Source organism: Neovison vison, chromosome 4 (assembly GCF_020171115.1).
Source record: "Neovison vison isolate M4711 chromosome 4, ASM_NN_V1, whole genome shotgun sequence".
Taxonomy (NCBI): Eukaryota; Metazoa; Chordata; class Mammalia; order Carnivora; family Mustelidae; genus Neogale; species Neogale vison.
Window position 1 is genome coordinate 215,710,670 of NC_058094.1, and position 261,960 is coordinate 215,972,629.

Sequence of the window (261,960 nt, forward strand, 5' to 3'; positions counted from 1 at the left end):
CTAAACCATTCCTGGATTCCTACCCACAAACAGATTTTTTCCAACTACTATATTTTGGAGTAATTTTTTCTTTTTTTTACCTTCAACCCTCTGAATATCATGTTATGAGAAGCTGTTTCTTATTTGAATCCTATGGAACATGATGTTTAATGGGCCATCGACCTGATTAAAGTCATACCACAAGTTCGTGTCTCCTGTGTAATAGAATTCATTGCTAGTTCCGTTAGTTTGGTTTACAAAACATTTGCAGCAATAGCTGGACCCATCTCCTGTGTGTGCCATCCAGTGGCTGTTCTGCAACTTGAATGGTGTTCTGTCTGTGAATTCCATTCGCACAGACTTTGGTAGGCTGACTAGGGTCAGACACATTCATTCGTAGCTTGTGGGGAGACTGGGGGTTCATAAATAACTTTATGGTGTTGCTCTTTAAGACTTCTTCCTTTCCATTGTCTCCTTCTTAATATTTTCTGGTTATATGGGGTTTCCCTTTTCAGGAAACTTGCCAGAAAGCCAAAAGTTTAGTTATTCTGTTCTGCCATGCATGAGGTAATTTCTTATGAAGCAAGAGGTAACTCATTCATAAAGGGAAACCTTGCTACTATTCTCTAGATTTTTAGAATTCCAGATTTCTGGACCTTTAAAGTGCCTGGCACAAAGTAGGTGATCAATAAGTATATGATAATTTCTCTCTCTCCTTTACACATCATAATTGATCATCAAGGCCTGTCAATGAGCCCTTCTACATAATATGAAAATCACCTCCACCCCCATTACCAGTACTTGGGTAAGTCCTTTCTCATCTCACATACCATCTGTCTCTAACTAACTGAGTCTCCCTACCTCTACTCTAGCTACTGGCCCTGAGATCCAGCCTTTACCCTGCAATTAGTTACCAACATGAACAACATATCTGTCCTATTTAAGACCCCGTCAGGGGGACCCAGTTACCTAAAATAAGCTTTCCTCTCATTGGCCTTGCATGTTAGGGCTCCATATCAGGACTTTTTTTTTATGTTTTAAGATTTTATTTATTTATTTGACAGAGAGAGAGAGAAAGCACAAGTAGGGGGTGTAGCAGGCAGAGGGAAAGGGAGAAGCATCTCCCCACAGAGCAGGGGGAGCCCAGTGTCAGTCTCGATCCCAGGAACCTGGGATCATGACCTTAGCTGAAGACAGTCACTTAACCAACTGAGTCACCCAGGTGCCCTATTTTTTCTTTCTTTCTTTCTTTCTTCTTTTTTTTTTTTTTTAAAGAGAACTCCAAATCAGGGCTTCTAATGATATGTATAAACCTATCTTCTCCCGTTCTCCACCACATGCTTTGTGCTTTCATGATCTCCAGCTACTCTGATTTTTGCTTTACAAGCCATCACTTCCTTACTCCGTCCCTTTGCTCACATGGAGCGCCTACCTGAAAATTCTTTCCACCTTCTTCTACCTGGTTAAATTTTACTCATTCTTCAAGACCAGATTGGGAGTCCTCCTTTCAGAAAGCCTTTTCTGAATCCTCCAGATTTAGCCAAGTGGCCCTTTCTGTGCTCCCCTGGGACCCTGATATAGCTGTATTCCAGCATTTCCCACTATCCACTTATAGTATCTCTGCAGTACAGGGTTTTTTCCCTGCAACTTTTTATCTAAAAGAACTTAATTTTTCTTGGTGGCATAAAGCCACTCTTACGTATTGAAATGTCGCTGGGAGTAGCCATTTTCTTGGGAATAGGGAGTGCCAATATCTGGTCACTATGCAGGTGGGCCAAATTGCATATGAAGCCCAAAGGAATTCTGGGAAGGAAGGAAGCAAAGCCCTAATCCCCAGTCCTCCAAATCTGACATTAAGGACACTAGTTGGGACAGACCAAGGGGCCCCTTCCAAGTCCAGCAAAAGGAAGGCAACAATTTCTGAGAAATGAAGTAACTAGGCGCCCAGGATGGGGGTCCATGCCCAACAGCTCTGTGGGCTGCAGTCCACTGTGTCAAGGATGCTGGCTGCTCTCCTGGACCCTGCCCCCCATCCCCCCAATGCCCCAGCCCCCAGCACCACAATCACACCAGGGGACAATGGCTAAAATGAGAGGACGACCATGTCTGCACACATGACACAGAGCTCTGCACAAAGATCATATGTGCTGTGCCCAGAAGAACACAGAAGAACTGAAGAACACATGTTTGTTTAAGCTCCGTACCCGCCCCCACCCCGCCCACACAACTCCCTCCTCTCCTTCCCTGCCTGGCCCATTCTAACTTCTCCTAAGATAAGCCAAGAGAAAATTCAGAGAAGACATCATTAATTTGGCCTCACCCTCTTAATAAATGTCCAAACAGGTTTTGCAGCCAGACCAATACAAATGCCGGGAACATCAATAAACCATTTCCAATATTAAAACAAAATATATTCAGCACGCAGTCTATGTCAGGCTAGGTTTTTGTATGAGGCAGCCAATCTTAAGGCCTAAGCAAGGGTTTTGGAGACAAATGGACCTGAATTTCAGACCTGGCCTGATCTCTCACTAGCTGTTTGACAGTGGGAAAATTATTTAGTTCTTCTACAGCTTATATCTGAAAAGTTAAAATGGGATTAATAGGAGTCCTTACCTCATCAGCTTGCTGTGAAGAATAAAGGAGAGAACACATTAAAGCGCTTGACAGTCAATAAATTTAACTTTTAAAATAGTCAGCGCAAAGAGAAAACACTTAAAACCTTTTCACAAGAGAAGGTCAAACAGCAAACCCACAAATAGCACCGTGCTTGTCCTAGGCAAAACAAACATCTGAGAGAAATACTGGAAGCAAAGGGAGCTTGAGACTGACCATATGGGATCCACTTTAGGTTATAAAAATAGCTTAATTTAATCAGAAGCCCCTACCTTCCAAGAAGCCTGAATGAACATGAGGAAGAAATAGATTTTGTCCGTGTGTCAGGTCCTCAAAGTTAGATGCAGAACTGGAATTAAATTAATTGGAGGTCACATGGACCACAGAAAGAAAGAAGCTAGGACCCAGTTTTTTTCTAATATCTGCCCTCACCTCATTAATAATAGTGGCTTTAAATGATCCTTACTTGTTATCTCTTGTAAGTCAGGGTGAACAAGAAGTTGCAGCAATTGTTGAACTGACTAAAAATAATAATAATAAGAAGAAGAAGAAGAAGTAAATAATAAATAAAAGAATAACTAAAAAAAAAAAATCAAGCCTTGTCAGTTTCAAAGACATGGGCAGGAAACTACAACTGGATGAACACCATGGGGTGACAGGAAATGCAACACTGTTTTGAAAATGTAAATCTCAAAATGCTTAGTGTCCTCTATTGGACATGTGTACACTCACTAAGTCATCTTAAATTTACTTGCAAATATTTGGACAGGCCTTATTTTAAGAAAAAAAGAAACAATGCATGTAAATTTTCAAAGCAGAGACATTAGAACAACTATCTGCATTAGAAAAGATTCTTTTTTTTTTTTTAATTTATTTAACACAGAGAGAGAAATCACAAGTAGGCAGAGAGGCAGGCAGAGAAAGAGGGGGAAGCAGGCTCCCCGCTGAGCAGAGAGCCCGATGATGCGATGCGGGGCTCAATCTCAGGACCCTAAGACCATGACCTGAGCTGAAGGCAGAGGCTTAACCCTCTGAGCCACCCATGCACCCTGAAAAGTTTCTTGATTTACAAGTAATATTCATGGAAGGGTCCCCTGGAATCTAAAAAACATTATTTGCAGAAACTAAATCTGCATTCTATGATCTAAAGTTGTACCTGTACTGGTGTGTTTAAGGAATGAACAAAAATCACTAACACGTTAGTACCATAAAATACAAAAACGGGAAAAGACCTTGAAGATCACAGAGGCTAATCCTTCACTTAAGAAAAGGGGGTAAATTTAAGCAGGTGAAATCCTATCTCCACTTCTCTGGGGCCTGAGACCCAGAATCCCTGATTTGGGCCTTTCTTCAGGCACTTCTCATCAGGCCGAAACACATTTCCCTATTTCCCTACATGAGGTCTGGAGACTGTATTCTGAAATACCTCTAAACAATAGCTGTCAATTTTTAAGAAGCTAAGAACCACAGCTCAAGCCCCGTAAAGATTACGGTCCTTGTGTGAGGGCAGATCAATCTGGAGTTAAATGAGGTGTGACAGAACATATTCACCAACGGCGGAAAAGGCCCAGCCACATGGGAGCTCATTTCACACATAACATCGCTGGCAATCTGAGGCTTCACTTCCCCGGAACCATGAAGAAATGAGACCATTAATTTCTTCAACCAAATGTTTGTCTATGTGCCCCTCACACTCTGGGAATAACGGAGGGAATAAGATAGAAACGGCGCCTTCCAGTTCCATCAACAGTAGCCGCCAATATTTCTACCAAGGACTTCCATGTTCTGGAAGTTTATGAACCACCATGTTCTTCCACGGCGCTCTGCAATCACAGGGATGAACTCATGGAACACACCCAACATATCGCCCTCTTGAAATACGTCCTAGGATGATTTCCGCTTTACAGATGCAGCAGGAAGCACAGAGGGATGAAGTCACTTCACCAGTGTCACGCAGCGGCTAAGCGACCAAAGCAGCATTTGAAACCAGACCTCAACGTCATGACCCTTAGCCACTGTGCTATCCTGATCCCAAGCTACTGGGGGAGATGCACATTAAATGCATACCTACAAGTAATTATTTACATTATAAGAGTAATGAGTTATACAAAAGAAAAACGTTGGGTTCCTCAAGACTCATTTACGAGAAGGGTCTAGTGACTGTCATACAGGACTCTTTTCACTACCAAAGAATTCTTTACTACTTGTAAATGTTATAGTGACATTTACCTTCCAATATAAAATGTCATGTTAGTAAACTGCATTTGTACTCATGTGGCTGGAGGGGGGTTATGTTTATAAGTTTTAATCATTAACCACTGACACCAACCTGGCTGGCCATTCAAATCCTGGCCCCCAGAGAAAAATCCTCTTGCATTGGTATAAGCTTGGAAAAGAGTTCTTCAAATTGATCAGCCCTGTCTTGCATGAACCCCTTTTTTTTAATACACGGAAAAAGTGAGAGTTTCTTCTTTGTCTTTTCACTTCCAATTCACTAGATATTCATTGTGAAGTTTGCCAGACTTTCATTCACTCTCTTCTCTTTGCTCTGATTTTGAAAACGTCCATCATCAGTCAAACCCACACACGCAGGCCTGGTCTCAGCCTAATTATTCATGCCTATCACTGCAAAAAAAAGGAAGATTTACCCCTCGTGCCCCAGGTCTGCTTGATTTATGCCAAATGAGGGTAATTAGTAGACATATGGACATTCTCATCTACCTAATGGAAAGCTGACTCCCTCGCCCGGTCATATTTTCCATCCAAATCTGTTTTAAATGAACTGGGAACACTATGTAAAGCCATTTTGTAGAGTACACAGTCAGCACATCTCCAATCAGGGATCAGGACCTAAATCCGTCCCATCCCAGCCATCTAAGCCACGTGCCCCACACAGCTCTGTGTCCACCTGAAAGAAGGACATCGCTGCCTTTGCACAAAGACACCTCTGCCTGCCAAGCGAGTTGCCCAAAAGGCTGTGTTCTCCCATGGTGCATTTTTGTAAATTCACACCAGGTATTTTATAGACTAGCTGGGACCTCAGCATTGTTACACCCTGTCAGAGTCACATTTCCCTTGGTCTCATTTTCCTCATCTCTAAAATGAAAAAAAAAAGTGAACAAAATAAGTTCTAAGCCTCTTTCCATGTTTAAAACTCTAGAGAAGACAAGCTTAGTCTTTCCTAGATTTTTCAGCACCGCAGTGTGATTTAAGTAGGGGAAAAAAACAACCCAGCAGGAACTGGAGATCACAGAGGTTTCCTGGGGGACTGTGAGCAGGACTTCTCTGTGGACTGAGCCCTGGCTCTTCTGGTAGTTTCCCAAGGAGCCGCCTTCAGCTCTCCTCCTTCCTGCCCATAGAACAGACCCAACCGGCCAACACACGAGAGTCAGAACCGCCCAGGAGACGTGGCCATGAACGATGAATGTTCTGGACACATGTAAAAAGTGTTGCGTTTTGACAGGAATATGTATCCTAGCTCCTCCCCATGGCGTTTATCCTCCAGATGGTCCAGAGGACGTTAGTTGGGGTCACATGTCTCCCGAGTCCCTCCTTCCCTCTTTTTCCTATTTGCCTGTCATGCACGTGTGAGCGTGTAGAGCTGCTTTCCCATCTGGGTTTGCGACTTGCGGGGTGGAACGGGCTGGAACGGGCTGTCCAGGGAGGGTGACGCTGAGGTCTCTGTCTAGTGGCAACTACTCTGGTTTTGAATTATTCCTCCCGGGGTTGCCCAGTGGTTCCGCTCCCCAACAGCTTTCCAGGCTGGCAGAGGAAAGAAGCAGAGAGCCTCCAGCGATCAGTTGCTTTGAGATAAAGTTGAAGAGCAAACCCATCATGGTATCGCACAGCAAGTGAAATCTGGCTGTCGCCTTTCCTCAAAGCCCTGGGAGAGAATTTAGAAATTAAGGACTCGGAGAAATCGAAGCCCAAATTCTGTTTATGCGGCCTGAGAGACACGTTGCAAAAATCCACAGTCTTGGGAAACAAATTGAAAAGATCTTGGTTTATTAATTCTGGATGAAAGACCAGCTTCTTCTAGCTCCTGCTTTGGATTTTACCCACATTATTCTGGGGAAACAGGGAGACGGAATCAGTACTGCTCGGCCCCAGTGCGAGGTGTCTGATGTGAGGCATTTCCACGGGGAGGATGCCTGAGGTCAGGCTGCAGAAGGAACTCCCGGGGGCATCAACCCGGCCACCCAGTGTCCCCACTTCAGCCCCCAGCAAAGCAGTTCAGCAGTGACAGGTGTAGAGGGAACAGCTGTCAAGCTGTCTCCCGGGATTCGCCACAAACACCCCTCCCTGCCTCCAAACCAGAGAATGAGAGACTGTATCACTTTAAGAAATGGAGACTAGCAATTACGTCTCCGGCTGATCCTTCTCCCCCTTCACAACGATCAGCCCCAGGCAGGGCTGCTCAGTGCACTCAGAGTTGTGCAAACACCTCACCAAAGAAACATCTCTGGAGAGGGCCTGTGACTTGCTGATATCGCCATGCTCAGCCTAGGACTATGATTTTAAATACCCATCCCACATCAACTCAGTCCACACGGGGTAAGGCTGCTCTCAAGCAGAAGCTGACCAGGTTTTCCCACCATACCCTGCTTGTAGGCAGCTAGGACAGTGGGAGAAGAATGAACTTCAGCAGTGGCTCGGGGTCCAGACTCTAGTCTGTCACACTCTGTGTCATTGGGCAAATTAGTTAACCTCTCTGAGCCTCAATTTCCCCATGTATGAAAAGGGCTGATAATCTTCTCCACTTGAATGGTTCTTTTGAGATAGAAAAACACACTTCTGGCAGCCAGTGAAGAGTCCGTCCCAGGGTGCTTGGACATGACCATCGCAGCCTGTGCAAGCCATTTGGCCATCCTTTCTTGCCTCCCACCTGATCAGAAACACCGAAAAGGAGAAAATCAATTCAGCAGGTGCTGGGCACATCAACGGTCTTACTGCCCAAGTCATCTTGATTTTAATTAGTAAAAGACAGTGAGTGTGCGCAAGTCAGCTTGCCACGGGCACTCTTGTCTGCACAGAAATATCCGGGGCATTATTCATTCCAACAGCTTCACACATGCCTCTTCGCACAAACCTGACATTTGCGATCATTAGAGCAAATGCAGATGGACAAGTGAACTGCTGCCGTTTGAAAAGAGGGTATGTAAAACCTGTTACCCAACTTAAAGGAGAGCGTTAATCCCACAAGATTCCTTCTGGCTTATCCCAGCTTCTGATTCTTAATATGTCACATCCCTCTGTCTACGGATGCCTTCCTTGTTAGGATCGCGGAGAAGCTGTGGCCGACGCCAGAAGATTTCATCTGAAAGCACGATGCGGTGCTCCAAGAGGCACCTGTGCCTGACCGGTGAGACCAAACAGACCGCAGGTGCACAATCTATGTGGCACCTGCTCGCCAGACGTGACCACCTGTACCCAAATCGCCATTTGAATCCCTGAGAATGAAGGGCCCTTACAGGCTCCGGGGTTGAATCTAGTGACTGTAACTATTGACGAATTTGGATGCTCGTTCCAATTGCGCGAATTAGCAACCCTGGGTGATCCGGGAAGGCACAGTCCCTAGTTAACGCGCATAACGGCCCTCCGACCCTGGCGCCGAGGACCGCAGGGCTGCTACCAGTCACAGAGAAGCTCCAGGTTTGTCAGCGCTTGTACATCCACGGAGATCATGCATAAGCCTAACTTGGATGCTCACGAAAGGACGCCTGTCAAGAAGTTAGACGCGCCTTACGGATAGCTGGAGCAGAGTTATCCGGGAACAACAAGCTCTTAGTGGCCCAACTCCTCATCTCGCCGAGCCTGTACTAATTGAAAAACCAAATATCTGTTCTTTAATAATGATCTCCCATAAATAGTTCCTGGCTTGAGTCAGATTTATAGCATAGCTCCTTCCAAGGAGGCAGAGACAAATTCTCTCATATTGTTCTTATATGCCAAAGGCAGTTCTTTGGCTCCGAGACTGTTCCCAAACTGATGATTGCCATTCCTCTTGCCACCCCCACCCCCCTCACCCACCTACTGCCATTCCAATTCTGTCAGCTCTGGCAGCGGTGGGTGAGCTGTTACCTCCAAAAGGAAAACAAAGAAAAAAAGAACTAGAACTTTAAAATCCTTCTTAGTTGGGGTCCCCTTGCATTAGCAGCAGCAGCGACCCTGAAAGACCCTCTGGGCAGAAACCGAGCTTCAATTAAAGGAGTGCCAGTGAGCCAGTCTGGGACCCAAGGTCTTAGCCAGATACACACAAGAACTCCCATGGGAGGGGCACCTGGGTGGCTCAGTCGGTTAAGTGTCTGACTCTTGGTTTTGGCTTGGGTCATGATCTCAGAGTTCCTGCATCAAGTCCCAAGTAGGGCTCCCTGCTCAGCAGTCTGCTTGAGATTTTCTCTCTCTCCCTCTGCTCCTCCTCACTGGCACTCTCTGCCTATCTCCTGAAATAAATAAATTAATATTAAAAAGAGAGAGAGAGAACACCCATGGGAGTGGGAACCTCCACTCGAGTCCACAGTCCCACAGGACCTTCACCAAGAGACCCACCTGAAGAGACAGGTCAACCCACATGACAAGACTGATAGGCAAAAAACCAAGACCTAGGTATAAAAACAGCTTGTGTTTTACTCAATATTACCATAAGAAAAAGAATAAGTTACTATGAAAAAATTAAAGTTGAGAAGGAAAAATGAATGAAGTGTGTGAGTGAGCAAAAAGGGCTTGACCCCAGAAGTAACCAGTAGCAAGACTAAAATTTTATATATAATAGAGTTTATTAAATAAAATAATGCTGGGAAAGACCAAGGAAAGTGGAAAACTGTTTCATTATAATCATAATACCTAATGTAAGGGAGTTCTGGTGGGAACTAGACTAAAACTGACATGAACGGAACCTGGGTGGCTCAGTCAGTTAGGTGTCTGCCTTCAGCCCAGGTCATGATCCCTGGGTCCCAGCTCGCTCAGCAAGGAGCCTGCTTGCCCCTTCCCACCCCCCCCACCCCCCTTACCCCCTGCTCATGCTTTCTCTCTCTCTCAAATATCTTTTTTTTTTAAAATAAATTAATTAAAATAAAATAAATAAAATTGACATGAAGTTGTAAAAGCATCCATTGGTGGGATTCTGCCTTAGAAAATGAAGAACATAGTTTTTGGTTGTGGGGGCAGAATTAGTCTCTGTTATGGAAAAGATTGTTTTGATGGACTTTTCATTCACACAGATGGAAGGCAACAAGTACCTTCCCCTTCTTCTTGGGAAAGCCTGAATCCAAAGAAAGCCCAGGTTAAAATTTGAGACTAGCATATTAGGTATCTATTTAATAATGGGAATTGGCTGTATTAACAGAACTGTGTCTGTAGATGTATAATCATTTTCTTTTGTTTTTTTCCCAAAGTTTGATTCAGAACTGATCATTCCTTGGAATTTGTTCTTGAGATACCATGCTTAGGGGTGCCTGGGTGGCTAAGTTGGATCTCAGCTCAGGGGTTGACCTGGGGTTGACCTTGGGTTTTGACCTCAAGCCCCATGTTGGGCTCCACCCTGGAATGGAGCCTGGGAATGGAGAGAGAGGGAGAGGTACGATGTTTGTGTTGTCCAGGGATCTGCTCCCAGGAGACAGAGCTGAAGCTAGAATATCAGGAAGGAGGTTAAGCTCTATCTTCCCTCCCTGGCCCCAGGGGAGAAGCCACCAGAAAGTGATCCAGACTTAATCAAGGACAATCTGGGGAGGCTGTTGGATTCCACAGTGAAGTGACTGAGTGCAAAAAATCCAGATTTGGATTAATGCATTGTGAATTATTAAATTATATTTTCAGGGATATGGGGCCAAGCCACACCGTAAAGTCTCCCCTGGAGGGGAATGAGTTCCTTGCTGGCAGTCATCCTGGGAAGAAGAAGACACTGTTTTGTTATTGTTAGTTGAGGTTTTTTTGAATGCCCTGAAATAGGGCAGGGAAGCTTTCCTAGCCCTCTCCCCAGGCCACAAAGGCTCTGCGCTCTCAAACGTGCAGAGGCTTGAACTAGACCCTGCAGTGGGGGCAAGGTGGAGTGAGCCCCAGATTAGCAGAACAGGAGCCTCTGAAGTTAGGTTTTGGCCTGAAGCTCCATGAGTCCAAACACGTCTAGAAAGAAGTGTGAGCTATTCTCCAGGTCCTGCCTGCTCTAAGCTCAAGGCTTCAGCAGGGTCCTGTGAACTGAGCTTCATGGTGGCAGTCCTAAAGGGGGCCAAGGAGGATGTGAGAAGAGGACTTAGCAACAGTCCCCAACACGGGAGGGACAGGCACAGTGCGGTCCTCTCAACAGCAGTTACCCACGGGGCAAGGGAAGGGACCAGGATGGGGACATCTGGACGACCTCTCAGAGAATACCTGGGAGCAGGACCCCGAGAATTCCTCAAAATCACTGAAAGGTACTTTGGGGGTGGAGGGAGTGGGGGGTGAGGGGGAGTTATTTCTAGCAATTTTGCTCATAAGGTCCTTGTCATAGTAATTTAAGATTAAAAAACAGTGTAATCTTTTTTTTTTTTTTTTTTTTATCATGGGCTGGTAAAGGTTTGGATTATACCAATGTTTGTTGAAGTTACTGTTATTGGGCTCTGTGGTCAAATTCCCAGTGCTCGCCCAGGCCTGGGTCTCCTTTTCTTCCCAGGCATCCAAAAACATCACTTCCAGCGTTAGTGGTATAGTGGTGAGCATAGCTGCCTTCCAAAAACATCACTTCCAGCCCCTGTCCCTGAGGACAGAGCCATGCTGCGATCTGCACAATGACAGGTGAGCGGAGATAATGGCTAACCTGGGACTCTGATGTCAAGGCAGCTAAGAGCTGGGTGCCATCCCCAGGCCTTCTTCCCCGTTGCTGCAGAGACATTAAAGAGCACCTGCTGAAATGGGACGGCCGCAGGGCAAGAAGAAAGTAAACTGGACCCGGAGTCATTCCAAACAGGAGAGTATCCCACCCTGCCTCCCGTGCCCCACAGCCCAGGCTCAGCTCGGACTTCTGAGTACAAAATATTCTCAGGGTCCTAACCTGATTCAATTGCAGGGTTAATTTATTTTAAAAGGTTTTATTTATTTGTCAGAGAAAGAGCACAAGCCAGGGGAATGTCAGGCAGAGGGAGAAGCAGGCTCCCCACTGAGCAAGGAGCCCGATGCAGGACTCGATCCCAGGACCCTGGAATCATGCCTGAGCCAAAGGCAGACGCTTAGCGACTGAGCCACCTAGATGTCCCTGCAGGGATTACTTTTAATGGCAACATACTCTAATAGCCTAGCTAACAAGTGCAAACCCACCTTACAGACAAGCTAGTAAGATTTATAAAATAGAAGATACTTATCCAAGGTCACCTAATCTAAACCTTTAGGAGAGAAAAAAATACACATTTGGGTGTTTCTGACACCAGAACATGAGCTCTTCACTTTGCCCATCCGACACCAGCTCGCCGACATCATGCAGCAGTGACCGTCGGCACCTGCGTGAGGATTCCACAAATACCGTTCTAGAGATGGTGAGGTAAGGCTCAAAAGGAAAGCACCAACTTCAGATTTCTTAATCACCAAGAGTTGAAATATAAACAAAACATTCTTAAATCATTCCACACGTAATGCTATTTTCATTGTTTTTTCTTCTGATCCCCTGAAGAACTTCTGAATGTGAATGCCATCTATGGTTGCAATGGAAAAAAGGGACACACAAAACTGAAATACAGACTATGATTCAAGGATGCAAATGCAATCATTATTATATAATCTTCATAGTATATATATAGGGAAAAAAAGACTTGAAGGAAAAACACAAAACAGTCATTTATTCATCCCACAAATATTTACTGCATGTCTACTATGTGCCAAGCACTCTTTGGCACAGAAACAGACCATAAAATAGGTAATATCTCTGCCTCATCTCCCGTTACATTCCAGTATTATTTCTCGGGAAAGGGAAAGCCATGGGAATTTTTTTTTCTTTCTTCTTCTTCTTTTTTTTGCAACAGAGAGAGAGAGAGAGCACGCGCTCAAGTAGGGGGAGCAGCCGGCACACACAAGTGGGAGGAAGGGCAGAAGGAGAGGCTCTTCAAGTAGATTCCCCCTGAGCACAGACCTGACAAGGGGCTCAATCCTGTGACCCATGAAATCAGGACCTGAGCTAAAACCAAGAGTCTGACGCTCAACCGACAGAGCCACAAAGGTACCCCAAGAGAGGGCATCTTAAAGACACCTGGAAAAGGAAGGAAATTATGCCTGGGATTATTAGCCTTTTATGATTTATGAGTTCCTAGTTTCTTCCAATATAATTGCCAAAGAGATAATGATAAAAATCGAGTTGGATGACAAGATAATTTAGTATCAAGCCTTGTAGATAATAATGGCAACCACTGATTGTATTTTCTGAACCAAATATTGACATGCGGGTTATGAGGACAGGATTATTTATGGAGACAATAGAAGACATTATTTGAAATCGCCACGCATGCTTGCCAGATCCAGAATGATCATCGAATTATTTATTAATGTAATCATCTTTCCCAGCTCTAGCCGTTCTGTTATCAATAAACTAGTAAAACAAGGTTCTTAACTTCACCTAAGATAAACTCAAACAGCTCTCCCATCTTCTCTTTCCATGCTCCAACCATAATATACGTGCGGCTTGTGTTTCCTCCATTTGGAAAAGGGATGAGAGCAGAGCACTGAAACAAAGTGGGGTATATGGAGCTCCCTGCCCTCCCACACCCTTCCCCTCAGCAGTGCACCTTCCATTGTTTCTGTGGAATTTCCCCCCAAGCAGATTCCCCACTCAAACCATTGGTGAACCCCAACTCATAGGCGTCAAAGGGCTATCAGTTCCCACTTCATTATCCAGCAGGTCCATTTTATCCAGGATTTAAAGAATTCCTGTTTTTCCCTCTTTCTCTTTGCCTTCTTTTAGGTTACCCTAAAAAATCCTGGTCACTTTTATAACTTTAACAGAATGTAACAATCAATCAGCTGTAGGCACAGGAAGTAGGAGAAAAGGAAGTGAGAGAGAGAGAATGACTGAAAAGGAGAAATTTTTGAGCTAAAAAGGACGGATGTTTGAGCTGAAAAGGATGTTTTTCAACTCCAAACTCATCACTTGGAGTATGAGGAATCAGTCCCTGATTTTTCATCAAATTCAACCCTGATTCTTCATCTTCAAATAAAAGATCTATGAGAACAGAAATTTGATCTTCTTCACCATTACGTCCCTGTCTAGAATCATGTCCGATAAACACTGTTAAATGAGCGAATTAATATGCAGTGAATGAATACCATCCCAGAAGTGGAAGGAGTATGACAAAAGTCCTGATTACAGACAGCTGGAGGGAAGCTGTTCTCCTGAGGTGAGCTGACCCCCTGGGTGAGACCCAGGATCTGGAGTCAAACATGCTCAGTGGGGTTGGGTGGGAACAGGAAATCTGGAGCAGAGCGAGCAAAAGGACACACAGCTGAGATCAAGGACCCTAGTAAGAAGTGACAGGAGAACCTAGCAGGGGAAACCTAAGGTCGAGCAGAATTAGTAGAACCAGGAAAGAAGGCCAGGAGGGCCCTAGTCCTAGAGAAACCAGGGTAAAGGTATTCTGGAGACAGGGACTCGGCTACAGCAAAAAGAGATGAGGAGTAAAGAGATGCATGTTGGTATGGGGATGGCCAAGAGGCAGCGCTGGGCTCAGACCCAGGCCTTCCTACTCTGGTCCAGCAGCCCCACAAACTGTCCACTTTCCAAGCTGCATCCCTATGAAAAACACTCACTCATAGTGAAGCATCCTTAAATGTGAGACCCACAGTGGGGAGGATCCTTGTCTGTTTAGACCCCTGTTGTATCCCAAGTGCTTAGAACAGAGCCTGGAATACAGCAGGTGCTTAGTAAATACTTGTCAAGTAAATAAACAGTACTAACTGGCAGTTAATGGAAGTTCAAGCCCTCCCCCATTATTACCTGTGAGTTATTTTCTCATCTACCCTCTCCTGTCCTTCTCCCCACACCAATAAACCCTCCTATGGGTGTTCCAATCAACAGCAGAATAAAATAGAGGCATCCCAGCAGAGCAGAACACCCAACCCAGCCTCAGAAGGTGTCTGCCCATAAGCAGGTAAGGAGTCCCACAGGGTAGCTGGGAACAGGCAGGTTCCTAAGGGGCTCTGTCATACTTTATGCCCCTATCTGTGATTCTGGGGAGCCAGGAGGACCAAGAAAAGAACTGACATGTTAACAAAGGTCTTTAAGGCCATAAAGACTTCATGCTGATAATTTTGAGAGGCTCTCCACATCCATAGAGAATCTGGCTTAAAAGTCGGAAAGAAAACTGCAGGGAAATTTAGAAAGGCCAGGAAGTCAGAAATCCTAGGGTCCAGAGACAATTTTTTTACAACTAACTAGCTCTCTCAGCCTCAGTTTCTTCAGCTGTAAATGGAGTGGATTATTAGTAGATGATCTCTATGGGTCACTTCCGGGTCCAGGCTAACTTTGGTTTTAGTCATACTTTTGTTCCTTATCTAAGGCTAAGGCATCTCTGAGTCTATTATAACTAGGGATCTTATGCCAACTGGTTAAGATTCCTCCTATTTTGTCCTTGGGAAAAATAAGGGTCCCTCTAATATGGAAGCAAAGTTCTATTTCAGCGACCAGGTGGGGACTACAGACTGATATTATAGACTGATAGAAGAAGCAACCGGCATTGTCATTTCTTAATCTCCATTCTGAAGTTTCTACCTACTAGAATGGGCTATACAAGCCATTCTACCTCCTTTGAATCCCATAACCATGTGTATTTTTCTATAGCCACTATTAGAACCTAACAGATACTCTAGCTATCTTAGCGGATTTCTCCTATTAGATAATTAACTCTGAGAAGAGGACTGTATTCTGTTCACTTGAGTATCTCTCCTAGTCCTGACAGGCTATTTGCACTGGATGGGTCCTGTAAGTATTTATTGAGTATCTTTTCATATATTTTTATCATACATATTCCTATATATGTTTCAGGTATATCCTTCCTCCTTTTTGGTAAGTTTAGAATCTCCTTCAGCAGAGATAGTGCATTAAAGACACCCTATTTTATGTTGCTATAGATCTTCTGAAAGCATGTAAAAGAGGAAATCAAACCAGAGCATGGGTCATATAGTAAATATTTTAGGCTTTGGGGGCCACAGAGTCTCTGTCATAACGACTTAACTCTGTAGTTGTAGCACAAAACAACCACAGACTGTATACGTGTGTGGGCAAGGGTCTGTATGTGTGCTGTGTTTCAATAAAACTTTATTTATAAAAAATGGGTAGTGGGCCAGACTATGGGCTGCGGTTTTCCAACTCCTAAGGTAAATCTTGGAACAAAGAAACATGAGTAAGAACAATTTGATATCATTTTGCCAATCTCAGTGTGAGAGATTTGGTCCCGTGTGGACGCTTAACGAACAAGTTAAGAAAAGGGACAATAATAATATGACAATAATGAAAAAAGCGACATCTCTTGGTTTATTGGTTACGTCTAGGACCTAGTCAATTATTTAACTGCATTTAATACAATGGATATATGTTTGACTATGTATTTAAATCCATAGCCACATGCAATTTATCAATATGTTGCAAAATCGTAAGCCTTGCTACCATAACCTTCAGAAAAAAAAAAATCTGGCTATTTCCAAAACTTAACCCCAGAACAAACCTCTCCTAGATAGAAATCTTCAAATAGATCTCCCTCTAAATAATAAAAGCTAGGGGAACCAGTGAAGAAAGTTACATAAACAATAACAATGCAAAACGATGGGTGCTGAACTCCCATCACTTAAGAGCAACATCATCCATTTAAAAGGAAGAAGAAGAAAAAGAAAACTCAAATCACACAATCCCACACGGGTATAAAGAGGGGGTTCTGGTTCACAAACTTCAGTCTGTGAAGAGGAAACAGGAGGATCTAGTATTTGTCAACTAAATGTGTTGCTATAACCTAGGACAGAAACAAAAAGGAGAAAATTCTTTACTCACCAGCCCCCTGAGGCCTCTGACACTGGTGCTGGGCACCTGTCTTGGTTCCTGCAGCTTCTGCAAAAGAGATCCATCCATCGTGGACTCATCTCTCCGAGGTAGTAGCCCTCACAGACTCACGTGTGTGTTACTTGTGCTCAGGTGTGCCCTGGAGTGCCCGCACGCGCACACACATGGGCCTGGAAGCTTGGTGCTCTGTACTCAAGAGTGATTGTCTCAACTCCTCCCCCATGAAGTCCCTAAATAATAAACCAAGTTAAATTTGAGCGATCTGACTGCCAAGAAGAGGAGAAAGAAAAGGATAGGGTGGCTCAGCCAAAAGATAACAAAGGCTGTAAACTGATCCCCAGGAAGCTGGAGGAGGTTGAAATGGCACCAGGATACTCAGAGACCCAGACACTCTCTGGCGCTAGACACTGGCCCGGAAAGTGGATTAACCGGGCAGATGGTATCAGAGTCGGAGCCAGGATTCCCAGGAGAGGCTGCCAGGGACAGGGCAGTGCCCTCCACATACAGTTAGGGACCTCGCAAGCATTCCAAGGCCTTTCAGGACCCAGTGGCCCCATCCCGCAGGAGTCCACAAGTGCACACCCATGGGGCAGTTTAATTCCTCAAGGTCAAAGGAAATGGAAGGGAAGCTGGAAGAAGGAAATTACTAAAAGTTAGAGAGGAACAGGGTGTAAAGCCTGAGCCAGTTTATACCGGAAATCAAGGCTGATAGAATGCCCAAATTCGCTTTCTACCCTCTCTGACTGTAACTCCGCCTTCCTCCCATTCAGATGCAAAGTCCAAGGTGGGCAGAGGGCAGGGACTGGAAGGCTGACAGGGAGGGGTTAAAGAGAAGTCCCCCTCCCAGCACCGCCCAGAGCAACTCAATTCCTGGAACTGAAGCAATGACGTCAGCATCCTCTGAACAGCTCTGGGAGCAAATTCCACCTGTGCCCAGAGCACTGCCCCAAATGGATGGGCGATGAGGAAGAGGACGACACCAGGGCGGCCAGTCCCATTGAAACAGGGCAATCAGTGTTTCTGTTACGATATTTAACCAAAAAAAAAAAAAAAAAAAAAAAAAAAGAAAGAAAAAAAGCTGGAGGAGGAAGAATTATTTCCAAAAATGGAATCCAAATTGTCAGAGAGGAAAAACAAAACAGCAGCAGCAGTAAGAACAAGAACAAAAACAAACAAAACCTAGCCTAGAATCCACCGGAGAGCACAAAGTGGGGGTATGTGAGGGAGGTGGGGGCCCTGGGGCCCCCCGGGGGCCAGTCCTCTCGCGGTGCCCTTGAGGAGAACAGGCGGCCAAGTACTCCTGTCTCTGTCCCAGGGCGGCTGCCTCTCACCAGAAATGCTCCAGGTGAAGGGAGGGTGTCCAGCACTACCCCCCTACCCCCGACCCCTTCCCCCCAGGATCACCCCTCCGGGCACTGGTGGAGAGTGTAACAAAAAGACCTCCTCTGGAAGGAAGGAGGTCACCGGGTCGCCTCCTGCTCCTGGTGTTTTTCAAATGGGCTTCTCAAATGTAAGCGGACAGGGTAAGAAGGGCAGAGTGGGAGTCAGCCGGGCCTCGGCTCGGGATCCCCGCCCCACCCCCCAGCTGTCTGGACCCATTCACTGGCTTGGAAGCCGCAAGGCAGGTCGGTTTCACCCTTTCCGTGGAGGGGGTGCTGTCCCCGGGTAACCCCGCCCCCTCTCTCTCACCTCAGGGCACCTGCCTCAAATAACTTCCCCGGTGTTGTCATTCACCTCATGCATAATTGATAGCACGTCAAGCTGATGCTAAGAAAAGAACAAGGTGGTTAGACGTGTGCCTACTATAAATAGACCCACGACATGACCAGCATTTGCCAACTTGTGAGCAGAGCATGGCAGAAGCAGAAACAGCAGCTTCCCCGGGGTCCTGGGGAGAGCCGGCTTCTCCCCGGCAGCCGCAGCTTCCCTGAGCGGCAGAGGGCTGAGAAGACGCGCCTCTCCCCGTTTGGGAGCAAAATTAAAAATACCACACGTGCGGGAACTTGTGGGCTTGCTTGACAGATGCAGCCACAAAACTCAAACAACACATGTTTTTAAAACGTTTGCCTTCTTCCTCCCATATTATCTGTTTTCTTTCTTTTGTGTGTTTTAGGCATTTTATTTCTGTATCCTGCTCTCCAAGGGATTTCTGGTTTTAAGCTTTTATACAGATACCTCCGCACAAGCGAACACATAGATAATGGGCACTTGGGTGGACGCTAAGTGAGGTATGTGTTAGACACTGCAGATACAAAGAGGAAAAAATAAAATAGGGCCTCCAGCCTCAAGTGGCCATTTGTTACAAGTAGCAAAAATCCATTCAAAATTGAAATGTAAATGGGAGAAATTATGAGGACGCAAGGCCTTTCTCAACACCTCCTTCTATGAGCTCCCCAACAAGCGAGCCAGTCCCAGGCAAAGACTGGATGAAGGGTGTTGCCTTCCCAACCAACCCTGTTTTTGTTTTTAATGGCCTCAAGATGGTGGCCTTTAATTTGAAAGAGACACTGAGAAGAGGGACAGAAAACAAAGGCAAGTGTACAAAACTTTACAGGCTAAAAAATTACTTCTATGTAAAGATTGAGATCCTTGGCTTGATTACTCACATATGGAACAACCAACCTGGAAACAAATCAACTGAATGTTTTTAAATCTTTGAGAGCACTGAGTTGCCAAATAAACAAGTCTAGTCTGGAAAATCCTACTTCCCAAAGTAACCCCAGCTTCCCCAAAACTCCACCAACAAGAAGGAGGCAGTGAAATTTGTTCAAGCCTAGGGAAGGTGCCCCTCTCCTGTGCCCACACGGAGGATATCCTGAAGAACAATGGGGGAGGAAAAAGGTGGACAGCTATAGTAGAAAGACACAACTGGGCTCTTGGAACACTGAAAAACTTAAATTTTTTTTAAAAAGGAAGAAGAAGAAAGACAACTGACTTCTGTCTCTGTAAAGGAATCACTACATTTCAGAATCACTGAAATTGACTATACACACTCTAACTTTTGGGGTTCACAAACAAAGCAACAAATTGGAAAACACTGGACACTTGAAGGAAGAGCCTTGGGTCGCTGGTCCAGTTCCTAAATGGGTGACTGAGAACACCCCTGAATGCCTCCTTGCATGGCAAGGTCTTAGGAAAGGTAGACTTCAAACCAGACATTCCCCAAGGACATCAGTTAGACAAGATGAGAAGTTCTTCCTTTACCCAGTCATCAACCATAAGCAAGAGGGAGGGATCAGAGCTGAAAACACAGTAGAATCACTAGTGCACATATATCACCAATAAACCTGTCTCCTGCAGGGACCGTAATAACCAAGCAGATAGGAGCTCTCTCCCCTGTTTCCAAGCAGAGCATCTCATCAATAATCCAGACAGGAGATAATGTGCCGAGACCTGCTGTGTCCTCCCAGCCAAATCCGACCTCAGGGGCTCCAGGTTATCATGCCCCCATTTCGCACCTAGGAGATGACGGAAATATACCCTTGGCTGCACAGCCTTTTCTGATTCATTTGTAAGCTACACTAATAATCCCATGATGCAAACAGAGCGGGGGGAGGAAATCATTCTGGAACCGTCAGAAAGGTTATTTTTGCAAGATGTAAGGGAATGATTATAATGATTTATTAAAATCTTACAATGTGAGAAAGTAAGATCAGCAAACAAAATCCAATTAAGGAATTCACCAAATAAAAAGGAATTGAACTCCTCCAGCCTGAGGTTGACAAAGAAGCCATTCAGTAAAGAGCTTTATATGCTAAACTTAGCTGGGTAAACCTAGTTATTTTCCACGCAGTGCTGTTCTTAAAAGAGCTATTTAACTTCATCCATCTCTAGGATCTAAAAGACTAAGTATTTCGACTTGTGGAGGGTTTTTTTTTTCTTTAAATAATTTGAATTCCAATTTTAAAATGAACTTGCCTGAGAGACTACCTTGAGTAGATTTAAGAGGTGATTAATACCGTGTTTATAATGCTAACTCCTCAACATCTTTCCTCTCTGCCCTCTCTTCTTTACCTTCCCTAAGACCTAGGACCCCTTCAGTGTTCAGCTCCATTGGCCCAGATTGGTCTACGTACTTTCTGTCTCTCTCAACCATTTGGGTTCCATATATTTTGAACGTTTCCACATAAATAATTTGTTTTTTCAACATTTCCACTTTCCATTTGTTTCTTCTCTAAATTTTATCAATCAACATAGCTCAGGATCCCCAAGGCAAAGGCAAGAAAGCTGTGTTTGACATTTCAGACTCCCTTTTCCTGGGTACCTACACTCTCTTCTGCTTCATTCAACACTGGATTCACTTCTGCATCCGAGGTCCTCAGGCTCCCCCCTCCACCTAAGGGAAACCTCTCCCCAAAGCCACCAGTTCTGTCCCAAGGACCAGATTCTGCTGACATTCTCGGTCCCATCTGCAGCCACCAACACTGGTGACCAAGTCCTCCTTTGGCTTCGGGACAGGAGGCAGTCCTCGGGATCCTACTGTGTCTCCTTCCCAGGCTTCTTGTTCTCGTCCCTCAGCGTCCCCGTGTTCCTTCACCCGGGCAACTTTGTAAAATGTATTTCTTGTCATCTGCTCTGTGAAGCCTTATGTTTTGGACTGAAAGTTTGTGTCCCATTCCCCCACCCTGCTAAATTCTCAGTTTGAAGTACTAACACCCCAGGGTGCCTGTATTTGGAGGAAGGGTCTTTAAGGAAGGAATTAAGGTTAAATGAGGTCATCAGGGGAGGGCCGTGATCCCAAAGGATTAGTGTCCTCTTGAGGAGACATAAAGGAGTCCTGTCTCCTTCCGTCCCTCCCTCCAACACGCAGGCTTTGAGAAAGGGCCATGTGAGGCCACAGCAGGGAGGTGGCTGTCTGCAAGCCAGGAAGACAGCTCTTATCAGAAACCAAACACCACTGGAACCTTCATCATGGGTTTTCCAACCTCCAGAACTGTGAGAGAACAAACTGCTGCTGTTGAATGCCCCCGTGTGTAGTAGTTTGTTACGGCATCAAGAGCAGTCTGATGGGCCTCCCTTAATCCCCCTCTTTCTCACCCTATCGAGCTGCTGCTGCTCTCCTCTAGCCGGGACGACCACCATCGATTACAGCATCCACCATCCTGTGATACAGCCGCGTGTTGCTGGCTCTTTCCTACCTACTAACTATGAACTCCTCAGGGCAGAATCAAAGCCTCCCATTTCTCTGTGTTCTTTCTCTCAGTCTAGAGCAGGAGCCACCCACAGAAAATGTTCAGGACGTGCTTGTGAGGTGAATGAATGAATTCATAAATGAAATGGGCAACACTGAGTTTCTTGTTCGCATCTGGGTTTAAGGCATTTATAAATGCATTATGTGCGCAGACGGGAGTGTGAGTTTGTGTGTGCGTGGGTGTCTACACCATGAGATGATTTATTTGCAAGGGGTGACGGTGTGAGGGAATCAATGAGCTTCAGGCTCTTATCACAGAACCGTCTCTCCATCCCCCCCCCCAAAGTCCTCCTGAATCCCTAACCCGGTTCCCACCCAAAACGGATCACCTCGTATCATTTTATAACCGTGCCTTCCTTTGTTTTGCCTCCACAGGGAGAACTTAGCCAGTTACCTCCCACTGTGTGTGGCTCTGATTCCCTGGGCTGGTACTGACAACGTGAGGCCAGACTGAAGTCACTTGTTCCAGAAATCCCTCTGAACCAATGAAATCTCAGTGTAGAATCCATTCCCCAGGGTGCTGGGAACTCTTCACAAGGCTGCTGAGCAAACCTACACGTTTATGAGTTACAATGTAGCCAAGAAGAGCACGATGACTCTATCTGCCCGCAGAAGATGGTTTTTTAAAAAGGGGGGGGGTAGCTTTAGGCTTATGGCCAAACTGGAAAAGTGTGCATACTCTTTCCCGTTTTGAGAAAGATCTCTGCACCCTGGGGAAATCGGGCCTCTCTCTGTTTTCTCTTCTCACAGCTATTTATGATCGCTTGGAACAAAGATCTCAAGTCCTCTGTCTCATTTTAACTCTCTTTGTGCAAAGGAACCTTCTTTTTCCAAAGCCTTGGGCTGTCCATGCTTCTTTGGAGGGAGAGAGACTTAGAAATGGATATGCACCGACACTATCTCCTCCTTCCCAGTCAAAACTGCACAGTGTTGGAAATGACAACCGTGGCACCTCACACTACAGCCCCGAGATAGTTCTAAGAACCCCCGGGGGAGGCGTGGGCTCCAGTCCCCCTGCGGTTCCCTCGGCACGTGAGCCCGTGGCCCATTTCACAGTGAGTCCAGCTTTTATTTGCTGGAGGGAGAAACTTAGTTAGGAAGGGAGGAAAGGAGTGGACTGTGGACTTCCAAGGCCATGTTTGCAAATCATTTTAAAAGAGCCTAAGAGAAAGTCTGACCTGTCTCTCTGCCCCCCACCGGGCAACTGGTACTATGTGGGTGGGAACTCCCTGGGGTGTCAGGAGGAGATACTCCAGCTAAAAGCATCATTTGTGTGGGATCACGGCACTGTCTTCCATTTCCTGTTCCAGGGCTTTGAGCTTACCCAGAAAGGACCTGCAGTCACATATTTTAAAGCATCCACGTTCTATACGGATAGAGATTCCCAAGCAGCTGTAGAAGCGGTAGCCGCAGAGTAAGGATCCAAGACTTCTAAGAAGTTCTTGGATAATGGCAGGCCTGGGCTGGCTGAAGAGGCTGCAGTAACAGGAACTCGCGGGAGTAAAAGCTACAGCGCGAGGAGCAGAGTCGACGGTGTTGTGCTAGTGTTGTCTGCGGACAGACTTGGCGGCTACACTCGGGGTGAGCACAGCATGATTTAGGGAGCTGTTGAGCCACTGTGTTGTACACCTAAAAGTCAAGCCACATTGTGTGTAAAAATAATATGAACTCGGGGTGCCTGGATGGCTCAGTGGGTTAAAGCCTCTGCCTTCAGCTCAGGTCATGATCTCAGGGTCCTGGGGTCGGGTCCCCTATTGGGCTCTCTGCTCAGCCGGGAGCAGAGAGAACTTGTGTTCTCCCCCGCCACTCTCCCGCCTGCCTTTGCCTACTTGTGATCTCTGTCAAACAAATAAATAAAATCTTTTTTAAAAAAATACAAACTCACCAAAACACACACACACGTGCACACACATGCCCCGCACACAGCCCTGAGCAGCCTCAGGAAAGAGTCTTGACGGGCTTATGCCTCGTTTGTTTCAAACTGGAAATGTGATGTCCTGAGAAGCTAAAAGAAAAGGTCACGTTGGTTTGTGTCACCTTCGCTACCACAGCCTGACTCGGGAAATGCGGGGCATAGTGCACCTGTGCCTGGGAGACATGGGGGTAGACTGAGGCACCGACGCTCCCTAATCCTTCTGTACCTCCCAGCAGGAGCCCTGCTTAGTCCTTGGGGGATAGTCCCTTTCTTTGAATCAGCTGGACCCATCCCACCCGCTGATCTTTCCTGAGAATCGACCTCCTTTTTCCCTTCCAGTAACTCTTGGTGACTAGGGTGATTTCTGGAACAGCCAAGGGCCCTGAGGGAAGAAATGGCTTTTCCAAAACTTTAGGCTTATACCCAGCCAACAACTTCCAGCTCCCCTCCACCTCCCTCCCTCTTCCCCAAATCCTGAGTGCCTCAGCCTAAGCCTGTTGCCATGGTTACTCTCATCTTTATCTGCTTTGCTTGTTAAACAAGCTGAGTTCACTCCAACTCACCTCCTGGTTACCCCCCACCTCCCTGTCCTTCATCGCTTCCCAACCTCCCCATGCCCAGGTCTTTCCTTTCCCGGGGGGATAAAAGGAAAATGCAGTAATCACTTTTCCCTTCCCACCCCTCCAGTCTACCCGATCTTAGCAGAATATCTTCTGTGATATTCCTAAATGGAATAGTGACACTCGTGTCAGAAACAACCAATGAGTAGAAATGAAGAGTCTACACAAGTGCTAAAAATGGAGGGAAAAGGGGAGGAAAAGGGACAAGAAGGGATAAGTCCAGGGAGAAATATTCTGGTTGGCAAAAGGAGGCTGACATCTAGACATGCTGGGCCTACCAGCGTCCAATAATGCCAACTCCACGCAGGGAGCTCCCCTCACTCAGAACAAGACCGTGCATCCTACTCCATGAAGACCATCCCTTTCACCTCCTCCCAGGACATCCCACCTTCCCCTGATTCAGAAGGATGATATTCCTTCCTACAGTCCAGAGCAATGCCCTTCAGGCTGCTCTGGATTCTCTGACCTCCTGCTTCCTTAGGGTCTCTTGTCCCGCAGCATTACAGAGAAACAAAAATTGTATATATTTAAGATATGCATGGGGCGCCTAGGTGGCTCAGTGGGTTAAAGCCTCTGCCTTCGGCTCAGGTCACGGTCCCAGGGTCCTGGGATGGAGCCCTGCATTGGGCTTTCTGCTAGGTGGGGAGCCTGCTTCCCCCTCTCTGTCTACTTCTCTGCCTACTTGTGATCTCTGTCAAATAAATAAATAAAATCTTAAAAAAAAAAGATATAAAACTTGATGTGTAGATATTCGTATACATCGTGAAGCAATCACCACAATCAAGCTAATTAACACATCCATCACTTCACATAGTCAACCATTTTCTTTTCTTAACTTCTTCCTTCCTTCTTTTTTTCTTCTTCTTTTGTTTTGTTTTGTTGTTTGTTCTTGTGTGTGGTGAGAACACTTAGGGATCTAATTCAACCAAAATTGCTTAAGCACCTGAACCATAAACCAATTTCTTCCTCCTTACTCTTGCCCTGCAGCATGTAAACGGCATTTCCCATCTTAGAACAAATTTCCCTTTGGCCCCATTACCCTCTAGGTGAGGCCCACTTATCTTCCTTCCCTCAACTCTACTTCCTTGTTATGCATCACCGTCCCCACCCCCCACCCTCCCAGCACCAAGTCAGAGCCCAGGTCTTGAGGAACTTTCCGGATGCTAGTCAGCCTCCTAGCTGTTGTACACCTTGACAAGTGGATATGGGGGTTAACAGATAAGACTCTGGAGCCCCTTTATTTATGTTCAAATCTGGGGGCTAGCATTTGTCCACTGTGTGATTTTAGCCAAGATATGTGACCTTCCTATTGCCTCAGGGTCCCTCTATACCACTGGGGTAATGACAGTAGCGACCTTAACAGGTTATTGTGATGGCTGCATGAGGCAACAAGTGTAGAACGACCAGAGCAGGGTCCCCCTTGTAGGAAGCCCTGAAAACTGCAGCAGTGGCCTTCTATGATCCAACCACGAGGTGAGGACACTAGGTTGTGCATCCCTCTGTTCTGGATCCCTGCCCTTGACAAACTTTGCAAACTGGCTTTGCACGTTGTCTCATACCCACCCCCCATCGCTCCTGGTGACTACACCATCACACATGCTGCTCCCCAAATGCGGGACACACGATGCACCCCCACATGCATTCCACAGCCTAAACTTCTCATTCTTCAAAACTGCTCCGATATCAGCTTCTCCAGGAGGACTTGCTTGGTTGAGGAGCTCCCCTGGTTTCTTGGGGTTCACTGCATTTTCCAGCATCCTGAGTCCACCTCCACCAAAGCACTGTCACGGGATCCTATCTGTGCCTTGTTCTCCCTTCCATTGCTGTGCACCTCCTAACCCCAGAACCTAGTCCAACTCTTGGCAACCAGGGAACATAACATTGATGACTAAGCGACAAGGAATGATCTCAGAAGGATTTAGCTCCACTGTCTCCACTATTTATATCTGTTTGAAACCTTTATCCACTCACCCAAAATATTCACTGCAACTTCAGATCACCTAACATTTTGGTAACATGTACTCTTTATCCTCGCCTACATTATGATTATAAAGACTCAAATAGGGACCCAGTGCACGGAATCTATGTGTGAAGCCCTGTATAGAAGGACCCTGGAGAAGTCACTCAGATGGGGGTGAGGTATCTGAGTTTTACGCAGCTCATACTTCTCCATCTTGTCTGGGAACTTTGGGGTGTGAAGCAGCCTGATACGGATCCCGCCCAATGTCTTCACCGAGCTCCCTACACCACATCTGTTATACTTATCTCTATTTAGGGTTTGCAACTTTACATTTCTTAAAAAGAAGTCATGCGACCTGGAGAAGAAGTTCTCTGTGAACCAGTATCTGCATTTAGGCTCACTCCTTTCCTGTCCACGTCCTTACGAATTGTCTTGTTTCATAACCTGTTCAAGAATGCCTTCTGGAAATGATGTCAGACCCTCTCACCTCCTGGTGAAAGACTCCGCATATAGACACCCCCCCCCAGCCATTGATTAACTAACTGCTTCTTGGCTTTTCTGTAATCACTCGCCCTTCCCCTGTTAGACCCCTCCCCCAGTTAATTGTTTAACCACTCCCTTGCCTTTCTGTAACCACTTGGCTTTTAGGGGGTGATACTGGTCTCCTGTTTCAACAGGATACTTTATGCGCATAGTCACATAGGCAAGGGGGGTCGCCTAGGTACGTGGGCCTAGTCACGTAGGCAGGATGTTTCTCTGCTGAGTAATAAGGTCCAACTCCCCCTCCTCACTCCCCCTCCCCACCTTTCTCTTCCCGCGCCGGGGTCCTTCAAAGCCAATCTACAAACACCGAGTATGCCTTACATTCAAACCAGCCAATAAGAACCTTGTAACTATGTTTCTGCTTCTGTACGTATGCTTTTGCTTCCCCAAACCCCATAAAAAGGCCCTGAACAAAGGGCTGGCGCGCGAGTCTTCCTAAGACTTGATCGCCCGCAGGTACCTGTGTCAACTCAATAAACCTCGTGCTGTTTGCATCTGATCAGTGGACTCGGCTTGGTTTTTGGGTCCGGGGGTCTCCTCCTGAGAAGGGGTCCATTCCGGGGTGCTTGGAGCCCCGGGGGGATCTTTCACTGGCCGCTCATTTCTGAAAGCCTAGAAAATGTCTGCCTATCTCAGTTTTCCACTTCCTGTCCCATCTTATTATCCATGATTCTCCAAAGATTCTAAGTAGTAATTCAGTACCTTCTCTATATTCCCTAGAATGTAATCCATCCGGGCCAAAAGGCTTGAATCATGTAGCTCAGGCCTGTGTTTGCAGAGAGAATCTGAAAAAATGGGATTAGGACTAGTTTTCCTCTACGGTTACTGGAAAGTTAGAGGTCTATCCTAACCTTCTGTAACATCCTTTGTAGACTTAGGCAAATCAATCATCCATTGATTTTCCTAAGCAGAATGGTATGACTGTACAATACACATATTTTAGAGTCAGAAAGACCAAAAATAAGAAAAGAAGCTTCATCACCTAGTGGCTGCACCCATGGACAAGACAATTAGCCCCTGAGACTCAGTATCTTCAGTTTCAAGATAAGTAGAACAATAATGCTATCTTTCCAGACAGCTTTAAGATGTCCGAAAAGGCTCTTGGAAATGGTGTGTGCTTCCTCAGCTGCCACTAGGCTTTCCTTCACGTCATAGGAGTAATTTTTGGCATGTAATTCCTGATGTGAAAGGGTCAAGAATCACGTCAGGAATCAAATGGCAGGAAGAATTAAAATAATCAGCACAGCGATGCACGACTTCCCCAGAGGAACTGCCGAAAACTGCTTATCCACAGATCTTACTTTCCTTATACATTTGATGTGAAGTTCAAGATGAATGCCTAAGAGGAAGGTCAGCCCCTTGTGTCACTGGAATGCTCTGTAGAAAATAAAGCAAAAACAACAACAAACAAACAAAACGCGAGCAACATAGACTACCTAGAGTAGAATTTAGCAATGGCGGAAGGAGACAACCAGGATGAGACCTTGCTGAGAGCTCTCAGATACAGCCAGAAACCACATCTCTACAGAGCTGGTGAACTGCATATAGTTCCTGGGCCAGCAGGCAAATCCTGCTGTACCCAGTTCTTATTTTATCCGGGGCAATCACCTCAGCTTTCATTCCCAAAACCCTGATCCACCCGTACCTGAAGGCATCCTAAGAAATGTCTGTGATGGAAATGTTCAAAGCTTTCTTCGCTTTCAAGTCTATTTCAGTTTCTAGACACACACAAAAAAGCTAAAATGTATATTTGCTCCTACTCGGGTACCCAGAGCTTCAACGACCCTACTTCTTGATGAGCTCACGTCAGGCTGGATCAGCTCAAGTATGAGACACAGGAAGGAAGGTGAGTCCTCACAGAAATCAGCTTGTCAGCCATTACCTAGGGTGGACCCTTAGCTCTTAAGCCTTTCTACGTGTCTATGGTTGTTGAAGTATATTTAGGTTTCAGGGGGAAGAAAACACACTTTTTTTTTTTTTTTAAAGCTTTCTGAAATAAGATTTGCCTTTCATGGGGAATTATTTTTTCTTCAGCAAATTTGACCTTTTTCTCTAATTTCCCTTCACACTCCTTTCTAGGCTTCAAGATAAAAAATCCTTCTGTTTGAAAAACTAGAAAGCACAGAATGCTCAGGTCCATCGTCACCCATTCTCAAGGGGAAACCACTTCCTTCTCGAGAAAAATCACCTTTGCAAGTGAAAATGAAAACTAAGAGAGGATCCCTTGAGGTCTCCTGGACTGGGAGAACACCCTGCCTTTTACAAGGCCCGCTGGTTCTGGGGCACAGTTGTGACTTAAACGCTCAATGGGAGAGAAGGCGTCAGGAGAAAAGCATTCCTCACTGACCTGCTTTGATGGTTACCTTCCTCTCAAGGCGACACAGGGGCACTTACCTACCCAAGAGCAGGTGCTCCTGTGTGTGAACTGTGAGCCCCTGTCTGCTCCTCGGCCCAGGGAGCCCTCCACCTTTCATGGAGCAGTTGTCAGTCTTCCCTAACAAGGATCCGAGCATGCTGTCCTACCTCTAACCGGTGAGGACAGAGTCGCCTGGGTCTGAGAACCAGAGTAACGGGGTATCTGACTGCTTTGGCATTTGTTCAGTGTTTGCACATCATCATAACATTTATTTTAAGCCTGTAAAGGTGCCAAGTGATAGCTCCTGGGCTGACTTTGATCAAATCCTATCACAGAGCCAGTGAATCCTTAATAGGTATGTTTCGCTGCTCATCCCAGATGTGAACGGTGTCACTCTGGAACAGAGGAATGTTTGCTAACAGGACCCAGCCCCATTCTGACTCCAGCCCCGGGAATCAGCGTTTTTAAGAAGCTTCCCGAAGCACACCAGAATCGTCGCTCCAGATAAACAGACTCGGGACACTTCGGTTTCGTAATTCAGAAGGAACGGTCTGCCCTCTTTTTGCCAAATATATACATTTTTTAAAAACCAGGAGAGGGCCAGGATGGTTTTTTCAGTTGAACTTGTTTCCTGCACCCCCAACCGAGCATCACTTAGAGTAGGAGTTAGAGAGGATCTTGAAGTTCCTTTGGTTCATTTCCACTACAGCAGAAGTGCTGGGCCATAGCACCTGTTCCTCCAAGCTCCGCTTAAACGCCTCCAAAGGCAGGTCATTTACGTCCCCAAAGGCAGTTTTCCCCCTACCACGAGAACCCATGACCAGGATGGCCTTTCCTCCCCGTTGGCCTGGGGTGCCCTTGACAGACAGGTGACAGTGTTATTTTACAGCTCCTGTATTTGAAACTCAAGAAGTCCCCTTTACCTCAAATGTGCTGGTTTGGAAGATAACACACCGGTCGACCTTACAATTTACATACAGCACAAGATCAATGTGAAATCCCTTATCCTGCATCACAAAGATGTTCACAGTCTCATCTCATCCTACCTCTACGATCTCATTCAGACCTTTCTACCATGCCCTACCCCCTCAACTCGCCCTACACGGAAATGCTCTCCCTTCCCCACTGCACACACAAGGCAACTGAGGCACAGGCAGCAACTTGCCTAGAGTTTTACAGCTGGTAAGAAGTAGACAGTTTTCTTATCCATCTGCATATACCCAGTCCCAACGGTTTCTCCCAAGACACGCAGAGGCCAGAGCCTCTCTTTGCTAATTGCTCCTTTCTAACAAATTCGTATTTGCTCTTCTAATCAAAGGTACACCAGCAAGCACAAGTCTCCAGGTGCCGGCTAACCACCGAAGGAGGGGTTTCATCCTCAATCAATACCGGGCGGTTCCATTAATGCAGCTTCTCAGTTGCCTCATCTGATTTAGCAGCTTATATGGAGCTTTTAGTCAAACAAAACCTAAATGTCTTTGCTCTACCAGAACTACAGCCAGGAGATTTTTTTTTTCCTCCCATCATTATCATTGATGTTATTTTTTTTAACTTCCAAATAAGATTTTACATTTATCTCTTTGAAATGTCATCTCGTTATTTTTAACCCAGCATTCCAGCGTATACAGATCATTTTGAGATCTATTTTTGTTATCGATTACATCGGCCATTCTTTCGAACTGGATGTCTGCTGCAAGTTTGAGAAACACGCTGCTAGTGTCTTCTTCCAACCTGCTGGCAAGTGACTGCTCAGGGCGAGCCCCGGAACTAGGAACCTCAAGATCATTTTACTGATGACATCCCTCCTCTGTGTGCTGTTAGTCTCCCAAGGAGCATTCCTGCAGAAAATGCTTCCTCATGGACGTTTACAGCCATCCCACCCCAGCTCTCTGCCATGAAAAATGAACATGGGCATCTTCCTAGAAATGACGGGGCTGAATCACGCCATTGAACAATTCACTTCTTTCCCAAGAAGGCCCTGAAGCCCCAAAGCAGTCCGGCCTTCCAACCAGCTAAGAGGAGAAAAATTCTTTATTGGGAGCTTTATCCTCAAGGCCTTATCCATGTTTCCAAACGAAGGTACACTTATACATTAAGCCGATAGCTGATACTTATACCTCGGTATGATACAGAAAGGTTTTCGGAGTTCATCCTTGAGAGGAGAAGGCCAAGAGAGGCCTGTTGCTCAAGTTTCCCTGAATGTTGGATGTAGTTCCTGGGTCCGTTTCTTTTACAGATGAAGATCTTTAGAGAAAAGGGCTAAGAGATCATACAGGACTTAGAATCCTGGGAGAAAAGAAAGAAAGATATACATCAAGAAAACTCAACCAGGAAGGTGTAAGGGCCTATTTAGCCAGAGCGGCTCCACCTCGGTTGAACTGCCATTTTGTTGTTTATGCAGTAAAACTTAAACTGACCCTGCCCCCCAAAACCCCAGCCCCCCCCCGCCCCTGCCAAGGGAACTTACTTAAAAGCAAGTCTGGGAAGCCAGTAAAATATGGTCGACCAGTCCCTGACAACAGAGCCCAAATACAAGGGTGGATCAGGTCAGGTGGAGGTAACAGCTGAATGCAGGGATGTCGGGCCAGGTGGAGACATCCAATCAGTGGGGCACGCATACTGTCTCCCTAGCTACCAAGGAGTGTGGGCCCCGCCTTTTGGGCGCCTTTTGGGTGCCAATTCTGACCAAGGTGACAGGCTAGTTCAAATAGCTACTATGGGGTGAACTGTAATTCAACTGGCCACCTGTGTGGGACCTAGCATGACTGTGCAGCTTTTTCTGTGTGTTGCAATCTCATTGGCCACCCGTGTGTGGCCAGACCCAACCACATGGCCTTTGCTCTATAAAAGTTAGTCTGTAAGGCAGGGAGGGATCTCCCTCTTTGTAAGAGGCAGCCCAGAACGGTCGGTTTGATTCTTGATACTTGGTGCGAAATAAAGCTTTGCTTGACCTTCTCTTTGTATCAGTCTCGCTCCTTTGATTACAGACCTAACAAAGGAAGAAAAGTGAACCCACCCCATTGTTCTGAAATAATGACCGTGGGGTTCTCCAAACTAACAGGAAAATAAAACAAATTCCAAAATCACTTTTTTTTTTCAATCATGATGTAATCAGGCTTTCATTAAGCATGGCATATTAACGTGGTATTCATCTCTGCTCCCTTCCCAAGGAAAAGTAAAATGAATTTAAAAAGGAAAACTCCACAAGGACAAAAATAAAAAGAAAGGTGATAACAGTAGGAAAGACATTCAACAGTCTTCCAGAAGATGGAAACTGAATAAACCAAGGCATCACTTACCTATTAGAACAAAGAAAGCTAAAACTCTCCAAGAGCAAAGTCAAAGAAAGACAAGCCAGTTACTACTGCAGATCTTTGAGGGACTGCAGAATTGGAAGCAATACCACGAACTCCCTACAAGGTGCAGAGAAGCTTCCTGAACCCCTCAGGCTCCCTACGTGGCATGTGACCAGGCCTTCCTCAGCAGAGCAGGAAAGGAGGGATTTTCTTTTCTTTTCTTTTTAAATTTTTTTTAAAATTTTTTATTTTATAAACACGTAATATATTTTTATCCCCCGGGGTACAGGTCTGTGAATCACCAGGTTTACACACTTCACAGCACTCACCATAGCACATACTCTCCCCAGTGTCCATAACCCCACCCCCCTTCTCCTAATCCCCCACCCCCCAGCAACCCTCAGTTTGTTTTGTGAGATTAAGAGTCACTTATGGTTTTTCTCCCTCCCAATCCCATCTTGTTTCATTTATTCTTCTCCTACTCCCTTAACCCCTGTTGCATCTCCACTTCCTCATATCAGGGAGATCATGTGATAGTTGTCTTTCTCCGCCTGACTTATTTCATTAAGCATGATACACTCTAATTCCATCCACATCGTCGCAAATGGCAAGATTTCATTTCTTTTGATGGCTGCATAGTATTCCACTGTGTATATATACCACATCTTCTTTATCCATTCATCTGTTGATGGACATCTAGGTTCTTTCCATAGTTTGGCTATTGTGGACATTGCTGCTATAAACATTCGGGTGCACGTGCCCCTTCGGATCACTATGTTTGTAGTGATCCAGTAGCGCAATTGCTGGGTCATAGGGTAGTTCTTTTTTCAACATTTTGAGGAACCTCCATGCTGTTTTCCAGAGTGGTTGCACCAGCTTGCATTCCCACCAACAGTGTAGGAGGGTTCCAGGAAAGGAGGGATTTTCTTTGTAAGAAATTGAAAAGGCAGGGGTGCCTGGGTGGTTTATTGGGTTAAAGCCTCTGCCTTCCTGGGTCCTGGGATCGAGCCCCACTTCGGGTTCTCTGCTCAGCTGGGAACCTGCTTCCCTTCCTCTCTCTCTGCCTGCCTCTCTGCCTACTTGTGATCTCTTCTGTCAAATAAATAAGTAGTCTTAAAAAAAAAAAATTGAAAAGGCAGTCCTCAGGAACTAGGGACACAAGTGGGGAGGGCTTACATGGTGGCAGGGAGTGTGCAGTGGTAAATGTGAGCCTGGAAAGGGAAAAATGAGTGAAAGTCAATGCAGATTATGAGTTTTTTCTGTTCCCTTCCCCAAACTTGGCTCCCACAACTGCTGCAGCAGCCACGTGTTCCCAGGAACAAGTCTGGAAGACTCTATTCTGGAGAATCTGACCTCCCATGGGAAAAGCTCCCAGATGATAACTGGGGATCCTCCAATGGAACAGATTTGAGACCTGGGTCACTTGGCAATTAGGTGCACTGGCTGAAAAGCCCAGGCCACCCTCAGAATGTACACTTTCAGCTCCTTAAAGTCTCACTTGTCTGCGTGAACTAATGGCCACAGATCTCCCGACACTGGAGGAAAACCACCCATACAGAGGACAGGACAAAAATACGAAGTCAGGAAAAAGGAAAATAAAAATAAAGGGACATGCCAAAAAGAGACATCAGCAAATGAAAAGTCAACAGAAGACTAAAAAAAAAACGATACAGTTGAGGCAATCTTCCAGAATGTTGGCCAAAAGAAAATGAAGTAGTAAAGATCAGAAATTCAGAGGTTTAATTCAGGACACACAACTTCCAGCTAACTGGGAGTTCCAAAAGAAAACAAAGGCAGCCATAGGGAAAAATTTAGATGAAATGTAGATGAAATGATAATAAATGAAACGAAGGTTTTTAAAAAGTGATAATGTGAATATGGCTCCTCTATGATTAGTCTTGGTAAAAACCTGGAAATTTACAGAGTGTGGCGGTTAAAAGCAGATTCTAGAGCCATAGCTATTTTGATTTGAAGCCTGCCTCCATCATCTACTACCTGTCTGACTTCAGAAAAAGTTATTTAACCCACTTCTCAATGCCCACATCTGCAAAATGGAGAACGATAGTAAGTTCACAGGTTATTGCTATAATTGTAAGTTGTTATAACTGTTGTTATAATACTAAGTATATATTATAAGTATATATTATAAGTATAATACTAAGGTATCGAAAGCTCTTAAACTGTGCCTTGCACCTAGAAAGTCCCCAATAACTGTTAACTACTATTTAAAATGTTATATAACATCACAGTACAAATAGTACAATCACTAATTTAATCCAAAACTTTGATGCACGTATTGGACAAAGAGAGAGGAAGAGGAAGTATATCAGATGACACACTGGGATGTTAGTCTAAAACCAGATCATTCAGAGGAGGAAGGTGGTGTAGAGCATCTACACCCGGCAGGCAGATAAGGGAACAGTGACAAACACAGATGCAGAAATGCAGAGGTAAATACCAGAAGGAATAGTGAGAAGTGGCAGTTGCTGCCAGGGAGAGCAGAGCTCAATGGTGGAGAGCGGGAGAGCCATGTTAATATGAATAGTTTATTTTCCCAGCCATTTAAAAAAACACACGCATATTTAAGTAAACTTATGGCGCTGGGTTGGAAGCAGAGGGGTGACAATACAGGAGTCTCATGAAGCAGCTTCTTCAAAAGCTAAGCACTGACTCAGAGCAAAAAATATCTTTCCAGCTGCTTCAAACAGAAAGTAAGCAAAGGGCACGTTTCCAAGGGAAAGGGAGGGTCCAGACCTGGTGTGCAGGCCCCAGGCAGAAATCCTGCTGTGCCTTAGTGGGCCGGGGTGCCCTGACTTTTCCCTCCCTCCTCAGGACCCGCCCTGTGTTCTGGCCTTCCACCTGCCAAAGCAGACCTGCCCTGGGGGCCTCCTTCCCATCAAGGGACAAGAGAATGGCCGCAGCATGATTGAATGGCTGTTAAATTGTGCTCTCCTGTCTTTTGAGTTTTTCTATTTTAAATGGTCCATAGGGTGGTTTCATCAGAGAAACTAACTCTTGCAGAAAAAGTATTCCCTTTATAAGATACAATGTTGGGCTCCCTGTCTTCTCTCCCAGAGGCACATTGTAACAGTGAAGAGGGGCCTGCAGATGAAAATACCAGTTAATAGAAGAGATTTCTGAAGAAGTCAGGAGGGCAAGAAAGACAATTTTGTTGTCTTCTAAAAAAAATGGGAAATGGGTCAGGAAATTCTGAGAAAAGGCAGCAGTTCTGGGGAGGGATGATTTATTCTGATTATGGGGCCCGACTACATGATAATAATCACACTTTCTGCTTCTGCCATTTTCAGGGGTGACATCGAGACCCAGGACAGAAGAAGCCAGTGCTCGTTAATCGGGGTGAATAAACTTGGGCTGAGGTAAGAAGCCAGCTGTGGCAGTCGAGGGCAAAGTTCTGTAAAAAGATTTTGACCCCAGACGTACCGGAAATTTTGGAGCCAAAATGATCTCAGCCAAAGAAATGGATTTGAAGTGAGCTAAAGAATGGTTCAGTAGGGAAGAAGAAAGTAGTACTAGTCACGGGTTAACAACAATAAAATATTGGTGTTTTTTTTTTAAGTGATAAATTATACCCAGATGGATTTTGATAAAATATTTCCGGAGTTTTTAAAGTTTATTTATTTATTTAAAAATGTAATATTACCATAGAATCTTGGAGTTAACTGAAAAGACACGGACAGTCGCCTACAGCACCTGTGACAGTAGGCAAGTCGTGAATGAAATCATGAGAGGCTGAAGGCATGTGATCATTAACTTCCGTTTTGATACAATTCTGCTTTTTATTCCCAATCTGAGTTTCTGTTCTAGCTTTGGAATTAATGAAATCAAAGCATTTCTTTTTGCACAAATCAAACTCTTCCTGAAATCTGTGATAAAGTTGGGTTCTGGTGCATTATACAAGTTGCAGCTATTTTTAGCTTACTGGAACCCACAAACCCATAAAATTAAGTAAGCCAAAGAGCCTTTTTTTGTACAAACGTAAGTCAATTTCCCTCCAACAAGACAGAGGAAGAGACAGACAACACAAAACATGTTTGTATATGAGTGACATTTTAATGATATCTTCCAGTGATATTCCAAAAATCAAAAGTGACTTGGTACACTCTGATGCTACGTGAGTGACGGGCTTTGCTCTTTGTTCATTAACTGCTAAACAATCTGATGGATCGAATTAAATGTGTCTAACAGACCCTTGATGGGTTTGGAAGCTTTATCAGGAAAACCCGAAGTACCTAGCCCCCAAGATAGCTGCTCAGCTTGCCTCCAACTCAAGCTGGAAAGACCTTCTAACAACAAGAAGCCATTGTTCCTGGGTGCTCCAAAATCACTGAAAAGCAGTGGAAACCTCTGGGTGTGGACACAGGAAGGGGCAGCTGTGGGCTTTGGGAAATAAAGAATATCTTGGTACTGACACAGTCTTGTTCGGATTGTGATTTAAAGCCTCTCTACTCTCTAAGTTGTTGTGCACGTGTGCCCCAAGACAATGTAGCAAAATAAGACTTGTGACTGGTTTCATGCCTCTCTCCTTCATTCTGGGACCCTCCATGTTGGGAAAATGAAGAGAAAAATCTCATCTACTCTTTTCCCATCAAAAATGAAAAGATGATCATTAAAACACTGGTGAGATATACTCATCATAAAAATAGAAAATTTTCAACTATGAATGAAATGTCTGGGGAGGAAGATCCTTAACTTCATGGTTACGTCTCTGTAAGCCAGAATCATGCTATTTAAATATGCCTCAGGTCTGTCTCTCCAACTAGACCGTGAACTCACCAGCGAGAACTTAGCCTTTATTCGTCCTTAGGCTTGATGACAAGCACAATGTCTGGCACAAGGCGCTCAACAGATTTTACTTTAACTGAACTGAGCCTACTTAAGGGAGGTAGCAAACAAAAGAAAGAAAGGAAGGAAGGAAGGAAGGGAGAGAGGGAGGGAGGAAGGGAAGGGAAGGGAGAAAGAAAGAAAGAAAAAGAAAAAGAAATGTCATGCATACATCTGATCAAGAAAGCATACAGTATGGCTTCTAACACATTTAATTCGATCCATCAGATTGTTCAGCAGTTAATGAACAATATGGCTTTAAGCCTAAATCCTAAGACCTGCCGCTGCTGGTCCTCCTGCCCAGAGGCAACCACTCCTAACTGTGAGAATTTGTCTTAAGATTTCATCACAGCAATTGTTAATGCAAAAAGAAGAAAAGAAAAGAAAAGAAAAAGAAAACAAGGATGCCAGTTTCAAATTATTCATGTCTCTTTACTTAAATAGGCCAAAAAATATTTGGAAACACTGCCAGCAGTGGTTCCAAGTTGCTGTATTCACGCATTTAACAAACATATATTGTTCACATTGAATGTGGTAGCATTTCTGTTTTCATACTTTTATTAGCGGAGACCAGCTTTTTCCCCCTCAGGGTGCAGAAGGCAGAAGTCAGTGCAAGCCTAGAATTAGTGGGGACAGAGCACATCAGAAGCAGACAATGGGGGTGGAGAGGAAGGGTGAGTCAGTGTCATAATGGGATAAAGTGCTCAGAGTTCATGCTGCAGGATGGCGAGGACGCCGAAGCACAGATCCGCTCCCCTTTGTACTTTCTCTCAGCAGGTGCCATTCTGTACATGATGGAACCCACAGGGGAATGGCACTGCACCCCCGTTTATACCTGCAAACTGTCTACCGCAGCAGCTCCGCGGTCTGCAGAATGGTCCTCATATTTTGAACCAGTAAAATAATCTGCAAAATCCCTTGGAATTATTTATAATGGGGTTTCTCTGACATTAGTAAGAACAAAAGTAGGAGCATAAAATGAAGCCTCATTTATAGCACATAATGGTAGGAATCCCTCTGCAAAGACATGACAATTTGGGAAAATCCTTACGCTGATCAGAGTGAATAAATATGATTAGCTGGCAAAGATGCTATTAGGCTATTTGCCAGAGAAACAGATTACTGCTTTATGGAGTCAGCCTGAGAAGGTGACCTGACCCCCAGGAAATGCTGGCACCCTGAAATGGTGACCCTGAGGGCCCACCTCCCCCCATCATGGAGCCTCAGTAGATCCAATGGGACACACAGAAACTTGGAAACTAGATATTGATCAGAGAGCGGGACTGAATGGGTGGCTAATTGCTGAGAAAAGGCAAAAGAGATCAGTTCAAAAAAATTCTGTTAGCAGAATCCAGATTTCGATACCTTAGGAAAATCACCTTCTACCTAAATTGGAGAAGAAACCCAAGGCTCAGGAAGACAGACAAACAATAACAACCAAGGAACAAGAAAAATGGTGAAACTGATGTTCTCCAAATGCTTAGTATGAGCTGAGATTTTATAGAACTAATCTGAATTAACCTTCACTCCAATACTAACTGGTAGGCATTATTTTCATTTTCTAGATGAGGACACTGAGGCTTCTCGAGTCTAGGAAATGACGCAGTGACTCAAATCCAAGACCGTTGGACACTAAATCCATGTTCCTTCTATCATGACAAAGATGTCTAGAAGGCGAGGAAAATCACATCTCTAAGTGCACAGACATTATATACAATAACACTTCTGGGGTTTACAAACTAAGTCTGCCTCCACGAAACTTGGCCAGACTTTTTTCAGTCACGTCAACTTCCTGTCTTACCTGAGGGCCTTCTAATATTTCCGAATGGGTGACTCACTGGGGTCAATTTTTAAAATTCTACTAGATTCTGGTGAGAGGATCATGGACATTCCACTGCAATTTTAGTTCGAAAAAAGTGAACTTTGCTTTACCTAGCACTTAATGAGACAACCTGTGTGATTAAGTCTGGTGCATCCGTGCCCTGGGCTGGTGCCTCCAGATATCCCTAACTTGGAGAGGTGAGAACACACACTCATCGACCCCTTCAAGACAAGTTCATGAGCAGACCCAGGGCCTGACACAGCACACTCAGCGGACACATCACTAAGATTTCAGGGGAAAGTAATTGCTATTTCAAACAAGCCAAATTCTACTTTATTACAGAAACAATGTAGTGAAGCACACAAAGCATTTCATAGTGGTCTGTGTGTGGGCTGTATGTAAACTCTCCAACAGATTCCATATTGAATCAAAAAGAAATGATGGTCGTAATTGAGTTAACCTGAAAAGCACAGTGAAAACACTGCCACCATTAAAAAGGAGAATGAGTTTCAGCTCCAGTTTTTTTTGTTGTTTTTTTTTTTTTTTAATCAAGCTTTGGAAAAGATCAGTCAAAGGGAGAGTTATTTCAGAAAGTTACATGTTGGCAACAGAGTGAAACGAGGAGCTTTGGTGCAATTTCCACTACACCAAATGGTCAGCTCTGAAGGATTTCTTCCCCTACCATAAATAATATTAAAGTGCTCACCTTTCTGTGCTCACATTCTGTGCATGAATATAATCAAATCACATCCCCTCTTCTGCTGCGTGTTCATGCGTCTGCTACAGGTACACTTACCATTACCCTCCCCCTCCACACCCAAGAGAAACATAAAATTGAACTCAACCTTCCCCTCATCCAGGGGTGTTTTTCTTTCCAGCGGTCCCACATGTCGGAGTTGCTGGTAGTAACCGAGGACTCACGGGTCACCTTTACCAAATGGTATCTCCTCCAAAAAAAACAAAACAAAAACAAAAAACCACCTGATTTGTGAGGAAAACTGGCCTCCCATATAGGACAGCAGCTCCACCGGCCTCCCTCCTTCCCTCCCTCCTCTTCTGTCCCGGACCCCCTGGTGCTCAGATCCTCTAGGATAAGGAAGTGGGATGGGCTTACTAAGAAAAGGAGAAGGCCCGTTGGAGTCAAGATTTCTGTGACGTCATGGAGCAGGATAAGTAACTGCTAACCATTTCTGAAAAGACATCAAAACTCCATCAGACTTAAGCAATGCTCAAGTCTTTCCATCCAGCAGTGTTTCCAAGCAGGTCTCTGCACACAGCTTTGCTTCTTTTTTTTTGCTTTTTCTTTTTTTTTTAAACACGCTAAGCTGACTCAGACACACAGGCAGAAGTTCTCTGACTCACTTCTCTCTTCCTTTCTTTCTTTCTTTCTTCTTTTTTTTTAACCCCATGATTTCTGAAAACGTATGCTTCACTGGGGATTAGTTCTTCCTACATAAGGAAGGAAAACCAGTTGAAAATCCCACAAAGAGGCTTGTGATCTTTAATCCTCAGGAAAAAAAATGCAAAATGCAAAGTATCCTTGGAAAGACAATGGGGAACATCAATAACACTCAAGAACTGTTCCCCGGAGTTTGATAAACAGATGCTCAGTCCAGGCAGGTGAATCCTGACACTTGTCTGGACCTGCAGTCTTCCCTCTTCTCCCTGAGTTTCTACACTCTGCTTAGCTTGCTGTGCCCCTGATTTGGGGTCTGTGCATGCGTTAAGTGCTTGGGTAAACACACACACACACACACACACACACAGAATTTAATACAAGGTTGATATATAAGATTATATATACCAGTTGTTAATTATTTAAATACTTCCATATTAATTTGGAAACAAAGTCTATGCTTACTGAGTTTACAGATCACTCAAGGATCACCCCAGTGGTGACCACAGAAACAGGTGACAGGGTCAGGGCCCAGAGACCGGCAGTGATGAGACAGTGAGCAAGCAGCCTCTAGTAAGGCACTGGACTGGGGGCTAGGACACCAGGCTCCCACATCCACACATTCAGGTGCAGGGCCAGTCACCTTCTGGATACAAAACCCTGGGCTCCATAACCTGATGCTTATCAATGAAAGGAGTAAAATGTGGAACAGATTCACGTATTTCCCTATTTCTTTTCTTTTTTTTTAATGATTTTATTTATTTATTTGACAGACAGAGATCATAGGTAGGCAGAAAGGCAGGCAGTGGTTGGGGGGGGGCAGACTCCCCGCTGAGCAGAGAGCCCAATGCAGGGCTCAATCCCAGGATCCTGAGATCATGATCTGAGCCAAAGGCAGAGGCTTAACCCACTGAGCCACCCAGGTGCCCCACGTATTTCCCTATTTCAAATCATGGTTCATATAGCATTATCACTCAGCTGCAGACAGCTGCACCATGCCAACTAGAAATCAAGAAATGCTTTGGAAATTATCATAATGATTTAATAAATGATTTGCCCTCTAACTTATAACTCTTAGCAGTCATATATCGTTAGTTTACTCAGAGAATAGAAGAGGATGTATTTTTAAGTGCTGAATTAAATATATTTATTTATATTCCCATACCACCCATGGGCAAATATTTTCATCATTATCTTGCTATATATCAGTGCATGTGTGCATTCATAGATGCTTGGGAAAAAATATGGACAGACACACAATAAAACAATGCAGTTACCCCTGGGGGTGGGAGAAGGGGCCTATTTGGGGCAGGTGTATTTAAAGGAGAAACTTTCTATTTTTACTCTCTATTGTCTATTCTATATGAATAATACATTTGTTGTTTTTGTAACTATAAGGTTTTTTAAAAAGAGCGTACACCTCTATACACGCTTACAAACACGGAATCAACCATTTATGATCAGTGCAGGTGAACCTAATGGATGAAGTGGTATGTCACTGTTGTAAAGTGTGATCAAAGGAAGGTCCATGCGTACTGTGGGGAGGACTGAGGGAAAAGCAGAACAAACACAGAAAGGTAAATTTCACAGATTAATGTTAGAGCAGAAGAAGGGGAAAAAATGCAAGAGAATAGGGGGAATGATGAGATCATCATTAATTACAAGGAAAGCCCTTTGAAACACTAGGAGAACTTTCTAACTTAGTTGATGCACAAGATGGTGGTATGGAAGACTGTGGCATCGTAAGAAAAAAATTCAAGTGGAAAAGTCACTGCCCACCAAAAATGACTTACATGAAAGCAGTGTTTTAAACTGGGATTCTACCAAGAAAGAATCCATTTAAAAGTAAGTAATGCCTACATGATTATATAAAAGAAAGAAGGAAGGAAAGGAGAAATAAAAGGAAAAAAGAGGAGAGGGGAGAGGAGGGAGGGGAGAAGAAAAAGAACGAGAAAGAGAGAGAGAGAGAGAAAGGAAGGAAGGGTGGGTGGGGGTGGGTGGAAAAAGAGGAAAGAAAGGAAAAGGGAAAAGAGAAGAAAAGAGAAAAGACAAGAAAAGAAAAAAGAAAAGAATAAAGGTGGATGAATACAAGCAAATGTGCAAAGATTTGGGGCTCCCTGTGTCTCACAAGAGCGTCAGCTATGGTTAAGCTTCTGTCAGTGCTCCCCTGTCTCGTGGGCCGACCATGAAGATGAAAGCTTCAAGAGGCTGCTTTATTTCTGAAGTCATTATCAGCCTTTCTCTTTGTGTCCACCGCACTTTAAATCATATCTCAACAGGTGAAATGTGTTGAATCGCTGGCTCTTTATTTTGTCATTCCTTTCTACTCATAAATATCCTTTATTCTTTTTAAATATATATATTTATAAATACAAAGTTGTAAAGTATAGAATATAATAACATGCATAATATAAAATATATTAATATATAATATATAAGCCACAGTATTATAAAGTATTATTATTTATATTTAATGTTTTTATAATTAAAGCTAAAACAAAGAGTACAAACCCACATACACACTTATAAACATGCAATCAACTGTATATATTTTTATACATAATTTTGCTCTGGAGATATAGATAGATAGATAATTGAGGTATTTCTGCGGTTCTAAACTTTATCTTGTTAATTTCATATTGGCATTTAAACATCCAGACCTATGAGGAAGAGAGCTGGGAGAAAATATATATTTTGGGATGGTCAAATACCTGCAATTTACAATGCAACCATAATTGAACTACATAACCCATCCATCCTCCGGTCTTTCCTTCTCATGAATGCAAGGTAATGGGTAATCAAACGTAAGACCCTATTCTCAAGGACCTCACAGCCTTGATAGTTGAGATGACAAATAAGGGGTTGAGCAATTATATACAAATTGACAAGCTTTGTGATACTAAAATGTAACAAGAACAATGGGAATATAAGAAAGCATAAGCATCCCAGTTTGGGGACGTTTTTCTTAAAGGTTGATACTTTGAGCTGAGTTTTAAAGGATCTTAGTAGTTAGCCAGGCTGCGAAGAAGGTAGCGGCATTCAAGGCAAGGACCATAATGCGTGCAAAGGGGAGATTTTTAAGGGACGGGTGTGTATAGGGAATGTCAAATGGTGCAAGAAAGTCCGAAAGCACATGGATAAATACACGGAATCTAGAAAAAGAAGATGGAAAAACAATGAGGAACAATGAAAGCGACGTGGAGCCATTGATGGGCAGTAATTTAGGGACTGGTTGGCTCATGTTTGCTTTTTTAAAAATATTTTATTTTTAAGTAATGTCTACACTAACACAGAATTCGAACTCAGAACTCCAAGAACAAGCATCATATGCCGACTAAACCAGGCAGGCAGCCCTCACGTTTGCGTTTTTGAAAGCTCGCTCCAGGGACACCAGACAAGTAGATGAGTGGAGGTAAGAGGGGAGGCCCGAGGACTGCTCCATGGCAGCTGCCGGGCTGTCTTCTGGGGCATGCTGGGCGTAACTGTTGCACAAATAACAATGACAAAATCCAGACAATTAAAGAAAATATTACTCAAAAGTACTGAAAAGTGACCAAGGTCAGGCAAAAACTGGAGCAGAGATAACCATTAAAAGGCCATGGATAAAATGTGCAAATTTACAAACTCTTACCTAAGGGAACTCCCAATCTGCACAAAGTTGGGGCTGCTGAAAACCACAACTTCCTTACTTGATTGAGATGTCAGATGATTTCAGGGAAGGCAGAAGGGACGGTAGGAAAGTTAGGAGGAAAGGTTGGACAGGAGTAGGTCACAAAGGGAGTAAATCCTAAATCTGCAAATCTCCAAATCCCAGGTTAACCAATAAATCATGCATGCAAATTAACCTATTGAGTCAATGCAACACTGATCACAGTCCCAGGGCTTTTTTGTTTTTGTTTTGCTTTTCCCCAGCAGGGTTTTTCAGATAAAAGTTGACATGCTAATTCTAAAATCTAATTGGAAATGTAAGTGTAAAGAATCTAGAACAGGAAAACAATCTTGAAGAAGGAACAAAAATAGGAAACTGAAACCAAAGCAATTCCATAAAGGAGAGTCTTTTCAATGAATTATGCTGGAATAGCTTGATACCCAGGTGGAAAAAGAATAGGAGTCTACTGTTGTCTCATATTACGTGCGAAGATTAATTCAAGATGGATCACAGATTTAAACCTGAAAGCTTATATGTAAAACTTACAGAAGAAAACAAAGAATATCTTCATGACCTGAAGATAGGATAGAATTTTCTCAGACAAGATATAAAAAGTGATACCATAAAAGAAAAATTAAAAGTATCTGCTTATTAAAAATAACATTAGGGGGCGCCTGCGTGGCTCAGTGGGTTAAAGCCTCTGCCTTTGGCTCAGGTCATGATCCCAGGGTCCTGGGATCAAACCCTGCATCACACTCTGCTCAGCGGGGAGACTGCTTCCTCCTCTCTTTCTGCCTGCCTCTCTGCCTACTTGTGATTTCTGTCAAATAAATAAATAAAATATTTTTTAAAAAAATAACATTAGGAAAAGGAACAGGTATGTATCAAATGGGGAGAACATATTCACCAAATATATATCTGATAAGGGATTTATACCCAGAATTCTTTTTTAAATCCTAAAACTCACTAATAAATTTTTTTAAACAATTAAAAATAGGCAAGAAATGCTTGGACAGGGGCACCTGGGTGGCTCAGTGGGTTAAGCCGCTGCCTTCGGCTCAGGTCATGATCTCAGGGTCCTGGGATCGAGTCCCACAGCGGGCTCTCTGCTCAGCAGGGAGCCTGCTTCCTCCTCTCTCTCTGCCTGCCTCTCTGCCTACTTGTGACCTCTCTCTGTCAAATAAATAAATAAAATCTTTAAAAAAAAAAAAAAAAAAGAAATGCTTGGACAAACCCTTCACAAAAGTAATTACATGAATGTCCAATAAGAAATAATGCTTTACATTATTAGTCACCAGAGAAATGCAAAACAAAACCACAATGAGATACTATTACGCACTCACCAAAATGGCCAGACTTAAAGACTGACAGCAAATAATCAGTGAAGATATGGAACAACTAGAGCTCTTGTACCTTGCTGGTAGAAGTGAGATGGTACTTTTGGAAAAAAAAACTAGCAGTTTTTTTAATAAAATCAACATTATTCCTACCCGTTGATCCTCAAATTCCACTGTTGGGTATATATCCAAAAGAAATGAAAACACTGCCTTGCCAAAAGACTTCAAGACTCTTCAGGGACATGATATGCAAAAATTTTCAAATGCCCATCAACAGAAGGTTCACACACAAATTGTAATTTATTCATGTAATGGAATAATCTTCAGCAACAATAAGGTGTGAACTACTAATACAGGCAGTGATATAGACGAATCTCACATATACTACATTGAGTGAAAGATGTTGAACACGAAAGAATATATCCTGTAATGCAGATATGTGAAATTCTAGAACACACACAACTAAACAAAGGTTTTTAAGAAAATCGAATGGTTTCCTCTGACGGGCAAAGCTGGACTGGAAAGGGACTGGGAAGGGAAGAAGGAACCATCTAGGAAGATGTCTCTTTATCATAGTGTGGGTTTTATGCTATGAAGATGGGTTATGGATTCATGAATCCAAACCATACATCCAACATTTTTCCCTTCAGTGTTTATAAATTTCACTTTAAAAAACGAGACCTGCAAAATCATCATTATCAACATCATCATCATCAAGTAGGAAGTGGAAAGTGGGTTGAAGTATTATGTTGATAACACCCCAAACCAGGTGATGGCTATATGACATTTCATTATATTATTCTGTATGCTTTGTACATATTTGAAATGTTCCAATACAAATTATTTTAAAAATTTAACTGCAGCAATTCAAGAGACAGCTGATGAAGGCTGAATGAAGAAAGTAGCACTGACATGAAACAAGATGAATTGAGTGTGCTACCCAGGTGACTGGGGACTGAAACTGAACCCACGTGAGAGGTTAAAGAAAAGGGGAAATTCAGATTCCAAGTCACCCAAAATAGAAAGGTGTTTTCATATTGCTGGTTTCCATAATGGTCCTCTATGTTTAAAAACATCATTTTGAAAAGTGTCCGTAGATAACACTAGATTGCTAAAGGGGACACCCATGGCGCATAAGAGCTTAAGAACTTCCAGATGGGGGTGCCTCGGTGGCTCAGTGGGTTAAGCCTCTGCCTTCAGCTCAGGTCATGATCTCAGAGTCCTGAGATTGAGCCCCGCATTGGGCTTTCTGCTTAGTGGGAACTTGCTTCCTCCTCTCTCTCTCTCTCTCTCTCTGCCTTTCTGCCTACTTGTGATCTCTGTCAAATAAATAAATAAAATCTTTACAAACAACAACAACAACAAGAACTTTCAGATAACTCCCAGGTTTCTGATTTGAGCAACTAAGTGGAATTTCTAGGTGCCATTTATTAAGACTAAAGAGAAATTACATGAAAATGAATGGATGAACAGTGGGGTTCATAGTAATGTTGTGAGTTAAGTCTGTAACTTTTGATCAGATAAGTTTTGATCAGAGAAGCCCAGTAAGTTGTCAGATATATTGTCTGCATCTCAGGAAGAGGTCTGGGCAGCAATTAGATTGGGAATCATTAGCATGGAGGAGACGAGTCTTGTAAACTGAGCTTGTGTGAGATGCACAGCTCATGGAAGGATGCACCATCTACGTGGAAGGTACACACAGAATCCTCACAAAGACTACCTGGTTCCCATGAGAGACTATGGACTCTGAAAAACAATCTGAGGGGTTTGAAGTGTCGGGGGGGTGGGAGGTTGGGGTACCAGGTGGTGGGTATTATGGAGGGCACGGCTTGCATGGAGCACTGGGTGTGGTGAAAAAAAAATGAATACTGTTTTTCTGAAAATAAATAAATTGGAAGAAAAAAAAAAAAAAAAAGACTACCTGGTTCCACCCTTGTCATCAACCACATCCACCCTGGAAGCAACCAGTCCGTTACTTGGTTACTTCCGTGTAACCAAAATGTCTACAACCAGATGGGAAAGTTTAAAAGAAACAAGGAGAGAATAGTTATATATATTCAACAAGATGATCCAATGAATGTTCTCTCTGAGACATCAAGAAACAGCAGATAGTACATTTTCAAAGAGGATGCTTGAGCTGTCTCCCATGGAGCGAGGTGTGGGCTATGTGCTAGAGACAGCCATCCCAGGACTGGCCTAGACACCGTTCAAAACATCGCAGCAGACTGTAGCACCTTCATGGTACCAGGATCCTCAGGGTTGAGAAAACTACAGCCAAGACAGCAATAGCATTGCCCTTGTCTCAGGGGACTGCAGATATGAGATCCTTAAAAATGAGGGTGGGAAGGCTATAAAGACTACAGAAGAACTCCAAAGAGAAAAAGCCAACTTTACACACCTGCGAGATTCAGAGAGCACTAACAGTAGAAGGATCCATCATCACTAGCCAGGTAGGGGCTGAATGGTTTACTCCTTCCTCCTCTCTGCCAGCCCAGAGCCAGCTTGAGAGGGTCTGCAATAGAGGCCAGCAAATAGGAGACAAGAGTGAAAAGGCACCATGGAGAATGAAAGAGGAAGCTGACCACCCTCTTCCCCCGGACTGCAGCAGGCCTGTGCAGGCCCATGTTGGGGGAGGGAAGAGGCCTTGATTCCAAGATGAGAGTTTTTATTAGTGCCTGGCTCTGGAAGTTTTAGTTCCTGAATTAGTACAGTGATTTGCAATGGAAAGGTTTTTTATTTCCTAAGAGTGGCCAGCAGACCCAGGGAAGGACAAGCCACAACATGCACGTTTAAAGAATGAATAGAAGGAGAAAACTAGGCTGTTTTATGATTATATCCCATATGTTGAGTTTAGGAACCCCAAGTGAATCTTGAAGAATCATGAATCTAATGACTCTACTTCTTTTGATCACATCAATCCTTTGGAATCTTTTTTTTATTTCTCCAAATTATTAATCATTTACTCAAAGTGAGAAAACATACTAGGCACTGTGAGGATATGATAATAAGCAACTCCTCTTTGGGCTGCTTCCTTCTCACCCACAAGCCTCTGATGATACCCAGGTCTCTGGTGCCCACCCACGTTTCCTTTACTCTTGGACCCATATTGCCGACTGCTTACTAGATGATACATTTTGATGGGGCTCCTCTTAAGCTCACTATGTCCCAAAAGGAAACTTGTCATTTTTTCAAATCTCCATGTTCAATCCAATCTGCTCTTTCCCTTCATTATCTACCATCCCACCCACCGAAAACAGAAAGATCTTTCTAAATCAGAACACTCAAGTTGTTACTCTGAAGTTTTCAATGGCTCCCAGTCTACAAAATCCAACCTCCTTGACATAACATCTCTTGATGGGTTTGACCCCTACTTCCAGACTATTCCAACACCACTCAACTGCATATTTTTAAACATCCCCTGCATACCACACCAAGGGCTCTCTCACCACCATACTCACAGTCTTGCTGATCCAGAGTTGGTTGGAATGTCCTACTCATCCCCACAGCCCTAAATGGAAAATGCCATTTGTCTTTAAATCAGTCCAAATGTTGCCTCCCTTGCAAAATCTTTCTTCTGATCTCCAGGCTGGAGAGTTAAATGAGTGACTTACTTCTGCGTTAGCATTGATCAAATTTTATTTTAATCACCTCAGTGCATAACAGTTTGCCCTTCCCTGTGCTGCCCAACAAGACAAAACAATGTTCTTTGACCAAAACCCCTCTTTTTGTATGCTAGCATGATGCCTGGTATAGCGTATGTCCTCATAAATATTTATTTAACTGAATTACAGTGAAGTGAATTAATGACTTCAAGGAATTTGTAATTTAAAAGAAGAAATGAGAACAGAGAGTCTGTCCTACTCATTTCTACCACAGAGTAGGCCTCAGTATAAGAGTGGTGAAGAAATGAATAAAAGATCAGATAGAAAGCAGCGTATCCTTACAAATGGAGCAGATAAAGACTACAGAAATTTAATGGAGACAGACAGGACACCTTTTTTTTTTTTTTTTTTTCCTGTTCGTTTCTCATTCCAGTACCCTACACTGCAAAGCTTAAAATAAATGAATGCAAATGGGTTGGAAGTGGGAGAGGTTTTCTTAAAAAAAAAAAAAGAAATAAAAATAAAAAGACTACCACCCACTAGCCATGCTGCCCTCCCACCAGAATGACTATAGTTTTAGCATCCATAATAGGACTGTTGCAGTTTTGAGACTGTTGCCATGGTAACCAACCTCAGCCCTTCCCCTAATATAAGATAAAATTTAGCAAAAGAAATAAATAACATACTCCCATAGAAACATTATCAGACCTTTCCATATAAATAACCTGGGTAATTAAATGTTTCAAAACAGAATATTTAGAGAGCTGTGGGAGAAAAAAAAAAAAGAAAAAGAAAAAGAAGAAAGATTCTACAAAGTTTATTTTTAAACAAAGGGGGGAAAAAAAATCACAAAACATCAGCTGGAATACTTGGCTCCCTACATGGTTTCAAGGAGTCACAGTTTCCAAACTTGCCTGGACAAGAACCACAGAACAGAGAATCACAACTCTCTATTTTGTTGTACAAGCAACATTCCTACCAGGAACTTTCAATCCCTATTCTGAGGAGATAACCGACAGAGCTCCCCTTTTTGGATTCCCCCACATAAACAAGGGCACTTGCAAAACATCTGTAGCAGACCCCTACTGTACTATGGCCTAGATAACATCCACACTCCCTCTTCCTTTCAAGAATTCTCTAGGTGACTTGCTAATCAACAGCAGGGGTCACAGATCTGTTCCATAAAGGGCCAGTAGTAAGTGTTTTAGGCTTTGCAGGTCATATGACCTCTGTCACAACTACTAAACTCAGCTATTGAAGTACCAAAGCAACTACAGAGAGTACACAAGAGTAAGCACAACCGTGTTCCAATAAAACTTTATTTACGAAAACAGCCAGCCCAATCAGTCCCAAAGGTGAGAGTCTGCTGACTCGCCTCCGTCACACTTACTCCTCGTAAACGCACAGTTTCTGTGTTTCATGGGAACCGCTGTCCCCACCACCTTCGTGCGAGCCGGAAAGCCAGGCCCACCCAGGACGCCGCCCTCCAAGGAAAGCACCAAGGAGCGTGGTATGGGTGCTCCTAAGACTGATCCGGAAATGGCTGCGAACAGGCTCTGTGTGAGAGCTTCTTACTGGGTGAACTTCCCCCTAGAAAAATGTTAAAAGCCAACTAGAAAGCCATCTGTCAGGGAAGGGTAGATACAATATTCCCTACAACCAACTGGGTGCTGTTCTACTCTACAAGGAGAAGAAGCCCCACCGGCTGGCCTGGGGCCCAGGGATGCATCTCTGTTCAACAACAGCAAATGATTATCAGCCTGAAGCCTGGAGCAACTTCAACCAATTTGCAAATCTGGATGATTCTCTGAAGTTCCTTTAAGTTCTAGAAAGAGACTTGGATGCAGCTGGCGAAACAGAAAGTACCAGACTCAGGAGACGGATGGTTATGGATTTCGGCTTTTCCTTCAAGTAGTTGTGTTACGGGCCAAATCCCTGAAGGACTGACTGTCTTGTCATCTGTAGAATGGACATAACAGTGCCTGTTGCTGGCTTTGCTGAGTAAGAAACTAGGAAATGTAGGGAGAGCATGTGCTACAGAGTCAAGGATTCAACTGTGTTATCTGTATTCCCTTCCAGAGAGCAGATGAGCTTCCAGCTTTTGGCTTAATTTTATTTGTTCTTCTAGAGGGAATGCACTCAGGTCAATGTTGCTATAGTCCAAAGAAGAACTTTTTTTTTCTCCTGGCAAACTGCAGCTGAAGGAGCTAGAAGCAATACTTAAACAACTCATTAACACAGAAATCAGTCCAAGGGAGGAGCAGCATGTGACAATCATCTCATCTCTGAACTCACAAGTCCCCCCCCCCGCCCCGCCCCTTCTCCCTATCCCTCTCTGTAGGTACAAGCATCTCTCTGCTTCTGAGTACATATTGTCCTCTGTTCTTTTTCTTCTTCTAATCCATTCTATTCCACCACCCTTCCCCCACCGTTTCCGCCTCACCTCTCCCAATTGGGCATGATAGGAAGTATATGCATTTAATGGTTTCATAGTCCCTCTCAGATAAGCTAAATTAGGTTGCTCTTTCTTAAGGGTGCCTGATTAATCTTTTCAGTGAGTCACTTGCCCTGATATAGATTCTCTACCCATGGTCAAAAACCTTTGTAGCAAATCTCTTCCAAAAGGCTCATGATGATGAAGCATTAAAGAAAAGACTGGTTTAATGGTAAAAGGCAAGCCAACGTTAAGTAGAAGAAGTCAAGGGAAACTGAGTCCCTTAAAATTTATAAGACCCAATAAGATTCCTTGGTTATGAAAACCAGCCATTACCCCATGTGGAAACTTCTCTTTTATATCACGAGATTCTCTGGTGATACTTGAAAAGAACTTTTAGCTTCTTGGAAAGAGATGCTAGATAACTCTCTGTTTTATTCTCCAACTTGCCATCATGTGGTGACAGGGGTGGGAAAAGTTTCTGACTTTTGCTCTGGAGAATATATTATCTTTGTGGTGGATGAAAAATAGAAGCGAAAATGAACCACACAATCCTTTTCCCCTTGCTTCAATTATTCTGTCAAATAATCAAGAAACCTCTAAAGATTCAGGCTCACGCACGAATGTGCAGTTCCATGTATTTCAGCCACATGAAATAGAGGCCTTCAGCCACAGCTCATTAATTTGGTTGTACCAAACACTTGAGTGGTCATTCAGAGAGGATGAACTATTTAAAGGGGTTGGATCACATATGGCAGAGAATAACGGGTATCTTTCTCAGTGATAGCAGTGCTTTGAGGTGTGAGCCACAGGTTGAGAAGACATTGGTTTACCAATTAACATGTATATTTACTGAGCATCTAATATAAAACACAGACAGGGAGAGCTGGCTTCTAGGAATTACCACTATAGAGATAGGAACCATTGGTATGGGAGTAGATAAACAGAGAAAGAGAGAGAGATAAAGTTGGTTTGGAGAGCTAAAGATGAGAGATAAATAATCACTTTCCTCCAACCCTCTACTGGGGTATAATAGTTATCATAGACATCAACCGTAAAATGTGATTTTACTTAGAATCAATATTTTTGGTTTCTAAATTGACAAATATTTTCATCCCCATTCATCAAACATTTACTATATGTCTATTACAAAAAAAGCACTGAGTTGGGTGCTGATTTGGAGGAACAGAAGTGTTACTTGACAGCATCAGGAGATCCCTTCTTCCAAGAAACAATAGCTAATCACTACAATTTACACTTCATGCTTACTCTGTGCCAGGCATTTACCTAAGCAACCTAGAAGAATTAACTCCTTTAATTCTTACCACTGGCTTACGAGAGTGGTAAAGAATAGCTGTCACTACTACTGCTGCACCAGGTGGTTTCATTCTGTTCTCCTTTCTTCTTTATCTTTAATATCAGACCCAAGTTGCTTGATAAGATTTCTCTCCTTTATAAAACCAGGAACTTCCAATAGCAACTACCCTCCATCCCGTAAACCTTGGTCCACAGCCACCTGCCTTCATCCCTAGATTATAAAAACACCTACTGGCTGGTCTATCTGACTCCATTCTCTTCCCATTCTAATCCACCGAGGATTATTTTTTTTAATCACTGTCAAACCCCATTTTTCACATTTCATTCCCCTGCCTAAGATCCTACAACATACAAAAAATTGAAATGTGCCACTACTATCATTTTTCTCCAGTTTTTTCCCTCCTTAATGTGTGATTCTCATCACACATTCTCACTCAAATGTAGCCACATCTGAAATATCCAGGAAGATTATAGAGGGCTTTATTTTCTGGAGTTTGAGCATAGTTTTTAAAATTTTAATCATTTTTCTAATAACAGCCCCCAAAAAGCCTCCTTCCACTTCCACATGCCTTACTGAAAATTATCCAACAAATTTAAATACAAACTCCTCCCAACTTTCAAGGTCCCCATCATCTGCCCATATTCTAAGCAATCTATATCAACTCCCATAATTCTTATATAAATCTTCATCTCCAGTGAAGCTAATCTTCCCACTGTTTAGTTCACTAAGAATTTATACAGTGCCTACTCAATGCCAGTCACTGAGGACATATGTATGAACAAGACAAAATTTATGCCCTCAAAAATTTTACAATTTGAAGATCTACTACATAAGATAGAGAATCCCCACCTCTGTAGGCTGGTCCATATTCTGTCACCTACCTACATGCATTCACCTCCTTCCCTTCCTTTCCTCAAAATTCAACTCAAATAATGCCTTTCTGGACCACTTCAGCTCAAACCCTGGCTCCCTTTCTGAGATTCTTGAAGTTCAGCTCTTTATCTTCACTATTAAAAAATTGCAAGAAGGACAGACATGCAAAGACTGTATTCTCTGAAGTTTTAGGAAAGCAGATGACTACATCTGAGATTTAAGTTGATAAAAATCAACATGAAAGAGATGAGGCTGGCCAGTTACAATAATCTTCCCAGGACAACCACATAAAGATATAAATATGCTATAGGCATATACTTCTCAAACTTTACTGTGTGCATAAATCACCTCGGTAAGAAGCAGATTCTGATTCACAAGACTGGAGTGGGATCTGAGATTCTACATTTCCAGCACGCTCTCAGGTGGCGCTGACACTGTGGTTCTTAAGCTACATATCACGTAGCAAGTCAGCAGCAGGTACTTCTCAAGGGTCCCCCAACCAACAGCTCATGATCAGCCAGTCAATTCCAAAGCCTCACACTGTCTGCTCTGCAGCTTTATTAGGGTTCCCAGCTGAGACTTCCACTCAAACTTTATTATAAGCCGGCAAGGGCCCCTCCTCCTCTTTTGTGATCTCAAGACTTAAGGGAAATATCTCATCATGGTGGCTCTTGTACACAGAGAGATGAGGCACAACATTCTCCTAGAGACATAAATATCAGTCTCCCCAGAGTGGAAACAAGAACCAGACTTAGTCATCCAGCTATATACTTCTAGCACACACATTTCCATTTTTCTGGTTCTGTACTCACCAAACAACTTTCTGGTCTGAAATCTGTGTCTCAAAAGCAGCCCTGATATCAAGGACACTCAAGAAGAAGAAACACTTCTAGAGTGGTACTCCATCAGAGCCATGAAAGCAGTGGCAAAATAGTCAAAATAACATTTTCAGAATTCTGTATGTTCACCAAGGGATGGAAAGAAAAATGGCTGTTTCTCTAGAGGAACAGTGAGCTACATGGCATTTTGTTTTGCTCTTTTCCCATCTCCGTCTCCCTCTCCCTAGTACTGCAATAGTCTTGAAAACCAGCAACTGCAGAAACATGGCAGCTGTGAAAAACAGTGGTCTGCCAGTTATTTGAGGGAGTAAAAGAGGTCTGGAACTTCCTAAAAAAACCCAACCTCAGAGAATTATCACTATTATCTGGAAACTCCCATCCACAGGATTTATCTTTAGTTGACCTAAGTCAGATATTACTAAGTGAGGAAGTCCCTATCTTCAGAGTATGTTTCCAAAAGAATCAGGAACTATTTAGCATCATGGCTGCTTGAGGTGTTGAAACCAGCTGGGGCAAACAGGAAGCCAACCAAAGAAACTTGAAATACATATCTAGGAAATGAGATGTCCGCAGAGAGCTTTAGAAAGTTTTGAGACATCCCTCGGAATCTAGAAAGCCATATGTATGTGCAGGGATGTGCATATTCTCGGGAAAGACCTAAGAAAGCCCTCATCTCTCACCTATGGCTGGCCATGCAGGAGATGAAGACTATGGCAGAGTTGTCAACTGCCAGAACTTTGAAGGCATACCCCCATTTACACACATATGTCTATCTGTAGCAAAAGGGTAGGGGATTTATTAGGAATTTAAGGAAATCTATGCCAACTCATTAGCTGACCACCATGCTAATCAGATGTTGCATACAACAACAAATATAGACTTTAAAAATTAATTAAGTCACTAATCAAATAAACAGCTCTGATAACAACTGTTACAGTATACTGTATACAAGCAGCACAACAAACCAGGTGTGGGGGCATGGAGACAATCTGATTTCCAGACAGGTCTCATGAAATTATTTTAAAAACCCAGTTTCCAGCAAACAAACAAACAAAAAAATGGTACACATAATGACATAGGAAAGTATGGCTCATAAACAGAAAAAAAAAAATCAAGAGATGCTATTCCTGGAAAGCTCAGATGTTGGAGTTACCATAAGTATGTTCCAAGAACTAAAGGAAATCTTACCTAAAGAATTAAAGGAAAACATGAAAATGATATCTCACCAAATACACAATATTAACAAAGAGGCAGACACTACAAAAGAGTCAAATAGAAATTTTAGAGTTCAAAAATACAATCATATCAATGAAAAGTTCTTTGGAAGGGACCAACAGCCCAGCTGAGTGGGGAGAAGAAAGAACTAACAAACTTAAAGACAGGTCAGTTGAGATTATCCAATTTGAGGAACAGAGAGAAAATAATGAAGAAAAACAAACCAAGCCTCAGAGACTGGGACATGAACATTATACCAGCATATGCAAAGTGGGAGTCCCAAAAGGAAATGAGGGAGAAGGGCAGAAAGGATAGTTGAAGAAATAATGACTGATAATGTCACAAATTGTGGGAATATCAATCTACACAGTCAAGAAATTCAGCAAACTCCAAGTAGGATAAACTCAGAGATCCACATCTAGATAATCATAAACAAAAGCCAAAAACAAAACAAAACAAAAAAAAACAAATAAAATCTTGAAAACAGCAAGAGAAAAATGGCCCATCACATGCAAGCAATCTTGAATAACATGAACAGTTGACTTCATGTTGGAAAAGGCAGAAACCAAAAGCCAACAGGATGACATGTTATTAAAAGAGCTGAAAGAAAACGATTGCCAGCCAAGAATACCAGATTTGTGGGTACCTGGGTGGCTTAGTCGGTTTTGGCTCAGATATGATCTCAGGGTCCTGGGATCGAGCCCCTGCTCAGCTGGGAGCCTGTTTCTCCCTCTCCCTTTTGTTCTGCCCTTCCCCACTGTTTGCTCATGCTCTCTCTCTCTCTCCCTCTCTCTCTCTCTCTCTTAAATAAATAAATAAATAAAATCTTAAAAAAAAAAAAAAGAATACCAAGTTCAGCAAAACCATCCTTCAGTTTGAAGGAGAAATGAAGACATTCCCAGATAACTGAACACTGAGAGAACCAATCACAAGCAGACCTACTCTACAAGAAATACTACAGAGAGTCCTTCTGGCAGAAATAACAGGACATTGTATAGTAATATGAGAATACATGAAGGAATGAAGATCACCAGTAAAAGTAACCACATAGGTAAATATAAAAGATAATACTAATGTATTTCATTAATAAGTTTTTTATGAGATTTAAATGGGAACTGCATAAACCAATAATTCCACGACAGTGTTAGTATGGCTATAATGTAGAAGGAGGTGATTTGTATGATGGTAACAGCACAAAGAAGAAAGGAGGGAACAAAACTGCATACAAGCAAAGTTTTTGTAATACTCTTGAAATTTAGTTGGTTTTAATCTGAACTAGATTTTTTAAGAAAATATTTTATTTTATTTTAAAGATTTTATTTATTTATTTGTCAGAGAGAGAGGGAGAGAGAGCGAGCACAGGCAGACAGAGAGGTAGGCAGAGGCAGAGGGAGAAGCAGGCTCCCTGCCGAGCAAGGAGCCCAATGTGGGACTCGATCCCAGGACGCTGGGATCACGACCTGAGCCGAAGGCAGCTGCTTAACCAACTGAGCCACCCAGGCGTCCCAAGAAAATATTTTAAATGTAATCCCCAGAGCAACTACTAAGAAAATAGCTAAAAAATATTTCATTAAGGGAGGTAATTAAACTAAAACACCAAGAAATGTATATTTAACAAAAAAGAAGGCAGTAATGAAGAAATACAAGAACAAAAACATATAAAGAAGGGTCTCAAATCAATAATTTATCCTCCTCCCCTTAAGAAACTAAAGGAAATAAATAAATAAATATGCATATATATATATATATATATATACACATATATATATACACACACACACACATACACACACATGCTTATGTATATATATGTATATATATATATATATATATATAAACTATATATCTATATATGTATATATAGTTTATTTGTTTAAGAAACTGGGAGAAAATAAACCTAAACCCAAAGCAAGCAGAAGAAAGAAACGATAAAGTTTAAAGCAGAAATAAATGCAATAGGGACTAGTCAAATAAAAGAAAATCTACAAAACAAAATGCTGGTTTTTTGAATAGGTTAATAAAACTGAAAATCCCTCAACTTGGCTGATCAGGAGAAAAGAAAGAAATCGCAAAAACGGGAATAAAAGAAAGACATTACTACTAAACTTACAGAAATATAGGCACTACTATAAACAACCCTATGCTAATTACATAACCTAGATTTAATGGAAAAATTCCTAGAAAGAAACAAACTACTGAAAATAACTCAAGAAAAAATAACAGAAAATATAACTAGACCTATAACAAGTGAGGAGACTGACTTAGTAATTTAAAATTTTTTCACCAAAAAAAAAAAAAAGAAAAGAAAAGAAAAAAAGAGAGAGAGGAGAGAGAGAGAAAGAAAAAAAAAATCCCTAGCCCCAGATGGCTTCATTGGTGAAATCTACCAACGTTTACAGAAGAATTAACACCAGTCCTTCAAAAACTCTTGCAAAAACTAGATGACTAAGAAGCACCTCCAAATTATTTTATGTGGCCAGTTTCACCCTGTATATTAGTCAGGGTTCTCCAGAGAAACAGAGCCGATAGGAGATATACAGTTATATAGATAACCACACATACAGATATATAGATTGTCAAGGACATGGAGGACATGAACCCTTGTTCAATGCTAGTGGGATTCTTTTTTTTTTTTTTAAAGATTTTATTTATTTATTTGTCAGAGAGAGGAGAGAGAGCGAGCACAGGCAGGCAGAGTGGCAGGCAGAGGCAGAGGGAGAAGCAGGCTCCCTGCCGAGCAAGGAGCCCGATGTGGGACTCGATCCCAGGACTCTGGGATCATGACCTGAGCCGAAGGCAGCCGCTTAACCAACTGAGCCACCCAGGCGTCCCACTAGTGGGATTCTAAAAGGGTGCAGCACTTTAGAAAACAGTCTGGCAGTCCTTCAAACTGTTTAACACAGAGATAATTTTACTCCTCAATGTAAACCCAAGAGAAATGTGTCCACACAAAAACTTTTACATTCATGTTCATAGCAGCATTATTCATTAGAGCCAAACAAAATGTAGAATATCCATTCAGTAGAATATTATCTGACGCTCAAAAAGAAGGAAGGTCTGATACATGCTACAACATGGATGAACCTTGAAACCACTGTGCGAAGTGAAAAAAAGCAAGCTATCGAAGACCATATGTTGTATGATTCCATTTATCCCAAACGTCCAGAATAGGCAAATATAGAGACAGAAAGTAGATTAGTGGTTGCCAAAAGCTTCAGGAAATAGGGATATGGAGAGTGACTACTAATGAGTACAGAGTTTCTTTGGGGGATGATTAAAATGTTCCGACAATAGATAGTGTGGATGACTGCCCAACAGTACTAAAAATCTACTGAAGTGTACACTTTAAAAGGGTAAATTTTATGGTATGTAAATTGTATTTCAATAAAGCTGTTATAAAAAAAAAAGCAGCCCAATTCTTCAGAAGAACATATGGAGTTCAGTTATCCTGCCTATAATTCATTCCTTTAAAAGCAATCATTTTCACATTATGGTTCATTAGTTTGGGGCTAGACGGGCTAAGAAGTTGATCACCTACTTCCCTAAGGAAAAATGATCAAAATACATTTTGAAACCTCTAAGAATTAAAGCCAGAAGATGAAAGCCCAATATGAAGTAGTAGGGCAATCAGCCTCATCCATCTCAATCAAGGCATGCTTGAATAAAAGAACCACCAAATGAGAAATTAGTTACAATACCTCCCATACAACAGAACTCCTGCCTGCTGTTCCATCAGGTGCGTCCATTTTGATCTTTAACTAGTTTTTAAACTCCCTGTGATTATGAACCATGTGTTTTAATTTTTTGAAATTTCCCTCTGTACTGATTAGTTCCTTACTAAATTTTAGTATTCATTGACTTTAGAAATCACCTGTTTCAACTGTTCAATATGCTTCTCTCCAGGACACTGCTGAGAATAAAGCAAGAAGGAGCTACAAGAGACAGCAGGAGTACACATGGTTGTTTTAGATAAATAGTTCCAGGACTTTCTAAGAGGAAATGAGAAGCTTCAGGTACCCAAGAGATCGGAGGGTGACAGTTTCTCCACTGCATAATGTTGTAGGATAGGAAGTTGCCAATTCTCCAACAGAATTGGCAAATATTTACTATGCCCTTAGAACAAGATGGTGTGACACTGTATCCAGGTGGCTTCTCACTGGTTTCAGGAAAAAGATGAAACAGTTTGGTGCTCTTTTTTTTTTTTTTTAAAGATTTTATTTATTTGTCAGAGAGAGAGAGAGCGAGCGAGCACAGGTAGACAGAATGGCAGGCAGAGACAGAGGGAGAAGCAGGCTCCCTGCCGAGCAAGGAGCCCGATGTGGGACTCGAACCCAGGACGCTGGGATCATGACCTGAGCCGAAGGCAGCTGCTTAACCAACTGAGCCACCCAGGCGTCCCTTGGTGCTCATTTTTAATACGTATAAAACTAGACCGGGGCAAGATTGGAAGAGCAGAGATTCAACTCAGGCATTCTGCCTTCAAAGCTTATTGATACCCAAGTCTTGTTTCGAGATTGTACGCTCTTTGATATCTCATACTATTTTTAAATATTCGGCCCTAGCCAATGCTTATGATACTTAATCAAGTGTCTGCGAGTCCATCCTCAAGAATTATATGGTCAGTGGAGTTTGGTAGTCAATCATTCCATCAGATTCTAAGGCAAAATTTTGTAGAACGTGGTGCATTCTAAGGCAAAATTTTGTAGAACTTGGTGCAAAGAATTGCTGCCTCACCTGAAACCAGATTCAGCTTCAAGGTTTCACCCTAAAATGCACACACCTTTCAGCCACTATCTGAGGACTAATGCCCCTTCTGTAGCACAAGGGTCAATACTCTTGGCAGTTTTTCACTTTGCAGTCCTTCACTCACACCATCTAATGAAATCTTGTACTTCTCCTATCATTTGTACCCAGTGATTTGTCGTTTTTACTCCAGGGCCCTGGGAAACTTTTGATGAGGCATGACTCATGGATCAGGGAGAGAAGAAAAGGAGGTACCAGCTGGTGCTTAGAAAACTGGAAGGGCAAATGTCCCGCTGACTTTCAAGTCAACATTCAACTTCCTTCTTCTATGCACTTGTACATGCATAACCCTCCCACTCACATGGAGGTATCTTCTCCTTATCCTTCAAAGATATTTTTGACGTTGTTTTGAACATGCAAGAAAGAAGGCAAAAATAAATGAAACAAGGAATAAAAAGAGCCATGGTGCATGGACAGAGGAGGAACAAGAGAATGTCTCCCCATGCCCACCTGGACTTGCTTATTTCCTACTCTCTGGTGTTGGAAATGGGGTCAACTTTTCTGAAACTCATGATTCAGGAAAAAAATATCACAATTGGAAGAAGCAAAGGGGACTGGACACCGAAAAAGTAAACAACAGTGCCCCTTACATCATGATAGCTATATGGCAAAAACAAACAGCAAGAACTACAAAACATGAGTCCCCTTGTCCTAGGGCCAGAGAGCTATGATCCTGCAGTTCCCAACCATTTGCTTTTGAAAAAGTCAAGCTGTATGTTTCAGCGCTTGGTTTCACCAGCCACAAAGTGGATAATAATTATGACGGGCTATATCGTGAGTGCCACCATCACCCTTTTGGCCAACCACTATACACTGTGATTTTCGTCCTCCCAGAGAGGCCTGGGAATCAACTGCAGACCGTTCTCTTTGATGATGGGTATTATTCCTAATTCTGAATGGTAGAGAATGGAACGTGTTTATGTGCCCAGCCACGCACCCCCTGGGGGTGAGGGCAGGAGAAAGAGCGTTATTCAATGTTCTGGAAGAACTAAGTATGGGTTTGCTGCTGGGAAAAACACTATCTGGAAAAACTGCAGGCCTCAGCTCTTTCTCTGTGGGGGAAAGCTTTAACTTTAGGATGTGCCCCTTGTCCCTTCATGGGAAACTTGACGCAAAATGTGTTTTTAGAGAGAACTCTGTTCTAGCTCTACATTTACTACATCTCTCCCTTTCATTGCTGACTTTAAGCCTTGGTTCCAGTTGTTTTCCCACCTGAAGTCATAATAATACTGTATATGCGATACCATAATTGTTGCTAAGTAACCGCACGTGCTGCCGTCAGGAAGGTTAGGGCTGCGGGGGGGTTAAGAGAGTTTCCCACTGGGTTGTATAAGCTCCCGTCAAATGAGGAGATAGTCTCCCTCATGAGAAGAGTGAAGGTGGTTTGTGGAGGCATGCCGACTTTCCACTGTAAACTTCATGTCGGTGCCAAATTACAGAAGAGCCTCTTCTCCCGTCTTCCTCTCTCCCCCAACTCCTTCCCTTGCTGGAAAGCAATTTATCCGTAAGTCAGGGAGAGTCTGCTGCCTGGATGTTCTGACTGCCTATTTCACTCTGGCCTTGTTTACCTGGGTTTCATTTAACTAAGATCTACTGACATCCATGAACACAATTTGTAAACTCTGTGCCAGATGCTACAAAATAAGAAAGATGAGAAAAACCGTCAAGAAACTTACAATTTCAGAGGTAAAGCAAAACAAGTATAAAGAGCAATTAACACAAAGCAAAGCAAAGCAAAGCAAAACAAAGATCACGAGGTGTATATCAGCTCTTCACACTGGAGTCCAAAGAAAAGGCAGGTGGGGCCACTTGCAGTAAGGAACTATCAAGTCAAATCATTCTGGAGATAGAGTGGGTGTTGAAAACGTTTCCACATTTGGAGAGAAAGAATGGGAGGGTCCTAGCCAAGAGGAATAGAGGTGAGATAAAACAAAATTCAAGTTATAGTGAGTAGATGAGATTTTTGTAACAGCCAGATAAGGTATTCGTACAAGGAAGTGCCAAGACTGGAGCTCTATTTTATGATTCCAGTATCAGTGAGTAGATTTTATTTTATTTTTAAAAAGATTTTATTTATTTATTTGACAGAAAGAGAGCACAAGTAGGCACAGTGGCAGGGAGAGGGAGAAGCAGGATCTCCAACAAGCAGGGAACCCAATGTGGGGCTCGATCCCAGGACTCTGGGATCAGGACCCAAGCCAAAGGAGCGGCTTAACCAACTGAGCCACCCAGATGCCCCTCAGTGAGTTTATTTTAAATAGATCCTCAAAGGAATCCTCCTCACTGACTTTGAATTTTTTCAAGAGTTATGTGTACTATTTATATCACCAGAAGTTTATTTGTACATTATATTATTTTTATATCACTTTTCTCTCTGTGGCCTACCAACTAAAATAATCCACCTTTCACAGTTATGTGTCTTCGTCTAATAGACTTCACATCGAGTGTCACTTTAAAGTCTTGACATTTTGCCCTGAGCAAAGGGATTTCCCCCACTTACATGGATGGAGTTTCACCTGCAGGATTCTATCATAGGAAACAAACTGAGGATTGCTGGAGGGGTGCGGGGTGGGGGATGGGGTAACTGGGTGATACACTATATGCTAATTAATTGAATTTAAATTTTTTAAAAAATAAATAAATAATAAAGTGGAAAAAACATTAAATAAAACAGTGGAAATTTTTTCGTTTTAAAAATACAAATACTTCTGCAGATGTAACATACCAAGTCCATACCCCAAATCTTGGAAAACTCAGTAAGCATTAAATATATAGTGTAAAAGAGCAAGGGTTGAGGGCCAGACATAGCTGAGACCAGATCTCGGTTCTAACACTCATTCACTGTGTGATCTTAGCTGTGTGAGATAAACAGTCTGAGCATGTGCTTTTCATTATCTGAAAAATAAGCTAATAAGCACATCCACTTTGCATGATTCTCTGCTGTGAGGCATGACCGTGACTTCCCTTTGTGAGAGTACCAGGTAGACAACAAGCATTCGATAAATGCTTTGTGAAGCCCTTGGTTCTTTTTCTCTTCACATCTCCAGCTGCCATCAAAATATCTGGCATACAGTAGCTGCCTAATGTGTAATTTTGATCTTGTTGTCAAAAAAGGGAGCAATGAGGCATTGGCGTTGGACTTCCACCCTGCCCTCCTCCTTAGGGGATATGGGAGCTGAACAAGTTACTTAGCTTCTCCGAGCATCAGCTTCCTCTACAAAAATGAAGAAAATGACCACTTTACAGTTTTTGTAAAGAGCTTCTACAAGGAAAGTATCTGGATTGTTCCAGGCATATAAATAAAAGTAAGATGTATCTGCTTTCATAACATTTAATAAGATTTCATGATTGGCTCTCTGCCCTATGTTCTCTCTGGAAGAGAAGTCCCTCATTTACTCTGTCCTCCATGATTCTATTTGGCCCCCTACACATCCATTTAATATAAATAAAACCACATCTGCTATTACAAATTATCTGTAAGAACAAAATTGGGGCAGTTTTAAATTCTTTGCAGAAAAAAATGAAAAGATGTAAACTTTTTTGGTGTTTCTGTGCTGGGTGTTGAGCATTGATACAGGCTGTGAGAAGAAATGGAGGGACTCCTGAGTTAAGAGCCTAAGCAGACACAAGGAAGGAGGAAAAAATGGGGTACGTTTTTCTTTTCATAAAGAAGCTGCATTTTAAAAATTATTCATGGTATGGCTTTGCCTACCGACCAGGAGAAATTGAAAATACTATTTATCCTTTGAGAGCAGAGTAAAATTTCTGCCTATTTAGCCTAATCTTACTTGGTAGGCTTATCAAGTCGAATAGATATTCTTTCTGAACCTTCATCCACGTCTCCTTTTCGATGTTCAACTTAAATTACTCATTTTCTACGTCTGTGTTTTCAGCTGTGTTTCCACCAGCTCATTCTCAGAGAGAGCACGTTAAGACAAACCACAGAAGCAGCTGGGCTGTGTGTTACCTACTTGTTTATACATTCCTGTCATTAAAAACTACGGGTTGACACACATCGATGACTCCGCTATTGTACTGATGTGTATTGAGTGCTGTTTTGCAAAGATGCTTTAAAAAGATAATTTCCCTCTGCATGTCTTTTTCTTCATTTTATTTATGTTTTTTAACATAATAGGTTCTGGTTTGTGTATATCTCCAGTAAATCCGTTCCTTTGTCTCTCAGCTGTGCTTGGGGGAAGCGAACACTGACTCACGTCTGGTCTGACATCCCTATTGAGCATGATGACATTCTCTTTACCTGCCTGACAGTCACCAGGGCCGTTTCTGGTGTGGGGGTGAATGGAGAGAAAATGTCTACGATCCCCGATGGTGTCCAGGGTAGGGAGAAGGTCTTTGGCCAAAGAGGAGCCACCAGGAGTCATCATGAATTGTGGAGGCAATTGGCTGGCTTGAGAGCTTCCCGGACAAGGATTCAAAGAGAAGCAGCTGTAGTTGATTTCCTAAGCAGACGTGACACAATGATTTGTGACAATACAGTATTGTTCCCACTCTAGTGGGGACATTCTAAGCAATGGAAAAAACCCATGTTCTTCAAGGCCAAACAAGGGCAGGGTGTAAGCACGCAGCCAGGCAGACAAATACAGAAACCTGCCATGAGCTTCTCCGAGCCCCAAAACTGAGATGATTCACATCTACTCTTGTCCTCATCTCCAGCATTTCCCCCTGGAGGGCTCCCCTTCACCACATTAATTCCACTTGCTCTCAGTTGGGCATAATCTCTCAGAATTTTATAATTGGAAATACCTTTGAGATCACAAAGGCTCATGCTCTTGTTTTAAAGATAAGGAAACTGAGGCTAAAGAAGGTGAAGAAAATTGTTTGAGTCCATACAGGTCAGTCAAGGCTAAGCCAACGTCAGCACTGTGGCCCTGAATTGAGGAGAGCTAAACAAAGCATGAGGAGATCATTTCTGTGATGCTAAGTGATCATACAGGCAGGGCTCGGACTGAGTAAGAGCCAGGGCACAGGGTATTTCATTTCCTCTTCTCGGCCTCTACTGTGAATCACTTGTGAGCAGGAATAATTGCTCAGCCTCCCTTTTCTACCTGTCCTGCCCATACTTCTTCAGCATTCGAATTTATCAGACGAAGGTCCCCACCTAGAAGGCAGATGAAGAAGTGCCTTGAGAAGACAGAGCAGATGGTAACAATGAATACAGCCATAGTGGGGCGCTCGACGATGGGAAGGCTATGCCAAATGACTTGTGAATTGCATTTCATTTTTTAGAAGAGCTCTCTGAGATTTGTTACCCCTATTTTGCAAATAAGGAGGTGGAGTCGTAGAGAGGTTAGGTAACCACCCCAAAGTGATGGAGACAGGATTTGATGATGGGTCTGGCTGATTTCAAGGTCAGTGCTACACCAGACTGGGAAGAACCAGGTGCTAAAGCTTTGCATCTGTGTTCAGGACTGAGATGAGTAAGACAGCCAGGCTTCTCTCCTGCCCTCTTCCACACCAAGCATGACAACATCCAAACCAGTAACCCAGCCGAGGCCAAGAAGTGGAACAAGAATTGCATAAAATGCCTAAATTTCCACTCTACCCATCAATCATCACCACCAGCCTAACTGACAGAGGGCACAGGGAAAGGGGAAGGAACAGAAGCATGCAGGCACTTGCTTCTCCTATCCTAGGAGCTGTAAGAAGAAGCTCATACAGTACAAGGCACAAGGGTAAGAACTATGTCAGAGCCCTAAGTCCTGGGTCGGGGGAACAGCTTGCTATGCGTTAGGTGATTTGCTCTGTTTCATGAAGAGATGCATTTCATTTTTGATTCCCAGGTCTGTCTGTGAAGACCCCAAATATTATGCATCAGGCAGGACTGAAGGTATATCGTTTCCAAATACTGGTTTTCAAATATTAAAACTTCTTTTTAATATAAATTATTTTGAAAACCTTCACTCAAGAGCTGTTTTAGATTTGGATCCCTGAGAAACCACACAATGACGAAAAACTTCTAAGAACTCAGGAACACTTCCAAATGAATTTTGTCTTTTTTATAATAGCATCTAAGTACCTTTGGAACAAAGAAATGTTACATTTATGCATGAGTGACAAAGTCTGGGCAGTTTTCAGTCCGCGCTGGAAGTGCAGATGGACCAAAGGACCCCTGTAATGATCCAGCAGGACCCAATAAAGTCAGCTCCCTGAGCATCCTCTAGGTCATTCCTTCTCAAACTTTCATGTGCTCAGGAATCATCTGAGGATACTTTTTAAATGTAGATTTTAATTGGGTGGGGTGGGGGGACGGCTAGACCTGAAATTCTGCACTTGTCGTAGGCTCCCAGGTGATGCTAGTGTGCCCCGCATGGACACACCCTGAGTAGCATGGCCCTGGCACCCTCCTTACCCCACAAATCCCAAAATTTCACCTGCCTACTTGTTCACTCTACCATATTTCCTCTGCTCATCAAGCCATACTCCCTCCTGCCACCTTTTTTCCTAAGGGGTGAATACAATATGTGTATGTGAATGAAGCTCCCAAAAGGGTGAATCTTGTCTCTCGGTCCACACTGAGTCTCCTTGTATCCGCACTGCATTTAGAGCCCAGCCTGTGCTCCATAGCCGATCCAGCTCTCTGCCTGTGAGCACCTCACTGCCATTTTGCGTGCATTCATGTTGTAGGGAGTTTTGTTAAATCTGTTTGGAAGCAAAGATGAAGTAGTATATAGTCCCCACAGCAACTAATATTTGCTAAATAAATACCTGGGAGTTGAAATATTATCTGGATGAGAAAAACAGGCATCCTGGAATTGGTATGAATGTGCAGACAATTCACCATATGAATGAAAGAATTATATATACTGACTAATTGCTAAACACTCTTTCACAAAAAATGATAGGTGCCATTTATCGAGCACTTAGTAAGAGTCAGACACTGGGCTAAGTGCCTTGTATGCTCTCATTTAATTGTCACAGGGCCCTAGGAGGGAAAATTCCAAAACTCATACTTCAACACAGCTCTTCCTCTCATTAAATGTCTGCCAGGTATCAAAACTCAGTTAAAATATGGTAGAAGATCACAGAACAAGGCATTCTCTGGCTCTCCAGGAAGTTGCAGGCACGAATAATGAGGCTGCCCTATGACAAGTATAATAATGCGGGTCAATGCACAGTGCCATGAAAGGAGAGAGACAACCATCCAGAAACATTGGGAAAGGCCTAAGAACTGACATTTAAACTAAATGTTAAAAAAACCATGGACAGAAGCAGAGAAAAGAAGAAGGGCATAAAAGGGAATGATAATTCATGTGCAGAGCAAGGCAGTATGACAGAGCTTGGTAATGTTGAGGAGGCCCCAGGACCTGGGAACCCATACTGCATGTGGCAGTGTGGTGGGAGAACAGAGTGATTCTATCCGTGGAAGAGGGGTTGCTCGGTGTGGAATCCACCTCAGGAATGTGTCATGTCTCCCTTCTACATCCCTTATCAGCTCATTGGCATCTCTTGCAAAAGAGAGTTTGGGGATGGAAGAATTTGAGGAGCTCCTTTAGTGATTCCAATATGGCTACTGTGGGTGAGCGCCCCCTGTCGGTGAAGGACGATGCACTCGGGATTGCGGGCTTTACCCACTGTGCACTGGGGGCCAGAGGGCTTTAGAAATGGCGAAAAGACAGAATAGGATCTATTTTTTAAAGATGCAGAGGATGGACTGGAGTGTGGAAAAAACGTGGGGACAGGGAGAACAGGAGGCAGACAAAATATCAATAATACAGATACACAGATAATAATAATTGTACTTACTGGTGTCCCAGGCACTGTTGTAATTTAATAGTGCAATCAACAGATTGGAGAGCCTGATCTGAAGTGATGTCAGGGGAAATGGAGAGAAGCAATTGCTTCAAGAGAGATCTTTGATTGGTCGGGATATGTGCTGAGTGTTAAAAAGACTGGCATTTTGTCTCCAGGTATCAGACTGAGGTCTTGGGCTGTCTTAACCCCTGTCCCTTTTCCTCTTAGCACTGAGACAGACATCTTGGGTGTGTCCTAATGGGAAGGAGTTTAGAGACAGGGCTCTCTAGGGTCAGAGGTGAAACTACACAAATGTGAAATTTTAAAAAGGTGAAAAGTCTGTTCCACAGCTGGTAGCACTCTTGTGTACTGTGTCCTTGGCCAAAAAATGGTGCCAGAGTTAGGGGATTTTCCTGCCTATGTGAGCAAGGGTCCACCACATTTCCTGGGGTGGCTGAGCTCAGAAGATGGAGAGGCTCTGTGCTGCTCTCTCCAGAGAGGCCATGTAGCTACTGATAAGCCAGAGCAGGGCTGCCTGCCGTCAAGGGAGACCTGAAAATGGAAAATTGTCTGACTTCCGGTCAAATGAATAAAAGGATAACTGACAAAGGTAAGTTTGGAAAGAGTAAAAAAAAAAAAAAAAAGCAAAAACAAACAAACAAAAAACCCACAAAAAAACCACTTCTATAATGTTAATGGCAATTTTCATTCAAATTAGTGGACTTACGTAAAATTCCTTTATTACTCGTTTATTGAGTGGCTGCTATGTGCCAGGCAAAGTAATAGGGATTGGGACAAGGAGATACAGGAAAAAAAATTTTGTCTTAAGAAAAAGAAAAAAAATTAGACTATGAAACAAGTTTGATTGCCCCTAAAAAACATTTACAATCAAGGTCTTACATACTCTCAGACTGCTAGATGGACTTTATGGTAAAAATAAAAGAGAGAAAACAAGTGTCATCAAGGATATATCTTGACTGCTCACCCGAAGTGCAAACCCTTGACTAAGGATCATTGCATTATCTGGGATAGAGTGGGATACCCCTGGCAGGCAGGTAACAAATGTCTCATTTGTTAAAATAACAACACTTTATTTCTAGTCCGGGCTGCCTGTCTATGAAGTCCATGCTGGGGCTCTCTGGGACCGAGGTGACAAAGGACGATGTTGCCTGTAACTGTGGCAGAAGGGAAAGAGATCCTTGGATAGGCCATGCTGGCAAATACACATTCCAGCCCAGAAGTAGTACATCACTACTGAATGGTGTACAATCACAACAAATTGTCCAGAACTCCTTCTATGATCCCACCTAAATATTAAAAATCCAGGAAGTACAACCTGCCATGCTGCCAGAGTGGTGAGAGACAGAATATTTGGTGAACAGCACCAATGACTTCCACAGACATGGGGCAGTGTTGGCTCTATTTGAATTGACCATAATCCCAAAGATTGAGCTCAGGCATCAGCCTTGATCAGACAATCTAATATGCTTATTGTCAACAGATGAACAAAAATCATTGCTGAATTTCTGCTTCTGAAACAATGGTGTGCTACCCAAAGATGAAGTGATAAAGAAGGGAAATAGATCTGTAATCACACATGAAATTGAACTTGAAGTGATTATCAGTAATACCCCTGAGCTACTCCTTACCCGCTGCTGTCAGGAGGCTTGCTAATGACATTACACTGGGAGCATTATGAGTTTCACAAATTGCAGAATCCATTCTAAGCTCCATTCTGACCAAGAACTGACAAAAAGGATCTAATATGCCCCCTCCCAACACCATCAAACATAATCACAGCCCTCAAAACCTAGCTTCCCCCAAAATAATTTCCTGACCAACCTCAGAAGGAAACAATCACAAAACACTCTGTTAGAAAGACAGAGAGGTGCCAGCATTTTTGCAAAGCCTATCAGAAAGAACTGAAATTTGTCATGTAAACTCCTTGACATTGAGAAAGACTGAGGCTGCATATAAGGGTTGTGTCACAGCCTCCCACACTGATTAGACTGCGCAGGACAAGAGTGACATGTGCACTCGCTTTGAACGAAAATCATTCCCCAGGTCATGCTGCCTACTGGCGACTGAGCTCTGGTTCCATCGTGGAGAGAAATGGAGACTAATCTCAGAACGAGCTGGCCCACCTTCATCATGTGCATTAATCACATATGAGAAAAGAAATCTTCATCATTTCTGGTTGCCCTGACAAAGCCAGATAGGAAGCAATTCCTGAAGTACCTACCTGTTCTTGCTCTGTTATATAGTATATTTTGCTTTACATCTCTCATACAACCTGTGCAGTAATTGTCTTCTTCAGTAGATAGATGAAAACTCTGAACTTTAGGGAAGTTGAGTGTCATCTTCAAGGTCCAACAGCTCATAAGCAGTAGATCCCAGAAATATTTCCTTTTCTTCCCATTCCCTCAGGCTTTGGCTTTGAAGGAGAACCAGTCCATTGTTGTAAAAGAGGTGGTTTACAGTAATGGTTAATAGTGCAGACTGTGGGCAGACAGACCTGGGGATGAACTCAGCAACAAGCCTTTGAGTTGCAGCTTCCTCAACTCTAAAGTCAGGATAAGCCTCCCACCATGTGGTTTTTATGAAGAATAAGTAAGATTATATATAATACTTAGGATGGGCCTGGCGCATCGTAAGTGCTCATAAATGTTGGCTATCATCATCATTATCATCTAAGTTCCATGTACTATAAAGAGGAAAGGAATTTAAGTGTATCGAAAGTTATACCAAACCTCTTAAGCAGTTTCACATATATTTTCTTGTAGTCAATAAACAGTAAGTTACCAGGGCAAAATGATTGATGAAGAAACCTTGATCTTTCAATTTTCCTATAACTAAAATTTGATAAATTAATCTCTGAAAGATACTGTTTCAAGCCCTTAGTATGTACTAATTCATTTAATCCTTACTCACAATAACCCTCTGTGGAAGATTCTATCAATATCCCCATTTTGCAGATAAGGAAATTGAGGCCAAGAGCGCTTAACTAACTTGTTCAACCCTACATACCTACACACCTACAAAACGGTAGAGTCAAGATCTAAATCCAGGAAGCCTGATCTCAAAGCCTGTGCTCTACCCACTATGCCAGGCTGCCTCTATGTGATATTAATTGGGTGTATAATAATATTTGAGGTAATAACAATAAGGTCATGTGATTGTGTGTTAAACAAAAGACTGAAGCTTCTTAAGTTGTTGCATGATGAACTGAAGCATAAGTGGTGACAACAGTAGAAATGATCAAGAATTCAACATGGCAGAGATTAAACAATGACACTGTGAAGGTATGGCAGGGACACAATTTAACATGCAATCAAAAGGAAGGGAGTCCCTCTTTTTAAGCCAGGTGAGTAGACCAGTGATGATGCTAAGAGGCAGGATCCATCCATGTAAGAACAGACTAAGGAGAACCAGCTACAGTGCCCATGAGTAATGATGTTAGTGCTCACAGTTTTATCAGCATTGCTAAGACAAAGAGAAGAGATCACTCTCAGGTGCATCATGTAGGACAATAAAGAACAGCTGCATATGGGCCCACATAAGTGAAGAGGCTAAAAACCAACTCCTTGGATAGGAAGAATAAATGTTGTTAAGACGTCTATGCTGCCAGAGCAATCTATATTTTCAATGCATTCTGATCAAAATACCATCGGCATTTTTCAAAGTGCTGCAATTAAAATTCCTAAAATTTGGACAGATCCAGAAAAGACCCCAAATCACTGAGGAATTGTTGATTGTTGCCATGATTTCATGTTGATGTTGCCTGATTTCAAACTATATTACAAAGCTATGATCACCAAGACAGCATGGTACTGACACAAAAACAGACACACAGACCAATGGAACAAAACAGAGAGCCCAGATGGGGACCCTCAATTCTATGGTCAAATAATAATCAACAAAGCAGGAGAAAATATCCAATGGATAAAGGACAGCCTCTTCAATAAACTGTGCTGGGAAAATTGGACAGCTATATGTAGAAGAATGAAACTTGACCATTCTCTTACACCATACACAAAGATAAACTCAAAATAGATGAAAGACCTCAGTGTGAAACAGGAATCCATCAAAATCCTAGAGGAGAACATGGGCAGTAACCTCTTCGAAATCGGCCACAGCAACTTCTTTCAAGACATGTCTCCAAAGGCAAAGGAAACAAAAGCAAAAATGAACTTTTGGGACTTCATCAAGATCAAAATCTTCTGCACATCAAAGCAAACAGTCAACAAAACAAAGAGACAACCCACAGAATGGGAGAAGATATTTGCAAATGATACTACAGACAAAGGGCTGATATCCAAGATCTATAAAGAACTCCTCAAACTCAATACCCAAAAAACAGATAATCGTGTCAAAAAATGGGCCAAAGACAGGAACAGACACTTCTCTAAAGAAGACATACAAATGGCTAATGGAAACGTGAAAAATGTTCATCATTGTTAGCCATCAGGAAAATTCAAATCAAAACCACATTGAGATATCACCTTACACCAGTTAGAATGGCCAAAATTAACAAGACAGGAAACAAGTGTTGGAGATGATGTGGAGATAGGGGAACACTCTTACACTGTTAGTTGGAATGCAAGCTGGTGCAGCCACTTTGGAAAACAGTGTGGAGGTTCCTCAAAAAATTAAAAATAGAGCTACTGTATGACCTGGCAATTCCACTACTGGGTATTTACCCCAAAGATAAAGATATAGTGAAAAGAAGGGCCAAATGCACCCCAATGTTCAGAGCAGCAATGTCCACAATAGGCAGACTATGGAAAGAGCAAAGATGCCCTTCAACTGACAAATGGATAAAGAAGATGTGGTCCATATACACAATGGAATATTCCTTAGCCATCAGAAAGGATGAATACCCAAAGTCTGCATCAACTTGGATGGAACTGGAGGAGATTATGCTGAGTGAAATAAGTCAAGCAGAGAAAGTCAGTCATCATATGGTTTCACTTACTTGTGGACCATAAGGAATAACATGGAGGACATTAGGAGAAGGAAGGGAAAAATGAAGGCAGGAAATCGGACAGGGAGAAGAACCATGAGAGACTGTGGACTCCGAGAAACAAACTGAGGATTTTAGAGGGGAGGGAGCTGGGGTGATGGGTTGGCCCGGTGATGGGTATTAAGGAGGGCATGTATTGCATGGAGCACTGGGTGTTATATGCAAACAATGAATCTTGGAACGCTATATCAAAAACTAGTGTTGTACTGTATGATGACTAACATAGCATAATAATAATATAAATAAATAAATATTAATAAAATAAAATTTAAAAAACAAGAGGCTGAAAACCAATTCCTAACTTGGCCTTTGATTTCTTATTTGCATTTGGCACACTCAGAGTCTTCTTTGCATGTGTTAGGTTAGGCCTATAAGGATGAGTCCAACGCTTATATTTCCAGGGTAGATCCAGGTCAGAAGGAAAGGATGAGAAGTAACCATAATCATCACTGTGGATCATGTCACATTGGAATATGTGTGGCTATAGGTGCAAACACTCTGGGAACCACCCTCTCAGGTGTGGAATGTGCTGGTGCTGACTTGAGAGTATCAGACATCAAAGACATCTACCATTAAAGGTACTGAAACAGAAAGAAATTGACCTCTACTCCACTTCGTCCTTCTCCACAGCAAGGACAGCTCCCAAGGACTTACAGTCTTTGTCATACTCTCCAGTTCCAGACCATTTTGCAAAGATGGCAGAAAGTCCTTGGCTATAAATTTCAAATGCTAAAACAGCTTTTACCGTGGGACAGATGGAAAATGCATTTTTGGCAATATTCTAACCCACTCAAATGTAGTGATTTTTCTCCAAATTGAATCTTAGAATTTCAAGCTGCATTTAATGCTGGCGAAATACAACTTCCTGGTTCAAGATATTTAATAATTCTAATAGTTATTGAGTGATATATGGACAAATGAGACTAATATATGGATATAATGTCCCTTGAAATAATCTTGGAAATGAAAGCTCAAGGGAAAACATGTTCATAATGAGGGAGAATTGATTTTTGCTAAATACAAAAATAGTGCAAGACACATTATTAAACCCCAAAGGGCAGCGCTGCTGACTCTTTTGATTGATGGTTTGCTCTTCCAAAGCTCTGTTTTCAAAAGCTCTCCATGGTGGGATGAAGGGGTGAGTATGCAGGTACGTGAAGGATGGAGGGGAGGCATGAGAAGAAGCCACCAGTCAACATGATGACCCCCACTCACAAAAGCCTTCATGAGACCTTTTCTAATAGAAGAGCTTTCAGTTTAAGAATTAGGGAAAACTTCTCAGCCCTGAAAGGGAACAATGTCAAATATTCTTACAAAGAACATTGGGGAACTGCCAAGAAGGGTTAAAATTCCATCATCAACTTCATCCCTCTTAGAAGGGGTGAGTCCCTGGCACTCTTGAACATCTGACAGCTTCTAGCTTCTTTGACTACAGGCCTTTGAGCTATTCCAAGCAACCTGGCACTCAAGTTGAGGCTTGAAACTACAGTAAGAAGTACCCTAGACTCCCTAAATATTATCAATATAGTATAAGCCTACCTAGAGAACAAGTATGGAGACAAATCTGAGCCTACAAATATTCCGAAGGCAGAATAAACCATTTAGGTGTTTCATTTATACTTAGAAACAAATGGTATGATGGTTTTAGGTCAAATAAGCATATAATCTAAAATAAAATATATTCCTTGAGTAGCAATTTTCTGTCTCCAGATTACTCAAGATGTAGCCAAGTTTGAACAATGGAAGATAAGCTTCTCCTTTGCTAGTATGAATCCCCCCACAAACATGGAAATATCAATACTTACCCAAAAGATCTGCTCTCTTTTTGCCTCCCAGTAATAAACAGCACTAAATAACATTGGCCTTCAATTCATTAAAGTAGAATTACTTGTTTTATCATTATTTTTCTTGGGTATTTATAGAATCTGCATTCTTTTCCCTAAATCTTTAAAAACCCATCCCTCTATTTTTCCCTGGAGCGAAAGAAGAGAACACAATCTTGTATGCACCTGAGAGCAAGAAGAATGTAAGAGCCTTCTCCTCCATTTGTGAAACCAGCACATTTGACCCCTTTTAGAAAATCGTATTTTTTTGAGTTGCTCGTCCAGCTTCTGCCAACGTCTATTGTACTGAACTAACTATGGTACTGATCTAGCTAATTTAAGATACTAGCTAACTGGTTTACCCAACTGGGGGTTGAGTCCATTATGAAACTGAGAAAAAAAATCTAATTGGCCTATAAATTTCTTCTGATGTGGGTTAAAAAACTAATTTTCTGAAATAGTACATTCATTCTCTCATGGAACATTTCTAATCAATGCATTCAATACCACCTATCTATTAAAAGCCTATGACTGGGGGTTATTTATAAAAATAAAAAAAAGGGGGTTATTTATAAAAAATAAAAAAAATAAAAATAAAAGCCTATGACTATGCATGAGCCACTCAAGTTTATACCAGGGACAGGACAACCATGAAGATCTAGGCCTAAAGAAGCTTATAGGCAGTTTGCATGACACAATAGTAGCTATTGTCTAATACCTCTATAATAACACTTATTCCATTGTAAGTAAAAAAATACCAATGGTAGAAGATAGCGAGAAGGACATAATTCTACAATGGGGAGGAGAGACTTCAGACTGAAGCTTGTATCTAATGCAGATCTTGAGATCTGACTCTACTGCTGTTTCTGTTTCCTGTGTGGGCTCCTCATGGGCCCTTTTATATTGATGGGACTTCAAAGTGCCCCCCATATCCTCTTTCTACTCATCCCATAGACTGTCTCTAGACAATCCATCCATTCTCATGAATTCATCTCCCCATTGCAAAATCTATACATCTAGCCTAGACAGTTCTCTTGAGCCTCAGATGCCCTTACACATTGGGCTTTCTCATACTGTTGGCACACAGAGACCTTGCGGGCAATTTGACTGACATTTCATTCATCCTTTTCCCCGTCCAGTGTATTTCATCATCCTCTATTCTTTATCTGAAGTGTTAGCGCCACTAGCCAAGCAAATATGAAACAGAGAAATCACCTTTGCCTCTTCCTTCATTCCCAATAAATCTCACTCCCTTAATCACTAAATCCTCTTCACTTTAAATTCTGAAGACTTCCTCCATCCCCTCCATCTCTTAGCTCTGTCCTTGCCCATTTCCTTTCACCTAGACTGGCACAGATTCTCTATGGACCCATCCTCTATGCAGTCATTTGAATAAGCTAACTGAAGACAAATCTGAAAGATGCACTCCCTTATCTAAATCATCTCGCTAGCCACCTGAATCAACTATAAAATGGCAGCAAATCCTGGCTCACTGCCCCTAGCATCAGCCTCCAGCACCTGGGCTTCTCAGGAAGGACCTCTCCCTCTGTATAAATTTCTCACAAGAATTTCCTAACCTTAACCTCCCAACTCTACTCTTCCAAACTTTTTGTTTTACAAACTCAGTTTGACTTAAGTCCTTGCTTCCAGACATGGCTGTACCTACAACTTAGACCAGAAGTCTCATTTGCTGCATCTTCCACTGCTAGACATTGGTTCCAGCAAGTGCCATGTCAGCTCCAGTTTCTGGAGACATATTTTAGTGTCAAGACCCTTTTCGGGGTTCAGGGCTAGCACAGCAGCGCTAGCTCTCCACTATGCCCTGCTCTACCTGCTGCCCCGTTGGAACTCTTCTCTGTTGGATGTAGAGGAGGTTGAACTTTCCACAACAGAGCCCCCAAGCATTTTCCAGTATCAGAGCCCCCATGGAAGCAGGTGCAGCCCTCTCCCTCTCTAGCCCCTCCTCATAACCTAATAGTGCCCTCCAGTGTCAGGAGGTCTAACTGCATGTGAAGAAGGTATGAACTCAGAACCCAGTATGCTCTGCCCATTAATCCCAAAGGCTAGTGGTGAAATGAACTCAAGACCCAGAAATCCCCCATTCCTTTTCTCCAAAAAGTGCTTTTATACCAACACTCACGGAGTTCCAAACTGTAGCTTTACCATGGGCAAAAGGAAAGAAGAAGGAAGCAAAGCTGTCATCTTCCTCCCTTGTTTCTTGGTAGTTGATAGCAGTAACCACCTGCCATCCCAGCAGTGCCACACCAGGTCAGCAATGTTATCTGTGGAGGCCAGGCTCATGGCTTTCCACAAAACATAGGTTGGGTTGCTTACACCGAAACTAGAATGAAATGACCTAGCTGTGTGGCCTCAGTTCTGAGAATTCCAGAGCCACCAGGACAAGAACCTTAGAGATGCAAGCAGTGAGCAACCCCACAGTGAACACAAGCATCCTCTGCAACCAAGCCACAGAGACTCTGCCTAGAGGTGGCCTCAGAGGCAAGCTGTCATCCTAGTTATCTCTGTGGCTCATTCCTGATCTTGAAAATAGTCTGTAGAAACTTCTGATGGGCCTATGTCAGGAGTACTGCTCAGCACTGTGCCGCTACTTAAGACACAATTTTCCACAAGCCTGGCCAGGACTGTCTTGGAGGCCAGGACTCACTGTATTCCTCCTCCTTAAATAAGAGCACCCTAGTTAAGAACTTTGACCTATCTGGGTCTTGGACAACCTCAAGAGGGTAGCATGCTCCATCCTTGGCAACCCACACCAGCTACTCACCCTCTCATTTCTATCTGACCTGGCATCTCCATTTTGGGGCACATTGTTGGAAACTCTTCAAATCCAATTCACAAGCTCCTACCCACCCCCCACAGCATACTCAGACTAATAGCCATAAAGAGCTTGTGCGAACTCACAAAGATCACATGAGCTGTTATTCCTCCTAGCACTGGCCCCTTCATAATCTTGGGAAAATATTCAATGTCTCTTTCTCAGGTTCCTCATATGTGGAATGGGTGCCATTACCATGCCTACTCCCTAGGGTTGTTTTGGGAAAAATGAGTTAATATACATAAACTGCTTAGAATAGTGCCTGGTACATATACAGTAAAAATAAAAGTTAAGCACTATTATTATTATCCCAACATCACAGAATTTGCCTCTAACTTGCTGCATATCTCCAGCCAGAATCCACAGATAGCAAATTTTTCCATGTATTTGCTTATGGGCTGCACACTATTCTTTTTTTTTTTTTTTAAGATTTTATTTATTTATTTGACAGAGAGAGATCGCAGTAGACAGAGAGGCAGGCAGAGAGAGAGGGGAAGTAGGCTCCCTGCTGAGCAGAGAGCCCGATGCTGGACTCGATCCCAGGACCCTGAGATCATGACCTGAGCCGAAGGCAGCGGCTTAACCCACTGAGCCACCCAGGCACCCGGCTGCACACTATTCTGAGCTTGGGAGACAAAGCAGCAAAGAAATCAAAGATGATCATGTGTATATTTTAGTGGGGAGAGGTGGATAAACACATAGTATAATATCAGATGATACCAAAAAGTACAAAGAAAATAAAAGAGGGATAATAGAGAGTGACAGAGGAGAAAAGACAAACCTTTCAATGACAGGTGAGCGAGGGAGCCCCGGAAGAAGTGGCCTTGAGCCAAGACTCAAAGACTCTAGAAGACTCTGAGCTTGAAGCTAAGACTCAGACGTCTTCTAACTAAGACTCGAATGATAAAAGCCAGACATGAAAAGGTCAAGAGCGGGGTTGCTCGACCTTAGCACTACTGACATTTTGAAGCAGATAATTCTTTGTTGTGAGGGGCTGTCTTGTGCATTGTAGGATGTTTATCAGTGCCCCTGACCTCTAACCACAGATGCCAATAGCACCCCAGATCTGTGACAAAAATCACCCCCTTCGAATAACAACAAAATGACAATTTAAATGACAACATTGTTACCATCTGATCTCATTTCTTGACCCAGGCCATCACATTATATTCCTGGATTATCAGCTCACTTTTAATTTTCTGTACAATCGTATCTTTTCTACAGCTATATGTTCGCTTATGTTGACCTCCTCTGTGGAAGACCCTTCCCACCCTCTTCAATTGAATAATTCTTCCTCATCCTTTTGTTTTGTTTTTTTTTTTTAAGATTAATTTATTTATTTTAGAGACAGAGGGAGAGTATGGGGAGTGGGAGAAAGAGAGAGAATCCCAAGCAGACTCCATGTGGAGCATGGAGCCCAGAGCCCAATATGGGGCTTGATTCCAGGACCCTAAGATCATGACCTGAGCCAAAACCAAGAGCCGGATGCTTAACCAATGTGCCATCCAGGTGCCCCCTTCCTCATCCTTTAATACTCAAAGTATCCCATTTTCTAATTCCATGTGCATAGATCTATCACTATAAGATATGTGCTGTAATTACCTATCTACTCATCTATCTCCCCCCACTCACAAGTGAGATTCTTGTGGTCTAGAAATGAATCTTATTCATTTAGGCTTGATACCTAAAACACACATTGGGTGCTTAACACACCCCAGGTACTTAATAAATGTTTGTTGTATGCATTAATTGCTGTGCCCTCAAGGTTACTACAATCACTCAGAGGCCAACAAGATATATGCAGATGTAACTCTCAAATAATACCAAAAATTATATGTGATGTAAGAGAAATAGCAACAAAGTGTCATCTGAGTTCAGATTCAAGAAAAATTACTTTCCGCTGAGTATTTATAGTCACTTGCATAGAATGAAGGAAATGCTATATGTTGTTAAATTGTGACTCCCTCCAGCCCCAACACAATTCTATAGTCATGGAGACCACAGTTGTAATGTCGCTAGTGGTTAATAAAGGCCACACAGACAAGATGTGAGGATGTCTGTGGTTTGTACTATCCCTCCCACTGGAAAGTCAGCCTGCAGAAATCAGCAAATTATTTCAATTCTAAGAGCCCTAAGAATGCAGGGGACCCAAATGGTATGTCTAAATGAAGTCAGTGCTTAAAGAATTCTTCTGATGCTCAGTCTCTTTTTTTTTTTTTTTTTTTTAGATTTTTTAGTTATTTATTTGACAGAGAGAGATCACAAGCAGGCAGAGAGGCAAGCAGAGAGAGAGGAGGAAGCAGGCTCTCTGCTGAGCAGAGAGCCCGATGCCAGCAGAGAGCCTGATGCGGGCCTCGATCCCAGGACCCCGAGATCATGACCTGAGCCGAAGGCAGCGGCTTTAACCCACTGAGCCACCCAGGCGCCCTGATGCTCAGTCTCTTTAAGATACCACATCTAGGGCGCCTGGGTGGCTCAGTGGGTTAAAGCCTCTACCTTCGGCTCAGGTCATGATCCCAGGGTCCTGGGATTGAGTCCCACATCGGGCTCCCTGCTCAGTGGGGAGCCTGCTTCCTCCTCTCTCTCTGCCTGCCTGTGACCTGTCTGTCAAACACATAAATAAAATCTTTTTTTTTTTTAAGATTTTTTATTTATTATTTGACAGAGAGAGATACAGTGAGCGAGAGAGGGAACACAAGCGGGGGCAGTGGGAGAGGAAGAAGCAGGCTTCCCGCTGACCAGGGAGCCTGATGCGGGGCTTGATCCCAGGACCCTGGGATCATGACCTGAGCTGAAGGCAGACGCCTAACAAGTGAGCCACCCAGGTGCCCCATAAATAAAATCTTTAAAAAAAAATAAAGATAAAACATCTACTGAGTTGTATTCCTATACGTATGTGCCCCCCACTTCTCAAGCCACAGCTGGGGCAAACATCAGACAGCGTACACTAGAATGAAAGTATCAGTTGTCCACGACCACGTGCCCACATGTCCCTGCTTGTTCCATATTTCGAACATCCTTCCTGCCTACACCCTTATTTGGCTGTCAGACCATCAGTGACCCCATCTCTGAGCATGAGAACCGAACCACATGGAAATCGTGTATCCCTGCAGTTACAAAGATGAGCTAACTGGAGAGTAATTTGAGAAAATGGGCAGGCCAGTGACCAAAAGACACTTAAGGCAAAATTGAAGAAAATACACCCTCCTCAAAAATAAACAGGCAACTCAGAGATTGGGAACTGCTCTGGAGTTAGGCCAAGGTGTTCGTCATGTGGTTTCAGAAAATAATAATCCCCTGGGGTTTCAAGTTCAACAAGCATAAACTAACACTTAGGAGGCCAGGAATGTGTCATCAGCCACACAAGTGCATTCCTAACACGGCCCAGCTGGAACACTCGGCTGAAGCTTTGTGTGTCTGTATGCTTCACCAAGTCAGTTCCAGCAATGCTGTTTTTTACACATATTCCCAACTCCCTACCCTAACTCCCACCTGATTCCTACTCTAAATATGAACCAAAGCTCAAGAGAAACTCTACACAAGTGTATTACACAAAATTCATGCACAGATAGAACTTTTATGTCTACACTTACTGATAACTAGTAATAGAATTAGAAATAATGCTAAAGTTTTAAATACTTATTTCCCTCAAACGCCCTAAACCACAGTGAAGTCATTGTCAAATACAACTATTCCAAAACAGAAAACAAACAAACAAAAAACCCTTCTAACGGTGCACAAGTGCCATTTCACAGGTGGCAATCCTGAGGCACAGATAGCAAGGGCTTTAGCCAGGGTCAAGATCATGATCGAAGGCTAAAGCAAGACTTGGATATTTATTTATTTATTTTTAAAGATTTATTTATTCATTTCAGAGAGAAGGGGCAGAGGGAGAGAGAATCTCAAGCAGACTTCACACTGAGCGCAGAGCCCAATTCAGGGCTCGATCTCATGACCCTGAGATCAGGACCTGAGTCAAAACCAAGAGTCGGAAGCTCAACTGACTGAGACACCCCAAGACTTGGATATTTAAACTCCAGCTTAACTCAAAACCCAGAGCTCCTCACCCCACTCGATGTTACCTCTTAATATAGCTATTGAGTCCAACCCACATTTAAACACCTACTCACAGACGTTACACCAGATAACACTCCTCAACGAAGCTGTGTTCCCAGACCCACATTTTTGTACCCACACAGAGAATCCAAGAATTTCAGACTACAAGGGATCTTAATTGAGCCCAGCCTCCTCAGTAAGTTAACTCAGTTCTCCACAACCCACCACCCAGCGCCCCACCACCAGTAAGGCGAGGTCCAAACACTTTCAGCAAGCAGCACCCTCCATCATCTGAGCCCATCCATTTCCAGACCCACAGCCTGCCAGGCACTTGGCACCTGCACCCCTAGGATCAACAAACAACTTCTGATTTCTAGAAGACGCCATGCTTTTTCAAGCCACCATGACTATGCTCTGATCTCTCTAGAGCACACTTTCATCTCTTGTCTGGGTGCAGAATTGAGCTTCGACAATCTGTTTGAATGTCACTACTGCTATAAAGCATTCTCTGACCCTTTCAGAAAGCATTACTGCCCCTTCCTCCACCATCTGTGACACTTTCTACATGCCTCTGATATAATGCATTTCTCATGATGTGTAAATCTCTGTTGTTTGTATACCTGTCTTCTTCCACTGGAAGGTGGGTTCATTGATGATAGGGACTATATATCATTCGTTTCTGTCATCTTTGCATCAGGACTGGCACCCAGTGAGTTCTTTATAAAGTCAGAGGAAATGAGACAAAGAGAAATAGAAGAAAAGGTGGAAGGTGGGAAAGTCAGAGAATTTAAGAGATTTGCTCAGAATCACCCAAAGAGACACACAGATTCCACATCCGGGGGCTCCAATCAGTCACCCTCGGCCATACAAGCCGGAGGTACAAAGTCACTTGACCCTCTATACCACATCCCCCATCCACCTGTTTCCCTCCATTTTCTCTCTATTAGAGCAGAATTTCTGGTTCTGAGCGGTTTCCACCCATGGCTCTGCCACAGCTCTGGTGAGAACAGTTGCATGTGGAAAGGACTGTGGGAAGCCTGAAACTCCCAGGAGCCTAGAAGAGCAGCTGATGAGGGCATGCAGGTAAACAGTTTAGTGGGTGAGAGTCTTCCACGCGAGATCGGTGGACAAAAGTTCAAGAACAGACACACTCCCTTCTCTCTTCAGTTGCTCCTGGAACTGCTATTCTGCCGCCCAACCCCAACCTTGTGACCTTCTAGCATACCAGCCCCAAGGACAGTCTCCGGGGACTACGGGTCTTCTTGGCTGTCTCTCCGTTGTCTGGGAAAGCCCCATGACTGAGCACGGCCTCTCCTACTTGCAAGAAAAGCCAGCCAAGAAAACTAGCCAAGAGATTGGCCAGCTGGCAGAGGCTCCAGGGGTGTGGCTGTGTGAGCCCAGACCAATCTCCCCACACTGTGCAAGGGCCTCCTGTTGCCAGGAATCGGTCTTTCCAGCCCACAGCCAGCCTCCTCTGCCCTGTCATGAGTGTCATGAGGATCCACCCCTCCCAGAGGGCCGAGCCCAGAGAGAGCTGCCCCTCCCCAGCTACTGCCAATTTACACCTCATTAGCAACAGCCTCTCCCCACTGACAGTCCCTCCAAAATCCCAGACCGAGCACCTCCTTGGTGCTAAATGAAGTCTGGGTGTTTGGGGAGGATGGCATCTGAGCTGCTAGAATGACGAGGCTCAGGGCTTCCCAGAAAACCAGAAGAGCACAGGCTACAGACAGGAGACAGAGAACATCGTGTCCGGCAGACACCCGGGTTTCGAGGTTAGGGGCGCTACTAGAAATCAAAGGGATATTTTGCAACTTTAGCTGATGGCTGCAAGGCTAATTGTGAACTGAGTGAATGCAAGTAGATTGTGGCAAAATGCCCGAGGAAAGTGACAAGAGTTATCTCCTTTACTTGGATGCTTGAAAAATATGCAACATGTCACAGAGTTGGGACAGACAAAATGCCTAAGGAAACTCCTTTAGATGAACTAAAAACATTGTTGCCTGTTCAAAAATTCTAAAGAAATACACTGATTTGTCAAATTTCCCATTGTTCTTACTGAGGAAGAACAGGGTGAGCAACTTCAAGGTCAACGTGGTGATTTGGGCACATACCTCCATCCCAGCTCCCCCGGAAACTCCCACTAAAATGAAAGTAAAGGAAATAAAAGACATGATTTCACCAGAACAAAGAAAACAGGCAGGATGCCAACAAAGGCATGACAACAAGATATCTGGAAGCTGGAGAATGAACTGAGTAGAGGTGATTGAGTAGAGGCAGGACAGAAGATGCTGGAAATTAAGGATGTCAAGGAGGGAGAAGCAAAGGAGAGGTGGATTCCCCTGCAGCGCTCCAGAAAAGCTCTGGATTAGAGAAGCCAGGTACAGCAGAAGGTGAGGTTGGGGGAAGGGCCTGAAAGTGGGGTAAAGGCTTTCTAGAGACTTTGATTCCCATCCTGAGCAGCCTGGTGGCTACTCCTACCACACACAGCCAGAAGGCTGGACATTTCGTTCTTTTTTTTTTTTTAGATGTTATTTACTTATTTGTTTGTCAGAGAGAGGAGAGAGAACACAAGCAGGCAGAGGGAGAGAGAGAAGCAGGTTCCTCGCTGAGCAAGGAGCCCGATGCAGGACTCGGTCCCAGGACCCTGGAATTGTGACCTGAGCAAAGGCATCGGCTTAACTGATGAGCCTCCCAGCCATCCCTGGAGATTTCTTTCATAAGAGACCAAACCAGAGAGACCCAGAAACACCAACCACACCTGGGTCTGAGACTGACTGTCTCCCCTGAGGGCCAAGAGATCAACTAAAAATCTATACACTGAATAGTAAAATTTCAGCCAAAAAATCTCTTAAAAGGAGATTAGAGCATTCTCCTCAGAGAACCGAACAGAAAGTATTAATGTTTAGGGTTTTCCCAGTAAAACAAACTGCATCCCAACCAATCACTCACAGCGAAGGTTAGTGGTCTCACAAGTCACATCCATGTGCAGACCGAGTTTGCATACAGCCCTTTGGGGCCTCTCCCTTAAATATGAACGGATCATCAGATATTTGAATAGAAACCCCAAATTGAAAAGAAGGTATTAACATAAAAAGAAAAATAATTTTTTGAAAAAGAAAACAGTAATAGAGAAAACATAAAGAAATAAACATAAAGAAATAAAGAAAACATCCAAAAATTATCATTAATATCCTTAGAGAAATAAAAGAAGATATTAAAGCCATGAAACAAAAACAGTGAACTATTAAAAAAAAAAAAAAAAGGAACTCTGGAAAACAAGAAAGAATTCTTAGAAATTACAAGTAAGATCAGAAAATTAAAAATCCAATAAAAGGATTGAAAATACATGAGGAAATCCCCCAGAGTGCAGGTAAAAGGAAAGGAGAACTTAGAAAAGAAAATTAGAGAAATATTCTAGAAGGTACAAGGAGCTACATAATATAAATGCCAGAGAAAACCAATAGATAAAGTGGAAAATAACACCAGAAAATTGCTTAGAACTAAAAGTTTTTAGATTGAACAGTTCTAAAAAGTTCCCACACCATGAATATATGCACCTATGCTAAGGCACAGATTTTCTTTAACTAAAAGAGAAAAAGAAATTAAACCCATAGAGCATGAAAGAAGAGAAAAACCCACCAAAGTTCATTGAGAACCAAGTGAATTTGACTTCTCAACTGCACCTTTTGGAAGCCAAGCAGCAACCCAGAAATGCCCTCACCACTCTGAGGTAAAAATTATTTCTGATCTAGAACTCCATACCCTGAAAAACTCTCGATCAAGAGTGAGGGCAGGAAGAAAAAAAAAAAAAAAAGATATTCTCATACATGAAAGGACTCAAAATATCTACCTCCTTTGCACCCTGTCTGAGGAAGTCACCTCCTGGGAAACTTTTTCCAGTTGGTCATCTAAAAATATGATGTAGAAAAAAAATAAAGAAATAATAAAAAAAAATATGATGGGAAAAAAGCTTATCCAAGAATGTGGTAGGTCCTGATGTTCTTGAAATTGTTGTATGCTCTGTGAATTGAAGCATAAACCAAAGAAGAATTTAGGAAGTTTAGAAAGTGGGGGAGAAAGATCACTGTGGTAACCACCAGCCCAGAAAGGAGGAGATGGGAGGGAACCAGGACAGCTGTCCAGTCAGAAACAAAGGAACTGATGCATGACTTGCTACGTACGGGTAAACACCACAGAAGATCTATGGTTCTTTCAAGAAGTTTGTGGAAGAATTAAAAACTAGTCCACATAAAAAAAATTTTTTTTAATGAGACTAATAATACAAGGAAGGAAATGTCTTCAGTAGCATACTGGGCGGCTCAGACATACATAAGATTTACAAAGTCAATAATAGAAGCATTTATGAACAATTTAAATAAAATTGTGATCTGAGCATACTTGAACGATGAAAGAAGGGATGCGTGCAGATGGGACAAAAGAGAATGAAATCCTCACCTTCTCACAGGAAACAGTTGAGAGAGATTACAAAAACACATCATTTATAAATAGAACTGTAGAATCCAGAAGAAACAGCCAAGGCGTCACAGCCGCTGTGGGGAACTGGGAGTATGGGAGAAACACAGAGAAGGGAATCACAGATTTGTTATAAGCCTGTGCTAGTTAACTATGAACTACGCCTTGAGCTATACTTACATACTTATTTGATTTAAATAAACGTTTTATCTACAAATGAAAACCAAAGTCAGTTCTAGTTAACTACGAGCTCGGCATTAAGCTACACTTGTGTACTACTTTGATTTAAATAAGTATTATATGCAAAAACTGGAACAAAAAGTTGGCTGACCCTCACATACTTGCATAAGCACGCCTACAAAATGATGTGTGCCATTGGCAACCCTACGCTCCAGAGCTGTCAGGAGGAAATGTAATGACCCTGAGAAGTTCACCGGGTCTTCACACCATTCCATGGCTGACGGCACACAGGGACTCTAGCGTGGCGGTCCTGTAGTATTATCTTGCATTTAGCTAGGGTTTACACAGGGTCTTCACACCATTCCATGGCTGATGGCACACAGGGACTCTAGCGTGGTGGTCCTGTAGTAATATCTTGCATTTAGCTAGGGTTTACCATCTGCAAAGTGCTCGTGTCATTCCATTCAATCTCAACCCTTGTGCTGGGCAGTAGAGATCACCAGCCTCCTTTTTCAGATGAGGACCCTGGGCTTCAGAGAGAGTGAGACCTATCCTAGGGTTAGCAAGTGGCACACAAACAAGGGAACTCCAATTCCGAACACACACAGACACACAGACACACACAGGCGCACGCGTACGTGTGTGATAGCAGTATTTTCCAACAGGGATAGACAATGAGACATTCACAGACTTAGTTTCTGATCTTATTTATGTCTTTGTCAATCTAGGACAGTGAAGAATAAACATTTTTGAAAGAAGGCTCTCAAGGGGAAAAAAAACACCTGAGGGTCACTTTTTTTTTTTTTTCCATTTAAAACAAAAGCGGCTACCCTGAGTTAACATGGAGAAGAAGAGAAAGTTCTGCACGTTAGAGTTTACTATAATCAGATCCCATTGGGACATGGTTGGGTAGCCTCTACATTATCAGCAAGTGGCTTAGCCGAAAGGTAGACAAAGAGAGTTTTCCAATCTTAATCGTGAAATTAGTTCGCAGGCTGTGTCCCCCACCTCAGACAGGTCACATGGGCCCGTGGTCCTAAGGCCACTACTACTCATCATTCTAGGAGGCCTTGACCCAAGCTCCTACTCCTTCCTACATGTTAATATTACTTTGATCTCCATGTTGCTCTCTCTGCTACCCGATTTTTCTCTACTTTCCATTTGTATGAGAAGAATGATGATTTTCTGGAATGTAGAGTGTGGGCCAGCTCTCAACCCTTGCAATGCAATGTACATAATGCAGAGAATGAACTGGGCATCCTAATCCTTCAGGAGCAGGCATGAAAGCCAGGGGACAGAATTGGTCACACTGACTTTCCGCCACAATGCTGCACTCATTTACTGAAGATTAGGTCTGAAAAGAGTGTGCAGTTTGCAGCTGAAAGCAAATCTTTCCTGGCTGCAAAATTATCTGTATCTCTATTAGCTGGTCCAGCCAATCTCTATTCATGTAATAGTGTTAGACAGTAACACGGTCCTCTGACAGTGAACAATGTTTAAGCTGCTCGACTACTGTTTTCGAATAAATTCAGAACACATACTTCTCTATTAATTTGTTCAGTGCTTTCTAGGTATTGGAATCTGGAAAAAAAAAAACTTTCCACTTCATTAACAAAATTTCAGTGATGTGATTTGGGGAGTTTCTCCAGGCAGCTTAGAAAGAAAGCTCCCAAGGGTGGTGGTGTGGGGGGGTGGTGTTTAAGGAGGCCACCCACTGTGATGAGCACTGGGTGTCATAAGCAGATGACGAACCACTGAATTCTACCCCTAAAACTAATATTACATTATATGTCAACTAACTAGAATTTAAATAAAATCATGAAAGGAAAAAAAAAAAAAAGAAACAAACAAACAAAGTTCCCAGCTCTATGACACCCTAAACTCCCAAATTTTCTCTATGGTTTTTCCTGGTTAGACAATTGTCTAGCTATAGTATTAACTAATGACATCAAATCTAACTACTTATTTACATGACTTTATGTAAAAATGAGTTTCCGTTTCAGGCACTGAGTACATCTCACATTCTCCTTACTTGATCTCTCCCATATTTTCATGGATTCGGGATTCACCTTCCTTCCTCTTGTTCTCCTTATTGTTGCAGAGGCATAAGAGGAACATGGCTCTCAGTCACTAAGGTCACCGCAGAGAAAACAGGAATCTCCCTCCCTTCTTGCCCTGAGAGAAGGAGGGGAGCTCTTGTCCACTCCAGAAGGTTTCATGGCTCAGGAGGGGACAGGTGTCACTTTTGTAGTAATGGCTTCTGCATAAATAACAGTGTCTCCAGAAAGAAGAATTAGCAATGGATCCAGGAAGAACCAGGACTTTCCCACATTTGGGTCCAGAACTTCACCTCTCTGTCCCAAAACCTCCAGTGGCTCTCTGTTAACTATAAAATTCAAATCCTTCTGATGGCATTCAGACTTTCTATGACAAGTATTTAAGTTGATTTTCTTGCCTTTCACTACGTATCTCCATGCTCAAAGCAAAATTATCCCACAACTGACATGGCTGCCCCCACACATTATTCATTTCCACCCCCAAGTCCTTTCTCACACAGTCCCTCTGCCCCACTTGTTTTCCATACCTGCCCTTCTTGTGCCCTCTCTTCTCTTGTTGGAATCCTACCCATCATTCAAAGCGAATGATTCAAGAACACTCCCAAACAGAGCTAACTTCTCTCCCCGTCTCTGGCGTTTCTACAATCCAGAAATGACCATGTGCATCGCTTCATGCCTGCTGTTTACCTTTGTTCAAGCTGCTAAGTCTAAGAGGTACAGAGTAGATGTAACTCCTGGTAAAGGTCCTTCGTGTGTGGATTTCTAGGTAGTAGAGCCTGATGAAAGCCTCCATGCCAAAAAATTCAAATGGCTGATTTCAGGGGCTGTTGAAAAGAGAGCAGAAGCAAATGGAACATGTTCTAAAATTCTGCTTCTAGTTTGCCACTTGGAACTTAAGGGTATGTTTCCTCCCTTGAATCAGGGATAAGAACAAATTCACTTAGACACCCCCTCTTCCATCTTGAAGGCAGGTTTCGTCGTTATCTGCTCTAGAAGATCTTTTTCTACTCTTCCATCTGATGTAGGTGCCCTTCCTGGGGGACCCCCTGGCCATCTCTCCATCTTGTACTTACCACTCTATATCATTACAGGTCAATTCCCTGTCTCCCCCTCGCTAGATCATAAATTCTTGATAACAGAACTTCATGCATCTCTTTTATTTCTAGCACTTAGCATAGTATTTGACACATAGTAAGCACTCAACACATTTTTTGTCTCCCCAATAAGTTATAATTGGTTTAAATCAATTTAAAGGTAGAAATCATATATTATTCGACTCTAGATTCCTCAGCAAGGGCTTGAAATAGTGTTTTGTGCATATAGCGTGTGAGTATTCCATATCTATTCCTATAAAATTGTTAAGCTTTTGTCCAAGGAACTGTTCATGTTATAAAACACAGGTGAGAAAACCCAGTAATTCTCCCCTTGATGCCTTTTTTTTAGTACTTTTTCCTGATTTTCAATATCAAGACTTCAAAGAAAGCACTTGATGCGTGGGAGAGCCTCAGAGACCAGGGAGATTCATGTATTTCATTTCTCATGTTCTAAAGCTTCTCTTCTTTTCCATTTCTCATCATCCTCACAAATTATCTCACTCCCTTCAGCTGAGGATGCACATTACTCAGGTTATTTTTAGAACACCCTTGTGTGCAATATTGGCAGTTCAAAGCACCAGAGAGAATCCACACAAACACACAAGGAGTCTCCTGGGGTTTTTGCTTTGTCCTTGAAGCTCTTTTCCTAGTCTCCTAAGGTCTTTCCTGTAAGAACCAGGTGAGCCACATTAAAGGTTCAAGTCCATGCATTCATTTCCATGCCTCCCTGGTGAATTACAATAAATATTTATTGAACATGATGAGAACTAATGTTAAGAATGAAACAGGGAGCATAATAAGCAATTTCTGCAACACAGAACCTGAAGCCACACATCCGTATTCTGCCCTGCATCTTGGACGTGCCCTTGCCAGATGTCAGGAATCTCCTGATAGAGAAGCAGCGATGCTCTTTCCCCACCCTTCACTCTGGCTCCAAATACAATTACCAGCCAAGCTAAGTATTCTTGATAGCAAGACCGCCGGTCCACCCCAAATCCACAGAACTTGTTCCCTCCTGCACAGAGTTCTGTGTGTCTGGCAATTTGCAGGAGGATGAAGCTCACAAAGAGAAGAGAGGACAAATTTCCTGTCCTTACTCTTATGGAAATCGGTCACCACTGTAGTGAGGAGGGGAGGAACATATGACAAGCAAAATGAAGGAGAACACCAAGAATGACTTTCCTCTTTCCTCTGTCTTCAATGCTCTCTTCTTCCTACTTACCCCTCTAAAGCCTAACTTTGTAATTAGAGAACTAGACTTCTTAACTCAAGAACTGTATCCTTCGATGTTGTCATTTAAGGATGACTAACTAGAGGTTTCTAGGGGGTTTGATAAATTAGTGTCTTGACACTAATCTCTCAAAGGACTGTTCGATAGACCTGCCCTCGGTGATAAAAATGGCTTATAACCGTGCTGTTCAATATGGTGTCTGCTAGTCACTGCAGCTATTAAGCTCTTAATATGTGGTTAGTGTGACTGAGGAATTGGATTTCAAACTCAATGCATTTATTTTGTTCTGATAGGCACATGTGGCTACTGTCTACTATATTGGGCAGCCCTCATATCTGAAACAATAAAATGCTACCCTCTGGACAAATGAGTGATCTTGTGCCCACCAGATATAGGTTGAGTCAAAGCACAGATAGATTTCTTTATAATCTTTGTATCAAAGCACTAAAAGAAAGTTCACCAGGGGCGCCTGGGTGGCTCAGTTGGTTAAGCGGCTGCCTCTGGCTCAGGTCACAACCCCAGGGTCCTGGAATTGAGCCCAGCATCAGGCTCCCTGCTCACTGGGAAGCCGCTTCTCCCTCTCTTTCTCTGACTGCCGCTTCCCCTGCTTGTGCTTTCCCTCTCCCTCTCTCTCTTTCTGTCAAATAAACAAATAAAATCTTAAAAAAAAAAATGTTCACCAAAACCTCACAAATAAGCCAGTTTTAGAAGGCTCGACCACAGGCATTTCTCCATCAGCAGCAGGGTCAAGGGGAGGGTGATGTGGGCATAAGTCTGAAACATTGAAACATAGAGATAATAGTAAATAGTTCTTAAGAGAGAGCTTGACATTTCTTATTTAGGAAAGAAGAGAGGAAGGGACTGAGGGAGAGAGGAAGGGAGAAAAAGAAAAGGAATCTGGAACATTCTAGAAGTGCTTGGTGTCTGAAATAAATATAAAACATGCCAACTAAACATTTAGCCAAACTGAAATGACAAACCTGAAGTGAAATGGCTGCAAACTAAACAAGGCCTTGGAAATTTCGTCAGTAATTCATTGAATTGGCAACCTGGATATTTGGCTTTTGGAATAAATTTAACACCAATTGGTCTGAATCCATGCAAATCCATACACTCATGGCAGCCAACGGCCACAGCAAGGGAGCTAAGTCCCTACAGCCACACCCATACACATGGAGGTTGTGCCCTGCATTAGGACTCCCAGAGGAGGGCGGCAGGTGGAGACTGAAAACCACCCTAAGTGTCAGCCACCACCTGCTGAATTCTGGCTCTGAGCCTGACCAAGCTCAGGAGTAAGGGAGGATTTTTATTAAGTTGTCACTTAGACTTAGAACCTGTCTCTAAATCGAACAAAGACACCACATGTGCTCGTGGTGGCCCTGGTTAGACCACATTTTTAGTTTACTGCTCAATTTTTATAAAGAAAGCCATGGCTAAACCAGGATGCTGTCGAGTTAGGGACCCATGGAATAGTGGCTTTGCAATCAATCGCCTTTAGATAAGGGATTAACTGAAGAATAAAAGTGGAGATGGTTTAGTCTAAAGAAACAGAGCCAAACAGAAATGTGAGACCTGACTTCACACACTCGGAGAGCTAGCATATAGAAAAAAAAGGGGAGGGTTAATCTGAATATCCCCCAGAAATGCACATGTAATACCAGTAGGCAAAAAATAGAGGAGTCGAGTTTGGCCTCAACATGGAGGTAACATGGCATCATGGGGAAATTTGTTAAGCCGTGGGTGACTTAGAACGGAGTCTGAATCCTCATCCCATCAACTAAGACCTCTTTGACTGGAAGCAAATTACTTTCCTTTGAGATTCAGTGTCCTCATTTGTAAAATAGATAAAACTAATTCAGACAATTTGTGATAATTAAATAAGAGAACAAAACAGGAAGCACAAAGTACCTAAGTGATGTTAAAGGTTCACTAAATGGTAATACCTTATTTTCCCTATAACAAAATCTTTAGGACAATCAGACCTAAGCATAGCTTCTCATCACTCTCCCTAATGTAGCCAAGAACTCCTGACGCAGAAGATAGTCACCAGCCTCTGCTGATGGACCATTTACCAATGACACGTTATCAGTTGGGGGCGGGAAGGTTTGGGGTTTTGTTGTTGTGGTTTTGCTTTTTTCAACTTAAACAAAAAGGAAGTTCATTGGGAAGATGTTGGATTGTTCATGAGTAATCAAAAGGCTGGGGGATCCAGGCTTGGAATACACAGCAGCGAGGGCAGCAGAAACGGTCCTCAGGGCACTGCTAATGGATATAAACAAACTGGCACTCCCTTTGAGAGCTTTTAAGAGGTCAAATCCAAAAAAGTCTGAATGTCCAGACTCAGGTCATATGTCCTAAGACAGTATCAGTGCGGTAAGAAGAGGCCAGCCATGACCGCTTGCAAAGACCTCATTGATCGCCATGGTGCAGAGCCAAGTACCTAGATGTAAAATCCCACAAGACTGCACACGACAGGGGAGAGGGGATTCCCAAGAGGAAAACGAGGTATATCTATACATTTATACTGGGATACAGCACAGGGCAATGTTCAAGTGCGTCGGCCAAGGAATTCTCCTGATGTTCAAATCCTGGCTCCGCTGCTTGCTAGCTGTGAAGTGCTAAGAAGCTGCTTCCTTACCCTGTGCCTCAGTTACCTCTTCCGTAAAACTGGAAATAGTAACGGCACCTACCTCATAAAATCATTGCAAGAATTAACTGGAATAAAGTATGTCAATCATTTAGCACAGCTCCCAGCACATATAATGAGACTTGAAAAAATGTTATTGTTGGTAATTGGCAATATCACTATTAATAAGGCTGAGAACACACCATTGAGCACCTCAGAGGTGCTTTTTCTGAAAGACACGGAGCCTCTGACCTCTCTGTGGCTTCCTGCCTAGAGAGAAGTCAATGATTCCAGTCCTCTCCTTTCCAGATCTCTTGACTCGACTTCCCCATTTAGATAACGGTTTCCTATAACACCAAAACTGCTTCCCTAAAGCCGTTTTAAGTAATTGTAAAAAGTGCACAATGAAGTAGATGAGAAGCACTAATTGCCGGGGAGATGCTAAAAACAACTCTGCTAATGAACCCACACCACAGTGGGAATAACTGTTTGCCATTTGTGGGTTCATCCATGTATTATTTCTTCTGAACATTACTTCTAGTTCCTGGAAGAGGTACTTTGCCATAAATGGGAGGGCAATTTACTGGAAGTTAAAGACCAGCTTCCAAGCATCCCATCTGCTCCCGGAAAGAGGTGTTCTCTCTCAAATGGCCTGGGGAGCGGACTGGGGAAGTTGTGGTGTATAGTGCGCTCCTAGAAAACAACAAAGTTTGCTCCCTTTACAGTTCCCATGAAGCAGTTCACTTAAGAAAATACATTTGTCTGGATACGCATAAATTTCACAACGGTCTATATAAGCTAGAGCAGAGATGGCAGAAATGCCTGGAAAAGCAGGGCCATGGGCTCGCCCACATGGATCACGCAGACTTCAAAATTAATGACAGTGCAACCTGAAAAAATACATCACCTCACAGCTCTGAAATTTGACAATCTCCTCTTCTACACACACATGGAAGAATCACACACACCCATGTCTTAGATACATGCCTTTCTCTCTACTCATATGCTTCTTGATTAAACTAAACTCCAAGCCTTGTGTGAGCCATGTACAGTATTTTCTTTTATCTTCATTTTTAAAAGCCTTCACCTGCCAGCAAAATCCCAATACAATGAAATCGTGCCCACAATCCAACTCCCCGCTGCAACCAAATTCTACTCCAGTTAAAGGTACCAAAAACTTCAAATTCTAAACTATCCAGAACATTCCATGGCGGTGTCCAACACGGCCTCCAAAGCATACCTGTTTGGCAGTGGTGTTTTCTGGAGACACTTCCAAATCCTTCAAAGTGCAAAAGGAGCTTGTAGGTGCTGCGCAATCGTAGTCACAGATCACGGGAGTTTGGTTACTAGGTGATCAGCTATATGGAATTTTCTCCACATACTCAACAAATGTGTTGAGGTGCCCACTTCTCCCCCTAAAATCCCTGAGCCACAGAAGCACACGCTATACGGAGACATGAAATGCAGTTGCTGTAAAAATGAAATCCTCTTCTTGGAACACCTATGTCATTTCTTGAACCAAATCGCCTTTACAATGAAACGGCTGCTGCTTAGCAACTAAGGCAGAGGAAGAGCCTGAATATTTCTCTTTTTTTTTCCCCCAGGAGAAGGAGCGTTAAACATAAACCATCCCGCGGGTGGTTTCACGTTTTTGAATCTACAGAAAGAGTAAATGAGGTTGACAACGAGGTCATCTCCTTGTCGATGTGATATGGATTTGAAATGCCAGCCACTGACTGATTCCAACTTTGTCCCTGTGATCAACAACGGAGATAAGTGCAAGTAAATAAAATTCACAAAAGAGAGAGGTTGCTATCAACCTTCCTGGGGAGCAGTGCACGGAAGCAGGGCCCCAAAGTGAAAAGAACATGAGACTTAACATCCAAAAGCCAGCCTAAGATGGGCAGGGCCCCTGACTGGCCCGTGGCTTTGGATACTCCCGTAGAGGTCATGACTGTTTCCTGAAATGTACAATGGCTAGAAAAGCAGTACCTACTCCACCTGTTGTCCAAGACTCTTCTGAGAGTAAAATTAGATCAAGTACATGAAAGCAGTTTATAAACGGTAAATCCTGAAAAGCGCCACACGCATTTTTATTATAAGTACTGAAATTTAGTCAGTATTAACAGTAAGAAATCTCCAGAAATCTGTCTTTTAAAAAAAAAAATCCCTTAGATTTTGTTATAATTCCACACTGGCTCATAGAAAGCTTCTGTTTTAATCTTTAAATAGCTTTGTCGTTTATTTTTGAACTAGAGATTTATTTTGCTAAGAAATTCTGAAGGTTTTCTTCAAACGGGAAAGAATGACTCAGGTTTTTAAAAATTATCCTTTGGAACTTTCTAGGTGAGTACAACAGCACACATGCAAATACTTCTGAATTCTGAAGGGTGTTGTTCTGAATAAACTTATTCTGCAAGCGCTCACCTTCTAACCAGACCCTCCAGTTAAAGGTACAGACTCAAGTCTCCTAAGAATACTTATTTGTTACAAAGTCCAGTGGTGCTTATTGTGCCATTTCAATCACAAATGGTACACATAAATCAGTCCTTGCTTCTTCGCTGGACCCCCAAGCCGTTGCAGCGTTAACCACACCCCTCAAATTCCACTTTCCTTCCAAAAAATCACAAGGTCTTGTACTGGAAGTAGAATCTGAAATACGGAAGATGTTCTGGGCTATAATCCCTGCAAATCACTTCCCCGCCCCAGGAACCTGGATTTATTCCCCCATCTCAGGCAATGGAAAATTCAGAGTTGTAGAAAGAGTCCCCATGGAAAGCTCGATCTCCTACATGGAAACCGCCTACAATTGCCAGTGCCATAGAGCTCTTCACAGAGCTGAGTGAGCCCTTGGACAGGAAAGGAATTCTTGCTCTGTTGGCCAGTCAACCTGTCTCTGTGTCCTGGGTCAGGACTAGCTGGACCCACCAAAGTGATGGACCCATGGGTCTCTCCTCTTGGGAGATGTGAGTCTAATAAACCATCAGATAGTGAAAATAGGGCTGTTGGCACACAGGCAGTGGGAAAGGGTAAAAGAAAAACCAGTGTGAAAAGTTGCATTAGGAAAGCGATAGGTAAACAGGGGAATGGATATTAACTCTGCCATTAGCTTTCATCACTAGCTTTCTGACCTCAGGCCACTTGCTTAAACTCGAAGCCTCAATACACTTATGAAACAATAATAGTTCCGACTTCAATGAGGCGTCAATGAAATACTATCTATAAAATATTTAACAGCTCTTGGCACAGAGTAAACACTTAATAAAAAAGCCGATACCTTATATCGGCTAATAGTCACAAGTAGGTAGTTAAGTAAATTAACACTTGCAGTCTAAGTCTGAACCCTAAGAAGAACTTGTTTCTTCTCTTAGCTGCTCTGCACAAAAACTTCACAAGTTGGTGCGCTGTCTTTGGTGCCTTGGGGAATGGTCTGTCCGAGACCACTGGGAAGGACAGGAACAAGTGGCATCAACTGGTTCGGGGCCAATGTGAGCAAAGGCAGGGCAGACCAGGAAAACTCAGCGGTCCCAGGGGTATTCACTCTGCCAGAGAAGATCACACTCTGAGGCTTCGGGGTTTCAAGATTTTTCCACTTCCTGTCTAACTTCAGATGCTGAGGACAGTGCTTCAATTGGAGAGAGACAAAAATATGCTATAGCTTAGTCTTTGCATGGAGAGGGGGCCAATTTAAAAGGAAGAAACCGTTTTAAATCAGGCTCTTTTCTCAAAAACCCCTACAGGGAATGCTCTCTGTCTCAGAGAGAGACTGCCTCAAACCCAGTTATATACATAAGGACAAGGATGAGAACACAGTCCTTTCAGTTTGAAGAATGCTCCAGAAGTTTGTCTCAAAAGTGACATGTGAAACCCTTTCCAACTGCTTCCGCATAAGCTTATATAAAGCCCCCTTTCATCTTTAAACAAATTGCTTTCAAGTGTTTTTAAAACAAAAATGTATTTTTCCATAGTATTTTTGACATCTTTCTGATTTACAAAGGAATGGCACATTTAAAAAATGTACCTTGGACTTTCCAAGGAGTCTATTTTCTGGCTATTTCCTGAAAACCTACATGATATACAAAAGCAACCAAACCACCTTTCCTTTGCCTTTTGTAGGAAAAAAAAAATAAATTAACTTCCTCAGTACTTATTCCACAGTCCTAAGCCAGTTCTATTTGTTCAACAAATATTTAATAATCACCTACAATTTTAAAAAGTCAATTCTGTTGTTTGGCCTCGTTGAGAAAATGGACAGAACATCCCAGAAGGCTGATCCTTCCATTTCTGAAATAATCCAGGCAGGTAGCATCTGGGAAGCTTTTTCTCTGATTGCCAGAACAGGGCAGTCAGCCATTGTCTGGACACACAGAGCAGACATCACTGACCCAGGCCAGGAGAGGAACAACCCCTGTCCTGTGGTCCTTGGTGACAACTCTATTTCTAGGACCTCTGTCTTGATCTACTTATCTGTTCCTGACATTTGAAGCTCTCGGACCCCTGTTACCCAGTCCTCTAGGTCTGGCTTCCTGCTCCCAAATGACCAGTTTGGTTGGGGGCAGGGAGCACTGTGGTTCTGCACGCTCGCCATGCCCATCTTCTCTAACCTTGGCTTCCTGCCTACTCCAATTTCCACAGCACTCCTAGGCAGCTCGATCCCCTTCACACTCTCTGGTAAGAGTCAACTCGTTTTTAATAAATTATGAAAGGCAAAGTGCATAGTCTATACCTTGGTGAATGCCAAAACCTGTAAACTAAATTTCCTAAGTCTAAAGTTATCTTATTTTCATATTATCTGAATAATTTCATTGCTAGCTACTGACATTTGACTAATGTTCGACATTTTGAATAAAAAACAAATCCCCTTAATTGGACTTGAGTATGAAAGACACCCTTCTAACAAACACTCATGGCTTGCTTTGTGACAGGCAACAATTTGAATATCAATCTTTCAACAATCCCACAAGCTGAAGTACTCCTCCACTACCAGCTTATAGATGAAGAAAGTAAGACACAGAGAGATTAAGCAACTTGCCTGAGGTCACACAGCAGACAGAAATAGGCTGAGAACTGAGCTCCTGTGGGAGCACTCTAGTCAGGGCTGTTACAATGCTATCTGTCTCTCATGACATTGAAGAGTAAGGACAATGAGATTTGGTTAAGGTTTAATTCTTACTGTTTTAAGCTTTGATTGTATCCCCACTCCATCCAGCAAGTCAGACCATTAATGTTATAGCTTAAATCAGAACTGGTTCTTATTGAAGCATTATTTCTTTTTCTATTTTTTTAAGGTTTTTTTTTCTTTTTTTTACAGATTTTTAAAATTTTATTATTTATTTGACAGACAGAGATCACAAGTAGGCAGAGAGGCAGGCGGGGGGGGGGGCGGTGAGGAGCAGGGTCCCTGCTGAGCAGAGAGCCCAATGCGGGGCTCAATCTCAGGACCCTGGGATCATGACCTGAGCTGAAGGCAGATGCTTAACCCACTGAGCCACCCAGGCGCCCCTGGAGCATTATTTCTGAATCTGAAAATCTAACAGCAAATCTCCACTTACGCAAAACGCGGGGAGGTTAAGGACCACAGAAGTCTCTGTCAGAAAGCTGTTGCCTTTAAGAAACAGCATTTGCTCCCTTTCAAAGACTCACAAAGCCTCAGGGCTGGAAAGAAAGACGATGAAAATTCATCCTCGAAGGCCCTTTTTCCCACCTCTACCCAAGCACAGCCCCCTTCCTCAGCCAGGGTGCACACACCTGACGACTGGGCTTTCTCTGAAAGACCATTGCAGTGCTCATGCTCCCTCCCTTTGAACACTGGGGGGGTCAGGACCCTCACCAGTCAGCCTTCAAATGCTCTAAACATACATGAATAAAAAACAGCTGGCACTTTTGGGAAGGATTTGTTATTGAGTTGAGTGAAAAACAAAACCAAAGTTAAGAGTCACTAAATTGACAAAGGAATTCTTCCTAAAATAACTTTTGCACCAAAGTCACTCAGATGAACTACAAGGACGGAGTGAGGTAACACAGCAGGGAGTCTGTGGAGTCACCACCTGGGGCTGGCCAAGACAGCAGTCAGGACAGATTCCAGAAACTGGCAGGGGTAGGGGTGGGGGGTGGGGGTGTAGCCATCTCTGCTGTTCTGAGTTCTAACCACAGAAGAAGTCCACAGAAAAACTCCCCGAGGAGGAAATCAATGATGCCCCCTTGGAAGGGGATGAGACAAGCAGAAAGAGAGCCAGAGAGCTAATTAGTGCTACTCAGAAGGCAAATTAAGGCCTTTTCTTTGACAAGCTGCAAATAGCTGGTTAAGGAAGAGTTCTGCCACCCCTCTCCAGCCTCCGACAGCTGGCTACGCAGCTGATGCAGGTACTCGCACAGGAAGCTGTAAACAGAAACACAGTTCTGGGCTGTTGGACAAAGTGTAAGCGAGAAAAAGGCAAACCTTTTAGTGGAAAGAAAAATCACAACTGAGATGGACAGGGAAAATGGTAAGAGTAGTAGTTTATTTAAAGAAGGCAATTAAATTCCTTCATCCAATAAATATTTATCCAACACCTACTGAGTAATAAGAACAGGATTCAGAGATTCAAATGGTAAGGTGTAATTTGCATTTTCAGAGGAGCAAACGACCTAACAGGGAATAATAATAATGGGAGAAGTTAACTCTATGCAAGGCACTCTGCGAAGTCCTTTGCATAGGGTAACGGGTACAATTCTCATCACAAACCTCGAAGGTAGGTATTAGGACTAACCCATTTCAGAAATGAACATGCCGAGCCTGAAAGGGCTTATTTAACGTGCCCAAGACCAGCTAGAAGGTGCCGGTTTCAAATCCTAGTCTAATTCCCACACCAGAAAATTATAAGTCTGAACCTTATAAGTTACAACTTATAACTTATAAAATTATAAGTCTGAACATAGCTTTTTGAAAGTGCCATGTGAGCACGTGTGAAGACCCTACACCTATCACAGAAAGGGGACACTCTGGAGCTTACTCCTCGGAGCAGTTTGCCTGGTGAACAAGCCTGAGAGGAATTATGGAGGCATTAAGTGCAAGCAGACATAACTCAGCATTTTAATTTCTTTAATCTTCCTCTACATTGCATTGGTTTGTTACGCCTTGCAATAGGCATAACATTCCGACCAGTTCAAACAATTCCAACAGTTCAAATAGCTCCAGCCAGTTCAAATAATGTGAAATTAGTCCATTTTTATAGTTATTTCATGCAAATTAAAATTCAAAGAAAAGGAAGAAAGAAACCTGCAGCTTAGGCTTTGTTTCTCTCCTTACCTTCATCCCTCAGTTATCCACCCTTGATTTGGTGTCACTACTAGCCTAAAACTAAAATTATAAGGTCTCAGGGAAAGTAATTAGGATCAGCGTTATCAACATAAACCCAAGTAAGAAAGTAAATGGTCCTAAGCAATGGTCCTTCCAGATGCTTCCAGTTTCACACAGTGAATGCCTCTGAGACCACTCCAGGAACAACTCAGGTTGCCTAAAGGATGCATATCCAGAGCCCAGCCCTGTCAGACAGGGAAGGTGCAGCCAGCCTGGACCCTCACTGGGAGTCCTCGCTTTCTCCTATTAGTGAAATGTTCCAAAGAGCTAGCTCTACTCTAATTTAATTTGACCCTATGAGGCAATGCTGTTGTTGCCACAGCAGAAATGAATACCAGCAAAACTCCCTTCATGTTCTCCTCTCCCTGATAGCTCAGGGTCCAATGCTGTCACTCTCCCATGATAGAAACCAAGGCTCTGAAAGATCAACTAGAGCAGATTAAGAACTCTGGACCTAGGTTCAAGTGCAGTCTTGCCCACTTGGTGTCCGGATTGAGGAAGTCTACACTTAGCCAAGTCCTAAGTAATTATTGAGGAAGAAAACATTATATTAGAACCAAAGTTTTCATCTGATCCCGAAGGCTCTAAATAGTGAACAGATGTATAAAACATAAAAGAAATAAGACTGATTTACAAAGGAGGATGCCGTACACTGACACCCAGGAGAAGAAAACTTCCGCCACACACAGTGGATTCTCGTGCGAGGAGAAACAGTGCGCCTGCCGTCCTATTTGGCTTTCTATATCCCACTGGTCTTTCTTATAATCACATAATCTTGCTTTGTAGGACAAAACAAAAATGGAAATACTACGTTCTTATCATCAACCTATAAAGAATAATAAATCTTTTTTTTTTTTTTTTAACCAAGTTGTCTAGCCTAAGGACTTTAATCTTTCCTGCTGGCTTCTTCTATTTCATTCCAAAATCTCCCTGTAAGGAAGGTTTGGCAGTACCATTCTGGTGTATAAGCAGAGAAACTGAAGCCTACCATCAACATCGTAGAAGTAACGGTAGTTGTCCAGGCCTTCTTACTTACCAGTGAAATCATGCCCCATCATTTATTTGGGGTGGCTCAAGGAAGTACACACAGGCGGGTTCTTCACTGGATCTAGGTTCCCCTACACTACATCTGTGTAATTTTTATTCAAAGACATCTCAAACTCTAATATGGGAATCTTTGTAGTGATGGCAGGTGTCATGTCGGTGGCTTTGTGCTCAGAAGCAAAACCAATATATGTTTTGGTGATCATGGATTTATATTCCTTTTCTGAAATAGCAGAGGGATTCCTGAAAATTATATAGCTAAAGGGATACGACCCAACAAGTTAAGAGATGATATATAATCACCTGTGGCGTAGGGGGCAAAAGGGCCACTCACATCGCGCACACGCGCGCACACACACACACACACACACGTGTGGAAAGACTTTGAACCTGAAATGAATGTTGAGGGAAGCAGGCTGTAGTCTAAAGAGAGAACACTTCAGAGTCAGATCTGGGTTTCCACTCCGCCTCCCACCCAAGCTAGATTCCTCAAGTTAATTGTCTATAAAATAGAAATAACCACACTCACACCATAGGACCATCAAGACAAGTAAATAGGATGGCATATTCAATAATCATTGTTGCAGGGCCTGGCACGTGGAAGACAATAAACACCAGCTACCCTCTCCTTCCCCCCCCTCCCCTGTGTATTTCTGAGAGACTTCTTTTTTTTTTTTTTTTTTAACTAACTTAAATGGGAATTTTTACAGCAGTTAAAAAAAAAAAAAAAAACAGTTCCTACACATTATATAGTCGTTGGCACATACGTATCCTGTTGCAGCACCATAATTTACAAAGAAAAAGGAAGTAGTAATTTTAAGAGAAAAGTACCAGCTCACTTGCACTGCCTTCTAAAACCTTTAGCTTTACAGTCTACAGAGACTATTTGCTCTAGGGGAGCAGATTCTGACATAAAGGAAAATTCCTCATGGGAAAATCGTTCCCCCCAAAAAAGCCAAGAAAGAAAAGATAATGAGGGGAAATCTAGGGGTATATAAAGGAGTTTATTTTACTTAACAAAGTAAAAGTCAAGCAAAATGAATAATCTGCCTCCAGAAATGGTTATTTAAAGGCTTTTTGTAAAGGGCTCCAGTTCCTAAAAAGACAGGAGTCACTGCATATGCCCACCCACTCCTCATTTATTTTTAAAATCTAGCTTATATGTTCCTTAGCAACAGAAGGAGCAGATGAGACCCCCTACACACACGCACACGCACACCCTCTCCCCAAGCCCCCTTCTTCTTTCCTGTCAAGTGTCATTCCCAAATACCCATGTTCTTCAAAAGATATTTTTTACCTCCCGCACCTCTCCTCTTTCCCACCTCAAATGACCCCCCTTACACAAGCAGCCGTACCTTCGCCTGGCGAACCCCTTCACTCAGGCTCCATCCTGTGAGGTATCACCAACCTCCCTCCACGAACTCCCACCAGGCACTGTCCTCGGGTGCCCCCCGGGAGTGACACGGTGGGGTCCTCCCTGCAGAGCCCATGCCCCACCCCAGCCAGAGCTGTACTCTCCTCACAGACCACTTCTTAACCCCCTAGCAAGATGATCAAGGCCCAGCTCCACCTGAACCCGGCAGGAATGGCGGCCATGGCGAGTGGGGCGGCCATTCACCATGCCTCGAAACAAAATAATAATAAGAGTAATAAAAATGGAGACACTCTGCCGGTTACCCAGGACAAACATGGGCCAGATGAATTCACCTGTCTTTCCACTCTCTTTCCTCTGACGTTGTGACAGCCTGGCCTTGTTTGGCTGGGCACTCTTCGAGAGCCCAAAGATCAATTGTTTAGCCTTTGGGGGAAAACAGGGCAGCAGTCCTCAGAAAGCCATGTACTCAAGCAGTGCCTGAGGAGGATGTTAAAAATTCCCACGCACAGACTGATTTTGTGAGCCTGGGGTGGCAGGCATTTTTAACGACCCACCTGAGGTGACTGATGCAGGTGGTTCCCTGAATTAGAGATGGTAAAGGGGAATGTTCACAAAGTGGGATCCGCCTCTATGGATTGGAAGGCAAATGCAGTATTGTTGTTTTTATTTTATTAAAAAAATGCTTTGCCCTACGTTTGTGGGTGCACGCACTGACACATGCACGTGTGAGCGTGCAATCCAGGAAGCCGTGTCCCACTCACACAGTACCCAGGTCCAAGAGAGAGGCTCAGAGGATGACCCCTGCCAAGAGGCAAGCTGAAATGATTTCCCTTGCAAACAGGGGCTTTGCAGCCCTACCTGGAACAGGGAGGAGTCTGATGAATACCCGGAACTCTCAGCACAGGAGCCCAGACCCACAATGGGCTTAATGTATTCAACCCCTTCCAACTCAGGGTTCCTAAATTAGGCTGAATGTAGTCCCTGATTCCCTAAGGGCCAGGCAGGCCATCATTACCAGGAAGTAGAACTGCCTGTGTCCTAGCATACCTCCCTAGAGCTACCCCACTCTCCAGCACCTATCTATTTTTAGAAACCAAAAAATATAAAGAGAAAGATTCATTTGATCCTCATCTATGTGAGTAACTAAAAGAGCAAGTCAAGTGGGAAACTCCCTCAACGCACAGCGAACAAAATGCACGAGAGGGATGCGGGAGCAACAGCCTCACCAGCAAGACCTCTTCCGAGTCATCGGAAGCCAACCAACACAGACACATAGCTCATGCCCCAGTGTCTGGGGCCTCCTGTCCAGGCAATGCCTACGGGGATCCCAGTGATTCACACACATGCCCCCATAAACACACACACACACACCCTCACAAGCCCACACACCTCTGTCATCTGCTTTTGCTTACATAACAGCACATGGTGTGGCAGGCTTAATACTTTATATGGGTTTCTGGAAAGGACTGCGGGCTCAAGGGAGTAGGGTCACAATAATGTCTTGACTGACCCCTTTTCCAGAAATGCTCAGAGCCCTAGCAAGTGCAAATTTTTGTAATTCTCTGCTTAGGTAGGATCTTGACTTTAAAAACTAACAAAGCAGAAACTCTCCAAATCTCTCAAAATCGTTCTTCTTGCCTGGGGCTGGGGGTGGCGAGGCACAGCACGAGAACCTACCAAATCCTCATTCCTCATTTTTAGATCCTGAGCGATGTGGGGTAATCTTTTATCATAATTTGGTGGCCATTTATCCTCCACTGTCCTTGTCTCACAAATGCATCCGTCCTCAGGGACAAGCGTGGTCCCACGCTCGCGCTCACCCCTGGCTTGCCAGTGGGTCCCCACCCCCTCCCGCTGGGCACACCCCGGGGAGGGGGAGAGAGCACGTGTGCGGGTAACCCCCTAACCAGCTGGGTGTCTACAGACTTAGACCCACAGCGACCCTTCCTTCATGGGAGATTTCGGGGCAGGGCCGACTTCCCTAAGGATTTCTCTTCAGTACAGCGCTGTTCTCTCCTGCCCGGAGGGCGATCTCAACTATCAAGTTAGTGCCAAAGGTTCATCCCCGGAAATCTAGAAGGTAGGAGGAGTGGTTACAGATGACACCGGCGTAGGGACAACTTTGAAGACTTCTCTCAAGAACACTAGGCATCTGCATCTGTGTCGGCAGCCCCCCTCCGGCGCACACACGCATCTCTTGTTGCTGTTCTGACCTCAGGGACCCAGTCTTCGGTCCTGATCCACAGGGAAGCCGGGCGCACCTCGCTTCCCTCCAGCCCAGAACGCCGGGCTGAGAAGAAAATACATCTCCCCACAAGGGGGAGAGAGGAAGAGAGAGAAGGAGGGCGCGCGCGCGCGAGAGAGCGCCAGGTGCCCCCAACTCCGGGGAAGCGCCTCTGTGAGGGACACGAGCGGGTCTCAGCCCCGCGGCGGCACCTGTGTCCCCGCCGCCCCGGCTCCCGCGCCTACCTGTAAGAGACCTGCTTCCGGAAAGTTAAGTTCCTCAGCTTCTCCTCCAGCGCCTCGTCCTTCTCCTTCGGGCCGGCGGCCGCGGGCTCTTCCAGGGCAGCGGCCCCCACCGCCGCCGCTGCCCCCGCGCCCCGCGGCTCCGCGCCGCCCTCGGCGCCCAGGCAGCAGCTCCCGGCGCCGCTTCCGCCGCCGCTGCTGCCGCCCGTCGCCCCCTTCTCCTCTCCCGCCGAGGAGCTGGGGTTCATGGCGACCGCTCCGGCGGCCGCGGAGGGAGCCGAGGCGGCGGCGCTGCAGAGGCCGGGCCGGCTGACGGCGCGGGCGGCGGCCGCCGCTGCGGGAGAGCGAGCAGGTCCGCGCGCCGCTGGCAGGGGCAGCAAATGGCAGCCCCTTCCCGCAGCATCCATCCGCGGCTGCACCGCACCGGGGCATTGTGGGAAACTCCGTGCCTCCACTCCCCCTCCCCGACCAATCAGAGGCCACCTCCCTCCGCCCCCCTCTGCCTCCCCTCTGCCAACTCGCGCCCTCCAGCCCCCCTGGCCTTTTCCTAAATCGGGGGCACGAGCCAGAGCTGAATCTGAACTGTGCCCTGAGGCGTCGGGCTGCAGGAGGGGAGGACAGAGGGAGGGGACGAGGAGCTGCCCGGGCGCGGGGCGCTGGGCACGAACCCAGACATCGGGAGAGGAGAGCCCCGGGAGGGAAACTCGGAGGGGAAGCGTGCCGCGCCCTGGTTAATACACGAGAAGGCTGGGACCGGGACGGGCGAGGTGCCCTGCCCAGGCAGTCAGCCCTTGAGCGGCAGCACCCACCTTGGTCCCAGTGCCCTGACGCCCGATGCCCGATGCACGATGCCCGGGGCGGCATTCTCTCCACCACCGCTCGCTGCTTGTGCGGAGCTGGAGCCAGGCAGAAGCCACCCTAAGCGGGAAACCTTTGGGGGCTGTAGGAGCGTGCTCGGTGCGAACCCGGGAGAGAATTCCTGAGCCCGGTAAAGTAAGCGGTGAGAGGGAGGTCAAGTTTAAGATACAGAGGAAGCGCCTCCCTCCTTTCTCTCTGGGCAAGGGCTGGGACCCCTTCATCCCTGCATCCCCCAGTCAGCCCAGAGCCTTCCTTACACGTAGCAGGCTCTTCCTAAACAGCTGTTTATTCAATTGAATGGGATCTCAGGAGCCCCAGGGAAACGAAAGGGCTGGGAGAATCCAGGAGGTAAACGTGAGGATGGGAGCACGGGGGGCTTGTGCCTGGTCGAGCCAGGAGAGGAGGAGCTCACCCAGGGAGGGGCTTTGGAACACGTCAGCCCCCACGGCTAAAAACAAACCGAGCTTGCAGTCTCTATAGATTTAGTCATCCAGCTCTATGGGGTTTGAATGATGCGCTCAAAGTGTGTAAGCCTGACTGTTTTCCAAATTAGGAGTTTCCACCCAAGAAATTGCTGCTGTCAACAAATAGGGAAAAGATCCATTCTTAAGGGTAAGTGTAGTAACCAAAATATATACCTACATGTACCTGTGATAAAAGAACCAGACCAGCGAGGAATTTCAGGTCGACGCTGTGCAACCACAAACAGATTGTTTGATTTCTTCCGCTCTGTTTTCTCATAACTAGAATTAGGAGATTGAACAAGAGACCTCAAACCTCTCCAAAATTCCACATTCTGTAATTCTCTCCATATGCACATTGTAATAAGCCAAAGGTCAGGACATTTCCAGAGTGGAATGAGGGCAGGTAATACTAAAAATGATAAAAAGAACTAGTGGTTATTAAACCTTCATTTTTATAAGACAAGTGATGTGCTAAGCACTTCACACACCTCTCTCTCCATCTTTACAGCACCCCTCAAAGATTAGTAATTTCCTCTATTGCTCAGACTCATGCAGCCAGAAAGAGGCAGGGCCAAGAATCGTACCCAGGCTGTCTTGTTGTAGGTGGTTGGTTCACCCCTGTGCAGTGTACCTCATCTTAAAGGGGACTGGGAGAATTAGGTGCTTCAATAGTAATGTTAAATGAGCTCTAAGAATATCTAGTATATCACTAAGTCTGAGAAAATATCACCTTCCCTGAATTATTGGATGGGCTCCTTACTATTCACCATAACTTCTCCTATCAATTTTCTAGCTCAACCCCTAAGATACTTCTGCTATGTTATCCTCTATCTGAATATCTTCCAGTGATGTCATTCTGTCATTAGGGCAAAGTTCAAACAACCCCTGAACTGGTTACCAAGGCCGCACTAGTGGGGGAAGGGCCTGCCCTGCCCCTTCCCCTTCCTCCTCTTCTGACAGTGCCCCCTCTGAACTGGGCTATGCACAAGTCCCAGATGTTTTCTGCTTCCATCACTGCACACATGAGTCTACTGCCTCCTTTTCCATATTCTTCCCAACCCCAGGGTTCACCTAGCTAACCAGTATACCTCCATTAGATTTGAGTTTACACGCCTCCTCCTGCTAGAATCTCCATTGATCTCCTTCTGGACTGCGATGGGTGTGCCTCCAACAGGTTCCCATTATACCATTATACTAAAATCTTTGATCAATGTAACTGTTGGTCTTTGGTCTGTCTCTCCCACAGGTCTGGTGGAGGCTACATATTGTTTATCACCATATCTCTGGTAATGAGAGTAACAATTATGCATGTTGTAGGCTGTCATTAAGTGTTTATTGACTTAGACAAGAAAAACAAATGGTTTTCAATGTAAAAACGTAAGCTCAAATTCACTCATTTTAAAAGAAATTCGATTTTAAACCATAATAAGATGTCATTTTTTAGAATAAACGGTTTGAAAAAGATGGTATTGATGACAGATTAGGAAAACCAACACTTTTTCAAATTATTGGTGTAGCCTGATACAGTCTCCTTGATGGGGAATTTGTCAATACCTATCAATACCTGGAATATACACCCTAATTAACCTAGGAATTCCACTTCTAGGAATTTGTCCTCTGATATTCTTATAGGTATACACCAGGAATTTAAGACTGAAACAACCTAAATGTTTGTTAAGATAGGACTAATTACCTAAATTATTATTCATCCAAACAATGGAATTCTCTGCAGCCATTAAGAGGAATAAGGCAAAATGATATTTAATAATATAAAGAATCTCAAAAATGTTAACTAAAAAAGAAAAACAGAGCGGAATTTAAGAAACAAAACCGGATCATAGGGGAAAGGAGGGAAAAATAAAATAAGACGAAATCAGAGAGGGAGGCAAACTGTAGGAGACTCTTAACTCTAGGAAACAAACAGGATTGTTAGAGGAGAGATGGGTGGGGGGATGGGTAAGTAACCCATTGAGGAAGGCACAGGGTATAATGGGCACTTATATACAACTAAAGAATAACTGAACTCTACATTTGAAATTAATGGTACGGTATATATTAGCTAATTGGATTTAAATAAAATAAGTTTAAAAAAGAAAAAAAAAGAAAAAGAAAAACAGAGTTCGGCGTATTTAGTACACTATACCGGAAAAAAGAGAATAGCTATAGGTATAGTACTTCAGGGAAAATGTATAAGAAAGCAGTGACAATTGGGCAGAGTAGAATGGTCCTAGTAGAAGCTTGAGTTTTTACCTAATTAAATCAATAAATACTGACAGGAGACAGAATGTCTTCCAGGCTAACAGGAAAACCAGCCCCACCAATAAGCTGTATATGTGCATGTTTAAAGAGTTTATCAGCAAAGATGGGCAGCTAGGGGTGCCTGGGTGGCTCAGTGGATTAAGCCTCTGCCTTCCGCTCAGGTTATGATCTCAGGATCTCAGGATCGGATAGGGCTCTCTGCTCAGCGGGGACCCTGCTTCCCTCTCTCTCTGCCTGCCTCTCTGTCTACTTGTGATCTCTCTCTCTGTCAAATAAATAAATAAAATCTTAAAAAAAAAAGATGGGCTGCTAAACAAAGGAAATACGGTTAAGAAAATGGTCATTGAACACACGCCTTGATTTAATAGAGAGAAAGGGAGAAACCCTACACCCAAGCAGTACAAATAATTCCAACATAAAACAAATGAATTCTTTTTGTAGGTGGCCTTCTAAGAAGTTACCTAAAATAACAATTATTCTTTTTAGACAGTGTATTTTCCTTTTTGTTTTTCAGTGGTCACTAGGCAACCTTGTAATTACTCATTCATTTTCTTGGTTACCTTGACTCTAAAGTGGAATCCTTGGAAATGGGTCAGAAGCATTCTAATCACAGGAAAGGCAATTGTCATTCAGGATTAAAAATGCATCTTGTGTGATTTTGCATAATATAAGTACACAAACAAGAGAACAAGCTTCTCTGGGTATGTTGAAACATCTTGGTTTCAAATCCCAGACCTCACCTCTCATCATTGGACCCAAAGCCATGGCCCATTAGGTGGGCTTCTTACCTCGTCTTCCTATGATCAGTTCCTCTTCATTCTAAAATGGGTATCATCCCTGTCCTAAAAACCAGCTGGAATCTCCAAAATCTAGCCTGGCCAAAAAGTCTTCAAGCATGGAATTTTAAAGAAAGAACAAATTTTTTTTTTTTTTTTTTTGGAGTTTAAAAAAGACTGCAAGACCAGTAATAAAGAGAACATTATAGCTGACATTAAAAAAAAAAAAGTTCGTAGTGACCGGGAATTTTCAGGAAATAACACAGAATCATGTTTGTTTGTTTGTTTTAAAGCAAGTAACACACATAACCACCCCCCTCCACACACACACAAGATCTCAGTGATGTATAGACCAAACTAAAGGTAATAGCACTTTTGAAAATACAAAGGGGAAAAGCTGAGTTAAGCTGATGTGTGTAGGCTATTCCTGCCTTCCAATCTTTACACTTGCTACTTGTGCTGCCTGGAATGTTCTAACTCCGAGTTTCCTAAACTTTCTCAGTTCACAGAAGAACCTTTAGTGGCTCAGTAATTAATTTTCCTGGAAATCCCAGGCCAAAGAAAGAACCTCACATTTCTGTTGATTAGGTAGTTAGGTGCTAATAATTTAAGAAGCATTTATGTCTTAACAACTTTAATAGCTGTTTTTTTTTTTTTAAGATTTTATTTATTTATTTCAGAGATCACAAGTAGGCAGAGAGGCAGGCAGAGAGAGAGGGGAGGAAGCAGGCTCCCTGCAGAGCAGAGAGCCCAGATGCAATGCTGGGCTGGATCCCAGGACCCTGGGATCATGACTAGAGCTGAAGGCAGAGGCTTTAACCCACTGAGCCACACAGGCGCCCTTAATAGCTGTTTTTTAAAGAAACAGTACACATAAATTGATAGGAAATCATGGTATTTGTATCTTGTTCTTAAATAGCCACAGTTACTTATCAATGGGATAGTACTTATCAATGCACACAACTTCTCAAACCTTGGAATCCCATTAGATACCACCACTTTCATTTCCTGTACATGGTCTTGCTTTTTTTTTTTTTCAATTTATTTATTTTCAGAAAAACATTATTCATTATTTTTTCACCACACCCAGTGCTCCATGCAAGCCGTGCCCTCTATAATACCCACCACCTGGTACCCCAACCTCCCACCCCCCCACCACTTCAAACCCCTCAGATTGTTTTTCAGAGTCCATAGTCTCTCATGGTTCACCTCCCCTTCCAAGCACTGAAAGCCCAGCTTTGCCAAGATAATGATGTCATCGAAAGAAAGTAGTGTTGATCTGGTGTTGAAACTGTCAACTTCCTTGAGCTAGTAGTTCGCATGAGATGCTGAATAGCACTGTGTTTCCCTTCAAAATTTAAAATATCCTGAAATGCCCCTGTAAATTCATTGCAGAATCCTGAGCACCTCCATGCACAGTTGGGAACTGTGGCTCTACCCACCTCCCCCCCAAATGTTTCCATGATGTTTGTTTTTGTGTGGGTCGCCTAAAAACAGATCGTGGTGTAAATCTCACAAACCAAGGCTTTATGGGGAATTATAATCCCAGCCGTTGAGGAAGGGAAAAGAGAAGAAGGCAGGGAAAATAAATTCAAGTTGGTGAGTTATGAAATGACTGCATCCTTACAAATAAACATACCTTGTTGCTTGGTCCCCAGAACTTCTTCCAAACGGGATTTGCACCATCATGGCAGCTGGGAACACTCTGTATGCTGGAGAAAGAGGAATTTTTCTGCCACTTTCTTCTTGTGTCCTGTGTCTCTCACTGGCTGAAGTTTGTTCCTTAAGGAATTAACTCGCCCTCACTCATTGACTGTGTTACTCGCTCATTATGGCAACTGCTGAGGAACCCAGACCTCTGCCCCACAGCAGGACTCCTCATCCCTTCCTGGAAGTAATGGGAGGAACCTCTAAGGATAGATACAGGTTGAGCCTGAGCACCATTCTATTGAGTCCCCTGCCAATACCATCTCAGAGGAGGCTGTGCCAGAGTTCAGCCCACCTTGGAGAAGAGAAAGAAGGCAGGCAGAGTTAGGATAGGAGACAATGTCAATGTCAATGGAGGGAGCTCTTTGTTAGCCAGAAGAATAGACAAAGGGGTAGGAGGACAGGCGGGGCCAAGCCATTCTGGAGAGACCCTATAAACCAGATCCTATATACTCTGCTGTTTTTCATCATTCACGTCTGTCTTCATGTATCACCTTTTCAGAGACGGTTCCCTGACACTCCCTAAAATGCCTTTCTCAGCCATAGCTGACATAGAACTTTGTTTTATCTTCTCATGGCACTTCCCATTGTCTAACTTATGTTGTCTATTTAATTCTGTCTTCCTTCTCTTACTAGAACATGAGCTCTCTCTTAGCTAATATGTTCAACAAAACTGTACGAGGCACATAGTAGGTATGTAACAAATGCTTACTGAATGAATGAATAAATATTATCCAGCATTCATCTACCTAGAAGGAAAATCAGAGAGCCAATCAGGAAGGTTCTGGGGTTGTAAATTTGCCAGCTGATAAGGGAAGAAGGAGGGATCGACATGAGGAATGTGTGTTAAACGCCTGATTCTCAGGCTCACACCTTTGCCATCCAAAATATGAAGCTGCAGTGGAAACCTGAGGAATTAGAATGGAGAAGAATCATCAAGGTTCTACTGATAGGAATTGGAAGAAATTCACTAGTACATCTATCTCTAAGCTAGAATTAAATAAAGGTAGACTATGATATGTCCAGGAGGGACGGAATCTTTACAGCATTCAGTCCAGGCTTCCATCCCAGTACGGTGCTCCCATGGTAAACCTTCATATGATCCATTTTAACCTTGAACAGCTGAAGTTACAAGGAAGTCAACCCAGTCATTTTCAATAGGCTATTTCATAAAATTCTTCCCATTTAAAATTATTGTTCCTTATTCTAATTGTTGGCACATCCCGCTCCCAACTAATATAATTCATGGTGCTCCTGTTCCTGAGCAGCTTGTTTGGAAGCTGCACCAAAGAAATTAACATTTATTTCCATTAAAGTTCCTCTTGCTGTGAGCCGACCATGATTCAGTCTAAATTCTTTGGAATCTCAAGTCTGTCATTCATTACATTCAAAGTCCCTCTTGGCTCCTTAGCCAGAGCTGGTCCGATCTGCAATATACTGTGATTTCACATATAAAGGTCCTAAAAAGGACAAAGTTGGGAATGCATTGTGTAGTCCCAGAAAACTCACTCTAGACGGACTGTCATTTGTTTTACAAGCAGTTACTAATTGTCTACATGGGACATACACCTTTCCAGGCACTTAGCGATTTATCAAGTAAAACCTAAAGACTTCGCTGTCTTTGTGCTAAGTATTCCAGTGCTCTGATCAATAACTTTTGTGAATAGTTACTAAATCCAAATTAAGACATCAAGTTGGATGTTTACTGAATCCATAGTTCCCTGTTTCTCTACAAAGCTCAGTAGAGGGACTATGTCCAATACTCTATTTCTATGGCATTTCCCCTAGTATCAGACAAGAAACCATATTAAAGAAACTGAGACTAATCTAAAATGACTTTTTAATGAACTTTTCCTAAATTTCAAGGATCAAACCTTTATTTTTCAACATATTACAAACATTTCTTGAGCCTCTTGTATATGAACACTATGCTAATGCTGAGGATTCAAAGATGGATTCAATAAATTCCCTGAACAAGGAACACCTGGCTGGTCCAGTTGGTAGAGCATGTGACTCCAGATCCTGGGGTTGTGAGTTCAAGCCCCACATTGGGTAGAGAGATTACTTAAAAATAAAGTCTTTGAAAAAAATTCCCTGAACCAGTTTACCATTTAATTATAATAAATGAAGAACATGTATTTTTCACTGAAAGCAATGAAATTAATGGGTCAACACCATGATCTTCATACTCAAAAACCATTCACATCCCCTTCTATCCTCATCTTCCTAGACTACAAAGATTTTAAAAGATAAAATACTCTCTTTCCCAATCTGCCCTGCAGTGAAGTGTGACGATGTGACCTGGTTCTGAACAATGAGATCAAAGCCAAAATAACCAGATGGGGCTTCTGGGAAAGTGCTTTATTAGTACAAAAAGATAATATGCCACTTTAGTCCTTTATCCTTCTTTCTTCTTCAATTCAATGCCTGGAGGTATAATAGCCATCTTGCAACCATGAAGACAAAAAACCATTTACTAAGGATGGAAGAGTCAGATGTGATGGTCCTTGGTCCTCAATGACTTCCTTGAGCATTTGCCAGCCTAGGATATCTCGCCTACAACTAGACTTTTCATTCCAAGAAAAAATTAAACTCCAATCTGTTTAAGCCACTGTTGACTGGGTTTATTTTATTTTATTTTTTCATTTGCTTGCAGCCAAATGCATTTGTAACTTCTAGTTGGCACAAATGAGGCCAGGAAAGAAATTAACGTATTGATTGAAATATTACAATAACATAAAACAAATTGGGTAATTGGACTATACCCTGCAAAATTGTATTTTTGCAAATAATTTCCAAAGGTAACTATGAAGTTAACAATATTATTCTTTTACCAAATACTTCCATTCCTGAAAAATGGATCCCAAGCAAAAGTCCTTAGTATGAAGATTCTGAGAAATGGAAGATATTTATTGTAGAATTGTTTATATCAATGAGGAGGAGATCTAACAAATCAACAACAGGAAGATAATTCAGTAAATTTCCCAATGTCCACTGAAGGAATATTATGCAGGTCTCTAAAATAATAATTATGAATCAATGTGGAAATGATAAAAGCTGCTGATGATATGCTAAGTGAAAACAGTAGGATATAAAGTTGAATGACGTCATCATGGAAATTAGATAAAGTATGAGTATATGAGACAGAAAAGGAATGCACAAATAGGAAAACAGTTGCTTTTGAGATGACTTCAATTTTTTTCAAAGTTATTTATATGGTCATATTATAATTGTAAGACATTTTAAAGATAAATATTATTAAACGCCATGTACTTTCAAAAATATCTTTTTGATTCTCTACCAAAGATAGAGGTATCTTAAACTTTTGATTTGGAGTTGCTGGAAATGTAAACAGAGCTATATATTTAATTTAAATAAATACCATAAAGAATTTTGATTCAGTAAAGTTTGGAACATTTTTAATATCAGGAAAGCTCATTAAAGTTAGAATGATTTTCTCAAGAATGAGCATGAAATGCAGAGTCAAATGAGTTAAAGAATTTGGTTTGAGTTTTGTCTTCCTTGCAAGTCATGGACAATAAAATTATGTTAATGATTAGATTGTCTTTTGCACAAATAAACCCCACAATAATGAGATGTCTGGGCTGGGAAGGATTTGGGAGATTACCTGTTCCCATCTTTCATTTCACAAATGAAGAAACTGACACCTAGAAAAGTCAAATGACTCACTGAAAGTCACATACCTAGTTCGTGAAGAACAAGGAGTATAGTTCAGGTTTCCTTTAATGTTATTCATCCCTGAGCATAAATAATTATTCATCAAGTAAGCATTTATTAAGTAGATACTCTATACTACTATGTAGTGGACAATGTTAGGCACTGTATTCAAAGATAAACTGGGGGGATGTCTGGGTGACTCAGTCAGTTAAGCATCTGCCTTCAGCTCAGGTTATGATCCCAGAGTCCTGGGAGGGAGTCCCACATAGGGCTCTATGCATAGAGCACCTGCTTCTCCTGCTGCCTGCCACTCCTCCCTCTTGTGCTCTCTCTCTGACAAATAACAAAAAAAGATAAATTGAGGACACATACTCCTCTTCCAGGGTCAGAGTCTTGTGGGAGGGAGCAACGCTGTAATAATTACAAGACATATTGACCTAGGTGCTTATGTACTACTAGAGTTCAAGTACCTTAGAACATGACCTTGGAAGACATAACAATTTGCGTCTGAAGAGTCCCAGGGAAGAAGTCACTTTTGGTTTGTTTCTGAAGATTTGAGTAGAATTTCACCCTCCAAAACCAACATATTGCAAATGCACAGCAAAAATGAAAGATCTAGGTATGCTGCAGAATACCAAATACTTTGCTATGGGCACAGACTTGGAATGGAGGAGCAAGGGAGAAGTAGAGGTAAAGGAAGTGAGGAGGGCAAGTTACAGACTTTAAGAACTCTTTCTATTCTATTCTGAGGATTTTGAACTTTGTGAAATAGGCAAATAAAAAGCACAGATTGTTCCTAGGCAGGGAAAATGGTATGATTAAATATAAATTTTAAAAAGCTATCAAGGCATAGAGGACAAAGCTGGACAGGAAGAAGCATGAAAACAAGTGATGAGGTTATTGAAATAATCCATGCAAGAAATACCAGGGGCTTGAAGTAAGGCAATGGCAGTGGGCTAGGAATGGAAATACATATTGCTGAAATATTTGAGAGACATTACTGAGATGGAACCAAAGGTATTTAACAGATTAACTACAGAAAGTGAGGGAAATTGTAGAATCAAGACTGAATCCAACAAGTAGTTCCAGGAACTTCAGTCAGACTCTAATAACACAAAGAACCTAATAAAACTTAACCTCTATGTCATAAACACATGCTCAAAACTTCCATATCTAACATGCCTGCTAATCAAACATGAGTTATGCAAGGTAGAGGTCAAATAAAAAATAATTGTTATATTTACCAAGACACAGCCATAAAGAAATAGAAAATCTGAGCAGACCTATTTAGAAATGAGATTACACTGATAATCAGAACACCCCCAATAAAGAAAATCCCAGGACCCAGTGACTTCACTGGTGAATTCTACTAGACATTTATAGAAGAATTAATACCAATCATCCTCAAACTCTTGCAAAAAGTTGAAGAGAAGGAAATACTTGCAAACTTATTCTACAAAGCCAACATTATCCTGAGCCCAAAGCCAAAGATACTATAAGAAAACTACAGACCAATACTTCTGATGAATATTGATGCAAAATGCTCAAAAAATTACTAGTAAACATAATTCAACAACACACTAAAAGAATTATACTCCATAACCAAGTGGGATTTATTCCCAGAATGTAAGAATGGTTCAACATAGAAAAATCAATGTAACACATCATAATAACAGTATAAAGAGATTTTAAAATACACATAACAAAATAGTGTTGATTTGATACAAAAGTCATTTGACAAAATTCAACACCTTTTCATGAGAGAAAAAAAAAACAAAACACAACACTGAACAAACCAGAAGTAGAAGGAAAGTGCCTCAGTGTGGTTACAGTCACATGTAAAAATCCTATGGCTGTCACCATATTTAATGGTGAAATACTGAAAGTTTTTCCTTTAAGATCAGGACTAGAAAGAGATGTCCAATTTTGCCACTTTTATTCCACATAGTATTGGAAGTCCTAGCCAGAGCAATTAAGCAAGAAAAAGAAATAAAATGTGTCCGAATTTAAAAAAGAAGCAGGGGCGCCAGGGTGGCTCAGTTGGTTCAGCGTCTGCATTTGGCTCAGATCATGATCCCAGGGACCTGGGATCCAGCCCCACATCAGACTCCCTGCTCAGCGAGGAGCCTACTTCTCTCTCTCTCTCTTTGCCTGTGCTCTCCCTGTTTGTGCTCTCTCTCTCTCTCTCTCTGACAAATAAATAAAATCTTAAAAAAAGAAAAAGAAAAAGAAGAACAAAGTTGGAGGTTTCACCCTTGATTTCAAAACTTATTATAAAGCTACAGTAATCAAAATTGTGAAATACTGATGTCAAGGCAGACACGGACAATAGGAAAAAAAAAAAAGATTTCAGAAATAAACTTTCATATATATGGTCAAATGACTTTCAGCAAGGGTGCTAATATCATTTGATGAGAAAGGACAGTCCTTTAAAATGGTGTTGGGAAAATTGGATATCCACACGCAAAAGAATGAATTTGGACCCTTACTCTTGTAGTCAGCTCAAATTGCTAGAACAAATTAACAGACTGGATATCTTAACAGACATTTATTTCTCACAGTAGTGCAGTCTGGGAAATCCCAGATCAAGGTGCTGAGAATTCAGTTCTTGGTTAGGGCCCTCCTCTTAGCTTGCAGACAGCCTTCTTCTATCTGTATTCTCACATGGTAGAGAGAAGTTCTGTGTTTGGAGGGCCCTAATCCAATTGTGGGGGTTCTATCCTCAAGACCTCATCTAAACCTAATTGCCTTTGAAACGCCTGACCTCCTAATGCCATCATATTAGGGGTTAAGGCTTCAATATGTGAAACTGGGGAGAATACAAATATTCAGTCTGTTCACTCACCTTTTGCCATATACAAAAATTAACCCAAATGGATCAAAACCCAAAACATAAGAAATAAAACTCCAAAATTCTTAGAAAAAAACAGAGGGGCACCTGGGTGGCTCAGTTGTTAAGCATCTGCCTTCGACTCGGGTCATGATCCCAGGGTCCTGGGACTGAGCCATGCATCAGGCTCTCTGCTCTGGGGGAAGCCTGCTTCTCCCTCTCCCACTCCCCCTGCTTGTGTTCCCTCTCTCACTTGTTTCTCTGTCAAATAAACAAATGAAATCTTTAAAAAAAAAAGAAAGAAAGAAAGAAAGGAAGGAAGGAAGGAAAAAAGAAAGAAAGAAAAGAAAAAAAAGAAAAAAACAGAAAAGAAGCCTCGTGACCCTGGATTTGGCAAAGATTTTCTAGATTATGCCACCAAAGTATGAGCAACAAGGGTAAAAAATTGACAAACTGATATAGAAATAGCCAATAAGCATATGAAAATATCCTCAACATCACTAATCCTTAGGGAAATGGAAATCAAAACCACAATGAGTTATCACCTCAACCCATTAGGATGGTTACTATCAAAAGAGCAAAACAAAATGCCAGAAAATAATAAGAGCTGGGGAGAGTGCAGACAAACTGGAACACATGTCCACTGTTGCTGCCAGAGTAAGATGGCAGACACTGTAGAAAAATAGTGTGACAGCTCCTCAAAAAATTAAAAATAAAATTTCATGTGCCCCAGCAATTCCACTTCTGTGTACATACCCAGAAGAATTGAAAGCAGGACCTCAGACAGATTTGCATGCCCAGGTTCACAGCAGCACTATGCACAACAGCTAAGAAGTAGAGGCAAACTAAGTGTCCATTGACGGATGAATACACAAAATATGATCCGTCCATACAATGGGATATTATTCCGCCTTAACAAGAAAGGAAATTATGATACACGTGACGATACAGATGAAACCTCAGGACATTCTGCTAAGCAAAAGAAGCCAAGCACAAAAAAGACTAATACTCTACAATTCCACTTATATGGTATATTTAAAGTAGTCAAATTCATAGAAACAGAAAGTAGAATGGTGGTCACCAGAGGCGGGGGGTAAGAAGAAATTTTTTTAAAGAAATGGAGGGCTGTTGTTTAATGGGTACTAAGTTTCTGTTTCGCAAGATGAAAGTGTTCTGGAGGTCGCTTGCACAATACTGTGAATATATTTACCATCACGACCACTGCACCATATACTTAGAAAGATGAAGCCGATAAATGTTATGTTTATACATTTTTACCGCAATAGAAATTTCAAAAAACCCAAAAACTTGTGGCAAGCCTCTGAACAAAGATAAAAACAAAACAAAACAAAACAAACTGCTCCCCCAAAACCAAAAAACAAACGAACAAAACAATGTTCTGGGAAAAAAAAAACAACAACAAATTATGCTACAACCTCAAATGATTGAAGTCTGTCTGACTTAAAGTCTTAGAAAATGAGCAAGAAAAATAAATTCCCCTAAGACAATGAGTCCAAGTGAATAGAAGCCGGGTGAGGTAAGTGGCCAAGCAAGGGAGCAAACAATTTCTTGATGGAACTGTCTAGGCTTCAGGGCCAAGCCCTGCACCAGATTTCGGGGTGTTGTAGCCTGCTCTTCCCTCTTCATTAATCAAAGATAATGCAGGATTACAGGGTGGAGTGAAAGCCAAGGAGTTTTCCAGTTTCTGTCACCCTAGATGCTGCTGAGTGGAGAGGGAGAAGTTCCCTGAGGACAAACGCTCCTGTCTTAGGATCCGAGTTTGGCTTTGGCTAGAACCGAGCTCTCTCAGGAGGATTCCTTTTGCTCTTGGTATTCGTGGTCCCTCTGGTGAGCAGAGGGCAATTAGCAAAACTCCTGCGGTCCAATCCAGCCTTGGGGAGCACCCCTGAGAATGCACATTTGCAATTCCCCCTTTGTTGCAAGTGAGTCCGGTCTTTACCTGAGTTGCAGTAATTTAACCTTCTTCGTCCAACATGGCTTCTGCTGGCCAAGGGACTTGAAAGCCGTTCCTATTACATTACTGTGAACTCCTGTTGTACTGAGAGTTTATAGGACTGTTTCTCATTATAAAACGGTTACTCCATCTTCACTCACATCCTGAACTCTCTCAAGGCAGAAAAAAGATTCTTACAGACGCCTACAGGTTCATTTACAGTCTTCCAATGATCGTTTTAATTGTTTCACACAAACCAAGTCCTTATAGTAGTTACACAACCATAAAACCCCAGGAATTTTCAAATACAATACAAACGTACACAACCCAAATATTTGAAAATCACATTATTAATAGAGGATGGATAACGTTTTCCTCCAACTGAATCACCACTTTCAACAAAAATGTGGTCCTGTTTGCTCCGGGGCAATCTCTTTGGAGATGGGTGTCTTGAGTCTAGTCGACTCTCTGGTCCTATTTCTATACCACGATTACTGCAAAGCCTTGGCTCCCACAGCCTGTCCGGAGGTCACTCGGCCTTACTTAGCACAAAGGTTTCATGTACATAGTAATCCCATCTCTCTTCTTTGCTCTGTAGCTAGCAGGCACCAAATAGGGCTACTGGGTGATCAGGGTAAACAGGGCTCCTAAAATCCCAGGCCATTTAGTATTGAGAGAATAATCTAGGTCATGTAGCACTGACATATACTATGTTAATTTTTTAGCTAACCTCATAAATAAAAGCAAAAATTTTAATTTTGAAGAGAAACAACAGAAGCTCTAGGTTCTTGGAATCCATTGAGGGACGTTAGTCTACACCACACCTTCCTTAGCATCTACCTCATACTTCAATAAAGTATTTCATTGTTTCCTATTTATCTGTGCCTTGAGTGTCAGTAACTTGAGGGCCCTAAGCCCTACGGTTCTAGGACCTCTCCGGTAGTATCCGATGAAACCACACCCACTGTCAACAATTATAATTGGCCAGTTGTTTCTTTGCTTCTGAGGTGGCTGGCAGACTAAGGTTTCCTGAGTATTTACTGCTTTCGAGTCGGCCCCAGTTAGTTCACTGGGTTAAAGAAGATATTCTTTTTATTATTATTACCATGCCTAGGAAATGGGTTCGGTTCTGTTTGACTCACCCCAGGTACTGCTCCAGTCAGACCACGCCTCCTGAGCACTCACACTTCCTTTCATTCAACTAGAGCACTTAGCTAGAAAATGGAACTGGATTTAAAATAGGGCAAATCTGGGGTTACCTGGTTGGCTTCGTCAGTTGAACGGCTGAGTATAGGTTTCAGCTCCAGTCAGGATCTCAGGGTCGTGAGATTGAGCCCCACACTGGGCTCTGCTCTAGGTGGAAAGTCTTCCTTAGATTCTCTCCCTCTCCTTCTCCCTCTGCCCCTTCAGCCTTTCTCTCTCTAAAAACAAATAAATAAATCTTTTTTTTTAAAATAGGGCAAACCTGGGAAAACCTATGCCACACCTTCCACAGTCAAAGCCCCATTTCAAAAGGACTTTTTAGTGGAAAGAACGCTGGATGAAAAAGCCATGCCCTGCCTGCTCTGCCTTCATCAAGCAGTTGTGTGGCCTCAGGCAACTTCTAGAATAATTCTAACTTCTATACTAATTAGTTCTCTTATTTATGAAATGAAGAAGTTGAACCAGAAATTCTCTAGGATTGTTTCTTACCCCAAGAATCCAATAACTATGAATGAGGTAGAAGCCGGAAAGCTGAGGTAGACCACCATCTTATCACGTTTTTTGTTGTCCTACAGCAGCCTGAATGGCGCCCTTACTAATCAATTGTTTCATTTTTCTCTCACATCTCTCTCTCACTCTCTATTTCTCCTTCTCTTTCTTATTCCTCCCTTGTTGATCATCATCAGGGAAGAATGGGGAATGCCATCAAGAACACTTTTCAAACTTCTTCAAGATACCAGTGTGTTCCCTTTCTCCAAGGAATAGATATGGATCCTTTTGATGTTTTTCTGTCTCAGAAAGTAATTTCATGAGCATGTTTGCCAATCTGCACATTGAACGATTTCCAAAAGATCACTTCATCAAAGCTAATGGATAAATGAAGTCTCATAGTCAAGAGTTCACAGATGTGTTTCCTGCTCCATTACTCAATAAACATTAAAGAACAGAAATGATACTATTAAAACCACTCTGGATAAATTGAGACAGGAGGAAATAGAAGGGAAGAGGAGAGAACACATTATGAAGAAAGTTGTAACTCAAACAAAAAGGATGTGTTTGTTCCCCACAGCCCCGGAGTTGCCAAATGGACTTGGTCATTTGCTTTGAATCTGAATGCTGATTGTTTTTAGAGAGTTACCCCAACCGCTGATGAGGTAGAAGCTTCTGCCATCCGGTAGGGATATGTAATCACATTGAACACAGTAGCTCCATGGGGCTGGTTTAATTGTCATTACTCTTTGGAAGAAGATATGGGGAGATAAAAAGAATTCAGTGCAAATAATAGACACTCCCCAAGACATAAAAATCAGGAAATGAACTGAAAATGGTTTTTGAGTTTGAAAAGGATAAAGCTATTGGCCAACAATTACTACTTTGTGAGAATGTCCACAGAATTGTCAGGGAACAAAGCAAAAGAAAATAAACATTCTTTATGTCTCTAAGAAATTTTTAAATTCAGAATTGCTTTTGATGCCAGAAACTCTAATTTGTTGCTTAAGCAAATATCCTGCAGAGCTCTCATTACATTTTTATTAACATTGTCTTCAGTTCTTCCATAGAAAACGCCTAATCTCATTATTTAGTCTGAGTTCCCTTTTCCAAATATCTCTGTCTCCTTAAATGGCTAGTGATGCTTCTTTGTCTGCTTGTGCCAGCCAGCCTGTAGTAATCCTCAACAACGGTGTCGTCATGCTGTCAGGCCTCTCAGAAAGAAGTGGAGGGTCAAGAAGTAAAAGGTAAGGATAGTATCATTTCTCCTACCAGTGGGTTTGCAGCAAAGAGACTGGTCACGAAGGGAAAATCCTGATTGTTCCTCTGATTCTGAGAGTTCTTGCCAGGGTAAGCAGGAAAAGGGAGCTTCCTTCCCAGCCAGCAAACTTCTTCAGCCTCTGCTCCAAAATGGTCCATTTGTTCAGCCAGTTGGTTGCCCAAGGCACCTCAGAGGAAGGCAGGCCTCCTTTGCAGCTTTCTGGTCTGGGGATAATACCACCCAGTATAGCCATCTAGACTGTCCCTCAGGTTCCCGATTAGGAATCATCCAATATGGACTGTCCATCAAGCGCCAGTGTTTGGCCACAGTTATTTCAGTGGCTGCGTTGCCCAAGCATAAAGCAGAAAGGTCAGGGAGTCTGAAATCTGCGTGCACGTTATCATACCCCTCAAACCTCCCAAGGCATGAATTTAACCTAAAGCTTGAGAAAATGCTGGGGAAATGTTACGATGGTTTTGCTGAATTCTTTGAACCTCTAGTTCATTTACTGATTTCTCTTATGCTCTGTTCTACCCACAATTTCACACACCTATTTTAACTTCCTGGTGCTTGATTGGTGCCACTTACCTGTCCATTCAACACTCATTTTTTCATGGAAAAAGGAAAAACCAAACCAACAAACGAGTTCTTTTCTCTTCCCTACCTGCTCCTTCTTTTGTACATGTATAGATAGCTGTTCAGCTGGACAAGAACATTTGCATGTTTTAAAGTGTGTCTGGATGGAAGCATGTAATAAATACTGATCACTGACTTCACCCCACACCCAATTACTCAGACTCCACTGGAATGGAGCCCAGGCATCAGTATTTCGAAAAAAATTTCCCAGATAATTCTTACGTGTAGACAGGTTTGAGAACCATGGATCTGGAAGCTTGTTGCTTTCTCCTGAGCTCAGTAATCGTATGGGCACTTGCCATGAAGTGAATGTTAGTACCTAATAAAGTCGCATGGTTTTCCAAGGCCCTTGCAGGAGAACCAATGGCTGTTTAGCCGTTTCCAGAGGGGAGAGATTTCTGGTGTATCTGGTGATGATGGAGTAATTAAGGGAAGTTTTGTGGCATTTGTGATCATTCAAAGAAGGTGTAAAGTTATAGGTATATTTCTTCTACCCTGTGAACAATCTCTGTCTGGAAATTATACATAATAATAATAACAATAATAATAATAGTTACAGCTAACACCTGGTGAATACTATGTAACAATCACTAACATATTATTTATATTAACTCACTCTATATTCACAATAAGCAAGCATAGGTACTATTTTAATTACCATTTTACACATGAAGGAACTGAAGCTGAGAGGTTAAGACCTTCCCAGAACAATATAGGTAGTGTATTGCAGAGTTAAGTGTTTTGAACCCTGGATGTCAGGCTCTAGGATCTATGCCTTTGGTAACTGTAAGATTATAGGTATATCTCTTAGGCAGAATGTCATTATAGAACCAGTTAATTCATGTGCGATTCCTTAACCCGAGCTAAACATTTTTCTTTTTCATCTTTTTTTATGGGTTCTAATTTTGCCTTTTTAGGACAAATCTGTTTCATATAATGAAGAGCTCAGGTATATAGGACTATAGGATGTTAGGGCTGGAAAGGCCCCATATATCAACCAGTGCGGCTCTTGTATTTTAAAGATGGCAAAAATGAGGGCTAAAATGTTTGACAGGTTTCCAAGGTACACAGCTAATCGCCTTCATTCCTGACCATATGGTAGACTAGCTGTCCAAAGACATTTCCCTTGGTACAGACTACCTACGAACCTGGATAAAATATAGAAAACATTTTTAAAATAAATGTCTGATTCACTCATTAAGCTGATCCCTTGTTAACTAGGAATGGCTGTTTAATGGATTGTGGAGTTGGAGGATAGAAGATAAAGCCTAAATAGGATGATAAGTTGGACTGAAGACCCACACTTACCTAAGAACCTGAAGTATTCCATTCCCAGTGGAAGGTCTAGGGGAAAAAAGCCCCACACCACAGGAGATTGTTAGGACTGACTACTAAGCGAATGCTTGGTGAGCAACAAAATATGATAAAGTAGGTGGAAGACAAGGAAGAGGAGGAAAAAAGGAGGTGAAGGAGGCAGCAAAGGAGAAGCAGTAGCCGTGGCAGTGGCAGTGAAGGAGAGAGATGAAGGAGAAGAAGATGGTAGGAGAGGAAAGGGTAAAACTAGAAAAAAAGTGTCCTCAGGAAATTTCTCATTATATTTGTGTAGATTTGGATTGAGAATTCATACTAATTATATGAACACAGCTAATTATATGCACGCAAACACTCAGTTTAAAGTAGTAGCAGGTAGGTCGAGTCCTGGCACCTGTGAAATAAAAGCAAATCTTCTTTAGAGGCACAAAGTTTAAATCTAGTCCTCAAAAGAATTTCCAGCAAGTAAGTTTCAAAAAAAGACAAGTTCATGATCAAATATCACAACGGCTATAAAAAGGCAAGGTACCATGAGGAAGAGACCATAGGAAAATATAAAGCAGAATCATCCTGCAAAAAAACATCAGATCTGGGAAATACAAAAACAGAATATAAAATAATTGTGTTTAATATGTTTTGAAATAAAAGAAGATGTTGAAAATGAAATGTGATGTAAGAACAAATGGCAATTAAAACAACTAGGCATTTTCAAAACAAAAACAAAAACAAAACACCCAAAAAACAAATGGAGATCCAGGAAAAAATAATAATTGAAATTAGAAATGCAATGGACAGATTAAACAATATGTGGTAGACTCAAATATATGTGCTCAAGATTCCCCTTCAAGGAAGGACTTATCCAACTATAAGAAGTGTGCTCATCAGATAGCCTCCAGGCATCAGCGCCTTCAGAATTTGCCTCAGATGCTGAAAGCTACCTTTCTCAAGGTCACTGGTGGAGCCCTGCATCCAGTGACAGAGTAATGAGGAATACAAAGACCCTGACTGTTCCATCCCAATGCAGGACAGCTCTGATGGGACATAGTTGCTTTAGAGCTCCTCAGTGGATTATCCAAAGCTTAGTTAGGATGCGATTGCTGTTTGCCTTATTGTTCCATCTAGCCCTGATCTGTTCTCTCTTTGATCTCTAATAGACAGTCTATACCCAAAACTCAGTTCCAGCTTCCACTTTCAAAAGAATCCAACCTGTGACACAGCAGATAAGAGACAATTATAAGGAGATCTGTTAACTTGGAAAATAGATCTGAAATAAGAGCCCACAGAAAGAAAATTTGCAAGTTAAGAATACGATAGCTAGAACCCTGGAGTAAGAATAGTCAGAATTCCATAAGGCGGTAAGAGAAGCAAAGGGGAAGAGGAAATACTTGAAAAGTAATGGCAGAGAATTCCCAAAAGTGATGAAACACACCAATTCTCAGATTAAGGGAACACAATGAATCTCAAGTAGGATCAATACATACAACAAGTTTATTATTAGATAAAGAAAAGATCATAAAACAGCCAGAAGAAAAAGCCAGGTAACTTTCAGATAATCAAGAACTAGAAAAGCTAGTTTTCAATAGCTCAATTAGAATTTTCTCAATAGCAAAATTAGAACCCTAAAGATAGTGGAATCAAAATATTGAGAGAGGATAACTGGATTGATAACGACAATCTAAACTTGTCAAAAGAAATGGTCATTATGTGATATGACAGAGATGTTGGCTATTGTGATAATACTACTACTATATATATATATATATATATATATATATATATATAACTGTATCAAAATAATACATTGTACACCTTCAACTTATATAGTGTTATATGCCAATTACATCTCAATAAAAATAAGATAAAATAAAATTGTATACCCAGCAAAACTATCTTCTTTAAGAATAAGGAAGAATAAAAGACAATTACAGACAAATTCAAGACAAGACCTTTGCATAACCCTTTTCCTGTGCAACACTTAGCAGGTATTTTTAAAAATCTTCTGTAGCCTCCTGATCTACAACACTAACCTCTCTTGCAAGTTTAACATTTTCACACCTTGCAGCTTTTTGAAATGTATGAGCCAACAGCATTGGCTGAGAGGGGTTTAACATTATCCTGACCTAGGTAAGGTGACCATAAATTTCTTTGGCTTTCAACTTCATAATAATGCTGTTTACTATGCTCTTTGTTCATTTCTTTGTTTTTTAATTGAACCTCATCTCATAAATATAGAAATTTAGCTGCTTTTCCATCTTTTCAATAGCATCATTATTCATTACAGATATTACTTAAACACTTTCCAGAGCAACCTCACATACATATCAGAATTTCCTCTTCCTTTTTCTGGATATATTGTATTGTTGATTTACTAGCACTGAGCTTACAGCCAACAGTACTATACCTCATGCGTGAATGAAGCTTATCTAATACATACTTTCTCCACAAGGCAAATCACTGCTTTTTTACCCTTAGGAACACTAGACAGAACTACAACACTATGTTTGGGGGCCATTTAAACAGCAAGATCACCAACAGAAACACAAAAATGGAGGAAAAAATGACACCAAATAGATCACCAAAAGGGCAGTGTTGACAATAGGAGAGTTGAAACAGAAAGGCAGAGAATTACCTTGTCTGACCTTAACTGGGCACATGCGCATCAGGCAACTCAGATTTTTTGCTGTCCTGTTCACGTCCATGAATTATCATGAAAGTGCTGTGGATATCGATTTCTGGGTTACAGATAAATTTTAATGAGTAAGCAAATTCACAAACAAGGTATCTGTGAAGAACGACGATCAACTTTACAACTAAAATACTGCACAGAAATTGAACAAAAACAGAAGAGCTGCTCAGAATTAAGGCATGCTGAGTTCTGTAGGTTGTTCAAAGGGAGAGTAAACACTAATTTCAAATGTTCAAGTTAAATGTCCAGGAAAAAAATTCAAATAATGTCCTTGGGAAAAAAACAAAAAGTGTATTCTACTTCAAACCTAACAACTACAGGATGTCATTTTATACCCATAAGACTGGAAAAAATTAAAAGAAAAAAATTATGCATTGGTGTGAGTATTGGGAAGCAGGAACACATATTTTGGTGGTGGAAGAAAAAATTGATACAACCATTTTGATAAAAGCTTTTCAATCCTAAGAAGGTTTATGAGACACGTTTTTAAAATGTGGTAGCTAGACATGAATGGAACATTGCCCATGTGAATTAATTCAGGACACAAACCACACCCGCTTCCTATGACTTGAGGCAGGTTCTTACTGTACTCAATTCATGACAGTCACAACCTCATGTACGAAAAGAAACTTTGAGATACATTGCAAAGCCAGGGCTCCATGAACCTGTTATTGGAAAGGTCAGGTTTGGTACCTAAAAATAGGTATTCCATACACCATGTAATCTGTCTCTACCTACTGCCATCCACTTTACCTCTTAGTTCTGCCTGCATAGCTGCGGAAACCAGGTGTCCAGGAAAGGCAAAGGGAATAAAGCTTACAAGGATGGGTGACATGCCATGTGGTCCTGTTGGGAGGTCCCCTCTTTGCCATATTATCTTCTCCCCCTTTTTAGTCCAGGGTATGTTCAGCTTCTAATAGACTTTTTATCCTAGCCTGAAAATTGTTTTAAATTTTGTGCCAAAAGTTCTAGCTCTTAGTTATGAATAACATTTACTTTCAGACATGCAGAACCATTTTGCCTTTGTCTGTACAAAATTCAGACACCCCTTAGTGCAATGAACACAGCACGAGAGACCACTAAAGGCTTAGCAATGACAGAGGTAGGTGGGAGTTGGGGCAAGGGAGAGAAAGACTCACTCACTCCTTGTCCGTGGTGCTAGCTAGTCCTTTACTACATCAAGTAGGTGATGGTAGGTGAGAGCAAGTACTGAGTCATCTAGAAAATTCTTGGAGGTTCTTTGAGGTGATCCAACTAAAACACAACTTAATCCACCAGATATAGAAGAAAGCAGAAGTGAGGCATGGAGCCTAAACAGAAGGATTAATTAAACTCCAGTTCTCCCTGGTACTGTTCCCCACACTGATCCACGAACACCTACACTCAGTCACATTCCTCAGGCAGGACTGAAACTTTGCTCTTAGGAAGCTTGAATGGTCCCAGATATTCATATGCTACTCTTTGGGAATTGTAACAACAACAACAAAAAAACTACTTTGTCATCTTACCTCCTTACAGAGAGAGGATTCAGTGAGGTTATTAAATTTTTTTTGAGAATTTAAAACTTTTTTATTGTGACCCTCAGAAAGATATCTGTTAAGTTATAGCCCAAGATAATACTCAGATATATACCCACACAACTTAAATTAAAGTTACATGGAACAGTGTTACCTCTATTAGGCACATTCTGTTTTCTATTTTACTCTGTAATTTCCTTCCATCCCAACCCATTCTATTGCATTCCATTCTGTTTCTCTCTCTTTTTTTAAATTGGTCAAAACACACTAAATCGATTTCCCAGTCCCTCCCCCCATTGTCTGAAGCACACTTTGGGAAAATGACTATCCCCTTACCCTGACTCCCAAATTTAGAATAACAATCATTGTACATTGTAATGCATGTGAATGGACAATAGCCATTCAGATCTTTGAGGAAGCTTGATTATGGAAGAGAGACGGAGTAGGAAGAAAACGGGGAGAGAAGTATGTGTGTGTGGTGTGTGTGTGTGTGTGTGTGTGTGTGCTCTAGAGGTTGAAAAATTGTTATAAGCATAAGAATAACTAATAGCAAATGTCTAAATTTGATATATCAAGTATTAACGGCATAAACTTGTTATTTAGAAATATAGAGAGGGGCCTCTGGGTGGCTTAACCAGTTACACAGCCAACTCTTGATTTCGGCTCAGGTCATGATCTCAGTGGGCTCCACATGGGGCTCTTCAATTAGTCTGGAGTCTGCTTGGGATTCTCTCTCTCCTTCTCCTTCTGCCCCTTCCCCTACTCGCACTCACTCATGGTCTCTCTCTCTCTCTCAAATAAATAAAATCTTTTTTTAAAAAAAAAAGAAGTATAAGGATAAATGAGGAAAAAATTGAAACTGGTTCCTTCCAAGTAGGACTGGTAGATAGAAAAGATATAGAAAAATGGACTATTTTTCAATAAGAGCTTTTTAGTAACTTAATTTTTTAGCTATGTACCATATAACTGAATTATTTAAAAATTTGATTGTATTGTAGGAAAATTTTGCCATTGGTTCCAACAGCATTCTCTCTACCTCTTCTTACCCCCATTATGTCATATATATAGTCCCTACTCAGACTTTCCCTATAGCGCCCCTCCTAGTTCAACTTATATCCGTCGTCAAGTTCTGACCCTGAGGTGGGTTTGCATGGAATTACGTGTGCAGTATCGGACATAGCACATCAACTATACTTTCTTTTCTGCATTTACTTACCATTTATACTCTCTCAAATGAGGTTAAAAAACTGTATCAACCCTTGAAAGCATTTAAGTAATAACTAAGTCAAACAAGGGAACATTTGGAGATTGAGGACATCTTTTCTGTCCTGGTGGTCTCTGAATATGTAGGTGGTTATATTTTTACATTTTTTTCTTGGGGTGGGGGGGTTTTCTTGGAACCAGCCCAAGCACCTGGACCGTCTCATGCACCCATCAGGAAACTCAACCTACCATCTGTTTTGCAGTAATACTGGGGAGGACATTACCAATGAACACTCTGGCAGCCCCAATTCCCAAATACTTTTCACTCAAGAAACATTAAACATTTTGAAACAGACTCTTGGAGAAGAGCACAACAGCCTCTCTGGCAGCTTTCATGGTATTCTTCAATGGTTATTTTTGTTCCTCCATCTAAAAACAACAGCAGAGAGGGAGGAGGAGAACACATGGGCTCCTCATGGGGCCAGAATGCTTCTTTTGAGTTGCCAAAAGATCTAGCAACAGCTGTGCCATTGGAAGACAACATCAACTTGTGCCACCTGCCCAGGCTCACCAAATGAGGGGTCAAGTGTAACCAGCCTCTCAAACGGTGACTTGGATTATTTTTTAGGAAATGACTGAGATGAGCCATCTTCTCTTTTCTCCCCCCTCTGTAAAGACAGGGGCCTTTTGAGGGAGATGCTTTATCTATCTATCTATCTAACCATCTGTGTTAAAACTCCATCCTGTGAATTTCAGAAAAACAATATGGCAGTGGCACCTTGAAAAGCAATCCCACTGGAGGGGTCATCGGTGACTTAGATAGATTTGTGTCACATGCCCAGATGAGGCATAGCCTGGTGTCTCCCTATTCAGGCCTCTCAATTCCTGTCTTTTGGGAACCTAGTCCTGTCATCAATTCAGCATCTTATCCTTGATTCCCTTCCCTGTGAATGCAGATGACAGAAGGACCCGGGAAACGACGTACATGAGTGAACCAGCAGAGGCATAGACATGTGGCCACCCAAGACGACCCACGCTACTGAACGCTCGCATTACTCGGCACCCAAAGTTAGTGGGTCCTCCAGTCTTCTAAGGGAAGATAAAAATCTGGTGTTAGGAGAAATCTCTGAATGTTGAAAGTTAATGGGTAATTTTTCAATGTTTGAAACATCGTGGGACCAAACCAGAAATATTTATGCACAAGCTGAAGGTCTGTAATCTGACATAGGCTAACTCCTGTATTTTGACAAGTAAAAATCTCCAAGCTCTAAAGCACAGCACAGCATAGTTCGAAGACTCTGTACTCCGAGTTAGAGAAGAGCAAGGCTCACTTCTCTCATCTGTATGACTTAGAGTATGTTCCTTACCCTTTTTACATTCCAGCTTTCTCAACTATGAAAGGGGGAAATTATATATCCTTCATAAAGTTTTTAGAGGAAATAAAGATCACAGATAGTACATAAAGATCACCTGGTGCAGAATAGGTGCTCAGTAAATATCTTCTTTTCCCTCACAGCTAGCAAGTTGATAAAACTGTGCAAAAACCCATTAACGTTTCTCTGCTGTATCCAGCCGGGTTCTTTCCCCCACTGTATTTACCACTGTTTCCTTGCCTTGGTGGCTCCCATTTTCAGAGACTGGGATATGTTTTTTAGCCTGGAACCTAAGCACAGGACTGGGCCTTTTGACATCTGCTCTCTGATTTATTTACCTCTTTTCTTGGGAATGAGAACGACCACCCTCTACAGGTCTCACAGAAAAATATAAAGGCACGATTAATACAGAATGTTCTCAAATCAATGAGTATTAGCCCCCTCCACTCATCACTGGGCAGATATCAGCATGTCAAAAGGGGGACTTCCACAATCGGCTCCCAATATAAGAAGAAAAGAGGGAAAATGTATTACTTAGAGCTTTTACAGGGAAAGGCCCCTTGTGTGTAAATAGAAGAGAAGGTCAAGGTGCTCAGAGGGAAAGGCAGCAGGACACTAATGTACCCTTTGGCCCAAAGCAGGGATAGTCACGCTGCTTTAAAAAAAAAAAGAAAAAAAAAAAAAAGGTACTTTTGTAGGTAAGCGCAGTCCATGGCCTTCATCTCTTAACATTCTGGGTACTCTTTTTGAGGCTAAATGAAGCCCCACTCTCTCTGAGTGGAGAAAATTAAATTTGAACGCCGAAACTGCAATGGAATCATGATGATTCTGCTTGAGTGTGTTGACCTTTATCAACCATTTCATTAGAATTTCTGGAGCACGACGCTGGGCTAGGCATTCCCTGTGACTGTCCGTCTGAAGAAAAAGCCTTCTCTCCTGGCTCCAGCCCAGACCATCATTCCCAGCATCCCAAGATGGGGATAGCAGTATCAAATCAGAAGAATTCCATAATCTAATTAGTGCACAGTTGTAGTAGACAGTGAACTCAGCAGTCAGGCGGCAAAAATCTCCAGAGAACGCTGTTTTTCTTCCTGGGACTGACTGAGAAAACAATTCCATGTCTCCATATTCCTACAATGGAGGCTTGGATTTCAGTCCTACATATCAGACAAATTGCCGTTGGAGGCTCTTCTGTCAGCTAGATAATCAGAAAAGAATGGTTAGGCACACATAGATGAAAGCCACGCTCCTCCGAAAAGAAAAATGCTTTCAAAACCAGATGAGCAGAATTTGAAGACAGGACAACATGTTACTAATTAAGAAAAAATATTTTTATTCGCAAGAAATGGAAATACACCAAAAGCGTAACAATTTTTCAGTTCATTTTCTCCCCCCAAACTAAGTACAAGTATCCTACAAAGCTTTTTTTTATTCTTGGTATTTACTTAGCTATGATAAAGACTAAAAAGCCATTAAAAAAAAAAACAGCACAATATGACAGATAATAGACTCACAATCTGTCTAGACTTAAACACTGTTGGCCTACAGAACTATTACAAGAGAGTAGAAAGTTCAGCCTGTCCGCATGGCCATTAAAGCTCACGGGAGATGACAGTCTAGAGTCTGCTTAGCATTGTTTCAGTAGGGTCCCTCACGATTCGTCAAGGTGTACTGGTGCTTTCCATAGACTCATAAAGCATTTTCTCTGCAAGGGCGAGGCTCTAAGCAGGGCGGGCCATGGGTCCGTGGTGCAGAAAGTTTATGTTCTCACTTAGCTGGTGAGCAAAGAACAGGAGCGAAAATCCCTGGTTTTTCTTTTCCAGGATGTAAAGCCTGCTAGTTGGAATTCACAGGCGACTAGATGAACAAGACAGGACATGAGCGTCGGGTGAGTACCTCCAGCAGAAAGCAAAGAGCTGAATGCTACACAGTGGCCCCAGCACAGGGACCGGACAACCTTACAGGTTCCCAGAGAGGAATCTGCCTAACCGAATCCACATACTGTACTTTCCACATCTCTTAGTGGTCTACCTGTCTCCTGGTAACGAGTTGCCCTGTTTTCTCTATAAAATGGAAAGCCTCAATGTATTAAGCACAGTACCCAGTACCTAAAAGGTGCTCAAGAAATAGTATTTCTTCTCCTTCTCCAAACCAAGACAAAAATAAAGCATTCCTGAATTACAATGCCCAAAGTGACAACTTGAAACAACACCTAGATTTTTCCTGTGCTAAGCGTGGGATCTTTGGCCACAGAGAGGCGGAACATTAATCCTCGAATGGGCCAGGTTCCTTGGCCCTGAGAAAATGTTCTGCTGTGAGGATTGATGATAACTTTAATCCAGGCTGGCCGGTTTCTGATGTGACTGCAGCTCTACAAAATGGGATTTTCCTAATGGACAAAACAGCGTTTCTTTTCTCCTGATGTGCAAATCTGATCGTGGTTCATTTTGAGGAAACCACTTTTGAGCCCCTGGAAAAAGGCTCTTTCCCCACACTTGCTTCAGCCTAATACCACAAGGCTATCCATAACATCTCCCAGGGACCGAGGAGTCTTCAGTCATCCTGGCGGATGTATATAAGGCACATTTAAGGCAGATGAGTGCTGGAGACAAGGGGGACATTTGTGCATGTGTCAGAAAGGAGAGAGAGAGAGGCCTAGCGCTTTTGTCTTTTGAACAGCTATTGATTAATGAAAACTCCTCAGACCCCTGACTCCCCAACAATCCCTAGGGCTCCATGCAGAACTCTGCCTCCGTAAAACTGAAAAGCCTGAGGACTGACTGATGGACTGATGGACTGACGGACTGATGGACTGACTGACTGGGAAACCTGAAATCCATCTCTGGCTCCTTCACAGCCTCCCACTGGCTTCTATAACTGGCCTCCCAGAGGGGCTCACACTATCACATGGCCCCGAATTGTCTCAACATTCCAATGAAATGGCTCTCACTAGAGCACTACCTGCTAATGGTTTCACAGGTCCTGTCAGCACTTCAAGCAGGAGAGCCGGGGTCTTTAATAAAGGTTTTGCAAAGGTTGCATTCGACGGAACCCAAGTTGTGACTCATGCAGACCAGGGGGAGGCCAAAAGCCTCCTCCTTCATCTCCAGTTTCCCCCACGTGAGCAAGACCGGCATGGAGGGTTCATTTCCTCCATCTAGAGTGGGATGTCTCCATTTGGTGGTCAGGCTCGAGGACGTGCCCCACAGGATGAGGGCTCAAGAGCTGGCCCCAAGAGGCCTCTGATGCTCGCTCTGTGGTTTTCTTGGTCTGAGGCCGTGGAAGAAAGAGGCCATGAAGTGTTGAAAAATTTTAATGACTCACATGTGACCAAAATTCTGGACAGGGTCTCACTGCTCTCATGAAGCTGAATCACTTCAACACTCCCCCCTTCTACAGGCATCTGACATTCACGCCCTCTTTTGGCATTCAGGCTAAACGGAGAGATTGAGAGGAGGGAAAAAAACATGGGAATGATAGTTGGTTTGTAAATAAGTTGAGCTAAAAGCTGCTCTCACAACCCACAGATTAGTTCTCCAAATCAAAATCATTTTTATTAACAAAAAGGTGATCTCATTTTGCCTAAGCTGATGTCAACTCTCTCCCCGCCCCACCAAAAGAAGCAACCTAGTTCAGCTGTCAGATTTTTACATAACACTCTCTTGATGTGACCAAGGCTCCAGAGTCCTAACACTTCACAGGAATTCTTTCTTAAATGGGCACCGAGGCCTTTCGTCTCCAGTATCCTTTTCTAAGCACAGAGTTAAGAGCTGTGGAAAGGGCCAAGCTGGGGGGTGCCTGGGTCACTCGGGGCTCAGCCAGTGAGAAAGCGCTTGTTCTCGGCACGTTTGCAAGACATCTCCTACACCAGGGGAATCAAGGAGAAGGAAGAGGAAACGCTGTTTACCTGACGAAAAACAGAATTAATGTACTTATGAGTAGCCTATTTATCATTTATGGTTTATGGGGATGCTAACAGTCTCACAGATTTCAAAACTCAAGTTCGGAAGCCAACGTCTGCCTCTCTTTGAAATCTTCAGGGTTAACCAGGCATTACCGACAGAGGTATGGGACTGCTCTCTGCGGGGAGCAAAACCACCGATACCGGGGCTTAACCCCAGAACAGCAAAGGAGCACACATCCCTTCATCACTTGGCATTATCCGACTCTTTTGTGTCTTCTCGACCCCCTGGCATCCTCCTAAAGGGATAAGTGTTTCATTCCCTTGACGTGTCCAAGTAGGGAGTGGAGGGCAAAGGCTGTGCTCAAAACAGCGGCAAGGTTGGTTCTTGGAACCCCCTTTAACGTGGCCATTGGAGCTCCCAGGCCGATGTCTCCTGTTTCCAGATACAGCTTCAGTTCTCCGTTTCCCAGAGGAAACGGCCTGCTGTGTGGAGGTCTGGAGAGGGGGATGACAAGCAAGGGTAGCTAGGGAGAAAATAAAATCCTCAAGGTACTAAGGGGAGGTACCGGACATTTGCTGGCCTGTCCCTTCTCCTGCCTCAGTCAGGAGAGTGGGTTTCCCACCCTGGCTAATCCAGGAGGCTTCAAAAGCTGATCTGGTTCCACCGCAGCAGGTCTTTCGGCTGACCCATGCTCACACTTCTGCCCCCAATATAAGACCTTTCCTTTCTCGTTGACCGAATACTACTTGAGTTCCTTCTTTTTACCTTTTTAGGCCCCCATTGGTGCCCTTGCCTTATAATTACAAGGCATTTTAAAGAGAGGGATGGGTCAGCAGTGGCCCATGACTACCTGCTGCCAGCCAGGCCCAGGAAGATCTAGAGCCGGAAGGGAAGGAAGGAATGGAGAGCAGAGAAGCAAGGGGAGGGGGCACATTAGTAAGCCCTCTTCCTCCACAGCTCACACAGCCTCTGCTCTCCCTCCCCAACACAGGGGACCCTGAGACTGTGGACAACAGCCCCAATCCAGCTTTACACATGACTGAGAAGACACCCTTGACATCTCCTGGTCCGGAACTTTCCACCATAGCAGAGAGAGAGAGAGAGAGAGAGAGAGAGGAATCACTCACAGGGAGCCCCAGATGTACGTAGGCAGACAGAACAGGGATCTGCTTATGAGGTAAGATGGAAAAATGCTAATGACAGCAAGTCCTGCATCCAATATGGAATGAAAGGCCCAGGCATGGGCTTAATCCCTTGTAAGTGCAGGTTTCAATGACAGTGTAGACCACAAAGAGAGAGAAACAGAGACAGACAGAGAGAGGAGTTAAAGCTAAAGGTCCTTCAGCTACTACTAAAAATAAAATACAAAATGCAAGCAGATTTCTTAAACAAAATCTCTCCCAAGCTAGGGAAAAACACTTAAAGGGGATCTTCTACATTATACAATAAAAAGGCAATTTCCATTTCTTATTTGTATGAAAGAGGAAAGAATTTTTTCAACTACAAAAGTTACTTTTAATCATTAAACAAACAGACAAAAAAAAAAGTAGGTCAGGGGGGTTTAGGTTGTATCTCTTTGGGTAAGCTGCAAAGTAGCCAAACCTGACTATAAAAGGTAAGACTATGGATACACAAATGTCACCTACTCCGACCCCAGGCCTCAGGCCCACCCCTTGTGTTGAGGCAGAAGAGGAGGGTAAAGCAGAAGTGGGTGGTGGGGGTTGGGTGTGGCGAGGCGCTAGGAGCAGGCATGGAAAGGCAAGCCAGCAAGGTTGTCTGAAACGCCTGTTGTCAAGGACAAGGACTCCCTTCTCTTATGGGAACAGGACAGAAAAAGCCTCTGACCACAGAGCCACAGACCTGATTAAGGCATTACTCCATCTTTCCCTCTGACTTCATTCTGCAGGAGGACACAAGCTTAAGGGGATTTCCCGATTATAATTAGAAGCCTCCAGTGGAAGAAGGAGGAAGAGGAAGAAGAAGCAGAACATGGGAAAAAACAAAAACCAAAAAACACCACCTGGAGGATTGGGGAATCCCAGAGCTCGGGTGCCCTCCTAGCTAGCTCCAAAGACCAGTTTGGAGGGAGACATTGGATCTTTTCAGTGTGGTTGCTAGCAGGGAAGCCTCAGCGAGCTAATAAATACTATTTACAAATGGGGAGGAGAAGCCGGGGAGGCAGGCCTAGGGGTATGCGGGACGCCAGTGATGGGGATACCCTACAAGCAACAAGACGGGGCAGGTTCGCCTGGAGTAGAAAAGCCTGATTCTTTCAGGCATTGCACTTGCGGCCTGAGAATGGGGACGGGAGAGCCCTCGCTCCAGTGCGGGGAGGACGATCTGCAAGGGCTCTGATGGGGCAGAGTGGCTGGGGTGCTCACTGAAGGCGCTGGAACTTCCGGGGCTGTCAGGGTGCAGACACACCAGAGACCAAGGCTGAGGAAGGCAGGATGTCAGTCAGAGCTTTGCCAGATCCCAACAGGCATCCTGGAATTTTCAAGGCTAGAGTCTGGGGTCTCACATGAACAAGAGTCATCTCTTCTCCAAAGAGATGGTCACATCCCATAGTGAAAATCAGGCAGTATCTTTTTGGCACTATTGGTAGAAATGGGCCTGCTTATTCCAGCCCCAACCCTGGAACAATTTCCTATGGCGGTAAATAGGAGGGACGGAGGGATGCCGGCCGGGCTCCCTCATCGGGGGGGCATGGGATGGAGGGAAGGTGGTCTCTCACCACAGGTGGAAACCCCAGGCTGTCCTCCCATCCAAAGCCATGATGGCTCGCCCATGTCTTCGTCCAGATCAAAGGCAAAAAAGGAAAAGCTTATGACAAAGGTGGTTTGGGGACAGGAAAGCAGAGTGAGTGAAGAGAAAAAAGGAGGTGGACAGCCTCTTTAGAAAGTGGCGTTCACTCTTCTGTCGAGTTCTACAACTTTTAGTGTCTCGTTCCCCTCCAGTTTGGCGTTGACCCTGGAAAGATACCAAAAGGGAAGAGTCTTAGTTGACTGACAACTACAATTCTCATGCTTGGGAGTATGATATAATCATTCCATGACGGCAACTTCGTCAACTTTGAGGGCAGCCCCAAGTGGGTTCTCATTCTTTGCCCACCTACTAGAAATCCTCTGTTCCCAAAGTCTCCAGCTACCAGCCCTTCAGCTCGTTCATATTCCTTCCTTTATCCCTACCCAAGAGGAGACATCCCAACCCAGAGGATAAGCATGGTTTGATGCTGATTTGTTATAAATTGCTTTAAGCAAATATATCATCAGAGGATGAGTAACCCTATGCTACACTCTGGAAAGAAGAGAATAAAAGGAAAAAGTCTGATCTCTGGTTTAGAATACTAATCATTCAGATAAATTAAAAAAAATTAAGTTGAAATAACACTAAACATATAATAGAAAATAAACATGTTATTAAATTATATAACAGTCTAGAAAATCTCTAGGCTCTCAGAGGAGGGTGGAGGGCTTTGGTGGCAGGGAGACATCCTAGAACAAGTGAGAGTTTTAATGGGGCCCCGAATAGTGGAGCCAAGAGGGCAGAGCCACATAATCAAGCAGTGGAGTGTTCCATACTTCCCAATGGCACCTCTACAAGTTTCTCTGTAATGGAAATCATAACACCTAGCCTCTTAAAGTATTTAAAAGGATTTATAGATCACATTTGCATAGTACTTACAGGAGTAGGTGCAGTAAACATTCAATATGCATGTATCATGTAAACATATACAAGTACATGTAATTATGAACCTTTCCCACAGCTTTAGGGGGAAGAAGCTGCAGAGTCTGCAGTTGAATCTTCAAGTGGGAGCCCTTGCATTGGAAGAGCATCATTTCTGGGAAGCACGGGGGTTAGTTCAGCTAGATCACCAACCAGGCCACATATAACCAGGAGTGTGGATGCAGACCCTCCTTCCTGTGCTGTCTGGCATTTTCAGGAACCTCCCCCAGCACAATAACACTATCTGACCATCCTTTATGCCTTTAAGTTTCCCAAAAGACTTTCCCCCCTAATGTCCTAAAAGAAACAACATACGGAGAATTGGAGCCCAGTGTTATTTTCCATATGGAAACCCATCTGTGCAAAGTGCCTCTCAAATGATGTCCCTCAATATAAATCTATAATTAAAATTAATACACATTTATTTGTATATAAATCATAAAACTCTATGCTGATATCGAACAGAACGTACACACATCTCTAGTGGGAGGAAGGGAGGGGAAGGGTCCTGAGGCTGCATCTGCATGGTAAGTGCGCTGCTTCGGCTGGGCTGTATTTTTTCTTTTTCTTTTTTTTTTTTTTTTTAAAGATTTTATTTATTTATTTGACAGAGAGAAATCACAAGTAGATGGAGAGGCAGGCAGAGAGAGAGAGGGAAGCAGGCTTCCTGCTGAGCAGAGAGCCTGATGCGGGCCTCGATCCCAGGACCCTGAGATCATGACCTGAGCCGAAGGCAGCGGCTTAACCCACTGAGCCACCCAGGCGCCCTGGGCTGTATTTTTTCTATATGAGGTTCTGAGGGGAGGAAGGAGGGAGTCAAGCCACCATGGCCAGCTCCCCAGTGACAAAGCAGACACAGGGGCAGCTCATCCTAGGTCCTGCACCACCATGCTCCCCCCACAACCCCATCTCTGTTAAGGGCAGCTGTTGGCAAGTAGTAGCTTCTCCAGAGTCCCAGGTCCCAGAGAGAGGTCCTGAAAGAGCACAAGACCTGGACTGGGCCCATGGGAAAGTCGACACCCCACATTCCAGGTTGCCGACCCACAACCCATCATGCGCGCCTCAGGGGAGCCAGATCTATGTGTACTTGACTCACAAGTGTTGCTGTAGCTCCAACAGCATGGATTTCTCCAGGCTGGTCTCATTGGAGATAATGAAATGGGGAAGATCCACTTCAGGCCTGCTCTCCAGGCCCGATGCCCTGAGCAGAGAGGATCCTCGGTCCCAGTGCCCAAGCTCCCCAGCTGAGGCTGGGCTGGACGGCTCTTCCAGCGGGGAATGTTCCTCGTAGATCAGCAGATTTCTGGATCTCACTGAGGACAGAGCAAAGGAACAGGTATTAGGGAAAGACCACAGGGTTTATCCTATCCCCTCACTCAAATGCCCAGGGCCAGAAATAGATGAGAACTTGTGGGTTCTTTTGCCCAGAATGGAGGGTGCCTGTTGGCGCTGGCTTTCCATAAAGGCTTCAGGGTTTCAGAGTTTTGTGCAGTGAAACATTATATCAATTATCCAGTGCTGGAAGAACAACAGAAAAGCAAATAGACATGAAGCAAACCGCCATCCCCACTGCACTGAAAATAAAACTCCCCTCCTTGCCCACCCATAACCATCTGAGGGAAACAAGTCATGAAGAATGGGAGTCAAATACTTGGAGATGTCCAGACCAGCTAAAACAAGAAATATTTCCAATGAGCTGATCTTGCATGGAGAGAAGGCACGAGGGCAGAAAACTGCATTTTCATCTGGAAACCAGAGAGAAGCCCCAAAGCCAAAGCCATAAATCAAATGACAGAGACAGTTTCTTTGTTTTATAGGAGAGTTGCAGAGCTGGATGGCTCTGTAGCAATTTTCTACAACACAGAAGCTCTGCTCTCATTGGCTTCCATTTAAATTTACAGATACATTCCCTTAGGGGAAAAAAAAAAGAATTTCCCAAGAGATCACTGAAATTATGTGGTTGAAATGCTAGCATTGCTGTCATAAACCTGGCAGAGAGAGAACCACCCGGTGAAGATCAGAGACGTTTCAGAACAGCAAGACTGTGTCTACTGCCAATCTAACACCCAATTCCACTCTTGCTCTTATTAGTGTGTGCGGGTATCTGTGTATATGTTATGATCCCCACAGCCTACTTCGTTATTTCCTACATACCTAAAAGGGATCATTGAACTAGGTGAGGTTATCACACTTCTAACACCTGAGTCTCTAAATTCTCTAAATCTTGGTCATAATGTGTTGTAAGACAGACCGATTCATTTCACGAACTCTTAACTATGGCAACATACAATTCCAATGAGTAGAAGTAGAAACACAGGGAAATCCTTTAAAATGTCAGGGAAAGCTTAATGTTCCCCTCCACCTACGACTTCCCCCCCGCCAAATCTACATCCCTCCCCCTTATCAGAGCTCAAAAAGGAGACCTCAGAATTTACCTAGAGCAAGAATCTGCAAACTCTATTCTGCCATACTCTGCTCTAGAGAATTCCCAGTGGAGCCTCAGGCTGAGGCAGAAGGGGCACAAGAAGGGAGCCAGATGCCTGGGCACCAGACCCGCTGTGTCCCTCTTCCCTCCCTTCAAGAGAGAAGTTATGCTTCTACCAGTCTTTAAAGATAAGACTTTCTCATAAGACTTCCCTCAGAAAGTTGAGCTTCCAGAAAGCTCCAGACAAATGAAACAAGACACTTTACAAGTTGCCTAGTGCCATCTTACCGACAGAGGCTGTATACGGCTCCTGCAGAGAATGCTGGCTGGGCAGGGCCATCTTGGTGGCAGAAGGATAGGGCCCGTAGCCCTGAAGGAAGCTGCCGAATGCAACAGCAAAGCATAGCACAACCACCTGCAGGGAGAAGAGGGAGCACGGGGAGCTGTCAGTAAACGAGCCCAGAGCAAACCTCAAGCCCGGCAACAGCTAGGGAAGTGCAGGGACTCAGACTCCCCTTTCCCAGGCTGGACTGAGCCAACTGGTCAACCCCGGGGAGCATCAGAGCGAGCCACACAGCTCCTCCAACCCCACGTGGACGTGGATGTGGCAAGCTGGGGATAGACTGGTGACTGGGGGGGGGCGCAGGGCACTTGCGGCGCTGTCCCTTTGGGAAACTCACCATGAGGCATGTGCCCGTCTGTGTGCCTGCCAACTTGCAGGTGCGTGAAACCTTGCCCATCACCAAAGTCTGAAGTTTTTGTAGTTGCTGCAGGAGAGTTCTGCAAACACAGCAAACCAAAGCATGAAGAGACTAAGACAGAGGAGAGTGCTTTCCGGCGACCTCTGTCCCCAGGCTCCAGGGAAGCTGCCAGAGCTTCGCATCTCAATTTGAAAGCAGTGCCAAGGGAAGGTCTCGTTCGGAGGGAGATACGGACCCCAGTGCCTTTGAGCCCCCGTGCGGCAGGACTCCCCAGAGTTTGGAATGCCCCCCTCACTTTGGCAGCCTGTCCAGTTCTTGTGCTGTTTTGTGTAGGAGCTGAATGCCCCGAGTTATCCCCTACAACGCTGGGACTTGTCTAACAGCCCCTGAGACAAAACAAAAAACCAAAAAAGAACAATTCGATGGGTGGGTGATGGTGGTACAAGCGGATCTCATTTACCTACAAGAAGGGAAACACTGAAGAGGACATAAGAAAGGAGAAACACAGAGACCTGAAGGAGTGGCCAGAGGTTGTGGCTGTCACTGGAAATGGCCGCAGGATCCGTGAGCCACGGTCACTCAGATGGCAAACTTGAGGAGGAAGAGAGGAAAACCAGGAATGACAGGGAGGCAAACAGCCAGGAGCACCTCACACCTATGGTCCTTGCAGGCTCACGGCATCTCTACGGTCAGAAACAAAGCCAAACTACGAGAGAGCAGAGAAGTCTGCCCGACCGGACGCATGCTCAGAGCCAGGCTCTTGGGAACCATCCCCCCCCACACAGACTCTGCTCCTTCTCCAGGAAGAGACAGGGAGCAGAAGCAAAAAAGAGTTGTTCTCTCCCTAAAATTGGACAACTGTGCATACCCTTAAAAGGGAAGGTTTGGGATGAGAATCCTATATTCTGGTCTGTGTGACATCAGGTCACAGAGAGAGCAGATGGTGACATTCTTTGCAAATTCTGAACACTGCAAGCCGCAGAAAAGGATCTTACAACACAGCCTCCTGAATCAGAGCCTCTGGGATCAACCCGTGTGAGCAGCCGAGAGCTGAAGCTTCTCTTTGCTTCACTCCTTCCCCAAGCCCCGTGCACATGGCAAAGTGGAACCATTTTATAAGCAGATGCTTTTTCTCGAGTCTCAGAAATTTTCAACAAATTCATGCTGTGATGTCACATCAGAAAGCCAGACAAGCTCATTTGGAAACATCAGCAAATCGCTCGTTTGCAGAATTCTGGGCTCTCCCGGGGAACCTGCCTCTAGACACAATCTACCTCCTGAAGAGCCTTCAAGTACTGGAAGGACAGGCTAGTCTTCTCAGAGTTTGCAACCTCCACCCTGACAAGCGCCAATGACATGAGTTTCTCCCAGAGTTAAGCCAAGCAGGGACAGGGTGGCCATAGCAGCTAGCTGGCTAAGATCTGGGGCAGAACTAGGGAAGTGCACAGCACACACACAAACCCCCCCCCCCAAATCAAAACAACAACAACAACAACAACAACAACAACAAAAATAATGCTGTGTGGTCCTGATGAATTTAATTTAAGCAAAACAAAATCATTCATCCCATGAATCAGGACCATTAATTTAAATTCTATTAACATGGACGCCTTTTTAGTACCTTGTGGTACATTTTGTTGTTGTTGTTCATTGTTAACCTAGAAGTATAATCAAACCATTTGGATCTGGTTTCTGTATATTCAGGCAACATGTTCTTTAAGTGTTCTGTTCCTCAAAAAGTTGAAAACAGAGCTACCTATGACCCAGCAATCACACTACTGGGTATTTACCCTAAAGATACAAATGTAGTGATCCAAAGGGGCATGTGCACAGGAATGTTTATAGCAGCAACGTACACAATAGCCAAATGATGGAAAGAACCTAGATGTCCTTCAACAGATGAATGGATAAAGATGTATACATATACAATGGAATACTATGCAGCCATGAAAAGAAATGAAATCTTGCCATTTGCAATGACAATGATGGAACTAGAGGGTATTATGCTGAGCAAAATAAGTCAATCAGAGAAAGACAATTATCATATGATCTCCCTGATATGAGGAAGTTGACAGGCAGGGCAGGGGATGTGGGGGGAGGGAGGGAAAAAATGAAACAAGATGGGATCAGGGAGGGAGACAAACCATAAGAGACTCTTAAATCTCACAAAACAAACTAAGGGTTGCTGGGGGGAGGGGGTTAAGGGGAAGGTGGTTGGGTCATGGACACTGGGGAGGGTATGTGCTATGGTGAGTGCTGTGAATTGTGTAAGTCTGATGATTCACAGACCTGTACCCCAGGGGCTAATAATACATTATATGTTAAAAATAAATAAATAAATAGCTAGATAGCTGGATAGATAGATAAAAAGTATCTGTATGTTACTCAAGGCTAAGAAATTCTGGTAGTGTGATTATATTAAATTCCTCATACAGAGAGCCTGTCATTTGTGACAATACAGATGATGAACCTGGAGGGCATTACGCTAAGTGAAATAAGCCAGAGAAAGAAAAACACCATATGGTATCACTTATATATGGAACCTTTAAAGAAAAATCTTTTTTTTTTTTTTTAAGTTGAACTCAGAAGCAGAGTAGAAAAGCAGTTGCCAAGGGGTGGGGGTTGGGAGGCATAGGGAGAGGTTGGTAAAAGCCCTAAGAGGATTTAACGTACAACAGAATAACTGTACTCTGTCGCACTGTATTGGATGACGGAAATTTGCAAAGAGAGTGAAACTAAAATGTACTCACTAGAAAATTCAAAACAAAAAACAGGAAACATGTGAGGTGAAGGATGCATTAATTAACTCGATGTCAGGAACACTTTCACAAAGTATGCATATTTCAAATCATGTCTATTTTGAATATCTAACAGTTTTGTCAATTATACCTCTAGAAAGCTGAGGACAAGGGAAAAAAAGAGCTTGCAATGAAATGTTCAGATAAAGCAAGTTTTTCCCCTCACACCTTTTTCCTCTTCTCCCAGCACTCTGGACAAGGCCCCTATTCTTAGCCGCTGGCATAGCTGCCTTTCCCAAACAGGGTGCTAAGTGACCTAATGCACACCCGCTTCCTGGGGGAGCTTTCGTTCTCCCAGCGCTAGGATGCGGCAGGCAGTAGCTTCCATTTTCTTGACCACCTCAGTGGTGCTGGCCCCAAAGCTTTCCCCGGGGTTCTCCCTGCTGTATGCTGGAATTCTAAGACCTGCATTTGGCCATAGGGCACAACACTTTTCTCTCATATTCTGCCTCCTTCTGTGGTACTGAGTCATATGTTTGTTACCTGCTAGACTACGGTTTCCTCACTTGCTTCTGAGGAGCCATCTTGAAGCAATGGCGGCCTTGGGGGGGGGCAAGCACCTCAACTCCCACGGGGCACCCCTGTTGCCTGAGCTGGCAGCCTGAGGTACTCAAGTTCAGCTGTGCTCTGTGCAGCTTTCCAGATGTTTCCAAAAACACTGCCTTTTGCTCCAAAGTCTTAAGGTGATTTTAAAGTGAAACCAATTCCCTATTTTACCAACCAATCTTATTCGCCCACAATCATCCCACACTTCTTTCCTGCGAAAACCAAATCCATCAATTACTTGGAATCACTCCTCCCTTCCAATTTCTGGTTGAGATCACTAGCCCCTGCCCTAGACTGAAGACGCTCCATTGTGGCGCCTGAAAGCAGACCCTTCACAGACCAGACCTGCCTAAGCATGTCTACCGGTGGTAGGATGTTCTTGCCTCAAGCTGGGACCCCTAAGGACAGAGGCAAAGTGCTACAAGTGTGGAAGAAGGACCATCCAAGTCTGGCTGGGTGGGCAGGGAAGGCTAGATGTTTTCCAGTTGGGTAGAAGTTTACTTGGCATTCAGCAGTGCATCTTCTCCAAACTCAAGACAATTATATTCTGAATCCACTGCAAATGAAAATAGTTGTTTAATGGTCCCTGATTTCTAACAGTCTATAATCCTTCCCTTTGAGATGAGCAAACATGTAGTTTTAAAACAGATTTTTTTTTTTAAGCTTGAGATGTTGGTGGAAAGCAATGGCGATCGATCATGTGCTATTTCCTGCTGCTGCTTCTCCTGCTCGGATCAGTGGAAGTAAACTGAGCTGATGGTGGAAATGATGACATTCTGAAGCCCATCAATCAGCAACTCAGAGTGATTTCACCCAAGGAAAGTGATGGAGGTCATCCATCCCCAAATCTAAACAGATTCCAAGGATCCAATCAAGTCTGAGAAACTCATATATATTCATTCCTAGAGCAGAAACACTCAACTTTGTCATAAGGGAAGGAAACTAAAAGGGAGCACCCACTGACTGAGTTCTAGGAACCCTATATACTGAGAGATACCAAAGAATTATCTCAAAGACATGTTAATTCCTAAGTTGAAGCCCTCATATGTAAAAGCTGATTCTGTAGTTCATGGACTTTACAATGTGCTATGACACATGCCCTTGTTGATAACCTAATAAAATCAAGAACCAAAATACCTCTCAGTTAGGTACATTTTTCTTAAACCCAGTGACATTAATGTCATAACAACAATAGCCCAATGAAGAGATACGTCCATCCTTAGAAAAGACAAGGTTACCGTAGGGGCATCTGGGTGGCTCAGTTGGTTAAGAGTCTGATTCTTGACTTCAACTCAGGTCATGATCTCAGGGACATCAGAATGAGCCCATCAGACTCCTTCTGGGCATGGAGCCTGCTTAAGATTTTCTCTCTCTGCCTCTCCCTCTGCTCTTCCCCCCATACACTCACTCTCAAGCTCGCTCTCTAAAAGAAAAAAAAAAAAAGAAAAGGTTACTATCAACAGGGGTCAAGCCACAGATGGCAGAGCCACAATAAAAATCAGAGACCCACACTAACAAGGTTTCTATGACAATGATACAAATAAAAACAATGACATGACATTGTTTGTCCTGTGGCACATCTCAGGCTATACCAAAGATGAAATGCCAAGTGAGAGGTTAAAGAATCAAGGGTGCTCCTTGACCTACGTCAGGTGTCTGGAAGTCAAACCTGGGCCCTGATTAGGAAAACGGAAACTACAAGACCTGTCCCTCCTTGAGACACTGCAAGAATGGACGGATGGCTTTAGAATTGGAGCATCTGCACTGGAACAGAGGATTGGCTGAGTTTAGATCTTGGTACCACTACTGCATAGTTTTAATCAAGTTATCTCAGTCCTGAGTTTACGTAGCCAGTCAAAGTGAATCCCTTTGACCTCCTCAGCTAATAAAAGACAGAGAGAATTCCCCTTCCTGGAGTACTCTTGGTTTCTTGAAGCAAAGACACCCTTCCAGAGTGCCTGCTACCCCTTTCCATGGGTGACAGAAGCAGCCAGACCTTTATAGGGAAGCTTGGGGCCTCCTAACTGAAGCATGGATCTGAGATGATGTGGGATTCTTCCTGATGCCCCTGGGACAGATGCCATGGCCTGTGACATCGGGAATGTGGATGACGGCCGTCACCCTGCTTGCACGAAGGGCTGGCTGAAGGAAAGGCAGTCATCAGGGGAAATGGAAGAATTATTTTTAAAACTAAAGCTATAAAAACCCAACCATAGGACAGACCCAACAGTGCATGCACAGCCCAGAATAAACTTTTCCTTTATTACTGTATTTTAAATCATCAGTGACCATGGCTAATTATGGCTTAATGAATTCTTGGGCTTCCGGGAGCAAGGTCTCAATTTAGAGAAAGGAGTACTCGTAGCAAACATTTATCTGGGCCAAGAGATTTTTTCACAACTTGTTAAATTGGAGTGTCCAACTCTTGATTGAAAATGCGGATTTTGTCCTGGGATGAGATGTAAAAATAAACTTAGTGACTGTCCTCACGCAGCTCCTTGCAAAAGAGCAGTCCGGGGCAGCAGCCGGCCTCACCCAAAATATATCGTCACCCTGTATCTTGGGAGGAGGGTGAAGGGAAATCGGACAAAGCGTTCAGAAGTCGCCAGGAGGGCGAGACATACTCTTACCACAACTGGGAATATATCAACGCCCTCGTGGTTTTCTTTGTCTTTCACTTAATTTAGTATTCTAAATTATGTTTAAAATGTTAAACAAAAAAATTATGTTAAAATTATGTTAAAATGTTAAAAATGTTTCCTTTATTTATGAGACACAGAGAGGACGAGAGAGAGAGAGAAAGAGGAAATGGTCATTTAGTTATTACTGTCTTTTGTACTTGAAACATTCAGCTACCTGACTGCCCACCAGAGTAACAAACCAGAACCAGGGAAAAAGAATAAACTGGGGGTTCCTGATAACTTGCTATGCCAGGAACTCTCGATAGATGTACTTTCCAACACATCTTCTAACACACCCGTGAGTGTAGGCACACGAACCACTCTCTGGAAAAGCCAGCCTCCTACAGAGATGCGGGAACTTTTTTCCCCTCCTTCCAGAACTATCAGAGCAGTGTTGTTTTCCAAATTCCCCATCATGAACCATTAGTGGGTTGTGGAAACACTCGGGTTGTCAGTGGTGAATTTTTTTTTAAAAGATTTTATTTATTTCTTTGATGGAGAGAGAGAGAGATCACAAGTAGGCAGAGAGGCAAGCAGAGAGGGAGAGGGAAACAGGCTCCCCACTGAGCAGAGAGCCTGATGCGGGGCTCGATCCCAGGACTCTGGGATCATGACCTGAGCCGAAGGCAGAGGCTTTAACCCACTGAGCCACCCCGATGCCCCAAATTGTGAATTTTTTTAATAAAACAATCAGCTGGAACACACGGGATTGGGGGCTATCACGCATCGTAAATAAGCATCCAGCTGTGAAGCCCTCCTACTAGTTACGCGTGTGAGGTAGAGGTTCCCATGGGATGCCTGGGTCGCTACAGAAAATGCAAAAGGATTACAACTGAAAAGTCTAAGTGCCACTCAGCTGGTGCACCCAAGCACAATAATTATATATGGCTGCATATCAGGTTGCTTTATGACAGAAGAGCCAAGCACCCGTGTCCTTCTGGGAAAAAAAAAAAAAAAAATCCCACTGAATCCTTCCCCAACCCCATGCCCACCCTGGTCTTTTAGAGTAATTGTCTCAGAATTTCTGAGGGTTAGGAGGAGGGTGTTCAAAAGCTAAACCATCTACTTCCAAGTCGTGGGGTGGCGATGGCGAGGAGCTGGGGTACAGCGGACCATGATTTAAAGTTCCACACGCTGCATAACAGGAGGTAAGGAGACTCACGAACCATCTCCGAGACTTCTAAATACTGAAGCGTGACATATGCAAATAAATAACAGTCACAGGGCGCTAAAACCCTAACCTTTGCATAATATTTACGTATGATCTTTTACTTAAGCTTTGAGGGCTGTTTATGGGGCTTTGGCCTCAATAGGAAAAAAAACAAGGATGCATTTTTTCCTTCCTCTTTCTGTGTAATCGCTGTATCACAAAGGGTTTGCTGTGCTGGGACCAGAGGATACTTGTGAGATATTCCATTACCTACTTGTGCAGGACCAGGAACAAGAGAGCTCTAGAATGTTCTCTGGGGCTGTGAAATGGCTGACTTTGCCACAGAATTCTACTGACATGCCTTCCAGTCTCTCTGGGGAACTCTGTCTGATACCCAAAGGGAGGTTTGAAGTATTAGAAAGCTTATACTCTTCCTACAACCAGAAGTCACAGATACCAGAGAAATGAAAGTGAATTAAAGCGAGGTGAAGGTCTGTAGAGTGGGAAGTCACATCATTCATCAGTACTCCAGTGGCCTCCCCGAGGAGGGCAGCAGGGGGGACTGGCAGTGACGGTCAATCTACAGAGAACAGGGGAGCCTGGGGAAGAGGGGGACAGTGCGTCACGCAAATGGGCACAGGCATAGGGGCCAAGTAGACAAATGAGGAGAGGTGGAACACGGCCAAAGCCCAGTGCACATAGCTGGAAAGAGCTGTATCAGGAACCATGTGTCGATTCCAAGAACAAGACAAGTGGAGGTAGCCAGAGAGGGTTAGAGCTGAGAGGACATGATGCCCCATGCAGGACTCCAGGCACACAGCAGCCGGGTTCAAACTCCTGATGCACCAGCTTCGGGGATGGCCCCCCGGTGGCTTGGTCTACCCTTTGGAGAAGAGACTTGGGATAGAGATCCACGCAGGCCCTGGAGATGACCCAAGGCCCCTGGGGCAGGGAATTCCAGAATCCCAGGTTACCAGGGTGAGGCCTGAGCGGGTAGAGTAAGAACTCCACATGCAAACACCGCCTTGGGCCTGCTGACTCTCTTCCCATGGACGGACGTGTGGCTAGAGGTAAGCCAGAGCAGGGTCCCCGAAAACACAAGTCCAAAGCAAGGCCCTCCTATTCGGGTTTAAGTTAGCCCTGTGCTGGGCGAGGGCAGTGGTCCTTGAAAGAGAAAGGGGCACAAGCAGAAGAAAAATGAAGATCTGCATCAATTTAAAACTTGAGTGGCTGAGGTCTACCATTCTACCTCTAGACATCTGGATGACCTGAACCTCATGGTGCCTCAGTTCCCCCTTCTACAAAATGAAGTGAGTAGAAGTCAAATTAGGTAGTCTGTGCTAACGTGGAATTCAGGCCTAAGCTCCCACGCATGGCTCCACACATTGGGGCGGGAGGAGAGGGCCTGTGGCTCACAGCCTGACAGAGGCAAGGGGCACAGTATGGAACCAGAGGGCCAACAGAACCACCGACACCGGAAACTGCTGGGCTGAGCGGTGTGGGTCACCTGCACAGGATTCCTCTGGAATGGGACAAGGGTAGGACTGTCCAGAGGACCTGCAGCTTTGAGGGGTGAGGGATGGGCATGGGAAAGCCAGCATGATCGTCCAGCAGCCACACACACACACACACACACACACACACACATACACGCCTCACCCAGACCTTGTAAGTGAAAATGTATTTCCTGATTGAGCGCAGGAAGACAGGCCCCCTGGGAAGCTGTCTCTCTCTCATCTCACACATCTCCTGATGGCACGCAATTAGTGGCTCGCCTCAGCAGTGCAAGTGTGAAGGTGCTTTCGCACGGCTTGGCTCTGCTCCGAGAGGCTCCGGGTAAGGCTGCAGAAATGTTAAGAGCATTTCTTCATTTTCTCTCCCGTCCTCATCCCCTTCCAGCTTCCTGAGCTCAGATAAAAGGGTCTTTAAACCAACAATACACTCTACTAGGTGGCCATTGCTAAGTCCAGCATTAACCAAAAGATTCAGGATTGACTCTGAATTGGAGCGCTCATTTTTATCCAGAGAGATGGAAAAGTCCCTCTTGGGGTGTAACACAGAAGTGGGAAAATGAAAAAATCATCTTCCTTTAATGTGGTCAACAAGGAAACAGCCACTCACTTTCCCCACCATGTCAGGTCCCATGACATCATGGCGCCCGCGATCCCCCAGCCCACTCCAGAGATGTGGGATCCGGTTCACGCCTGGCTCTTCTGTGTCTATCCAGCTACCTCCAAAGGATGATAATCCAAGAAACACGGGCAGGAACACAAACACAGGTGTGTGTTCATTAGGCCCAGCCTTGTACTTAGTTCAAACACTGTGTCACCAACGCAATGTTGTGTGAGCAAAGGGACCAAAAGTCTCCCTTGCCACATGCCCAAACCACCACCTCTTCGGAACAGGTGGACGGCAGGAGACTGCCAAGGTTACAACAGAAGTCACTGTGGTTACTGCCGTGTCCTCAGAGCAAGGCGAGGCCCTTGAGGAGGGGAAGACGCCAAAGGGATGCAGACCCACTTTCCTTGTCTCAACAAGAACAGCCCTGCATTCATTTCTTGACCTCTCAGGCTAAAACACATTAAAAGTTACTTAGAAATTATAACCCCAGGAGTCCCCTGATAAGATTATCTGTGGGTAGACTACAGGTCAGTCAACTGTAAGCCACAAAAGAAGGGTTGTCTGCCCGCAAGGTTGAGTTTTGAAGGCAGAGAACACATACAGGGCCGCCAAGAGACAGAGCAGGCCTGGGGCATGTTGTTTCTTCAGTGCTGGTTCCAATAGGCTAAATGCTGGGAAGAATTTCCACACAGTCCATGAAGAAGAAAAGAGGAAACTCATCATTGACTCCCAGGGAAGAACATGAGATAGGCTGACCCCATGTTCAAATATACCATATGTTCCCGTAACTCCTGTTCCAGAATAACTGATATTATTGAAATCGCCATGGCCATTATTTAAAAGGTAAAAGTAATTGGCAAAACACAGATTGTGTTACACAGAATCAGATGTACCTTATGTCAGTGTTCCTCACATGATAGCTCTTTATCAGCTTCTGACAGAAATAAGGACTCTGAGGAAATACACTGATATGAAAATATGTCCACTGCGTTCTGTTAAATGGGAAAAGCTCTTAACGAAAGAGGATGTGTATATGTATAAATACGCATGTATAAAATATTACAAAATATAAATATCTCTGGGTGAAAAGATTGCAATTTTTTCTTTTTGAACTGTAGTTTCTCATTTTTTTCTGTGATGAGGAATATATTACATGTGTAAGTTGTTTTCTTTTTGAGATAGAGAGAGAGCGAGCGAGCACACAAGTGGTGGGGGGGGCGGGGGGCACAGAGGGAGAAGCAGAGTCCCCATTGAGCAGGGAGTCCTCCATTGAGCAGCATTTGATCCCAGAACCCGGAGAGCATGACCCAAGCCTCAAGGCAGACATTCAACTGAAAAAGCCGCCCAAGCACCTGGGTTGTCTTTATTTTATTTTATTTTATTTTTTAAAGATTTTATTTATTTATTTGACAGACAGAGATCACAAGTAGGCAGAGAGGCAGGCAGGGAGAGAGAGGAGGAAGCAGGCTCCCTGCCGAGCAGAGAGCCTGATGCCGGGATCGATCCCTGGACTCTGAGATCAAGACCTGCGCTGAAGGCAGAGGCTTTAACCCAGTGAGCCACCCAGGCGCCCCACCAGGCTGTCTTTTTAAGTTTAAAAAATATAGGGGTGTCTGGGTAGCTCAGTCTTTTAAGCATCTACCTTTGGCCCAGGTAGTGATCTCAGGGTCCTGGGATCCAGCCCCAGGTATGGCTCCCTTCTCAGCGGGGAATCAGCTTCTCCCACTCCCTCCCTCCCTGCCCGTGTACGCTCGCGCTCTCTCTCTCTCTCTCTGTCTCTCTCAAATAAATAAATAAATAAAATCTTTTTTAAAAAATACAATACAGCACGGTCAGCCGGGAGAGGGGAGGAGAGGCCCTTCCTAGGAGAAGCGGGCAGCAGAGCACTTCTAATCACAAGCACCCGCTCCCCAAAGCTGAGCCCATACTGCACCTCTGCTGCCCCCGTGTGGCTGTGAGAAGACCTGGCACCTGGAGCCCTTCAACAAGGACAAACCCGGATCAAACTCCAGGATTATCTTGGATACATTCTTCTTTCTCTTTCACCAGTTCATAATGTGGATTTGTCCCACTCGTGAACATGGAGCATTGTAAGTGCTAGGATGGGCATTCAGGACGCTAACAAGTGGACACAGACTCTGGTAGGGGTTCAGGACCCAGAGATCTACTACGGCAGGAGTGAAGTTGGAGGTAAGAAGGGGCAAAGCCTAGGGAGACTACTTGACCACAGGGAACCATGAAAACAGAACCCTAAAGCGGTAACGGAAACCGTCCCCCTTTGCCGCAGGGGATCAAGGCAAGAGCACCTGGAGCCAGGGGGTGTTTATTTACTTCTGCCATCGTCTGTGGAGCACCTGAGGCAACTGCCCTCGACCTGCTGTTTGAGCACAGACGTTCCCAGAAACGCAGAGGGAAGTCCAGTGGGTTACAATGTCCGATGTTCCCACTGATGGTAGTTTAAGCTTAGAAGTAGAAAATCCTGCTGCCTAAGCATCGCACCACGAAGACGGCAACCAAATTTAGTGTTATCAAATGACAGGCAAATAGATTTAACCTGATCCCTTAATGATTGCAAAATCATTATTAGGCATTAATGCTAAGCCTTGAGATGATTAAGTAATATTCTTCTTACCTAAAAGGCTATTTTTCTCGGCTTACATTGTCAGATCTGTAACAACTAAGGGCAACAGGATCCCCTAACGAATATTTTAATTTTTAAAGTGTAGTAGGCACTGCGTACACATACACACATTCTAGATTAAACTCCCCAACTCTTAACCCTATACCTTAACCCCTTTTTGTTAATCCTATACCTCAACCCCTTTCTCTTGCATATGACCCAGGATACCACTCAATACACTTCTCTTACATTTAGGCTCCAGAGACAAGTTGCCTGCATTCAAATGCAGCTCTATTATTTTCTGTGTGACTTTGGGCATATCACCTAACCATCTGAGTCTCAGTGATCTGCTCTATATAATGGGGATATTAATAGGACCACCTCATAGGGTTGCTGGAAGGTTAAGGAGCTGACATCTGTGATGTGCTAAAAACAACATCTGACAAGAAAGGGCTAGAAGAGCCTGTTAACTCACTCTGTCTCCAGATATTTTTTTAAATGGGTTTGAAATATCATTAATTTTTATAAACTGTAACTTAAAAAAAAAACAAACCTGGTGTCCTCTTTTCCTTTCACGAATAAACACCATCTGTTACTATGATTGGGTGACAATGAAGAGGCCAGTCCCTCCCGTCCACCTCTAAAGCTGAATGTCTTTTTCATGAGAAACAAACTTACCATCCTTATTCTCCTCCAAGCTTCCTGCCATGTATTTTAGGAAAAGTAAAGAGTGTGTGTGTGTGCGTGTGTGTGCGTGCAAGTGTGCGTGTGTGGAATATGGCCATCCCGAATGCCTTCACACCTTCCTCCTACTGCACCTTCCTCCTGGATCTGCCCTTCCCCCACTTTCCATTAGGCAGTTTCAACAGCTCTTCACTCCAGCGACACTCACCTATTGGTGTTCTCCAGAACCTCTACCTTCTTCCGAAGCTCCAAGTTCTCAGTTGAACAAGACTCCACCCTACAGAGGAGCAAGAGAGAAGACATTTAGTTGTATCAGTTGAGCAAATGCAGGTGGGGTTTGGAGAAGGAGGACTGGGCTTCAGCTACTCTAGGAAAGTGAGGGAGAGAGCCCAGCCAACCTCAGTTGGGAAGAAAGGTAAGAAGACAAAAGAAAAAAAGAGAGAGAGAGAGAGATGAGTAACACGTGCCTCGGAACAAGAAAATGAATAAGGATGGTACAAACTGTAAAGTCCTAGGGTGTTCCAACCTCGATTTCTTTTATTTCATCCCTATTGCTCTCAATGTCCATCACTCATCTCCCTCATCTACAGGAGCCTGGATGCTGCTGGCTGTAGTCTTGGCCAGAAGGACTGATAGGGATAGACAAGGGAGGAGGAGAAAAACGCAACGCCTCAAGATAAGGAATCCAGCTGCAGGAACATGCCTCCCAGAGGCATTAAAGACCATCTTGACCCTGAAGCCTACAGAAAATAATGAAACAGCATGGGACTACTTCATGCTCAATTACCAACACCTAACCTAGGAATGTAGAGAGTAGGAATGTCAAGTAGGAATGTCAAGAACCAGCCAGGATCTGCTCTTCTCCCCAGACACACAGGAAGATTCACTTCCGGGTCGGGGGCCTCATTTCTGGGTCAGGGGCCTCATTTCCGGGTCAGAGGCCTCATTTCCGGGTCAGAGGCCTCATTTCCATCTTAGACGGTATTTGTTGGTCAAGTGGAGAACTATATTTCTAAGGCTAATACAAAATTGCATCTCATTCATGTTTTTCGACAGCCCTCCTGATCTTCTGGACTACTCGGAAGAACAAAGGGTGCCTTCGAGTGTTTTTGTGGGTAGTAGCTAGCTTGAAGCATGAATTACAGTGGACGGAAAGTAAAGAACGCCGGCGCCACTCGCTGCGCGGCCCATGTGCCTTCTCTAGGGCGTGAGGGATGAATTAGCACTGCTCCTTTCGGCGGAAACAGTGCCTCTCCTCTGAGGAGAGTTCCAGGAACGGGAATGAGTGTTAATATTTGCACTTGTTTGCAAGGAAGCCTTCGAGGGCTTACTCTGTTTAGAAGTGCTGTGGTACCAACGCCTGCTAAGATTGAGTGCATTTTTTAACTTAAGGCCGTCCTTGTAAAGCCTCCCCCTCTCAAATCCACTAGGTGGCAGGCAAGACCTAGGGGATGGACCAACCGGCTTTGCTGGTGGCCAGAATGAACTTGATCCACTTTCCCTGAAAACAGAAGCTTGGCACACTCCCATTTTCCTAGGCAGATCACCCAGTAACACACCCAGTTTCGGCAGGAGGCTTACTTTTTCTCCAAGCTGTCCATGTATTCTTTCTTCTTTCTCCTACTTTCCTGGGCAGAAATCTGACACAGAAGGGGAGAAGAAAGGATTAACTTCCTGCCAGCTCCAGAAGTCAGTTGTGTGTAAATGGAAGAGAGGAGTCTGTTCGCACAGAAATCCCCAGAGTCCTGCTCATTTCTGTGGCCGTTCTTCATTGAGATAACCCGCTGGCTCATCTGTGAGTCATCTCTTCTGACCTCCCTGGTTTCAACCAGCCTGTGTGGTCACTAGTTCCCACCAAAGTGGGCCCCTCATGGGAAGCCTGGCAGGCTTGAGTCAGAACAGAACATGTGGGTCACACACCATCTATGTCATCTTCAATAAATGACTTCAACTCCATGGGCCTCAGTTGGCTCAACTAGAACAAGTACACCAAGACAGTTGGGCTTGGTCAGACATAACCCCCTTCCTGGTTCTGCACAGGGACCAAGAGTGGTAACTGAACTCTCTTTTTCTTTCTTTCTCTGTCTCTTGCCTTCTGGCCTGTCTGTACCCTAGCCATGCCCCCTGAACTCACCAGTCCTGATTTGCCCTGTAGGGACCTAGGGCTAGGAGACTACTAAATCCAGGCATAGGACAGCAGATTACAGGATTTTTTTTTTTTAAATCAAAAACCTAGTAAAAAAATTAAACACCCATAATGCATTTATATTATTTATAAATTATATACATGCCCACGAGAAGGAAATATTGTGTATACCATAAAACAGAAACTTAAAAGGCTGATGTAAAAAATATTAATGGGAGTTCTAATGTTTTCCTCTTAGCCCGGAATGGATCCCCATGGGCACCAAGGAATAGGCACACCCAATTTGGGATCCACTGACACAGAGGATGGGTAGAGGGACTAGAGGAACACAGAGGTCAGTGGGGACTGTGTTCCTGCTCCCCACTGAGGGGAAGGGCAAGACTGAGCCTTGTCCCCCTTGTCTTCCCTCCATGAGATGGGCCAGTGTTGGCCACTGGGAAGAGGGGGAATGGGGGTACCCAGGCTTAATTCTTGTCATGGTCTCTGATCATAAAAGCTCCTCGATTTAAAGGGCTCACCTTGTTCTTGATTTTCCTCCGAATCTTCTTCAAAGCCTTCTCCTCTGATTTTGTTAGAGGCAATTTGGTGGGGATGGGATAGCCCTCGGCGATCAGGGTCCTCTTCTCCTCTTCTGTCAGGACCAGTGGACCTGACCCTTGCAGTTTCTGTGCAGATTAAGAGGCAGAAAAAGGGTCAAAGCAGAACAAGTGGGCAACACTCAAGAAACATGCAGAATTCAGGGGCGCATGGGTGGCTCAGTGGGTTAAGCCTCTGCCTTCGGCTCAGGTCATGATCCCAGGATCCTGGGATCGAGCCCTGCATCGGGCTCTCTGCTCAGCAGGGAGCCTGCTTCCTCCTCTCTCTCTGCCTGCCTCTCTGCCTACTTGTGATCTCTCTCTCATGTCAAATAAATCAATAAAATCTTAAAAAAAAAAAAAAGAAACTTGCAAAATTCTGAGAGGAAAGGTTGCTCATATGCTTCAGGTGAGAGATGAGTAGTCTGAAGTGGAAGCAAAGATGGAGAACACAACCAAGGATTATCACTCAAGGGAAAGGGTGAAGAAACCTCCACCCATCAATTCCCAGAAGGTACCCCAGTGGGTAAAACATCAAAAGAAACATTACAGGATTCATTTCCCACATCTCGAGATTCATGGCCTTGGAGTGACGGGGGATTCACTTGGAGCTCTTGGTGAATGAGTGTCCTTGTTCTCCTGAAAACACAATTTTTCAAGATGCTCTCCACATATCAGGGGTCACTTCTTGTCCCCCACTAAAAGCTTAGGGGCCAGGGCTCCCAGAAATATACCTGCAGGCACATCTCATGGAAGTCTCTGGCTTCGGACAGTCCCAGATTGTCCATCAGCAGTGAAGACCCGGACAATAGCTCATCTCATTTAGCCCATCATAGAATGATGAAGCTGAGCGCCAACAACGTCTGAGCCCCACATTCAAGGTCATGGAACACTCCAAAGAAAAGGCATCTCTCAAATCATAGCTTGTGATCAAGACTGAGACTGAATTAATACACACGGAAGGCTGAGGGAAGTAAACATTATGCTGTAATACAACTCAATGTGCATTCAGAATCTGGGGATAGAGACACATGAGTGTGTGTGATAAGGAAAGGCTTAAGGGTAGGAGGGGAGACTGACATTGGGTTACAAGAAGGGGATGATTTACATAGAGAGAGGAGGGCATTCCAAGCAAAAGGCAGTATTCTGAAAAGCACTTGAAGATGCTGTCCTGTCTAGAATGGATAGGAAGTTGTTGAAACAGCAAAAGGTCAAGGTGCCCAGTATATAGTAGAAGTACTGGGGTTTGATACCAAGAGCTAATTAAGAAGCGCAAACAAGACACTGTAGGGACACCAGGAGGACTTCCTAACACAGCCACAGATCTAGAAATCTGTGGGGCACACTGACTTTACACTGTCAAAATTATATTAACTGAGAGATGATTTTATCATTCTTCAGATTTCATAGAAATCAATGAATTCTTCAGAATAGTAAAATGTTAATTCTCTGTCTCTATTTTTATCTGGAACAAGGTGTCCTTATACACATTAGGGATGAATGATGACTCCTGCTTTCCAACACGAGTCTCTGGGTTGGGAGCCGTACCACAGGCAAGAAAGTTAAACTATACTTTTGAGCTTTCAGCAACAAAACATTTCATCTCGGACAAAGTTTTAGGTTCATCAAAGACTGCTTATTTGAAAAACAAGTTATTTCCTATCATAGGCCACAGGATTACCAAAAGTGATGGTAAGTATTTGGGATGTGATTTTGAGGAGGAAGGCAACACAACAGTGTGACCCCTTCTGCTCTGGCTGCGTCCAATGAAACAAACAAGCGGTAACGCGCATGTGCACCGGGAAAGGGAGAGGATGGTGTTAGCACGAGATCAACAGGCAGGTCTTAAAAAGTGTTCTTCAAGGTGGCTATCACCCTGCTTTAGCAACTAAACCTAAGAGTTCCTTACAAGAACAAAAGTCAAGTGGCCTTGAAGGACACCCACTCCCAGCGAAGCTCCAAGGGACCAAAGGGTAAGGGCTGCCGGTGAAATACTCACGTGAGGGGCCGTGAGGAGAGGGGAGCTGGACAGGGCCGAGGGGGCCCGCGCCACGGCTCTGGCAGGGCTGTGGGTCTGCGGCAGGCCGAAGGGGTGCAGGCGAGGATTGGGGCTCAGGCTGCCCTCCGAGTCGCTGCTGTGGCTGCTGGGAGGGGTGGGGGGTAAGTGCAGGTGCTCCACGGAGGCTGAGGGAAAGAAAGCAGGTTTCATCCATCAGACAGCAACGAAGCAGGACCCGGAGGCGGTCAAACAGCTGCACGTCCACACAGCCGAACGCGGGTCAGCTGAACAAAGGGATGGAGATTCTGCGTGTGCGGACAGGGAAGGATCTCCGGTGTATTTTGTTAGGGGGGAGAGGGTAACATCGAGGTGCAGAATGGTATATAAAGGAGCCCTCCTTTTGTATGAAAGAGGAGAGCAGGGGAATACAGACTCCCATTTGTTCGTCTCTGCATAAAGAAACATGGGAAATACAGAAGAAATCAATAAAATTATGACCTCTTGGGGGATGGGGGAAATTAGGGTAAACCGTGGCAGGGCGCATAACTTCTCACTGTATTTGCTTCTTATCATTTATATCCTTTGACTTGTGAACCACGTTAATGGATCAGGTGCTTAAAAAAAAAAAAAAATTAGCAAAACCTGGAGCCCGAGAGCATTCCCAAAGGCTGCTTTGAGAAAAGCTCATTTGTTTCTGAAGGAATGTGCATGGCAGGGCCCCCAGGCAAGACGCCTGACATTCTTCCTTCAGAATATCCTAAATCCATCTGCAGCTAGGTAGGTAGGCACTGGAAAAGGGGCGCGTGTGTGTCTGTGTGTCTGTCTGTGTGTGTGTCTGTGTGTGCACGCGCGTGCGCGCTGGGGGAGCCTTGCTGCTCCACAGTCCCCTCGCCTCCCCTCAGGGAGTCACAGACAGGCTGTCCGCTGGAACGTGGGTGTCATCGGTCACACATCTCCAGGGCAGCGGGGATGGGCTCCAGAAGACACAATCCACTCTGAGTTCAAACTTACAGACAAAGAGCTATCCTTTTTCTGGTCTCCTTTCTATTCCTGCTAATCCAAAGTGCCTAGAGAGGCAGCCACTGTTTCTGAGCCAAGGGGCATAACCCTGGGTAAGCTTTTCACCCCACACTGCTTCGGGGCCCCCAAGACAACGGAGCCCTTTAGTACCAAAGGTGCAGCTCGGCCGGAGGAGAGCTTGGGGTCACGGAAAGGCTTCAGCCTCCTCTTCTCTCCTGAAACCAGAGACCACCTGAGGTGGGAAGGGCCTTCTGAGACACAACTGACCCACCAGCTCCCACCCAGAGCCAGTCATGGGCCTCCCGGCCATCCCTCCTGCCGCCCTCCCTGCTATTCACAGCACACAGCTCTTTCTCTGCGCCTTCCTCTCTTCGTTTTTTTCTAACATAGTACCTTCACTAGATCCTTCCCTTTTTCTCTGACAAAGTCTTGCCAAAGAGCCCCCTGGGCTTTGTACAGTCTGCAGGCACTTCGAAAGCTAAGGAATATTCTAAAATAATCCTTGCCATCTCTAATGCCAACATCGCTCCCAACGGTTCCAGGGGCCTTAAATATGCTTCCCCACCCTGCCAATTTGAATACCCTTTTTCTCCAATAAACTCCTAAAAATTTTAATATGCCTCAGTTTATCTTTTAACAATGGTGAGAAAAACCACCACCACCAGCAGCAGCAGCACAACAACAAAACCCAAGAGCAAGACCTATCAGGGGCTCCCGCTGTCTGCCACACCGTGCTGTTACATTCAGAACTAGCCAACTGCACCTAGAGCTTACTTGCCCCTCTCCCTTAGCATAGTCCAAATTATTTTAATATTTTTTTCTTTTCCAAGCAGAAGGTGCTCTACAAAAAAACAGAACTGGCACATCAGGAAAAGTGAGAGAAACTCAAATTTCCTTGTTCCTGCTTATTAAGAGCTTCTGACCCGGCTCTAGGTGCTTCGGTATCAGATTTCTAAATATCACTTGAAATACCAGTCTCAGATTACTTGAAAGGTCTGGGGACAGCAGGCTACTTTGCCTAGAAGCTCCACTGCTTCTAAGATATTGAATTTCCTCCTCTCTGTTTATCTAGGATAATGAGGAAGGACTGCCGGCCACTTACTTTACTCTCGAAATGTTTCTTCTCTAGTGATCCCTGAGTCTGAAGCCTGAACCATCACTGTTACAGTTAGTTAGGACACTTTCTGAAGCATATGGCAACATAAACTAAAAGAGCAAGATGTATTGGATAGTCTTTAAGAAAAAGAAAGGAATTACTTTAGAACAGTAAGTAAGCGGAAAGCACTAATGGAGAACACTCCGTGGAAAGATATATTGTTTCTAAATGGGTTCTAGTCGATATTGTTAATTTCAAAAATGTAATCGTTTCTTACTGATAACAAAGGCAAATACCAGCCCTGATTAAACTGTCACAAATAAAATCCCGAGTTCCTAGCAGAATGAAGGGCGTTATGCTTTCAGGAGAACTGCTCACTTGTAACACCCACACATTGTCTATGACAAACGCAAACATGACTTTCTTGTTTGTCGACCACAGTAACGAACTGTCCTAACCTCGTCCAGAAGACATCAATAAAAAGATGACGGTAGGTCTGGAGGCACAAAATGTAAAGCACAGGGCCCACGCAGGGGTATCTCCATTTTTAAAAAGGCCAAAAAAGCCTCCTTAGACTTTATGACACTTGTTGGCAGGGGGTGGGGTGGTCAGTGTTCAGGATTCCCCAGTATGGGCTTCATCTGAGAACAAGAGGGAGAAGTCAGAAAGAAATTGATGCAAAGAAAGAAAAAGTGAAAAGTATGACAGCTTAGAATAGGACATTGGGATGCATGAACTAATTTGTAACTAGGAAAGAGGCTCCTTGCAACTACTGTACTCCAAAGTCAGCATTTAAGCACAGTGAATGATCAAATCACGGATTCACTTGACAAAGGGTTTAAACTGAGTTGCTTTAAATAGGTCAGGGGCCTTTGTGGCTATTTGTCTATTGGCCTCTACTGCGCACGCCCTCAGAACAGAGAACGGGGCTTGATTCATACATTCACACCCAGAAAGGCAACACTTGCCTTGTTCACCAGCACCCAAGTCATAGCTGACCATAAAAGTTTGGGGAAAAAACACCTCTGCTAGGAGTAAAAGTAAAATATAAGACTTAGCATAAAAGCCTTAAACATATACAAATATTTAGATAAAAGATTTAAGCATGTGACACAGAGGGGAAATTAAAATTTAGCTTTCAACATTTGTATTTAGAACCAAGGGTTTTGAGAGCAGAGCTATTTCAGAGAGCAGGCGATGCCTGTGCTACATGTGAACGCCAGCACTCTCTCCCACACCCCCTTTCTCCGCACCCCGACATCCAGGACCCCAAGGAAGCCAGGAAGAGCAGACGGACCTTCTTTCGGAGAGAAGTTGAGGAACTGATCCACTTCATGGGGCTCCAGCTTGATCTTAGGTATAATGGTCTGGCACGAGGAATCAACCTAGAGGAGGAATTTCAAACAGTTTTTAAAAACCAGGAACAAACCTAGAGGGACACCAGGGGAGTGGCTTGTCATCCAACCATGGGTCTCCCTCTCTGGGCAGCCCCACTTGTCCGGGCTGAGCGCACGCAGGCTCTTTCTCTGACAGGCAGGCGGCTTCCTTCTTAGACTTTCTCTCACCGCCTAACCTGGCTCTTCAGCAGGCCGAGCCCTCGGGATTCCGAAGTTAAAAAACCAGGCCTCCTCTTTCTTTTGTTTTTATCATAATATAAATACCATAAAATAGTCTGGCAACTTTGAAAAGGGCCACAGGCCTCCAATAGTTGGTCTTACAGCGGGAGCTGCCTGAACCCAGCAGTCTGTGATCCCCTCCAGGCTTCCTCGGGACTGAGAGTGTCGAACCATGAACACTCGCTACAGAAAGAAGAAAAGGTCTCTGGCCTATGCGTGGAACGAGGCCAAGACCCTGGCCTTGCTTAATTACACACTAAAAAATCAACCGAACTGACATCTCATGGTTAGAAAAGACGGAGAGATGCTCTCGAAACCCAGTGCAATGAACAGACCCAGGCCGCCCATGAGAAAGGAATTCTAGAGCGCCGCTGTAGTGGGGCTCTGTCCACAGTCTCCCACTCTTCCCAGAGGGGTTGTAGAGAGCGCTAAGAACAAGTGTGCATGAAAGCTTTCTACTGCTTCTGTGTGACCTCTTCCTAAAAAGGCATAGGTAGATAGGACGCCTTGCTCAGAGAAGATCTGACTTGACATCAGTGGAGCCACTGTTTATAAACCTTCGGCTTTGAACTTTAGGAAACTCAGGACTGGCTTTCAACATCTGGAAGAAGATGTGCATGTATGATTCTGGCCCACCACTGGACACTGGAAATGCCTGGAGAGAAGGTGGGGTAGGCATGTAGGCATGGAATCGAACAAGAAAGAAATGCCCAATTTAGTATGTTTTCCACGTGTAATACAATAAAAGCTGGCAGGTGGGAGATCCCCAAGTTCGGTCAATAACAACTCCACATTGCACAAGGAGAGGAAAACATAACACAGGAAACAGCACTTCCCTCAGCGCCAGCATACAAGCCAAGGATTGCATCATCATTTAGTCCCTCTCTTTCCACTGGCCTAAAAATCAATCCCATGAGGAGTTTGGTTTTTTGTTTTTTCTGTTTTTTTAAACCATGGATATCGGCCTATTTATCTTAATTTTGTAACAGCAGTCATCGGAAAAATGAAAGCAGACTTGCTACCAGTTTTCTGAACAATGCCTTTAAAGGAAGTGGCATAATCAATGCTGATCCCAAATCAACACAGCCTTGATAGATACATACACACATATGCAATTACCTACCCTGAAACATCTAGAAACTCTAGCTCACAAAATGGTTAAATGTCTTATTGGAGAATGAGGATCCATGTCTTTTGATCCAATGTGTGTGTAGGAAGAAAAGTGAGCATACCCCAGTATTCATTGCCAGCGGGGGTTCCTCCTTCTCAAAAGGGGTGGAGATGGCTGTGATGGTCAGAGTGACGGAGGGAACAAGTCCTGGGGGCGGCTCCTCTGTAATCGGCTCTGTCTTGATGGTGGTTGATGGAAAGTCTGTGGACAGGTACCATTTCTCACTTTCCACTTCATCTGTGGGGAAAAGACAAGCACATGTATGAATCTGGTCGGGGGTATCAGACATAAGTAAAACAAGTGACCACTGACCCTGCTCCTCAGAAAAGAGCTCCAACCATAGGTTACTGAGAGCAGAATAAGAGGAAATAAAGTGAGGATGTGAGAGAGGAGATAAATGGACAACGAAATGAATGGCGAAGTAAGAATCTATACGTGCATTCATTTGAGTGTAAGTACGCCTAAAGGAAACTCAAGGATCCACGTCAAAGAAACCTGCCTTCCTGGTCAGGGTAGGAAGGAGGCTGGGTGGATGGGAAACAGGACAGGAGGAAGAATCTCCATGTGTGATGTTGCATACTTTTTGGTTTTCAAATTGAGTGACTGTGTTATCTATTTAAAAGTAAATAAGCACATTTTTAAAAGATTTATTTATTTGTTTATTCGAGAGAGAGCGTGGTGAGGGGAGGGGCAGAGGGAGGAGAGAGACTCTCAAGCAGAGACCTTTATATATTATTAATGAAGAACTGAAAGGAAGCATATCAAAATGGCAAAAATATCTCTAAAGAATAATCCAGAACATGAATGACTTTTTTTCCCCCTTTAGATTTTATATGATTTCTAGATTTCCTGTACCAGGATATACTGTTCCTGGATAATCATATATGGATATGGCCTGCTTTCTCTGCCTGCTCTATTTTATGACGCCTTATGATGGTAATTATTAGATAGAGGCCCCAGTGGCTCAAGGGGGGCCCACTCAGAATCCTTTGACTCAACAAGAGTCAATGAGTATCTTCGCGTTTGTTATAAATTGCATAATTGGCTTCAGGTCTATACTCACCTCTCTATCCATGACCACTGCCATGCAGTTTTGCAGTGCCTTCCCACTGTGGACTAATCCCCACCTTGGTCTGGCCACATGACTTGCTTTGGCCAAAGGGATGTTGGCTTCCTAACATAAGTAAGTCTTAAAATGCACTTGCACAACTGGACTTACATACTTGTGCCTTTGACATCCTAATTAAAGTATGTGCCAGGACAATCTACTGACCCCAGGAGAAGGAGGACAGACACGTAAAACAGCGTTTGGCCCACAAAGGAGCCTGATCAAGATCAGCTAATTCCCAGCCAATTCAACATTCACTCAATTCAACATGTGAGCGAATCTGGTTGAACCTAGGAAAATCACTCGACTATCTTCTAGCTAAAGCAGCTGACCTCCAGCCAAGGCACAGATATACGAGCTATAATAACAAATGACTGTTGGCTGAAGCTAGAGGCTTGGGGTGGTTTGTTACACGGTGACCTAGCTGGCTTATACAATCTAGCTGAATGTGTATACAAGAAATTAAATCCATTACCTCAGAACCCATTGCAACAAAAGAGCTGCACTTACTTGCCATAATTCTTTTAAACTATCATTTGTGAACCATACCAATAAATTTGTAGAGTGACTGATTAGATCTACCTACCAGTCCCATCATAAAATAAATGACTGCATATAGAACAAAGTCAGCCAGTGTGAAGTTTGGTGAGAACAGCGTTTCATTGGCAGTTGACATTAGAGAGAAGTTCATCCTAATCTACAGAGTGTTGGCTTGTTCTCTGTTTCTCCCTAAAAATAAATATCAAATCAGAGAAAACAAAATGACAAATGTAACCTATGAGGCAGGGTGTGAACAAAGGCCAGAGTGAAAGGAAGTGAGCAGAACACATATTACAATTTTCCACATGATCTTATTCTTGTAGTTTGACTTTATGGGCAAAAAGATCAGTAGAGCCACCATGGCTTAGAACTGGAATTATCCTTAGATGTTCGAGTTATTGGCTAAACTATAAAAACAAGAGTCAATACACTCTACACTCCCTAATTTCTAAAACCTGAAGCTCAGATATTGAGTGGAAAAAAAAAAATTTTTTCCCCCTTAAATTGTGTTTACATTGCTTTAAAGTTTCACTTTGGAAGGAAAACATTACCCAATAACTAAGGTCAGTAGCGCATACTGCGGGAAAGAAGAACAACCCCCATATCATCCGATTTTATTTATAAACAGCATCCTGTCAAACATCAAGCTCAACTGGCAAGTTTCCTCAGCATCACAACTTAGTTATCAGCAAGAAAATAAAAACAAGCCACTGTCTCCTGGTGGTGAGCAAGTCCTTCCTGTCCAAGGACAAAATGGAGCCCCTGTGAGAAATGGCGCTAGACTTTGAGACTACTCCCACAGCAGGGTGCCCAGAGGGGCTAGAAAAGACATGGGAGGGAAACCAATGTGGAGGCAACACCCTTTTGCCCATTCTCAATCATTTCCTTATGTACTGTATAAACAAACATATTGAATAGGCCCTCATTCCTCAGGAAGAAGGGGAAGAAAAAAGATCAAACTCTAAATCAGGAGTGGGCAGTATCTTTACAAATATGTTACCTATTTTATGTTTATATACATATACACACATGTGTATATACTCTGTGTGTGTGTGTGTGTGTATTCTTAAAAGCAAAATCCAATGGGGCCAATACCCCTTATAGGATATATACGTCTAGATATCCACTGTCTATTTATAGAACAGGGCTAACGTGAAAAGGAAATTCTGTCAAGCCTGCCTCATCTAAATCCCTCAGCGTTTGATAACCATGTTTGCTCTTTGACATTTTCAAAGGAGTTGGGAAATCTTGACGGATTTTTGATGCAAAAAGCTCTTAAGGCTGGGTTCTGGAGGCTGGGAGAAGGGCAAGCATTGAGTTGAATGTGTCGGAATCCTATTAAACAGGAGCCCACCACATGTTGGAATGAAAGTTAGAGGGCTGTCTGTCCATGGTCCTCTCCCTGAGAGCCTTGACCCTGAAACAACCTTCAGTCATGAGTGATTGGATGAAGTAGTGAAAACATTAAAAACAGCAAACACTCCTCTGTGAGTGTTTACTATGTGTGTAAGTATTGGTCTAAGAGCTTTACATATTTTAATGTAATCCTAAGAGCAGCCAGGTAAGGCAGGCGCGTCTAATTACACATACTTGCTAGACAAGGAACTGAAGAGATTGTGACTCACCCCAAGTCACCCAGTTGGTATGGGGCAGACCTGGGATTCTCATCCTCTCCTCTTTGCCCCTCTAGTATATTGCTAATCAGTGATTTTAATCTCCAGCAAAATTGAGTGTAGTCAATTACTGTGTTTAGAGCCCATAATTAGCCACTACAAAAAATGCAATATTGGTTCTTGCTATCTTCTCACCTTGGTTTGTATAGAATTCGAATCCCAGTGTTCCTGAGGTAGATTCCCAGGCTAAGACGAATGTTTTCAGTGTTCACTAGGTGCCAGGCACTGTTCTCAGTGTTTTCGTGTTATCAGATGGACCTCTGTAATCAGCACGATTTCTCTCGAGCACTTCCCTAACTCCGTGTCCTTTCTGTGCCTGCGGATGGAGAACCCCTTTCCCTTACTGCCGTCATTCCTACGGCAGCCAGCTGGCGCTGTATATATTTAATTATGCAGTCACCTGCTTAAAGGTAATAATATTTATTTGGTGGTTACTAACTGCCAGGCCCTGTTGTAAATATTTAATACATGTTAATTCATGTAAGCCCCACCACAGCAGTATGAGGCATGTACTAGAATCATTATTTTCATTTTACAGATCAGGAAAGTGACATGAGAGTTGAGTAACGTGCCTAAGCTCACCCCATTAGTAAGTGGCAGGGTCTAAGTTCAAATTTAGACAGTTTGACTCTAGAAATTAGCAGGCGTTCTGCATTGAGCAGCTCTGGTCCTCCTCTCAGATACCATGCTTAGAGTATGATATAAATAAATACCTGTGGAAGGCATGGTTGACTTCAAAATATTTAAGACACAAAACAACCTCTCCTGTACACTTTTTTTCCCTAAGCAAAGTCATGACTCTCATGTGTGAATATCCAAAGTCATCTCAATTGCTAGATGAATGTCCACATTGTTTTCTGTTGCTATTCTAGCATTGCAGGGATTAGGCAAAGAAGTCACTCATTCATTCATTCTTTCCTTTTCTTTTTAAAAGGGAAGCCTCATTATTCTTCCTGCCTATTAGGAAAAGAAAGCATCACCAAGATACAAGATCACCATCACTAAGAAGGGTGGTAAATAGCAAAAGAGCTTCGGTCATAAGCCCAGGGGCTGGACTCCGAGAGGACAAAGGCTCCTCTGCTTGTCCAACCCTACCTGAGTCTCAGGCTGCCCATGTGAGAGGACCTAGTTCCCCTCTGTGGGGAGATGAGCAACACAACTTCCTTTCTAACCCCTGAATCCACACACACTACGATGGCTCTGACTGACTGATGCTCTCGTCGGTAGCTCGAACAAAATTTAATGAAGATACAGCTTGTTTGGTGCAACATCAAGATGTCTTCAACATTGCATGCTGCAAACTCGTCACTTATGACTCATCTCTCCCCTTTATCCTGCATACAAGATCGTGTGCTAATCGGGCCATGGGTTTCAGCCCAGTTAGTCCAAACCCCATTACTTCTCTGCCATCCATCTTACATCCCTCCCCTTTCCTCCTCCCGGACCCGTGTCCAGGCACACCTTCCGTGCTGTGGCCTCATCCACCATGTGACATCATTTTCTTCTACTCTTCCCCAAAACACCATCCTGCTTTCCTAAAAATCTGTTTTCCCCCAAACCCCAAGTCTCAGCTTCCACCAGGCTTCACAATTACCAGCAGCACTGCTCCTCTTTAGCTCACACACTGGAGTTTTCATTCCCACCTGTGCAAACCGCTCCATAAATTCAGGGTCTCCACACTAAGCCTCCTTACTCAGCCGTCCCTTGCCCTGGCTAGTGTGAAAAGCCCAACTGGCTTAATTGGAAGGAAGATAATTATTATGTCCCTAGTCCCACCCTCTCTAGAACCTGGAACAGCCACAGTTACAGTTCCTTATTCCACTCCAAATAAAGCCCCCTCGGCTTGTGCGTGGTAGAAATATTGTATTCGATCACTTCAGTACATGTATTTTTTTTTTTTTTTTTGCTGAGTCTGTTGGTATTTTATGTGCATTCTAATTTTGTTCTTATGTCATCTGGGAGGATAGTGGCCATGTCTAGTTCTCTCTAAACAGACTTCCTCCAGCACTACTAAGCTTTTTCTTTAGGAAGAAGACTGAAATTGAAGAACAAAGCAAATGAGTACCTAGCATCCCGACTTAATTACAAAGGAAGATGACTAAAATAGAATAACTCATGAAGACGCCTTCCACATGGTAAGGCACAAGACTTGGTCATTCAAATATAAGCTTTTTTTTTTTTTCCCTTTCAATCAGAGTATAAAAATATCCATAGACATTTTACTTGGATGTTTAACCTTCTCTCTCTCTCTTCTTCTCTTTCTGTTTTTGTAGAACACAAAACCCTGCCTGGCATGTGGTTAACAGCCTTAATCACGGGGAGAAATGAATGAGCTCAATGCAGGATGTCTTTCTCGTGGTTTTGAAGGCCAAGACCACATTCTAAGGGCTGGCAGTTGCGGTTGGCAAGCCCACATAGAGGTTCTTTAGCTCTAGCGTTTCAGAGAAGTCTATCGTCAAATTTGGTCCTGAGGATAGATGATTCCTATGTAATCTTAGATCAGTGTTTCTCAACCTCTTGGCGGGCGGCGGGTGTGTGTGTGTGTGTGTGTGTGTGTGTGTGTGTGTCACAGACTCTTTTGAGGATCTAAAAAAAAGGTATAAATGCTCTCAGAAGAAAAACTGACAAAAGTAGATAGAGCCCCAAATGTTGTATACAATTTTAGGGATCTACAGTCCATCTGGGTCCATGATAAGTTAACAAGAAGAATAGCACTCACTATATATGCCCCATGTAACTGGCCTGGGGTTCAAGGAGGGAGGGATGGGGGAGAAGAGAATAAGCATGGAGAAAACGAGGAAGGACAAAGAAGAAGAAAGAAGTGGGAGACAGAAGAAGAAAGGGTAAAGGGGAGAAAGAGGGAGAAAAATCCCAATAAACCAGGACAGGGTACTCAAATTGTGTATCACTTTCTTTTGGGTTTAGAGGCAACTATAGAAGAATTCCAGTTCATCTAAGGAAAACTGAAGAAGGAGCTCTGAATCACTGGCTTTCCCAGGTATAATGAAATAACGGCCTCACTATCCGTCGCTAGAAACAAGGACTCCTAGTTCTGCTTATGCTGTTTTCCCAATGCAAAAGAAAAGGAGTATTAAATTTAATGTGAACAGCAATTTTTTAAAGGCTGCCTCGTGATTCACTGCCTTAAACAGCTACCGCCCTTCTCCAACAGGGAGAAGGGCAGAACACGTGGTATAAGGTGGGGGGGGGTGGTCCTTGGGATTGCTCCTCCCTCGAGGCAGATGCAAACTCGGGTTCAAATGAATAAAACAATGCTGTTCCCAAACATTCGTCCCTTCACATAAAAGTCAGGAAAATACTGGAAGCTAAGACCTAGACAAAGCTTTCCCGGGCAAGTTCCCCGTCTACTCATGTACGGTGTTTAACTGTGATTTCGCAGTCCAAATAGTTACTCTCCTTGTTCACTATTCCCTACTGATGCAAGGGCTTTTGCTGGCTGAGAAAGGTGGCTCTAACTCAGAGAAATACCAATATTTGAACATGAACTGTGGGTCAGAAACCCTTTGCAAAATATATTTGACTCACTATTAACTGTTCTCAGCAAATTAATAGCCCAGGTCTATTGCAGCTCAGGATCTATAAATAGAACAAGGCAGGAGGTGAGGGCACTGAAAGGTGTGTGCTTTGGCCTAATGAGAAGAAAGGCTTCCTGGAAAAGATTCCCTGATTCTTCTTCCCCAACACTATTGGCATAGACGGCACTCCTACGTGGAGTTCCGCTACGTTGCATTTCTATCAATCACAGTTGAAATACAAAGAAAGAAATCGTTTCATCATAGAAGAGAAGGAAATCTGCTTATTTGCAGTCATTTCGCTAGAGATCTTGCTTCAGAAGAATCAACATCCTAGCCCTCAGGCCTCCCTCTGTTTCCCCTCCAGTCACTCCCACTGTTTCAATGCTCCTCAACGCATCCAGGCCCCCGGAAGCTCTGCCTCATTCAAGCAACCTTTCCTATGACCTTCCTTGCGCACGTGCTCCCTCTGTCCTGAACTCCTCCAGTTCCATTTCCCCTTGGGACATTGCTTATATTCTGTCTGGTAAAGCACATGGGGTACGTGGCATTTTCACTAGACCCTGAGTTACTTAGCGATAGGATCTAAACTTCACTGCTGTGTCCTTTGAGTCTGTAGGTCGGTGTTTGACACACAGCAGGTGTTCAACAAACATCCTCAGAACTGAGGGGAAAGTCAGTCTGCCTCGATGATCGAGGCCTTCTCTAGCCTGCATATTCTAGAACAGCCAGGCCACCAAGGGGCTGACAACCCCACAGACACCTAATGGTCTCACTATAAGTGTGGCTTTGTGGTTAGGACTCAAGTCACACAACCTCTGCCCTCTGTTCTTGCTGTGTCCTCTGCCTGGAAGCCTCTTCCTGACACATCTAGTTCTTTCTTTCATCTCCTGCTGATCTTTGCTCGGACCTTACCTTCCAAGAAGGCTCTGTCTCGCCTATTTAAGATTTCAGTTCCCCCTCCCTGTTATGGTGTGAATGTTCGTGCTCCCCGCGGATGCTTCTGTTGAAACCCTAATGTCCCATGTGATGGTATCAGGTGGAGGGCCTTTTGAAAGTGCTTAAGTCATGATGGAGCCCACACAAATGGAAACCGTGCCCTTATTAAAGAGACCCTAGTGAGCTCCCTTGTCCCTTTCACCATGCAAGGAAAGCACAGGAAGTTCTGCGACCGACCGGAGAGGGCTCTCACCCAAACCTGCTGGCACCCTAATCTGGGACATCCAGCCTCTAGAACTGTAGGGAAGGAATTTCTGTTGTTTATAAGCTATCTAGTCTTTTGGGATTTTTGTTAAAGCTGACTAAACGGACTAAGACATCTGCCCACCTCCTCTAGCAATGCCCTACCCCTCTTCTCGGTTTATTTTTCTGTATATCGCTCATCACCATCTAATAAACCATATATTTTACTTCGTTCCTTTTCTCATTTTCTACTCCACCCTTATCTCCTAGAGCGTAAACTCTACTAGGGCAGAGATCTTTGTTCACTGTGTTTGCTCTTTTACCCTCAGTGCTTAGGACAGTCCCTGGCAGGTGAAGTATAAAGTAGTTACTTGACAGATCGCTATGACGTGAATCTGAAGAGTGAACCATAAATCATTTATAAAATATCTACTTTTTCTTCCAATGTTTGCTTCTACACAAGACAGCTGCTAGAAGCCAAGAAATACCACCAGATCAAATGCACCCAGCCCAGGGTACTGGCATCATTAGAGACCTAGCAATGCCTGGAAGAAGAGAGCAGGTCTCTTCCCTGACGCCATCACCAGAGATGAGGAATGCGCTTCCTCTCCCACACCTTCTCCCTTAACAACTGACTGCACAATTAATTCAATGAAGTAACTGCTCATCGGATACCTTCCGAGTGCCAAGCAAGTACCAGGAACACATAATCACACTTGCTCACAGCCAGCTCCAAAAAGAGAACAGAAAAATAAATAATGGCTGAAATATAAGGGCAATTTTTTTCTCCCATTTTCTACAAAAATGGCAAAAATAAAATAAACAAACAAACCAAAAAAGGTGCTATGAAAGCATAAAGGCTGACAACGTCCGGGGGGGTAGTCTGGATGACACTGGGTTGAGTCTTGAGGGATCGGTGGGAATGTGACTAGTGGGGTTGACAAGAGGGTGAGAGAAGGCAATGGAAACTCCAAGTAGGGAAGGCAGTGTCAGGCGTGGCGTGGAGAAGTCACTGCCAGAGCCACACAGACAGGGAGCAATGGGACAAGGTGGGGGAGGGAGGGAGGATGAGCCCAGCCCACAAAGGACCTCAAAAGCCACACTCAAAGGTTGGCTTCATTCTGCAGAACAATGGAGGACTGTTTGAGATTTTGTAATAGGGAATGAATCTGAACAGAAGTGAATATTCTTCATGAATCTTTTAATACCTTCATCCCATCTAACTCCTTGGAGTCCTGACTTTATGAGTACCCTAACTACCAGAGAAATATTTCCACCCATTAGTCCCAGAAACCAGCTGCATTAGATTTGTAGTTTATCCCTGCGCTCTTAAAGATTATAATTTCAGGCACATTCGCAGAGTCTAACAGATGTATGAAGAATAAATGAACAAAAAGTAAAGAATCCCCCAGTAAGTTCAATGGGTGGGAACCCACTATCATACGTCATTGGAGCACACGGCCTGGGAAGTTGAGAAATCCTCCCCCAAAATTTCCTGATCACCTAAGGTCCTGCCGGCCTCTTACAGCTCCTGGTTTGGAATAATAGGATTGCAGCAGCAGCTAAGAACAATATCGTACTATGAGTTAGGTCCCGGGTTAGGCGCTGGTGCAGAGTCTCATGTTTAATCTTCGCAACAAGACATGGAGTCGATGCTGACGTGTCCTACTTTTATGCACAAGAAACGTAGGGTTTGACCACATTAAGTAGCCTGCCTCTAACTAGTCCCTGACATAGATCTTAAAGTGAGGTCTGGCTGCAGAATACATCACCTTCACCCCACCCTTAGTCTACGTTCAACAATTTTATTGTTGGTTGTATACATTTCTCATGTTCCCCAGAGGATAGGTTCTAGGAGAGCAAGGTGTACATTTTTTTTCTTTCTATTTCCTTCATTGCCTCACCCGTAAACTCAAGAACCACTAGGTGAATGAATGGCTACACTTTAAGGCACTGATCATATGTGATACAGGAGTTCAGCCATGGAAGACAGTCACTCTCCAGACAAATGGGCAAACAGCTTAACACTCTAAAGCCAAGAAAACTCGATCTTGAACAAACATCATACAGATGGCACTGGCGATGGGCAAGAAAGGGTCACCCAGAAGGCTCAGTGCCCTGGGAACGCTCACCAAAATCTCATATGCATGTGGTCAAGGGACCGGACTGAATGTGGGTTGATTGGGTGCCCAAGAAGGATCTGAGGAGACGAGCGGTCAGAAAAATTCTTCCTCAGGAAAAAAAATGACATGACCTCTTAAAACGACGGGCTTCCTGGAATTATCAACCAGAGAAGCCCACCTGATTTGCAAAAGGATGCCCTGCTGCCCCATCTACAGGGTCAAAGAAAGCAACGACTACCACTCAGTGACAGCAAGTTCCCAGACCACCCGGCCAGGGGTAAAGAAATGTGCCCCCCGCCCCTTTGCGTTTCCCCACAGCCCCAGCCCCAGGCTTTACGTGGAGCACGTATGGGGCTAAAGTGGGGGCCGACAAGAGTGTAACACACGCTCCGCACCCCTGAGGAGCTCAGGGCCATGGTCCCCGGTGCCGCTCTTGCTCTGGATTTACCGTCATTGACGCTGTCACCGGAGGTAACGTGGGCGAACGGTGACTGGGCCCGAGGCTCCTCACACAGGGAGTAGCTGTGCTCGGCCTGGATGAGAGGCGCGGGGGATGTCGGGCTCGGCTCCACCTCCATCGACACGCTCTTCTCGGAGAGGAAAGGGTCATTCAGGAGCTGACCCAGCACGTTCTGGGAAAACTCATCCAGGAGTTCTGAGAAGTGCTACGAGACACAAAAGAGGAAGAAGTCTTAACCATGACCTGAGAGTTACCCAACATCCTCGGGCAGATCCGCCATCTGCTGCTTCCGACGAAGTCACTTACATACAACGTCCAGTCACCTGTGGCTGGGGAGCAAAGTACCCCAAAGTTTAGAGGCTTCGAATAACTACAATTTATTATTCCGCACGACCCTGTGAACTGGCTAGGCACACAAGCTCATCTCATGTGAGCTCCTTGAGCTGGAAGGTCGGCTGGGAGCTACGTGGGGCCGAATGCCAGCCGAATGCCTGGATCCTTCCTTCAGAGACTGTGGCAGGCTGACATTCTTCCCAGGATGCCAGAAAGGCGCTAACAGGGAGGAAAACCAAAGCTGAATGGCCTCAGAAGTCGCACATCAACACTCCCTCCACATTCTTTTGGTCAAGGCAAGTGACAAGGCCAGCCCAGAGGCACGGGCTGGGAAAATGGACTCCACCTCCTGACGAGAGGAACGGCAAAATCACAGCAGACAAGTATGGGTGGAAGTCAGTGCAGATCACTAGAGGCCATCACTGGAACTATCTACCACATTTTTCATTGGGAATATTTTTAAACACACTATCCTGTATTTCTACAGCATGAGGGTACTATTTATAGCAAGGTGCCAAGTTCAAAGGCATCAGAGGCCGCTTCCCTCTGCTCTCCCCACCACTGAGACTCTGGTCCTCTGCAGTTTTTCCTTAATCTCTTCTCATCCTCCATCTCCACTGAGTCTCCACTGAGTCCAACACCACTGAGTCTATAGCCCACACCATGCAGTGAACATGATACAGGAATGGTCTGCACACACATTCACAGGGACCCCTGGATCCCCTGTTCCACAGTCCCATAGGTACAGCCCCAACCACTCTCCCTCATGGATAGGGTGATGTTCATGGTATGAGGGTATGTAGAACAGGGTTTTTTCAATCACGGCACTATGAACATTTTGGACCAGATAATTCTTTGTTATGTGGTGGGGGGGGGTGGTTCCTGTGTTTTATAGGATGTTTAGCGCCCACTCAATGCTAGTAGAACTTCCCTAGTTTTGGAAACTGGAAATGCCTCTAGATTGCCAAATGTCCCTGGGTTGGGGGAATGGAGGAGGGAATCATCTTTGGTTTAGAACTACCACTACCGACTACATTAAAAATAATAACAACAATGTGATATGGTGAGTGCTGTGAAGTGTGTAAGCCTCATGATTCACAGACCTGTACCCCTGGGGCAAATAATACATTATATGTTAATAAAAATAATTAATACAAAATAATAACAACAAAATTAAATACGAAAGTCCCCTTTGGCACTAGCTGCTAGAACCATTTCATCTTTCTTAAGCTTCCTGAGTCACAGACTAATAGTGTCATCTTTATTGATTAAATTTTAGGGACACTTCTGGTATAGAAAGGAAGTTACAAAAGCAGAGACAACAACTGGAGAACTGACTGCAAAAGGTGATGCCCAGGGTAGGCAAAGAAAGCTCCTGAGATCCACAGGCATACTGAGCCCTACGACTGAGGGTCAGGGAAGGTGTTCTGAAAACGAACACACCTTGGGGATGGGAAGGAAGGAGGTTAGAGCTCTAAGATTATGGTAGTTCTAGGATACAACTTCTCCTTTAATAAAGGAGAGAAGGAGACAACACAGAAGAGGCCCTTGTAGGCGATGTCCTCAGAGTCGAGTTTTGTCAACATCACCAACATAAGTGGCTGCATCTCACTGGGACAGAATACAGGAAAGCCACAGGCTTGAGCACAGCCTGACAGATATCAGCCATCTACAAGAATAATAGAGGCACTTGGGGATGAATTCTCTGCACACAAACACATTTAGAACTGAAAAGCCCCTAGAAGCATCTCAGGCAAGAATTCCCAAAAGTCAACTGCTTGCATCAAAATCACCAGGAGACTTTGTTTTAGTCATTTTATAATGAAATATTTAAGACATTCAGAAAAATTATAGAAAACAGTACCATGAATAAGTACGTATCCATTCCTTTGGGGAAAATCTTATTTTTCCATGTTTCCTGCTGCAACGTTTTTTTCTTTACTCTTTCTTTTTTAAAGAAATAAAACATGAAGGGACTATTAAAGCTTCCACCCATTTCCCTTCCTCCCTCCCAAAGTTAACCAACACCCTGAACTTGGTTATCATCCCCATTCAGGTCTTTACATTCTTCCTACATATGCATATTTCCACTACATACATAAGAACACTTTAAACTTTAAATAAATAGTACCATCCCTCACACATCCTTCTGCACCTTTATTCTCTCCAAAAACATTTTTTAGATTCATTCATGTTTATACATGCAGCTCTATTTCATTCATCTGACCTTCTGATTTGTATTCCATTGTATTTACCTATTTCTTCTTTTTTTAAAGATATCATTTATTGAGGTGCCTGAGTGGCACAGTCCTTAAGCATCTGCCTTCGGCTCAGGTCATGATTCCAGGGTCCTGGGATCGAGCCCTACGTGAGGCTCCCTGCTCTGGGGGAAGCCTGCTTCTTCCTCTCCCACTCTGCCTGCTTTTTCCTCTCCCACTCTGCCTGCTTTGTTTCCTCTCTCAGTGTGTCTCTCTCTGTCAAATAAAGAAATAAAATCTAAAAAAATCTAAAGATTTTATTTCTTTACTCGACACAGAGAGAGAGTACAAGCAGAAGGAGCAGTAGGCAGACGGAGAAGCAGGCTCCCGACTGAGCAAGGACCACACCCGGCAACTCAGGACTCGATCCCAGGATCCTGGGATCATGACCTGAGCTGAAGGCAGATGCTTAACTGACTGAGCCACCCAGACACCCCTTAATCTGTTTCTTCTTGAGAGATATCTAAATATCTCATTATTATATGTGATACTATAATAAACATTCTTGGAAATAATGGGAAATTACAAAAAAAAAAATTGCAAATCCTCTGACCCACCTTCGGAGGTTTTGAGTTGTTCAAAAGCATCCGTATGAAAACCACCCCACCACCTGGGGTTCTAATGTTCACTTCAATTTTTCAACCTCCGAAGGGTGGCCCCAACCCTACTCACCACCCCCCACCCCCACACACCCCACTTTACAATTAGTTCCCTAGAAACTTACAATGTCCCTAGAGCCTGAGCTATACGCAAGTCAGAGGCAGACTCATGGCTTATTGAACCACCATGTGTTAAACCTGAACTAGGTATTGGGGATACGAAATAATAAGGAAGACAACAGAAAAGCCGTGACTTTCCTGGGCTTGCCATTTAGGCCAGTGCTTCTCATACTCTGATGTTCCCATGAATCCCCTTAAGACACAGATGGTGACTTGCAAGTCCAGTGGCCCTGGGGGTCTGCATGTCTAACGAGCTCCCCATTAATGCTGCTAGTCCACAGACATGCTCTGCTGAGCAAGGAGCAGAACATCTGCAAGGCTAAGGTTAAGAGCCAGGTTTCCAGACTATAAGATCACTCAAAGTCAGGGTCCAACTCCCTCAGCAGGTCCCAAAAGACAAATTTCGCGGTTGCCTGATGGTGAATATTCTGCAAGTATCTGACAGAGTTCCTTCTGAGGCCAACATTCAGGGAGCAGAAAGAGAAATAAGTAACACAACATTAAAATGCAAACTCAAGAGCCGAACTCATAGTCCCTGTATTTCCCGGCCACAATTCGCTCCCCTGAGCGACAATGTCCACTCTGGCCAGCTGTGCTGACCCTGCTACAACTCTGGAATCCCATTCAACCCTAAGCCAAGGCTCTCTTTGACTGCCCTGCTTTCCCACGGAAGCTGCCAGGTTGGGCTACTCAGTGGACACCGTTTTCCTTCTCCTGAGCAGCAGTAATGAATGTTTTCGTGAACATCCCCGGATAACCAATAATAAACCTTCTCTAACGCTGCTAACCGTCCCTGAACTCCCTCTACTTTGGGTTTTGTAGTAATTACCACGTTGTCCCCGCCCGGGTTCTGTGACTCAGCCCAGATGATCAGCTCCTGCTGGGCCTCCATGGCAGCTGGGGGCTCAGGGGCTCAGCAGACAGGTCACCATCCCCCTGCTGGTGCAGGGACGAGGCCAGAACTGGCCCATCATTCCTGGCAGCTGGTGAGCGGGGGCATATGGTCTTGGAGCAAAGTGAACCTCCCCAAACAGGGAGTCTTCCTGGATCCTGAAAATACTTGAGCAAAGGACCGCGCATGTGAATCTGAGGGTTATGAAATGTTTGCACGGCATAATAGCATCTACCATTCTGCTTAAGACTCTGGTCAAGCCGTCTGGATTTACAAGGTATTTTCATAGCTCTCCCCTCAATGAGTGCCCACAAGACCTCAGTCGCCTACTGCTTGAGCGAGGCCTTGAACTGAGGTCCTCTTATTTCAAACTGACTGAACTTGCCCCCAGTATTTCTTCTAGAAAGAGGTGCTGGAGCTTCACGATCCAAACGCAAGGAGAAGTTCCATCGGGCTTAACACCAGGAAGCTGCCACCGATCAGCGATGAGGACCTGGATGGGACCAGGTGCCAGGCCGTCTGGAGGAGAAGCGCTTCACCTATTAGACTCCCAGAAAGCGAGCGAGGAGCTCGCCTATTAGGCAGACACATGTCCATTCACCAGTGAGAAAATGGGGGTTCGGGGAAGTCAGTTGCATTGCCCAGGGTTGGGGCCATAGGTTTTGAAGTCCACGCACTTTCCACTACGGAACGTGGCCTCACTGAAGTCTGTCTCCAAAGCCGACCTGTCGCAGGGGCTGGAATTTCAAAACATTCATGTGGATTTCACAGACAGCCCGTCCACTCGTCCACCACAAACAGAGTCTTTCGCACTCAGTAGAGAAACGTGCGGGGGAGTTGCTAGACGGGGAGGCTCCAACATCACTTCCATGGGATGCCAGCAGTAATGATAATGGACAGGCCCTTGTCCTCGGTGCACGGTTCTGCCCAAGTGTTCCCGGTCCCATCACTGAATCTCTGGGTTGGGAGAAACCGCCTGACGGGGCTGAACCCCTGCCTCACGAGAGGAGTGTTCCTTGCGCACCTCAGTGAAGAAGGCCCTTGGCAACCTGCTTTAAGAGCCTGAGTCAATGGGGCGCCCAAGTGGCTCAGTCATTAAGCATTTGCCTTCGGCTCAGGTCATGATCCCAGGGTCCTGAGATCGAGCCCTGCATCAGGCTCTCCGCTTGGCAGGAAGCCTGATTCTTCCTCTCCCACTACCCCTGCTTGTGATCCCTCTCTCACTGTGTCTCTCTCTATAAAATAAATAAATAAAATCTTGGGGGTGGGGGAAGAACCTATGTCAAGGTCTCATCTCCTCCTGATCTAATACCCAACATTTCATATCCTCCAGTCCGGCCTCAGCTGTCCTGTAAAGTCTTGCCTCCCTTGATTCTAAACCCTGATACTTTCACTCCAATGCTACTCATGCCCTTATGACCTTGGGTGATACACCTCCGGAACCAGACTCCTCTGAGTTTGGATCCTGGCTCCTAGCTATATGGGCCTCAGTGCAAGAGGAGCTCAGGTCCCTAAATTTCAGTCTGTTTCTCCTGTAATGTAAACAGAACAACAGTAGCAGCTTCCCGTTGTGAGGATTGAGTTAAATAATGCATGTGATACCCCCAACACTTCTCTGGCATAGCAATCAAGTTTTTAAAAAGTTCTTTAGGGAAAAAGAAGAAAAAAACTATAAAGATGAAAACAATTACATGTTGGCATCTGTACTTGCACACTGGTTTTTCACAGTGTTCTTTCTAGAATATCCTTTCATTTTCCTATCCATTAGAAACTACCTAAAAAAAAAAAACAAAAAAACAAAAAGAAGGAGAAGAAGAATCTATTTCTTTTACAAGTCATCCTAGACAGACATAGCTTGCAATAGGCCTCTTATTTCCCTGACCAGCTTCAACCCTTGGGAATATGTATCTCTTAATCAGACACATTTTTACTCTTCTTTGGTGTCCCTTTCATTGCCAACTTACTTAAACCTTTTACCCTTGGGCCTTATAAACTCCATAATCAAGAAGTGAACATTTTCAGCCAGCTCCCTCTGAGCCCAGTACAGACCAGCGATCACATGCGCTCCCCAACTATCTCTTGTCTCAATTTATTATCATTCTACAATATCCCAGCCAAACTGTGAACAAATCTCCATCGAAACCTAGGTCTCCCTATAATCAAGAAAGAAGCGCTATCAAATGTTTAAAACATATATCCATGAGTACAGATCAGATCAATTAAGAGAAATGCTTAACCGGACATACATCATTTACTTTATAAAAAAAAAAAAATTGTGAAGCACTGACATTGTGTTTGTAGGTCATTAACCAGATGTCAAAGGAGCACACAAGAGTGGTTTACAATCTGGGCGGCCTGCCGCTGCTGACAATTGCCCCAAGAACGGAGGTCATGGGGATGAGAAAAAGGGAGGAGGAGGAACACAACGGATTCATCCTTCTTGAGCTCAAACAACTGGTTGCATAGAGCTGTCATCCTTGTACTTGTGCTCGCCACAAAGTTTTGCTCCTTCCAACCGATACAGTGAGTGGCTACCCTGAGCGAGGGACTCCACTGGCCCCTATTTAGAGGGTGAATGAGGATCATCTTATAAAGAGATCATGGTCCTGAGATGCCCTACGGTTACCTGAAATGGATATCCTGGGCCCCTCTGGAGCAAGTAGCTCAGAGAGCATGTTCAAAGCTGTGGTGCCCTCCCGAGGTGGGCTGGACGGCATCTTCTGGGTTCAAGCTAACACAAGCAACCAGTCCCTGCCTGGGCTTCTCTGGCCTTCACACCCTCTCTTCTGGATTCAGTTTCCTTGTCTGGAAACTGAGTGAGAGTGTGTGTGTGTGTGTGTGTTTATGGGGCGGGGAGCATGAACAACTGGACTTCGGATTTGATTTCAGTGGTTTCTCCCCTCTTCTGATCTCTGGACACTTTTGAGACTCAAATGAAAGCTTCCTACAGAAACAGGCCCACAGATGCAGATTCCTGGTGGCTCCCCGCCCCCTCCAGCCTGTCCAAGGACAGGAGAGGAGGACTCCATGGATCTCCGGTTAAAAAACTCCCAGCAGGGATGCCTGGGTGGCTCAGTTGGTTGGGCGGCTGCCTTCGGCTCGGGTCATAATCCCAGCATCCGGGGATTGAGTCCCGCATTGGGCTCCTTGCTCTGCAGGGAGCCGCTTCTCCCTCAGCCTCTGCTGCCACTCTGCCTGCCTGTGCTCTGTCTCTCTCTACGACAAATACATAAATAAAATCTAACCCCCCCCCCAACACACACACAAACCTCCCAACACAGGTAATAGTAACACACACAAATAGTTAAAGGTCATGGCTATCAACACATTCTGCTCTAATACCCTATAATTTTCTAAAATGTTATAGGCAATACAAAATGCAAAAGCTTTCCAAAACTTAGGAAAAGGAGGGAAATGCCCTCTTTCTGCTTCTTGGACTTGTTCGCCCCGTGTTAGCTGGTCTAGGGCCGTGAAGCTGAGGAGGCACAGGAGGAACCCAGTGAGGCAAGAGCACCTGGAAGCTCCCTAAAGAGGTGGGGGTGGGGGGTGGAGGGGAGAGTGGGGGGCAAGGCCTGCCCCGGGCTCCAGTAGATGTGCTCAACAAAGATTTTATTCTCCAGGCCTCCTGCCTGGAAAAGGGCTGCCTTGGCTGACCGCATCTGGCTCAAGGCTCACTCTCAGGCAGGGGAAGAAGGGTTTTTAGTGAAAAACTGCAGCTAAGCGCTTGCCGGGAGCGCAGAATGCTTCAAAGACTTGGAGCCTTGGACAGACATAGGGGACGTGGTAGAGGCAAGCTGACAACCCCCAAAGCCTCAAAGAAATGCCGAGAAATAATTCTGAGGGCACAGCTCAAATTCACTTTAGAAACCAAGGTTTCCCTCCAGCCAAACACACAGTTGGCCAGTACTGGACAGGAGGGAGAGAGGGAGGAGAAAAAAAGGAGGGTGGAGGCAGCAGGGAAGAGGAAGAAGGGGGAGGGAGCATGGAGGGGAAAGAGAGATGGCCTCCCCTTCTGCTCTCCCAGGGCCACCTTCAAGGACAGTGTTCCTTAGACCTGCGTGGATCTTGACCTGCAAACAGGATACAGCCTGATGCCTAGTAGAAGAGAAAACTGGCTTTTCTGTCGAAAATCCCAAGAAAATAAAATACTCACAAATCAAACCCTAATACAGTGAAACTTCAAAGGCACTCAGTTTTTTTGTTGGTACCAATATTAAGGTATAATACATATTTCTCTAAATAAAGAAATGTGGGGTTGAGCTTTAGAATTCCTTATTATGCAGTCTGAAGGGTTTTTTTTTGGGGGGGGGGTTATTTTTTGTAAAGTGATATATGCTTCACTGAAATTTCACAAGCCGTAGCAGAAGTTGTTTCTTAAAGAGCCAAAACACCCAGCCGTTGGTTTGTAGTACCCAGATGTGCCTCTCTTTGTAAAAAATAAAACGTATGTGAAATAGGTCAGTCCAATTATAAAGGCATTGGGGGATGTCTATGTAAAGAACCCTACTAAAAATCCACTGGTAGGGTATGTTCTATTTTTTGTAGAAAAGAGTCACCCCTAATTTATTTATTATAGAAATATTAATTTTTATGTGGTATTTGTTTCCAGGGAGATGCACCAATACTAATCCCTTTTAAATGACATAATTTTTCATCATTAAGACAAGTAATGATGCATTTTCTCCAAATGCAATCTAATCTTGACGGCCTATAGCAGGTCTTCTTGCTTAACGGTTGAGGTGAAAAACTTCATTATTTTATTTTATACAAGCAAATCAGCTAATGAGAGGAAGGGAGAAACACCCCATGGGTGACTTCTGGTGAGTGGCAAAGGAGAGCTCAGATTCAGAATTAACTAGCCCAAAGAAATTCAATCTGCCCAGTTCTTGGTTCATTTATATATATACCTGCAAATGTCTCCAAATGTGCTTCTTAGTTCTTCTGGAACCCAAACCAGCCTTTAGCCTGGTAGAAGGCTTCTCCTTCTCTGGCTTAACAGTATCTAACCAGTCTCAACAGGAAGAAAAGTTGTAAGAAAATATAATTAATAATAATAATACGCCATGTTGAATGTACAGTGCTTTACACAGGACAAAACACTTCCACACCATTATTGTATCTGATCTCAACAAGATCCAGAATTATCTAGAAGGTAGGGATGGGGACTGTGGAGAATGGGGGAGTAGGTCAGAATTCCTGGCTGCCAGTTCTGTTCCTATTTAGTTTCAGCTTTGCCTGCTGCCCCCTGAACACAAACACAAGCAGAACTCAGTAACCAGATTCCTGATTGCCAAATGCTTTTGGAATTGTAATTTGGGCCCGAGACCAGGACATCCCCTCAGATTGTGGGAGGAGAGCCTCGGGATCCTTTTAGAGCAGGCGGAGCTGTTCCAGAAATAACATATAATCCATATCAGATGGAGGAGTCCGCTTTGATTTAAGAAACTCAAACCATCCCCTGGAGTCCTTCTCCCTTCTCTTCTGTCACAACAGACAGCTGAATCTCCCCAAAGACAAACTCAAAATCATGATCAAGCCAACCACCCAAGGTGCAGGCAGTACAGAATCTGCCATTTTGTTCTCTCCATCCACGGCGGAGCTGCCGAGAGCTGGGATGTCAGCGGGAGCCACCTTGACAGTCATTTCTTCCCTCACTCAGTCCCTAAGTCCAGATTCTGCCTCCGCATGGCCAGTGCGAGCACTGCTGACCCAGAGGGGCTTTCTGCCTGACCCATACCACACTCCAAAGCCAACAGGTTTACTTTTAACCTTCCCAGACTTAAAAGGCCCAACATAATGCCATCTAAGTCCAAGCTCCCCACAGAGTTAAAGTAGATTTAAATTTCTTATTCACCATCTCCCAGATTCTCTGAAGTTTCTTCTTAATTGATGTTTTGTCCCTTGTTGATAACCCTCCTTCTGTGCCTTACCTTCAATTTGCAGTTTTTACCCTTTTATGTTCTCATTATACAAGCCAGCTGGGAGGCTTGTTTTGGCCCATCTCTTCTGACTCTATCTCCTGCCTCCTCCACAGACAACTCCTTCCCCCTCAGATGTCCTCCACTCTAAACAGAAAACACCACCATCTCTTTGACCATACACCTTCCAGTCTTCACCAAGAAACACCCAGGGCATTCCCTCAGGGCCTTCAACTTTGAGAAAGGCATAAAATATTCATTGTTTCTATTCTCTTTGGGTCCTACCCTAAACCTACTAAAATCTGGTATTTTGCCATTCCAGAAAAAATTTCTGATTATGACAACAGGCCCCAGATCATAGGAGGATGAAGCTTGAAGAAATACTGGAAATCATCAGGGCCTCCTGGTCATTTTAATTTGAGAAAACTGAAGTTCAGGGCAGTATGTGAAATCTTTACACTCTTGATTCTGTAACCAGAAAGATGGTGACTATCATTAAGGATGGCCAAATGACCGAAGAGTCCCACAGACTTTCTTCATGGAATTTTTTGGATAGGACATATGTTTTGCAATGGGACAATTCTGTCTCAAGCTAAGATCCAATGCCAAGGATGTCAGGTGTAAAAAACTAAAGGAGTCATAAAGTTTTCATGAAAAACAAAACAAAACAAAACAAAAAAACCCAAAAAAACAAACCCTATGTATTTCTGAGCCAGATATGTCAAATCAGATTATCAAGATCATCTCCTCCCTAGAATGCCACACTAGGAGAAAGGGAAAGTGCTTCAAGAGTACAAGATACTATCTGCCTTCTTGTTCAAATGCATAGGGAGTGACTCACTGCCAGGAGGTACCACTTCACCCCTAGATAAGAGCAACAGGAATCCCACGGGTTGCCAAACTAGGAAACCCAGGCAAGTTCTGGCTTAAAGCCACTTAGACTTTTGCTCTGTCAGATCTCACAAGCGTGCTCCACCTCCCTGCAATACTGGCCTAAGGAAACACACCGGAGTGTGTGAAGGAGGGGTCCATCCCCTCAAGCCAGGAGTCGGAACACATACATTCTAGATCAGCTCTGTAATTTTTAGTAGTCACCTTGAACTATTAACTCATGCTTTCTACTTCAGCTTTCTACTTCTACTTCAGCGGAAAATGTAATCTGCCTTTCAAAATTGTCACAAAGATAAAAAAAAATTCATGGACAGTCTGATTCCAATATAATATGGTGCTATGGCAAATAAAAACTGGCTGAGAACCATGAAAGGGCTATGAACATGAAAGCTACGGTCAGCCACATAGTTATTTCTTACCTCCTTGACTGGTCAGTTAACAATTGCAAATATGGGGAACGTGGTACCTGTTGGATATCTGCACCTGCATGTTCCTTCCTCTTATGAAACCCAACCAGCTGAGGTAATGAATCCCCTTCTATCTCCAAATGCTATTAGAATCCAAGAGTCCAACACCTTGGTCAGGACAGAAATCTTGGGACTATGAGGAGTAAAGACGACCGATTAGTTAGCTCTCTGATAACTAGTGAGATTGGAGAGAGAAAGAGGAGCTCCATTATTATTTTTTTAAATATCTATTTATTTATTTTGAGAGAGAGAGAGAGAGAGCAATGAGCAGGGGAGGAGCAGAGGGAGAGGGAGAAGCAGACTCTGAAATGAGCATGGAGTCCCATGCAGGGTTCGATCCCATGACCCTGAGATCAAGACCTGACCCAAAATCAAGAGTCAGAGCCTTAGCCAAAGGAGCCACCCAGGGACTCTAAGCTCCATTATTTTAAATGAAGAAGCTAAAGTTAAGAGATATCAGGCTTGATGTTTATTCACTTAGAACAGTTTCTCTCTCTAATAAGAACTCAATAAATGCGGTTTCATTGTTATCATGACTATAAACTTTTTATTTCAAACTTTGAAATTGGGACAAATATTAAGCATTTCTTTGATCTATCAGTCTATTAACACAGATTGCAAGGCTCATTTATTCCTGGTGATCTCATATTAGATTCTAGTTTGTTCTTTCACTTACTAAGGGGCTCCGTGTCCACTACATCAATTCCTAATTGATGAATCTTCTTCCCTTTTTGAAAACCAGGCCCACATTTCCAGTCTTAAACCCAGATAGTCCTCTATAGACCACGATTATGGAGAATCACGATGACATCCATGTTTCTTCAGTGCTCTTTCATTTCATGCAGCAAATTTTCATGGAAACTCCTCACTCAATTTTCTATGAGGGAACTGGTCACAGACAAGCTGGATTATCAAATGTTCACTTGGTGGGGCACGGACAAGAAAGGCCCAGAAAACTCAAAGTAAACCAATGAGAGAAGAAAGAGATCACCCAGGAGGCTACTGAGAAGCCATGACAGAACCAGCAGAAAGCGAGAAAAATAGGACAAGTTGGTTGTGAAAAAATGTCCTGGACGTGTTCAAAGACATCTCACCCTGTCAACAGCAGTGAGCCAAAGCTTCCCCGAGATGGATATTTTTAGGTTCTCAAGTCTTGCTCTGGAAATGGACTCCAGGTGCTCCAAAAGGTATGGGCTTTGGCCACCAGGCTGATGCTCCGTCAAATAGCTACCATCCTGCCTCTCCTCTTCATTTGACCTCGGAAGGCTTGGAGACTGTCTAATAATGATGGTGGGAAAAAAAGGGAGCCTGAATTCTCTAAGAAAGACCATGAATGGAATGTAACGATCTCAATTTATCAGAATAAGCCAACTCAAGATATTTTGCTGTCTCTCTGGGAAACAATGTGCAAACACATGTGAAAGCCTGAACAGCTTCATTTTCCTCCCCAAAGACAACGTAGGGTAACGCTTCTACAGTTTTTTTCATTATTTAACAGGGGTGGATGCTTGCTTACTGAGTCACAAACAGGGAGCATTTGCTCTCTGGTCATAAAAGGTGCTTTTCCCTTAAGTCTGAAGCCAGACAGGCTCAGAGATGACAGAAGGTCTGAATGTAATAAGGGTACAATGCTTTTGTGGGGGCAGGGAATGTTTTGGAAAGAAAGCCAGCAAAGATTCCTTAATAAATAAAATAAGAAGTCAAAAGGCAACTGCTGGGGCGGTAAAAGGGAAGCTCAATTTGGAATTAAAAGGTCTGGGTTTAGACCTAGCTCTATCACAACCTGGCTCTGTAACTTCAGGCAAAGTCATTTAACCTCTCCAGGCCTCTTTTCTTAGAATACAAAATAAAAGAGTAAAACCAGCTGGTCTCCAAGGCCTCCTGCAGCTCTGGACATTCTGAGATCGGTTATGAGGTAGGCGGCCTCCACTTCCCCTCACCGAGGGGAATAAAACAGCCCGAAAACAAATCTTAAGCCTGAGTCAGTGTTCCCTGCAACTCCTTCTCTCCAGCCTTTTCTGAGGCTCTTTTGGCAAAGAATTCATACCCTTGAGGATGACTGTGCTAACAGCTGGATGGCCCTTGGCTAATTCCTGCCTTTGAACAGCTGGCCCAGGAGACAAACAACCAGACAGGATTTTATCAGAAAAAATGACTCAACTTTGGCAGGCCAAGTATAGACGGAGAAAACTAATCGAAGCTAACAAGGGCTGGATTGCTTTTCCGTGGGCCCCCACTGCCTCCTTCCAGCCTCAGCAGTGCAGAACCACTCCGTGAAATGGGGGACAGAGAAAGGACTAGACAATTCCTAGGAAGCCCCAGAAGAATTCACGGCTGTCCTATCATGTTTTCTGCTCCGTTCTTTGAAGAAATCAAACACTGTGAAGCGGTGAGAAGCTCTCAACCAGACCCTGTGGTTATTTTAGGTAAAAAAAAAGATTCTCCGTTGATTGGAACTGTCCTGCATATCCCAGGGCCCCTGAACACAAAAGCTTCTCACTCCCCCTCCTGGTGACAATCCAAAATCCACCACGGATTTCGAAAACCCGAAGAAGAGAACTTGTGATACGTAGACTCGGGCAGATCACGAAGGATGGCTATGTTCCTCCGGGGTCTTCCGTGCGTCTGTTTTCATTATTCACAGGAAACGCGGCACGGGGTCAGAAAGTTCTCTTGATGGCTGTCTGGGTCACTGAATTCTTTTCCCTCTACCACTCAGCCGCCTACCGACATCTGAGGGTCTCTCTCCTCAAGAATCCTCCTACTCTCAACGTTGGCAAAGCTCAGTTTTCTAGTAGGCGAAATCTCTCTTCTAAAGTCTGATCCTTGGCTTCCCTTTGTTTTAACAGATTTGTGCCACCAGCAGCCCCCCGAGCAGGGCAAGGGAAAGGAAAACAGCCGCTCACAAAGCTGCACACAGAGTCTGGGTGTGGAACGGAGGGGCCGCGGGGCACCTCGCTGCCTCGTGATGTCTGCAACGGTGCAGGGAAATTAGTAAATTGTGCCAGTGCTAATACTCCCGTCTCAACAAAGTGGTTTGTTTATTAGGGCTTCTTGCTCACAGAAGAAGTATTTAAAAACTTTATGAGTAACCTTGGGGATGGACTAGGGGAAAAGTAAACATCAAGCCCAAGTTTTGCCTTTGCCAGCAGCCAGCTCTCCAGCAACGACAGGGAAGCCTGTAACACACGCAGCACTGGGTGAAAACAACACGATCACAACCTCCAAGAAGGCTGTACTGATCAAAGGCAGATAACCCTGACTTGGTATTTATCATCTATCTGAAATGTCAAATAGCCCCTAGACGTTTGTTTCCAGAAATGAAGGTAAGTAAGCGATCTAAGTAAGTAGGTACTCAAAACGCTATTGCAGAAAGCTGTTTGTGAATCCATTCAAACATTAAAAAATACGTATGTGTATATATCTCAAAGAGCAAACATAGTACAACTGAATTCCCTTTATTTTTCAGTTGTAGAGAATTATCGACAAATGCTATAACGTCTGGGGAGATAAGCTGACAAAATGTTGACAAGTTTCTGCTTAGAAACAGATGTGTAACTGGTCATATGACACAACAGATGTGGGTTGTTTGTTCCTAGTTATATTTTCTACTGAAAATCTATGAGTTTATAATGGGGGGGTAAGCATTTGTTTTTAAAAACAGACTCCATTTAATCAAATTAAGCGAGACCTGGATTAAATAGTCCTCAGGGAACAAAGAACAGTGAAGAGAGCTGACTAAGGACAAGCATGGTCTGCCCAGAAGGCAGATTTTCTCTATTTCACTCCTGATTAAATAAATAAATAAATAAATAAATAATAACCCATTGGTAGACCCAGGCTTACCGGATCACTGTGTAAGGACATAATATCCCAACTGGGTCCCCCCCACACCCCCGCTCTGGCACTTTAAATGTTAAACACACAGAAATCTCTTCAATTTTGTCCTCCATTTTGATGACAATCAGGCCCCACAACTGGGCCTTTTGCCGACGAGTATGGCTACCTACTACAAGTGAACAGGAAGAGTCTGTTTTCAAAACCAGTTTCAATGGAGAGCTCTGTATGCCACAGAATCCCAAACGCTGAAAATGAGCTCCCTTTTATTCACCATCCCCTGACCAGGGTGGACCCAGAACATCTCCCAACTATGGGAGCTTTTATCCTTAGATCGTATTTAGTAGTGATTTCTGTTCTCTCATGAATTAGGGCCACCAGTCATAAATCCCCCAAAATAGTATCTTTCGTTCTTGCTCTCGCCCCACGTCCCCTTCCAAAATTACAGTCTGCTACATGGAGAGAACAGACCAGCACTGGCCACTCGCTGTCTCTCAGCCACCGTGGGAGGCCAAATTCCAAGATGACCCCAAGATTCCTGCTCCCTGGTACACACCCTCTAAGATCCCCTTCCCCTAAGTGTGGCCTGTATGACATGAGACTATGACGGAACTTCAGGGAAGGCAATTTTGCAGATATAATTAAGGTCCCAATTCAGCTGACTTTGAGGTTATCAAAGGAGAGGTTATCCTGAGTGGGTCTGACCTCACCAGGCAAGCCTTTTCAGAGAAGTTCTAGAAATCCAAAAGAGATTTTCCTACCGGCCTGGAAGAAGCAGGCCACCAAGAGTCCTACACATGTAAGAAACTGAATTCTGTCAGCAGGGCACCCAGCGAAATTGCACCCAGACTCCTGACAAAGGGAAACCATGAAGGATATATGGTGTTCTTCTAAGTAAGTAAGTGTGTGGTAATTTGTTATATAGCAATAGAAAACTACTACACCCACTCACTGGCTATGTGTCTGTCCACTCCCTCACCCACAATCTTCTTGTCCACATCTCTGAAGATGTTTTTGTGGAGGAAACGTCAACCCTAAGGACAAATGTGGGGGCTGGAGACTCTGTTAGCCTTGTAGTCAGCCTCAAACTGAAGAGGGTGGCCCTGCCCCTGACTTGTCCAATGCGCTCCACCCCTGTTTCTTGAACCCGATGCTTTGCTTCACCTCCCTTGTTTGCTCCTTCTGGGAAGCCAGGCCAAGATGGCGGCTATGACTTCATACCTGGCCTCCCAGACCACAGATCTAGGTTTGGATTAAGTCTCTTTTTCCTGGCCAAGGCAAAGTTGACTTTTCTTTTACAGAAACTTTTACAAGAAAACCAAGAGATGGAAGGAGAAAGATTTTTTGAAATTAAAAAAAAAAAAAATAGACACATTTACTTAGGACCTATTTCTTGTTCTATGTTAACTAAAGGCTAGTCACAGCCTGGGTTGGCTGGTGTAGCTTCTGGAATATTCATCTCCACATCCGCTTCCCTCCCCGGCCCTATCTTTGCAGGAGGTTTACAACTGTGCCAGCTTCCCTCTGGCCTGACTTGCATTTGAGTTGGCACCTTAACTAGCTCTGGGGCCATTCCACTCTGCAGCTTCCCTCCCAGGCCCTCCTGTTCTGGTTTCTGCCTCCACGGATAACCAGGTACCACCCCATCTGACTTCAACAATTCCTCTCCTAGGCCTCACACTGGGGACCTCACAAGATAACACTTTAGCGTCACTTGCTGTCTTTACGTCTCTTTGCTCCTATGTCTTACCCTTTTCTCTGACCTCTTCAGCTTTGACTCAGCTAAAATATGTTCGGAATTCACTGTCTCAGGCAACTGTGCTGAATTCTGGAGACACGGAAATGCTGTCATGCAGCTCGAGGCCTACTAGGACTGCCTAAAAAATGTTTAGTAGTCCACGACTGAGGCTGGTACCACATTATGCCAAAACTCAATCCACAGTCAAATTATTTTTCTCAGTTAGTGCCTAAGCTTTGCCTTGCCAGTAGCCAGAAAAGCAGCATAATGGCGACCAAAACTTACCCTCAGCTTCTCTATCTCCTAAAAATAGGCACTATTGAGTTGGGCGAAAACCAGTGTAATAGGATTTCAGTGTCTAAGTTCCATAGTAGGCTTCTCACTATTAAACTGTCTACTCATAGGTGCCCATTGTTAGTAAAAGAAGGAAACAGAATACTGACTTGCCTTAGGGCAACATGAATCAGTAGAGGTAAATACCTCTAAGAGGGTTCTCTTGACTATTCTAATGTGTGCTGGGTTCAACACAAGAATTCCTTAGTTTGAATTCCCCTATGGAATCCACAGGCATGAACATTAGTGTATTACTGAAAAATAACTTCATGAAAGCAAGCTGACCATCTACCAGCCATGTATCTGTCTTGGACTGCAGTTCCCAGAAGGTATATCAAACGCATTTTGTTGTCTTTGTTTTGTGACCTCCAAACATGACGAGGAAGTGGCCATTCACGTGCATTCTGGTGATGACAATGAAAACCAGCATGATCCCTGGAAACTGCCCATGTCAGCTTTGTTAACTCTGTCCCAGGCTTAAGCATCGCTGTGTATGAGTCATCAGAAATATAATGGGACATTCACACAAGAATGAGAAAAAAATTCTGAACAAGTTATACATGAAGGTGCCCTCTATCTAGTTGGGAAATGAGTCAATAGCTCACATCAGTGTCCAAAGATCACTGGTCCCAGGGTAATCTCAAAGGCCAAGCCAGCAAAAACAAATGTTTTCCCTCAAGGAGATACCTACTATCAAAGTTCAGGAAAAAAAAAATAGCCACTTAGACAGGCATTTTAACATCCAGATTGCTGACCCCATCACCCCTACCACTGTGACCTTCATGGTGACCTTATGAGAGTACTCCAGTCGTTGAGTTCCATCTTGTGCTAATGTCACACAGAAATTAAAAAAAAAAATAATGCCAAAAACATTCCACCTACACTGTACAGGTGTAAACTAGACCTCAAAACATTTTATGAAGGACCTACATATTCTCATGTAACGGTAAAATTATCAAAATAAAGGGACTCTTTTTAGACTACCTCCCCCCCACCCCCACTCTGGCCAATCCTAGTGAAGTGGACTCAAAGGTTGAGAGCTTGAGAACACCTTCTCTAGTTTGGGGATATTACTGTCAAGTCACCTCTTTATATTTCACTTTTCCTATAAACAAAACAGGTGCCTGTGCACTAACCTTTCTCACACGACTTGCTTTACCTGGGTCTGGATATTGGCAGGCTTCTTCTATCACTTCATTCAACAGCCAACATGACACATAAAGCTTATCAACATCCCAGGCAAGATTAGGGAAAAAAAAATCTAATGAAGACTTCCTTAATGGTTATTTTGAAACATTTATATTTCTTATACTAGGGGAGAGTTATGTGTTACAAAAAATTAAATAGTGACATGGGCTTAGGCACTTATTGATGTAAAAGCCAACATACACTCTTTATTTGATAATGGTGCTGGTTGAGGGTGGTGATCTCCAGGCAGAGTTGCCAAGAAACAAAGGTCACTGTCAAGATTACTTATTGATTTTCTCTAAGGATCTATCTCCTTGTCAACATAATTCTCATCATCAGAGGGATAATGAGGACAGTGGCTAAATATATTACTTTGTTAAATCTTCACAATGAACGTGTGGATTACGTGATATCATTATCCCCATTTCACCAGTGAAAACATGCAAGCTCAGAGGGGTTCCATAACTTGGCCAAAGTTGCACAGCTGAGGAAGGGGCAGAGTCAGGAAATCAAAATCCGTTTCTCTGACTGTAAAAACTACATTCTTTCCAACATGCCCCTTGACCCTCCATCGTAAACATGTGGGTGGATGGTGTCTTGCATTTGTGGGCCATATGACTGCCATTGTGTTTTCCAGTGAGGATATTGAGGCAGGCAGCACTCACTGAAAGGAACCAGACTCACTCTCTGGGCCTATGCTGAAGGCAAAATACCTGACAGTCATTTCAGAAAGACAGGTAAGGTCAGGTATGCTTACCATCAACTCACGTTTGGTTTTTTTTTCTGGGTAAATGAAGGTAGCAATTCCATCTCCCTCAGTGGGGCATTGTCACGATCAAATGACATAGACCACATCAAAGAACTTTGCAAATGTGAAAGCCCTGATAAATGGAAGGTGGAATTATTTCCCTTATCCCCTACTAAGACTCAGAGGGCTATGTCCTACTGTATGCTTCTGAGCTACTCCCCAGCAGGGCTTTTTTCAGGATTGAGTTTGTTGAGGGTGGGGAGCGGGTAAGGATTATGAAGACTCCACCAACACCAGAGACATGTGTTGGTACCTTTCCACAGTGAGTCATTTATGGTTCAGTTAATCATGGCAAAGCCAGTTGGTACAATAGCATACAAGCCAATCCTCATTATAGGCAGAGTTCCTATTTGCAGATCTGCCTACTGGCCTACATTTATTTGTAACCCCCAAATCAATACTTGTGGCACTTTTGTGGTCATTTGCATATATGCGCAGAGTGGCAACAATCTGGGTTTACCCGAGTGCACATTCTCAGCTGAGCTTGAAGCTCTGTCTTTTTGTTCCAGCTCTCATTCTAGAAGCAAACATCCTTTCCATGGACTATTTAATGCCACATTTTTCACATTTTTGTTCTCTTTCTTGGTGATTTTGCTATTGAAAATGTCCCCCAAAGGCAGGGCTGATGTGTTGGCTTGTGTTTCTAAGCACAAGAACGCCATGATGTGCCCTATGGAAAAACTATGTGTTAGGTAAGCTTTGTTCAGGCATGAGTTACAGTGCTGTTGGCTTGAGTTCAATGCTAATGAATTTTTAAAATATATTAAATAAGGTGTCTTTATACAGAAACACACCTAAAACAAGGTATGCATTATCGCTTAATGAAAATATTGGGACCAGAGGCTCATAGGAACCTAACCCTACATTTCCCCTACGAGCAATGATTTAGTACTCATTGACTTAGTGTTCACAGCAGCTTTATAGAGCATAACTTCCCCCAACACAAGAACAGACTATATTTAGTCATTAGAATTTGTGAGCACAGCATATAAATTTGAGGAGGTGGGGGAAACCGCCTGCTATGCATTTAAAGAGTCACATATTAACGATCTAAAACCATATATTACAAAAAAAAGACTGAGGGAATATACAAAGTAGGTAATAGTGCCTCTGAGTTAGCAGAATTAGAGATTTGTTTTTATTTCTCTGACTTCACTCATTTTTATTTTCATGGCTTAAAAATAAAATTCTAAGTGCAAAATAATTCCCCCCATTAATGTCAGTGAGAAAAATACGAAAGTCCTTCTTGTCAATTCTGTGACTAATCCAATATGAGGCAACACTTCCAAACGTAATTAAAAGCATCTGGGGAACTGGTGGGGTTTGATTCACTTTTCTGAGAAACTTGAAAATGATCTTCCTAACACGGATGGGACTTGGGGTCCAGCAACATCGAAGTTTCTCTTCGAGTTCTGATTTCTAACCCTACCCTATACTCAGCCTCCTGCCCTGCTTCCTCAGGGATGATAGGACCCTGCTCCAAAGCCTCAGATTCTCAGTCCCTCACCTCAAATGTCAGCCCAGAAAGGGCGTGCCTGTGCCTCCCTGACTACAGTCACGGACCCTGTTTTATCACCTTCATGGCATTTGCCATTATCTTAAATTATCTTATTTATTCATCTGGTCCAGCTTGTATTGCCTGACCCCTGCCCCCTCCCTAGAATATAGAGCCTGTTAGGCTCATTGTCCGCAGCCACCTCACCCCCACCCCCAACCTGGAAAGGCCAGATAGGAGGAGCTCAATAAATATTTGCTGACTTACTGACTCTCAGGTTTTCCTGATTCCTTTTTCTCCTTTGACCCCAAACCAGTGTTCATCATTTATCTACCCATTATCTTATTCCAGGAGTCTAGGAATATGCCAGTCATCTCGTAAGTCCTTTCCGCGTACACTCCTCTGTGTCCCTTGACTCCATCCCGACTCATTTCCCAGGAGACAGCAGGGTTCAGAGTTCAAGATTTCGCTCAAACTCAGTGCAGTTGATTCCAAGTGGGATTGGCCACCGGTGGTGTTTTGTTGAAGACCTGCTTATCACTTGGCTGATTATTTGCTACTCTACATCACACATTCCTTCTTCATGACTAAATCACAGCAAAAGCCTCTAACTTCTCTGCACACACTCCAGGCTGGCTGAGCTTGAGGGGCTGTTGGAAGAATAATCACGTGTGAGAGCTGCTGTTGGTTTATGTTAATGTTCTCCTACCAGAGCCAACAATCCCCAACACATGACCCCCCCGAAAGGGAGGTACGAGTGGGGTTGTGGAGGAGGGGGAGATGTGGGCTGGTGGTGAGCACCTGGAAATGTGACAATGGAAAAATCATTTTATCTCTGTTGGGAAATCCTTTTTTCACTTACCTGTGTTTTAAGGCCATGACGGGGTATATACATTGAGCTGTTGGTAACATCACATCTTAAATCAGAAAGCAGCTGTGGTATAGAAAAAAATGCTTTACCTAATCCTGTTTCCATGATGGTTTCTAGGCAACTGCCCAACGCTCGCTATGATCCTGGGTTTTCACACAGCCCAGTCACATCACACAGTCCTGTCACTTCACCAGCAAGAAAAAAAAGCAGGGGTTTGTGAACAGCAAACATGGAAGGGTAGATGGAACTTTCTTGATGAATCGTAAGGAGCAAAAAATCCAGTCACTCTTAATGGAAAGATCAAAATCTTGAGAGGCCCCTGGCATGGGCTTCTGTCTGGGATTCTGCAGTTCCACGAGCATACTGGGAATTCTGCCCTTTGATTTGAGATACAGGTTGCATGTATTGTTCTGATGCATGAGGGATAGCTAAAATGACAACTAAAATTAGGAAATGACCTGTAGCATTGAACAGCTTCTGGGGACAAGAGTAGAGGATTACTTAATTTGCTCCAATTGTATATTATTTTCCGCAGGGGTAGGGGGAAAGACTAGCAAACTAATCCCAGGGACACAATCCACAGATTACAATGACAACTACTCTCCTGGTGGGGACAGCCGAAAGCACCCAAGAGAAACAGGAATAGAGCTGGGTGGGAGAGCTCATCTTGGGCCCACCCACGAGGCCTGCCGTGGCCCCCACCTGCAATTCCCATAAATGTTCCGCAAAAGGAAAAGCAATGCAAGGAATCAGGACAATCAGGACACCGTGGGTGGTGTCACCCTCTATAAAGACAGGCAATGAAACTGCAGTCCGAACTACTTCAGCAGTACCTCTGTTTCAAAAACACACCTGTTCTGTTTTGCCCAGCTCCCCAGCTCTATCCCCTGGTATCCTGCACAAAGGTGTTTGGGACGCTCACTGCTTTCTGTGTGGCAGTGAGCGGAGGCAGCAGAGAGAGTCAGGCAGGGGGCCAGAGGGAGGTTGACCAGCTGCCCCAGCTTGCCCAAACGTCCGTGGTTTTAACATTCCAAGTCCTGCATCTGGGGAAACTCCTCAGTCCCAGGCAAACCGTGACCATTGCTCAACCTACAAAGGAGTAGAAAGAAAAGTGCAGACATTGCCTAAACACAGGCATACTTAGTCATTCAACACCCTGAGTCACGAGGAATCCAGACTCCGGAAACCCTGCTCTGCAGGTCCCTGCTGTAAAACGGCAGTGAGCCAGCGTCTGGGATGCTGGAGTTTCCCCACCCTGATCCCCACGCCTGGGTTCTTCTTTGACACCAAATACACTCTAAAGGGCAGCATTCCTCAGACAGCCCACTGACAGAGACAGCGGTCCTCCTCCTCTTTACCCTACATTTGGACGTGAATGGTAGATGGCTATGGTGAACCAGTTGGTCCCTGCTGGGAAATAAGTGCACATGAAATAAAAAAGCATCCATGGTAGGAAGTGCATAAGATGTAACCAGAAGCATCCAATTTCAATATAACTGAACATTTTCAATTATAAAACAATCAAATCAAAAGGGAGCTCCTTCCTGTTCTCAGAATGTCATTTCCCTCTGTAGTTTCCATCTCTGGGGCCTTGACGATCTATCCGCGTGCCACGCTGAGTAGCTCTAGAGGAGCCAAGGCCCAGAAATGCCATACGGAAACAGCACAAAATCACAGCAACGATTATTTTCATCTGTATCTCACAATCCAGGTTCTAAATGTTATGTCAGTACGGAGAGCACACTGCCTCGCTTGAGAAGTCGAACCATTCAAAAGGTGAACGAACACTTCCCCGGGGGGCTGGCGGAACCTAGTCCTCTTTTTTTCTAGGAAAAGGGATCTGTCACTGGCAGGAAAGTAGCAAAATTCAATGAACCCGGTTGTTGAAGAGCTGCTTTTAGAGGAGAACAGGTTTCCTTTTATAAAACAGAGGCCTTTCTAAAAGCAGTGTGTGTGAATTTAATCTAGTTTTCCACTGGTGTACATTCAAATTCTCAGAATGTTTGTCTTCTTTTCTTCCTGCCTGTGCCCTCGCTGGGCCCCTGCTCTGGTCTAGCCAGACTTAACGACATGGATTTCCCCAAACATGCAGTGCTCATCACTCCTCCTGGCCTTTGGACACAGGGCCTGGCATCTGGAGTTCCCCCTCCTCCCCACCTCATAATCCGGCCTCTTCCCACATCCCCCTGGGAGTCAGGTTGCTATGCCCCCCAAAGGCACCAGAGCCTGAACATAGCCTCCCCCTACTGCATTTATCACTTACTTTGTGATTTTTTATCTATTTCCTTCTCTCTCTCCCTCTGTGCGCGCTCTCTCTCTCTCTCTGGTAAATAAATAAAATCTTAAAAAAAAAAAATAAGAACATGCCTGGAGAAAGATAGACTGGGTATAAAAGGAGAATGATAAATGCAATGATCTTTACCTCTTTCCTCTGCCAAAGTAATAACTGATCCATAAGTCAAAACATTTCAAATGAGCTCTTACTAATTTTTGCTGTAACATAGGGTGGAATAATGATCATAATACAGCATTCCCTTCCAGAAAGGGAAAGCATCATGTCTGGCACGCTCTGTAGTAGGCCTGACCCTCTGACGTCTTAAGGAGCTATAAACCAAACCAATCACTTGCCAATTTTCTCCTAAATCCAGGCCATCACTACGGTTAACTTCTGTGGTCGCTGAGAAGCAGGCAGCTCTCAGATCTTTCTTTTCTTCCCTGATCATGCAGTTCCCTGGGAATATGGTTCCGTTTAATACTTAGGCCAGAAGACAATTCCAGAAGTTCCTGTTACCCAAGGCATACGGGCCAAGGCTATGGCTAACAGACTTTAGAACTAACACAAGTTAGAAGAGCATTCATGTTTAAAAAAGGGATCCCATTAAGTTTAGGACTTGTAGACAAACCACTAAGATCTCTGGTTTCTGTGGAAGATGACTGGAATTTCTATTCCCTCAAAATAATCAGAAAAGAAATCCTTAGCTACTTAAACCCAGTCACTTGAGATCATCAGATGGATTAAAAAGAGTTCAAAACAACTTTATTTAAGGAACCGCCTTATCTGCCTAGCATTTGCTGCAATGCAATGCCTAAATGTTCGAAGACATCCTGTGAATTAAGTGGGGAGTCTCTTTTTCTGAATGTCATACCTTCCACATCAAGGGACAATGAGTAAGTTGCTCATAAGTCAGGACCCCTTGAGCTCCTCCAGCCAGGTCATCCAACAGACTGTCCCTACTCTGCCAGCCCACTGCCCAGATCTGGGTGAGTGGATCTGGTCACAGATGAAACCCAAGGTAGGTCCTAGAGGGTCAGGGTCAATCTCCAGTGCCCGCACCATACAAACTTGAGCTCTGGCGGAAATATAAGGGAAATAATAACTTAAGTATCTCTTTTCAGTCTTGCAAATACCAATTCATGGGGCACCGGGGTGGCTCAGTCAGTTAAGCCTCTGCCTTTGGCTCAGGTCATGACCACAAGGTTCCTGGATCCAGCCTCACATTGGGCTCCCTCTCTGTGGGGAGCTGCTTCTCCCTCTGCTTCTCCCCTGGCTCGTGCATGCTCTCTCTCTTTCTCTCTGTCAAATAAATAAACAAAATCTTAAAAAAGAAAAGAAAAGAAAGATCAAATCATGAAAAAAAACAAAACCAAAAAAGATGAAAATTAAAGCCTAAGAGAAAGAACCTTGACTCCAAGGAACTACAATTGACTTACTAGTGAAGATCAGAGTCCTTACCTGGGGAGGGTTGCAAAAACGGTCTCCATAGTGTGCAATCCCTTACATTAAGAAGTGGTCTCTATTTCTCTCCTTGTTGTTTCTAGAATAGCTTTTTGAGTTGTTTTGGCCAACAGATTGTGGAGGAAGTGACTTTGTCCAAGTTCTGAAGCTGGGCAGAACGTGACCTAAGAGTCTTCGACATTCCCAATCTCCCCCACGGAAGTGAGCTGCCACCTGCATAAGTCTGGGCTAGCCTACGGGAGGATGAAAGACCCCAGGTCCTGTACCCCCACCATTCCCTTCCTGTTCTACTCCGGCTGATCACCAACCACCCTCAGGAGCTACTAGCTGAGCAGCAGCTCACCACAGACTCATATGAGTGAGCTCAGCTGACATCAGCACAAGAACGACCCATGTGAGCCAAGTCCAAATGGTTGGTTCACAGAATTGTGGGCTAAATAAACGGTTGTATGCTTTGAGTCACTAATTTGTCATGCAGCAAAAAGTCATACACCATTCCCCAAAACTTTCTGAAAAAGAAGAGATAATCATATGTCCAAATGGCATTCAATTCCTTGGAGACAGAAAACCAGACCAATAATTTCCCAAATATTCTACAAAGTAGGGCAAGTGAAACCATGATGAAAAATCAAATCCTAAAGACCGAATGAAATTATCATTTGGTAAATCTCATCCTTTACACTAAGGGAAGGAAGTGGACACAATATTTAGAAAATTTAAAGTAATTTTATGACTGAGCTTACCAGTGCAACAGAAAATAGAATGATAAAATCCTCATCCCAGTTAATTTTCAATTCCACTCCCTTGCCTGTGACAGAAGTCTACTTGTCCACATCACAGGGTCCTAATTTTTATAATTCCCATTACTTTGTATCCCCACCATAGTCCTCTAGCAAAACCACAGAACAACAGTAACTTCCCCTGACAGAAGTCCTTTACTGGGTGCTTTATACTCACTATACTTTGAATTTTCACAACCACCCCATGAGTTGAGTACAATTAGACCCATTTTATAGAGTAGTAAACCGAGGCTCGGAGAGGTTAAGTAACTTGACACAGTCACATGGTCTGAATGTGCTGGAGACAGAATTTAAACCAGCATCTGTGTGATTTTGCAGCTCACACATTTTCCATGATGCAACATAGCCTTGACGGAATAGTAAGTGCTGGGCTCGTAACGTAGACTTCTCATGAGAGCACAGGCTCAAAATACAGTGACTATAAATAAATGCAAAAATAAGTAAATACACACACACGTACATACACAGGGTGGAGAGAGAAAAAGATGCAGCTGTGCCAACTGCAACTCTGCCCCAAAAGTTGGAACTTTATTGACTTTGGCCAAACCCTTTCCGAGACTGAGGGAAAGAGAGAGAAAGCAGCAAAAATATAAGATGGTTAGGATTAAATGCTTGTTAGCTAATTATCTAAGAAAAGACATCGCTGAAGCAGTGGTCTCTGAAGCCAGAGCAGACACCTGTGAAGGCATCAGGAGGGGAACTTTCTGAAATTCACAGAAATGCAACCGGCTAACTGCCCCTATTTGTGAGAAGATCTCCCCATAACACTACCACTACTAAAGTCAAACACGGGTTTTATTTACACGAACAAATAAATATAATCTTATTCATCAATTATTTTAAACTTAGTAGTAAACTATTGTTTGACTTGTATTTAAAAAAGAAATGTAGCCTTAAAAAGTACGCCGACTGTTTTTGTAAGAAACTTGTATTTTCAAATTAAATCTTTATGCTCTCCCTGAAATTCATTACCTTCTTCCAAATTATTTATAAACCAGAAGAGAAAGATGAGAATTTAAAAATTTCAACTGCTCTCAATTGTTTCGATTTAAATTAATTCCTCTGGTGGCCTGAGATCTGGCCAGCATAGAAACAGGCAACGGTTTGGGGGAAAGTGCGTTCAGTCACCTGAATCAAAACTGGGGAAAGAACACCACCATTTTTTGCCAAAGCGAAGCAGAGTCTGATACTCTCTGGTTGGGTCAGCTGCCACTTCCTCCACCCAAGGGTCCCAGAGCTGCTGGGGGTGGTCCTCTCAGGCCTTTCCTACTTTGCCTTCTCTGGAGGAGGTCCCTTCTTCCCCACCTTGGCTGTAACGGAACATTCAGATGCTTCTACGGATGCTGCTAGGCCTCACCTCTGGCTGTGGTGTTCCAGAGTCACTCCTCTGTCACGCCACCCCTCCACTCCATTTCTACACCAGGCGTCTTGCTCTCTGGTGAGCTGGTCCCTGGAGCCCTGACACTTTTCCTTATCTTGCCCAGGGGCACACCTCATGAGTCCCACCTTGACTGCAGTCCCTACACTCTGCCAGGTCTCTGTTGCTTGATCTTAGGAGGACACCCTCTCCAGACTCCCCAGTGCCAGCCTCCCATCCCCCGAGGCCAGACTCCCTCACTTTTCTGGGTGCTTTCCTCCGGACTCAGATGGCTTCTCAGACGTATCCAGCCCTCCTTGCTCCTCCCCATTACCCCCTTCCTTCCCCATGTGCCATCCCACCGAAAATCCAGGCCGAAGTCAGGAGACTCTTGCTCCCCAAGGGGGGAAGAACCAAAATGTTCACATGAAAAGGGACTTGGGGTTTTTTAAAATTTAAACCCGTCTCAATGCAGGGTTACTGCCTACAGCCTTTCTGAAGATTAAGACCACACGGACCACGGACCACACGGACCACGGACCACCGCCGAGCAGCTAAGCGGTCACGTGCTCAACTAAAAGCCGCCTCCTTCACCACGTTCGCTGGATGGCTGTGGTCTGGACCTTGGAACTTACTTGAAGCCTGTCAGCATGGACTCTGAGTTTTTATTTTTTTTATTATTATTATTTTTTAAGATTTTATTTATTTATTTGATAGACAGAGATCACAAGCAGGCAGAGAGGCAGGCAGAGAGAGAGGAGGAAGCAGGCTCCCCGCTGAGCAGAGAGCCCGATGCGGGGCTCGATCCCAGGACCCTGGGACCATGACCCGAGCCGAAGGCAGAGGCTTCAACCCACTGAGCCACCCAGGCACCCCGACTCTGAGTTTTTAATTCTCAGGTCTCATCACTCACCTGGATGAACCACTGGCTCCCAGGCTCTCCTTTGTGGGCCTTCACCCCCCATCTTCTCTAGCATCATTTCGCCTCATCCCCTGGCTCACTCTGCTCTGGGCACAGGGGGCCTCCGCAGGCCTCCCCCAGGCCCAGCACACTCCTTCCGGAACCACCTTCCCCACCTTCCCTGGGTTGAGTGCTGCCTGTAGGCTCAAATGCCACAATATCAGAGAGGCCTTCCCTGACTACCCCAGGTCAACGAGCCACCCCACCTGTTCTGTTCCCCCCTCCTGAGAAATTACAGATGTGTTTGCTTTCTCCCTCCCTCACCAGCATGACATTCCAGGAAGGCTGGACCCTTGTCTGCTTGATTCCCTGCTGTATCCCCAGCACCCAGAATATAGTAGCTGGCACCAAGAAAGTGCTCCATAAATATTTCATCAATAACTGAATCCCCCTCCTTCCACACTCGCCATCCCCATCACTCTCGTGTTTCCTTGCTCTCACACTGGCCTGTGTGCCCTACTTCCAGGGTGATTCTGAATATGGATTCTGACCGATGAGCAATCCCTTCCTGCTTTGAGTCCCTTGGGTCTTCAGCCCTCTATCCACTCCTTGACACCAGACTCCACTTTCCCTCCCCTTCCCACTCCAGAACCTCCTACTCCCAACAAAAGCCTGGAGAAGTACACGGCCTATGCCATCTTCTAATTTGCTAATAAGAAGGATGAGCAGAGATAACCAAAAACTCCTCTCTTCTTCGATATTAAGCTAGAATCTACATTCTCTTGACTACCTCTTAGCCGCCCCACCCTACCGCAAGGCCAACACGGCTATCTTCCTTTTCACAAAGGTTCTGTTCCATAATCAGCTAGAGATGCTTTCCAGACATTAGTGTCAAGATTTTCCTTTTCTTTTTTTTTAAGATTTTTTATTTTATTTATTTGAGAGAGAGAGACAGTGAGAGAGAGCATGAGCGAGGAGAAGGTCAGAGGGAGAAGCAGACTCCCCATGGAGCTGGGAGCCTGATGTGGGACTCGATCCCGGGACTCCAGGATCACGCCCTGAGCCGGAGGCAGTCGTTTAACCAACTGCGCCACCCAGGCGTCCCGAGATTTTCCTTTTCAAAAAGCTATACTGTACTCACTCCTCTCTAGTTTTCTTGTAATATATGCTTCATTTTAAAATCCTTATACTGTTTTTTTTAAAGATTTTATTTACTTATTTGAGAGAGAGAGAGAGGAGCAGAGGGCGAGGGACAAGCAGACTCCACATGGAGCACTGAGCCCTACATGTGGCCCCATCCCATGACCCCGAAATCACAACTTGAGCCAAAACCAAGAGTTGGACGCTCAACCAACTGAGCCATCCAGGTGCCTCCTTACACTGGTTTTTAACAGTCCGTGCAACTTTTATATTTGTCCTCCAATGGACACCAATGCTTCTATCTTCTGGATACATTCGTTTGCATTATTGTTTCTGTTTTTTTATAGGTTGAATTTAAACTTTCTTCCAACTTCATCAACTATATATATATTTTTTTAAGATTTTTATTTATTTATTTGACAGACAGAGATCACAAGTAGGCAGCAAGGCAGGCAGAGAGAGAGGAGGAAGCAGGCTCCCTGCGGAGCAGAGAGCCCGACGTGGGGCTTGATCCCAGGACCCTGGGATCATGACCTGAGAGCTGAAGGCAGAAGCTTTAACCCACTGAGCCACCCAGGCACCCTCATCAACTATATTTACAGTAGACTCCTCGTCATAAAGCCTCTCTAATTTTTTTTCCTTGGATTCTTTGAAATCCTCCTCCCTAAATTTCTGATCCAGGGATAATTGTGTTCAGGTGTTACTAGATTTGTTTTGAAAAGCCTTAAAATAGAAATGACCATTCCCCTCTTAGTTTTGGTAGGGTTTTGTTTTAAGCCTATTTTTGCTGCATGTGGCTTATCTGTTGAAGAACAAAAGAAAAATAAATACAGAGGAATGATAGCAACACCAAGGAAGAACTTCCCACAATCTGCTTTCAGCAGAAACAGACCTCTAGAAAGTCTAAACATACAGTTATCCCCTTTAAATTTACCACGTTAAAGAAATCCTCACTTAACCTACCAGCAAGTCTGTCTACCTGGGCTCCCAAAGCACTCGTCACAACCAAAGCCATCAATGTTTGTCAACAGGGGAATGTTTTCCTCAGATGTTTATTCTTCCCACCACTCCACGCAAACCCTGGGGCACCTGGGGCTACAACTCAACAAATACAGGAATTCTAAGCCATCCAGAAAAACCAGATCATTGCAGTAGAGGGGAGGAGGGGATAACCGTGATACGCAAAGGAGCTGGACACCGAATTTTCTGGACAACCTGCTTCCCCTTCTTCCAAGACTACCCTTTCTTTCCAGTGACGGAGACTCACAAACGAGGAGTAAGTAAAATCAAGTTTCACCCCAGAGATTATCCACTAGTGGAAAAGAGAGCGATAGGGGAATGGTCTTTGTGAAGACACTGGAAGACACTGCTCATCCAAAACCAGAGGCGGGTCAGGGGACACTGCGGTGCCCGGTGCCCCACAACAGCTCAGGCTGTGGCTGACTCTAGCAAGCACATTCTCTTGAGATAACTCACAGTTTCCCTATAAATAGGAGCTTTGAAGGGTGCCTGGGTGGTTCAGTTGGTTAAGCAAACACCTTCAGCTTTGGTCATGAACCCAGGGTCCTGGGATTGAGCCCCACGTTGGACTCCCTGCTCTATAGGGAGCTGCTTCTCCCTCTCCACCTGGCCTTCTCCTGGGCTTTGCTATCACCTGCTCTATCTCTCTCAAATGGATACATTAAAAATCTTCAAAAGAAAAAGAAGAAGCAGTAGCTCCATACCCTTCCCTCTCTCCCAACACACATCGTATATACACACACAGCACACAAATACATTTATATTCTTGACAGGAGAACCAAAGCCATAAAAGACCGAAATCTGTGGAATTGTGCTGGTGCTTCTAGAATAATTAAACTGAATCAGTTGACAAAAGCTACTTGATTCTGAGACTTTGGAGTCCACACATGAAATATTAGAATATTGTTAATTTTAAAATATTAAGAGAACCCGTAGGTGAGTAGGCCACTTCCAGTGGTTTTTCTGGAATATTTCCTTGGAACACCTTAGGAAGAATCATGTCCTCAGAAAGCGTTGATTAAACAGTCTTTAGAGAAGGAGTGTGGCCCATGTCAGAAGCAAGGAGCCCAGAAGAGGAAGCCCTGGTTCTCACCTGAACGATGCACTCTCTGCAGAGCTTTAAGCCCAGGCCTCAAGCTTTCTTCCACGGTCAAGTGAAATGACCAGGATGAGACCTCTAAAGTCTCACTCCCCCAACCCTGTCCGATTCTACATCTGAGGAGGAGCAAACTGAAATGTTGTGAGTTATGCCAAACTCAGCAATTGGGAGATAGGTCGACTGAGTCTAGTTGCCTAGCCCCGGACAGAAATTCTGCACTTAAACCTTCAGGTCACGATACCAGGTCACTATACCAGAATACGGCCGACTGGCTGGCTTAACCAATGACAGAAACTTATTTTCCAGAGGCTGAGAAGTCCAAGATCAAGGTGCAGGCAGGTTCAGTGAGTGGGGAGAGCCCCGTTGGTCACAGACTGCAACTTCTTACTGCATCCTTGCATGGCAGAAGGGACCAGAGATCTCTTCGGGGTCTCTTTTATACGGGTGCTCTATCTTTTTTCAAGATTTATTTATCCATTTTAGAGAGAGCGTGAAGCAGAAGGGGCAGAGGGAAAGGGAGAGAGAATCTCAAGCAGACTCCAGGCAGAGCACAGAGCTGGACGCCCAGTCAACCTCATGACCCCGAGTTCATGACAGGAACAGAAACCAAGGGTCAGATGCTCAACCCACTGTGCCACCCAGGAGCCTCTACATGGGTGCTAGATCTTATTCACCTCGGGAAGGCTCTACCTCCAAACACCATTACATTGGGGGTTAGAACTTTCACATATAAAATTTGGGCAGACATGAATATTCATTCAGTCCACTGCAAACTTGTATCACTGGAGGGTCTTGTAAGATCCTCCATCACCTGGAGGATCTATTAAGACCCAGATACCTGGGGCTCACCGCTGGAGTTTCTAATTCAGTAGGTCTGAGATGGCACCAAGAAATACGCATTTCTAACCAGTTGTCAGATGCTGCTGCGGTCCATGGAGCAGATGTTGAGAACCACTGGTCTCCGGGGAAGGCACATGACATTCACTGATGGGATCTGGGACTTTGGGAGCTGAGGCTGGGAGAGGAGCCAGCCAACCAAGGCAAAGGAGCCAAAGAGGACACAGACCCAAGAAAGGGACAGCCATGAAATTCTTCCAGAAAGTGAAAGCACAGGGCTAGCTGCATCTTCTTAAATTAATATCCTAATGTATATTACCTTATAATTTGCAAAATGTGTTATTTTCAGCATCTATCTTATTTCAATACTCAAAATATTTTCAATACTTAAAAAAAAAGTCCTAATAGGTTGTAATCTGATGCTCTTTCGGAAAGCAGATAAAAACAAAAGCAAACTTAGTCAACAAAGAAAACTGGAAATTCATTGATAACTCAGTGCCCAAGAGAGAGAAGGGGTGTGTCCTTGGTGTTGCATGTGAATATTTAAAAGGCACATGTTAATTCTAGTCCCGGCTCAGATAGAGAGGGGAAAGCTTGGAACAAGCTAATGTTTTGGAAAGAAGAGGGAGAACGTCTCACTTCTAACTATAGGAAGTTCAACGTGGAGATTTCACAAAGAATCAGCGGTAACATACTGTGCCTCAGCTTCATGCCTCTGGAGTAAAAAAGAATAAAAATCAGCAAGTTATAAAAAGAAAAATTGGAGGCCAAAGGGAAGCATCTTTGCAATCTGAGAGTGAGTTAGAGCTTCCCTGAAAACGGTTTTATTGACCAGCTGCAAGAACTGTGGTTCGGCAGCGTTGTCCTGCTTCCCGACGCTGCGTGGGAGCCCCGCTCTTCTCCAGGTGGCACCTCTCCCTACATACAGACTCTGAAGCGTCCGGGAATGGGAGCATGGAAGGAGGCTGTCATGGACTGAATATCTGTATCCCCCTAAAATTCATATGCGGAAGCCCCGGCCATCAACAGCCATCAACGTGATGGTATCTATCTGGAGGTGGGGCCTTTGGCAAGTGATTAGGTTAAGAGGTCAGGAGCATTCAGTCCTCCTGATGAGATTAGGGCCCTGATAAGAAGAGACCAGGGAGCACCACTCACTGGTGCTTGCTTCCTGCATGCTTTCTCTCTCTCTTACCCTCCCCCCCCCACAGTGATCTCCCTCTCTTTTCCTCCCTCCCTCCCTCTCGATTTCTCACTCCCTCCCTCTCTCCTTCCTTCTCACTCTCTCCCCATCCTTTTCCTTCTCCCCCACTCCCTCTCTCCCTCTCTCTTGTCCCCCAACCCTCCCCACCTCCCCCCCTTCCAATTGGGAGAAATGAGTTTCTGTTGTGTAAGCCATCCGGTCTATGTATTTTGTTACAGAAACTCAAGCTAAGTCAGAAGGAGAGTGAATGTAGGTCAACCGAGCGGTTCGGGGCTCTGAACTCATAATCAAGTTATCATCGCCTACCTAGTGACAATTAATCTAACTTCAGGCCAAGTGTCCAGGAAGGATACTTTTTAATATAATAATGTCATCGCACTAATAGCAGATCTAAAACAGAATAAATGCCAGACTTGGTTTGAGTCCCAGCTTGCCTCCAGAGTGGCTCCACTCCCTACCACCCCCCCCCCCCCGCCCACGTTCTGACCCAATGCTAATCTCAGACAAGAGAGGCTCTCTGCTTGGCTCTGCAGCAGGACACCCTTGCTATTCACTTGAACCTGATGGGACAGTTTGGTTCTGGCACTTGGATTCTCTTCTAGATCCCAAACGCCATGGCTTCTAACTGGAGTTTGGCTTCTGACCAGTGTCTGCTGCCTACAAGTTCCCAGTAACAGGAGGCCTGCCTGAACTCCACTCCAAAGAACCTTCTTCCCGTGACAGCTCAGTCTCACGCTGGCCACCTGCACGCACTGACCGCCCTCACCTATCCGTGATTCCTTGCACTGTAGTACCCCATCCATTGGGTGCAATACCATGTGAATTCCTAATGGCTACTGTTGGCTGATCACCAACTATATTGAAATGAAGGATTTTTGCTTTAACATGTGTTACGCCTCAACACAACGCTGCAGGTAGATATTACTCTTCCCATTTGGAGGTGAAGAACATGAGACTTAAATAATTCTTTTAACTACACTCAAGTAAAAATAAATTAATACATTAAAACATAAAACGAAAACCAAACAAACCAAAGTTAAATAATCTTATCAAAATCAAACAGCCAGTCAGTAAAGACTTGCTATTTTAACCTACCTGCTTGATTTCAAAAGTCCTCGTCTTCCTACTATGCCCTAGTGCCATTTCCACCCCATCTTGGTGAACCCCATCCTTTCCCCACAGCTGATGCTTCCTTGGACCAGAGCTGGCCACCCTCTTAGCCTCACACAGTGCCATCCCAGCCTCCTCCAATAAGGTCCACAGCTAAGTCAGACCCCTCCCCCATTCCAATATACCCCCTTCATCTCATTGCCTGATCTCTGTCCCAACCCATAAGTTGAATCCAGTTTGGCAACTCCCACCTACCTCACCATCAATTTCCAAGTTGAAGCACAAAGTCATCAGGATGCATAAGAACAAGTCTTGTATATATCATATGGGGTGGGGAGAAAAAAGGGACAAAGGAGATGACGGGAAAAGACAAAGGAAGAAGAAGAGAGAGAATTAAAAAAAAAAAAAAAAACGCACTGAAGAGAGAGGAGGAAGAAAGAAAAAAGCCAGCCACATGCTGCCCAGTTAAACAACACATGTCAAATAAGGACATTCATGAGGCTGCTTAGTCAGGAGGGACAGGGAAGTCTGGACCTGCAGCACAATCCCTGGTCTTCCCAGTCCAGCCAAAGCAAACTGTTCCCAGTCTGAGAAAAGAATGTGCCTGATATCAAGAATTACAAATCGTAAAAGCAATGTTTGATCTTTCATCAGACCCTAGATAGGAAAGGAAACCAGCTATAAAAGACATTTGGGGGACAACTGGGGCAATCCGAACATAGACATATGAGAAAACAGTAGGGCATCCATGTTCAATTGTTTTGAGTGATAGGAAGCTGTTCCAGAGCACGTCTTTGTTCTTCAAAGGACATCTGCTAAAGTACTTAAAGATGAAATGTCATCACGTCTCACTTTTAAAGGGTGAGCAATAAAACAACACACATACACACACGGAAATAAGCTAATATGGTAAAATGTTAACAACTAGTAAATTTAGTTGGAGGATATATGTCTTCACTGCACTATTTTTACAATTTTTCACAGGTCTAAAATTTTTCGAAACAAAAAGTTTAAGGGAAAAAAAGTACAAATTAGCCCCAACCTGAGAAAAGAAACTTCCATTAGCCTGAGGACATTTCCAATGATCCAGTAAGTTCCTGCCACTGATGGGGGATGTGGGGGTTGGGGGGGCATGGAGCTCTGGCTGTGGGCTGCCTGTGGGGAGACACCACCGACCATGGGTGAGCAGAACAAGCTCCCTAACCTCCTCAAACCTCGGTCTCCTCACCTGTAAAATGGGGCCAAATATAATACCTAACTCAAGGAGTTAAAGACTTAAATGAGACAATTCATAATAATTATGAAAGATAATTCATCATCATCATATTATTATTATTGATATGAGAAAGGACCAAAAAAACACTATCCCCACTTAAACTGCCAAATAGAATCCCGAAGGCTGGACCAACTATTTTGTTTTAGATTTTTTTTCTCTCTTCCTCCTATGTAAAACACAGAGAAGCAATTTTGGAGAGATGGCATGTGCTGAAAACCGCAGATACTGGAATGGATCCATCTATCAGGCTGTAAAGGGGAGAACAGGATGACACCTCTCTACCAAAGCTTCCTATAAATGTACTTGAACTTGACATTCAGGGTAAAGCACTTGCAGTAAAGAAACAAACTCTAAGAAAGAAAACTGAGCCTCCTGCCGCTAAGCGGGGCTGTTCATGGAGCAGAGTGAGGCTGGTGGGAAGCTGAAAGTCAAAACCGATTTCTTCTTTTGGCCAGAAAAGCTCTCGCTGGCCGGGACCCTGAGGGCTGGCTTCTCCCCTCCCCGCAGTAACTGCCCTTGATGACTGGGAGTGCGGCCCAGACAGAGTGCATTCCTCAGGGCTGGAGAGTGGGCGTGGGGCCAGCAGCCGTTAAACACCACTTTTGTATCCTCCAGCAAGAATGTCTGGAACCAACAGCATGTGCCTTGTTCTAAGAACAGATTTCTCCTCGAGCGATTTCTCCAGCATACAGAGGATCTGTTATACGGTATACATCGACCTGTATCTGTGCTTACTTTAAAACTGTGTACTTCAGTGGGAGATACTCCGGAACATCCCTATTTTGTACAAGCCTAGACTAGGACATGCTTCCAACATCGGTAGAAATGGAGTCCCCGGATTCAGTTAGCAGCACCACGGAAACACCCAAATTTAAAAGAAAACAATGAAATCTACAAAGAGGCCCACAGTTGCCCATTTATTCCTGGAATTTGAGTTATATATCTTTAAAAAAAAAAAAAAAGAGTTTTAGAAGACAGAGAAGTTTTTACACAGGACACGAAGGGGAACTGCAGACACTGTAGCACCCCGAACCCGCTCCCTCGGGGACAAGGCTCTGACGTGTGGGAGCGCACAGAACATAAAGCCTTCTGCTGTGCATTCAGAAACCGGGGGCCTCCCTGCCCACGGCAAAGCCCCTGACCTCATGTTCTTCTGACCTTATGGACTTCCCTGGAGAGTCACAAAAACCCATGGGCTGTTTATAATGTGTACTCCGGCTCTTTTCACCTTTCTAATATTATTAATTAAAAATTAAGCAAATCATTTTAAAAGAGAAAAAAGAAGGGGTGACACCAAAATTCCAACACTGGAATATTAGTTAAGAAACACAAGAGAGGGGCGCCTGGGTGACTCAGTGGGTTAAGCCTCTGCCTTCCACCCAGGTCATGATTGAGCCCCGCGTTGGGCTTTTGCTCAGCAGGGAGCCTGCTTCCACCTCTCTCTCTGCCTGCCTCTCTGCCTACTTGTCATCTCCATCTGTCAAAAAAAACAAAAAAAACAAAAAAAAACAAGAGAGACGCATAATGAAGACGACATAAGCATTAAAAAGTGATAGGTAAGAAATAAAGAAAACAAACGGGTGGTCACCAGAAGCAAGGGGAGGAGGTGTGACTATGGTTGAAACAGCTGAAGGGGATTAAGACTGCATTTATCACGGTGAGTGCTGAGTAATGGATAGAATTGCTGAATTACTATATTGTACACCTGAAATTAATATGACACTCTGTTAATTATGCTGGATTTTTTTAAAAAGAAGTAATAGGTAAATATTAAAATAAGAAAAATATCACTGGATGTTAAAAAATATGACACAAAAGTTATGAGGAATATTAATTATAGCTATATAAAAGAAAGACTCATAGAAAATGTCTGAATGCTAATGCAACAGAAACTTACAGCCATTTTAGGGGTTTATAATGAGTTTTTGAGAGATGTCTCTTTTTTCATTTCTGTAATGGGGTAACATTCTTTTTGTAATAACAGTAACAGTTATTCTTGATTTTAAACAAGGAAAACAATGAATAAGGGCAGATTTCTGATTATGAACCTACAGTTATCTAAGGGAATTAAACACCGTACCATTTAATACATTCAATTAATACATTGTGCATCAACCAACACAGGGAGTGTTTTCACACTAGCAAGTCCCCACATTCACACTCTGGCAACTAAATCCGCCTATTTGCTTTGGGGAGTGTCCCCAGTTGCCAACAGAGGGATAGAGGCTTTGGTGTCTCTGCAAAAATATTTATGTATGAGAATACATGACCACACACACACACACCCAGAAAGTTAAAGAAATAACCTATATGAAAGCCTAAATGATTTGAAATTCTGTAGCTAACAGCGGACTTAGTCACAGGGAGCCCTATTCCCATTTCTTGCCTTGTGTGAAAGACTTGGGTCCTCAGGGATAGAGATCCTGGGAGTTCTCTGAATCCACAAGCCCACAGTGAGTGTGTGCTCAAAGTTGATAAGCTTTTACCAAATCAGCTTAGTACCAGAATGAGGAACAGAGAACACAGTTTTCTAGATAGTGACCCACAGGTGCCCATTCTCTTTGAACACAGTGGAGATCCACGTGTCCCTTGGAAGCCAGAAGAATGCACGATAAGAGCCAAGTTAGTCTACTGTGGTCCTCGGAGGGAGTAAGCAGCCAAAGGTAACAGGAGATGCTTAGGGCCAAGAAAGTAGGAGCGTAGGGCCCATTGGCACCAGGTACATTATTATGCCCAGAGATTCAGTATGGTATATCCGGGACATTGTAAGAGGCAGGTTATTTTTCATAATGCCATGCAGGTGAAAAGGGACAATGGCAAGAGGGGTCTCAGTCAGCCATGGCTTTACAATTCAGTGTCAAAATGCTCCTCTTAGAAACCCACTTCCATTAGGTAATGATCCATATGGAGCTTCTAATTAATGACTCTCTTACCCATATTCACAGTTTAGTTCTCCACCAGTTAATCACGCAAGTTTTCACAAGATTACTAGCAATCTAAAAACATTTTATGAGTTGACATTGTAGGTTCTGAAGAGCATTTCCAGACCAATGATTGCCCATCACTGACTCTGCCGCAGCAAAGGTAGAATCCACTAGGAATGAGACATGAGAGGGAAGGAACTGTTGAGAGGCAGAAATACCCATATTATAAAATTAGAAATAAAAGTGAAGAAATAATAGAAATAGAAATAATTAGAAAGAAAAGGAAAATGCCAAGTATCAACCTTAAAAAAAATCCTCTTGTATTAAAAAAAGAAAAAGTCAATAAAAAGACTGTTCCTATCTCCCCCCATTGAATTCATCCACTGAACAAATATTTCTGCATGTTGGGTACTGAGGTATAGTGGTGATAAGAAGCAAACAGATCCTTGTTCTACTGGAACTTACACTAATAGATGAGAAGATGTCCATCAATCAAAATAATCAATAGAAAATATAAAAATGTTATAATCCCTCTGAAATAAAGGCAACCAGAACACCAAGAGCAGGGAGAGAGTTTCCATAAGACTCAAGCTCAGTCTAACAGATAAACAGCAGTTAACTGGGCAAAGGGAGAGGGGAAGAGTGTTCCAGACAGCGGGAACAGTATGCATAAAGGCCCTGTTGCTGGAAGAAAAAGATGTTAAACACTTATAAAAGGGAATGGAATTCTTCAGGCTGGAGCACAGATTGCCAGGGAAAAGTTGTACAGAGGTCAAGCCCCAAGGGAGATGCAGGCCTTAATAGATTTTTTAAAAAATTGTTAACAATATAAAGCCATTGAGGGGCTTAAGAAATGAGAGTGATCTGGGCAGATCTGCATTTTGAAAATATTTCTCCTAGACCTGGGGATAATGGGAAGGAGAAGACAAAACAGATGCGAGGAGAAGGGCTGATCGGTTATGCAGCAGGTTCTGGTAAAAGATGGGGGCCGCTTTGTCCTAATGAGGCAGCCAGGGAGATGGGAAGAAGTGACAGAGTCAAGGCATTTAGGAGGAAATGTCTGCAGGAGGCTGTGTGACAGACTGAATACAGGGGCTTCAGGAAAGGATGACAAGGATGGCTTGGAGGAACCTCACCTGCCTGAGTGATGAGGGCCTTATCCATCCCTGAGATGGGCAACAGGTTTTAGGCACAGCCTGGGGGAGAGAAGCATCTCAAGTTCAGTGTGTGACATACTTCACTGAGAAATCTTTGAGATAGCCCGGGGGAGAGGTAAGCTGGCAACTGGACAATCAGGTCTTCGAGAGAGATCCAGGCTCACGATCTAAATTATAGGCCTATCATAACGTAGATATGGTAACTGAAGCAACAGAAGTTGCTCGAGCAAAGGTTACAGAGTGAGAAGAGACATTTAGGCATCACGCCCTGAGATATGCAAACCCTTTTAGAAGATTGTCTGACTCCAAGGAGATAAGGGAGAATAATGTATTTTATAAACTGAGAAGCATTTATATTTATATTTTATAAACTGAGGAGGGCTGGGAGACTAATATTTCTCTGTATTTTATAGGTGTAGAAATTGAAAGAGAAGTTACAGATGAGGCTCGACCAGGTTATGTAGACAGACAGGGCAGGAGTTTAATCCCTATCAAAGCTTCAAAAAGTCCAGGAGAACAGACTGAGTTCTCTGTGAGCCCCAGAGGCTCTGGGAAGGGGGCTGAGAGGGACTCATAATCGACAGGGTATTTCTTTTTGGGAACCCACAAATGAGTCCCACACTCTGGCCTCTGCAACACGCTGGCTGCCGCTCCCAGGGGGCCGCTGACACACTGTATGCTCACATCTGCAGGACTCCTGCCCCATCTCCTGTCCCTTAAAGGGCCTTTGTTGTTTGTTCCCCAACCCCACAGGCAGGACAGAGGGCCTTTGCTTCTGTTACTCCTTAAAGGCAGCACGAAGTTTGGGGAGCAGGGAAGTGAGAAAGAGACTTCATTCTGCCATTTCAGGGAGGACCAGGACCCAGGACTCAGTGGGAAGTGAAGCCCGGGCAGCACACTCTCCGGGAGTCACGGCTCTCCTCCTGGGGCCTCAACACCCAGTTGTAAAATAGCAGGAAAAGAGAGAGGCAGTCAAGCCTCGCACAAAACAGCTTTTATTTTTCTCGGAGGAAAGCTGTTTTAAACTATATCCATGTGCTAGAATTAAAAGTGATTTCACCCTCAAAACAGGGACCTTGGAATCACTCTTCCCAGCTGCACAGATCAAATGCAATTCAGCTCAGGCCATTGAGAAAGACACAGAGTGGGAGGCACGACCAGATGACCCTCAACGGCTTCTCAGCTCCAAGATGCTTCGGCTCCCACATGGAAGAACCAGATGTTCCTACAAAAGAATCAGCATCTTTCAAAAACATCTCTTTTCTTTTTTTTTTCCCCCTCTGCTAATATGTGAGTTAAAGGCACTCCGAATTTCAATTAATCGGCCTTGGGTTCAACATGGAAATTTTATCAGCCAGGAGTTTGCTCTCTCAACTACTTTCTCTCTGGGGCTTTCCTGGGGAACCTTTCCTAAAATTACAATGGCCAGTCAGCCACCAGGCCTGTGCTCAGACCTGGTGACCCAACACTCTTTTGCACAGAGCAGAGGCAGTTGCTCTCTGCCCATCTCAAACATTAGGCCTTGGGTGGCACTGACCCCAAATTAGTCATCTGAAGTGTGGGAGGTGTTTTTTTTTTTTCTCCAACATTTTAATTTGAAAAATGTCTATCAGAGCAAAGTTGAAAAAATTCTATAATGAACCCTATATGCCTACCTCCTAGATTTGACCATTAACATTTTATTATTCTTGTCTTATCACAAATCTATCCACCACTCTATCATGCATCACCCCGTTTTATTTTTTATGTGTTATGTAACAAACTGCAGACTTTTGTATAAATACAAATCTGATCTGAGAACTATTTTTAAAAACTCCAATGCTCTATCTTCAAAATATTTGACTCAGTTAGCCTTGAAGTGGGGCTCAGGCATTGGTATTTTTAAAAAATCTCCTCAGGTAGTTCAAATATGTAGGCAAAGGGATAGGCAAGAATGCATCTGCTTGCCATGAGCCCTGATCAGTGGGATGAGACAAAAGAATTCCAGAAGCTGTGCAGCTTGCAGTGCTCAGCCTTCCTATATGCGCACACCAACACACACAACAAACACAAAGGGCAAAAGTTATGGAGGTGGGGGTGGGAACGATTTGCTTTTATTCTCTCAGAACCAAGGCCTCAGCAAGGTGTTGGGGGGTGGTGCAGGGAGAATTTGGGTCTAAAGACACTCCCTGAATTTGCTTATACCCTGGTACATCACCTCTGCCCAGCTGCCTTCCTTCATCCTTGCCAGTTTCCTTCTCCTCCTTACAAGGAGGCAACAGGATGCCTCCTATCCACAGCAGAAGGCTGCATAGAAAGGGGCTACAGGTGTACCCAAAATCTAACAAAAAGAAGAAGAGGATTAGCAATAAACCCTGTCTAGGTTTCTCAGTCCAGACAACCCAGAAGGAGAATGCTATGGTGGCAGCACCTGCTGTAGGAGCACCATCTCCCTTTTTGCTCAGAGACCCAGAGCACACATACAAGGTAGTGATGCAACAATTTCAAGATAAAACTATAGGGACAAATAATACCTACAGGAGTTCAGAAAAAGGAATGACAAGTAGTGACTACGAGAAGAACCTTGGTATAGCCCACTGGGTATCTAACCAGATAATTAGTAGCAATATCAGAAAAGCTTGGATATTAACTTCATGTTGAAGACAACAAACAGATCAATCATATGCAACAATGCCAATAAGCCTTGTCGTGTTTTGTTTAAGAAATACCGAAGCAGGGGCGCCTGGGTGGTTCAGTGGGCTAAAGCCTCTGCCTTCCGCTCAGGTCATGATCTCAGGGTCCTTCGATGGAGCCTCGCATCGGGCTCTCTGCTCAGCAGGGAGCCTGCTTCCCCCTCTCTCTCTGCCTGCCTCTGCCTACTTGTGAGCTCTATCTCTCTCTCTATCAAATAAATAAAATCTTTAAAAAAAAGAAAGAAATGTTAAAGCAGTATCCTGCAGTGCCTTTTAATTTGAACTTAACACTCCAGAATCAGGGAGCACACTTAACATTTTCTAAAGTGACTCCACATTAAAAAAAAAAAAAAAAAAAATCTCATTTAATCCTCATACCAACCCTGTGAAGTCAATGGGTATTATCACTTCACTTTACAAATGAAGCAAATGAGTCCAAGATAAATAAAATTAAATCAGAGACTATTGAGCTCCACAAACCCAGAAGGTAATTATCTGACTTCTAACCACATTTTTGTAATCTGAAAGCACTTTACAGAAAAACTGAAATCAAGGTCAGATAGAATAATCTCTTTTAAAACAGACTGAGCAATGGAAAAGATGAGCTTGAAAAGTAGTCAGGTCACAGCAAATAAAATGTCCTGATACCATTTCTGGTTCTAATTCCAGCAACATTTCAGATGGGTGCAGAAACAGTACTCTTTTTATGAAATGCAGATAAGCCAGGACGCTAGAGAGCCGTGCCTTGATCTGGACAATCTCAGCACAGTCAATGTGCCTGGAGCACTCGTTAGATATCTGTGGATTTGGGGAGAGTCCACAATTTATCTCTGAATGGCCTATAAAGACATCTACTTTGGGAGGATCTCTTTATTTGCTAGATGGAATGTTGCCCAATTCATGAATCACTTAATAAAGACAGTGAGATCTTTAAAAAAAAAAAAAAAAGATACCTACTTCATGTTTCTTGTTTTAATTTATTGGCAGAACACAGGGGAGAAGTTTTTTAAAAGCAAGAGATTCACGCACAAGTTTATATTTCTAGCTTCTTTTAAAGTCAGGTACCTGCCAACTCTGGGTCTAAATTCTTGTCTGTCAGCCTGGTGGGGCTGAGTGGCTGCTGCTTTCTGTGAACAGGTCCCACGTTCTCCCGGTCTCCGTGGTCCTTCCTGCTCCCCGTGACCCACCCCCCCCCCCAGTTTCACTCCCTGACAGCTTCACTCCCCATCTGCCTGAGCCCTGCGCTCAAGTCAACATGAAGGCTGATGGTCCAGAAAGGTGTGAACGGTCAGCCCGGATGCTGTATGAGGGTTAGTAAGTCAGGTTATGTTGTTTTCCAATAGCAGGGAATAGGCAATGAATGTAGGACACTGGTCAGGCCCTGACATTGGGGAACAGGAAGCTGAATGACCCAATCCACTGCTATTCCCACCAAATGATGAGGAATGACATAAATGAGCCTGACTGAGGAGGGCAGCAGGGGTGATGCAGCGGAGGTAAGTGCTGGGTCCCCACTAGTCTTGGGCTTCCCCAAGTCCCAGCTCCTTGCAGTACTGGGCCCAGAGTGCTGCTCAAGAAAGAGGCGTGGAATGGAGACAAGGATGACAAGCTCAGAGACATGAGCGTTTGGTTGACCAGTTGTCTGTGAGGGCCTAGAAAGAGCAGCAAAATGAGGGCAGAAATGCTGGTGGCGTCTCAGAGGTTCTTGAGAACTCAGAAGTTGTACAGTGGAACAGAAAAGTCACGATACAAGTAGCAACCGATGCTACTGTGGGAAAAAGGATATTCAGAATACTTGTACCTTAGGCGCACAATCTGAGGAACTGGGAATATTGGCCTCGAATACCCTTTTGAGAAGGGCTAGGGTCAAGGGTGAGCTGCAAAGGGAGAACTGCGGGGCTCAAGAGCAGGTGTCCACCGCAGGACAGCAGAGGGAAGAACGCCTTGGCTGCCGGGCACCCATCCTCTCTGGTCCGGTCACGCCAGCTCTAGAGTGTTTTATTCATTATCTTGAAACTTGAGTTTTTAGTTTTATTCTCCTACTTCCACCCCAGGGTTAGAGCAGAGCAAACTCCGCCAGGGAGGCTAGGCAAAGGGCCACGAGGTCAAGCCAAGAGGCCAAGAGATCCCACAGCACAGGCTGAAGCTAGTCCCACTGGACCTTAATTTCTGAATAGGATTGCCGCCCAGACTCATGCACCCAGATGTGAAACTGACTCTAAAGGGGCTCACAGGAGGCCAAGTCTTGGGCTCTGTCTGGCTTGACCTGGCATTAGCACTTGGTGCAGTGTGGCAGGGCTAGGCTCCAATCAGCCTCACGGGAAGAGGACACCTTGCCAATGTTTCTCAAACTGTAAGGTGCAGGGATCACCTGAGGAGTTGCAGATCTTCAGTTTATCACCCAGAAAGTCTAGAGTAGGGGCTGAGATAATGGGTCAGTGACAAGGTCCCAGCAAATGCTGATACAGCTGGTCCATGGACCACACTTTGAGTAGCAAAGCAGTTAGCCAGAAGTTCTCAACCTTCATTTCATTTTGGAATCACTAGGAAAGCTGTTAAAATTTCCTGCCGCCCAAACCTCACCCCAGAACCAATCAGATCTGAATCTCTTGGGCTGGGACCCACGCATCAATATTTTAAGCTGTCAGGTAATTATAACATGTACCCAAGATCAAAAACCATTGCTCTAGGCAGAGGGGTGGTCAAAAGTGGAGGCTTGTAGTTCCCGAGTATTCATCTGGCCTGAAGCCTACTCGAGGGTGGGGTCAGCCACAGAAGTGACCAGAGGCCTAGTTAAGGTCTCAGCCTAGAGGACCACACCCTGAAGCCTGGAGAAATACAACCAGAGAAACGGGAAGGAGGGGTTGCTGGTGCCCAGGGCTTCCCCCTAGCATTATAGACACATGTAAATAGAAAACCTAGATTCAAATTTCCCAAACGAGGGAGCAGGCTCCTAAAATACGTAACTGGCTCACTTATGTTTGCTCCAGAACTGGGAGAGCCACAGGCTGGAGGTTCTCAGTATTTCAACGGGGAGGGGTGGGGTATTGTGGGGGGAGGAGAAAAGAAAGGCAAAATAGGGCAGAAGTCTTCCACTGTTCCCAGGAACAACTGCTCAGTGACGTGTAAGAGTGACCAGCTCTTCTCTTGGCTACTCCTCTTTATTTATACACTGGCTCAGTTACTCCACAATGTAACCCCTCCTGGCTCCCTAACCGCCCCATACACATGGAAAGTCAAGTGTGCAGTTTCCAATCCCCGCTTCCCAAAAGACCCTCCACAACGCACAGGACTGCTGTGACCGCCTCCAGAGCCCACAAGTCCTTGCAAGGAGACAGGAGAATCTAAGATGAGATCCTAAACCCTGAGTTCGGGTCCACTTGCTGTCAGGACCAAGCAAAGCTCCAGAAACAGCGGCAGAGCCCGAGCACAGTCAGAGAAGAAAGAAGGGCCTAGAGGAGAGAAAGAAAGGAGGAGAGCAAAGGACACAGGACTGGGACAAGAGAGATGGGGGACAGGAAGAAGAGGCCCAGGTGGGGAAAAGAAGAAGATGCCTCCACTCCCCACGGCACCCAGGTCAGGAGTGAGCCAGCCCTCCACTAAACCCAAATTCTAGGAAGGTCTCTGCTCCTAAAATGTCTTCATGTTTACCATGTTTCAAAAATGATTTCAATGGCTCAAAGGAAACCTATAATATTAGGTCAAATACAATTCAAAATGGATGTAGAGAAGAGAAGTTCGGGAGAACAAGGGAGGGGGAGCGAGTGTTAGCACTGGGTGTCATGAACGAGTATGTGGGCCAGAACCCTCCATTTATGGTCAGAAAAGACAGCTTCAACCTTTCCCTGCTTTGAGTCAGTATCGTGAGAATACTACAAAATGTCTGTAGTAAGATTTTTTTTTTCTTTTTTTGGGATATGATGGAAACCACTCATTTTTTGCACATTCTCCAAAAAAACACTAGGCAGTGAGGAAGGAGTTTGTTCCCCCAGAAGACAGTACCAAAGGGTTAGGTTTAAGGGACAAACAGTGCTACTTGTAGTGAAGCTGTCTTTAGTGCCTAGGTGGTAGGCTCACCTGTCCGTGGTCAGGGTCTCATGAGTGCACAGCAGCAAGTGGGAGCCGGGCTTCCCTGGAACATTCTGGGGATGGACAGCAGCACAGCAATGGTTCTCAGCCATGCACACAGGATGCTGGCAGTGGACACCCTGAGTACAGACCACCATATGCTGATGTCTTAAGCTCTAATGTGATTGTATCTGGGGGTGGTCATAGGGGTGGGACCCCCATGATGGGATTAATGTTCTCTGGAAAAGAAACCACAGATCTCTCTCTCCACCGGGTGAGGGCACAGTGTAAAGAAAGCCAAGAAAGCCAGAGGAAGGATTTGCTAATCCCTTGATCCTGGACTTTCCAGCCTCCAAACTGTGAAAAATAAATGTCCATTGTTTCAGTCACCCACTCTAAGATATTTTGTGGCAGCAGCCCAAGCTAAGACACCTAGAGACTCTCAATGTCAGACACCGGCCACCTGCTCTACCATGGGGCAGGAGAGCCCGAAACACTGGTCCCCTCATTTTCACCTCCTCAGCCACATGACCCCGAGGCAAGGATGGTGAATGCCCTCCAAGCACTAGCGGGCCCACAGTTCTAGCACTGAGGAGACAGGCCGGGCCTCCCAAAGAAGTGAGCTTCTTCCCAGCCCACTCACATTCCAGGTAAAGGAGATGTCAGGGCAGAAAAGAAATGTCCGGGATGCGAGGCAGTCCCAGCAGACGGGGGAAGGGAGGAAGCAGACACCAAGAAAAAAAAAAAAAAAAGTCAAAGGGAAAGCGGCTACAGAGCTTGTGGGCTTTCACACATGTTCCAATTAATCTGGCTAACTTCATCCTCCCTCTGTGAAGAATCCGTAAACAGGGTCGCCTTCAGGCTGCTCTTCTTAAGAAAACACACCGGGCTTCACGCAGCCCTTAGCCAATGGCCCCAGCCAGGCACTGTTGTTTACTCCCAAACCACTGTTTTTAGATACCACTGCTCTCCACCAAATAACAGGCCTTTACACATCCCTGCTCACAGCCAGGTCCTCCAAACCGCCTTCTGGGCCTGGCTACTCCATCTGCCCCGGATTATCTTGTTGGCCTGTGTCTCTGCTTGGTCTTCCACAAGCTGATTGTTCTGGAGGCCTTGCTAGGCTTCGCTCCTCAAGGGCAAGGCTGAGCTTCTATTTTTTGGTAATCATTCCAGGAGGCTAGATTCCAGGTTCTGTACTCAGAGGCCCCCAGTAATTTCTGTTGGCCAGCTGCTTTTCCTGAGAAAGCATAATCAGACCTTTTGATTCCCATATACAAACCGCCTGTGTCCCTGCCTCTCTCCTCCCTGGTGAAAGGGACTTCACAGCCCACTCACATTCTGGGCACAGTGTATACATCTGGAATGAGCCGCTCGGCCCAGGGGTGCCAGAAAGCACACTTGGGGGTTTGGGGGGCACATTGAGCGGAGAAGTAGAAAGGAAATAAAGCAGTTCCCTTATCCGGGACATGAAGGGGTTGTGCTCAGCCATACTGAAGGTCCCTATGAGATCTATGATCCTGTAAGTTTGGGAAACCATTATTTTGTAGTGAGGCAGACTCTGCTGCTTGGCCACTTAATATTCATCCTGTCCTCACCACCTCACCACCAGGAATGCCCATGTTGTTCAGAGTAGCAAGGTGCCCGCCTAAACCACTCATGTTCCTGGACACTCTGTGACAGCGAAGGATAGCCAGCGAAACCCTGCTGGGACCTCATAGCAAGCCTTGGCTTTTTTAACACAGGTACTACCCCCTTCTGCTTTGCCATCCTACTTTCTTCCTGCCAGGGAAGCTGATGTAATGCTGGAGGTGACGCAGTCATCTTGTAGTCATGAGGCAATGCCCAGGAGGACAAAGGTCTACCTGCTAAAGAAGGCAGAATGAAAACGTGAGACAACCCTGGGACTCACTGGCACTGTTCCCCCACCACACTGGTCCTGGAAAGCCTCGCTCAGGATTTCTTGGTTCATAAAGCTAAACTAATGTCTAACTTAGTGTATTCTGAAACTAAGGGACATATACAGTTCCAACTCTGAAACTCTGGGTCTTGTTCTTTTTTTTTTTTTTTTCTTTCGAGAAGCAAATTTGGCACAGGTAACAGTTTCTCAAAAGGGCAAGGAAGAAAAATAAATCTACCTACCAGGATATTTTTCTTTTGGTTGGCAAATCCCAAAGGACAAACTCATCATGAAAGTCAGCTGCATCTCATAAAAAAAAAAAAACAATGGAGGGCTCACCAGTCCCCCAAGCAGCCAGCTGCTTTGCAGGAACGCAGCTCCACGGAGTAGAACCATCCAGTAACTCATTCAAATTTGTTGGCCTCTATAGCTAAGGATTTTCTCCCATTGGCATTCAGCCCTATTACCAGAAATTTGGGGGTGTTGTTGTTATTGCTATTGTTGTTGTTTAAAATAAAGATATATGACATCCAGAAAGGGTAGAGACTAAGGCACAGGTTTCTAGCAGGTCCCTCCCAAAGCCCTACTGAAATTGCCAAAATAATAACAAGGCATTACCAGAGTGGGTCCATTCCCACGCCAGAATCTCTATGGAACCTCTATTGGATAGGATGCTGGTTAGTCCAGATAAAAAGTCAGGCAGAGAAGACTGACTTGGAACCTGCTTCCCAAGAAGGTGGGCTCAGTGTGGGTTCTCTGGCTCCACTGTCCTTATATCAATACTTTGGAAGGTCAAAGGCCATATGCAGTCAGTTTCTATGCCAGTTGCTGCAGCTTAGCAACAGCATTTGGGGGTCTGGGGGGAAACAAGCAGGGAGCCCTTAAGGCTTCTCCCCAGTTCTACAGCTGGGTCACATGGGGCTGCTCCCCCAGGCTCACTGTTCCCTTCCCACTCTCATGCTGATCGATCCTCAGCATCTCACAATTTGCCCCAGAAATGTTATCGTACGAGAAAAACACTGCAAATGATCTTAATATCCACTCAGAAATAGTTGCTTCAGGGGATGCTGAGGGGCGGGCGGACGGTCCAGACCCCTTTTGCCTTCCCTCTCGTGTTCTGAAAAATATTAACACCTGCCACCAACCCACCCCCTGCGAAACCTCCACAAACAATTTCAGTTCTGCAGAAGCAGGTGCCTGAAAAATCCAAGTGTGAATTTAGTCCATGCAAATCAATACCAGGCCTTCAGCTTAAAAAGATTCAGGTAGGAACATAAAAAAAAAAAAAAAAAAAAAAAAAAAAAGGTTAAGGTTTTTTTTCCCCCAAATGTCAGTCCCTATCAATCGGGCCAAACGAGGGTGAAGAGGGTTGAAGGTACAAACCTAAACAGTTGTAAGACAAAGGTTCTGGGGATGTGACGTACAAGATGATGACTATAGTTAATAACGCTGTGTTATATATTTGAAAGTGACTAAGAGAGTAGATTTTAAAAGCTCTCATCTCAAGAAAAAGAATTTATAATGATGTGAGGTGACAGATGTCAATGAAACTTACAGTGGTGATCACGTTGAATAGAAACACACATCACATCATTACGTTGCCCACCTTAAACTTATAATACAATGTCAGAGGTCAACTGCATCTCAGTAAAACTGGAGAAAGTAAATAAATAACAAATACATCCATACATACAATTAGATCACATTAGAGAGGCTTTATTTTGTTTTGGTGTTTTTCTCCTCTGAAGTTTAGATAGAACTCAGCAAGGGTCTTCTTCCTCCACATACTTAAAGTTACTGAAGAAAAAAAAAATGGGAGCCCAGGGAACTACTTTCTCCTAAGCAGTGGCCACACGCCAGGCGCGGGCACAGACGCATTATTCATATCGTGTCATCATCCTTGCTCATGGCCTTGTGAACCAGGTTCAGAAGGGTACCCGGAGGAGGGAGCACCTGAACCAGACAAAGCCTGGAGTCACGGATTCCACTCAAGCAGCAAATATTTTACGGAGTACCTGTGTATGCTCAGCCCTGTTCTGGTAGCTTCCTAACCAGTGTGCCTAAGGAGTGCCCCAAGCAGAGGCTGCTGCCGACAGAGCCTGTGAGCCGTGAGCCGTGAGCACTTCCCCTACGGCTTCGGTGCCCCCGCAGAAAACATCACTGTCCACAAGTGCCTGTCCAACAAAGCTTGGAAGCACTGAATAAATGATTGCTTGCCGGTGATCAGGGCTATGAACCTCGTGCTGACTCCAAATCCCTGCCTTGTCTACCAATCCCGGTCCCCAGGGGTGGAGCCATCGGCAGACATTGGGACCTGCAGAATCCCACAGCAGAAAGAGGAAGGAAGGGTAGCAATAAGCAAGCCGAACATTCATCCTGCTCCCTTACTCAACCATCCCACCTCTCAGCTGGGCCAGCCTTCACTTCGGTTTCTCCTCTAAGTGTGTATTTAAATCAGAAGGAAACACTAGGTTTCGACCCACCTCATGTTCCGAATATGTAAACACAGCTGAAACACCAAATGGTTTTCTGGCTGCTCTTTTTCTGCTTTCCGTTCGCATCACACAAGAAAGTGCCCACGTTCAAGGCCGCTGGGGCTAGTGGGTGCCTTCAGTTAGAACGCGGTGCCCTGGAGCCCAAGGGCAGCAGGTTTGTGCCCACCTGGGTCCGGTCCCCCTTCTCTGCCTCCTCGGACCAGAGCGCCAGGCCTTCCAGCTGCTTCCGAATGGGGGGTCATGGGCTGCCAAGAGCCCTGGAAAGAAAACTTGCAAATCCAGAGCAGAACCAGAAAAACAACTCCTGGCCAGGCCTCAGAAATGAATACCATCTCAGGGTAGAAAGTTAAAAGTCACAGCTACAGAGATGGGCTTTGGGCACTCTGCTTACAAAAAAAAAATACGGTATTTCCCCCACCCTACTTTTCAAGGAACAGCGTGCAGTGCCTACACTGTTTGTAAATGGAAAGCTGGGGGTGGGAGAAATACCGCATTTTAACTTTTTCGTTGTATTCTACTGAAATCCATAGGTCTGCTCTTAAATTGTTTGGAGTAAGTTTTTATTAAAATAAAACAAACACACACACACACACACACACACATCCATTTAAGGCCCTCGTGGGTCATTGTGGCCTCTTGCTGGACTACAAAAGGAACCTTGTCTGTGACTAATTTTATTTTTTTTATTTAAATTCAATTAGCCAACACATTTTCAAAAAAAAAAAATTCAACCCCCCCCCCCAAAACCACAAAGTTAAAATCCAAAGCTGCCACAGGTAACCCCAGCTTATGAATCCAAAAGTGTTTGGGAATTCACTACACATTCTGCTCAATTTTACTATGAACCTAAAGCCAGTCTAAAAAATAAAATCTTTTTTTTTTTTAATTTGTACACATAGGTGCTTCCAGGGCATGAGACATTTTGTTACTGAAATAGTGGATTAAAAAATCATCCAGTTCCCGGTCAGCCAAGAGACCGCTCAAACCACCCTGCAGCTGAATTTTCGGGGCGGTTCCCAAACTTCGCGTATCCTCACAGGTGTCTGCTCTGCTGCCGGCTGAGAAGGCCGGCCGGCCGGCTTCCTCTCTGGGCAACGGGGGAAGCAGAATTCTCCTTCCCTCCCACCCCCTCTTCCTTTGGCCCTCGGTCCTGGCTGCAGGGCTCCCCCTCCCATGCCTGTTTCTCCTCTCCCACGGAGGGCTGGGGGCCCTAGCAGATCAGCAGAGACCAAAGGAGAAGCTGGCCCCAGCATTTAGGGGACACGCCGGAGGCCAGGGGAGGGCCGCAGGGTGTCCCCTGGGAGTCCCCTTCGCAGGTCCTAAAACCCAGGGATTCCTTGTAGCTGCCCATTTTCTTTGAAACTGCGTCATTTATTTTAATGGTTCCTTCCACTGGAAAACCCTCGGGCTCCCGCTCTTATGAGAGCACCATTTATCCTCACCTACCCCTATTATATCATATAAAAATGGAGCCGATTCAATTAGCTTTTTTTTTTCCCTACTGAATATTGCTGATGTATCTGTGATCAAATCCATCTTTGGCCACCAATGGGTCTACCTAGTACTTTCTTTGTGCGAAGAGTCAGAAGAAATAAAGGGAAATGTTCAAACTTTACAGGTATTTGGCAAACCCCAACACTCTCATACGGGTGTCGGAGGCCAGAGACCAACCTTCTGCATGCCCCAAGGCCAGAAATGGCACATGCACCAAGGGCCACATGCACAGACTCCTGGTCACCAACCAGAAGGACGTCCAGGGACAGATGGACTCAGCCTGGAGAGAAGAATGAAGGAAGTACCCTCAGGAAAGGGCATGGGTACCCTGACAGTCTCCAAGGCCAATATTAAGGATTGCTGTCAGGTTTGTACAAAAACAAAGGGAAGAAAGAGGCAGTGTTGTTTCTCTTACCCACCGTGCCTCTTTACTCCTAGTTTTGGTCTGTCTGCCTTCTGCTCCTGCCTGGAAGCTAGGCCTGCCACAGAGAGTGTCACAAGCTCAGACCACAGGGAGGCCACTGTGGCCCCGAGACCCAGGTACTGTGCTGAGCCGACACGCACACAGTCCTGGAAACCAGGTGAAATGCACAGTCAGCCTTCATTATCTCAACCAGTCTGTAGCAACGCTCTCTTCTCTTGGATCCCGTGATGGGATTTTCCTGGATTTTCTCCACATTTTCCTGCCGGTTCTTTCTGAGTCCCACCTGCAGATTCCTCTTCCCGGGCCAACACTTCTAGGGCCCCGAGGGCTCTGTCCTTGGCCTTCCCTCACACTGCGCTCTCACCTAACCTCCCTGGACCAGCTTCTGTGGGCTAGGGGCTTCACCGATCCCCTCCAGATTTGCAACATCCCCAGTCTACACCTCCAGACCAGACCTTTCTCCAAACTCCAAACCCAAGTTCCCAAATTCCTTTGAAGTAGAGTGCCTGGATGTCCCATGAACACGTCAGACTCACTGTGTCTGAAAGGGAACTCGTGATTTTACCCACCAAACTCATTCCTCCTCTAATTTCCCCTTTCAGGTCACTGGAAGCCCGGCCAACTTAGTCTGCCACTTCAGAAACAGGAGGTCCCATGTCCCCTCCCATCCCCCAAGGCCACCAAGTCTCCCAGTCTAGCTCCTAGCTCTTGCCTGATGGATGTGCTCCTCTCTGGCAGGTTCAAGGCCCTCACAGTGACTTGTACAACCTCATGGGTGAAAAAGCCAGCCACAGATCATCTTGCCACCATTAATTTTACCCTCCAATCCATCCGTCATAACCACCAGGGTTTCCTTTCTAAAACATATTTTTGCTCCTGTGCCTCTCTTGTTAAAATCCCTAAGAGCCTCCCACTCCACTGCCCACAAAAGAACATCCAAATGGGGCACCTGGGTGGCTAAGGTTAAGTGTCTGCCTTCTGCTCAAGTCACGATTCCAGGGTCCTGGAATCGAGTCCTACATCGGGCTCCCTACTCAGCAGAGCCTGCTTCTCCCTTTCCCTCTGCTGCTCTCCCTGCTTGTGTTCTCTCTGTGTCTGTCTGTCTCTCTGTGTCAAATAAATAAAAAATAAAATCCTAAATGAAAGGACATCCAAATGGTTAACGAGATATGCAGACCTTTCATGATCTTGTCGTATCTCCCAACACTCCCCCACAGAGTACTCTCAAGGTATACAGAACTATTTGGGATTTCTAGAATCAACCAAAACATTTTGCACATTCCTACCTTGTACTTGCTGTTCCCACTGTCTAGAGAACTCCTATTTATATGTCAGGACCCACTATAAATATCACCTGCTCTGTGGCGTGTTCCCAACCTCTATCTCATTTGGAATTGTGATTCCTCTGTGCTCCAGAAATACTTTGAATACAGCTCTAATGCAAAATGTTCCCCAGGTATTTAATGACTTATTTATATAGCTTCCCTCCCACTCAGCTAGGAAAGCCACAAAGTCAAGAATGTATATCCTCCTGCCTAGAACATACGCAGGTTTAGAAAAGCAGTTCATTAAGTTTCTCAAATTGGAGGAAGAACCGGCTATGAAAGACATTTCCCCAGGATGCATGGGCAGGAAGCCATGGGAAGGAAGGAGTTAAACAGTTCAACCTTTACAATGCTATGATTGGTAACCTTGGATTTGAATTTCTGTTTAAAGCAACTGGCCAGTGAGAAAGCACTTTCATCACAAATCCTTATTTCCTCCAAGTTTTCTAAAAACATCACCCTATCAGTTTGAATCCTGCAGGCTCCTTCTCAGCCAAAAGGAATTTCCCTTTAAACAAAAACTATTCAGACATTTCCAAGATATGAAATGTTAAAAACCAGGATTTTCCACTCAGACAAACTAGGAAACTGTTTGTGGATTTTTTTTTTTTTTTCCCCAGACTCCTCTTATTTGCCAAGAAGTCTGAAGAGAACTTTTTTTCTGATGTTAAAAAAATGTTTCCTACCTCTGTGCCTCTCTGTTTTTCCATTCTTTATTTTGTCTGGGTTTTACCGAAGCAAGATCTTAAGTCGGGAAAGAGACAACACAACATCTGCCAACTGGGTTGACCCAATGATACAGGCAACCAACTAAATCTCCTTGTTGGGTGTTTGAAATCATTTTTCAAAGCTGAGAGCCTTTCACAAGTAGGATCATGATACCCAGAACAGAACGATGGGGTTAAAAACAACCTTTGGGGCCGTGTGATACAAATGCAGTGTTTTACAGCTGGACTAAGGGAGACCCCGAATGTCACGTAACTTGCAACACAACGAGTTCACACAACAAAATGACTTACACTCCAACAACAAACTCTCTTCCAAGAGCCGCCATTGAAACTTCTAACCAGAACCAGGCATAGGAATATGGGTGGCTCAGAGTCTCCCATCTCGATTCTTTAAAAAACCCTCAAAGCTCTTTAGTAATGCCAGCACAGGTGAAGGTCAATAAATTACTCCCGAACAGAGCAATCTGGATGCAGGCAGTTCAACATGAGGCAGTTGCAAGGGAGCTTGACACAGCGGTACACAACTGAGGAATAATATGGTACTTCTAAGAAGGTAGGTCTGATTTTTGATTGACCTTCCATACAGTCTTAGAAAAAATTAAGACACCACCCTGGAACAGCACAGTGTTTCTCAAACCCGAAGAATAAGCGCAAGCCCATGAAAAACACAGCTTGCATCTGATGGGTGACGCTGACTCTAGAAGCATCCCAGTAAATGACCTGTGAGCTTCTCTTGGGTCTACACTGCAGGAGAGCTGAGCCAGTAAACATTCGCTGAGATACAAGAGGTGCAGTGAAAAGGGGCTTCAAAGTGTCCCCTGCTCTTCTTAGAGTGGTGCATCATGAACATTCAAGGATTGCCCAGTCAGAGCTCTTCCAGAGCAAATGAGGGCCCAGAAGAAACTTGGGTTATACCAAAGAGCTCCCACTTTCTGTCAAGAGACAAATAACAGATACAAAGATCTGAGAATCAGCTGTATTGAAGGTGACAGAGGAGCCGAGGGGACCATATAGAAAGAACACAAGGCCAAGTATCAAACACTCATATTTAATTGGTGACAAGGAAGCCCAGGGAAGAGGGAAAAGCTGAGCCCACCAGACCATCATGGAAGCCAAAGCAAGAATGAGTTATGAGATGACCTTGTAGTCAATTCTGTGAAATTACTTCTACAAGGCCTAGTAGGTAAGGATAGAGAAAAGATTGGATGTAGGGGTCAGAGGGAAGTCAGAGGACCTTCTAGCAACAGAGGGAACCAGAACTGACAGGGTACAGAAGTAAGTAGAAAGGATGGAAATGCAGGCAGTAGGTCCTGACTACTTGTTTGAGAAAACCTGGCAGTAAGCAAGAGAGAAAAAAAAAAAAAATGAGCAAGAAGGGGCAACAGCATCTGGCAAACATGTGTTCAAGGCAGAGACCTGTGTTTACAGCAGAAGGTAGAAGCTGGGGAGGGCAGGAAATGAGGATGTGTGAGACTAATAACAGGCCCCCGTGATTCCTGAGTGATGTCAGACTCCTGAGGTCAGGGCATCTCTTCCTCAGAGAGAAGACGGTTAACTTAGTGGAGACGGGGGTTCGGGCTGGGGTAGGGAAGAGTACCTATTATGGGCCAGGCAGTGACATGTGAGGTAACCTGCCCAAGGTCACTAGAGAACCAGTGACCCTTGACACGGAATCTGCCTGACCCCAAAGCCCACCCCTTTGCACACGCTGGCCTGCATTCCCGTGGAGACTGGGGCTGTTCAACAATCACCCACATTTCCACCTTGTTCTTTATAAACTAAACAAGAAAAGATATTGACCCATGTCGCTTTCACACTAAATTTTTAGATTTCCAGAAGCATTTATGAGATTTCAGAGTTTAAAAAAATATAATAACAAAAAAGGTCAAGGCTACCAAGCTCATCCATTCTCCAAGGCTGCCTCACTCCACTCCACTTAATTAGGCATCAAGCAATTATTGTGCTTCTCTGAGCACTCTGCTAAGCATCATGGGACTACAGAAAAGCCAAAGTCATGTCCCCTCTCCTCAAGGAGCTTGTCTTTCAGCTGAGCAAATCTCTTTACTGCTCTAGGCCTCAGATTCTTGGTAGATAAAACAGGCCAATGCCTCCTCTGTGCCTATAGGATTTGATTACAGGAAAAATCAAGGTCACTTAGAACTTCATTTGAAAGAGAGGGAGAACATGTGGTGAGCAGGGAAGAAGAGGGATAGGTTCAAGGTTGACCCAAAGATCGTGGGTCTCATCATTTTCTTTCAATCCCGACTCTGCACCAACAGGGAACATGAACACTCCCCTCTTTCATAAAATTACTCAATTGGACAGTTGAGATGTCCTACAGCTGTAGGCCCAAAACCCTACTAAATGCCCCACCACGGCCTAGGGCCATTTGCCCTAAGACAGCAGACAGGTCAGAGCTATGCCAGTCTGAGGCAGGCCGCTCAAGGTGCCAACAGACACACACGGGCTTATCTATACTTGAATTGCCACAAGCAACGGAAAGAAACAGCTTCTTTGAAAACTGACATTCAGCTTTCCACCTGCTGATCTGAGGTTGTGTGGACCTCGAACGAAACAAGTCATTCTTGTCTTGCATGATAAGCGTGATTGCAGGCTTAGTTAGTTACCTCCGGCCCCAATATTTGACCTTGATACAGATATGTCAGATAGTAGAGTGAATTCTACATTTCCTTGTTAGTGGGTTAGGACACCGCAGCACACCCTCTCTGCTAGCCTTTGTGTGCATTTCAGAGGTCAGTTCTGTCTCATCTTCCTTTGCTGGGTGTTATTGGCACAGCTAAATAATACTCTTAGAGCTTTGCAAGTGGCACCAGACTTGGTCTGATCGTTTGTTTCCAAGGCTAATTATTGTGGATTTTAAAACATTTTCCATCGGCTAGCCCATCTCTGTGAGGGAAACAGCCATTGGTCCAACAAACACACTAAACAAAGGACTGCCAACGTGGACTATTTTTCTAATGATCATGACAATCGCGCCGGCTGACCCGACAAGAGCTCCTCAACCCCTGCTTGACTAATCTGAGCCAACTGTGTAAATCCCTTTCCAGCCCTTGGTTTTAAAATGGTCAAGTGACCCAATCCTTGCTGATGAAGCTCAAAGAGAAATCAGTTGGTGGGCTTCTGCAAAAGGTTTCTTCCTTCCTAAAAAAGGTTACAGGAAGAATCAAGCTCTCTTTTTCCTCTGGAGGAAATTTTGAATCCAACACCCGAAACTCATGTAGGAATGAGCTGTTTTCTGATTGCATCCAACCCAAAAATGAAATCTGCGCATAGATGGACGGCATTTAGAGAAGTTGCTGAGGGGCACCTGAGTGGCTCAGTCAGTTAAGCATCTGTAGTTGGCTCAGGTCATGTTCCCAGGGTCCTGGGATCGAGCCCCGTACTGGGCTCCCTGCTCCATGGAGAGTCTGCTTCTCCCTCTCCCGCTTCCCCTGCTTGTGCTCTCTCATTCTCTGTCAAATAAGTAACTAAAATCTTAAAAACAAAAACAAAAACAAAAACAGAGGAGTTGCCAAATCAGCCAAACAAGGAGTTATACCTCTAGACCTCTTATGACATGACATAATTTACTTATTGTACAAGCAGTCTGAATCCGTTTCACTTACTTATAGCTGCATGCATTATAATTTAATTCAATTATTAATCTAGAGGCAATGCCTCGTTTCCTGTAAGAGCAACTTCACATCAGACCACCCTGCTTCCACAGAATGTTTACCTGGGGCTCTTTCAGGAAAGAGGGCAAGTACAAAACTCAGTACTGCCCTCTCACCTTTCAGAGCTGTGCCTGAGTCTACCGCCCCCAATCTGTGTTATCACCATGAGAACAAGTTTAGAGACAAAAATATAATGGGTCAAAGAAATTTCACCAAGCCACTGAAAATCCTTTAGATCATAGATAAATTAGCAACATAGGTAACTGCCTGCCTTATGAATAAGGGCCCCATATCTAGAATAGAAGAACAGTGAGCACTCCCTCCACTCCCCAAATATTCCTTCCCTACAACCTAGGGATTGCCTTAAATTCTCCATTTAGAGATCCACCCTTTTGAGCTGATATAATTACTATTAAATCTAAATGCCCATTTAGGGGGTCATACGTTAAGCCTCACTAATAATTAAATATTCAGGGTAAGCTCATCAGATTTTTCATGAGAGCAAAATTTAAGAGGGGGAGTTAGAAAGAGAATACTATTACAGCCAGTACTTGGGGTCCAAGAAGGGAGGAAAACATGAAAACAAAGGTCAAGAAAGGTGAAGTGAGGGCTTTGGAGACAAAGTCTATCTGCTTTGCAATTCTTCCATGAGAACCCATCACTCATCCTTCAGTTTGTGGAGATCAGGTGACAAGTAATGATCTTCTCAAGCCAGGAGGACCCCAGGTTCCCCCTCAGAACCTGGCCAGGGCCAACAACAGGAATCGTCTCCAAGGTGAACATCAACCCCAAAGCCTCAGTATCCCTCTGGAGCCACATGAGTCGCTGGGCCAGCCAGGAGGAAGAGGAGACCAGCAGCCTGTGAGATTAGCCAGCTCCATCCCAGCACTCAGTGACAGGGGTGAAGTCAGATGACCTTTACATCCAGATACCAGGCGGGTCGAACATCCCCTTAACTCTCTACCTCCCGCTGTCTGGAACTGGTCATTTCACTTTGAACACCAACTAGATATAAAATTATAATGCGGGGCCACCAAATAACCTTACAAGGTACTGGATTTATATGAATAGCACTGAAGACAAGCAGAACGTCTGTCATTATCTTTGCAAAGACTTCAGAGTTCCTATTGCAGAGGTTTTTTACAAAGATTAAAACCATTGCAAAAATTGAAAAAAAAAATCCCTATTTTCCAGATTGTTAAACTGAGATATAAGAAAGTTGCCACGGTCATAAAGTTTAACAGAACCAAACTCACGGTTAACCCTCCATCCTTAGAGACCCTTTCCACTCAGAGCTGCTGCTTCCTCCTCTCTTCCCCCAAGGCCTCCACAGACTTGGGAAGTGTTGAGTTTTAGTGGAGCATCAGATCCTCTCTTCTTCCCCTGGAGAGACTCAGGCTAAGATTACCTCCAGTCCAGTGTTACATGGCACCTTTAGGTTTCAATTTTACATTTTTTTAATACATTCAGGAGTCAAAGTCAGAACAGCATACAAGGGATAGCTTGTAAATAACTCCCTCACCCTGCTTCCTCTCTTGACCTCCAATCCCCAGGTCCCCTTGCCAGAAACAATTATCCATTTCTTGAGCATCCTTCTGAATATGAACGGTGTATATATAAGTAGATAAAACGCATAGCCTGTTTTGCTCTTTAAATTACAGAACCCCACAACAAATTCCCAGAAATGTAATTTGCGCAGAATCTTACAGGAACACGACATACGTATTAGAAACGCCTAACATCCAGGTAGGCTTGGGGGAAGGAACCAGGTTTCTCACAAGCATTTCAAACCAGAAAAGAGACACCACACACTCCTCATCTTTAGATCCGCCATCTTTTCTAAACCCACGTTTAGCCCGTACATACTCCAGAAACAACAGTGTTCGTAAAAGTACTACTCGCTGATTTAAAATAATACATTGTCATCTGTACAGAAACTATTTTTTAAGCTCCAAAAGGAAGCCCAAAGCTCTCATAACCCAGGATCTAATGAGCAAATGCATATGCATTCTATCCACACACTTCATTATTTTGTAGACTTCTATCCTATCCCCCCCGCCACCGCCCAAACCTTTGTCCTTCTGAACCAAGAAGACTTCTTCACAACTAACCAAATGAGAAAAACACTGCTCCTGATGGTTCACAGAAGTTGCCAGAGATGGTATGTCCCAGCTTCAGGCAACTTGAACCTTCTCTGTTTTTAAAATCAAGCAGGTGACAGGTTTTGCTAAAACAGAGCATGAGCGACCATGCATGCGGTAACTAAATCCCTATTTAGACCTGGAGGTCAGGCTATTCCACATTTTGGACTAATAGCAATAATAACCAGCTCTGCAACTGGATACTCAACAGAGTTCAAGAAACAGATGGGAAAGTTATCTATGTTCAAATCTCTGGCAAACTCCCCTTAGTTTAGAGGGAATATAATCCAGTCATCTGTACGACTAAATCCAATACCTCTTTCAACACTAATTCATATACACAGTGTGTTGGCAATGACTTGTAGCAATGATGAGTGGCATTTTACAAGAGTGAACTGCCCAGAGGAGAGACACATCCCTAAGTGGCAGACATAAAAGTCGTTAAAAAAAAAAAAAAAAAAAAGTAGAAGAAACATAATCACACATCACTGCTTCATCACAACAACATTGAAAAACTGAGCTCTTAATACCAAAAGGAATGTAACAGTGCAGAAAGATCTTAACTAGAGCCAGTGCAAACGGTTCTGTCTGGACTTAAAGGTCATAATCACAGGTAGCAGCATCTCAAATCCTAGTCCGTGATCACACAAGTGCAAATCACAGGCTGAAAGGAAACCTGTATGGCTGCGCCTAATTCATGCCACCAGCTGAAAGACAGGCCCAAAGCTATGGCATGACAGCTGCTGGATGAGACATTTTCACAGTATGTTTAAGTACAAAAGAGAAGAGCCGCCCACCCCCCAACACAAATCCCGTGTCAGTAGAAACACCTGGAGCACCCAATCACCAGAAGACATTTGAAGACCAAGGTGCTCTAAGCTCTGTGCTAACTACAGGAAGCACATCTGGGCCCTCAATGCAAATGAAGCCCATGTGGTCTCCTCAGGGAAAGCCTCAGTGAGCAAAGCCCAGATTACAGTACACATCTGGCTTTCGCCCCAGCATGAACTACCACTCCCTCTCCACCCTGCACAAGCCATTCTCAGCCATCCCAAGTGCCTTGGTGGGAATCACAGGGAGGCCCTCATCCCTTTTCCCAAAATAACGTCAACCAGAGGCAAAGGCCAAGGAGGGAGGTGGAGCCTACAGGCCATTTTGCAAAAGTTTCAAATATCCTGGCACTGACCCCCTTAGAAAAATCATGAAGGGGAAACAGCCAAGCTTCTCGTTTTCTCATTAGTGATCTCTCTCTCTAGCCTCTCACTCTCTCTCTCCTCATTACAAACTTCGGCATTTCTAAGAAACAAAAACCAAACAGATCTCACATAAAATCATATTAACATTGCCGGCTGTTGGAAACAATTTCATTTCGCGAATGTAATACCAATGATTTGAAATTGAAACTTTTAAAACAAATGGGCAGAATTCCTGTGACACTTCAATCCCCAAAGGGGTCCCTGAGGCATAAGACTGAACAAAGAACCGGTGAGCCGTCCCACCTTCTCCAAAGCTTTTCTGCAATATGCAGCTGCCTCAGATTTTCCATACTTGCTGATCTTTCCCCTGAAGAGAGAGGAAGCAGACTGCTTGGCTGTACAGTTAAAGAGCCCAAATAAAGCAGTCTCTCTCCTCGTATCAAACGGGCTTTCCCAAACACACATATACGCACACACACGTGTACTTCCTGAAATATAAACAAAAAGTAAAGAGAGAGAAAGAGTCTGACAGCGAAAGAAAGAAAATGCCACTTGGTTTAGCTTTTTAAAAACCTTCCCACCAAGTCAGTAGCAAGCTCGACAGTGGCGCATTATCCTCCACCACGACCCCCTTCGGCTTTACAGTACTGACAGCAAGAGCAAATGACACTGCGATGTGAAAAAGACTCGGGAAAAGACTATAAATTGCCAAAGGAATACGAACTGTCACTACTGTTACCGAAACTTGAAAAGGGCCAGGGGCCCGCAGTTATCTCTTCGGATCGAAAAACCACACCTCTCCCTAGATCTCCTCTGGGCATCGCTGCCTCTTCCCAAAGACTTCCCACGTCCCTGTCCCCAGCAGTTCCCTTATTGACAGTGCTTCCCCCTCGCCAGCTGCCCGGCCCCCGCCCCGCGAGTCCTCACCGTAGGGTACATTAGAGCCTCGGTTTCCCCGGGCTCTGACAGCTCGCTCAGCTTGCGGTCCCACTGCAGGACGCTCTGCTCCCCGCTCTCCAGCACCTCCATGCTGGTCCGAAGGACGCTGGGCCGAGGATGCTGAGGGCAGCAGGGGAGCGGGCAGAGCCGCCTCGGAGGGTAAGGTCCGGCTCCGCGGGGCGTGTGTGCGTGTGTGCGCGTGTGCGTGAAGCTTATGCACTTAGGAAAAAACGTTCTCTGCTCTGCCCGACGGAGGAGTGCTCAGGGCTCCTGTCCGGGGTCCTCGGAAGTCTGAGAAGTGCCGGGGGAGACAGGCCGTCCAGGGATCCGGCTGAAGGCTGCGGGGGTTAAAGCACGGCGCGCATCCAAAAGGAAGGCAGGAGAGCAGCTCTCATGCCAAGAAAATCCCTTCGCAATAAGCCTACTCTCCGCTACTCCTCCAGACACAAACTTTGAGGCTCCCCAGGGCTCCTCAGTTCGGCTCCAGGACCCAGCTATGACTCCACCTCCTTCTAGGGAAGCGACCAATCGGATACTCACCTCGCCCGCCCTATCCAATCAGAAGTCTGGCTTTCCTCCCCGTCCCGCTCCGAAAGGCTGGGCAGAGGGAAGTCTCTGCCCAGGCTTTGGAATGTGGGCGGGGAGAGCCTTTGACGTCACCGGGGAACACCTTCTGCCTGAGCGCGACCAGCCACCGCTCTCTGAGGCAGCGGACCAATGGAGTGCTGGAGTCTGGGAGTGATGGACTGAGAGCTTGGCCAGTGATAAAGGGGCGCCTGGGAGGAACAGCCAACCAAATAGCGACAAGAATACATTTCATAAAGGAGGGCGGGTGAACTCCGTGCCCTCGGTTAGAATCCATAAAAGTTCTCGCGCGCTTGTGGAGGGGAAGAGAGCCGCTGTGTGGGCAGATTTATATACTGTCTTAAATATTATATATGCTTATATAGGGTCTTAAAGATTTTCTTAATGTATGTTAGCTCCTTTGAGTTTTGACATTTTTAAAAAATTAGTTACGTATTCACAAATATAAATATTCCGCATTGTGCGTGAATTTGTATTAGCACATTTCTAGCAAATAGTCATTGTCTGTTCCTCACGTTTTTCTCCCTAGTTTTCTTATGCTCTTCTCCTGACACGTTTTTTTATGGGCTTCATTTTTTCTTCTTTCAGTTCACTCTACAGACATTATTGATAAAAGTCAATGGCTTGCTTCATCAGGTCCTCAAGAGCTGTGAATTATGACTTTGAATTCGGGGACACCAGGTGGCTCAGTAAGTTCAGCGTCTGCCTTTGGCTTCGGTGCCGGGGTCCTGGGACCCAGTCCTGCACCCTGGGATAGTGCCCTGCATTGGGCTCCTTGCTCAGTGGGGTGTGTGCTTCTCCGACTGCCCCTTCCCCTCCTTCTCTCTCTTAAATAAATAAATAAATAAATAAGACCTTGAATTCACAGAACTTAGATGTCCGTGGAGGAGTCAGGCAATAAACAAAGGAAAAAGGGCATAATGTTTAAAAAAAAATTTTTTTAAGATTTTATTTATTTATTTGAGAAAGAGAGAGAGAGCACACATGGGGGAAGAGCAGAGGGAGAAGGACAACCGGACCCATGCTGAGCCCAGATCCCCACTAGGGGCTCCATCCCATGATCCCAAGATCATGACCAGAGCTGAAATCCAAAGTCAATGAATAGTGAGTGGCATGCTGTACTTTCAGAAAGGGGTAACTGGTATAAAGAAAATAAAAGCGGGCGCCTGGGTGGCTCAGTGGGTTAAGCCGCTGCCTTCGGCTTAGGTCATGATCTCAGGGTCCTGGGATCGAGTCCCGCATCGGGCTCTCTGCTCAGCAGGGAGCCTGCTTCCCCCTCTCTCTCTCTGCCTGCCTCTCCATCTACTTGTGATTTCTGTCAAATAAATAAATAAAATAAAATAAAAAAGAAAGAAAAGCAAGGTGAGGGTATGCAGGCAGTTCTGTGCTATTTTAGATAGCACTCAGGGAAGCTCCTTGGAAAGTGACATTTGAGCAGGGACCTGGATGAAATGAGATTTGGGGAGGAGCTGGTGTTTTGCTGACAGACAGGGAGGCCCCATATGGCTGCAGCAAGACTCGCCAGGTGTAGTGAGTGTTGGGAGAGGAGGCCTGAGAGATGGGCAGGGACCCGATCACCAGGCTGCCTAGATTAGGGAAGAGAGAGCCTATTCTAACAGTCTTCCCCCAACACTGTGATTTTTCTTTCTTTCTGGACTCCTCCCTTAAGGGAATCAAAGTTGTTGGAAATATAATTTGCTCATTTTATTTTTAGCATTTTTTATTAGTTTGCTTATTTTAAATATAAAGGAGTCTACCAGTTGTCTCAAGTTTCTTACAATGGCACATTCAGATATTAAGTATTACTTCCTCTCCTTTGCAAGTTTTTCCCGGTGAGTGGGGTCAGTCAAAGGTCTTGGAACTCTGTGGTCTTTAAACAGTGGATTATCATGTGAACTATTCCATTTGTCTGGTCCTATCTCCTGGGACTTTTGAGAATACTTTAAAACTTGAGTAGAAATTCCAGTTTATGGGCATGTACCATCTTTGTGTAATTAGGTTTCTCACTCTTCTCTTGGTCCTTGGTTTTCATTTTTTGATCTGCTGCCCCCTTCACCACATCCTTTTAGCATAACTCTCAACATAAGTAAGTGAGAAACATGTACATTCTCCTTAATGTTAGAATACAAACCTTTATCAAACATTTCTGCTTTTGACAAAATCAGCCCCTAGTTAAGACCCATGTGGTAGGCAGCTTCAAAGATAGCTCCAGATACTCTGCTTCTTGGTGTTTATACCCTCGTGTAACTCCCTGACCTTCAGTGTGGGCTCGACTTCCTTCAAACACATAGAATATGGCAAAAGTAATGGGCTTTCAAGAAAGATTCTGGCTCCTCACTTGCTTGACCTCTCTTCCTCACTTGCTTGCTTGCTCCAAGGAAAACCAGCCGCCATACTGTGAGCTGCCCACATAGCAAGGAACTGAGAAAAATGTCCAGCCAATAGCCAGCAAAGAACTGAATCCCTCAGTCCAACAACACTTGAGCAGTTGCATCCTGCTAATAACCATGTGAGTGACCCTGGGAACAGATTCCTCCCCCCAACCCCAAGTTGAACCTGAAGATAACTGTAACATTATCAGAGACTCTGAACCAGGGGACTCAGCTAAACTGCTCCCAGATTCCCAGACTACATATACTAAAGGTAATACATGTATGTTGTTTTAAGCCACTAATTTTTTTCTTCCTAAGTAATATAATAGTTGGTACTCTAAATGTTTGATGAAATATACCTGTACTCCAAAAATACTGTCACAATCCCTAATGGTGAGTTTTTTCATCCTCCTTCGAGGATGTTCATGTTTCCTTCTTCCATTCAGCGTACACAAGACTTCACGCCAGCTCATTTCTCGTTCTACACTTGAGTCTAACATCTGTCCCTTTCCATCTCATTCTTAGCATTGAGCAAGTGTGATGACTTTCCCCCCACCCAGCTCTCTGTCATCCTTAAAAAGCAGCAGCACTTACTTCCCTGTCTTTTTTCTTTTCTTTTCTTTTTCTTGTCTTTTCTTTTCTTCTTTGAGATATAATTGACATATAACATTAGTTTCAGATGTACAACATAATGACTCAATATTTGTATATATTGCAAAAAGATGACCGTAATGTCTGGCTGTAGTCAACATGATGTATGCTACATTCCCAGGACTTAATTATTTTATAACTAAGGTTGATACCTTTTGACCAATTTCACCCATTCTGCCTGCCCTCTCCTGCCTGTGGTAGCCACCAATCTGAACACTTTGTATCTATACATTCAGTTTTTTGTTTTTATTTTTATATCCCACATATAAATGAGATTAGATGGTATTTGTCTTTGTGTCTGACTTATTTCATTTAACATAACACCCTCAAAGTCCATCTGTTTTGTCGCAAATGGCAAGATTTCCTCTTTATGGATAAATAATATTCCATTGTGTATATATACCACATTTTTTTATTCATTCGTCCACTGATGGACACTTAGGTTATTTCCATGTCTTGGCTATTATAAATAATGCTGCAGTGAACATGGGGCTACAGATATCTTTTCTAGTTAGTGGTTTTCTTTCCTTCAGGTGAATACCCAGAAGTGGAATTGCTGGACCATATGACAGTTCTATTTTTAGTTTTTTGAGGAATGTCCATACTGTTTTCCATAGTGCCTGCACCAATTTACATTCCCACCAACGGTACACAAGGATTCCCTTTTCTGCACATCCTCACCAACATTTGCTGTCTATTGTCTTTTTGATAATAGCCACTCTAACGGGTTTAAGATGGTATCTCATTGTGGTTTGCATTTGCCTTTCCCTGATAGTGATGTTGAACATCTTTTTATGTAGGTATGTATGTATATTTTAGACAGAGAATGCATAAGTGCAGGGAGAATCTTAAGCATGCTCCACTTAGCACAGAGCCTGATGCACGGCTCCATTTCACGACCCTGAGATCATGACCTGAGCCAAAATTAAGAATTGGAGGCTTAACCGACTAAACTATCCAGGCACCCCGTTCTTGATATATTTTGGATATTAACCCCATATCAGGTATGTGATTTGCAAATATCTAATGCCATTTGGTAGGTTGTTTTTTTGGTTTGCTGTAGCCCCATTTGTTTACTGTTGCTTTCATTGCCTTTGGTTTTGGTGTCAAATCCAAAAAATCATTGCCAATAACAATGTCAAGGAGCTTACAACCTATGTTTTCTTCTATGATTTTTTGGGTTTCATGTCTTACATTCAAGGTTTTATTCCCTTTTGAGTTAATTTTTGTGTATGGTTTAAGACAGTGGTTTTGTTTGATTCTTTTCCATGTGGCTGTCCAGTTTTCACATCACCATTTTATAAAGAGACTGTCCTTTCCCCATTGTATATTCTTAGCTTTTGTAAAATAAATTAATTGACCTTATATGATTGGTTTCTTTCTGGGTCTCTACTCTGTTCCACTGATCTATCTGTTTTTATGCCAATACTATGCCTTTATAATACAGTTTAAAATCAAGAAGCATGATATTGGGACACCTGGGTGGCTCAGTGGGTTAAAGCCTCTGCCTTCAGCTCTGGTCATGATCTCAGGGTCCTGGGATCGAGCCCCACATTGGGCTCCCTGGTCAGCAGGGAGCCTGCTTCCTCCTCTCTCTCTCTGCCTGCTTGTGATCTCTGTCAAATAAATAAATAAAATCTTTTAAAAAAAGAAGAAGAAGAAGAAGAAGCATGATGCCTCCAGCTTTGTTTTACTTTCTCAAAATTGCTTTCCCTGTTTTGGGATTTTTTGTCCTATGTCTGTGAAAAATGTCATTTGAATTTTGATAGGGATTACATTGAATCTGTAGACCACTTTGAGTAATGTGGACATTTTAACAATATTAATTCTTCCAATTCACGAAGCAAGAAATACCTTTCTATTTATTTGAATTTTCTTTAATTTCTTTCATCAATGTCTCAGTTTTCATTTACAGGCCTTTCACCTCCTTGGTTAAATTTATTCCTAGGTATTGCGTTTTGTGGGATGCAATTGTAAATGGAATTGTTTTCTTAATTTCTCGTTCTGATAGTTCATTATTAGGGTATAAAAATCCAACAGATTTTGTGTGTGGGTTTTTGTATCCTGCAACTATATTGAGTATGTTTATTAGTTCTAACAGTTCTTTGGTGGAGTATTTAGGATTTTCCAAATAAAATATTGTGTCATCTACAAATGGAGATGGTTTTACTTTTTCCTTTCTTATCTTGATGCTTTTTATTTCCTAATTGCTTGGGCTTAAACTTCCAGTACTATTTTGAATAAAAATGGTGAGAATGGTCATCCTTGTCTTGTTCCTGATCTTTTCCCACTGAGTGTGATGTTGGCTGTGGGCTTGTCATTTATGGGCTTCATTATGTTGAGAGATATTCCCTTTATAGCTACTTTGTGGAGAGTTTTTCTTAGAAGTGGATGTTGAATTTTGTCAAATGCTTTTTCTGCACTTACTGAGATGATCATATGAGTCTTATCTTTCATTTTGTTAACGTGCTATATCACATTGATCTATGAATGTTGAGCCTTCCTTGTATCCTTGGAATAAATCCCACCTGACTATGGTGTATCATCCTTTTAATGTATTGTTGGATTTGGTTTGCTAATATTTTGTTGAAAATTTTTGCACCTTTATTAGGGATATTGGTCTGCCACATTTTTTTTTTTAAGATTTTGTTTATTTATTTGACAGAGAGAGATCACAAGTAGGCAGAGGGGCAGGCAGAGAGAGAGAGAGGAGGAAGCAGGCTCCCTGTTAAGCAGAGAGCCCAATGTGGGACTCGATCCCAAGACCCCGAGATCATGACCTGAGCCAAAGGCAGAGGCTTAACCCACTGAGCCACCCAGGTGCCCTTTGTGTGTGTGTGTGTGTATGTGTGTGGTGTCCTTGTCCGGTTTTGGAATCAGGGTAATGCTGACTTCATAAAATGAGTTGGGAAGTGTTCCTCCCCTTCCATTTTTTGGCAAAGTTTGACAAGGCTTGGTATTAATTTTTCTTCAAATTCTTGGTGGAATTCAGCAATGAAGCCATTTGGTCCTGGACTTTTGCTTGTTTGGAGGTTTTTGATAACCAATTAAATTTCTTTACTGATAATTTGTCTGTTCAGATATTTTTCTTTCTTCATGATTCAGTCTTGGTAGGTGGTATGTTTCCAAGAATTTATCCATTTCTTCTAGGTTGTCCAATTTGTTGGCATATAATTGTTCATAGCAGTCTCTTATGATTCTTTGTATTCTTGTGGTATTGGTTGTAACATTTCCTCTTTAATTTCTTATTGTATTTATTTGAGTCTTCTCTATTTTTCTTCAGGAGTCTAGGTAAAGGCTTGTCATTTTTTTTTTTAATCTTAAAAAGACTCTTAGTTTCATTTTTCCCCATCATCTTTTAAGTCTATGTCATTTACTTCCACTGTGATCTTTGTTACTTCCTTTCTTATCCTAACTTGAATTTCATTTGTTCTTTTTCTAATTCCTTGAGGTAAAAAGTTAGATTGTTTAGTTGAGATTTTCCTTGTTTTTTAATGTAACCATTTACTGCTCTACTGCCCATTTTGATGTAGGTCTTTTTCTTATTGGCCCAATGTATAGGAGTCACTCAGCTGGTTTGGGGATTTCTTTCAGAAGAAATTGTTCTGTGTTTAGCTTCAGTGGGCCATGGCAGAATTAAGTTCAGGATTCTCCTACACTGCCATCTTGAATCAGAGCCTCCTGTCTGTTCTTGGTAAATAAATGGCATCTGAATGATTGGAGGTCATGTTTTCCCAAAACCAAAATAAAGTACAAAGCCAACAAGATTTTTTCCCGATTTTTTGTGATAATTATTTCCTCTATTTCCATGTCCCAACCTATTTACAGTTTTGCTCTAATGTTATCTATGCCTTCATCCTAAACATTAAGATAAATGGTGTCCAGAATTGGGCACTTGACAGATTTCCACATCACAAAAATAAAACCCTCCTTACAGGATGCCATGGCCCAGCGCATCCACATGCTTTCAATCTGAGTATTCAATAAATATTAGTCTCTTGATTTTCTCCCTTTTTATGTCCTATAATTTCTTCAGTTGATCCACAAGAATTTGTTAAGTACATTTTGAATTCCAGACATTATATGTATATATTTTCCAGGTATAAAATTCCCTCAAAAAAAGAAATGGAATCTCACCATTTACCCTTTTCCTAGACTAATGGTTAGGAGAAGAAAAGGCCATGTTTGGTCAAGTATGAAGAGGTAACCCAGTGGCAGATGCATCCAGTCTGGTGTTTTCAAGCTTTTCTGGAAATCAACTTTTACCTCAAGGCTTAGCCAGTAGATGAATATCTCAGCACCTAAGGAAATTTAAGTTGGTGATAGAAAGATATGGTTGTTTGGTTCTCTGTCCTGAACTGTCAACTTTCCTCCATTTCCCACAAATCAGAAAAAGAGTTTAGTGACAAGCCTGTTGCCTTTCTTGGTGAGAGGAAAAATCTCCCCAAGCCCACAAGAAAAAGCTACACAGAATAATAAGCAAAAACATCCCTAGAGCCATATCCTGATGGTGATACATGACACAAGCCTTAAAGAGTTGGTCCTCCCAAATGAAATTGTATGTCAGAAAATATGTGTGAGACTGAATAGCAGTTGGCTTAAAAAGGTCTTCCTCATCAATGGTGAAGAAGAGGAGCAGGCAAGAAAGCTTGCCATCACAAAAAGTTGCCAAACTCTGTTAGTCTCCTACTGTTGCCATAATAAAGTACCACAAACCAGGAGGCTTAAAGCAACAGAAATTGTCTCACTGTTCTAGAAACCAGAGGTATTAAGTCCAGGTATTGGCAGAGCCAAGCTCCTTATGAGACTCTAGATATAATCCTTCTTTGCCTCCTCTTGGCCTCAGGTGGTGGCTCTCCAACCTTGGTATTCCTTGGCTTGCAACTGTGTCATTATGACCCTTGCTGCCAATGTCACATGGCATCCTTCTCCGTGTGTCTGTATCTTCATGTGGCATTCTCCTCCCTATTGCTCTTCTTTTAAGAATATCAATCATATTGAATTAGGACCCGCACTACTGTAGTATGACCTTATTTCAACTAATTGGATCTGCAATGATTGTGTTTCCAAACAGGGTCTTATTCTAAATTATTGGCAACTTCAACATATATTCTGGGGAACACATTTCAATTGATAATGCCTGTCTAGCCATCATCAACATTACCCCATGGGTTCCTAGTGCAAGCACATTCCTTTCTTGGTCATTTTAATGCCCCTAAACGTGTCTTTGATTCTTTGGTAAAACTATCATAGCCCGCCCCCCCAAAAAAGCAGACTTCATTACATTTAGAATTTAGCATCCCTATTGTTACTCTGCAAGATGTATGCTATGCTCTTATACTCCTCTTCTGTCTTCTTTTCATACATGTCCATTCAAGAGCTCACCCTAGTACTCTCCCAGCAAACACCGAGTCCTCCAAGTACAGCCCCTTTGCCTTTTGTATTGAACCAAGTGTGATTATATGATCAGATTTGGATTTTTTAAAACTTCTCATTCTTCAATTTCTAAGAAAGAGGACTATGAAAGCCTAGACAGCAGGCTAATAAAACCATATTGAAAATATAATAAAGGTGCCTGGGTGGCTCAGTCAGTTAAGTGTCTGCCTTCAGCTAAGATCGTGATCCCAGTGTCCTGGGATTGAGTCCCACATGGGGATCCCCGCTCACTTGGGAGTCTACTTCTCCTTCTCCCTCTGCCCCTCGCTCCTCCCCTCTCCCCCTTGCTCTTGCTCTCTCTTTCTTGTGTGAGGAGCTATAGCCACATGTCCTTGGCCTTGCTCTACCACTGCTGTCCCCAGAGATCTTGATCCCCACCCTTTCAGTGCCACAAGGCAGCTTCACAATCGTGTTCTGAATGCACACTCACACTGCTTTGCCACTGAGACAGCCTGCCAACAATACACTACAGCTCCTTTTAGAATGTTAGAGAAAATTTTCTGAGTCAACTGGCTGTTTGAAAAAAAAATTTTTTATTCAATCCCTACCTTACAACTTATATGGAAATAAATTTTAGATGGACTAAGGACAAAAGTATAAAAGAAAACAAAGCTATCTAGAGGAAATAGTGATAAAAGACATATAATTTTAGTGTGAGAAAGGACGACATAATATAAAAGGCAGAAAAAATATAGGAAAAGCTAGATTTACTTACACATAGATAGATGTGTATGTGTATACACACACACACACACACACACGTATGAATGTGTGTGTGTGTGTCCACACAGAATATATAATTTGAGTAAATGAAATTAAAGTATTATCCATGCTCTTGCTAACCTGAGTGTTTTTTGGTGAAGGTCTTTTTAATTTATTTTTCCTGGTACTCCCATCTCATCCCAAGTATATGGTGTTAACAGCCTGGTGTGTACCTTTCCACACTTTTCTTTATGTCTGTATAGTTTATACAAATATACATACAGAGGAGCTTAATCACTGTTGTGTTATGCACACTTCCCTGCATTTTGCGTTTCTCACTTTACAATAGAGCTTGGAAATCTCCCAAGTCCTTTGATATAGATCTAGTGCATTCTTGTTAATGACTGACTGATAAAGCACCACTAAAAGATAAACTAAGACATACTAAACATTTTAAGAGTTTATTTGAGCAAAAACTGATTGAGTCAGGCAACATTCAATCTAGCAAATACAACGGAATTCCAAGGAGCTGTACAAAATGAAAAACTTTCATAGGCAGAAGGGAGCAGGAACAAACAAGTTGTAAGAAGCCAAAAAGCAGGTTAGTTATCCAAGGTTACTATCCTTTGGGAGATGAGATGGGTCTATCAGGGTCTAACAGAGAAATTATAGGTGCTGATCAGGTGGTTCTTGATCGATTCTATTTCTGGAAGCACTGGAACTTTAAGTTAAAACTTGGTTTGGTGATGTGGGGCTTAGAAGAAGCAACTCCATTTTGTGCCTGTTGTCCTGATTTTAACAAAATAAAGCACTTTTTATTCCCCAGTTGACAAGCATTTACTCCATTTCCAAATTTTACTTCTGGAAACATCAGTCAGATGACGTGGGATAATATGCTTTTATCTTTTGAATTTCCCTGTAAGTGATCTTCGCCCAGAAATGGAAGATCAGGCTCAGGTTGTTGAATTTCACAGCCTCCAAGCCCCAGGTGCTTAAGGATTGGAGATGGGGTTCCAGGAGTGGAGCTTAGTAAGGGGTAGGGGGCTGAAGTGGCCTGAAGGGCCAAGGAAGGGACATGGGCTACAAGGATATTCTTTGCCATGATGCAATTTTGCCTCTAACCAATGTAGGTCCTCACTCTAGGAAACTGTTCACACTGGGTCACAAGAGAGACCATAGATTACCAAAAGGAGGATGGAAGACAACTTGAAACTAAAGATCTGAAGTAGAGACAACAGGAACTTAAGTTTCGGTGAGAAATATGGTCATTTCTACAACACTGCCACCATGTGGCTGTGGAACATTGCATGTAGCAAACCTCAAGTTTGGTTTGGAAGAGTAGTTACTAAAGAGAATAAGTTCTCATGTTCTATCTTAATTTGTACCTCCCAGGTCAAGGAATAAACATGTCCACCAACCCATAGAGTGTCCTTATGCTATTTCCAGTCAGTACCTCCCCATCATCATTTTCCCAGCTTCCATTAGATCTGCTATTCTTGAGCATTCTATAAATGGAATCCTATAGTACATATTCTTTTCTGTGTGGCTCACAGTGTCTTTAAATTTCACCTGTGTGGTTGCATGTGGTCAATTCCTAGTTATTCCCAATAATGGGACTAAATTCTCCACAAACATTGAATTAGTGAATACTGGGTCATTGCTTCTAGGGGAAATTGGTTCTAGGGGAAATATAGCAGCAGGTTCCTGTGGGTCTCAGTCTTAATCACCTCATCAATACATATAAACAAATATACCAATATATACAAATGTATGTCAGCTTAATATACACACAAAAAAAATCAAAACAAATACTTGGTTTATGTGTATTTCTGTCTAAAGATGCCTTATCTAATGTATATCGTTGGTTCATTAGCTTTGAACTCCCTGCCAACAGCACTAGAGGAGCTATGTGTCTGAAAGAAGCTTATCCAACACGTATATTTTCTCTGTAAGGCAAGGCACAGCCTTCTTGCACTACACTTGGGTCATTTTGAATGGTGAAATCACCATCAAAAAGCATAAAAATATGAAAAACATAGAACTAAATGGACCACACAAAGAATGCATATTTATAGTATGAGGGCTGAAACAAAAAGACAGAGCACGGCTTTATTCATCCCCACTGAAAAACTGCCCACCAAGCAATTAAAAGTTTTTGCTACTCTGTGCATGTTCTTGAATGGCCATGAATGCCACATTGATTTCAGGCTTACACATACATTTTAGCAAATAGGAAAATTCTCAAACATAGAATCCATAGATAATGAGGATCAGTTATATCAATACTTTGTTCTTTTTTATTGCTGAGTAATATTCCATTATCTGTATAAAGCACTCTCTGTTTATCCATTCACATAGATGGAATTTTGGGTTGTTTCCTATTTAGGGCTATGATGAAGTAAGGTTCTATAAACATTCTTATAAAAGCTATTTTGTGAAACTGCACACATTTCTTTTGGAGGTGTGAAATTACAGTGCATGTTCAGTATTATTAGAAATTTTCTCGATATCAACCTTTTGTCTGTACTGTCATTTGCAAATATCTTCTCCCATTCCGTGGGTTGCCTCTTTGTTTTTTTGACTGTTTCCTTTGCTGTGCAGAAGCTTTTGATTTTGATGAAGTCCCAGAAGTTTATTTTCGCCTTTGTTTCCTTTGCCTTTGGAGACATATCTTGAAAGAAGTTGCTGTGGCTGATATCAAAGAGATTACTGCCTATGTTCTCCTCTAGGATTCTGATGGATTCCTGTCTCACGTAGAGGTCTTTTATCCATTTTAAGTTTATCTTTGTGTATGGTGTAAGAGAATAGTCGAGTTTCATTCTTCTACATATAGCTGTCCAGTTTTCCCAGCACCATTTATTGAAGAGACTGTCTTTTTTCCACTGTATATTTTTTCCTGTTTTGTCAAAAATTAATTGACCATAGAGTTGAGGGTCCATATCTGGGCTCTCTACTCTGTTCCACTGGTCTGTGTGTCTGTTTTTATGCCAGTACCATGCTGTCTTGGTGATCACAGCTTTGTAATAAAGCTTGAAATTTTCAAATGGTTTTCCAGATTGATTTACTGTTTCATACTCTCATCAGCAATATGAGAGTTTAAGGCATTCCACGTCTTCATACCTGCCACTGGTGGTCTTTGTAATCGTATTTGTTCTTGGTATACACTGTGGTTTTCATTTGTATTTCCCCAATGATTAGTGATGTTGCATACATTTTTATACATTTATTAACCATCTGGATATATTTATGATGTTCCTTCTCAAATTCTTGTCCATTTTGAATTGGGATGTTTATCTTTCCTATAACTGATATTATGGCATCCTTCTTATATTCTGCATATAAACCCTTTGTCAAATACAGGCATTGTAGGGAGTGGGGGAATGGGATAACTGGGTGATGGACATTAAGGAGGGCACTGGGAATTATATAAGGTTGTTGAATCACTGACCTTTACCTCTGAAAATAATAATATATGTTAATTAATTTAATTTAAATTAAAAATGTATATATTTTTAAAATACGTGTATTATAACAAGTAATGTAATAATGTGACTATTTTCTCCCAGTGTGTAGTTTCCCTTTTAATGTACTTAATGGTGACTTGTGGTGAGTGGAACTTTTACATTTCAATTAAGTCCATTTAAAAACATTTTTTATTTAAGGCTAGTGCTTTTCATGTCCTAAGAAATCTTAACTTACTCCTAGGTAATGAAGTCATTCTCTTATTATTCCTAAAAGCTTCATAATTTTACTTTCTACATTAAGGTCTATAATCCATCTCAAAATAGATTTTCTGTATGATGTAAGGTAGAGATCAAAGTTGATTTTTCTTCATATAGACATCCAATGGCTCTAGTGCTGAAAAACCTTCCTTCTTTAAAAGAAACTTGCATCATTAATTTGAGAGCTTTCTTCTTTTTAAAAGTGTACTAAAGCTATACATTCCCCTCTTAATACTGCTTTTACTGTATCCCATATATTTTGAAATGTTTTACAGTCACTGTTTAGTTCAAATACCAAGATCTATTGTAAACTTTCCTTTTACCCATGGGTTACTTAGAGGTGTTTCTTCATTTTCAAATATGTTGGAATTTTCTGAATATCTCTTAGTTATTGATTTTTAGTTTAATTCTGTTGTGGTCAGAGAACATATTGTGTAGTTTCTCAGTCTTCTGAGAATTTTTGAGACTTGGTTTATTTTGGTGAATACTCCATGTACACATGAATGTGTGTCTCTCCCTTCCCATCTACCCTTCACCAACTTGTGCTCTCCCTCTCTCGCTTATCTTTAAAATACATAAATAAAATCTTTTTTAAAAATAGTATTTCCTAGATCACACTGATACAAAGGTATGCTTTTCTCCAGGGTGATTTTTTGGCACAGTGTAAATTATCTCGTTGCCCAATATACTTGGAAGTAGAGCCAATCACTGTGATATTTACCTAAATCAATTATTTAATGGGAGTTGCAAAATGGTGATATTCTAATTCTTTCATGAATAATCTGCCTCCTTCAGTCAAGAAGCATTATCTCTCAAGTAGAGATGAACTGTTGTTCCTTGCCAAAGGCAGAATGAAAGTTTAATTATTTTTTAACTACTAATTTCTATTTTATCTTATATAATAATTGTCTGCAATGATCATCTGTAAATCTTTTCTGCTCCTCTTTTCTAATAACTTTGGACTTGTGAAGTTGTATTTGTTTACTGTTTTTATAATCACTAATATTTTTGATAATCAAATTGCCCCAAATTTTACCAATGGCAGCTGAACAAACTGACTTCTGTCTTCTTGATGTCACCCCAGTAGTCTCTGATGCTGCCTTCTCTTTGGCACACCCAGAAATGACAAGCCCACCTTATCCTTTCCCAGCCCTAGTCCTCAACCATATCTCTGAAGAGTCCTAATTCCCTAGAGTGGAGAAAAGTATGTAAATACCTAAATCCAAGCTCCAGGAAGGCTCACTCCTAGAATGTCATTGTTTTTAGACCCTTTCAGTATGCAGAATATATGTATGTATTTTCAGCTTGAATTTATCCTGGTATATCCAACTCAGATTTAACATGACATGGCATGATTTTACATTTATAGCTCTCTGACACTGAAAATCTTGGTTCCTAATAATTTTAAGATATTTATTTACTTGCTATATTGTAGATATAGTATATTTTCAAAATTACAGTACCAGTATTACTATTAAAAATAAAACTGTTGACAGAAGAATACAGTTTATTTGTAGTTCCCTCACTCTCAAATTTCTTCTTTTTTTTTTCTTTTATCCTTAATCTATATTCACTAAAGTTGTACAAAGTTCTGTGTTGAAAAGTCACTTGGAATAATTGTTTTTTCTCTGAGATTCTATTATCAAGTGGATATATAGTTAGGTTCATTTGTTTCCTTTTTTTAAGGCTTCCTTTTTTCCTTTTATGATCTAATTTTTAATATGAAAAATACATACTTTCAAGGTAAAAATTATATTAAAAAACTATACTCACAGATTTGCTTTTATTCCAAAGCCTTTCACCAGGACTCCAAACTACCACCATCTCCACTAGAGGGAACTATTTTTACTTATTTCTTGTTTGTCATTCCGGTGTTTCTCTATCAACTTTTCCTTAGCTTGCATCTTACAATCAATGAAATGTAGAATATCTGTGCCAAGCAATATACATTTTAGTTCTGATGACTTTTGAACTTCACAGAAAAGATATCTTACTATTTGTTGTTTTCTAGGACTTTTGGTCATTCAATATTCTATTATGAAATTTGTACATGTTCTTCTGTGTAGCTGTTGTTTGCTCAATTTTGTTTGAGTTATATTATTCCATTGTGGAATACACCACAAGTCATCTGTCCTTTTGTCAATGGCATTTGGTTATTTCTGGGTTTTCTTTCTATTATGTGTATACTCTTGCTAATATTCTATTTCAGACAAAGTGGACTTCAGAGCAAAGAGGCATTTCATAATGATAGAAGGGGCAAGTCTCCAAGAAAACTTAGTTCCTGATATGTGTGTACTTAACAAAGTAAGAATAACATTTTTAACAAAAAAGCCATAAAATACATGATGCAAAAGCTGATAGAGCTAAGAAGAGAAAGGGAAGAGAAATAGATTAACCCACTATTATATTTGGAGACTTCAACACCCCTCTATCAGAAATGAAGAGATCAAGAAGGGAAAATCAACAAGAATATAATTGAGCTGAACAGCACCATCAAACACCTGGATCTAATTAATAGTATGTTAATAATAATAAACATAGTCTATAGACTATGTCATCCAAAAATAAGAGAGTGCATATAATTTTCAACCTCACACAGAATATTCACCAAGAGAAGTCACAGTCTTGGGGTGCCTGGGTCTGCCTTTGACTCAGGTCATAATCCCAGGGTTCTAGGATCAAGCTACATATCGGTTTCCCTGCTTGGTGGGGAGTCTGCTTCTCCTTCTCCCTTTGCCCCTTCTTCTGCTCATGCTCTCTCTCTCTCTAATAAATAAATAAAATCTTAAAAAAAAAAAAAAGAAATCACATACTGGGCCATAAAACACATCTTAACAATCTTTTTTTTTTAATTCAATTAACCAGCACATAGTACATTACATAGTACATCAATAGTTTCAGATGTAGTATTTAACAATTCATTGCTTGTGTATAACACCCAGTACTCATGACATCACCATGCCCTCCTCAATAACCATTCTTAAATGAACAGAAATTACACAAAATATGCTTTCAGACTACAATGGAATTAAACTAGAAACTGATAACAGAAAGTTATCTGTTATCTGACTTCTTGACTACTTGGAGATTAAACAATACATTTCTAAATAGCTGATGGATCAAAACAAAATCTTGAGAAATTTTTAGATATTTTGAAATAAATGAAAATGAAAATATGGTTTATCAAAATTTGTGGGATGTAACAAGAGCAGTATTTTCAGGAAAATTTATAGCATTGAACACGTGTTAGGAAAGAAGAAAGATCTAAGATCAATAAAATCAATAATTTAAGCTTCTACCTTAGGAAACTAGAGAATAAAGAGCAAATTAGATTTGGGGTGCCTGGCTGGCTCATTTGGTGGAGGGTGCAACTCTTGATCTTGGAGTCATGGGTTTGAGCCCCATGTTGGAGGAGGGGGGTTGGAGATTACATTAAAAATAACAGGAGGCAAGATGGCAGAGGAGTAGGGGACCCCATTTCAACTGGTCCCCTGAATTTAGCTGGATATCTAACAAACCATTTTGAACACCCACAAAATCAGTCTGAGGTGTAAGAATATATATCTGGATCTCTACAAGCAGAAAAGCAACTGCTTTTTGCAAGGTAGGACATGTGAAGTTGTGAATCTGCAGGGAGATATCCAAAGATAAGTGGAAGAAGGAGGGAGCCTCCATTAGCTGGCTCCTGGAAAGTGACATAACACCAGAGTGCAAAATCAGAACCCTTGGAAATCTGCTCTAGTGAGATGCATCCCTCTCTGAAAGGGGCTCTGGAAATGAAAAGACAGAATTCTAGGTGGGGGATTGTGGTCTTGGGATCCAAGGAGTCATAGCAAATGGGGTGCTTGAACTGGTAGAGTGCCCAAGCAGTGAAGTTGGGAAGCAGGTCATGGTCAGCAAGCCCAGGAGGGGATTCTCAGCTTGGGTTACTATTAACTGAGAGTTTGGCCAGTCAAGAATTGCTCTTTTCCTGAGCAACCTGAAAAGAACTGGAACCTGGGGGCTATTTGCCATCCCCTGGGGGAGGTGAGACAGCTGCACCCATAAATGGACAAAAGCTCACAGGGTGATAGCAACCTGGAAAGGGTGGCACCCAGACATGATGTGCATGTAAACCTGTGGCTGCTTGTGACTTTAGAGTCACAAAGGGCAGTGGCACTCCTGGGCCCGTGCGACTACCCCTGAAATAGTTGCAGTGGGAATGCGCCATGGGATGTTGCAGGTTTGGGTGCATACAGAAGCAGAGACTGTTTGTCCAGGAGGGCTTATCAAAGAGAGAAGACTGCAATCTTTCTGCACTGGGTCAGAGGTTTGGGCATAGCATAAGTGAAAATATAGAATCTCTAAGGGCAGAAATGAAATCTAATCAGGCCAAACTTAAAAATGCTATGAGTGAGATGCTGTCTAAACTCAATACTTTAACAGCTACAGTCAATAAGGCAGAAGAGAGAATAAGTAATCTAGCGGATAGGCTGATGGAAAGGAAGGAAATTGAGCAAAACTGTGATAGACAACTAATATCCCATGAAAAAAGGCCTGGAGAGATTAATAATGCCACGAAACATTCCAGTGTCAGAATTATTGGGATCCCCAAGGGGGTAGAGTGAGAGAGAGGTCTAGAAGGTATATTTGAGCAAATCATACCTGAGAAATTCCCTAATCTGGGGAAGGAAACAGCATTCGTGTCCAAGAGGCAGAGAGGACCTCTCCCAAGATCAATAAAAATAGACCCTGACATATAATAGTGAAGCTTGCAAATCTTGCAAACAAAAAAACTATCCTGAGAGCAGCTAGGGAGAGGCAGTTCCTTACATATGAAAGGAGGAACATCAGAATAACATTAGACCTATGCACAGAAAATGGCCAAGCCAGAAAGGGCTGGCAAGACATATTCAAGGTACTAAATGAGAAGAACATGCAGCCAAGAATACTTTATCCAGGAAGGCTGTCATTCAGAATGGGAGGAGAAATAAAGAGCTTCCAGGACAGGCAGAAACTGTAAGAATATGTGACTCCCAAGCCAGCTCTACAAGAAATATTAAGGGGGATTCTGAAAGTGAAGAGAAATCCCAAAAGTAATATAGACTAGAAAGTAACAGAGAAAATCTACAGAAACAGGAACTTTACAGGAAATACAATGGCATTAAATTAATCTTTCTATAGTTACTTTGAATGTAAATGGGCTAAATGCTCCAATCAAAAGACATAGGGTAACAGATTGTATAAAATAGCAGGACCCATCCATTTACTGTCTACAAGAGACTCATTTTTAACCTAAAGTCACCTCCAGATTGAAAGTGAGGGGATGGAGAACAATTTATCACATTAATGGACTTCAAAAGAAAGCTGGGGTCGCAATCCTCATATCAGACAAAGTAAATTTTAAACCAACTACTGTAGTAAGAGATGTAGAGGGACACTATATAGTACTTAAAGGGACTATCCAACAAGAAGATCTAACAACTGTAAATATCTATGCCCCACAACACAGGAGCAGCCAATTATACAACCCAGTTAATAACCAAAATAAAGAAACATTGATAATAATACAATATTAGGAGATTTCAACACTCCAAAGCAATGGACAGATCATCTAAACAGAAGATCAACAAGGAAACAAGAGCTTTGAATGATACATTGGACCAAATGGACTTCATATTTACAGAACATTCCATCCTAAAACAACAGAATACTGATTCTTCTTGAGTGCACATGGAATAAATTTTCTCCAGAATAGATCATATATTGGGTCACAAATCAGGTCTCAATTGATACCAAAAGACTGAAATTATTCCTTGTACATTTTCAGACCACAATGCTTTAAAACTGAAATTCAGTCATAAGAAGAAATTTGGAAGGAACTCAAACACTTGGAGGTTAAAAAGCATCCTGCTGAAGAATGAATGGGTCAACCAGGAAATGAAGAATGTAAACAATTCACTAAAACCAATGAAAATGAAAACACATTGGTTCAAAAACTATGGGATACTGCAAAGGCAGTCCTAAGAGAGAAGTACATAGCCATCCAAGCCTCTCTCAAAATATTAGAAAAATCCCAAATGCACTAGCTAACCTTACACCTAAAGGACCTGGAGAAAGAAGAGCAAATAAAAGCCTAAACCAAGTAGAAGAGAAGCAATAAAGATTAGAACAGAAAGCAATGAAATAGAAACTAGAACAGTAGAACAGATCAATAAAACTAGAAGCTGGTTCTTTGAAAGAATTAAAAAGATTGATGAAACTCTGGCCAGACTTATCCAAAAGAGAAGAGAAAGGACCCAAATTAATAAAATCATGAATAAAAGGAGAAAGATCACAACTAATAACAAGGAGATAGAGACAATTGTTAGTATTTATTATCATCAGCTATATGCCAATAGATTAGGCAACCTGGAAAAAAAGATGTTTTTCTGGAAACTTATAAAATACCAAGACCGAAACTGAAAGAAATAGACAATCTGATTAGACCAGTTACCAGTAGTGAAATTGAAGCAGTAATCAAACACTTCCCAAAAAACAAGAGTCCAGGGCCAAATGCTTCCCAAGGGAATACTACCAAACATTTAAAGAATGAATGAATACCTATTCTACAGAAGCTGTTTCAAAAAATAGAAACAGAAGGAAAACGTCCAAACTTGTACTATGAGGCCAGCATTATCCTGATCCCAAAACCAAAGACCCCGTCAAAAATGAGAATTATAGACCAATATCATTGATGAACATGGATGCCAAAATACTCAACAAGTATCATAGCCAATAGGATCCAAAGTACATTAAAAGGATCATTCACTACAACCAGGTGAGATTTATTCCTGGGCTGCAAGTATGGTTCAACATTTGCAAATCAATCGACATGATAGAGCACATTAATAAAGGAAAAGACAAGAACCATAAGATCCTCTCAGTTGACACAGAAAAAAACATATGACAAAATACAGCATCCTTTCTTGATTAAAACTCTTCAAAGTATAGGTATAGAAGGAACATACCTCAATATCATGAAAGCCATCTATGAAAAGCCCACAATAAATATCATTCTCAATGGGGAAAAACTGAGAGCTTTTCCCTTAAGGTTAAGAACATGATAGGGATGCCCACTCTCACCACTATTGTTCAGCATAGTAGTAGAAGTCCTAGCCTCAGGAATCAGACAACAAAAAGAAATAAAAAGCATTCAAATTGACGAAGAAATAGTCAAACTCTCTCTCTTCTCAGATGACATGATACTTGATGTGGAAAACCCAAAAGACTCCACTCCCAAATTACTAGAACTCATTCAGCAATTAAGTAACATGACAGGATACAAAATCACCAACACTAACAGTGTGACTGAAGAAAGAGAAATTAAGGAATTGATTCCATTTACATTAGCACCAAAATCCACAAAATATCTAGGAGTAAACCTAAAAAAGAGGTAAAGGATTTGTACTCTAGAAACTACAGAACACTTATGAAAGAAATTGAGGAAGACATAAAGAGATGGAAAAATATCTCATGCTCATGGATTGGAAGAATAAACATTGTTAAAATGTCTATGGTGCCTGGAGCAATCTACACATTCAATGCAATCCCTACCAAAATAACATCAACATTTTTCACAGAGCTGGAACAAACTATCTTAAAATTTGTTTGGAAACAGAAAAAGACCCTGAATTGCCAGGGGAATGTTGAAAAAGAAAACCAAAGCTGGGGGCATCACTATGCCTGACTTCAAGCTATATTACAAAACTATGATCATCAGGACAGCATGATATTGGTACAAAAATAGACACATAAATCAACGGAATAGAATAGAGAGCCCAGAAATGGAAAATTCTTTGACAAAGAATATCCAATGGGAAATTGGATAATAAATGGTGCTGAGAAAATTGGATAGTCACATACAAAAGAATGAAACTGGACCATTCTCATGCATCATACATGAAGATAAACTCCAAATGGATGAAAGATCTAAATGTGAGACAGGAATCCATCAAACTCCCAGAGGAAAACATAGGCAGTAACATCTTTGACATTGGCCGCAGTAACACCTTCGACATCAGCCACATCAACTTCTTGAAAGACATGTCTCTAAAGGCAAGGGAAACAAAAAGCAAAAGTTAACTATTGGGATTTCTTCAAGATAAAAAGCTTCTGCACAGCAAGGGAAACAGTCAACAAACCTAAAAGGCAATCCATGGAATAGGGGAAGATATTGGCAAATGACATATCAGACAAAAGGCTGGTATCCAAGATCTATAAAGAACTTTCAAACTCAACACCCAAAAAACAAATAATCCTGTCAAGAAATGGGCAGAAGACATGAACAGATACTTCTCCAAAGAAGACATACAAATGGCTAACAGACACGAAAAAAATGCTCCACATCACTACCCATCAGGGAAAAAAAAATCAAAACTACAATGAGATACCAATTTACACCAGTTAGAATGGCTAAAATTAACAAGACAGGGAACAACAAATGTTGGCAAATATATGGAGAAAGGGGAACTCTCTTATATTCTTGGTGGGAATGTAATCTGGTACAGTCACTCTGGAAAATAGTATGGAGTTTCCTCAAAATGTTAAAAACAGAGCTACATTATTACCCAGAAATTGTACTAGTAGGTATTTACTTCAAAGATATAGATGTAATATAAAGAAGGGGCACATGCACCCCAATGTTCATAGCAGCAATGTCCACAATAACCAAACTGTGGAAGGAACTGAGATGTCTTTCCACAGATGAATGGATAACGAAGATGTGGTGCATATATACAATGGAATATTACTCAGCCATCAGAAAGGATGAATACCTACCATTTGTGTTGACATGGATGAAACTGGAGAGTATTATGATAAGTGAAATAAGTCAAGCAGAGAAAGACAATCATCATATGGTTTCACTCATATGTGGAATATAAGGAATAGCACAGAGGACCATAGGGGAAGGGAGGGAAAACTGCATGGGAAGATATCACAAAGGTGAAAAACCATGAAAGACTCTTGGCTCCAGGAAGCTGAGGGTTACAGAAGACAAGGGGTTGGGGGATGGTGTAACTGGGTGATGGGTATTAAGGAGGGCATGTGATGTGATCAGGACTGGGTGTTATATGCAACTAATGAATTATTGAACAGTACACTAAAAACTAATGATGTTTAGCCAACTATATGTTGGCTAATTGGACATAATAAAATAAATTTAAAAATAAATAGCAAATTAAATTCAAAATAAATACAATAAAATAACAAAAATTAGAGCAGAAATCAATGAAATTGAAGATGAGAAAATCAATGATTTTTAAATCAATGATTCTTTAAAAACATCAATGAAAGTGATAAAACTGTGACCAGATTTACTCAG

The 261,960-nt window shown here is 43.5% G+C and overlaps 2 protein-coding genes across 7 annotated transcripts in view; both read right to left on the reverse strand.

The window, feature by feature from the left end:
* The window catches only part of DGKI (diacylglycerol kinase iota), a 438,228-nt gene extending 331,841 nt beyond the window's left edge, over positions 1-106,387 (reverse strand). For 3 of the 5 annotated variants that reach the window (XM_044246656.1, XM_044246655.1, XM_044246660.1), the window contains exon 1: positions 105,984-106,387. In XM_044246656.1, the coding sequence (XP_044102591.1) occupies positions 105,984-106,387 (404 nt within the window). Of the gene's footprint in view, positions 1-16,585; positions 17,082-105,983 lie in introns of those variants that run through there. The other 2 variants (XM_044246658.1, XM_044246657.1) reach the window with 1 other exon arrangement.
* A 27,107-nt stretch (positions 106,388-133,494) lies between these two features.
* On the reverse strand, positions 133,495-239,754 carry CREB3L2 (cAMP responsive element binding protein 3 like 2). Of its 2 annotated transcripts, none has more exons than XM_044246663.1 (12): positions 239,690-239,754; positions 175,773-175,989; positions 165,227-165,402; positions 163,676-163,763; positions 160,263-160,447; positions 158,207-158,353; positions 157,124-157,182; positions 155,751-155,819; positions 142,922-143,021; positions 142,530-142,656; positions 140,913-141,129; positions 133,495-139,060 (listed from the first exon to the last, which is right to left on the reverse strand). In XM_044246663.1, the coding sequence occupies exons 2-12, from the start codon at positions 175,900-175,902 to the stop codon at positions 138,985-138,987; spliced, it is 1,374 nt and encodes a 457-aa protein (XP_044102598.1). In that variant the 5' UTR covers positions 175,903-175,989; positions 239,690-239,754; the 3' UTR covers positions 133,495-138,984. The 2 variants fall into 2 exon arrangements, with proteins under 2 accessions (XP_044102598.1, XP_044102597.1); XM_044246662.1 differs by lacking the exon at positions 239,690-239,754 and adding an exon at positions 239,138-239,641.
* Between the last annotated feature and the right edge of the window lie 22,206 nt (positions 239,755-261,960).

Coding starts and splice junctions, on each gene's coding strand:
- CREB3L2 (XM_044246662.1), bottom strand. CDS start 239,239: ATGGAGGTGCTGGAGAGCGGGGAGCAGAGCGTCCTGCAGTGGGACCGC. Junction 163,764..165,226: donor CGCTGGCAATGAATACTGGG/GTATGCTCACTT, acceptor TTCCTCCTCTAG/GTTGATTCCTCGTGCCAGAC. Junction 142,657..142,921: donor AGACGGGCACATGCCTCATG/GTGAGTTTCCCA, acceptor TTCTCCCTGCAG/GTGGTTGTGCTATGCTTTGC.